At 33.0% G+C, this 240,079-nt stretch overlaps 2 protein-coding genes and 1 long non-coding RNA gene across 13 annotated transcripts; all 3 read right to left on the bottom strand.

Annotated features, from left to right (window-relative positions):
- Positions 1–20,416: 20,416 nt before the first annotated feature.
- On the bottom strand, positions 20,417–190,854 carry LOC127720544 (uncharacterized). The gene is made up of 132 exons (XM_052227137.1): positions 190,700–190,854; positions 189,792–189,953; positions 188,498–188,753; positions 185,753–185,916; positions 185,212–185,397; positions 184,026–184,278; positions 183,131–183,288; positions 182,453–182,626; positions 181,696–181,951; positions 180,632–180,807; positions 176,799–176,972; positions 176,021–176,276; positions 175,481–175,644; positions 174,687–174,860; positions 173,371–173,595; positions 172,024–172,066; positions 171,242–171,405; positions 170,606–170,776; positions 169,180–169,438; positions 168,127–168,290; positions 167,046–167,621; positions 166,633–166,806; positions 166,118–166,330; positions 164,981–165,023; positions 162,376–162,539; positions 161,312–161,464; positions 160,357–160,569; positions 158,714–158,756; positions 158,017–158,183; positions 157,116–157,292; positions 156,050–156,343; positions 155,324–155,366; positions 154,896–155,056; positions 153,733–153,891; positions 152,421–152,633; positions 152,005–152,047; positions 151,083–151,246; positions 149,880–150,053; positions 148,358–148,567; positions 145,453–145,495; positions 143,257–143,420; positions 142,758–142,907; positions 141,977–142,186; positions 141,706–141,748; positions 140,645–140,808; positions 138,986–139,159; positions 138,129–138,347; positions 137,711–137,753; positions 134,004–134,167; positions 132,565–132,738; positions 129,671–129,889; positions 128,788–128,830; positions 128,259–128,422; positions 127,735–127,905; positions 126,854–127,069; positions 125,004–125,046; positions 124,374–124,540; positions 122,251–122,430; positions 121,481–121,699; positions 121,050–121,092; positions 119,875–120,035; positions 118,738–118,914; positions 116,177–116,389; positions 115,885–115,927; positions 113,618–113,793; positions 112,572–112,652; positions 111,613–111,969; positions 109,465–109,686; positions 108,359–108,713; positions 107,669–107,771; positions 106,854–107,010; positions 105,514–105,734; positions 104,268–104,427; positions 102,592–102,817; positions 102,031–102,247; positions 101,181–101,369; positions 99,590–99,893; positions 98,320–98,733; positions 97,873–97,996; positions 96,748–96,842; positions 96,174–96,344; positions 95,186–95,366; positions 94,208–94,374; positions 93,482–93,609; positions 90,316–90,568; positions 89,623–89,794; positions 88,567–88,810; positions 87,165–87,282; positions 85,247–85,422; positions 84,401–84,560; positions 83,594–83,767; positions 82,967–83,197; positions 81,058–81,217; positions 80,505–80,743; positions 79,329–79,459; positions 77,984–78,137; positions 77,195–77,416; positions 73,649–73,742; positions 72,376–72,493; positions 71,355–71,506; positions 69,859–69,992; positions 67,040–67,312; positions 66,068–66,358; positions 65,067–65,215; positions 61,500–61,641; positions 59,868–59,971; positions 58,917–59,120; positions 57,957–58,131; positions 57,088–57,362; positions 56,229–56,384; positions 55,571–55,832; positions 55,270–55,418; positions 53,460–53,728; positions 52,105–52,325; positions 51,263–51,471; positions 50,636–50,822; positions 50,127–50,291; positions 49,471–49,905; positions 45,072–45,222; positions 42,765–42,904; positions 38,665–38,768; positions 36,713–36,863; positions 35,996–36,110; positions 32,072–32,279; positions 31,269–31,469; positions 30,492–30,708; positions 28,759–29,071; positions 28,358–28,497; positions 24,285–24,319; positions 23,610–23,684; positions 23,015–23,071; positions 20,417–22,050 (listed from the first exon to the last, which is right to left on the bottom strand). Exons 2-132 carry the CDS (start codon positions 189,925–189,927, stop codon positions 21,268–21,270), a joined length of 23,880 nt encoding a protein of 7,959 aa, XP_052083097.1. The 5' UTR covers positions 189,928–189,953; positions 190,700–190,854; the 3' UTR covers positions 20,417–21,267.
- A 5,391-nt stretch (positions 190,855–196,245) lies between these two features.
- Positions 196,246–219,307, bottom strand: LOC127719281 (uncharacterized). Its single transcript, XM_052225296.1, has 13 exons — positions 219,141–219,307; positions 216,753–217,014; positions 215,169–215,338; positions 214,751–214,930; positions 202,349–202,601; positions 201,853–202,019; positions 200,849–201,007; positions 200,241–200,493; positions 199,018–199,184; positions 198,198–198,371; positions 197,484–197,736; positions 196,721–196,884; positions 196,246–196,430 (listed from the first exon to the last, which is right to left on the bottom strand). Exons 1-13 carry the CDS (start codon positions 219,271–219,273, stop codon positions 196,246–196,248), a joined length of 2,520 nt encoding a protein of 839 aa, XP_052081256.1. The 5' UTR covers positions 219,274–219,307.
- Positions 219,308–225,122: 5,815 nt separating this feature from the next.
- On the bottom strand, positions 225,123–228,037 carry LOC127720555 (uncharacterized). 11 transcript variants are annotated; one of them, XR_007990848.1, is made up of 3 exons: positions 228,013–228,037; positions 226,536–226,709; positions 225,123–225,349 (listed from the first exon to the last, which is right to left on the bottom strand). It is a non-coding gene; the product is annotated as an uncharacterized LOC127720555 (long non-coding RNA). The 11 variants fall into 11 exon arrangements; XR_007990849.1 differs by lacking the exon at positions 228,013–228,037 and adding an exon at positions 227,955–227,979; XR_007990850.1 differs by lacking the exon at positions 228,013–228,037 and adding an exon at positions 227,924–227,948.
- Between the last annotated feature and the right edge of the window lie 12,042 nt (positions 228,038–240,079).

Here is a 240,079-nt window from a genome sequence, read left to right as displayed (position 1 = left end):
TTTATTCGTGTATGTTACGTTTGAATTTATCATATGACTTTAAACAAATCAATTGATTGATGTATTGTTGGTTGCTTTACGTCCAGTGGCAAATATTTCATGGATGTTCAGGACGAGAACATGAAATTAACATTTAATACATGTGATATTAAAAAGCCACTTTAGTTATTAGAAGTAAATGTTTTGTTGTATTATGTATTAAGTGATTCAGCCATACAGTGAATTGCAGTACAACAATAATAACAAAATGACAGGGAAGAGAGTATTTATAGAATAAAAAGGGGATACGTACAGTATGTCAGGAAAGGAGGTTCACACACACACGAACAGGCAAGGAGGCACTAAACAGGAAAGGGAATAGTTAAAGGAGGCACTAAACAGGAAAGGGAATACCTAGAGTTCGAAGGAAAAATAAGGAAAAAGGACATACAGTATCCCAGGGAATAGGGAGGAATAATCACAGAATGACAGGGAAGGAAAAACTTACAAAATGACTGAAAAGGGAATACTTACAGTATGTCAAGAAAGGGAAAGGGTAATTTCACAATGAAAGACTAGACAAAGTGATGCCCCCGCACTCCACTCTGAAGTAACTGTGTTATAACAGTCAATGTAGGACTTTCTTTGAGATATTATTGTGTCTGGGAGACACAAATGACCCCCCCCCCCCCTGCAGATGCAGGATGGGGAGGTGTAACAAAGACAAACATGAAAGGAGCGTGATACTCACAGTATCACAGAGAAGGGTTATTAACCGTATGACAGGAAAGGGGATACGTTCAGTATGACACGTCAGGGGAGGGATACTTACAGTGTCGAAGGGGAGGGGAGGGACAATAATGTATGTCAGGAAAGAGGAGGGATACTTAGAGTATCACAGGGAAGGATAGTGGTACTTAGAGTACTACAGGGAATGGACAGACTAATTACAGAATAACAAGAAATACTTACCGTTTAACGCAAAAGAAACAGACAGAAAGCAACGGAACAGCGCTTGTATTGCTGTTCTTCATCTCAAAGTCACAGTGAGGCCTTAAACACGGAGCCAAATATGTATGTCAGGAAAGGGCAGGATACTTACATCATCACAGGGAAGGGGAGGGGTCCACATACAGTATCACAGAGAAGGGGAGCGATACTTACAGTATCACTAAGACGATAAAAGGGGTAGCTTATAGAATGTCCGAAAAGGGGAAGGGCAACTACATAATGACAGGAAAAGGTATACTTACAATATGTCAGGAAGGGAAGGTGTACCACAGACAAACAGGAAAGGAACGTGATATTCACAGTATCACAGTGAAGGGAGTATTAACAGTTTGACTGGAAAGGGGATACTTGCAGTATGACATATCAGATGATTATTGATTGATTGTTGGTTGCTTAATGTCCAGTAGCTAATATTCCATGCATGTTCAGGACGAGAACAAATTAACAATAAATACAATAGGTAGGTCCTGTAATAGAGGCCGTCCGGGATATAGGTCGGGGAAAGTTTGGACTGCCACGGGAAAATGAGGGTATATTGGATAGGGACAGAAATTTATTTTTATAACAGGCCACCTACGGACCCCTCAAAGAGTTGTTGCAAGGGTTTTTAACGTGCAAAGAGCGTGGCACTCTCTTTACACGAGGCATCGGATGAAAGGACTCCATTCTGACCGGACCTGGCTGCGAAAATTTACATCCCGCACATCCAAACGGACGCCCCAATTTGGCGAGAGTTTTACTGCCGGTCGGAGGAAGACCAATGGTGACTTACAGTATCACAGAGAATGGGAGGGATGCTATTGATTGATTAATAGTTGGTTGCTTAATGTCCAGTGGCAAATATTTTATACATGTTCAGGACGAGAATAAATTAACAATAACACAACAGGTAGGTCCTGTAATAGAGGCCGTTCGGGATGAAAGTCTGGGGAAATTTTGACTGCCACTGGAAAATGAGGGTATATTGGATAGGGACAGACATTTTTGCCTAGCAACAGACCACCTAGACACCCGTCAAAGAGTTGTTGAAAGAGTTCTTAGCGTGCAGAGAGAGCGTGCCACTCTCTCTACAAAAAGCATAAGATTTAACGTCCCCATTGTGACCGGACGTGGCTGTGTGCTTGTACATCCCGCATAGTCAAACGGACGCCTCACTTTGGCAAGGATTTTCCTGCCGGTCGGAAGAAGACCAAGAATGACAATATTTCTAATCCCCAGTCACCTCTGGGGGAGGGATACTAACAGTATCACAGGGAAGGGGGGCGATACTTTGCTATCACCGAGAAGGTAAACGAGGTTACTGATAATATCACGATTGGGTTATTAAAGAGTATGACAGAAAATGTAAAGGGAATACTTACAGTATGTCAGGAAAGGGGAGGGATACCCACAGTATCACACGGAAGAGAAGGAATAACAGAATGACTGGAAAGCTTACAGTATGTTCGAAAAGGGGAGGGGTAATTACATAATAGCAGGAAAAGGGATACTTACAGTAGGTCATGAAGCGGAGGTGTAACACAGACAAGCAGGAAATGGGTATTAACAGTATGAAAGGAAAGGGGATACTTTCGGTATGACAGGTCAGGGGAGAGACTCTTACAGTATCGAAAGGAAGGGTAGGTATGCTAAAAGTATGTCAGGAAGGGGAAGGATACTTAAAGTATCACAGGGAAGGGGATTGGTGCTTAGAGTACCACAGGGAAGGGACAGAATAATTTCAAAACGACAAGAAATACTTACCGTATAATAAAAAATAAAGGATATGAGGTATACATCCATGACACAAAATCAGTTCATTCACAGCAAAAAAAACACACAAAAGCAACAGAACAGCGCTTTTATTGCTGTTCTTCATCACAAAATCTCACTGAAGCTTTCAACAAGAGGTAAAATATGTATTTCAGGAAAGGAGAGGGTATATACTTAATTATATTTTAACAGGAAAAGGTAGCGATACTTACAGTTTCACAGAGAAGGGGGGGATGCTATTGATTGATTAATTGTTGGTTGCTTAATGTCCAGTGGCAAACATTTCATGCATGTTCAGGACGAGAACAAATTAACGATAATACAAAAGGTAGGTCCTGTAATTGAGGCCGTTCGGGATGAATGTCTGGGGAAATTTTGACTGCCACTGGAAAATGAGGGTATATTGGATAGGGACAGGAATTTTGCTTAGCAACCGGCCACCTACAAACCCGCCCAAGGAGTTTTTGAAAGGGTTAATAACGTGCAGAGCGAGCGTGGCACTCTCAGTACAAAAGCATTGGATTTAACGTCCACATTGTTACCGGACGTGGTTGTGTGCTTGTACATCCCGCAAAGTCAAACGGACGCCTCACTTTGGCAAGGGTTTTCCTGCCGGTCGGAGGAAGACCGGGAATGACAATATTTCTAATCCCCAGTCACCTCTGGGGGAGGGATACTAACAGTATCACAGGGAAGGGAAGCGATACTTCGCTATCACGGAGAAGGTAAATGAGGCTACTGATAATTTCACACGGATTGGGTTATTAAGAGTATGACAGAAAATGTAAAGGGAATACTTACAGTATGTCAGGAAAGGGGAGGGATACCCACAGTATCACACGGAAGAGAAGGAATAACAGAATGACTGGAAAGCTTACAGTATGTCCGAAAAGGGGAGGGGTCATTACATAATAGCAGGAAAAGGGATACTTAAAGCAGGTCATGAAGGGGAGGTGTAACACAGACAAACAGGAAAGGGGTATTAACAGTATGTAAGGAAAGGGGATACTTTCAGTATGACAGATCAGGGGAGAGATACTTACAGTATCAAGGGAAGGGTAGGTATACTCAAAGTATGTTAGGAAAGGGGATGGATGCTCACAGTATCCAAAGGAAGGGGATTGGTGCTTTGAGTACCTCAGGGAAGGGACAGAATAATCTCAAAACGACAAGAAATACTTCCCGTTTAATAGACAATTAAAGGATATGAGGTATACATCCTTGACACAATTTCAGTACACACACAGCAAAAAAAAAACCACACAAAAGCAATGGAACAGCGCTTGTATTGCTGTTCTTCGTCTCAAAATCTCACCGAAGCCTTCAACACGGAGCAAACTATGTACTTCAGAAAAGGGGAGTGATACAAACAGTATCACATGGAAGGATAGTGGTTTTTAGAGTACCACAGGGAAGGAACAGAATAATTACAGAATGACAAGAAATACTTACAGTACAAAAGAAAAAAAAAAGGATACGGAGTATCCATGACACAAAATCAGTTCATAAACAGCAAAAAACAAACAAAAATCATTCTAACAGCGCTTTTATTGCTATTCTTCAACTCTAGGTCAAAGTGAGGCCTTCCAACACGGAGCAAAATATGTATGCGAGGAATGGGGAGGTTTATATACTGTTTCGCAGGAAAGGGGAGGGGTATTAACAATGTGACATGAAGGGAGTGCTTATGGTACTACAGGAACGGAAAACTCGCAGTACAATTTAAGACAGGAGAAGGGAATAATTATAGCTTCCGTTTTACTATGAAATTTAAAAAAAAAAATTCAAATACGTAACCTTATAATTGATCTATTGGTTGTTGGTGTTGATGACGGGCAACATAAGTATACCATATCTTACCATTATAGCTTTTAAATCTACTGTGAAATTATAAATATATGTTTTCAAAACATGAAAAAACGTCTATCCATGTGTTAATGTTCTGTCCTGATTCCTGAAACGTGTAAGAATTATACACATAGTTATCAAAATAAACTATACTTATACATACACCAACAGATACCATACTTTTCATTCTGGAGTCAAGAGCCTTATAAAATCACCAATTTTTATGTTTGACTAACATTCAAACAGGCAAGTTCTCTATCCGTGTTTCTGCATTTATAAACTTTCAAAATAGTAAGTGCACAAATATTACAGGTATAATATTAGTGAGTAGATTTTACAAAACACAAAACTTAGTAAATGACTCCGTTTAACAAAACACATGAAAGAGGGTCTGGATGGGGTTTACAGAGTAGAAAATAATGAGTAAAGTGTAGAATAAATAGTTAACAAAACAAAGAATAGATAAAAATAGGCCATAAAAAATTACGAATAAGGAATAATGGGCAAAATATATATAAAGAATAGAGAAAAAAGATATAAAAAATTAAAGAATGAAGAAATTCATACAAGAGTTGTAAATATGTACTGAATAGGAAAATGAATGGAAAGAGTAAACTTTCAATTTGAAATTATGTGCCTGGGACTAACAAAGTCCGTCGCACCAACTTTCTCAGTATAATATATACCTTTCCAGCCCCTTGTACTTAATTCCATAGTAAAACTTTAAATCACTGAATAACTTACCATAAAATTCAAAAAGGGCTCTTTATACTTGTGTACACCATCTAATGATTGATTAATTTGCCGGGAAAATACTCTAAATAAAAGTACGCCTTACAATATATGAGGGTCTGGATGGGGGCCTTCATTTCTTTATTCTTTAATTTTTTAGACCATTTTTCTATATTCTTTATATTTTAGCACCTTATTATTCTCTATTCTTTATTTTTGGACCTTTATTCTGCACTGTTTGCTCATTATTCTCTATTCCGAAAACCCCATCCAGACCCACATATATTGGAAGAATTTTGGGGAATATTATTCATCGTAGGATATATATTGCACTTGCAATCTCTACAATATCACTGGTGTTAAACTGATAATCGTAACTGGAATTACGACGATCCCAATATGGCGACGGCAGAAATAGGTAAAATCTTTTCAGTCATTTTTCTCAAATGTAGCCCGTTGTTGTCAAGAGTTACTCAGCTGCACGGTTTTTCTATACCATTACATCATATTTGAATCGTAGCGGTGCACTATATATATAATTGTCTAAGCGCTTAGAAAATTCCCGTCGAAAAATTCGGGATGATAATCGTAATTCGATGGCATTTTTCTTGTTTGATAATCGTAATTTCTTTATGGGATAATAGTAACTGAAAAATAATAAATGTGTCTTCCAGCTTGTCAATGCATGGTATTTTACAGGTTAATATTTAGGACAAATTTACTTACATGTATATGTTTCTCGATTTATAACTGACAACAATATGCATAACCTTTTAATATATACATGTACCTGTTAAAGATATGGAAAATGAAGCAGCTGTCGAGTCAGTTATTGTGGTAAATAGATAATTTAAATTCTTTCAAAGTTTCAATGTTTTTTTTGGAAGTGGGGAAAGGGGAGGTGGGGGTATTAGCATTATCCCAAATCCCAAAAGTGCAATCCTTTCAAATGAAAGTCCCGTATACCACATTTCAATATGCCGTATGTTTTGCCTCAAATATTGCATATATCCAATCGACTTTTAAATCAATAAAAAGGGCAAGTTAACCTCCCCTATCTCAATATTCCCTATACCACGGGGTTGCCGGGCTGTGGGTTACTTCCTATATAAATATATAAGTTATAACATGGATCAGATTTTTGGTCTTCGGCAATATATGAAAGGGGATATTTTTTTAAAATTTCATCAGCATGCCAGAAGTGACACCACCCCTTCCCCAATGCCTTATACAGACCTCATTTATCATAAGATCGCTGTCAGTTTTGAGTTCCCCGTTGTTTATATTCGGGGATGGGTCCCCAAATTAGGAAAGGGAAATGGGGGGCGGGGGTCATTCTTTGAATAAATATAGCTTGTAAGGTAATTTAAGGCCACATCAATTTGATTTCTTTATCTTCGGGCTTTTGGCCAAACTATTAAAGAACACAAATCCATGTTTGCCAATCACCATGTGCTTAACTCCATAACACACAAAGCATTCCAACTTCTCTACTCTTATATTATCATTTAACGTTTTAAGGATGTCATATTATTAGAATGCCAAACTAAATTGGTGTTTTTAAAATTTATAGTTATTTTCTGAGATATCGAAATGTCAGTGACGGTCATGAAGTAGCTAAGCATTTTTAAAGTATTTATGGGCTTTACAACTTTTTACACATTCAAAAAGGTGTGACATTTGTTTTCAAGTCCGTATTTAAATAGAATACCAAACAATATTTCTTATTAACTCTAAACATGAAGAGATCATGATGACATTTTTTAAAATTTTCTCCCACATTTTGTGACGGTCCTAGTTCCTGGAGTTTTCAGTATTTTAACATAGTTCGTGTTTCCCCATTTACAAATTTATTGAAGCTGGTCCCGCTTCCAATTTTATGATATATACTAGTATGTAGCTGTTTACATTAGAACTGTTAATCATATATGCACAAAAAGAAATGTCATAAGATGTGGGAACGTTTTCGTGATTAATTCATCACCATATTTTCATCATATGCTATTAGATAGGCGTTTTTCGTGTCAATACCAATCAAACACTATCCAGTTAAGATTATCTTCTTATTTATTAATACCGAAATTACGATTATTATTTTTGCGAGTTACGATTATCATCCCGAATTTTTCGACGGCAATTTTCTAAGCGCTTAGACAATTAGAGTGCACTTTTACGATTCAAATATGATGTAATGGTATAGAAAAACCTTGCAGCTGAGTAACTCTTGACAACAACGGGCTACATTTGAGAAAAATGACTGAAAATATTTTACCTATTTCTGCCGTCGCCATATTGGGATCGTCGTAATTCCAGTTACGATTATCAGTTTAACACCAGTGAATATATAAATTCTACTTTGAATAATATTCAAAACAATCATGCAAAACTATTTTTGAAGCATCTGTGGTCGATATTGCGGGAAATATTCTTGAATATAACTAAAGTGCATGCGCTACGGACCAGAAGCTTAAGAGTATTTTCAGGTATTCAAATATATTGGATGTACCTCAGGATAAAACATAAAAGTTACGGCTAAAAAAATCTTTGAAATATGCTGCAGTCACATGTGGAAACAGTTTTCCAGTAGTGAAAACAGTGTTTTCCAATTTAATAGTCTTATACAGTCATTGAGTGGCTTGAGGTGCAGCTGTTCTGTATGTAGGCAATTTTCTATGTTTTAATTTGACTGCTTTTCATTTTGATTTTGATTTTGCCTAAACGATCATGTCCCAATTCATTTCATTTTTCTACTTTTTCGATTTTTTAATTATGTTCATGGTGCATTTATTTCTATTTTTTTGTGTTTTATTTTTTTCGAATTTAAATAATCACTTGAATTTTCTATCCATAAATAAGTCTATATATAAGTTATCCTCTGCTCAGTCTATAGAAAGGGAGAATCGAGAAAACTGTTTCTTATGTAGAGTAGCGATATTTTTTTTTTGTAAATAAGATGCATTGTGGGTAAATCGCAGACGAATGATTAAATTTGTAAGATCGAAAGAAGATTTTGTCGGTAAATAATTGTTTTTTCATACTTTGTGTAACAGGGACGTATTTGACAGGACAAACGTCGGGATCACTTTCCATGCATTGTGTACATCTAATTCTAAGTCGGTGTTGTATTTAAACTAGAAAATAGGCAAATGGATGAAAATGAAACTTATTTCCATGATCTAAAATTTTGAAATGTACAAACACTTTGACATTCATGTAACATAGACAGTGGAATGCATTTTAAAGCATAATCAATCACGTGAAATAGATTGATATAGTGATTATAGAGAGAATCCGTATTGCTCGTTCTACAACAGTTCCCACATTTTATAAAGTTTGATGGCGGCTGCATTGGGCAAGAGAAACATTATAGCGGTTTGTGTGGACGTATATTTTTATGATTCCATATAAAGTATCAGCATCGGAGGTGCTCGCAGCTTAAATGAAGTTTGTGAAAATACTGTTGGTGCTACGTCTATTGAAAGACACAAAACACAATATAAAAACTAAAGACTGAGCAACACAAACCCCACCAAAATCTGGGGGTGATTTCAGGTGCTCATGAAGGGTAAGCACACCCTGCTCCACATTTGGCACCCGTCGTATTGCTCATGTTAGTACAAACCCGGTGATAAGTATAATTAAATGTATCTATATGGGTTTTTTAAAAGAAGAAGTTTATATAATTAATTGAAATTAACGTTGTGCGATAAGAGAAAATAAAAAGTAACTGCGATCAATCTTTTATCTGTGTTCTCTTAATTATAGATATTTGCCACTGGACGTTAAGCAACCAACCAACCAACAATCAATCTTAATTATAGAGAATTGAATTTCGATTAGAAATATATTCGGTAAAAAGCAGGGCGAGGGAAAATTTAACGACCTACATATATATGGGGGGGGGGGGGGGGGGGGGGAAGGGGGGGCATATATATTTCTCTAATTCTTCGTCAATTTATCCCTTTCTGCACCCATTGTATAAAAAAAAATTAATCAACGTGTGGTTCGTTTGATCTCAGTTCTTCATTGGTTAAAATCGGATTATGACGTCGAATTTTCTTGCTTTCCTCTGCATTTCCTATTGTGACGGCATGAAAAAAGGCGACGATGCCTGATGACGTCACATAGAAAGAACACATCTTTTTGCAGATCATTCGAAAAGAGGGAATAAATTTGCCTGCGTATTGTTTGAAAATCATTAGAGAAACAGATTCCACCACCAAATCTCGTGTAATACGATATTTATCCACTCTCGACAGTTAAATTTTTAATATTTAAAACGCTCGGCGAGTCTCGCGTTTTAAATTTGAAAATTTAACTGTCGAGAGTGGATAAATATCGTATCACACTCGATGCAGTGGTAGAATCTATATGAATACTATTTATTTATTTATTAAGTAATGCACATTTATACCCCGAGGGGTTGAAGGCAAACAATACAACAATATACACAATGCAAACATTATAAAATATTAAACATCATAAACCAATAGTAAACAAGAGTGCACACGCTGAAATGTCTCGCCTACTATACTGACCATTGATTTTATGTTGATAGTCCTACATATAAAGTTTTACTACAACACATTAACATTTATGATCCAAGAAAATGAGGTCAAGGTCAGATAAACCAAGCCGGAAATACATGTACACCTTTAATACAATCATTCCATACGCAGAATATAGATAACCTATTGCTTATAGTATAAAAGAAACAGACCAAACCATGGAAATTCTATACTGACCAATGAACCATGAAAATGGAGTCAGGGTCAGATGAACCCTGCCAGACAGACATGTACACCTTAAAATCATTCCATGCATCAAATATAGTTGACCTATTGCTTTAAGAATCTAAGAAACAAAGATAACCAGGAAAACTGAACATTGACCAATCAACCATGAAAATGAGGTGAAGGTCAGATGATACTTGCCAGACAGACATATACACCTTACAATCATTCCATACACCAAATATAGTTGACCTATTGCTTAAAGTTTAAGAAAAACAGACCAAAACACAAAAACTTAACATTGAGCAATGAACTGTGAAAATGAGGTCAAGATCAAATAAAACCTGCCAGACTGACATGTACATCGTAAAATATTTCCATACACCAAATACAGTTGACCTATTGCATACAGTATTAGAAAAACAGACCAAAACACAAAAACTAAACTATGACCACTGAACCATGAAAAAGAGGTCGAGGTCAGATGACACCTGCCAGTTGGACATGTACACCTTACAATCATTCCATACACCAAATGTAGTAGACCTATTGCTTATAGTATCTGAGATATGGGCTTGACCACGAAAACTTAACCTTGTTCACTGATCCATGAAATGAGATCGAGGTCAAGTGAAAACTACCCGACAGGCATGAGGACCTTGCAAGGTACGCACATACCAAATATAGTTATCCTATTACTCATAATAAGAGAGAAATTAACATTACAAAAAATCTTAACTTTTTTTCAAGTAGTCACTGAATCATGAAAATGAGGTCAAGGACAATTGATATATGACAGACGGAAACTTCATATCATAAGGCATCTATATACAAAGTATGACGCATCCAGGTCTTCTACCTTCTGAAATATAAAGCTTTTAAGAAGTTAGTTAACGCCGCCGCCGCCGGATCACTATCCATATGTCGAGCTTTCTGCGACAAAAGTCGCAGGCTCGACAAAAAAGCCAAAAAAAAAAAAAAAAAAAAAAAACAACTAGTAATGATTATGCAGGTGTGGTGTCCACTCTCCTCAGCGCAAAAGACTTTTTTAAAGAACGGAACAGTAAGCTGTATAATATTAGATGAAGATAGAAGTAATTACAATTTATCTTTTTTGGATGATTCCTTTATTATTACAGCTGGTACGACAAGTTTTTTTACACGCGCCTACAGATCTACAAAATATAAAAATAAACACCTAGTTTTCTTGGGTAACTATATAATATATATAAAATAAAAATAAGGATATGTGGTATGATTGCCAATGAGACAACTATCCACCAAAGTTCAAATGAATTGGATGTAAGCAACTATAGGAAACTAAATGAATTGGATGCAAGCAATTAAAGGAAACTAAATGAATTGGATGTAAGCAATTATAAGAAACTGTACGGCCTTCAGCAATGAGAGAAAAAAAAACCATACCGAGTCGACCACAATAGGCCCCGAAATAAAACATATGAAACGATTCAATTGAGAATGCATTAATAAAAATACTTAAAAAGGGAGGTTTTAGATTTAAGCCCGACACATATTCATGAGCTCGGAACACTGTCAGTAGTTTTCTTATACATTATGTCTTTTCTGAAAGTTTACTGTTATTTAGAGTATTAAGTGTTGATGGAAGATCCATGATAAGTTTTTGTTTTTAATTTGTTTTAAACTTTTTTTTAATAAGTCTGGAGACGATTAAAAGTTTGATACAGCTCAGAAGACTGTCAACTAATTATTGTTGAGTTTAATTGGTTATTTGTGTTGTTTGGTAGCTGTACCATTGCAGGATACCCCACATCTCCTTTCATTTACATTAAGTAATTAAATGCATACATTTTGTGAATTTTTGGTCCTCCATGTTCTTCAACTTCGTACTTTATTTGGCCATTCAATTTTATTTTATTCTAGCGTCACTGGTGTACTTTTTACAACTTTTGTAGACGAAACACGTGTCTGGCGTACAAAATTTTGCCTAGCTTTAAGACTTCCCTCTCTTCGCCGATATTCGTATTTGACGATTATGATATATGCTATATAGAAGGTTAGATTTTTAAAATTGTAATAACGAACGTTTTCATAAAACAGCTTAGTGAGAATGCTTACCACTAATATTACGATACGAAGGGGCAATCATTTGATTTTAGGGGGGAGGGGAGGGGAGGGGAACTTTGAAAAGGAATAACTTAGCCTGGTAAGAAATGAAAACAAATCAGTTTGGACAAGACAAGATGGAAAGGAATATTATGTAACATAAAATGCAGGATTCAAATGTGTACAAAACAGCTAAACCGCGGAAAAAAATAAGCATCCATACATGTAGCAACAGATGAAAATAAATCATCAGTCTGGGGATAATCCTCCTTTATCCAACAAAGACATGGATGGAATTCAGAAATATAGCTCACCATACGGCCTTCAACAATGAGCCAAAGGAACTCTATAAAAGGGAACGGCATAACAAAATGTGAAACAATTCAAAAGAGAAAACCATTGAATACTTGAAAATGACAGCTTACAATACATCTTTGACCACTCGACAAGAACACTTAAGGTGGATCATTGGTATATATTTCTTCAGATGGAATTTTCTTATACTTTGCCAGAATGTAGATTTTGTCCATGCTTTTTTTTTTAAAATATAATAAAAAGTATGTGTTACCGTGCTATTTTTCAAGCTACAAGTCGTGCAAATTTGCCAAAATTTGTATAGACTGTTCATGCAAAAACACTGTTTTGTGAATGATAAGCAATCTATGAGATAGAATTTTGAAATAAAATACGAGAAGATATGTTTTAAAATATGCTTTAAGAAAATAAAAAGAAAAAATGGTGTCACCGACCTTGTTTTCTTGCTACAATTAAAAATTGAAAATTTGTCTATTATTACTTTACAAAAAATTTACTATTTGAGTGATCTCCCCTTAAATGACTAAGCTGACAATTTGATTCGAACAAACTCAAAATTTGGTATTTGATAAATAAGTCTGAATAGTGCAATAAATCACATACCTTTTTCTTTATTCAAATAAACAGTTTTAACTCATTAATTACCTATCTGTCTCAAATATGTAGAAATTTACGTTCGGGGCTTTACGACAAGGAAACACAAAATGTATAGCCAAATTCATCTAGTAAGAATCTTACTTAACTCATGATACATATGTAAATTATATTATTTATTGAAAAGTACCCACACATATTTGAGTTAAGCTTATACAGGCCAGCATTATAGTGACTATAATACGGTTCTCATGCTTTGCAGATTGGAAAAGTTGTTAAACGAAAATATATAATAACTGTTTAAAAGCTATCACTTTCAAACTGGTAAAATCATATAGAAAAATGGGAGATAATCTCTTTGCTCAGTATGATACTTAAATATGCATGCGCCCATAAATTTTGTAGAATTCTACGACAGGGGAAGATTTGAACACCTTTATGAAATGCGAAATTGTTAATAAGGACATTTTATCGTTTAAAATCATTACTTTTCACTCTTTTCAAAATAAAAAAAATCTTTCCCCTATTTAAAACCTTGGATTCACCAGTCATCACTATATAATGTCTCAAATACTACCAAAGAGGACTAACTCTTGCATGAATCCATGATGAATAAGTTAGTTCTTGTAGTTTAATGTTTACTACAAAAATATCCATTCATGCCCAGAATGTAATCAATATTCAATTTGCCATAACTCTTAATACTTACACCCGAGAAGTCCTAATTTAATCATGTAACCTTTCATTTACCGGGCACACAAGAGAAGTCCTATGTTATCATACAACCCTTCATTATACACTAAGAGAAGAACTATGTGGTCGGTAACACTGTATTCATACAGCAGAGAAGTTCTATGTCGTCATACAACCTTTCATTATATACACTAGAGAAGTCCTTTGTCATCATATAACCCTTTATTTATACACCAAAAAAGTCCTATGTCAGCATAATCTATACACAAGAGAAGTCCTATGTCATAATACAACCCTTTATTTATACACCAGAGAAGTACTATGTGGTCAGCAACACTGTATTCATACACCAGAGAAGTTTTATGTTGTTAAACAACTCTTCATTTATACACCAGAGAAGTCTTATGCCTTCATAATATCATTCATTTAAACACCAGAGAAATCCTATGTCATCATATAATCCTTCATTTATACACTAGAGAAGTCCTTTGTTATCATATAACCCTTCATTTATACACCAGAGAAGTCCTGTTGTCTGCAACTCTTCATTATTACAAGATAGTCTTCTGTATTCATACAACAGAGAAGTTCTATGTCATCATATTACCATTCATTTATACACCAGAGAAGTTCTGTGTCGTCATACAACCCTTCATTTATACACCAGAGAAGGCATCATACATTTGTATAACCCCATCATTTATATACAAGATTCATACATTAGGTAATTATAATAATTTCTTTGTCTTCACACAACCCTTCATTTCCACTACAGAAGTCTTATGGCATCATATAATCATTTATTATATACACCAGACAAGTCATGAGTCATCATCTAACCCTTCATTTATACAACAGAGAAGTCCTATGTGGTCTGCAACCTTGATTCATACATAAGAGAAGTTCTATGTCATCATATAACCATTCATCTATACACAAAAGGAGTTGTGTGTCGTCATACAATCCTTCATTTATACACCAGATAAGTCTTATGCCATCATATAACCCTTCATTTATACACCATAGACATTCTAATTCATCATATAACCCTTCATTGATACACCAGATAAATCCTATGTGATGTACAACCCTTTATTCATACAACAGAGAAGTTCTAAGTCGTCATACAACCCTGTATTCATACAACAGAGAAATCTCATGTCATCATATAACCATTCATTTATACACAAGAGAAGTTCTTCTATGTCGTCATACAACCCTTCATTTATACACCAGATAAGTCATTTGCCATCATATATCCATTCATGGATACACCAGAGAAGTCATTTGCCATCATATATCCATTCATGTATACACCAGAGAAGTCAAAAGTCATCATATAACCCCATCATTTATATACAAGAGAAGTCATATGTGTTCCGCAACACTGTATTCATACAACAGAGAAAGTCTATGTCGTCACACAACACTTCATTTATACAAAGGAGAAGTCTTATGCCATCACATAATCATTCATACTACGCAAGAGAAGTCATGAGTCATCACAAATCTTCATTTATACACCAGAGAAGTCCTTAGTCATCATATAACCCCATCATTTATATACAAGAGAAGTCATATGTTTGTGCGCAACACTATTCATACAACACAGAAGTTCTAAGTCGTCACAAAACCCTTCATTTTTATAAGAGAAGTCTTATGGCATCATATAATTATTCATAATACACCAGAGAAGTCATAAGTCATCATATAACCTTTCATTTATACAACAGAGAAGTCCTATGTGGTCTGCCACCCCATATTTATACATTAGAGAAGTTCTATGTCATCATATAACCCTTCATTTATACACAAGACAAGTTCTATGCCATCATATAACCATTCATTTATACACAATAAAAGCCCTGTCATCATATAGGTTGCAATTCTGTTAATATAGACAATGCAATTTCCCATAGGAACTCCCTTTGCGGTTAAAACTGTGCCACTTTTACTAGGAAGTTTCGTGAAAAATTATATCCCAGAACGGAAAGTTGATATGCACTACTATTTCATTCAAAGGTCAAAATATAGGGCTATGTGGCATATTTTCAACATTTATATGCCCTGAACTTCTAAGAGTTTAAACTTATACTAAAATTCTATACTACCCCTACCTCCACTTTTGGACCTCCTCAGAATTAAATTTTAGGCGCTACCATTTTTTTCTGTCCTGGTAACATTCTCAAGTTATGTCTCTATGAGATGAAACACAGATCATATCTGGGAACCAGTACGTTAACAAATTAACATATCTATGAATATTATATATCTCCCCAAAAGAGGCGTGGCTTGTGAAACGGCTGTATTTACAAAGTGCAACCTATACCAACATTTATTCAAATAGAAAACTCTTGAAAAACACCTTTTCTCACAACAATACATATTTATCAGAATTATAGCCTTAAAGAAATCACTGCATATACTCTAACTTTTCTTTAACAGTACATTTTATACCCCCACCCCCTGTTTCAATTTTTTAAAGAATTTGAAAACAAGACTTTAATTATTGTCAGCTTATCCTATGTGCATGTTTTCTGACATGAAATGTCTAGAACCTGTTTGAAACTATTCTAATAACAAATTAAAAGCATTTCAGAATACTATAAATGTAAAGTTAGTAGTTAATCATTCCAACATTGAAGATTATATCAAGTATCCAATCCTGCCTTTGTCTCCAGTCCACATCTTACTGTATGCCTATTTGTCAATTAAAGTTAACAGTTTCTACCTCAAATGGTCAGTGTAGAAATGTTGTCACAACAATATCATCTCTTACCATATATCTAACATAATTTAGCTAATATATGAACAAGAAGTGTTTAAACAAAGCAATATTTTCAAAAGTTGTATGTATGAAGTTACCAGTATGACTTCACTGAAAGTTTTATAGAACTGACTGCTAACATCTGCTTTTTGCATAATTTCAAAGAACAGTTACTGTTTTCTATACAAAAGACCTTTAAAATAATAAAATCATAGCATTTACAGGTTAAATTATCTGTTTTGTGACCCAGGGGATAGGCATTTTTCTGTTTTTTTGCCACTGGGGCCTCACATTTGCTAAACTATTCTGCTTTTTCTGTGAATATGGAATATTCAATACATATGTAGGATAGAACACACTATTGTTAGTTTTATTGAGGTATTTTTGTATTTCTAGCTTGTATTCTTTTATGCCGCCGTCACAGAAAAGCACATTCAGGTATTACAGCTTTCTTTTGAGTTATAACATTATAATATTCAGGAAGGATCTTTGAGTTTCAATGACTGCAAAGAGTAAATATAAGCACTTCTAAACAATTCAAATTACAAATATGCATACATTTAGAATTTATTTTGAATTCAGGCCTTTAAGTAAACTATGCATACTGTAAACTGTGAATTTATGCTGAGTCATCATAGTTTAGGACCAGGATTTTCTTAATCTCCATGAGATATTCATAAAACTTTGTATTTGAGTTAATTTCATTTAAATCTCCGAGATAAACCAGATTTGGTGAAATTCTATATGTTCTCTTTTTTCACCCTTTATTTATATACCATAGAAGTTCTATGTCATCATATAAACCTTCATTTATACACCAGAGAAATTCTATGTGGTCTACAACTCTGTATTCATACAACAGAGAAGTTCTATGTCATCATACAATCCTTTATTCATACAAAAGAAAAGTTCTATGTCATAAGTCTTAAGGCATCATATTATCCTTCATAATACACTAGAGAAGTCACGAGTCATCTTATAACCCTTCATTTATACAACAGAGAAGTCATATGAGGTCTGCATTCCAGTATTCACACATCTGAGAAGTTCTATGTCATCATTTAACCATTCATTTATACACAAGAGAAGTCATAAGGCATCAAATAACCCTTCATTATACACAGAAGTCCTTTGTGGTCTACAACCCGTATTCATACAACAGAGAAGTTCTATGTCGTCACACAACACTTCATTTATACACCAGAGAAGTCCTAGGTCAACATATATTCTTTCATGTATACACCAGAGAAGTCCTAAATCATCATATAGCCCTTCATTTATACGCCCAAGAAGTCCTATGTGCACTGCAACCATGTAGTCATACAACACTTCTTTTCAATAGAGAAGTTTAATGCCATCATAATAACCATTTATTATACACCAGAGAAAACATAAGTCCTTCATATAACCCTTCATTCATACAACAGAGAAGTACTATGCAGTCTGCAACCCTGTATTTATACAACAGAGAAGTTTTATATAATCATACAACCCTGTATTCATACAACAGAGAAGTTCTATGTCGTCATACAACCATTTATTTATACACCAGAGAAGTCCTTTGTCATCATATAACCATTAATGTATACACAAGAGAAGTCCTAAGTCAATCCTCAACCCTTCATCTATATACCAGAGAAGTTTTATGTCGTCCTACATCCCTTTATTCATATGAAAGAGAAGTCATATGTCATTATACAACCCTTATGTCATAGTCATATCCTCCAACATATAAGTCTTATATAGACATACAATTTTGTTCATACAACAAAGAAGTCATATTTTGTCATAAAATCCTGTGAACATACAACGGAGAAGTCCTCTAAATCATTTGAACTTTCTATGATTTATTTTGGCATTTTAATGGATGTGTCAATGTACCTCGTTTTAAGAGGTCTCCTTTTATATCAAATGGCAATCACGTGAACAAATGCAGTGATGTAAAAAAGATGTGGTATGACTGTCAATGAGACAACTCTCCACAAGAGACAAAATGACACAGAAATTAACAACTATAGGTCACCTTACGGCCTTCAACAATAAGCACAGCCCATACCACAAAGTCAGTTATAAAAGGCCCCAAAATGACAAATGTAAAACAATTCAAATGAGAAAACTAACGGTCTAATTTATGTACAAAAAAATGAACGAAAAACAAATATGTAACACATCAACAAACGACAAACACTGAATTACAGGCTCCTGACTAGAGACAGGAAAATACATACAGAATGTGGCGGGGTTAAACATGTTAGCGGGATCCCAACCCTCCCCCAAACATGGGACAGTGGTGTAACATAACAACATAAGAATGAACTATAAAAATCAGTCGAAAAAGGCTTAACTCATCAGATGGATACAAATAGAAATACATCTAACAAAAACACAGAGTGGACGTGGCCGGGTACTTGTATATCCCAACAATAAAAAGACACTAAGTACAGATCTGAGAGTACTCACAGCTAGTTCAAAGCCACTAACAACTAATAAAAATCATGCATCTAAGACTAAATTATCAATCAGTACACATCCAACATCCAATCGATTTAGTGTAAAGACCGTCATAAACAGTCAGAGAAAAACATGACCTTGTGCAATGCCAATTTACAGGTATCGACAGATTGTAGATCCATGAATGTGTATATGTATATAACAATAATATTTAGTTTCCTTTTAATTTACTGATAACAAAATCAATATTTATACCAATAAAAACAATATTCAATGATCTAATTACAGTGTTGAATAGGTAACCTTTTAAGAATAAGTTTATTTAAAGGACCGATAAGTTTACCAGAATTGTTTCTAAATTTCCCGGCATGGTAAACAACAGCTCCGTAAAAATGAGGATGTGCTATCCCGTTTAAAATAAGTTTTCTACAGGTACAGCCAAACTTCAAAACCAAATCTTTATATCTATGGAAGAATTTAGTAAAGGCATGTTCTGCCCACAAGAATATGACATTTCTAATTACCATATATTAGTTTTGAAACACTTGGATAAGAGTTTCACAGAAAACATTCTACTGTAACTAAAAACTATCACTTCACATGTTCTATTGTTGCCATCCTAATCTGATTACAGTCTCAGTTTCTCTTTATGGTCAAGACATTTTAACTTTGCCATATTTTCCTGCTAGACCACTCTATATTATTTCTAGTTTCATCCAGTTCCTGTCTTTGACTTTGTAAATGTATAATACATGCTTACTGTGTCTATGTATCTGATCTCACTACATTTCTGAGTTCATACCATTTGCTCCAAAGTTTGTCTGTTTGTAGACTGTGATTGCTGCGATGGCCTGTTTTGAGGACTTGTTGATGTCATGGGTTAGACTAGTAAGTTTGTATCTGGACTGATTACAGTATACTTACTTCATTACACATCACAGTCATGACAAATGAAGAAAAGAACATACTGTGAATTGATTCATTTTCCATTGTTGGAAATATTTGCTATTTTGAGGGGTTTTATCATTTACTACTATCAATGTTACAAAAAGTTTGCATTTCATTGATTTTCAAATTCTTAATTTCCCCTTACCAATGAAATCCATGTATCCCAGGAATACAAGTGAATCCATGTATCACAGGAATACAAGTGAATCCAATGCAATCCATGTATCCCAGGAGTACAAGTCAATCCAATGGAATCCATGTATCCCAGGAGTACAAGTCAATCCAATGGAATCCATGTATCCCAGGAGTACAAGTGAATCCAATGGAATCCATGTATCCCAGGAGTACAAGTGAATCCAATGGAATCCATGAATCCAATGGAATCCATGTATCCCAGGAGTATAAGTGAATCCAATGGAATCCATGAATCCAATGGAATCCATGTATCCCAGGATTATAAGTGAATCCACAGTAGTACTCTTTCTATCAACTTTAAATTGAGAGTAAATCAGGCAATAAAATTATTTATTAGTAAACAAAAACAATAAACATAACAGATTAATATCACATAAATAAAAATAACATTATAAACAAAACAGATTAATATCACATGCATAAAAATATCACAGTCTGAAAATACAACTCTTTATTATTCCAATAAAATTTTCACCATTTGACCATCTTAAAAATATACAAATATCTTCTCTTACCGGTAATAATTGTTTAAACATGATCAATTTATAAAATGGGGACTAGAACTTTTCTAGAGCTGTTTCTTGACATTTTGCTACCAGTCAAATGAATTTTAAGAATGAAGAACATGTCAAGTCTATTTAAAGGTGAGAATGGTCAAGAACTAGTTAACGAATGGTAGAAACTGGTTTAGTTAGAAATGGCAAAAGTTTTATGCAGACTTGTTGGGACTAACTTGGTATTTGGTATAATCAAGCACTTCACTACAATTAAGCAAGAACAAAAAAAAGACCTCTAAGATTGTTATTTATTTGTACCGTTGTCCACAAATAAACAATTAAAAAGGCTCATTTTGGATTTAAATTTAAACCTACAAATTTTTTTATAACAACAAGTCAGAAAAGTAAGTTTTATAATTTTTTGAGGGAAGGGAGGCTAATCTATGATTTTTACTATGGCATATTTCAGTCACAATTTATAACAAACTACAATAACATAAACAAACATTCAAAACTTCATAAAAGCTTAAAAAAATAAATAAATGAAAAAAAAAACTATAATAAAAATATAAAAATGTAAAACAAAATCAATTAAACAATAATTCAATAAAAAAATCCAAAAAAGAGTACCAACAAATTTTTCTTCTTTCAGAAATTAGAAAAAAGTTTACAACATAGGTGCATGAGAATCTGGATAGTTACTATAACTTCCTTTATATTTGTTTTCATCAGGCTTAGCTTCACGGATACGATATCTGGACTTTGGCCTTCCAGTTCTAGATTCTAGCGCCGCAAATTCATCATCATCTGTACTGTCTTCCTGAGTGTGTTTTGAAGCCTGTGATTTATGTGTGACTGCAGAGGGCGCCCATCTTGCCACGTTTCTAGACATTGGTCTTGGAGGAATCTTGTCGAAATGCTCTCCAGATGAACTTGGCATAGCATCAGAGTCTTCATGGCCACCGCTTGATGATGACAGTCCAGATGTACTTGGTCTGTCTTCATGAATCTCAGTCTGAGCCCTCCATGTCATATGGATAGGAGTTGGTTCAGGTAACTTCAATATTTTAGGCAAATTAAATCTAGGTCCTTCAGTTTGTGGTAAGACTTCCACAACAGTTTCTGGTGCAGGGGCAATCTTTACAGTAGGTACGACAACATCACCATTTTGTAATGGAGATTTATCCGACTTCATGAGTGACATCTGTGTGGGAGGAGTTGTTCTACCACTTGCAATGTCCTCCATACTTTTTCCCATCAGTGCGTTAAACGTTGACTTTTTATGTCGATCAAGTGAAACATATTCTGCTCCTTCCTTCTGAGGAATTGATTCTTCATCAGGTACTGGTGTTGGAGTTGTAAATTTAGAATTTTCTGACATGATCAACGGGTTAAAGTCGGATTTTTGATGTCGCTGGTAAGTTACCCATTCTGACTTTGGTGGGAAGCACTGAAATAAAAAAAACCATTCTAATGTGATTAACTAATACCCTAATTGCATCCTTCTTACTGTTCGAAGGAGGGATTTTATTATAAGATTACACTGAACCATGTGATCTTATTCATTTGAATACATGACACTAGATTGTTTCTCTTCTTTCAGATCTGCCAATTATCCCGATTTATCACTCATGAGAGGTGTTGACCTGAATTTTGAAATTCTTTATTATATAAACAGAACACAACAAAACAGGTATTCAAATGAGTTATAAAGGCATTTAAGCATATATATACTCATTCAAACAATATAGTAGTAGATTAAGAACACTTATGACAATATAAGAGGAGCATAATGTCCTCTTGCACTTAAAATCCCCATGGAGATTTTGAAAATTTGGCAGTTATGTTCTTTTATAAAAATTGTAAAAAAACATTTTTGATAATATGAGGTATGCATATTATGAAAAATGATTATTTATTTCAATTCTTATAAATAACATTGATTGATTGATTGATTAGTGATTGCTGTATGCCGCATAAGCAGAAAAGGCCCATGTCCCAGCGACTTATAAATTACATGTTGTTAAACTTAACTAAATACAAGGATAACTAGCAACATGTGTCTGCCAAGCAAAATTATATGTTACCAAGTAGCTGAATAAAGAACTTGAATAAAATCTAATGCATGACAATGAAACATAAAATGTAGATGAAAGTGACCTACTTTTTGTGGGAGGCTGTTGCACTCCCTAAGGTAAGTCTTTATCCAAATTTGTATGTCACAAAATGAACTCAAACAAAGGCAGGGTGCTATTCAACTCCATAACCACTTAAAAAACGTTTATATATATGATTACCAAGTGTACAACACGTGTTTCTGTAATAACCTTAAAAAAAGGTCAAATTACACTAAACACAAAAAGGTGGCAAATTTAAAACATAAGAATTAATTTTTTTTTTATGTTTTGACTTACCTGTTCCCATTCCATTCTGTTGGAAAATGGATCTGTGTCAAACTCTACTCTTATATCCTGAAAATTAAAGCATGGATGTAATTACTCAATATTGAGAAATGTAAACAATATACTGGTCAAATTACAATTTAATAAAAGAGATAACTAGCTTGACTGTTTAACAAAGGGTGTTCTAAGCATATAATACAATATTTCAGGAAACTTTCACACAGCTTTTGTTCACGACTAGCTCAAGAAAAGGAAGTTAAATTTACAAAAGGTTTAATTTTCAACATTTTGTATTTGTATGACTTACCTTATGAGAAATTGTTTCACTTTCGAAAATTTAAGTGATATATTGAAGTGATATTGAAGTGATATTGATGTGATATTGAAGGTTCAAAACTTTCCAAAACTTTCTTGAATTAAACAAATGGAAATTAATCAACAAACTTGATTGATGTGATGATGTATAGAAGATGTAGCCATCTTTATTTGGTGTAGTCTGAGAATTACTATAGTTTGGCTAAGAATAACTTACATTAGTTTGTTCTGAATGTTCAAGATCTCTTGTTGTTCACTACATACTTTAATACATTATAACTAATTCATTTACCTTGACAAAATTCATCCTTTCCATGTCATTCATTGGCCTGTATGGTGGAGGTGGTGAAAACATTCCCTCAAAATCCTATAAAAAATAGTGAATTTAACATGAAAGCAGAAAGTTTCCATAAATATATTACTGTTACATATGATAAAACCAATAATTTTGATTTTTGGGTTGCTGTCTGACCAATGGTCCACGAAACCAGCAAAATCTTGTATAACCACAGAATTAGAAGCTCCAAGGCTTCAGGATGTATCTGTGCCTAATATTGACTTTTGTTTTAGTCAGATTTTAAAAAGGAACCTGTAACTTCAGCAGCTGACAGGGCATTAATAAAAATTGAAAGTTTATAAGAAAAAAATTGAGAAGGGGTTTCCAATATCCAGTCTAACCTGGTTTGCATAAATTTATTCACTAAACCGTGTAATCAAACACTGTACATGACATTACTTCTCATTTGTAACCATTTGAGCACCAAAATTGATATAAAATCTCTTTGAAACCTCAATGCACAATATCTCATATGGACCCCTTAGGACAGGTGAGTTAAAATTTATATCCACAAAAAACTTTCCTTCAATCAATGTGTATTTTTACAACTTTCTTTCAATCAATGTATATTTTGCAACTTTCTTTCTATCAATAAGTATTCTTGCCACTTACTAAGAGTAAGCTACTCACCCTCTCACTATCTTCATAGTCTGATAAATTTTGATCTGTAATTGAAAAAAAATATATAACAAATATAATTAAAAGCAAAATTGGCAAGCCTTATATGCTTTCTGATAGCCTCATAGGCTTCCTGATAGCCTCATATGCTTCCTGATAGCCTCACGCATTTATTTGGAACCATAGATCCAATTGGATTGGTGTGATGTCAAGCCAGGGGTCTTTACTTTGCTACTTTTCAGTACGCACATAGGCTCTTGGCTTAGGCATGGAGCAAAAATTTTAATTTTAGCTGAGTAGATTCCCAAGGGCCAAAATTAAGTGATGAATATAAAATAATAAAAGTTATAGTTCTTTAATGATTTATGTTTCATTCAAACCTGGATACAACTGGCACTGCTACGCAATACATGTATTTACACAGAAGTTTATTAATAATGGGAAAGAACAGGATTTTGAATTATGTTGATTTTTTTGTTGATATGAGTACTAAATGCTTAATTTTACATATCATGAGTTTCAAATGGAGAGTTCTGAAGCAAATCAGGATAATTAAAATGTTGCTTAAATTAATTGTCTTAAGAACTCATTATGTGTGACTTTGAGGATTTTGTTCATTGGGCACACATTTCGGCAAGTTAGACTTATACTCAGACAGGTTTTTAATGTCAGGTCAAAAGATTTTTGCAAGGAGGTAACTGTTTTTCTGGATGTTTACTCAGGCGTAACATACTTTTCATTTTTACAAAAAACACATCCACTGACCACAGGAGAAATATGTACAGTATAAACAACAGACACTTTAATATTAAGTACAACATTACAACAAATTATGAATGGACCTTTAGTATATCTACGATCCAGAATCGGTACTCTAGTCAAACATGGAACAAATTACAGTTAAAAATAATCAGGAACATTTCTAAGGACTTTGTATAAATAGTTAATTATATGTTATATAAGTTATGTTTATACATAGTTTGATTTCCATTACACTCAGTAGTCATTATTTTAGGATTTTCCCAGGATTTTTTGTTTTCTTTACTATTGAGAAGAAGCAGATTTATTATCATATCTTAATCAGCTACATGTGAGTTTATCAGGTGTTTCTTAGCAGGGTGGTTTAATTACATCAGTTCCATTACAAATATACATGTTTTGTTAATTAGTGACCACTTGTGGCATCTGGCTTTCCTTTATCCTTTGTTTGTTTGCACATAAACTTTGGTATAGTTTAGCTCCTCCCATTTAGGAATATCCCATTAAGTAGTTGTATATTGAAAACCAGTACATGCTGTCTTTAGTGTCCAGTTTTTTCAATGCAGATTAAGCAGTTAAAAGAATAATTTTTGCTCAAAAAGTGGCTTAACTAAAAACTTGCCTCCCACCAACCCCAACCTTACACCTTCAATATTGCCATGACAGGGGAATCAATCTCAGCACAGTTTATATAAGATTCTTATTGATTTTTCTGTATATGTATATGTTACAAAAGTGCTTTAAAATTTCATTCCAACACCAGTTCATATCAGTAGATCTCAGCAACCAGTAGTGCAAAAAGTACTTTTAGGAGCTATGTTGGATTGGTGTGATGTCAAGCCAGGGGTCTATACTTTGCTACTTTTCAGTACGCACATGTACATAGGCTGCTGGTTTAGGCATGGATCAGATAAATAACCTCAGCATCTGAAACAAGTCCATCATGTTTGGACATTTATGAAATTTTATCACTGGTTGTTTCAAAAATTTCACTCATCCCCCAAGAATTTCTGGGGATAAACTGTCAAATTTCATACAAATTCATTCCAACACCAATTCAACATCAACACTACTTGGCTTCCTCATAGCCACATACTAGGCTTCCTCATAGCATCATTATAGGCTTCCTCATAGCCTCATAGGCTTCCTCAGACATAGCCTCATAGGCTTTCTGATAGCCTTATAGGCTTCCTGATAGCCTCATATGCTTCCTGATAGCCTCACACATTTATTTGGAACCATAGATCCAATTGGACTGGTGTGATGTCAAGCCAGGGGTCTTTACTTTGCTACTTTTCAGTACGCACATAGGCTCTCGGCTTAGGCATGGAGCAAAAATTTTAATTTCAGTTGAGTAGATTCCCAAGGGCCAAAATTAAGTGATGAATATAAAATAATAAAAGTTATAGTTCTTTAATGATTTATGTTTCATTCAAACCTGGATACAACTGGCACTGCTACGCAATACATGTATTTACACAGAAGTTTATTTATAATGGGATAGAGCAGGATTTTGAATTATGTTGATTTTTTTGTTGATATGAGTACTAAATGCTTAATTTTACATATCATGAGTTTCAAATGGAGAGTTCTGAAGCAAATCAGGATAATTAAAATGTTGCTTAAATTAATTGTCTTAAGAACTCATTATGTGTGACTTTGAGGATTTTGTTCATTGGGCACACATTTCGGCAAGTTAGACTTATACTCAGACAGGTTTTTAATGTCAGGTCAAAAGATTTTTGCAAGGAGGTAACTGTTTTTCTGGATGTTTACTCAGGCGTTACATACTTTTCATTATTTCAAAACACACATCCACTGACCAAAGGAGAAATATGTACAGTATAAACAACAGACACATTTTTATATTAATTACAACATTACAACAAATAATGAATGGACCTTTAGTATATCTACAATCCAGAATCAGTACTCTAGTCAAACATGGAACAAATTACAGTTAAAAATAATCAGGAACATTTCTGAGGACTTTGTATAAACCTCTGTTTAACAAGAAAACATGTTCAATTGTAATGATACACAGTATGGCAATACAAGTGTTTTTCCTTGATCCTGTGAAGGGGAAATTTTGGATCACAACATCATAACTTTCCAAACAAAATAGAGGAAAAGTGTTGATCCTTTATTGTATTTGAGTCCAATAAGCAATAAAGTGCTGTTCCTTTCAATGTTTTTGCAATCAGTTAAGTAATAACAACTTTTCCTTTATGTTAACCTTCAATATTTGATTCTTTCAAGCTTTTTTAGGGTTGCTAAGAAAACATTGTAAAGGACAAAGTTCACTTCAGGCAAAATATGGCCTTGAATTTCAACTTAATGAAAACATTTCAAAATGGCCATAATCTGGATCTTAAATGGATGTATTACTTCTGTGTTGACATGAATTATCATTGATATGGTCATTATTATAAATTAACTGTTTACAAAACTACCTCAGGAATAGATTACCTTAGCTGTATTTGGCAAAACTTTTAGGAATTTTTGGTCCTCAATGCTCTTCAACTTCGTACTTTATTTGGCATTTTTAACTTTTTTTCATTTAAGCGTCACTGATGAGTCTTTTATAGACAAAACGTGTGTCTGGAGCAAATACAAAATTTCAATCCTGGTATCTATGATTAGTTTATTTTCAAAAGATTTACATCTTTGTCAAAAGAAGTCTTTTCATAAGAGTACATTTTTGGCTTCAAAATCAGCACATTTTGGATATATTGTCAAAATACAACGATTTTGTGCATATTTCAGACCTAAAAGCTCGAGGAAAGCCTTGTCCGCAACCTATAATCCAAAATGTTCTGTAACCAATAGTTGCCAATGATCATAATGAATCCCTAGACACAAAATCTTTCTGGATCCTCGGTGGCGACCAAAGTAAATTATGGTAAAAACTTTTTTTTTTCATTATTGAAAATTTGACCAAATCTGATGTTACATACTTAAAAGAGTCAATACTTAGTCATTTTTAATATGATGTGCCAAAATAAAGTTGTTTTGTATTAATAGTAATATCATAACTATTTCTATGTGAAATTTGTAGTATTATGGCATGATTAAAAAAAACATCAAAATCTTATTAACTCATAACACAAACCTGAATTGAAATAAAACTAGTGTAATATCATTTTATGGGGCAACTAAACTTCTAGAAAAAAGTTTTGAAACATTAGAGGGTTTAGTATTATGTAAAATCATTTTTGAGGTTGATAAAACTCCTCACGCATATTGAGGTAATACTAAGAACTTCAAGGATATTTGAGGTTGATGAATTTCTGGGACATATTTAAGATATAAGAAAATAATCTTACCATATTTGAGGTTAATAAACTCCTGGGACATGATGGAGGTAACAGTAGAAATAGACCTTGCATCTTCTTCACCTTCATAATCATACTTTTGTGGTTCCTCTTGGCAAAGGATGTACTTCAAAACCCACTTGAAATGGCCACTGTAAATAGAAAATTTCCCTGAATAGCTAATCATTAAAAACAAAATGTGTGCCAAAATGTCTCAAAGATGCTTTTTAGAAAGAAGTCTCAAAGATATTATTTTACAACAAACTTAAAGAAACTCATTCTTACTATGAAAACAAGAGGCAACACTTAAGTATGCGGATTTTTTTTACAGAATTAATTTTCAAAGTTTTTTTGAAACGGATTGTAACAGAAGTAAACAATATATCTTCGATAATGTTTTCATCAAGTCCTACCTTTTCTTGACTTTCCATCTGTACAACAGGCCAAGAATAATGAGGATTAAAATCAGTGCCCCAATAGCTATCAAAGCAAAGACCCATGGGGGCAGGGCGTCACAGTCTGGATCACTAACATGACATGCACATGTGTAAGAATTGATGCCATCGGTACAGACATACGGACTGTCACAGGGATTGGTGGCACACTCGTCAATATTGATCTCACAGAATTCTCCTTCCCAACCTGGCTCACACAGGCAGTAGTAGTACTGTGTGAAATTAGTGGCTCGTTGGACATCTTGGCAAGGGTAAGGACTGCCAGTCTTGGCTGAAATAAATAATGAAAAATTAGTCTGTTTTTAAACAAAGTTGTCAATGTTGAAGTTTTATTGCATGAATCAAGAATTTGTATACACTATACAAGTCCTTGCATGAATACTGTGATAAAATGTTGAAATAATCCTGAAAAAATGCTATCATGTAATAAAAAGAACAGATTCCAATATCCCCTGCTTTGCACATATTTTGTTTGCCCAAGGGCAATAACTAAAAAAAAAATTCCAGCTTTTTAATAAATATCTTTCAAGAAATGTCAGCTTGAGATCACTGACAATGTTATTTTCAATATATTTTTATTTCCAAGGGCATTACTCCTGTAAAAAGTTTGTTGCACTCTTCCAAGACGTTGTTGATTGCAGCCTTGATATAAACTTCATCAAAATTCATAAAAAAAAAGGTAGGTGTTAGGGTGCTTACAATGCAATGTTCAATATATATATTACATTTCAAAGAGACAAAACTCCCGAAAAAATGATAGATCAGCGCTGACTTTCAAACTCACCCAATAATTATTTCAAAAGGGCACAACTCTTTTAAAAAGTTGATCAGCAATGATTTTCGAATTTTTGAGACATTGCTGATATAAACTTTTGAGATAAATTTCATAAAATCTGGCAAGTATTGTACACTTGAGAGCTCTTACAATGCAATTTGTATAGAATTTACAGTACTAAACTACTAAAGGAAATAATGAATCAGAGCCATGGGAAAAATTTCCTATATGTTTCAGGCAGAAAATTATAGAATAACTAATCGAAGAATTCAAATAAATAAAAATATTCAACGAGTGACGGAACAACACATGAATTCACACAAATGCTTGTAGCGCATGAGTTAATTATCAGTGTAGTTCGTTCACCAGTTGAATATTTTTCGATATTTTAATTCTTTGATTATTTATTCTTTTTATTACAATTGACAATGGGCTTTTTAATAAAATTAAATGTAAGGAACTATATCATTTTCTACGCATTAACAATTTGTTTTGATGAGACGTCATCAACATCGTCTTGACAACACCTATTGTTGTATGACTTCAGAGGAGTGAAATAACTGAGTTTATTTCACATGTGAAATTATCCGTTTTCATTTCAATGGGAAACCACAGTAATTCATTGCAACCAATGTAATAAATAAATAGATACCCTTGTCTGAACTCATAAAAAATATAATGGAGCACAAGGATGGGTAAAACTAGATTCCTAATTATGACTTTGGGAACAAGAGACATTTATCCAACGAAAAATATTGAGCTTGCTATTGAAAAAGTGGGGAGACTTCTCGCATATATCATAAATGTTCACTTTAGTGAGGAAACTTACTCTCATACACATCATTACTTGTTATCCATGTGAAAAAAAATAGAACTCTTATATGTCAATATTGTATTTTTAAGTGACGAAACTTACGTTGACAATCTCCATTACTGTAACAAGGTGACATGAGTATAACAAACTGTAAGAAGATTACATCTGATGTGATGTTATTATCATCCTGGATGTAAATCTTTATCTCATCTATACCAGATTCATTGTACAACTGGTCATAGAAAATCTCCATGTATAACCAAGCTGCCTTTTCTGGTTCCTTGTTTAGGCCTAAAGTGCCACATGGAAATATTGTTTGCTGAAAATTAAGTTGTAGAGAATTAATCAGTAAAATCAATAAGGTGATTTATGTAACAATGACATTTTTTCGCATGCAATAAGGTGGAAATTTCATTACTTACTGCCCAGTATGACATTGGCATGTAGGGTAGCAACAAATTACTTTGTTGATGTTTCCGTAACTTAAAATTTTTTTTACAGGATAGAGTTGTTGGCCCTATGCCGAACTCCCTACTTGGAGGACCAAGGATTTTCTGTCACAGTTTCCTTCCTTTAGATAAGTTGCTGACCAAGGTTGACAAGCCGTTACCTGCCAATTTTTATTTCAGAGTTTTTTTTAGAGTAAACAGATACCTTATCCTTGCAAACACATAGATGTGAACTATGGCAATATAATTTATGGTAATTATTTTCATGGTTTGTGAAAACAGAGTTGGTTCGTGTACTCTGAAATTCATTGTTTTTTAAGAAAAACACTTTTGGACTAAATGGAAAATATGTATTTTGTGCTTAGAGGAAACGAAAATTAGTATGTCACAAATAATTATAGTTTGACAGTATATGAGCTTATAACAATACCTCTCTGTTCCCTATGGGAGGACAAGTCGTGATGTTTGGAACAGTATTTGATTCCTCTGTGATATTCAAAATACCATTTGATGCATTCTGGGTAATAAGCATCAGAGTGTCCTCAATCTCCACATCATAGGCTCCTAGAACTGCTATCCAAGCAGGGGACCAGTTATCTTCATTTACTTGTGTCTTTTCTTCCAAGTATATCTGTGTAAAAAAGGGTTTCTTGCCATCAAGATGCTTATTCTGACATCTGTCTATTACACATGGAGTTCACAAAAACATCCTTTCATTTTCCCCCAAAAAAATGTGTTTGGTAAATTTACAGCAATTTTCCTTGATCCAGTATTAAACCCTATTGTACATAATAGCTGAAGAAAGGGAGATAATTACGATTTAGCCAACTACAATATTATGATTTCTGTGCACACAACACACATTCCTGGAATAAACTTAATTAGGGTTGAGACGAAAGGTTTGAAAAGCAAAAAAAATATAAAATTTGTTTCTTCAACTTATGAGTTTGAATATCCCTTTCGTATCTTTCACCTCTCTTTGACAGGAAAAACACCAAAAAGACTTTCAACACAACACACAAATTTGTTAAAATCAACTTTGTCTGAGGAAGTTTCATTCATGGTTTTAGTATATGTACTTAATTTTTATTAAGGAAAAGTTGAACATCCATAATTTTCTAAATTGAGGCAATTGGACATTGAAAACATTTGATTGATCTAAAATTGAGAGAACAGATTTCCACACTTACACCACTCAAAAACAAATGCAGTGTACTACCAAAAAAAACTTACAATAATGGGTTCTGTTGGGTCGGCAGCTAACAAAGATTCTCCGTACTGAGTAAGAAATATTACTGGTGGATCAAATAGTGCTGTAACATTGATCCAAAGATATACAGTGGCATTTAGTGGTGTAATATCTGTCCCAGTTTGATTTTCTAGTAAAACAACAGGAATAATCTCTAACCCTGTACAATCTTCACATGGTGTGTACAGCAGCCTGAAATAACAAAACATGATATTCTCTACCCCTGTACAATCTTCACATGGTGTGTACAGCAGCCTGAAATAACAAAACATGATATTCTCTACCCCTGTACAATCTTCACATGGTGTGTACAGCAGCCTGAAATAACAACAGACACGATAATCTCTAACCCTTTACAATATTCACATGGTGTGTACAGCATACTGAAATAACAACAGACATGATAATCTCTAACCCTGTACAATATTTACATAGTGTGTACAGCAACCTAAATAACAACACACATGATAATCTCTAATTCTGTACAATGATTTACGAAGAAGCTGGAAATAAAAGCATGAAATGGAAAATGTCATATGTTATAAAAAAAAGTTTGAAATAGTATGTATGATAGAATATTCCAGGGTTCACTACAGAATGAAAATCAAGATTGGGGAAGAAGGTTCAACAAATTAGAGATTTTGTGTTGCGTTGTCAAATCGATTCTTTGTGCATTAATTATGAATTATATTGCTTGCATGTATTTGTCATATACAGCTAATTTGGAAAGGGGGGCATCACATACATTTTGTAGATGGTCCTATAAGTGGTCAACACTTGTAGGAACATATTAAACAGGGAGAAGAAATACCTGATGTGGCTTCCCAGCTTGCAGGAATATTAAAGTGAGGGATCCAGATATTATATTGCTATTCATGTGATAATGTATGCAACATATAATTTTATTTTAAGGAGTTTTCTGACAAATTTTATTGAAATTCTCTTATGGAAAACCACTTGGTAAAAAAGGTAAAGGAATTAATCATAAACAAATATTTAGTCACAAAATTTCAGAGTCATTTCAACCGAATTAAGCCTAATTAGCAGTTTATAAAATCATATTTGTTATGTAAAATTTTATTAAATTAACTCCCCTCTTTTCCAATACAATAATGTAATGGAACTATATATATCCAGTTTCACTCTTTTCATAATTTAAATAAGTTTTCAGATCCCAGCTGTTGATCTAACTGTCTATAAATAACTAGACAATGTTTGTCTGTCATTTGGGTTTTCCCCAGTATTTTCCCGCCAAAAGAGATCATGTGACATTGTTGTCAACAAAAGGAACATGTGGTCAAGGAACTTGTTTGTTTTCTGGATTACTGCCTATATTAATCTAGTTAGGATATAAACATTCCAATTAATATAGTCAAACATTTGCATTTATAAGATACCCGTAGTTTGCAAACAATATTTACTTTTCAAATTGAAGACTCTGGGTCATGATTGTTCATTGGTTGTTACCTTGTTCAACCACACGAGACCATGTAAATAATGTAATCAGCTGTCAGTTTACATTCCTTGAGGCTAATTAGATTTCTTAATTGACACTGACATGATAATTGAATATATATATATAAGGATATCTGAAATTTAACTTCAATCTATTGAATTTTCAAGTGTGGCGGACAATAAAATAAGCTTGGCGCTAGGAATTTTAACGTGGCACTAGAAATTTAAGCATGGCGCACTGCCACGCCAAAATAGGTTGTGGTGATCCCTGATATTCTGAATATTAAAATATTTTATTATTTTATTAATTAAATTATTTTCACTTAATGATAGTACCATTACTAACTTTCCACTATGACAAATCATAGGAAAAATCTCTGCCTTGACGGTGTTACTTAACATTAATACAAGTGATATACTTGCGATTTCAAACTAAATTTGTTTTTTCATTCTATTGGAAACTGAATTAAAATTTATTGTGCAGCCTTTAAATATTTGAACAAGATATATATAAATAAACTTTATTGCAAAAAGTAAAACCCTGACGGGTTAAAATGCAAAAATAATATACATGTACACAAGAAACATACAATACATGAAAAAAGTTCTGAACAAATCCAGTTAATATTAATAATATATATATATAGAGATAATTGACCTATGTGGACCTAATTTTCGCAACTTCATGGATTGCTTTATTTAGCCCACAACACTAGACAAAATATCTTTATTGGGATCTAAAATAGTTTTAAGTTTAGAGTTTGAGTCAAGCTGTTTAAAATAAGATTAATGGGTTTTAATTGCATTTGTAAGGGGATTTCTAATATTGCTGCTAATTTGGCAATGAAGGAAAACGTGTTTCTCATCATCTATAATTTTACAAACTTTACACACTCTATGTTCTCTTTGAATTTTCTTATATCAATCTATTTCAATTTCCAAGTTATGGTCACTTATATGGAATTTTGATAAAAGTTGATAATTATTAAAAAATTTTAGATTGTGCAAGTAGTCTTCCAGTTTAATTTTATTTTTAAGTTTACTGTAAAGGTAAAGTTTTGAACTGTTATCTATATTTGGAAGTTTTTCAAGAGTGATTTTATCATACTTTACTTTAACAATATGTTTAATAGTTTTTTAAGTAAATTTATTATTAGTTTAAAAGGTTTATCAAAAGCAACATATTCTTCTTCATTAACATTAAATTCTTTAAAAATGTGCTTGGCAAAAGAATGCCAAGTATATATTCCATCTTCAGACATAGACTTATTTACTTAGAAAGCCTCTTCAACAAGATATATAAAACTCATATATAAATGATATAATCATACTGATGAAGGATATCTGTTTTCCGAAATATTTATAGATACTTCCTTTTTTTAATATTGGTGTTGTTTTGTACACTTTTTACACAATTCATGTCATAGAAATAAACAATCAGGTATCATCTTATGAACTAAAATGATAACCTTTGTCAAAAAACATAATGATTAATGAATATAACAGTTGAAAGGAAAAAAAAACAACATTAGCAACATGTCCTTTTTAAAATAGAAGGATATTGGAATCAAATTGTCTGAACTTGTACAGCAGCATTTTGAAATATTATTTATACATTGTGCCAAGCTGCCCTTGTGGGATTATAACATGGCATTTTTCATATCAGACCCCTTATCAGCCCGAGAGCTGACATTGACCATGGGCTGATAAGGGGTCTGATATGAAAAATGATATGTTAATATCTTTTTATCATATACATTTGTACTTCAATATTGTTGTTTTGAATGTCCCAGTTAAAATTCTGATAATGTGTTTGATATGAAAAAGGACGAAATGTGATTATTATGTCATTGTATCAATATATGGATACAGTCGTGGTTGAACATTTATTTCAAACAAGTTTAACATGAAACAAATTTATAACAACAAATTTGACTGTACTAGGCTCGTAAGGACTGCCGTCATCTTTCCTGATTTTCATTAAAAAAAAAACTTGCTATAGTTTTGTCCAATTCCATAACAGGAATATCCTCCAAACTTCTTATATCATCATTACCCCTCATCCATTTGGTCAAAATATTATTATCACTGAGTGTTTTTCTATTTGTGTTGACAATTTTAGGGAATTAATGTAATTGGTGGTTTTGTCCCTGCTGTTGTCTGCCATGTTTTTTGTTTATGCAGTGTAAGTAGCAAATCGATTACGGAAATACTGATACGGCAAATACCGATTAAGCATGCAATATAAACAGAAAACAGTTGATATAAACCAGAAGCAGTTGATAATGAAAGTCATATCACACCTTGACACAGCTAAGACAGTTCTTCAGATTTTATAATAATTTACAGTTTTATCAAGGGGTACAATTATACCATTATTTTCTTTAAGTATATGATAAATATTAATAATTTCTGTAATACATATTTTTATTTCATTTAACAAAAATACATACATTCCTTCCACAGATAAGGTTGGAGTCCCCATATCATACGTTGCAGATGGATCCAGATAAAACAGAACTTGGTCTCCTTCCTGATCTGTAACCTTCAGAGGATACTGCAAGGTACCTGTTTGAAATATAAAATATCTGTGTAAAATATGGAGAGTAGCAATGTACAGTATGATAACTAAGACTGGAGAAGATACACAAAAAAGTCATATTTAGCTGAGTCCAATTGCACCAAGTATTATTTTTCAGAGGTATCAATTCAAAGTCCTTAATCAGTCCATAATAAATTATGGTTCCTTAAAAACAATAATTCATGGAATAAATTGGACTTTTTTGGTTGAAAAAGTTAATAAAAATTGAGCAAATAAATTGGGGTTTTTTGGTTGAAAAAAGTTAATAAAAGGTGAGCAATTATCCCATTGAACAGAAATAAATCCTATATTCAATTGAATTAAAAATGGAGTGAACAGTACCGTAACTTATAGGCGAAATTTAATAATGTAGTGTTCTCTGAATGATTGGATTGCATCAGTTCAGAAAAATCTTTGCTCAAACAAACATAGATATTTCTAAACAAAATTTGGATTAGAATAGATTAAAAAGTAGGGACAAAAGGGTAGAATAAGCTTGCTCAAAGGGACACATTTCTGGTGCAAACAGTTAATACCCTTATATTTGTAGGTTAATATTTAGTCTGACTAAATAAATTCAAACTTTTACCTTCATCTTCAGAAAATGTAATATTTGTAGGTCCATCAAGTTCTGGTGGTGTATTGACCAAGTCAATTAAAACCAATGTCCTGGAGAATAGCGTCTCATACATAAAGTAATCACTGATCTGTCCTTCTGACGAGGACCAAGTATTACACACCTGAATTACACAAAAATTATTTTCAAAACACCAATGTATTACACACCTAAAATGACAACAAATTAAATAACAATATTAAGACACTACTGTAATTTCATAGTTTAACTTTTGACATCAATTTTATTTGTATGGATGTTATTGGGGTATTTAGTTTAGATATATTATCAATATTTAAAAATAGAAACAAACTATCAGATGTATGCAGCGCTATGAGATACAGGTCAATAATTATCGTTACATGCTAATGTGGTGTTGGGATTGCAGCTGTGCTTCTTTTTTTATTAATACTATATTAAACTAAATACTTCATTAATATAAACCAATCTTATAAAATTAAATCTCCGCACTTGCTCCTCGTTGTTTATATGTCCGGAGATGTAATTTTAATTAGATTGAATATAAACATAATTCTTTTTGCCCCCTCTAAAACCCCCTGGTCATTTTTTTTACATGTACTGTGCTTGCCTTTACCATTATTTCTTTGACATAATGGAATATCAATCAGACTCAGAACTGCAATGACCACACCTCGAGGAGTTCAGAATCGTGCAAAGAAGCCAATGTGCTCAAATGTGTGTAAGGTTTAAAACGTTTCCTGTGATGTCCCTTTGCATGATACTTGGAATTTATTTCAATGTTTATGTGTGTGTTTGTGACATACCGTTATGATCAAATTAAAAATTAAAATTAAATGAAAAATAAAATCTATGAAGCACTTAAAAGGTCTTATCAGAATGGCAATTCAGAATATATATATTCATGGGATGGAGATATAAACATTAACAAAAATAAGAGAAGAATGTGTCTGAGGACAAAAATGGCCCGCTCAAACTTTGCAATTTTTCGAACTTGTCGAAGACATTGCTGATATAAACCTATGATATAAGTTTCATAAAAATCTTGCAAGAATTGTACACATGAGAGCACTAACATTGCAATTTCCCATATAATAAATATTTCCAAGGGGTATAACTATTTTAACAAATGTTGATCGACACTCATTTTCGAACTTGTCTGAGACAATAAACCTATGATATAAGTTTTATAAAAATCTTGCAACAATTGTACACGCGAGAGTGCTTTCAAGACTGGACAGACAGAGGCATGGACGGACTGACAGACGCCCAGTATTTCTATGTTCCCCTCAGTGCTTTGCATGGGGGACAAAAAGGAGGATAACTCTAAAAGGGTAAGTGACTCACTGCCCAAATTCAAACTATGTCTGAGAGAATTTTGGTTTTTAGCAAGATTTTAAATTGATGTGACAACAATTTCATGGTAGATTAGCATAATCTAAAACTTAATCTTTTCATGTTCAATATCCTGCAAAATTTTTGTCATTTGGAATATATTTTAAAAAACTTCACTTCATCAAGGTATATACAAGTTTTGGCCTTGCAAGCAGTGGCGGATCCAGAAATTTTAATAAGAGGGGGCCCGCTCCAGTCATGCGTCAGTGATTCCCTATATAATCAACCAAATTTTTCCCACAAAAGGGGGGCCCGGGCCCCCTGCCCCCCCTAAATCCGCCTCTGGCAAGGTTATTTCAAAACAAAAAGAAGAAAAACTTCTAAAGCCTTATATCTTCCTTAGTTGAAGGGGCAACAATTTATGAATGTAAGAACGTTGCAAGAATACTGTATAATAAGTGTATTTTTGAAAATATATAAAACTCAGGATAATTAAAAGATTATCTTAATGCCTTAATGTGACCTCTAGATGTTTATTTTATTAAAATTGTGTTGTTGGATTGTTGTACATGTACATCTCCAATTCTTCATATCTACACTAATCAAAATACCTTAATTGTATATGTACTGGAATGAGTAGGGTTCTGTACTTCTAGATCTGTTACACCATCTACTCCTAAACAAGATCTGCTAGTTATCTCCCATTGTTGATTTCCTGTTCAAAATATGTATAAATGTACATGGTACACTTTAAATGTTGAAAACATTTTATTGATGAATTGATGTGTCATGTCCAGTGGCAAATAGGTCATGCATATTTAAAATGACAACAATCAGTCTTTTTTTTTTGTAAATAAGCTGTTGACACAGAGATATGTCTCGCCTGTCGACCAGCATAAAATTCAAACTAGAGGCTCTCAAGAGCCTGTGTCACTCACCTGTATCTACTGTGGTTTTGGAAATCATGTAAAATAAGATTAAAATCATAATAACATGATAAATAGTATTAGATACCCTAATAATGATTGAGGCCAAGTATGGTTTAATTCGGCCCGGAAGTTAAATTTAAAGCAGGTCATCCCATTGTAGTCTTACAATAGTTACTATAGGCCCCTTATCATTATTTAAATTAGTTTTCAAGTTGTGACCATTTGAAAATGAAATTGTTTTTTTACAATTTTCCCATAGACTTCTATAGAAAACCCCTATGTTCTATTTTTAGCCATGGCGGGCATGTTGGTTGGATGACAGGGTCATCAGATACATTTTTCGATCAAGATACCCTATTCAAAATTGTGGCTTAGTTTAATTCTATTTGGCCCAGTAGATAAAGTGGAGAAGATTTTTGTAAAAGATAACAAAAATTTACGATAATTGTGAAAAATTTACTTTAAAGGACAATAAGTCCTGAAGGGGTCAATTGACATTTTAATCATGTTGACTTATTTGTAGAGCTTACTTTGCTGAACATTTTTGCTGTTTACAGTTTATCTCTATCTATTATAATATTCAAGATAATAATCAAAAACTGCAAAATTTCCTTAAAATTACCAATTCAGGGGCAGCAACCCAACAACGGGTTGTCTGATGCGTCTGAAAATTTAATTGCAGATAGATCTTGACCTAATGAACATTTCCACCCAAGTCAGATTTGCTCTAAATGCTTTAGTTTTAGAGATATAAGCCAAAAACTGCATTTTACCCCCATGTTCTATTTTTAGCCATGGCGGCCATCTTGGTTGATGAGTGGGGTCATTGGACACATCTATTAAACTAGATACCCTAAGGATGATTTAGGCCAAGTTTTGTTTTATTTGGCCCAGTAGTTTCAGAGGAGAAGATTTTTGTAAAAGTTAACATACGACTACGATGGAGATGATGGACAACGATGGACAACGGACGACAAGTGATGAGAAAAAGCTCACTTGGCCCTTTTGGACCAGGTGAGATAAAAAAGATAATCTGATGGACAACAAAAGTGCTAATTAATTCAAAGTCGCTGGATGACAAACTGATATGTACAGACAGTAATGTAACTTTTTAGAAAATATAGTTATCTTTTGGATACATGTGATGTACAGTGAAACTCAGATCAGGAGATTAAGAAATTTGGTCAGGAGTTTAGACCTCAGATCAGGATGTTTTTATCAACATTATTTTTTGTCGTCAATAAAGGCAACAGTAGTATACCGTAAATGTAACTGTTTGATGTAAAAATTGTCTTTTTAGTTTGTTTTTTTCTTCAATCTTTCATCTGAATGTAATACATCAATGTGTTTATAGTAGTCTTGTAGCCTGTCCATTTGAATGATATCAGTTGAAAGAACTATTGAAAAGATTCTGTTTCAGGTTTTGTTTTTGATTGTTGATTATTGACAGCTCGTAGCCAAAGTACTATGATTTAACCTTTACTTTGAGCACAAAGAGAAAATCAAAGCATAGTGTTTTAGTCATGACTCTATCTTTTTTATTTTTTACTCAATGTCATTGGCTTAGATATATAAGAAAGAAATATGGTGTACATTTATAACATGATGAATAGATCAAAGATTAGCAAGCAATAACAAATTAATACAGTTAACTCCTGTTGTCTTGAACTTGGTTGACTTGAAATTTCTTGCATACGAGAATGATCAATTTTGTCAACTTTAAATAACACTAAGATCAAACTGTACAAAGAAATAAATAAGAGACAAAATCCATAACATACAAATACATCAATCTGAGACAAGAATATTGATCCCCTACTCATCTTCATCCAGATGTATTTTAGCCTTACAAGCTAAGCAAGAGTTGTGTCCCTTGGTCTGTCAAACTTCCGGTTTTCGTTTGAGTCGACTACAGGTATCTCGAAAATATTTCTCTGGTCCAGCTGACATCGAGATAATGAGAGTCGACTGTAGTTATGCATGGTTTTTAAGCATTAATAAAGTTGTTTTGCTAAAAAACTTCAGACTGTCATTGTTTTAACACTTTAAAATATATAAGCTAAAGCACTGTCTATATAACATTGACAAATATTCTTGAGCATGCTGAAGGTCCTTTAATGTCCACATTGGAGTGTGAAAAAGTGAGCATTTCTTTGTTGAGTTGAAAGTTTATTAAATGTTTTTTCAGCATCAAAATCTTCCAATCAATAAATAATAAATAGTTGTAAACAGTGTAGTAAAAATTTTCATTCATGAAATTTTTTGTACACAGGATTTTTTTTCTCTTCAACAGGAGGAGACTCCAAATAGTCATCAAACTGATATGTACTGATAGTAATGCAACTTAATAGAATACATCATTGATCTATCACAAGTAGTTCCTATCAAACTGATTTAAAATGCTAAAACATTCAAATCACTTGACCATGACTTAGGGGAAAGAGCCTTGAAAAAGTTGTCAAACTGATAAGTACTGATAGTAATGCAACTTTATAGAAAGTATCATTGATCCATCACAAGTAGTTCCTATTAAACTGACTTAAGCAGAAAACTTAACATTGAAAATTGATAAATAATTCAACGTCACTGGACCATGACCTAGGGGGCAGGGCCTCAAAACTATCAAACTAACTTAAGCAGAAAACTTTACAATTGTTGACACCAATGACAATTACATCTTCGTTGCAGGAAAAGCAATACCTATGTCTCGCCTTCTGCAACTTTCGTCACAGGCGAGACAATAAACTGCTATGAAATGAATCAACACATAGGTCATTATTCATATTGACAAACACAGAGATCTAAGAGGAAACAAAAATTCTTACTGAACCCATTTTCCTGATGAGAGTTGATCAGGCTTTGATCTTACTCCGTCTTTGAAAAGTAGCTTCAAATACTAACTTTAAAGGGATTTTTCATAATTTGAATAACATGCTCTTCCATCAAATAAAAGAACTGAGTTCCAATGTCCCCAGTGTTGCACATATTTAATATTTCCAAGGGCATAACTCTTTTAAAAAACGTCGATTGTCCACCATTATAGAACTTGTCCGAGATATTGCTGATATTAACCTATAGTATAAGTTTTATAAAAATCTGGCAAGAATTGTAACTGAGAGAGAGCTAACCAGGCAATTTTCCATAAATTTAATATTTATTATTTCCAAGGGGCATAACTCTTTCAAAAAAAGTCAATCTGCCACCATTATAGAACTTGTCTGAGATATTGCTGATATTAACCTATAGTATAAGTTTTATAAAAATCTGGCAAGAATTGTAACCAAGAGAGCACTAACCAGGCCATTTTCCATAAATTTAATATTTATTATTTCCAAGGGCATAACTCTTTCAAAAAAAGTCGATTGTCCACCATTATAGAACTTGTCCGAGATATTGCTGATATTAACCTATAGTATAAGTTTTATAAATATCTGGCAAGAATTGTAACTGAGAGAGACCTAACCAGGCAATTTTCCATAAATTTAATATTTATTATTTCCAAGGGGCATAACTCTTTCAAAAAAAGTCGATCTGCCACCATTATAAAACTTGTCCGAGATATTGCTGATATTAACCTATAGTATAAGTTTCATAAAAATCTGGCAAGAATTGTACCTGTGAGAGCACTAACAAGACCGGACAGACGGACGGACACCCTGTATTTCCATGTCATGCGGGGGACAAAAATATTCAGTAATTATTAATTATAGAGTATAAATTTGGCCACAACAAATTACCCCATAAAAGGAACCTTAATTTTAATTTAAATGTATTCTGCATACTTGGATTCCAATGTGTGATGATTATTTTCATTCCGCTGTTTTTACCATCTTCTGTGTCATCATACTTCATAGTAATGGGTCCTGAGTAAGGAATATGTCCAACTGATGAGAGACCAAAAACGAATTCACTTTTATTCCATCTGTAAAAGGCAATAAAAGAGACTTTTTAACTTACAATTTTGAAGTACAGTAGTCAATATCAGAGTGTAAGAAGATATATTGTGTTTAGTGTAGACTTGGAAAGAAATCCCTTCTACTGGTGTTAAAGGTTTTGTCCATCAACATTAAAAGAGATTTTAGCATATTGTTAAATTTGTAGAATATATAAATATATCTGGCATTTGACACACCATCTATAGTTTGGAGACCCTAAAATGTTAAAATTTATTGCTTTTCCTGAACCTAAGTTTTCATAAATAAAATACTGAGATATCAATTAGTTGTTTCCTTTAATAAAATTGAGAATGGAAAAAAATTAACATCTTTGACTGTTATAATATAAAACATTAAAAACCTGAGCAGTTAAATTAAAACATCCCTTTCCATTTAATACACTAAAATTGTAATATTACTGTTATCATGGTTATACAATTCAGCATCAAGTTGGAATAGGAAACTATACCCATATTTATTCTCATTGAAATCTGAGCAGAAGCAGATATTTCTCACATGGATAGTATATTATCTAGCATATTATACCTAAATAACAATTTTCATTAAAACATAACAAAAATATATTTTTAACAAGAATGTGTCCATAGTACACGGACGCCCCACTCGCACTATCATTTTCTATGTTCAGTGGACCGTGAAATTGGGGTCAAAACTCTAATTTGGCATTAAAATTAGAAAGATCTGTCATAGGGAACATGTTAACTAAGTGTCAAGTTGATTGGACTTCAACTTCATCAAAAAATACCTTGACCAAAAACTTTAACCTGAAGCTGGACAGACGGACGGACTGACTCACAGACGGAAAAACATAATGCACCTCTACTATCGTAGGTGGGGCATAAAAATGTGAGATTCTTTTATAAAAAATAATAATCTTTATTTTTCGAGAATTAATTGGAAACAGAATATAATACCCATCTATCAAATTTGATTGAAATCCCAGCATAAAAAGATGTTTCTCAAAATTTCAGATTTTTTAACAAAAAGTAAGTGCATACCAATATTTTTTTTTAATTTTTGGCACCTTTAATCAATTTGTTATATTTATGTATAAAATTTCGTTGAAATCCTAGTACAAAAATATGGTTCTCATAATTTGTAATTTTTTTTAACAAACACTTAGTTTTTAAATTTTAGCAAAGTTCCCCCTCATTTTCTTAACTATTTGAAAACAGCTAGTTGAAGCATTTTATTGAAACACATTTAAGAAATGACTAATATTTTATCTGTCTATGAAGAAATAACATAAAAAATGTGGTGCACACTGCATAACCAGTGTAGCGGGTTATTTAAAAGTGTGCACCACATTTTTTAGGTTATTTCAAATAGACAGAAAAAATATTACAGTCATTCCTTATAATTTAATTCTAAATTCCATTTTTAAAGGGCCACTAGCTACGAGATATATAAAAAATCTAATATATGAATATTTTTTGTTCAATCATTAATGAAAGTGAAATAGTGAAATAATTATTCGCTTTTAGCCACCAGTATGGTTCAATTTTGTCAAAATAAGCTAAGAAACATTGATGATGAATTATTCACTTGCAAGTGAATAATTCAACCTCATTGAATCCGTATTCATGTGAACTTCAATTTAACCCCTTAGCTAGAGATGGATAACACGTGATTTGTATGTGTAAAGTTATTGATAGGAAAAGAATGTCAACATTGAAAGTGAAACAAAGGTAAATCATTTGATTGACTGATTCGATCCACAAAAAATCATTCTTATACAGGTAAAAACGATGATAAACATATATTTTTAATCTATAATATGAAATTAAACAGACCTAGAAAAATCACATGAAACGAAGCTATGTGTTATCATGCCTATGTCCTGTTAACTGTTTATTTTAGACTTTTAATAGTTTGGATAAATGTTAAACATTGTTATAAATCAAATATGAGTCAAATCGGTGAACATGAATTTGACAGCTAGTGCCCCTTTAAGGAGTAAATTTTGAAAAAAAACGTTGGTGACGTCAGGGTCACATGACCAAATTATGTCTATGAGCTGATAGACAAAACACTTTCAGCCAATCAGAAGACGTGTTACATCCAAAATTAAATTATTTGAAAATATTACCCAGAATAATTGAAACAAAATCCTTAATAACTGTATACACTGACCTTCCATGTAGAAGCCTTTCCAGTTTATCTGTAGTGTTGTATGGGTTGACGATGTATGGTAGAAAACTGTCCGAGGCAGATGACAAATAGTTAGCTGTTAGTGTTGTGTTGTCCATTGGTTGTAATAACAAACTTTGTCCAGTAAAAAGTACTGCAGAAAATAAATACTTATATACATTAACATTTCTAGTCTTCCAGACATCACCAGCTTTCAAAATCTTTAGCATGTATACCCAGTGCATTGCATTTTGTATTTCTTATTTCAACAGCATCCAGGGACTGTTGTTTATCATTAGTCAATGGCAGATAAATTAGGGTAGTGACTAGAAAAATATGGTAAAACTTACAATGACAAAAGATATAATGAACAGCTGCAGCAAGAGCGCATGATGTGTTCTTATTGTGTTTATTGAAATTGTTGCAAAAATGAAATGGGATATTTTAAAGGTATTCAATCAAAAGCAAATAAAATGGCTCTGTAGAAATACATGCATGAGCCTGCAAGACAGGCATGTACATCATACAATCATTATATACACCAAATACAGCTGATCTATAACTTTTAGTATCTGAGGAACAGATAAAACCACAAAAACTTAACATTGACCAATGAACCATGAACATGAGGTCAAGGTTAGATAAAAACTTGCCAGTAAGACATGTACACCTTACAATCATTCCATCACCAAATATAGTTGACCTATTTGTTATAGTATCTGAAATACAAACTTGACCTCGAAAAAACTTAACTTTGATCCACAAAATGAGGTAGAGGTCAGGTCAACCTTGTATTCCACGGAGATTAAGACCTTGCAAAGATCCCAATACCAAATATTACTCAAAATAAGCAAGTACATGACAAAAATAACCTAAAAATATTTCAAGCAGTCGCTGAACCATGAAATGAGGACAATGGACATACAACAGGCTGGTAACTCGTAACATAACACATCTTCATATAAGGTATCAACCATCAGGGTCTTCTAACTTCTGAAATATAAAGCTTTATACAAAGTTTATGCTGCCTCTGCATAGTAGTCCCTATGTTTCGCATTCTGTGACTTTTGTCACAGGAGAGACCAAAACTGACATTCAAAGTATACACATTGGTCAGACATAGGTTGTATTTTGAAGATGATAACCAGCAAACATGGTACAAGAATCATCACTTCAGGGCAACAACCTCTCTAAGGAGTTGATTTACAATTTCAGTGATGTAATCTTGTTGCACTAAGGAACATTTCAGCCCAAGTTTGGTAAAATTGGTCGAGTTTTTTTAGAGGAGAAAATTTTTGAAAAAGAGAACTCTGACACCAAATGATGGTAATCACAGAGCAAGGTGAGCTAAAAAATCAAACTGTTGACACAGAGATATGTCTCACTTTTTTGTAATTTTGATAGTATTATGCAAACATTGAATCCAAATGGGAATATTTCAACATGTAAACTATGCAAAAAATTCAAAGTCAATGAACCATGACCAAATAACCATAGAAATGAAAAATTCCAATGCTTACAAAACTGCATACCAAATACCATTAACTTATCATAAGTGGTTCACTTTACATTAAACTAAACACAAATTTAACTTCAACACAATTGAAAAGTTTCAGTTAATGAACAATGATGAGGGGATGGGGCCATATAATCTCCATGGAAAAGAGACTTGAAAATGCTGATACAACTGCATATCATTGACTTAACATTAGTGGTTCCTCTTAAACTGATCTAATCACAAACTTTAACATGTAAACTATGCAAAACATTCAGGGTCAATAGACCATGACTGAGGGGATGGAGCCAAACAATCTCCATGGAAAATGAGTTGTGCCAATGCTAATCATATGCATCTACATACTGGTACAAAATTTCATTGAGCTTCCACTAGTGGTTTCCCTTTAAACTGACTTAATCACAAACTAATACATTACCGCTACCCGAAACAACATACCTCAGTCTCGCTTTTTGACTCCTTCAAGGCGAGACATAAAACTAAAAGGGTCATCGCTCTACATGCACTGGTATCAACATTATAGATAAAAATAAACTGTTGACACAGAGATATGTCTTGCCTTTATGTAATTTCGATAGTATAATGCAAAATGTTGAAATTAGAATGGCAATATCTAAACATACAGTGACCTATAGTTGTTAATTTCTGTGTCATTTGGTCTCTTGTGGAGAGTTACAACACATCTTGTTATTTTTATATGTAAACTATACAAAATATTCAAAGTCAATGAATCATGACTGTAGGCGCAGAGCCAAGTAATCTCCACAGAAAGGATAAATGCCAATGCCTATAAAACTGAATACCAAATACTATTGACTTATCATAAACTAACCTAAACACAAACTTTAACATGCAAACTTTGCAAAAATTTCAAATTCAAAGAACCCTGATGAGGAGGTTGGGCCTTATAACCTGTGCCAATGCCAATACTTCTGCATACCATATATCATTAACCTACCACTAGTGGTTTCCCCTAAACTGACCTAATCACAAACTTTAACACGTAGACTAAGCAAAATTTCAAAGTCAACAGACCATGGAAATGAGATGTGCCAATGCTAATACATCTGCTTACCAAATATCATTGACCTACCACTAGTGATTCACCATAAACTGACCTAAATGTAAACTAAGCAAAAGCAATAGACGATGATTGAAAGGGAGGGGCCAAATAATCTCTCAACATGGAGATGAGATATGCCAATGCAAATTCAACTGCATCCCAAATATCATTGACTTACCATTAGCAGTTCCCCATAAACTGACCTAATCACTACTAATACATTGTTGACGCTGTCACTGCATGAAACAGCATACCTAAGTCTTGCTTTTTAAAATACTTCTAGCGAGACAAATAAAAATATAGGAGGAATGTGTCTGAGAACATGATAACTCCCGCCCAAATTCAAACTCTGTCTGCAAGTTTTTGTTCCTAGCATTGTGTATGAGTTTCATACAATTTGGATTAGGAAAACTTAAGTTAGAGTGCAGAAACGAAAATGAGACTGACAGAAGGACAGTCAAGGGTAACACTTAATGCCCCCTTCGCCTAGCAACCGGGGCATGAAAACAAAAAAGCAAACTTGTGTAATTGTATGACAGAAAGTGCTAATCAGTATTACTATATCATATCATTTTACTCTTATAAAATTAGAGAATACAATAGTTACACCAAAAGAATGATTTAGAACAAAAATTCACAAATATTTCTCCACAAAAAAGAATAAATTATAGCATCTCTCATTAAAACAACTAGAGGCTCTCAAGAGCCTGTGTCGCTCACCTGTATTTACTGATGCTTTGGAAATCATGTAAAATAAGGTTAAAATCATAATTAATAGTATTGGATATTAGATATTATAATGATATCTAAGATAATAACAAAAAACTGCAAAATTTTTGTAAAATTACTAACTCAGGGGCAGCAACCCAACAACGAGTTGTCGGATTCGTCTAAATCTAAATCTGATGAATTGTTTTTGCCACCTGTCAGATTTGCTCTAAATGCTTTAGTTTCAGAGATATAAACCAAAAACTGCATTTTACCCCTATGTTCTATTTTTAACCAAGTCGGCCATGATGGTTGGAAGGCGGGGTCATTGGACAAATTTTTGAAACTAGATACCCTAATAATGATTATAGCCAAGTATGGTTAAATTTGTCTCAGTAGTTTCAGAGAAGAAGATTTTTGTAAAAGATTACAAAAATTTACAAAAAATTGTTAAAAATTGACTATTAAGGGCAATAACTCCTAAAGGGGTCGACTGACAATTTTGGTCATTGACAACTTATTTGTAGATCTTACTTTGCTGAACATTATTGCTGTTTACAGTTTATCTCTATCTATAATAATATTCAAGATAATAACCAAAAAATGCAAAATTTCCTTAAAATTACCAGTTCAGGGGCAGCAACCCAACAACAGGTTGTCAGATTTGTCTGAAAATTTCAGGGCAGATAGATCTTGACCTGATAATCAGTTTTACCTTGTCAGATTTACTCTAAATGCTTTGGTTTCAGAAATATAAGCCAAAATCTACATTTTACCCCTACATTCTATTTTTAGCCATGGCGGCCATCTTGGTTGGTTGGCGGGGTCATCGGACACATTTTAAAAACTAAATACCCTAATGATGATTGTGGCCAAGTTTGGTTAAATTTGGCCCAGTGGTTTCAGATGAGAAGATTTTTGTAAAAAGCTAACGACGACGGACACCAAGTGATAAGAAAAGCTCACTTGGCCCTTCGGGCCAGGTGAGCTAAAAATTAAAACATATTTAAGCCAAGGTATATGCTACTGTATATTTAAGGTCTTAGATTAAGTGAGGAAATTTTCTTAAATACAAGATGGTGGAAGTAAATTCAAGGACCTATACTAAAACTTACCATTAGGAGTTTCAATTTCAATTTCAGTATGTATTGCATGTCTCTTTCTCCTTCTACGATCAGTATCAGTTTCGATAGTAACTTTAATAGTATGTGAATCCAGAGGATCAAATACATATAATTCAGATTTGTCATTCACTATAAGGACTGTTGCTATTTGCAGTGGTGTACATAGCACTGCCTCATTACACACTTGCAGCAACATAAAGATTGTTCTTCCTGGCTCCATTTTAAAAACATTGTTATCATCACTTAGTCTTTCTGTTTCTGACAGAGAACTATCTTGTACAGGATTAAACTCTGACAGTCTTCTGACATCTTCCGTATTTAATGTCAACCAGCCATTTTGTATTTTGATGGTCCCAGATGCATTATGGCCAATCCATGTGCATGGAAAAATATCATCTTTGAGTTCATCTGATCCCAAGCACCAGTCTATATAAAAATAAAACTAAATTGTTCAACAATCATGAGAGTAAAACATTGGTTTGAGCAAATAATACAAATTACTATGGAGTTATTTCAGTGAAGGAAGCAGAACCATATCACATGGAAACCTCTCGCCTGTGTTTGGAAAGCTAAATAAATATAAATAGGTAACTAAATGACCTATAAAAGTTCAACAAAGAATCATAAAATTTTCTGAAATGACTTACCATATCTATAAATAGACTGATCTGTTCCCACTGTGAAGGTCATTCCTATTGAAGAATCAAGAGTAGTATTCCTGGCACCAGTTGGATAAATATTCAAACCATCAGAATCAGGAATGGTTACATGGACTCCATCCACTGATGGTGGGTCTAATAAAACTCTCACTCCTTAAACAAAAACAGAGAATAATTCTTGATGACAAAACACATAAAAAACTGACTTTAAACAAAATCAACTTTAGCTTTATCAATTTTCATGCCATACTTGTGGATTCATTTATTTTTGTGGATACCAGTTTTTGTCAATTGATAAAAACTTGAATTTTCATGGATATTTTATTTCATGGTTTTGATCATGTTTGCATAAAACCCTATAGAAATTTGTAATTCAATGAACATATAAATTTGAGGTTCACCTATATCTACAAAACACATATAAGACTTCGACTTCAAAAATGTTATCACGCAGGCCATGACTTCATCCTTCAAGAGGTAATTAGATAAACTATTACCTGTCACATCAGTGTGTGAAGCTTCAAGTCCTGCACCATTCTTACACCGTACTGACACATAATAGGTTTTGTTGTTCTGTAGAACTCCTTCAAAGCTGTTATTACTGGCAATCTGATTCTCTCCGACTGATGTCCAGGGCTGTAAATCTTCACCACCTACTGATGTACCTATAGCCCACCAATTTTCCTTTAAAGAATCAAAAAACAGGTTAAAATAAAGTACACAGACTAACATCTGATTGGATGACAACAAGCTTTAAATCCTCTATCTACCTGTCTGTACCTAAGGGAAGCCGACATTTTGAATTCTGGAATGTATTGACATGCTATTTCTTCAATAAGAAAAATAAGAAATAAAACACTCACATTTTTCACCTAAAAATGTTTTAACATGTTAATTGCTAAGAAAAAACTATGAAGATATGTCTTGTGGGATTTGTAAGAAAAGTAATTAAAATAGATGATCTGTGCAAAATTAGTCCAGACAAAGGGAGTTAACATAGTTTGAAAATGTTTCTTACCTAATCATAAAATTTTAAACAGAAGAATGAAATAGCTTCAACTTCAAAAGTAAGTAAAGAAAAAAATTGTTACAGCCTGTAAAAGGGCTAAGCAATCTGCACTCACCACAATTTGACTTTCTTCATCAACACATCTCCAAAATGCTTTGATTGTACTGTTTGATGACTGGAAGCTGACAGGAGTTAGTTCCCCTTGATTGATGTCGATATACATTGGGGTCATCTGTTCAAGATCAAACCATGGTAAGGTATAATCAATGTAAAACACAGATGAGGATGCTTCAGCTGAACTTCCTGAACTTAAGACCGCTTTTACTAGAAACACAAGAAAATAGGCTCTTAGAAATATAGAATGCAGTGTTTGTAGTCCCATAGTATCATTTTTATGTAACATTGTTTGTAAGGTTCATTTTAATCAGATTATGCCAAAAATTCTAGGGCATTAATTCAACCATTGGTGGTTTCAAACTGTTGGCACTAGTGCAGATGTTGTTGAGTGGATTTTAAAATGCCTGATTTAGCAGCCTTTTCTTTCAGTTGCATAGAATGGAGATAACAGTATTGTATTTTAAGATTTGTGTACATCAGTTTTGATTTGATCGTTACACATATCTTTTTACTGGCTTAGCTAAAGCTCAGTTTGCGACAATCAAATCTTCTAATATAATACTGATATCTTCTAATAATAAAAAAAATCTTTTTATTCCTTTTCTATGCTTGAGTCTTTTAAAATTATTGCAGATGGCAAGAGAATAGTGTAAATAAATTTTCAAGATATATATTGTCCATTTTCCTGTTACAAATTAAGCTTATTTACTACATACAAATGTACGTAATAAAACAACAAAATGTAGTTAACTGTAAGTTTAGAGCTTGAAAATAAAAAAAAAATGCATACCTCCAGGAAAATGCCAGTATGTGTTAAAAAGTCTAGATATATAAAAATACCTGTTAAAAAGTAAGAAATAGACGTGTTAACCGGCTGTCCTGTGGTATTCTCTTCTCTCTTAGCAGGCAGGCTGAGATCTGTCAATGTGAAGTTTAACAGTTTCTGTTCTGTTGGATTACATGTGGTTTGACAAGTGTATGGAGCACAGGGGCTATAGCATGGTATACAGGGGTCCAGTACTTCCTGATAAGGTACTACATCAGTCATTAACTCATCAGTTCTGAAATAGACATATGGTTAATTTTGATACCTATTTCATTAAATACTCCTTAAAATCTCATGGTTGAATGATGGCTTCTTGTGCTAGAAGTTAAAGATTCAATCCAAAGTAATATACCACAATTTTGGAAAGAAAATCAACTGTTTTTTATAGTTTGTTTTTATGGACTGTTATACCACTTTCCTAGGTATGGGGAAGGAGTGGTGCCTTCAAACATGTTTAAACCAGCCACATTCTTTATGTGCCAGTTCCAAGTCAGGAGACTTAAGTTCAATGGTTGTCTTTGAATAGATCATGTCTGTCATATTTGTTTTTGTAAATTGTTTTGTTATAAATTATGTCGTTAGTTTTCTCAGTTGAATTGTTTCATATTTTTCATGTTGGGGCTTTTAATAGTGGACTATACGATATGGGTTTTTCTCAATGTTGAAGGCCACTCCATTTGAACTTTGGTGGATATTAATTTGTTGTCTCATTGGCAATCATACCACATCTCCTTATTTTTAAACTGTAAATTTTCGTCACAATGTTTCAGGACTAGAGACAATTTTGAGATTGACTTATGGTATGCATAGTTTTTCATTAAAAGAACATTTGTTTAACTCTATATATCTTTTTGAATTTTTGGTGTTTTTAAGTTGTTGTCTTTATGTAAATATATCCTGTCTATCTCAACTGATGTATAGCATAACTTTTTAAAACCAAATATAACTAATATATTGAATGTTAATTTGTTCTTCTCCTGCATTGGCATGGAATATTTGCTACTGGATGTTTAGGAAGCAACAGTCAATCAATCAACTTTTTTCAAAATGACCTTTTGGAACACTTTTAACATCAAAATCATTCTAAGACAATCACTGGCATACAACTTGGTTTGCAGTTGAATGTTTACAATATAAACATGCCATACAATTTCAGTGTTCAAAACACACCCCTGTAGAATAACCATCATAAGTTAAGAGTTGAGGCCAAAATTTGGGAATCCCTAAACAGGAAGTGCTTTAGAGTATCATAACAACAAAGGGACAAAACAGTCAAAATACATCTGTTACTATTCTCTATTTTTAACATAAAATGTAATTTCTAAATCAGTATTTTTAGTATGACATATACTTGAAGAGATAAACTCACCCAATACCAGCTTCATATCTGTCAATGGGTATTACACCTCCATAAAATGGTCCCCCATATCTACACATAGAATTAGAAGATGGAGGCATTATCACATTTCTGAAGCTGGCTTTAATGGAGAACACATCAAACAAATCTGTGATTGGTGGCACATAATTGTTCTTATTGAAGACATGAAATAATAGTTTGGTGTCAGTACTGAATTCAGGGATACCACATATCTTACTGAACATAGATCCATCTACATATACCTTTAAACACCAAGTTTTCTGAAGAAAAAAAATTATATTTGTCCAATTTATATCAATCTTTATTTTGTCACATAGAGTAAATTTTAACTATATATATATATACATTTTAAGTGTGCCTATTTTTCAATCAGAATTTTCCATATGAGGTAAAGCAAAAGCTAATTCTCACCAAATATCCTAAATATTTACCTTTATAGACTTATCATATGGCAATTCTTAGGGTTGTTAAGAAAGTTCAATGTATTATGTAAAATTGTACTATGAATTTTGCATTAAAGTACTGTTTTAACTAATCATGTGGTCAAAAGGATAACGTAAGATCCTTCTGCACACTTGTTTAGTCTCTGGTGGATAGTTGTCTTATTGACAATCGTATCTCCTTGTTTTTATATCAGACAGACAAACAAATTAACAGACAGAGGTATACCATTAAATTGAGAATGGAAATGGGGAATATGTCAAAGAGATAACAACCCGACCAAAGAGCAGATAACAGCCGAAGGCCACCAATGGGTCTTCAACGCAGCGAGAAAATCCCGCACCCGGAGGTGGGCCTCAGCTGGCCCCTAAATAAAAAAAATATGTTTTTCTTCAATAGGCATATGAAAATTTATTATGTCTGATATAAATATGACAAGGCTTACAATAATCTAAGTGAGGAATGATTCAATAGTCTATGTTGGGGTTTGCTTTTTCATGTGGCAAAAGCAAAGGATGAAACACCGACAATTCAAATAGATTATCTAGGCATCAAATAACAACAAACTTTGGTTCCAAAGCCTATGATCATTTTCCCTATTTTAAATAAAATTATTATTCTATTTCACACTGACTTGAAAAATTCTTTGACATACAGAATCAATAATAATAATATATGAGATACCTCTGATAGTTATCAACCTTATGCAAGTGCACGTATACATGTACATTTATAAGAATTTGATTGATTTTGAAATATTCAAATACGAAATAAGATGAATTTTGATCTATTTCGTAGGGTTTTATATCAATTCAATTTTCAAACAGTTACAGACTGTGGATAGAGATTTCATCAACCAAAAATAGGTTAACAGATGTATTGATTTAAATTTGCATAAGGTCAATTTCTATCTGACACAGCTCATATATTGATTTTAGGATAAACATCCATGTAAAAATTTCTGAAACAAGAATGTGTCCATAGTACACGGATGCCCCACTCGCACTATCATTTTCTATGTTCAGTGGACCGTAAAATTGGGGTAAAAACTCTAATTTGACATTAAAATTAGAAAGAGCATATCATAGGGAACATGTGTACTAAGTTTCAAGTTGATTGGACTTCAACTATATCAAAAACTAACTTGACCAAAATTTTTAACCTGAAGCAGGACTGATGGACGAACAAACAGACGCACAGACCGAAAAACATAATGCCCATCTACTATCGTAGGTGGGGCATAAAAATCAGTTGAAACATGATTTAAAACTCAGTTCTACATGAAGGAAATAGGAAAATATCGTATTAATGCCATAATATGGCAAACATTTTTATCAATGACTAGAAAAAATTGTCTTACCTCAATCTGGTCATATTTCTCATAATCAACTACCATTTTGTAGTCATGGAAACCAGCTGACGGGTCAAAATCTAGGTCATCATCAGTGGAAAGAGGAGTCAAAGAATCATTATACAATCTACACCAGGACACTAAATATGGACTTGTACCTGAAACAAATAGTAAAACCAAAAATAAGGATCACTCTAACATATTAACTGTGTAGTGTTTTAAAATTAAATAGACATCCTCATACAATTTTTATCCCTGAATTTATCAGACAATTTCTCAACACAATGTAACAGTATAGGCTGGTACTGACCTGCAACAATCTGTATACCACATGATGGACGAGCAGGTGATGTACTGGTATCTACTGGTTCCTGTACAGTAACAGTTGTGTTGACTGTGTTTGTGATATTGTATACGTTGACTTCTATGTTGGTATGTACAGTCTGAACTATTTCATATGGTTGTGTTGTTGTCATTATCATGGAAGTGGTAGACACAGTAGGTGGCGCTGTCACATTGTCATTACCAAACTTATCAGATAAATATTTGGTACAATTACATGCAGTGCAGTTCTACAACAAAAACAAAAATCATGTCATTATCTATGCATTCTATGTGTTAATTAGATCCCTGTATCTTTAACTGACAACACCATTGTGGCTGCTCTAAATTGTATAATCATGCCATTATTCTTATGTATATCATTCCATCCTTCCCACATAGTAATAAACTTAATTATAGACATCAAGAACCATAATAAAGCATTGAATATCAGACCTTTTTTTTTACAGAGTTGTATCTTTTTGTTACATTATTATACCACTCATAAGTCTAAGATATTGTTTTATTAGAAAAAAAAAGGATTATTAAAATCTAATTTTTCATCACTTTTTTTTCCAATTAACATGGTTTTTTGCTAATCCACTGAGAAATGTAAAATACAGTTGTCATAAGACATTATGTCATACCTCTGATATAGGAGTGATAAAACAACAGCTGCAGACTTCCTGTGTCCAGTCTGATTCCCTGTAATGATTGTAGGTAGCTATACCATCTACTGGTCCCTCCCATAACATAACTTCTGTAACAGCCTGGCCATCACCACTGGCTGCTTGGATGGATACCTAGAAAACATAAGGAAATAAAGTTTCACACAGCAAAAAATAAGCATGTGTAGCAACAGATGAAAATGAATCGTCAATCTGCAAAAAATCCTCCTGCCCCCCCTCCCCCCAGAATATCCAATAGATGTCCCCTAACTTAGAAATGTTCTCTGCATTTGCCTGGTATTTCATACATGAGAATGAAGAATATGGAATGATTCATTAGATTTCCACTTAAAATCTTTGTCCACACTTTGTCCTATTTCAACCTGCCTCACCCTGATGAAAACAGTAATGTGACATTACACATCAGTTAAAATTTTCACGCATACGATGTTGTGTAGATCCCAACACTGCCCCTTTTTCTGATGTTATCATATACCTGCTGTGAGATCGACAAGGAAAAACCGACAAAGAACGAAAGTTATATTCACAACCTCCACTGAAATAAGCAGGCCTTTAATTATGTTTAATAAACTTTTTCTCAGTACTATTTACAGAATATCAATGGTTCTTTACAAGAGAGGGAGTATCTCTGCAACAATCTCATCGAAAGGTGACTTCCTGGAATTCCTATTTTCCAAGTTAACATTAGTGACATAGATTTATGACATAAAACATTTTCTCTCTTTACTGACCAAGAAAAACCCATATCGTTCAAGTAGCGCGAGATAAAACATGATCACACAAATAGATCAAAGCAAAATTTAATAAAAAATCTTACCTGATATTCGCCACCTTCATTGAAATCAGCTGGTCTATAATATCCTCCAGTAAATAACTGCTCCTTTTTGACATCCCTAGCAAGTTTTATCCAGATCTCATCCTCTTTTGTATGGTTTCCCACATTTTGAGCCCTGTATTCCAAGTTCCACTTCTCCCCACTAGGATCATCCATGCCAGTCTGCACCACTGTTCTCCAGTTTGTACCACTGACCAATGAGACTGGATTACTAGGACATGTGACAACTGTAGGAGAGGCCATGTGCAAGAAAATACCTAAAAAAATTAGGACTATCATTAAAAACTTATTGTACAAGACAACCATGTTATTTCAATATGTGTATGAGATGTAATTATAAAATTCTCTATTTTTTCTTTTGTTTGCTCTAGTTTAAAAAAAAAACTTATAATTAAAAGTGAGGTAATTCAAATCTATGGTTAAAATCAAACCACAAGTTTGATGTTAACTGTTTACTAAATCAAGCTTTTCTTGTAAACTATATTCTGTAATATTTTACCTTTGTTTTTTCATTGACAATGTATCATAATTATTTGCCCATGCTAGAACCCCTTTGTCTTTTCTTTTCTTTTCTATATTATACATCCTATTCATGCCATTTCACCAATTAATTTCATATGAGAAATCCAAAGACTTCATTTCCGTCTAAAATTTAAACTCTTTCAACTGTTTATAGCTCTAAAACTAGTATTTACTATTTCTAATTCTTATAACTGCATCTTGCAATAAAATGTCGCAACTTACCAGACACATGCAATGATGAGCTAAACAGCTATGACTTACCAGACACATACAATGATGAGCTAAACCAGACTTGATCATTTCTATAATCCAGTCCAGCTACAACTTACCAGACACATGTAATGATGAGCTAAACCAGACTTGATCATTTTTATAATCCAGTCCAGCTACGACTCTGCCAGCGGTTGGTTCACTACCATCATAAAAGACAGGATTAGACTGGTCTTCAACGAAATGTCCTGCTTTGTTTGTTACTCGTAGCTTTACTCTGTATGGCATGTCATTCTAAAGCAAAGAGATAATACAGATGAGTGTCTTCATTTAATGCACATTTCCTTTTACTTGAGTGTTTTAATTCTATTCAAACATAGCACAGATCAACACACAAAATGTAAAAAAATCAAAATTTGAGGCTTAACATTTTTCAGTGTGTGTTGTTTACAAAATTAATGATGCTAGACATTTTTTTTTAATTTTTCTTTTCAAACATTCCAAAAGCTCCCATTATCTGAAAATAAAAAAAAACTAGAACGGTAAAAGTGACACCACCAAAATTCAAACTTGATCTGAGTTTTGTGGTAATAAGCATTGTGTATAAGTTTCATAACATTTGGTTGAGGCAAACTAAAGTTAGAGAAGGGAAACAAATAATTTAGCAATTTTTCCATTTGTAAAGGGGTATAACTCTAGAAAGGTAAAAGTGCGCCACCAAAATTCAAACTTGATCTGTGTTTTTTGGTAATAAGCATTGTGTATTAGTTTCATAACATTTGGTTAAGGCAAACTAAAGTTAGAGAACAGAAACCAATTTTGGGACGTACCTACGTACAGACAGACAAGGGTAAAACTTAATGCCCCCTCCGCTACGGCGGGGGCATAAAAATCTATTTTGGGTATATACCTCATTTGATTTTTTTTTTGCAAATTTTCAAATTTACAGAGCATCCCTGGACATAATACATTTTGTCAAACATCTGCTCTATCCTTACTTTTAATTATTTCTCAATTGATCTTTTAAATAGAAATTAATAATGTTGCTGTGTTTCTCTTGTCGTTCAGTATATATTTACCTGTAATGCCAGGTCAACAAATGTATAGTCTGTAAAATTACTGTCTAAACTGATCCAATCCACTTCCACTTCCTGTGTGGATCCAATGTTACATGAACTATTCCTCCACAATGACACTTGGTACGATTTAATGTGAGACTCTGTGTCTGTGTAGTTCTCCCAGTATACATATAATGATGAACTGTCAGAGGTGTAGCTAATAGGCTGGAAAAAAATGCGAATTGTATTTGATAGCTTCAGTTAAAAGATTCACAATTCTTTAATAAACATTGTGGTTATTGGTTGAACACAATCTTTGCATGCAAATCTAAAATGTATCTTGAAGCCTCCTTTATGTTTGAAAATATGATAAAGGACTTTCTTATTTCATGAATTTATGACAAGTGATAGAACAGTTACTGGACCAAATGTTATTCATTGTCAATAAGTTGCTATCACATTCATTTTTAATACCCAAATCTCCCTCATTTATATTCATCATCAAAAGGAAGGTAAATACTTACCATATCAAAGCAAGGACCAGGTCAATACTTACCATATCAAAGTAAGGCCCAGGTAAATACTTACCATATCAAAGCAAGGACCAGGTCAATACTTACCATATCAAAGTAAGGCCCAGGTAAATACTTACCATATCAAAGCAAGGACCAGGTCAATACTTACCATATCAAAGTAAGGCCCAGGTAAATACTTACCATATCAAAGTAAGGACCAGGTAAATACTTACCATATCAAAGTAAGGCCCAGGTAAATACTTACTATATCAAAGTAAGGCTAAGGTAAATACTTACCATATCAAAGCAAGGACCAGGTAAATACTTACTATATCAAAGTAAGGCCCAGGTAAATACTTACTATATCAAAGTAAGGCCCAGGTAAATACTTACTATATCAAAGTAAGGCCCAAGTAAATACTTACTATATCAAAGTAAGGCTCAGGTAAATACTTACCATATCAAAATAAGGACCAGTCTTCATTCTACCAATCAATGGAGGACTGTTGTCTATTGTGAATTCATGGTAGGTCATGTTACATTCTCCAGACCGGTCTACACCTGTAAATTTTAGAACAAAAATAAATATTGTGATCTGGCTTAATTTTTGTTTATTTTCAATTTAGGGTCTGTCGCTTAAGCTTACTACCAAATATAATTGAGGAAATATTTTTTTAAACTTTTTATCAACATTACTACCAAATATAATTCAGGAAATATTTTTTTAACTTTTCATCAACAAAGTAAGGGTAAAAAAATATTGATTTTACAAAAAATGCTCTTTTTTCTCCTTATAGTAATAAATATGCGACACCAATGGTAATGTAAAAATTCGTAAGGGTTCCGCGGAACCCAGTGTCTCGCCTACTTTTCTGTTAATCGCAGGCTCAACAAAAATGAGGTAGTAAATCAATAAAAATATTCCTCTTGATACTATCTTCTGATTGTAAGAAGCTTCTGTCAAAGTTTGGTAAAAATCCAGGAGAGTTTATGAATCTAATAAATGTTTAAAAACTTTAACTGCAGACTGAATGTAATGTTAACTGGAAGAAAACAAAACTTTCTTCTAGATACTAGCATTTGATCATAAACAAGCTTCTGTCCAAGTTTGGTTCAAATCCAAAATAGTATAAGAAAGTTATTAAAATTTTAAAAACTTTAACCACAGAGTGAATATGTTGTTTCCTGGCAGAAAATCTAAGTCCATTTAAAAGTAAAATACGGAAAAAATGGAATTTTATTTTTACAAAATTTACTTCTGGATACTATCTTATGATCATAAACAAGCTTCTGTCCAAGTTTGGTAGAAATCCAGGATAGTTTAAGAAAGTTATTAAAATTTCAAAAACTTTAACCACAGAGTGAATATTCGTGGACGCCTGCGACGCCGACGGAATGTAGGATCGCTATGTCTCGCTTTTTCGACTAAAGTCGAAGGCTCGACAAAAACCTTGATTTTACAAAAAATACTCTTTTTTTTCTCCTTATAGGTTGCACCTTGTAAATACAGCTGTTTCACAAACCTAGCCTCTTTTGGGAGACATTTAATATTTATAGATATTTTGATTTGTAAACCTACTGATTCCCAGATATGAAATCTATGTTTCATCTCATAGAGACACAACTTGGGAATTTTACCAGTATAATTACACATGGATAGCAGCCAAATTGAATTCTGTGGAAGACCCAAAGTGAGGGGGGGGGTCTAGTACAGAATTTTAGTATAAGCTTAAACTCTTAGTAGTTAAGGGCATATAAATGTTGAAAATATGCCACACAGCCCTAATTCTGCGGAATACCCAAAGTGAAAGGAGGGGTAGTACAGAATTTTAGTATAACTTTAAACTCTTAGTAGTTCAGGGCATATAAATGTTGAAAATATGCCACACAGCACTAATTTTTTTACCTTTGAAAAAAATAGTAGTGCATATGAACTTTCCATTCTAGGATATATTTTTTTTTACAAAACTTCATAGTAAAAGAGGCTCAGTTTAAGCCATAAAAGGAGTTCCATTGAAAAATTGCATTGTCTATATTTACAGAAGTGAAAACTATAGTATAAGCAATTGCATTACTTCTGTATGCTTACCCATAACAAAGACATAATATGTCTTTCCTGCAGTAAGGTTTAAGTTTTCCATTTTAATGTAGGTGTCAGTTTTGATGTTGGTCAGATTATATTCTGTAAACATCTTCATCTTTTCTTCATTAGTTGTATCTCCTCCATCAACCTAAGGAAAATCATAGAGTAAATACACAGAAACATGGCTACATCGATCATTCAAAACTGAAAATTCTATTAAATAAAACTGCAGTTTAATTTTATAAGAGAAATCACAATGAGGTTTTTTTAACAGATTTTTATCCTCAATATGAATATTTAGTATTTTTTTGTGGACACAAATGATATAAGTACAAATATAGATAATAGATATTGGGAAATAACATTATAATTGCATATGAGAACCCTTAGTTTCTATGGCAACTGTAGATAGAGCCATAGACGGCTCCAGACCACAATTAATGATCCCGCTTTTTGTTGTCCACGAATATAGTTCCCTTTAATTAAAGTGTATTTTTTCTTTATTTTTTTTCTTTCCTTTTCTCATACATTTCTTAGTTTTTATTAGGTGGAAATGAAAGAAGAGAGCTGAAATAAATTTTTGGATGTTTTATTTTAACTGATTTTTATATGGAAAGAGTGATTAGGCCAGGTGCAAAAAGGTAATATTTACAGTTTTCGGAACATCTCTTGACTTGTCCATAGGGGTATGGATGTGTATTGGCTAAATTTGAAAGATGTAAGGGTTCAATTTTTCTGAAACTTGGATATATTTTTGGACTTATACTGTACAGTACACACACAAAAGATTTGACAAAAAAAACAGGTAAATTTTTTTTAATGCGACAAAAATTTATAAAGAACTAATAGGGGGAATTAATTGTGGTCTGTGGCCTAAGAGGTGCATTTCAGCAAATTTTGAATTTGTACTTTGACAACTTCTCTGAATGATCTATATGAATTAAATTTGTCAAACTACATGAGAATAAATGATTTCCACCTTTATTTGATAGAAATTTTGTAAAAAAATCACTTTTCAGCTAGTATGCCCAAAATGTAGCTTTTTCACTTGTTTCAATATTTTTACAAAAGTAGCATGCTTACTTTCTCTCTGACAGATTTTTATGATTTTCTATTTGTCTTTGTGGTATTTAATTTAGATGTTTTACTCAATTAGGAACTCTGAACAGAAAGAAAAGTAGATAAAACCATAAAAAGTGTGCAAAATGTGCTGTTTTAATGGTCAAAGTCTAACAGTCTGTACGAAGCAAGTGCAATGTTAGGTTCTATGCACATAAAAGTTGAATTCCTTTAAACAGATTTCACTGAACCTGTATCAAAAGCACTTATTACTGGTTGTTTTACCTTGTCTGTTTCACATACTACCTTTAATTTCTTCTGTTAGATAGCTAGTGGTTAAAATATTGGCCTTTTGAGGCTGAAGTTTCATGCAGGTTTTAAACAGTAAAGTGAATAAACTTTGCATCAGACCATACTATCTACATATATAGTTGAAAGCAACAGTCTTGTTACACCCAGGCTTCATGTTTCATCTTATCTAAGCAAGGATTTGATCAAAAAGTAGCATATTTCTATCTCCCATATCATTTATATGCTTTTTAATATGGAAATATGGGAAACGGGCTAAATCGACAACTTGGTTTTTTAAGCTTGACATTGCTTAAGACCATGTCATCCTCATGTGTTATGCTATTTGAAACTTATATTTCCTTGAAAAGTACATTTATGATATGTAAAAGGTTTTTTTTTAACTTAACAACTTCAGAAAATTGTTGTAAGTGGAAAATATTACATTTCATATAAGGCCTCGCTTCATTTGAGAACCTCTACTTTTTAGCACAGGCTCATATAAAATTAACTGTTTGCCAATTTTTATAAGTCTGATACATTCAGTATGCTATCTATTACTATAAATAGATAATATCTTATACATAGAGACATTAAAAAGTGCACATTTTTGTTTTTTGTTTGTTTTTGAAGCCAAACTTTGATAGTTGAAATTGTTCTATTTCAACGTCACAATTCAGCAACCAAAGTTCAGATATAAAAAAGGCCACATTTTCTATAATTGATATCATATGGCTTTGAAACTGAGTAAACTGTCTCATAATACACAAAGCTTAAATCATGCCAAGTTTTATTGGAATTGGTCAAGTTTTTGACCCCTAATAGGCTCCAGACCACAATTAATGATCCCGCTTTTCGTTGTCCACGAATATAGTTCCCTTTACTTAAAGTGTATTTTTTCTTTATTTTTTTCTTTCCTTTTCTCATACATTTCTTAGTTTTTATAAGGTGGAAATGAAATTTTTGGATGTTTTATTCTAACTGATTTTGATATGGAAAGAGTGATTAGGCCAGGTGCAAAAAGGTAATTTACAGTTTTCGGAACATCTCTTGACTTTACAGTTTTCGGAACATCTCTTGATTTGTCCATAGGGGTATGGATGTGTATTGGCTAAATTTGAAAGATTTAAGGGTTCAATTTTTCTAAAACTTGGATATATTTTTGGACTTGTAGCGTACAGTACACACACAAAAGATTTGACAAAAAAAACTGGTAAATTTTTTTTAATGCGACAAAACGTTATAAAGAACTAATAGGGGGAATTAATTGTGGTCTGTGGCCAGACAGAGTAAGATAGATTTTGACTTACATAAGCCAACGCTCCATGTTGAAGACCGTACTTTGACCTATAATGGTTTACTTTTATAAATTTTGACTTGGATGGAGAGTTGTCTCATTGGCACTCATACCACATCTTCTTATATCTATAATGTGTGCAGCTAGTTGTGGCATCTGTAGATAGAGCCATAGACAGAGTAAGATAGTTTTTGACTTACATAATAAGTGCAACTAGTTCCCGTGGCATCTGTAGATACAGCCATAGACAGAGTAAGATAGTTTTTGACTTACATAATAAGTGCAGCTAGTTCCCATGGCATCTGTAGATAGAGCCATAGACAGAGTAAGATAGTTTTTGACTTACATAAGAAGTGCAGCTAGTTCCCGTGGCATCTGTAGATAGAGCCATAGACAGAGTAAGACAGTTTTTGACTTACATAATAAGTGCAGCTAGTTCCCATGGTGTCTGTAGATAGAGCCATAGACAGAGTAAGATAGTTTTTGACTTACATAATAAGTGCAGCTAGTTCCCGTGGCATCTGTAGATAGAGCCATAGACAGAGTAAGACAGTTTTTGACTTACATAATAAGTGCAGCTAGTTCCCATGGTGTCTGTAGATAGAGCCATAGACAGAGTAAGATAGTTTTTGACTTACATAAGTGCAGCTAGTTCCCATGGTGTCTGTATAGTTGGACATAGCCACATACTGTGGATTCATTAATATTCGTTGGATACCAATTTTAGTGGATTTTGTGGGTACTGGTGAACCACGAAATTAAATGTTCAATGAATGACACATTTACTATATGCTTGTATGCAGACTTTGGCAAATCCATGAATTTCTATATCCAAGAACATGTAAGCTTTTCTTAATCCACGAAAATTGGTACTCACGAAAAAAAATGAATCAACAGTAATAGACAAAGTAAGATAGAACTTGACTTACATAATGAGTGCAGCTAGTTCCTTTGGCGTCTGTATTGTTCGACATTGCCACATAATACATCAAAATTTCTATTTTAGATTCAAATCCACTGAATTGTACATCTACATAAGTCCCAACGCTCAGGATCAATTCCATGTTTATTGTTCCAGCTAATAAAAGGAAAGAAAACGAAGGATAAAAACAGAACCATCAAATGACAAAATGGATTTATCTGATGATATCACAGTATTTAATTATTTTGAGTATAACTCATTTTACTTAATGGATGCTTGTGATAGCATGTTTGCCTCAAGTGTTGGAGGTTGTTGGAGGTTGTGAGTTCGAATAATGGCCAGTTCAAACCAAAGACTTTAAATTTGGTATTTGCTGCTTCTCCACACTGCATTAAGGAGTAAGAGAAAAGACTGGTCAGCTCAGAGTCACAACAAGGTCAGTTAGTGACGTGTCTTCTTGCGGTACCATATTAAAAATTCAGCTTAGTGTGTCAATCTTGTACAAAGCAGGGTTAATATTCATATAACATTACATGTTCTCATCCTGAATATGCATTTAATTTGCTGCTGTACGTTAAACAGGCATCCATCTTCATCATCATTAATTTAATATGATGACTGTTTCTTGGAACACCATTATATATCAGGCATATTAGATTGTGAATAATGTGTATGTAGAATATCTGCCAATCAAATGCAATGATACAATCACAAAGCATTAGAAAAGAGAAACTAGTCAGAGTTTGTATTGTGAAGAGACAAAAGAATAATTAGGGAGGCCCCTCATTGGGGTGTCCAAGTAATCACATAATCACAAATTTTTCCCCAAAATAATCACATAATCATTAATTATTTTTTTAAACAAGATAATCAAACAATCAAAAATACAGTCCAAAATTATCAAATAATCATGAAATATTTGGTCTGGTAATCAAATAATCACTATAAAAACAGCCAAGTAATCACATAATCAAAAACCCCATGAGGAGGATCATTAGGTTTCATTACCTGTTACACCTCCATCAAATCCAACATAGAATCCATTTGACGACACTTCTACCATGGAGTAAGAGGAACTGTAGGCTCTCACTGAAAAATAATATCTTCCGGCTCCAGGGGTCAAGTTAAGGTCAAAAAATATAACAGACTTATTGAGTCCTACATCAGTAAATGGAACTGTGTCATCTCTTGTCTTGGCAAACCTTCTGTCTGTTCCTAAGGCAACCTCATATTTCACAATTTTCTGGTCTAACGGCTGTGCTTCAAGATCTGCTTGATTTATTTGAATGCCTGCTTTTCCTGCAAATAATGCAAATACGAATTGATATAATCTGAACTCCTAAATTCATGTGAATAAGAATATTCTGATAAAAATACAGTTAATTATAGTATCTATGATTTCTTCTTTATGTCCGAGTTCAAACCTTTTAAACATGAACAGTGTTTGTTCCTTTTCCTCATGTTTCACTGCAATGTAAACTATGAACAACTGAATTTAAAACTTTTATAAAGAGCTGCGCCATGAGGGCATGATACACCCGTCGCTTTTTCAACAAATAAAGCTCCATAACTCCTTAATGTCAAATCAGAAATTTTTGAAAAACTTAAGGGAGCTTATTTTAATAGATATAAACCAGTCACCAAAGTTCAATGAAAACTGCTCAAACCATTTTTGATTCATTGTCTGAAAACAGGAAAATCCCCCCTTTTTTATGAATAAAATCCAATTTCTCGGAAACGTAAAATCTAAAATTTATAAAAATCCAAATAGAGCTTATGTCAACAGATATAAACAATTCACCAAAGTTTCATTAAATGTGTTAAAGCATTTTTGAGTTATTGTGCAACATGTTGACGACAGACGGACAATAGTATACCATAATACGTCCCATAAACAGGCATATAAAAAAGACATCAATTTCAAGATTAAATTTGAAAAAAATTTAAACCGTTATTTTAACAAGATTTCCCAATACTTACCAGTTAAGATGTCTACTTGTGCTATAGTGTCACTAGGTAAACCAAACCCGTCCCAGTTAGCAAACACAATAGACTGGGACGACAGGACGTTCAAATCATATCCGGTCATATCTCCATCAAACACTCGACCAGGAAGTAAAGCATTCTGTTGTATGGTCACTCCATCTGACCTCAGGATGTAAGAGTATCCAATAGCTGTTGTGACCTTGACCAGCGAGTAATATAACTCTCCATTGAGTAAGGATAGACCATCAACCATTCCTTCTGTTAATACTGAAAATATAAAGCTAAATTTACAATCCTTTGCATAAATATTTACTGAACAATAAACAAACTGTTAAGATGGTATATGAGACATATGATGTGACTTAAAAAGTTGAATGCAAAAATGAAATTTTTATTCAGATAGGCACTGCATAATTTTCAACAATTTTCAATGCACTGTCCCTTTTGAACCACCTTAAGCAAGTCTTGTGATGAAGCGTACTCTCCTAATTAAGTGGGAGGGCGGGTAATTACCACCTTATAATATAAAAATAAGAAGATGTAGAGTGATTGCCAATGAGACAACTCTCCACAAGAGACCAATTTACACATAAATTAACAACTATAACTAACCGTACGGCCTTCAACAATGAGCAAAGCCCATACCTCATAGTCAGCTATAAAAGGCCCCGAAATGACAAATGTAAAACTATTCAAACAATAAAACTAACGGCCTGATTTATGTACAAAATAATGAACCCAAAACAAATAACAACAAACCACTGAATTACAGGCTCCTGACTTGGGACAGGCACATACAGAATGTGGCGGGGTTAAATATGTAAGCTGGTGCCCAACCTTAGACTACTTATCTACATACCACCCATCATTGTTTTACCTTTATTGCAGTGTTCTCCCCAGGCCCTTAAAGGACCGCGATGTATAATTTTTTACCGTGGTGGTATCGGTCTTACCACGATGTATAATATTTTACCGTGGTGCTAAAATTTTCAGTAAAAAAAATCGTAAATCGGTAAAGTTTTAAGCGATTTGTTAAATCTTTTCTGTGCGGTATAAAATTCCAGGTGAAATTTGACCAGTTCAAACCAGTTTGCCCAGATTGTTGACACCACGTGAATGATTTACCTTATGAGGTTAACCTTGTTGATTGGATTTAATCGATGTAATTAACACTTGTTACATTATTCTTTTGTGTTTTAATTAGGAGTTCATAACTTTATGATCACTTATAACTATTTTATGGCTTCACTCACAACCCAAGCGCTGACCTGTGACAAGTCTGCAAATACTTTGTACACAAACAGTGTGACCCGATAGTTGCACACACGCCTGTACATTTTTTGTAGATGATAAAGTTGGCTCATTAGTATAGTATAATATGTCTGATTAAACCATGGCCAAAATTTTCTTTAATTAGTGCATGATATCAGGTTTCAAACTATAGTATCTGTGAAGGGGACGGACATATGTACATATCACATGACCCAGTTAGTTCACGTAAAATATTAAAGTTTATTTACAATTAATTGCAATCTATTCTATTTAATAAATAAAATGTATGACTGTACCTTCAAACTGGATATCTATATCCACAATAAATGAATAACAGAAGTAATCTTGCAAATTTTATCCATAAGCACATGTTAAATCTATTTATATCTACTTCCTGTCATTTAGGCGGGAAAAATAGGGAGACTTTGTTGTTGACATTGAATATTATAGACCTAAGATAAATTTATAGATTCAGGAATTCTTTCTAAATGGATCATGACAAATAAAGATTTAGATTTCAGTGCAGTATTAAGTCTGTATCAATGTTTGATTATCACCAAAGACAAGAAAGGTTAATATTTACATGAAATCTATGGCAAAATGTTTTTAAATTTATAAAAAATTTCTTTTTTTTTTAAATTAAGATAGAAACTGGTTCAAACAATAAATCAATATTTGTTCTTGTTATTTTATATCTCCTTATGACAAGAATCCTTTCACATACAACAACTTTCTTTCTAGAAACTATAAAGTTTTTTTTAAATTGAACATTTTTAGTCTCCTTTGAATGATATTTTATTTTTATTGATCATGGATTTTATAAAAGATTTGATTACTTTAAATTTAGATGAATATTTTGTAATCAATCATGTTTTATTTATTTAAAAAAAATATTAAAGTATACAAACTGTTTATTGATTTACTTCTTTACCAATAATTTTCTGACTCAATGTCTACATAACACAGTACCACAGTGTTAACACAAAACAAGAGACATACTGCAGTAACTAGAAATATAGCTAAGTGACGCAACGCGACGCGACACAACTGATTATATGAATCATTTCACTAAGCTGTCCACATGCGTTACCCTGGTGCTATCCAAAAATCCTGGGGAGAACACTGTATTGTTTTTATATATTTTTTCATTTGAATTGTTTTACATTTTGTCTTTTATTGCTGAAATAACATACCATCCATCATTTATCAATAAGAGCAAAGTGAGGTAAATTAAGTTGTTGGTTGCAGTCTGTTTAAAACTCATTACTGAATCTTATTTACAATTTATAAAGAATGGAGCCCCTAGTGTCCTTGAACTAAGATTAAACTGTCTTATATATGAATGAAAGGAGATCAGGTGAATATATCAAACCAACAAAATATATAACCAAAACACATCTAGAGGGTAAAATACAGTCTTCATTAATAGACAGACATCTATACAGTATGTCAAGCTCTAATTCTAATGATTGTTGAGAAAAAATCAACAAAAACTATGAAAAGATCTCTCATCAACACCATTTTTTCCAAATAACAATTACAATCCATATCTTTCCAATCAGCTACTACCAAGCCATCCAATCGCTGAACTTTCCACTTATAATTGACAGCTGGACAAGGATCTCCTGACACATCCCACTTGGCTCTGTAGGTGTTTGTACTGTCTTGTAGTTGACTGCAAAATACAAAATATAATTCTAATAACAGTCTATTTTTATTATTTCAAATTATAATTGCTTAACATAATAATTGTTTAGTTCATTATGTCTGCAATTGATTGAGGTAACACGTATACTGAAGCATAACTCGATCATTCCCTTCCATAAAGGCAAAAGTTTGACAAACAGGAGGTGGCTGCACAGCTGATGTAAAAATTGCTCACAGCTACAACTCAACATTATTGTATTTCTTTTCGTTTTAAGATTTCTTACTTTTTCTGTTGTGCAATACTGAGTAAATCGATTTTCAGGCTTTATATACTACTTTACGCGCCCTTTTCATTTCATCAAGATTTCACGCACCAAACTTGTTAGACAACTTTATTACATTAAGATTGTAATATTATGCATTGTATAATTACTAATTCTGTGTATTTTCTTTTTGTAGATATTAGTATGAACAGTGAGATATACAATATGATGTATGATGCATGGACTTTTTCGTTTGATTTATTTTGAAAACAATGTTTTGTTTCTACAAATTAAAACTGTTTGGTGTGTATCTCCTGTCATATAAGTCTTTTTTGTTTCTTTACATAGAATCAGAAATAATTTATGTTCAGACGAGCATAGCGAGGTAGAACATATTAAATCAAGCTCAAGACCAAACATAAAATCATTCCCTTCCATAGAAGCGAAGAAAAGTTTGATGAAAGTTTTCTATCAAAGACTTTTGGACGGACCGACAGGTGGAGTAGAGTGGTTACTGGACCTGCTTTCGTCATTGGTGTCTCAGGTATAAGTTTGGGTTAAATTATGCAGAAAAAAACTCTTGAATCAAGGAAAACAGTGAAACCATGATTTCAGAAAAAACTTAATATAGTGTCAGGTAATGTCTTAATAAAAATAAATGGAGAATGTGTTCATGGGACACAGATGATTCCCCCACTTGCATTTAACGTTATAAAGGGACATTATTAGAGAACTGTAAAAGTGACACCACCCAAAGTCGAACTTTATCTGAGTTTTGTGGTAATAAGCATTGTGTATAAGTTTCATAACATTTGGTTGAGGCAAACTTTAGTTACAGTACGAAAACGAAATATTCAGTAATTTTTCCATTTGTAAAGGGCATAACTCTAGAACAGTAAAAATGATGCCATCCAAATTCAAACTTGATCTGTGTTTTGTGGTAATAAGCATTTTGTATAAGTTTCATAACATTAGGTTGAGGCAAACTAAAGTTAAAAAACAGAAACTAATTTCGGGATGTACGTAAGGACATACAGACGGACAAGGGTAACACTTAATGCCCCCTCTGCTGCAACGGGGGCATAAAAAATTGTTATATATGTCTTTAATAAACCATTTTTACTTACACATCAACTGCTGAACCTTCCTCGAGTGTATCCATGACACCAATAGATTCAAGGGGAGACAATCCTTGGCTTACATATGACAAGTAAACACCATTGGATGATGCTATACTTGACAGTCCAGCTCCATTGATACCTTTTATGGAAACATAGATCTGAAATCAATGAAAAAGTGTCACTTTAATGATATAGCAGGACCTTGTATTAAGTAAATGAGAGCATAATAGCAGGTTAAGTACTTAGAGCTTGTATTCAGTAAATGAGAGCATAATAGCAGGTTAAGTAGTTAGATCTTGCAATCAGTAGATGGGAGCATAATAGCAGGTTAAATACTTAGATCTTGCATTAGTTACTTGGAGATTTCTTCAATACAGAACTATTTAGTACTGTTCTACTTGTACACATGTTTTTTATTGTCATGTACGACCAATATCATGAAGTGATTGATATTAAAAGGTGGGTTTTGAGTTATAATAAAGGTAGTTTAATCCTGCCACATCATAATGTGATTGTCCAAAGACAGGAACTGAATTTTTCAGTGTTTTCTGTCCTTTAAAAAATAAATAGCAGATTATTCGTAGTCTCAGCTAAATCTATTCACAATTGGTCTAGACACAGGGCAATTTACAGTTTGACATATGGCATGGACAAAAGTTGAAGACCATATGTTGATTTTTTTATTAGTTTTTGTGTTGTGTTGTGTTGCTGTCAAGTATACACACTTAAAATATTCACAAAAACAGAGGTTTATTGAAAACGAAAGCTGAATCATAACATATATATATATATATATTTGTATAGTGTGTTTCCATCAGAACATTTCCTCTGTGTAAATATAAATAGTTTTTATCGATTTTTAAGAATAATTCATATTTTCCCCCTTAACAAAAATACTATAACTTTACACATATATTGGGTCAAAATAGCTGTCAACATCTGGTGCAAAAATGGATAACAAATGAAATAATGAATCATACAGAATAAATAGCGCATATAATGAGTTAGGACTCAAAGAAGTACTTACAATTGTGTTACCAGACATACTTAGTCCCCCAATGGTATGATACAAAGCTCCAGTAGGTACAGCAGTAAAAGCTTGAATCTGTGCGCCACCTGGTGTTATTCCTACAGCCATCTCGTACCTAAATACAGATGATACATTCTACAGGTCAAAATCATTGGAAATGTGGAAATTTAGCAGAACATATTTACAATTCAAATATTACAAAGATTTGGTATTGACTATATATCAAATTTAGAACTGTTTTTTCAATAAGACATTTATTATTAAAATACATACCAGAAAATCAGCTTCTGCAAAATCTTATCAAAGTAAAGATGGATATAGACCAAGCATATAATCACGTTAAAATTTTGAGAATGATTTCAGTTACTCTGAAACTATAAAAAGGTATTTTGTAAACAGGAATTTGATAAGCAATGAATGTTTAAACCCCTCATACAGTATAGATTGTTCACATGAAACTCTATACCAAATTTTAGGAAGCTCAGATCTGTAGTGCCTCAGAAAAATACCATGAAAATTTCTGTGTAAGAAAGTATTTCATAAACAAGAATTTAATGAACTATGAAGGTGAAAAAGCTTCATACTTTAAAAGCATTCTCACTTGAAGCAAGATTCCAAATTTAAAAAAGCTCTAATTTGTTTTCCTGCGAAAAATGCATTAACAATTTAATGGGACAAACAGACAGACTGATGTTCATATAGACAGAAAGAAGTTAACCAGTATACCCCTCCCATGGAGCAGGTGTAGAATAAAAAGTTCCAAACAATTAAAGCATCACAACATATGTGGAAACAAGAAGGTGTCCATAGTACACGGATGCCCCACTCGCACTATCATTTTCTATGTTCAGTGGACCGTGAAATTGGGGTCAAAACTCTAATTTGGCATTAAAATTAGAAAGACCATATCATAGGGAACGTGTGTACTGAGTTTCAAGTTGTCTATGCTTATGTTTTCAAAAACTCTAATTTGGCATTAAAATTAGAAAGATCATATCATAGGGAACATGTGTACTAAGTTTCAAGTTGATTGGACTTCAACTTCATCAAAAACTACCTTGACCAAAAACTTTAACCTAAAGCAAGACAGACGGACGAACGAACGGATGCACAGACCGAAAAACATAATGCCCCTAGGTGGGGCATAAAATTAAAGCAGGAAAAAAAATATTGCACTTGATAAAAATTGTCCAATAGAGATTAGGTATTCACTTTAGACAGTTGTTATAGAGATTAGGTCGATAAATGGTTTACAGAACATATTACATACCCAGCTATGCCAGACTCCTGATCTGTAAATGGCTGCCATGTGACTGACACTGTAGAGAATGTCTCTGTACATATTGCATCTAAAGCATCACAATCTACAAAATGCAAAGTGAAAATATTTTAAAAAAATATATAAGTTCATGGAACATGCTAAGTTCCATGCTAACTCTATAGAATTAAATAACCAGGAGGAAAGAATTGATCCTTCTTTTTATCTAAGTCCCCCAGAGGTACTTTTATTGCCTCATTTTTTGTGGTTTCACTGCCCCATTGCATAATATGAGCCTTTAATCAATGTGTCAAACCTCAATGTGATCTGCTCTATGCAACTTAAAAAGTTCTTCATTCTTTCAGAAAGGCAAACGGTTAAGAGTATGTTGTATTGTAAAGCAAGAGTGGACAATACTATAGTTACTAAAATGATGAGCTAATCATAAAAACTGAGCTTTAATCAATGAACCATGAACATGCAGTGAAGGACAGATGACAGATAGATATGCCTCTCTTACAATGAATCTATAGACCAAATATATAGTTACTGACCTGTTACTTATCTTAAAAGAGAAACTTTATCAGAAAAACAGAACAATAACTTTAACAAGAAAATAAACAAAAAGTAAAACTAGACAATGTGATTCCCCCGCACTCAACACTGAAGTTACTGTATTATAATTAAGTCAATGTAGGACTTTCTTTGAGATATTATCATGTCTGGGAGACACAAATGATGCCCTGCAGATGCAAAGTGTTATTTTAAGATACACAAAGTTAAGCATGGGAGCACATAGGATTATGGTTCACTGTAGGAGGAGTTATCCGGAAATGCAATGCACCTCTTATGCAAGTATATACTCCAACTAGAGGCTCTCAAGAGCCTGTGTCGCTCACCTGATTCTACTTTGGTTTTGGAAATCATGTAAAAATAGATTAAAATCATAACAGATACCCTAATAATGAGTGAGGCCAAATTTGGTTTAATATTGGTCCTGTAATTTTATAAAAAATCCTGGTGGCCATCTTGAACAGTAAATGGCAACAAAGTAGCAACACTTAATCAGCACCTCATAAGAAACATTTATGCCATGTTTTGGTTTCATTCCATTCAGTGCACTTCTAGAAGAAGACATTTGTATGTATTTCCCATAGGGTATTATGTTAAAGGAAGTCCCCCCATTGGCGACCATCATGGATGAAGGATCAGCTTCAAAGTAACAAAACTTAGTCATTACCTCATAAGGAACATTCATGCCATGTTTAGTTTCAATCCATTCAGTATGTGGTTCTCTAAAAGAAGACATTTGTATGTATTGTCCATAGGGTCCTTTGTTAAACATTGTCCCCATCTGGCAGCCATCATGGATGAAGGATCAGCTTCAAAGTAACAACACTTGGTCAGCACCTCAAAAGGAACATGCATGCCATGTTTGGTTTCATTCCATTCAATGGTTCTCTAAAAGAAAACATTTGTACGTATTTCTCATAGGGTCCTATGTTAAACTAAGTCCTCCGCTGGCAGCCATCTTAGATTATGGATCGGCTTCATAGTAACAACACTTGGTCAGCACCTCATAAGGAACATTCATGCCATGTTTGGTTTCATTGCATTCAGTGGTTCTCTAAAAGAAGACATTTGTATGTATTTCCCATAGGGTCCTATGTTAAACTAAGTCCCCCGCTGGCTGCCATCCTGGATGATGGATCAGCTTCAAAGTAACAAAACTTGGTCAGCACCTCATAAGGAACATTCTTGCCATGTTTGGTTTCATTCTATTCAGTGGTTCTCTAAAAGAAGACGTTTGTATGTATTTCCCATAGGGTCCCATGTTAAACTAAGTCCCCCGCTGGCGGCCATCTTGGATGATGGATCAGCTTCAAAGTAACAACACTCGGTCAGCACCTCATAAGGAACATTCATGCCATGTTCGGTTTTATTCCATTCAGTGGTTCTCTAAAAGAAGACATTTGTATGTATTTCCCATAGGGTCCTATGTTAAACTAAGTCCCCCGCTGGCTGCCATCTTGGATTATGGATTGGCTTCAAAGTAACAACACTCGGTCAGCCCCTCATAAGAAACATTCATGCCATGTTTGGTTTCATTCCATTCAGTGGTTCTCTAAAAGAAGACATTTGTATGTATTTCCCATAGGGTCCAATGTTAAACTAAGTCCCCTGCTGGCGGCCATCTTGGATTATGGATCAGCTTCATAGTAACAACACTTGGTCAGCACCTCATAAGGAACATTCATGCCATGTTTGGTTTAATTCCATTTAGTGGTTCTCTAAAAGAAGACATTTGTATGTATTTCCCATAGGGTCCTATGTTAAACTAAGTCCCCCGCTGGCGGCCATCTTGGATTATGGATCGGCTTGAAAGTAACAAAACTCGGTCAGCACCTCAAAAGGAACAATAATACCATATTTGGTCTCATTCCATTCAGTGGTTCTCTAAAAGAAGACATTTGTATGTATTTCCCATAGGGTCCTATGTTAAACTAAGTCCCCCGCTGGCGGCCATCTTGGATGATGGATCGGCTACAAAGTAACAACACTCGGTCAGCACCTCATAAGGAACATTCATGCCATGTTTGGTTTCATTCCATTCAGTGGTTCTCTAGAAGAAGTTCAAAATGTAAAAAGTTAACGCCGACGACGAACGACGCCGGACGCCAAGTGATGAGAAAAGCTCACTTGGCACTTCGGGCCAGGTGAGCTAAAAATGACAAAGTTCAACTATCTCCCAAAAGAGCAAATATTGATAAAAATCAAAACCCTGACCACATGCACACCTTCAATATATGTACAAACAGCCAGCAAAGTGAAAACGTCCTAGAATTCAAACTGTAGGAGGAGTTATCTTGAATAACTATATACCCATAATGGGATGGACGGATGAAACGACAGACTGAAGGACGGACAGACGAACAGGGGTAAAACAATATGCCCCCAACTTTCAGTTGCAGTAGCATAAAAATGAGGTCAAAGACAACTATAAGCATAGACAATTTCAGATCATAAGCCATCCGATTAGAAAATCTGGATTGTCTAGATCTTTCCTACATGTTTATACATTTATAGGTATAGAACCACTTATTCATTCCCGGTCAGAAAGTTAGTACATATTTTAAACAAAATATTTCCTACACATAGCTTTGTTAATAAGTAAAATATTTGGGTGAGTTGGGTATCAAATGAAAGCTTAAAGGACTTGGGATCACTGTAGATAACACTCGTTGAAAGTTTCTTTCGAACGATAAAATAAATATATGAAATCATAATAGGAGGGCACATTTGCCCTGTTTTTCAGATCAGAAGTACCTGTTTTTGTAATACCAAACTTCTGGGAACGTAAGTGCGCTCTAATACGCAATTAAAAGTATTTTGAATTTTTCAGCACAAGTCAGGATAAGGTATAGTTTTGACATGAAATGACTTCCCCTTTATTTGAACTTAAGACAAAGTAGTCATTAATGCTTGAAATTGCAGAATTTAACATAGAAAGCAATGGGGCTATGAATTAGTGGTTTCATTCCTGGAGGTGATTCTTACCATTATCAGAGTTACATATTTTGGTATTCATCTGTACAGTCTTTGTGGCATTTGCTGCATCCACTCTGTAGGTTGTGTAAAGGTCAATGACCTTGCCATAGGATGGAGGTGTGGTGTCTATTCTGATTGGATCAGAGAAACTGTAGGTTTCCATTGCAACATAATTGACAGCTGTCACTGTAACGAAGTATGGCTGATCTTGAACCATAAATTGACTGACATCTGAAATGATACAGTGAAATGCATATTTCTGGCAAAATACAGACATGAAAAATATTATGATGAAACCAGTCATTTTCATTTTGATGTTTTACACATGTAACTGACTAAATCAAATTCTTAAATGCAAATACATGCTTCTAGTATATAAAACATTTTTAGGTCTTAATATAATGAACAATACACTGTCTTTTCTACTCACAGTTTCTTAAATATTCTTCAAAGCCATTGCAAATCTTTGTATAAACAGTAAATATAAGATTTTGAAAATCTTGTGAAGTAACATGCATACAATTTATCATAACACTCATGTTGAATTATACTCCTAACATATCAGAACTCAGCTCGAATAAAAACAGAGCACTAATTGGAGCATTTCTAAAGAGGAAATATGCAAAAGGAATACCTGGTAATCTACACAACTTTCAATTCAAGATTGAATATAAAATTCAAATAATGTAAAATCCAAGACTTTTTTTTCAATAAAATCAGGTTTGACAAAGGCTTGATTGAACTTCTACACCTTTTCTAAAATTATCAAGTTTTTTTTTTTTATTCCATTTTACATACTGTTGAAGTTGAAGGTCTCTGCCACTCCATCTAATTCCTGTCCACTGAACATGTCATGTGATCCTTCTGATGTTCCCATGGTAACAACAAACTTAACAATTCCACTCTGTTTATCCACAAAACCTGTCCAAGTACACTTGACCTGACCATAAGCCTATAAAGTACAAAATAGAAAGAGATAAATGCATGATTCTGTAACTTTAATAACAAAAATAATGAACAAATGATTTTAAAATTGGACCAAGTATTCATAGATCTAATTGAAACTCAAAATGTGTTTCTGCCTTTTTCTGTTTTTTTTTTTCTTCCAATAATTAAAATATCAAAACTTTACGGCACAAAAACAAAAATTGCTTTTATCATTTTGTGTCTTATCGTTGACCATTTTTTGATTATATATTTGCTTTATCCATGCAATTGATTCCCAACATTAATCCTGTCTAAAAAATAGTATTTTGACTTAAACAACATCTCCAGATGGTTGGACATGCAAACAATGTATAAGAATGATAGTAGAAAAGAAAACTTAAGACTCTTCATAATTTATACACACTACAGAAAAAAAATTATTTTTGATAATTCATTTGGAAATCAAATCTTTTGGCACCATTTTGTTAAAGTGATATAATAGAAAAAACAAAGGATATGGGGTATCCATCCACGACACAAAATCAGTACATGGACAACGAAAAACACACAATAAGCAAAGAAACAGCACTTTTATTGCTGTTCTTCATCTCAAAGTCAAAATGAGGCCTCCAACACAGAGCAAAAAACTCTCACCTCACTGTAAGTTTAAGATGGCCCCTAGCACCGACTTGAGAGCGTAATTCTTTGCAAAAATAACTTGGATAGAACTGTAATATGTTTTAATCCCTATCTGTATGATGTATTGGATTCGGTAAGAGTTCCATATGGCACCCCCACCATACTAAAAGAACACAATAATGTATTAGTTTATTCCGTGGGGGTGCCATATGGAACTCTTTCCCCTTCGGCTATTTTCTGCTCTTTGGTCGGGTTGTTGTCTCTTTGACACATTCCCCATTTCCATTCTCAATTTTATCCTTCCAGTATTCATTGATGCATAGGTTGTTATAAATAAATTAAAGTTTCATCTTTTTTTTAATAATAATAATCTCTATTGTCATATATACAAATTAAACATGTTTGTGACAAAAACATATGTGAATGATCTACTGAAAAAAACCATAGCTAGATTACCAAATGGCAATAGTTGAAAGTTAAATAAGGTTTAAGGTTTTAAAGACTTTTACATTTAATGCTGCAAAAGCATTACTTATTTATCTTATAACTTTGCTTTGATGATGCTTCCCATACTTACAGAAACAAAAGTTGGACAAGTGACAGTTCCTACATCTGGTGGTGTGGTATCTATGACAACAGCAGCAGACGACGCAGAAGACACTAGTCCAACTGAATTTTGTACCCATAAATTTAGGATGTTCGGTGTTCCTGTATAAATGAATAAATAGATATATATAACATCTGCAAATCAAGATAAACTATGAGCTGTTGCTTTATATTAGTATGGATGAAAGTGAAAATGTAAAAATCAGGTAATAAATAAAAATTTAATATCTAATAAAAGAAGTTGTGACAAAAAATGATAAAACCAGAAATCTTGCAATTTCCTGAAAACTTTCATGGATGTATTGTAGCTATACCCCTGCATATATCAACAAGGTATGACTTGTATTTGCACAGATACATGTAAAAGTGATGAACACTTTGGACAGATTGAAATCTCCTCCCCCCTTTTAATTTCTATTTCTAAATCAATAACAATAGAATAAGAATTATTTTCTGTTACTAAAGAATGTTACAAAAAAAACCCCATTAAACAAAGGGAAACAATATATATCTTCCCATATACATATATATTAAATTATTATACCTCAGTTATCATTTTTTTTTATAAAATAAGTACACAATATTTTGACTATTTTTCAAATTTCAAGCGTTGAACTATTTGACCGGCCAATAGTTTCCAACTATTGGACCTCGATGAAACTATTTGACCGCAAGCGTCATTATATTTCGCGGAATTTCAAAAGCAACCACGGGATTGGAGGATGTTGAGAATACTGCGGGAGTTTCGATGTCGCATTTTACCTAATGTATCTACGGTTGACGTCTGTACAGGACGTAGCCTAAGCACTCAAAATATATATGAAGTAAACGTTAAACAGTATGGTTGTGTTTCTGCTTTTTATATTACTATAGTTGATTTAGCCCCGACATTTATTGTCTGTTGTCTCTTTCGGTATAATAAAACACTTACTGACTGGATATTCGTGAAATAGTAAGTTTATTGTCCCCTCTGATACAACTATTGCCCTCGGCTACGCCTCAGGGCAATAGTTGCACCTCGAGGGGACAATAAACTTACTATTCCACTCATACCCAGTCAATAAGTATAAAATATGAAAACTTCCTTAATGATAGGATATATTTTGCTTTCAAATAAGTACATTTTTTTCATAATACGATAACTTACCATTGGTTTGAGGTGTGATAGCACCAAGGGCCAGATTACCCTCATCAAGGGCTGATACATTGACCTCTGACCTTGGACTGATGTCGTCTGCTCCAGGGAAAGTACCAACAGATAGCCATGCTCTCTCTATGACAGTTTCTGTGTCATTGAAGGACCATTGCCCATATATGGTGGATGTCGTCTGGTACTGTGTTCCTCCTTCTGTAATGGTGGCATCTGAAGCAGCATGTCCACTCAAACTGTTTGAAAGTGTAATTTTACAATTCTTAGTTTCTATCTATAATATACATTATTCAAACAATTAATTTTGGTTATTGAGAAACATTATATTGGAAGCATGTTAAATCTATAGGGGAGTTCCAGGATAGTTGTTTTTTCAATTTGAAAATTAGTTTCCGGTGTCATTTTTCTACACATCCGCCTAGTTTTTCCCAAGGGCATATTAAGCAAATGGAATGATCTAAATAGATTTCCACTGAAAAAATTCCACAAAATTTGTCTATTTCGACTCCCTCAGCAAGGCTGAAACTGTATGAATGATACTGGTTCTTACCTCTCAAATGAAATGGTTGGTGGTGTTCTATCTACCAAAACCCCATCGGACTCTGCCTGGATGACACTGCCATCATTAGTGATAGCTCTGACAGTGGTGTAGTATGTCATTCCAGGTTGCAATGACAAAATATTCTGAGCAGTGCCTGAACTTCCAATACCTTTAAAATAAGGATCATGTAAAAGACTGAAAAGGTATAAATATGAAATAAGATAATTATGATATTAAGTGTCAATCTGCCTAAGAATCAGGCAGTGGTGAAAACATGACTAACAAAAACCCATCCAAGTTTACATCAGTTTAAGTTCAAAATGTATAATGGTGCACGAATATAACATTCGTTTCCTTTTTTCTGTTCTGGTATTTCATGATATAATTTGGTTGAAATGCATTAATAAACTGTTATCACAGAGATATGTCTCGCCTTTTTGTAATTTTGATAATGCAAATGTTGAAATTAAAATAGAAATACTTTAACAAGTAAGTTATGCAAATATTCAAAGTCGATGAACCATGACTGAAGGTACATTGCTAAACAATCTCCATGAAATGAGATGTGCCAATGCTAATACAACTGCATACCAAATACCATTGACTTATTATAAGTCGTTCCCTTTACACAAACATAAACACAAACATTAACTTGTAAACTATGTAAAAGTTTCAAAGACAATGAACCATGATGATGTGGGGCTATAATCTCCATGGAAACGATACTTGCAAATGCCAATAAATTTGCATACTAAATATCATTGACTTAACATAAGCAGTTCATCTTAAACTGATCTAATCACAAGCTAATACATGTAAACTAAGCAAAAGTTTCAAAGTCAATAGACCATGACTGAGGGGCAGGGCCAAATATTTTCCATGGAAATGAGATGGGCTAATGCTTATACAACTGAATACTAATTAACATTGGCCTACCACTAATGGTTCCCCTTGAACTGACCTAATCACAAACTAATATATGTAAACTAAGCAAAATTTTCAAAGTCAATAGACCATGACTAAGGGTGCGGAGCAAAATAATCTCCATGGAAATGAGAAGTGCCAATGCTAATACAACTGCAAACAAAATATCATTGACCTACCACTTGTGGTTCACCATAAACTAGACCTAAGCACAAACTAATACAATGTTGACGCCGCCGCCGGAAACAGCATACCTATGTCTCGCTTTTTGACTCTGTCAAGGCCAGACAAAAATTACTATATAAGGGGAGCTTACTCCATTATTTGCTTTCATTCTAACCAAAATTTATTTAGACGTTTCTCAAATTACCAGACACACGGAAACAAAAGATCTACCATTACTAACTCAGGACGAGGATAACTTAAAAATAGGATGGTTAGGTTGGCTGGTTTTCTTTGGTCATGTTTTGAAATTCTTATAAAGTGCCAGATTCTTAAAAAGAGTGGCACTTAAAATAAAGTTAAGGCAACACATGTTATAGTAGATGATTGTATTGTCCAATAATATTTATTTATGTTATCCTTTGAATGTATTGTGTGATGATTTGTGTTTTATTTAGTAAAACAGAATCTGTTTTCTTACATCTTCTAAAAAATTAACATTTTATGCTAAAAAATCATTACAAAATACCCGGCTTATAATTTGGTATATGACGTTTTCAGACAAAAGATAAAATCCTTTCTTATTTTTAGGGCTACAAAAGGAGTTTAATGCTCCCACTACTTTTTTAAGTCTAAAAGACTTTTTAATCAAAAAAGCTAAAAAAGAAAAACTTTTGCTTCTGCCATCATAAAATAAAAAGATCTGCTTAAAAGCTAGTCACTGCAAGTACAGCAGTGTGTAAAATTTTTGTTTTTTTTCCCAAATTGACAGAAAGACTGACACAATATGATAAGTACTCTTAATGGTGGTCATAGATAAAAAAATTATTACCATTTCCAGCAATAGATGTTTCCTCTTTCATTACAATTCCTTGTTTTGTAAATCCCTGTAATTCCTCTCCTCCTTGAGTTGTTCCCACAGCCCACTCATATCCCACAATGCCTTGGTCATCACTAGTGAATCCTTCAAACTGTACTGTAACTGTGGTAACATCCAATGTGACATCAATGTCATTTCCCATGATTCCTTTCTCAGTGCCGTCTGCTCCATCAATAATCACACCTATGCCAAATGAAATATATAAATACAAATGCTATTTGCTTGTTACAACAATTTTGATTACCACTAGATGATGTCATATATTTTAAAAGATAAACTATAAACCCTCTTACTATAGGAAATCACCATTTTTTATGCCCCTGTCATAGGCGATGGGCGCATTAAGTGTTGCCCATGACTGTCCATCTTTCCGTCTTTCCATCTGTCCCTCCCATTTTTGTTGCAACCCTTGATCGTGGGCATTCATGTCCTCAGACACATTCTTCTTTTACAATATAAAACTTTAATAGCTTTTAAAATTAACAAAACTCCAAAAACTTTTTTTGACAAAGTTCCATATGACAGATCATTTTTATCAATGTCCTCACAGGTTGGTCTTATTGGGGTCTTTTTAAGTACCTTTTTTATTTCCTCCAATAATTTGGATTGGTGTAGATGTGACAACATTACTCCACATTTCTGCTCCATTCTGAACCTTGACACTGACATAATATACATCAGTCAAGGTCAAACCATCAATGTATGCTCTAGTGTCCATACCGTAATCTGTCCATTCCAGTGTCTCTGTGCCACCTATTTAAAAGAATCTTATAATGCAAAATGACAGATATAAAACTGGGATCTTGAAATGGAAAAAGGTGAAAAGGACCTTATTAAAAATGTGAAAATAAACAGTTTCCAACTGCAGTTGGAATGATGTCTTTTAGCCTTCCTTTGATTTTGTCAATGATAAATTGCTTTGTGGCTGGCATACACTTTCACTATTCCTAATTCTTAAAATCAAAACTATTCAGCCATTAAATATGGCTAAAATGAATCAATTTGAAAAAGAATGATAAAAATGTATTTCCTATTTTGACATGTTCCTATTAAAACATGTTCAAAACAAGCAAAAATCTTCTACTGTGTTCAAAATCAATATTTTCCAACTGTTGCAAAAAATGTCTCTTACCAAATGAAATATTTGCCATGTTTATCTTGTAACCTTAGATATCAACCAGTTGTTTACTACCTTTCCTAATATTATTAACTAGTAACTTATATTCACTCTTCTCAATGCTGTCCAAAATTTATTCACAATTCATATCATTTTAGGCAATTTAGATCTTAGACATATTGTAGATTTTATTGCTAAGCTTTGTTATATCTGATGTTATTTTTTGTTTTTGTTTTAAACCAAAGACCTGCAAGTCTGCATACACTTACCTGAAGTTATTCCAACTGCTACCTGGTACCTTAAGATACCAGACTGAGAATCCACTCCTCTCCATGCAGCCTGGATACCCTGTGTGTCTGCTTGTTTAACAAATCCACTCATAACAACCTCGTGTCCAGCTGTTAACGGACCAACTTTTAACGACTGGATCTAAAAACAATCAAACCTATAAGTAACCTCTCAGAGAATAAAATCTTAAAACAATGCCCTGCATGTAAATAATTAAAAAATCCAATGGACCAACTTTTAACTATAAGACCCGATTACAACCAAAATTTACCAGTTACCTATCAAAGGAAAAAAATCATTTCCCTGCAGGTAAACCATTCAAAAGCCCCCAACTCCAAGGTCAATGTTTTGATGCAGTTCTTTTTGACATATTGGGCAAATTGAGGCTTATATGATCACTGACCATTAATCAAATGATTTTAAAAAATAAAAAAAAAGATTACTAGATTTATAAAGAAATTAATTTTAGATTTTGTGATTTAAGCAACATTTTGTTGTTTTTTTTGCATATGTAAAATTTCTAATTGATATATCATTGCAGGAATAATAAATTTTCCAATATTTTTCTGGACAGAATCCGGTTTATTAATGATATATCAATTTAGGGTGTCATGTCAAAATGGGAAAACAGACATAAATTGGGGTGAAGTTCTTCATTTGGAAATTCAGGCTTTACATTACACCCAGGTATATCTTGATTTTTAAGGCACACAAATTCTATATCATTTTATATGCAGTATATCTTCTTAGTATTAAAGATGATTTTGTTTTAATATTGGTAATAACAGACAGTAATTAATATTCAACTAAATGTAATGTTAACTTACTGTAGGTGCTGAATTATCAATAATAACACCATCTGTCTCAAACGCAGTTATTGCCCCTGCTTTGTTCACTGCTCCAATCTTCATACTGTACCTTCCTCCAGGGTTAAGGGTCAAAGCATTATGGGTGTAATCAGTTTTCGAGCTGTCCATAATATCAAGCCATTCCCCAACAGTTCCTGCAAATAAACCATTTTTATTAGCCTGCATGTTTATTAAAGCAAATAGCCAAAAAGAATTTTGTGGACAGAAATATTTAGTCCAATTAGACAGCTACTTGATTTAGAAAAGGGGAAAAAATGTTTGATTTATTGATGATCAGATTAGGCAGGTTTTACCTCTATATCAATAAGAAGAAGTGGTATGATTTCCAATGAGACAACTATCCACCAGAGAAGTGGTATGATTTCCAATGAGACAACTATCCACCAGAGAAGTGGTATGATTTCCAATGAGACAACTATCCACCAGAGAAGTGGTATGATTTCCAATGAGACAATTATCCACCAGAGAAGTGGTATGATTGCCAATGAGACAACTATCCACCAGAGATGTGGTATGATTTCCAATGAGACAACTATCCACCAGAGAAATGGTATGATTGCCAATGAGACAACTATCCACCAGAGAAGTGGTATGATTTCCAATGAGAGAACTATCCACCAGAGAATTGGTATGATTTCCAATGAGACAATTATCCACCAGAGAAGTGGTATGATTGCCAATGAGACAACTATCCACCAGAGATGTGGTATGATTTCCAATGAGACAACTATCCACCAGAGAAATGGTATGATTGCCAATGAGACAACTATCCACCAGAGAAGTGGTATGATTTCCAATGAGACAACTATCCACCAGAGAAGTGGTATGATTTCCAATGAGACAATTATCCACCAGAGAAGTGGTATGATTGCCAATGAGACAACTATCCACCAGAGAAATGGTATGATTGCCAATGAGACAACTATCCACCAGAGAAATGGTATGATTGCCAATGAGACAACTATCCACCAGAGATGTGGTATGATTGCCAATGAGACAACTATCCACCAGAGATGTGGTATGATTGCCAATGAGACAACTATCCACCAGAGAAGTGGTACGATTGCCAATGAGACAACTATCCACCAGAAATGTGGTATGATTGCCAATGACAACTATCCACCAGAGATGTGGTATGATTGCCAATGAGACAACAATCCACCAGAGAAATGGTATGATTGCCAATGAGACAACTATCCACCAGAAATGTGGTATGATTGCCAATGACAACTATCCACCAGAGATAAAATGAAGTGGATATAACCGATTATAGGCCACATTACAGCCTTCCACAATGAGAAAAAAATCATACAGTAGTCAGCTATAAAAGGCCCTGACATGAAAAATATGAAGCAGTTCAAACAAAAAAACCTAATCTATATCAAAACCATTTACGATTAACAAATATGACAGCAAAAACTAACAACAATCTGTTTGATTTTCACAGGTTTTTTTTTTTAATCATGTTCATATTTGACAAGATTTTGTTTTAATCAAATGTGTTCAATATCAACAAGTTTCATGTTTACCTGTTTTAAAGTAAAACAATTGGGTTTATAGAAATTTATTTCTGACTGCTTAGATTTACTCATCTTCAATTTAGAAAAAAATTGATTTAACCATGTTCAGTTTGGTGACAATTTATGCATGCCCTGGTTAAAGAAGACTGATTTAGGTTAATGCTTTGGGTTTGAGTTTACAAGATAATTCAGTTTCGACATGTTTTAGAATAATTATTGGGAGTTTAAACAGGTTTTATTTCCTCACTCTTGTTTAATGGTAAAGTTTGGTTGACTCCTGTCAAGTTAGATAGGTCATTGATAGGTTTTGTGATTTATCCCTATTCATTGAAACAACATATCAGATAATCACACACCTGGTACAATCTGTCTCCTTGTTTTCTGATATTTCTCATAGATTTGTATCTGGAAACGATCAAGTTCTGACTCTGGGTCAGAAAACATAAAATTAGCTGACACTTCTGTTGTACTTCCCTGAAAAAAAGAATGGAAATAGAGAACGTATTAAACACTACCTCTGCTGTAGAATATATATATATACATCCATGTCAATTATTAACAGACTGATTACAACATTGTTCCCAGTAAATCAATACCATATATAAATCCCTTGAAAATCTTCCACTCTATGCAAGCAATTGTCTTACAGTTTTACAAAGCATCCATTTTTGTTATCAATTACTGTAAACTCAGAAATCATTGCAAGGTTTTTATTAATGCAACTAGGGGAGTATCGCAATAATAATAACTAGCATTCTGATATCTGATACATATATCTGTTTGCAGATTTTCCTGCAATCGCAATAATTAATCTAACATTTTTGTCCATTCTTAAATAATCGCAAAAATAAATGCACACAATAGTTCGTGAATTTACAGGAAAGTTCTAACAGTGCTGACAGACATGTACTGAGAGAATATAATTTATCTATTAGTTATAATTGGAATTAAACTAGTTTTCAGCATCTTTTTGTACTCTTAGATCAGTACTTTTGTTAGTTGTCTGTGTGTGCCAATCAAGCCATTTCTAACTGATTTTCAGAGGTTGGTAATATGTTGAGATGTTACACCACAAGGGAGGGTTGAACATTCATAAATATGTGTAACACCGATGCATTCTAATGTGCCTGTCCCAAAAGTCAGAACCTGTATTTCAGTGGTTGTTGTTTGTTGTCGGAGATATTTTTCTCTTTTATTTGTTTAACCATGAATCAGGATTAGGTTTTATCTTTTGAATTGTTTCACATTTTGTTACGTTGAGGCCTTTTACAACTGATTATACAGTACGGGCATTAAGTGGCGTTAAACTACAATCAATCAATCAATTGTTTTATACAAAGCAGAGTATTTTAATTTCAAATTAAAAGAATTTGCTTTAAACATACTAAAGTGTTATAGATATAAAAATAAGGAGATGTGGTATGATTGCCAATGAGACAACCATCCACCAAAGTTCAAAAGAAGTGGATGTAAGCAATTATAAGCAACTGTACAGCCTTCAACAATGAGAAAAAACCCATACTGTATAGTCAGCTATAAAAGGTCCTGACATGAAAAATATGAAACAGTTCAATTGAGAAAAAGGCCTAACTTATAACAAAGCAATTGATGAAAACAAATATGACAGACATGAACCAACAACAATAAGTGCACTACAGGCTCCTGACTTGGAACAGGGACATAAAGAATGTTGGGGGGTTAAACATGTTTGTGAGCGCTCAACAATAAGAGCCTATCAATAATTCAAGTAATTCTTACCTGATACTTGACATCTTTCTGTGCTACAGTTCCATCACCAATGTACAGAAGTTCTGGAGGAGTAAGATCTACCACAAACCCATCACTCTGTGCTGTGACAGTACTCTGTGCTCCATTGGTTGCCTTGACACTGACCTTCACTCTATCCTTGTGTTCAAGGTCAAGGTTGAGCCATGACACACTTGCAGTATCACTAGGGTACTGTACCCAGTCTTTGATGACCTCATAATCATGTGTTAGATCCCTAAAAATAAATTTATAATGTCTTTTCTGTCTTTTTTATGTTCTAAAATGCTGTCACAATGGCATATCTTTTTATTCACATAGACTTATATTTCAAAGTCAACTTCGACATATAGGAAATTCAAGTTTTACTAAATATACTAATATCTAATGTGGTTCCCCATTTTGAAAATACTAGATCAACAAGTGGTTTGATATGTATTTGATGAGACAAGGAGAGCAAAACACAAATTTATAATTATTAATGTTACAACATTGGGTTTGCCAAATGCTTCATGAAATTTTTCAAAATTACAAACATAGTTTATCCGCAATCATAACAGAGCTCTAGAGTAACAGCTAAACGTTACACTTTATGGGTGGAGTGAATCAGATACTTAAAAATTCCAAAGATCTGTTAGGTCTGGTAGATATTTTGTGATTTGGATACTAAAAAATTCCCTAAGATCTGTTAGGTCTAGTAAGACATGTTTTCTAACATACAGTTGGCATAATATGATTCATATGTTGCACATCTACTTTATTGATCTTCAAATAAAGATTACCACAGATAGTTAGGTTTGCTTTTTATATTAACTTTCATCAAAGAAATTGACAGCTAATGATGGTTGAAAACTAAACTTTGTAAAAAAAATAATATTTCCCATTGTGAACTTTCCATTTTCATAATGCATCATTCTAGCAGCATCAGTGAAAGAAGAATATATATGACCAAAATTTGAGAATGACCTAATTTGGCACTCAAAAATATTGTGGATACAACAAACCAAGACTTCACTTGTGTAATAAAACTTGTGTAAAATCTTGACTTACCCAGCACTTAAAACTTGAACAGCATACTGTGTGATATTTGACTCTGGATCAGAAAAATCTTTCCACTGTCCCTCCACTCTTGCTGAGCTAGATGAGTATTCTAAATCTACAAATCCACTCTGTGTACCATCTATTACATCCCCTGTCAAAGGTGGGGTTGCATCATACAAAACTGAAAAATATGAAACATACAGAGTCATAACCGAGTTCAACCAGGATGTTTTAACGACTTGAAAATACCTTCTCTGATGGTCCCTTTAATGTATTGTATTGTGAAACACACTGTTACCCTGTCGACACACCTGGCCTTGCTCCTGTTGAAACTAATGCTATTCCCTCAGGTTTAGTTTGTTATCTTGATTTGTCTCTTCCTTACAGATTTATACAAGACTTAAACATGGGTAAACCACTGTTGCCTTAATTAACATTAGAGTTGCCTCGGATAGAAATTGACCTTATGCAAATGAACATCAATACATCTGTTAACCTATTTCGGGTTGAAAAAACCTCTATGGAAAAGTCTGTAATGGTTTGAAAATTGAGTTGCTATAAGAACCCTACAAAATAGACCAAAATTCATCTTTTATATCATATTTGAATGTTCAAAAATGAATCAAAGTCTTATACATGCACATGTATACGTAAACTTGCATAAGGTCTATTTTTATCTGACGCAGCTCATTATATACTTACTGCCATTGGACGTCTTTGATACATTTTGCTGCTTGCTGGCACTGTTTAATGCCCAGACTGTAGAATAGTATATCTGTCCATGTTGTAGATAGGAGTCTGGTTCCAGGTCAATGCAGGCTTGGTTAATAGTAGATTCATATCGTGTCAGATTAACCACATCAGTGATGGACTTATCTGCCTCCGTACCCACACTTATCATGTAGTGACTGATACCAGATTCTAGGTCCACAAAATTGTTCCAATTTACACAAATCTAAAAATCAAATAAATGTTTGGAAACAACTATTGATTAAAACAGCAATGTAGAATATTTCTCTTCCAATCAATATAAATAACAGTATTCCTAATTAAAACAAGCATTCTGAAAGTATTGCATGGCAATACATAGTCCCCTACCGGTTAAAAATTCATTGTACTGGAACAAAATACTAACTTGATCTATAACTTGTCATGGTGTAAACTATATAACAAATATCAAGTCAATATCTTCAAGCATGACAAAAAAAAGTGTGGAAAACTGATTATTTAAGTGAATTTTCTAAGTCAAAGGACCATAACTCTGCACAAAATAATCAGATCAGAACAAAATTCTAATTTGATCTGTAACTTGACATGATAAAACTATATACCAATTATCAAATCAATATCTTCAAGCACCACGAAAAAAAGTGAGGAAAACTGATTATTTGAGTGAATTTTCTAAGTCCAAGGACCATAACTCTGCACAAAATCATCAGACCGGAACAATATTCGAATTTGATCTGTAACTTGTCATGATAAAACTATATACCAAATATCAAATCAATATCTTCAAGCACCAAGAAAACTAGAGGCTCTCAAGAGCCTGTGTCGCTCACCTGACTCTACTTTGGTTTTAGAAATCATGTAAAGATAGATAAAAATCATAACAGATACCCAAATAATGATTGAGGCCAAATTTTGATTAATATTGGTCCCGTTATTTAATAAAATATCCTGGTGGCCATCTTGAACAGTAAATCGGCAACAAAGTAGCAACACTTGGTCAGCACTTCATAAGGAACATTCATGCCATGTTTGGTTTCATTCCATTCAGTGGTACTCTAAAAGAAGACATTTGTATGTATTTCCCATAGGGTCCTATGTTAAACTAAGCCCCCCCCCTAGCGGCCATCTTGGATGATGGATCGACTGCAAAGTAACAACACTTGGTCAGCAACTCATAAGGAACATTCATGCCATGTTTGGTTCAATTCCATTCAGTGGTTCTCTAAAAGAAGACAATTGTATGTATTTCCCATAGGGTCCTATATTAAACTAAGTCCCCCGCTGTCGGCCATCTTGGATGATGGATCGGCTGCAAAGTAACAACACTTGGTCAACATCTCATAAGGAACATTCATGCCATGTTTGGTTCCATTCCATTTATTGGTTCTCTAAAAGAAGACATTTTTATGTATTTCCCAAAGGGTCCTATGTAAAACTAAGTCCCCCGCTGGCAGCCATCTTGGATGATGGATCGGCTACAAAGAAGCAACACTTGGTCAGCATCTCATAAGGAAGATTCATGCCATGTTTGGTTTCATTCCATTCAGTGGTTCTCTAAAAGAAGACATTTGTATGTATTTCCCATAGGTCCTTTGTTAAACTAAGTCCCCTGCTGTCGGCCATCTTGGATGATGGACCGACTGCAAAGTAACAACACTTGGTCAGCACCTCATAAGGAACATTCATGCCATGTTTGGTTTCATTCCATTCAGTGGTTCTCTAAAAGAAGACATTTGTATGTATTTCCCATAGGGTCCTATGTTAAACTAAGTCCCCCGCTGGCGGCCATCTTGGATGATGGATCGGCTACAAAGAAGCAACACTTGGTCAGCATCTCATAAGGAACATTCATGCCATGTTTGGTTCCATTCCATTCAGTGGTTCTCTAAAAGAAGACATTTTTATGTATTTCCCATAGGGTCCTATGTTAAACTAAGTCCCCCGCTGGCAGCCATCTTGGATGATGGATCGGCTACAAAGTAACAACACTTGGTCAGCACCTCATAAGGAACATTCATGCCATGTTTGGTTTCATTCCATTCAGTGATTCTCTAAAAGAAGTCATTTGTATGCATTTCCCATAGGGTCCTATGTTAAACTAAGTCCCCCGCTGGCGGCCATCTTGGATGATGGATCGGCTACAAAGTAACAACACTTGGTGAGCACCTCATAAGGAACATTCATGCCATGTTTGGTTTCATTCCATTCAGTGGTTCTCTAAAAGAAGTCATTTGTATGCATTTCCCATAGGGTCCTATGTTAAACTAAGTCCCCCACTGGCGGCCATCTTGGATGATGGATCGGCTACAAAGTAACAACACTTGGTCAGCACCTCATAAGGAACATTCATGCCATGTTTGGTTTCATTCCATTCAGAGGTTCTCTAGAAGAAGTTCAAAATGTAAAAAGTTAACGCCGACGACGGACGACGGACGCCAAGTGATGAGAAAAGCTCACTTGGCCCTTCGGGCCAGGTGAGCTAAAAAGTGTGGAAAACTGATTTGCCGGACTGACGGATGGACAGACAGAAAGACGGAGTGCAAACCTAAAGTCCCCTTCGACTTCATCGGTAGGGGACTAATAAATGGTCATGAATATGCATGAAATAATTGCCTTTGGAAAGTTAAATAGACAACAATCCATACAATAAATGTTGTAACACCACTGTAATAGGTAAGGAGGCAGGTTGATCACTCACAAGTATGCATCAACTCCCCAGATTTTTTATATGCTCTGTCAACAAGTAATTATACTCCATGAAAATCACCAAACAGTATCAGATAAGAAAATTGAACTTTAAATTTTTTTTCGTACCAACTTATGAGTTTTTACTGTATAATGATGTTTTGCTAGAAAAATGAAACGAAAATTTCATACACAGATTATGTTAGACTATATAAGTATTTGGTAGACAGTAAGTTGATGAGCAATGAATATGAAAATGCATCACACAGTTAAGCATGCTCACATGAAGCTTGATACCAAATTTCAGGTAGCTATCATTTGTAGCTACTGAGAAAATAGCTACAGAAATTTATTGTGACAGACAGACAAACAGGGGTAAAACCTTTGGAACAGGATGTACAACTATATTGTTTGGCTGCTTTCTCATCCTCAATTTTTTTCATTTATCACTTACCTCGTCATTAACATTAGTAAAACTTTGGTCTATAGTAAGAACTGATCCATCATAAACTTGTCCAGCTATTGGAGCAGTTCTGTCCACTATGATGTAGTCATCAGCACTCTTTATTGCTCTCAGGTCAACTTATGAAATAAAAAAATGATCTAAAATTTAGTTTATTCAAATTTATATCCTATTTTCATTTTAAAATATTTCAATTCTTAAGATTATATAGCATGTACTAAAAATTACTAAATAGACCTTTCACAGCTCTTGTTATTCAAGATTAAAGTCAATGTTTAAAATCAATTGGGATAAAAGATTTTGTAGAGCCCATTATATACCAAGAGATTCTAGCGGTGGAAAAAAAATGTGAAGTCAGGTAAGGTCAAATTCTTCTTATTTTCATTATATTCTACGTTTTGCTGACAAGTTTTGTGATAACCATTCATAATAATGAAGATCCTCAATGCCTGGCCCTAATATTAGTTCTAATGGAGATTGGTCCTTTTTTCCGTCATTGTAATGTCAAAAATAGTTATTGCTTGTAATCTAGTTGGTATTTTGTAAAAATCCGCAATACAGTGATTACTTCTCCTCTCCTATGTGTGTAAACTGTACTAACAACTTTGATTTTGACATGTATAGGAATACCATCAGTTATTTATAGTTACTCATCTGTACTAACGACTTTGATTTTGACTTATACAGGAATACTATCAGAAATTTGAAGCAACTCACCTGTGCTTACAACTTTAATTTTTACATATATAGGAATACCATCAGATATTTGTATTGTGTGGTTTATTTTTGTACTGTAGCCAAATCTAACCCAATCCATTTCTAAACAATCCTGTTTACTCCTACCAAGACAAAGTTCTACATAGGCAAGTCCTGACTGAGGATCACTGTAAAGATACAATTATTTAACTGACCATTAATAGTTCAGATTTTTCTGGAACATATAAATCTAAGAAATAAGCTGCTAGCATTCTTTTATACCGGATAATTTTGCTTGCTTCCTATTATATTAGTATTTATCAGGGTTTAAGTGCTTTTCCCGTACTTTTATTGTATATAACCTTTATGTACGTTTTGTTAGTCTACCGATCCAGACAGATGTTTTAACACTTTTGGTATTTAGCTGAATTATGTCTCCAAATGACCTCAGATCTGTCTCCGAATAACCCTCTGACGTCATGCAACAATCACTTTTAAATCATGATGTCAAATGTTTTTAATTATGATGCAATATTTTGAGGGAACTTAGTGTGGTTTTAAATAATGGCGGACAATTTGCATACAAGTGTAAATACATCTATGTGTTTAAATGCCTATCCCAAGTCAGGAATCTCATCAGTGGTTGTCTTTATATGTCATATCTTTTTTTTTTGTGAGGAATTAATGTTGATGCTTTTCTTTGATAGTTTCTGTTCATAAAATTCACAACTTTTTTAAGCTCGAGGCAAATTGGAGCTTGCCTATTAGTTGTGACACTTGTCTATTGTTATGTTGATCTCTTGATGTCATTTAGTTATGAACATTTGGTTGCCTCCTTATTGGGAACTACCCCATCTCTTTATTCATATGACTTCTTTTAAACAAAAAAATCATTTTTTAGTATTGTGTAAAAATTTGAGTTTTTGACAAACAATCTATAGTGAACTGTAAACACTGTAATATTCTCTCTTCAAAATTTTTTCATGATTAAATACTTACCTTGAGATATGCTCTAGTGAAATAGTATAGTTTTCTTCGTCATACTGGATGTTGAAGATTTCGTGAATAACTGGTGGTGAATTGTCAATGGTGTAAGGGGTGCTGTGACATACACTTGTCGCTAACGGTCCTCCATATGTCACATTATTCAAAGCCCTGACTGTTATGTAATAGTTGTTATCTGAAGTAAAAATTATACAACTACTATTGAAAATAAACACTTGCCACTAAATAATCATTTATCAGTAATGACTATCCATTTGTCACATTGTTTAAACAAGTTGCTGTCTGAAATTCAAATATCAAATCAACATTAATGATTCTATTAGATGCAAAGTCATTGAGTTACAATGACAAGAGGTCAATATGCAGTCTTCAACAATGGACAGATATTCTCGAAATATGTCCTCTAAATCACCCCCAGTTTGTTCATTTGCATTTTGTATTTCATTTACATTAATTTCAAAACTTTTTGTTGCTTCAAACAAATAGGAGCTTGTTTTTCAGTGGATGTCGTATGTTGTTGTATAACATATTTATTTTTTTCACTTATTGTTAAGTACATAAATCAGGCTGCTAATTTTCACTTTAAAATTTTTTACATTCTTTATTTCAGGGCAGTTCTTAGCTAATACTATGCGGTATGGTTTTTGCTCATTGTTGAAGGCTGTACTGTGGCCTATAATTGCTTACTTGTACATTATTTGGTCTCTGGTGGAGAGTTGTCTTATTGGCAGTCACACCACATCTTCTTATATTGTTATCAAACTCAATCATAAAAGCTTGAAATATTCGTGTAATTTTTAAGAAATATTAGAAATCTTTTTTGCTTCTTACCATTGTTCTGCACTGCATTTAATCAGTATAATTTCCAAACAAGGGAAATAACTCTTTTCTATTTTACAAAGAGTAGATTATGGCTTTTTCAAATGACATTCTGGGAAAGGGCTTTGTGAATACCATTGTATTACACTAAAACTAGTTTTACCACTTAACAGCACTGGACTGATCAGGGCATTATTTATCCATTGTGATGCATCAAATAAGTGGCTCTGTGGATCATGATGTCCATAAACATCATCCTGGCAGACGGCAGTTCCCACAGCAACAGTATATCCCAGGATTCCACTTTCCTTGTCAGAAAATCCAACCCAATTCACTGCAATGATTTATTTAGTACATCAACAGAATATTGTTAACAAATATTACAAAGATAAATTATTCAGTCACTATAAGAGTTTCAAGCTTATTTTTAGTATAAGCACATAAAAACAAAGTGAAATTCACATTCAGATATTATCATTTAAATCATGGCAATACTGAAATATTGACTACTAGTTGGACTTTTATTTATAAGTGGGGTGAGGGCATTCAATGTTTCACAGTTGCACTTCTACAAGATAAATAGTGTCTATATACAACATTGAAACTCCCTCAAATATTGCATCTAATGTTAAAAATTAGTTGTTTAATCAAGTAAACCTGTATAAATATTTATTTTACAACTTAAAATCTATGAATTATTATATAAGAGAAGTGTTATATGGAGGTAATTAACATACCTGCTATATACTGATTAGCCCTTGTGTAGGTCAAATCATTCATAAAAACCAAACCATTAAATACAGTCAACGATCCTGGTCCATCAACCACAATTCTACAAATAGAATAAACATATATCAAGATTAAATGGTTGCATCTTGAAATTCAATTATTTGGCAAAAACGCTACTTTTTTTTTGGAAGATGCTTACTAGTATCATACCTTTAAAATTAAGAGTTACCAATTCCTTTAATCTAGAAAGAGTTATATTAAGTAACATTATTTCGCATTGAGTCTGAACTCTAGGTAGACTTGAATGATAGAGATAAGAGCCAACAAATTCTGACCAAGTGCATTGTGTTAAAAGTAAAGAAATAAATACTGAGATTTTAATGTCAAACAATATTTATTGGTTGCTGTCTGTCATTTGCTTTTAATTTTTCTGTTGTAGATGTAGCATAAATCAGGCAATTGGTTTTTGTATTTTAAATTGTTCACCATTTTGTCATATGGGGCCTTTTATAGCTTTAATATGGTATGGATTTTGTTAATGTTGAAGGCTTTATGGTGAACTGCAATTGTTCAAATCTTTGTCCTCTAAAACTTTATGGATAGTTGTTTAATTGGCATTGTATCACATTTCCTAATTTTGATGTTGGCACCACATCTTTGATACAATTATTATGTTTACTATACCTGTGATTTATGACACCACTGTTAACACTGTATATCTATACCTGTGATTTATGACACCGTTGTTAACACTGTATAACTATACCTGTGATTTATGACACCACTGTTAACACCTTATAACTATACCTGTGATTTATGACACCACTGCTATCACTGTAACTATACCTGTGATTTATGAAACCACTGTTAACACTGAATAACTATACCTGTGATTTATGACACCACTGTTAACACTGTATAACTATACCTGTGATTTATGACACCACTGTTAACACTGAATAACTATACCTGTGATTTATGACACCACTGTTAACACTGTATATCTATACCTGTGATTTATGACACCACTGTTAACACTGAATAACTATACCTGTGATTTATGACACCACTGTTAACACTGTATAACTATACCTGTGATTTATGACACCACTGTTAACACTATATAACTATACCTGTGATTTTTGACACCACTGTTAACACCTAGACACCAAACTTTCCAGTCAGGTCTGTCACTTGGTATCAAATCCAAACACGGAACTGTTTCTGTACTATCACTGCTGATGTTGTAAACTTCTCCTTAAATCACAGATGACAATTAATTAAACAGTTTTGAAATTATATATATAAACACATAATTAATTAGCAAATGTTATATTTAAATATTTTTAAGCATGGACATTTATAGAAAATCTTTACATTTCACTTCACAACTTCTTACAATGTTATGAAAAAAAAACATTGCCAGCTTAACTTGTTTATTTTTGTACTTATCATTATTTATACTGAGATCAAAGCTTAACTATTTCAAATTCCTTCATTTAATAAGCTTGAAGCAACAATTTAACAACTCTGCCAAAATAAAAAAAACACCATAACCCTGCTTTGAACTTTGACCTTACCTGGTTCAGGTGATGTCAAATCAACCATGACTGCTTCAGATGAAATGTAGCTCTCATATCCCAAACTGTTTACCATGTGGAAGTTAAAATAATAGAGAACATTGTCCTGCAAGTCCAAATCTGTGTAGACAAAGTTTGCTATATTTCCAACACCCAGACGTTGGTAGTGTCTATACAGTGATGATGCTGCAAGGAAATATTGCCCTCCTTCCACACTTGTCAGTAACTCACAGTTCCCTAGCAGGAGGTCAAAATTGAAGCTGGGACAATCTGAGGAGGACATGTCTGCACAAGCTCTGGCACAATCTCCTGAGGTACTTCTATACATTCCAGGCTGGGACATTGGTGCAACAAGTCTGCCTATTCTTGGTCCAGTAAATATATCAAGGACTTTGACATTGTCTGGATCAACAGCTGAAAAATATATAGTAGTGTAAATAATTCCCAAATAAAGGGCTATTACCCTTTTGGGGTCAATGTTACCTCCTTATGAAGATCTATTATGATATTTGAAATATTAGACAATTTTTTGCATTTTACCATTGTGTTCCATTTTTCTCACAGCAGCCATGTCAGTTGATGGCAGGAATTAAACACATAGTCCATATACTGAATACAATAAGGATTAATTATTTCCTGACAAATATGGTTGTAATCAGTGAGTGGTTGCAAAGGAAAAGAACAGTGGAAAAGTTCATAAAGATAATGACAATGGTCATGTTTTTTCTTGGTCATAGAAACATAGCCATATTAATTCTTTAATAGTAACTGGTATTAAACTAGCTTTCAGTATAAACTGCTAGTATTATTTAGATCAGTACTGTTTGTCTTTAGTCCTTAGTTGTTTCTTTTTTTTTGTGCTTTGTGTAGATCTGATGCATCAAGTCTTTTTCAATTGATTTTACAGTTTATTCTTATGTTGTTCTGTCATACCACTGCAAAATTTTTTAACCCTTCCACATCCTGTGTGTGCCTGTCCCAAGTTAGGAAGGAGCCTATAATTCTATAATTTTCATTGGTTGTTGTCTATCATATTTATACATAAATCAGGCAGTTGGTTTTCTCATTTGAATAGTTTAATATTTTGCTAATCATTGAGGCTGTACCATGACCTGTAGTTGCATAAATCTGCATCATTTGGTTTTTGGCTGATAGTTGTATCATTGGTAACCATACCTACCACATCTTCTGATTTGATATGGATCCCATGTAATGGAAGTACCTCAAATGATTATAACCTTTATCAAATATATTATATATGTATATGTACCTGGAGACACAGAAAGCTCTGTAGATTCCATTGTAACATCAGTCCATGGCACAACTTGGTCACCATAAAGACCTTTTCCATAACCTACACCAATCTGAGTCAAGGTCAAAGCAGAATCTTCTGTGATGACAACAAATGCTCTCAGTACAGCAGGGTTACTTGTTAATATGAAGTCAGCAGTCAGCCTGCCAGTAGGTTCTGATATGTCATATGTTGGTAGTGAACATGTGACCTTTGACTTTTGACCTGAGCTATTCTCTGCCCATACAGTAAAGTAAAGAGGTACACCAGTTACTGTCAGTGGCTGAAAAAAGGAGATAGTAAAATATTTTCATTGAATGTGAACATTTTTTTAATTTCTCCCCCCAAAATTGGGATTTAGCATTTGTAAATATAAGTGGTGCAATATTCATTAATATTTAAAGGTTGTAAGTATGAAGTAAGTACACTGTAATAAAAGAGAGGTGGAAAACACCCAAAGGGATATTCAAACTCATAAGTCAAGAAAACAAACTGACAACACTACGCCAAAAACAACCAAAAAGACAATCAACAAGAATATTCTTATCAACTAATATAAATTTCAACTATTTTCTTGTCAACCAATCCAAAGATCAACTATTTTCTTGTCAACCAATTCAAAGATCAACTTTGTTCTTGTCAACCAATCCAAAATCAACTATTTTCTTGTCAACCACTTCAAAGATCAACTATTTTCTTGTCAACCAATACAAAAATCAACTATTTTTTTGTCAACCAATATAAAGATCAACTATTTTCTTGTCAACCAATATAAAGATCAACTATTTTCTTGTCAAACAATCCAAAGATCAAGTATTTTCTTGTCAACCAATTCAAAGATCAACTATGTTCTTGTCAACCAATCCAAAGATCAACTATTTTCTTGTCAACCACTTCAAAGATCAACTATTTTCTTGTCAACCAATTCAAAGATTAACTATTTTCTTGAAAGGTAGGTAAAATTACAGATATATCACAATATTAAAGCTGTGTTATCATTTAAAAGTAACCACAATCAAGCACTAATAATTGATTTTGGGACAAAACATCATATATCTGTCAGATCTAAAAAGCCATCACATATTATACAACTCATTACTGTCAAGCTGATGACCAAATTTGAACTCATTCTGATATGTAGATCTCTCACTCTTAGAGTTAAGTGAATTAACATTTAATTTTTTGCTCCTTCTTGTTAATCTAGATTGATAATAACTTTTTCTAAAAAAAGATTAACTAAACATTTCTATATTGATTGGTGTTTAATGCCACTTTCAGCACAATTGTGCTACTTCGTGAAGATCAGTTTTTATTGGTGGAGGAAGCTGGAGTGCCCAGAAAGAACCATCAACTTAAGGTAGAAAAATTGGCAATTTTAGTCAATTTAGATTGTAGTCGAACACACCTGCCACCTGCCAGATTCAAACTCCTAACCCTAAATGTTGACAGACGGTAGTTCGACTTAGACCACTCGGCCATCAAGGTCCCTAAAAATATCTATATAAATTTAAGCATTAATATGTATTAAACACAAATTTTTGTTGAAACAAATTAATTCAAAATACTAAACCTCATTCAATATGGTACTTGGTCCTCCTAGTTTGAATGCTGACAGAACATCATTACCACCAGGAGCAGTACCAACATCTAATGTTAACTGTACCAAGCTTTTGTCATCCTCAGCATGTACAGATATCTCAAAGAGAGGCTCGGTGTAGTCTCTATTGGCTATTTGTCTAACATGACATTGATTTGTTGTCTGAAATGTGATATTAATTGAAAGAATTATATCTACCTACAAAAGACTTTCAAAAAGATTATCGTTAAAAAAGCCATACAAAGTTCCTTGATTAAAGAAATTTCATTTGTTTTGAAAATTTCATATTTCAAAGATTATCAGCAGTACAAATATTTCTAAACTTTTGAATTAACAAACATTTAACATGGGGACCTATGGTTATATTTGAAAACTGTGTTTCCTCTAAAAATTATTGCATTTTCATGTTTGAGTAGAATTTAGCTGATTCGGCATAATTTCAAGCTGATGTGACCACAACTTTGGGTCATACTACCTCAAACTAAAACATTATCCGATAAGGACAGAAAAATGGACAAATGAACTGATGGACAGACAAATGCACATAATTCTCCCTACTGATGTAGGTGGGGCATTTAAGAATTCAGATTATTTATTGATTCACAAAATGTTTTCTACATCTACAAAACACTAATCTCAGTGAACCCAAACCTAAAATATTGAAATAGTCTTTATCTGAAACATGGTTTTACACCTTCATTTTGATTTAATGACGCAAACTGCAAATGGGTAAAATATTACAGTGGACTGCAACAGAAAAAGTGACACTAAGAGTCAAGTTAAAGTAAAATAAATGTTTTAAAGGAATAAAACAAACATTTACCATTTGACCAAAATATGATGAAATGACAGGAGGGGTATTATCTGGTTCTCTTCTCCTTTCATTCACAACTTTCTTCTCAATGGTAGGAGTCGAGTAATACCACAACTGGTTCCTGTACAACTCTTTATTAAAGCTCTCTACCAATAAGTTAACATTTAGGGTAACAGCACCATTGAGACTCAGTCTTGTAGGGGTCAATTTCAATGTCATTTCAACTCTGAAAATTTACAAAAAATATAAAATAAAAATATTATTTTTTTTTTTTATCAACCCAGCAAGTTTTCTTTATTTCATCTAGTTAATGCAAATACCAATATTTTGTTTAAGCTTTCATCCTAATGATAAATATTTTAATATTTTTTTAAGTTCTAAAGTAAAATTCGACTTTTTGTTGTTAAATGATAAAAAAGAACATGCCTTTTGGAATCATAAATCAAATATTCTGAATGGGTAAAAAGTAGAATAACAAAAATTCTGAACTCCAAGGAAAATTCAAAACAGAAAGTCCTTTATCAAATGGCAAAATAAACTTAATAGTTTAGTAAAAGTGTCAATATTTACCCAACATCCAATGGGAATTTATTATAAGCTATCTCTGCAACGGTTGGAAATTTCAGTTCCAGGATCTGTCCCTCTAGTTTCAGGACAGCAGACATAGCATAGCCTACTTGTAGTTCCCCAGACACCACAGCCCCACCAAATGGCTGTATACCAGAAATGGCAGTCATTCCTGACAGTGAGGCGTCTACAGTAAACTTCATACCATAGTACCCTCCAACGTTAAAATCTGAAAAATATACAGTAAACTTCATACATGTACCACAGTACCCTCCAACGTTAAAATCTGAAAAATACAGTAAACTTCATACCATAGTACCTCCTCATGGTAAAATCTGAAAAAACATACCAAATCAAAATTATATATATGAAAGAAAGGCATTCCCAGTGCATCAAAACTGAGTATTGTCTAATAGCAGAAATAAAGTTATGAGTGGAATAACTAGATATCATTGAGATGGGAGCCATCTCTGTGGGCCCCGCTGTGAATAATGTGTGGTAAAAAATTTGTATCTTTATCATTTGACATGGGGTTGTCAAATGAAACCAAAGTTTTTGACCTTGACCTTTGACCTAGGAAGTTGTACATAAATTATGACACACCCTCTGGTGTTGGTTTATATACATATCATGTATAAACTTTGAAATCATAATGGTTCTCAAGATATAGAGCGGACACGATCTTTACCATAGGACATGGAGTTGTCAACTAAAAACAAAGTTTTTGACCTTGACCTTTGACCTAGGAAGTTGTACATACATTAGGGTTCTCAAGATATAGAGCGGACACGATCTTTACCATAGGACATGGGGTTGTCAACTAAAACCAAAGTTTTTAACCTTGACCTTTGACCTAGGAAGTTGTACATACATTATGACACACCCACTGGTGTTGGTTAATATACATATTAAGTATAAACTTTGAAATCATAACGGTTTTCAAGATATAGAGCGGACACGATCTTTACCATAGGACATGGGGTTGTCAACTAAAACCTAAGTTTTTAACCTTGACCTTTGACCTAGGAAGTTGTACATACATTATGACACACCCTCTGGTGTTGGTTAATATACATGTCAAGTATAAACTTTGAAATCATAACGGTTCTCTAGATATAGAGTGGACACGATTTGTTACAGAGGGACGGACAGACTGATCACTATAGGGCGTCCGCCATTGGGCGGGGCCCTAATTAGTCAACTTTTTACAACAGGCCAAATCTCACACTGGACAGTCATTTTATTTCAAATTATCTATGAATCTCCTGCAAGCAGACTTTATATCATATTTGTTTTTCCTTTATTGTTTTGTACATAAATCAGGTGTTAGTTTTCTCGTTTGAATTGTTTTACATTTGTCATTTCGGGACCTTTTATAGCTTGCTATGCGGTATGGGTTTTGCTCTTTGCTCATTGTTGAAGGCTGTTGTTTAAACTATCAATCATGTTCATTAGAGATGATGTGTTTCACTTAGTCCAACCTCAAACATTAAAAAAAAAACCATTACTGTCTGAATTATAGTGCAATCCCAATAAAAGGTAAGAATAAAAGGTAGACGGCAAGTTTCTTAATTGAAGATCTACTTGAAAACCAAATGAAGTGGTATGACATTGGCATTCTATGTACGTCATTCAGCTTTATATTGTTCTTGACTGTCAATCTTAGGAATGTGACTTACCAAATTTCATGGGAACCAGTCCTCCAAGCAGGAAGTCTATGGTATACTCCATGGCCTGTACATCTTGTCTTGGGAAGTCCAGGGTACCAGTCAATGTCAGATCTAAGGAGGTGAATACATTGTCTCCTTCACTAGAGAGTTCATCATAGAAATCAAAATACTGAAACAGAAGTCAAAAGCCAAATGTCGGGTTACATGAAAGAGTGAGGTAAATTTGGATCACTGACCCATACCTCTGCATTCTACATAAATATGATTTTAATGGAAATGTTAAACTAGAACAAACAATGATTACTCACTAGTTTACATAGGATTAAGATTTCCTCAAATCCTGATGCTGTAAATTCAGGAATTATTGCGTGCATTTATTATTGAGATTTTTGAAGAATGGACAAAAATATGAGTTCAATTATTGTGATTTCAGTAATATATGTATCAGACAATGTCAGATATCAGAATGCGGGTTCTTAGGCCACACGTAAAAATATTTTGGTTTGCCCAAACTCTACCCAAAGGTAGAGACAGTGGGTAGGTAGGTAGGTATTTTCTTCTTTTTTTTTCTTTCGTAAAGAGAAATTAAAGTGTCAGTTGTTTTTTAGTCTTCATGCCTATCCGATTATAAAAAAAACAACTTTTTCACATCAAGACAATAAAAGATTTTGAGTAGGCAGCCATTTTCTGGGTAGGTAGGGTTAGGGCAAACAAACATATTCTTTTTTATGGCCTTATTATTGCGATACTCACCCAGTCTCATTATTCGCATTTATAAAAACCTCGCAATAATTTCTGAACTGACAATATATTAATATATTTATAATGTAAACCAAACAATTTCCAAAACTTTTGCAGGTACAAAAATAATGTGAATATAAACTGTCAGGAATATGTTAAACGATGTCCATGTGACAGCCCAAAATGTGAAAAAAATATCTGTAAAAATAATTTGATTTACTGTAATCTATTTGTATACAATTCTAATTATAATTATATGATTGTTGGTATTTAATGCCACTTTCAGCATTCATGGCTATATTGCGAGGCCAATTTTTAATTGCAGAGGAAACCATGACTTGTGGCTGGAAAACAGGCAATCCTAGTCATTTATGACAGGAGTCAAACACATATGCCAAGTGCAGGGTTCCAACTCACAACCTCAGTGTTGACAGGCTAGTGATGAACAACTTAGAACACATGGCCACCTAGGCCACTTTTTATATGTGTAATCTTTCCTATGTTAGTAACATACCAGTGCTTTAGTTAAATCTCTGATGTCTATTAGTAGTTCTTTCACTGACATCAGTTCTAAACGTTTCATGTCCAAGAGGTTTCTGAGGTCTGTAATTGTCAGGTTAGCCAATTTGACAGCTAGGAGCTTGGTACCATTCACTGACAAACCTTGTCCAATCACATAAGATTGTTGGTTCTGTGGTAATCCACTGCCATTTATCATTAGAAATATGGCTTCATCTATGAATAAATTTATTGAGAAGGAAGTTTTTAGATAACATACAGCTAAAAATAATAGGTAAACATACTGTTTTTGACACAATAGAGCCTCATCATTCTTAAAAACTCTGATCATCGGTTAAAAAAAACATGTATCTCCTCCCTTTTCTTTATATCAAATAAAACAGCAGAGTTCCAATGTCCTCCAAGTTGCACATATTTAATCTGTCCAAGGACAATAACCAAATATTTTTTAAAATAAATATCATAGATATGAAGGCAAATGAGAGTAAATGCAATGCAATATCTGATATGATTAATATTTCCAAGGGCATAACTCTTTAAAAATATTATCGACACTGATTTTCCAACATGTCCTAGACATTGCTGATAAAAACCTATGATATAAGTTTCATAAAAATCTGGCAAGAATTGAACACATGAGAGCGCTAACAATGCAATTTTCCATATAATTAATATTTCCATGGGGCATAACTCTTATAAAAATAATCAATGGGCATTCATTTTCGAACTTATCCGTGACATTGCTGATATAAACCTATGATATAAGTTTTATGAAAATCTGATAAAAACTTTCACATGAGAGCGCTAACAAGACGGGACAAGACATTGCGTGGGGGACAAATAAAGACTTTTAAAAAATTATCACTGATATATTATCATAGAATTCTAAGAGAAATGGACCCAATGAAAAAAAAAAAATCAAATAAGGACAAATAGAGAATTGTTCTAAGAACAGGATAATGCATAAATATAATGGATGTACTCAATTACAGAGTATTGAATATCTCGAGTGATCGGTTTCCTGTTAGAACATCCTTCTTTATATTAAATTAGTTTCTTGTAATCAGTATATAAATGTTTATTAACTTATTGATTAGATTATTGTTTACTTAATTAATATATGTCTCAGATAACAATGAAGAGGGTTTTATTTCTAATTAGACAACTACCCAAAAACTTAATCTGTGAATATTTGTGTTCCATTTTGTAGATATTTTCCAAGCGAGTACTTGGGTATTGCCCGATAAAATCAACCAATATTCATTTTGTACTAGTAAACATCCCTTATAAATATAATAATTCCAAAATTATATTCAATCAGTTGAATGCCCTTACCTCCAGGGGTATTAAACATTCCATCAAAAGTTTCTCTACTGGTATACAGAGAAAATGGATTGCTTGACCCTAAAGCTTTCAGAGCTGCTCTTTGACCTGTAGTTCTGTCGCCATTTCCAAGGTCAACTGACTGTAAATTAGTCAGTCTCTTTTGAAGCTGTAAAGTAATAACAGTCATTTTAAATTCAACTTTGAAAAAATGACAGACGAAGAGAGATTGATTACTATATAAAGTAAACTGTTGACACAGAGATGTGTCTCATCTGTGTAGCATGTTAACTATGCAAAAGTTTTAAAGTCAATGGACCATGTCGGAGAGGAAGAGCCAACTACTCTCAATGGAAATGCAATGTGCCAATGATAACACAACTGCATACCAAATATCAATGACTTACCATAAGTGGTTCCCCTTTAAATGACATAATCACAATCTTTATTAATAGTTGAAGCTGCAGTATCGGAAACATCATGCCCAATTCTAGCCTCCACAACTTGATGAGTTGAGATAATAATCCTTAGCCTACAGTTTAAGCAGTGGGTGGTATGATTATTGTATTCTATAATTTTTTTATTGATAGATTACTGTAAATTCAGAAATTATTGCAAGATTTTTATTAATGCGAATAATGTGACTAGGTGAATATCGCAATACTAAGAACTTGCAGTCTGATATCTTATACATATATATCTATAAGCAGATTTTCAGGAAATCACAATAATTAATCTGGCATTTTTGTCCATCCTTTAAAAATTGCAATAATAAAAGCAAGCGATAATTTCTGAATTTACATAGTAACTGAAATAAACAACTTTACCTCATAATTCCTGACTTGGGTAACATATGTAACTATTTCTTCATTGGAAGCATTTCTGTCCAATAATATTTTGATGCCTTCTTTAAAATTAGTTACATCAGGTCTGAAAGTAAACATTAATATAGAGAAAATAACAACAAAAAGATTTATATACATAAAAAAATATATTTTGTCTTTTGAATTATTGTTTCTGGGTTATTTAATTCACACCCAAAGTCTTCTTGAACTCATGTCAGTGTTCTGATTGGTTAAAAATGTCATAAACCAAGTGGGATCTCTTGTGATTTATTTTCATTAAATTCACCATAACAAGTATAACATCAAATTCAGATTTCTGAGAAAAAAAAATGTACTAGATTAACATTTAATTACTTAAAATTACTTAATATGACATTTGTGAACACAAATGTGCTCCAACAGGCTAATATGATTTAGGTAAATTTCCCCCCAAAATTGATCTTTTTATTTTTGCAAAAATTGCGCCGAGATAGGTGTTGCAAAAATAAAAACTTGCATTTTAAATTTTGATAGCATTATATCCATATGTACACAGCATTTCCTAAATTCATAATAAATAAACTTCCATTTGTGTCGATTGTCTAACAATGGCATTAAAATATGCACACAATAATTTCTGTGAATTTACAGTAATAAAGAAAATGTGTAAAAGTAAAGTATAATAATCCTCACTCTGTTGTGGATCTCTTTGCTATTCTTATCTGTCTTCTTACAACCTCTTCAAATATTAACTTTTCTATAGTACCATCTTTGTTGATATCACTTTCATCCAAAGACATCAGAGTCCTACTTCTAAATGATACATCTTTTGTATCCCTTTTCCTTCTTCTAGCTGATAAATGCAATCCATGACAATTTTTAGCTATAGCTGACGATTGAAGGACTTGGAATGTTTCACAGATCCCTGGGAATGGAGATACTTCACATGCTCTCAATGCTACAGAGACGTAGAACCATTTATAATGTTCCCCATCAAAGGTCACATTTAATTGGAAGGCAGAGGCTATATCTATCTGTTTAGTTGATCCTAAACAAGACAATACAGGTGTACAATGAGGCATTAATGTCAGATAAAATTATTGTTAAAGAAACTTTCGTGATGTAAACATTCAGTTGAAGTATCAGTGGCTTACAGCAAACCTGCCAACTTTCACGCTTTATGGGGTATTTCCCCCATGAGAGGTGTAGACCTGAATTTTATAATTCTTTATTTTATAAACAAAATACCTCAAAACAGGCATTCAAATGTGTTAAAAGGGTATTTAAACACATAGATAATCATTCGAACAATTTAACTTTAAAAGTAGATTAAAAACACTTATGACAATATAAGTGGAGCATACGGTACTCTTTGCTTCAAATCCGCAATGGAGATTTTGAAAAGTTGGCAGGTATGTTAAAGGTATCAAATATACAGACATAAGATGTCTTATGTTAACTTGTGTGGTTGGGTTGATGTCTCACTGAGGTATACCCCTCATCTCCTTTATTCTTATCCCATATGTTCTTCATGTAAAAATAAAGTTCTGATACCAAAAGTACCCAAAATGAGTCTTATTAAGAATAAATATGGATGGGCACAACTACACATGGTTTGGAGTAAATCTGTCATATTCTTTAAATTCTTAGATTAATTGAAAGAAATTTATCATGACAAAATTTTGCAACTGATGGACAGGAAAATTGATAAGCAGGTCAAAAACAATATGTCACCCATATATTTATGTGTGTGTTAAGAGGGGGAATAACTCCCATGTCTAAGTTTAGCCTGCAAGTACCTATAGCAAGGCCATGAATAGTTTCTGTTCCAGTTTTCCGTTCCACAGTCCATGTCATTTCTACAGTGTCATTAACACCACATGTATCAATTTCCAGTCGGATTTCTGTGTTTCTAACTCCAGGGAGATAATCTATAGCTAAACAACAAGCTACACCAGTACAGTCATATTTCATCTCACAGCTGTCCTCACCAAGGTCGGTAAAGTTTAGTTTAATACAATCTGAAAGGAAGGGGAAAATATTGATAGCTAAACAAACACTAGATATATCACTATAGTTCCATATCATCTGACAGCTGTCATTATACCCTGTCTTACTGCAGAAAACATTATATTGCATTCAAAGAGTAGGGGCATTCACTAAAAGGCCCTTATTTGGCCCAAATATTACTACAAATTTAAATGTTATCATACATATTCTTAAATTTGCCCCAACTAGACTAAGGTACAAGGTATTCAGAAAATAAAAACACACATTTAACGAGTTACCATGGCAACAAATCATGACCAAACTTGTCAATTTTGTAAAATTTCTTTATTTTCCTTTTTTTTGTGATCAAATGTTTACGAGTATATATTAGATTGGCAAAGTATGTGTGCACCCAAGAAACAACTTTATATTTGGTGAGTTTATGCCAATAGTTATATATAAAGCTTCTATTAAATTATTTTGTTGTTTCTTGGCTGTGCATGATGTTTCCACAATGGAAATAATGATTGAAAACTGCATAAATTCTGTATTTTTCATCGTTTTCATGAAAACGCTATAATTAAGAAGTAATTATGACATCACCAGATAACAAATCTTAGGTTTTTAATTTATTTTTCTTAACTCTATGCATTTTCAAACATTATTTGCCAATTTGAAATAGTTGTCAAACATTTCATTTTCTTTGGCAATACAGGGCCTTAATTTGAAATAGTTGTCAAACCCTATATTGTTGATTTTCCTTTTTTGGATGGTGATGTTCCTTTGGCACCGTTTTATGGTGTTTATACATCGCAACTCATTGGCCATGCCTGAGTCTGTTGTGACATTTTGGATATTAATGAACGTTATCTATGTAATACTGGTAAATTATTAAGTCAGGGATTTCGTAACAATAAATTACTAATAACCTTTACTTAATTCTTCCATAGATATAAAGATTTGGTTTTGAAGTTTGGTTGTACCTGTAGAAAACTTATTTCAAACGGGAATGCACATCCTCATTTTTACGGAGATGTTGTTTACCGTGCCCGGAAATTTAGCAACAATCCTGGTACAATTATCTATCCTTTAAATAAACTTATTCTAAAAGGTTACCAATTCAACACTATAATTAGATCTTTGAATATTGTTTTTATTGGTATTAATAGAAAACTAATACTATTGTAATATACATATGCACATTCATGGATCTACAATCTGTCGATACCTGTATCTTGGCATTGCACAAGGTCATGTTTATCTCTGACTGTTTATGAAGTCTTTACAATAAATTCATTTGATGTTGGATGTGTAATGATTGATAATTAAGTCTTAGATGCATGATTTTTTTTATTAGATGTTATTGGCTTTGAACTAGCTGTCAGTAACTGTGATTACTCTCAGATCTGTACTTAGTGTCTTTTTGTTGTTACCCGGCCACATTCACTTTTGTGTTTTTGTTAGATGTATTTCTATTTGTATCCATCTGATGAGTTAAGCTTTTTTCAACTGATTTTTATAGTTCGTTCTTATGTTGTACTGTTACACCACTGTCCCAGGTTAGGGGGAGGGTTGGGATTCCGCTAACATGTTTAACCCTGCCACATTCTGTATGTATGTGCCTGTCCAAAGTCAGGAGCCTGTAATTCAGTGGTTGTCGTTTGTTGCTGTATTACATATTTGTTTTTTGTTAATTTTTTGTACATAAATTAGGCCGTTAATTTTCACGTTTGAATTGTTTTACATTTGTCATTTTGTGGCCTTTTATAGCTGACTATGCGGTATAGACTATGCTCATTGTTGAAGGCCGCACAGTGACCTAATTTGTTAATTTCTGTGTTATTTGGTCTCTTGTAAAAAGATGTCTCATTGGCAATCATACCACATCTTCTTTTTTATACTTAAAGTCCCTACTCCTTTAAAAATTGGGTGTAAATGGTGAAATTGTCTAAACTCACAATCAAAAGTCTCTGTTGTTGTTAAGATGGTGGTTGTTGCTTCTGTTGTTGTCAAGAGTGTTGTTGTGGCTTCAGTTGTTGTAATAACAGTTGTCTGCTCCAAGGTTGTTGTTTCAATAGCCTCTGTGACATATGTCATGTTTGCTTCAGTAAAATCGGTCATATTTCCTACTGTAAAATTTGTGCCATCATTTGTTGTCATAGCAACAGTTGTTGTCTCAGTTGTTATGGTTGTTGTGATTACTGGAGTTGTTGTGATCTCGGGTGTGGTTGTTATCACTGGTGTGGTTGTCTGGGCTGTTGTTGTCATTTCTTCTGTTGTCATGTTGCCTGTTGTAAAAATTTCTACTGTGGTTGCTATGGGAACAGAAATAGTAAATATATTAAATGACTGTTTAAAGGTCAATTAAAGAAACTATCAAATGATATTTAGAAATACTTCATCCTTTAATTAACTATACTGCGGATTCATTTTTATTTGTGAGATACAAATGTTAGTGGCTTTCGTGGGAACAGGTGAACCACAAATCCAAATGTTCAACAAGTAGCCAATTTTCTATAGGCTTGTATGCAGACTTCAGCAAAACCTTGAAATCAAATATCCACAAAAATGAGTTTTCCTCAATCCACACAAATCGGTACCCATGAAAACTATCAAAAACAGACCATTTCTGGTAATCACCTGGTAGATGAAATTTAGGTTTGTCTATAATACTATTATCACAATCGGTAAGTGAATTTGTGAGATTGTGAGAAAAAAAATCTCAACAATTGTCAACATCATGTGATCCTTATTTGGACCAATCAGAAATATTCCTTTTTGTTAGGTATAATAATAGAAAATAGGATTGTGTATAATAAATAGCTTACTTTCTATGATTATTTGGACCAATCAGAAACATTCCTTATTAGTTAGGTATATTAATAGAAAATAGGATTGTGTATAATATATAGCTTACTTTCTATGATGAATATTCTTGGAAAAACAGTTCCATTGAAGAAATAACAAACTTCAGGTTCCCAAAAGTCAAGGCTAAGACCTGAAAAAAAAATGTCATAAAAAGTTATTATATTTCATAAAATATATATAGCATTAACAATTATGAAACCTTGTTTTTAATGTAAAAATCCAATATGTCATAATAAAAAGAAAAGCATTAGTAACTGTTCCTATTCTTTTTTTAATGTCCTGCGATTGTTTGCTGATATTTGGTATGATAATTCTCTCATCTGGCAAAACATGACAAAAATTGTAGGAAGACCACATGCTATTCCTTTGCAATTAATTGATTATTCCCAAATATATTCTGATAAAAGACAATTGTGGTCACTAAATAATAAATATCAGACAATATCATTTTTAAGTTGTTGGTTTAGAACAACTACTGAGGATTTGATTTTTTATTTCTGGTGTTTTAACGCCACTTTTAAGCACCGCTTTTGGGCTATTTCGTGGTGGCCAGTTATTATTGGTCGAGGAAGCCGGAGTGCCCGGAGAAAAACAGGACCTTCGATAGGAAAACTGACAATCCTAGTCAATTAAGATTGGAGTCGAGTGCACCCGCAATAGCGGGGTTATTACTCACAACCTCAGTGTTGACTGGCTAGTGATTACAGTAGTAACTACTTAGACCACTCGGCCACCGAGGCCCCCAATTACTGAGGAGGTTCATGACTTGCGATAAGCACATGAATATGTGTCAGGGGTTACATAATCTACATTTCAACACATAATAGTTCAATAAGCAATGTTTATAGTTTTCAAAATTTAAAATTGCTTTTTGTTACTTCTTTAAAGGACATAATTTCATTTACGAACTTTCATGAATTTAAGGGATCTTTGCTATATAATTCTAAACTTTGAACTTTGCAATAATTGCCATTATTACTTACACGTTAGAAATTACAAGGGGATCAATTTGTTAACAATTCTATTAGTTACGAAATTCAATCCTGTTTTTTTAAAAGTATTCTATAAAACAGTATAACAAAATAATGTATTAACCATCAAAGGGAAGTGACTCCAAAGTACTGGTACTACAATTTGGATACTGTATACTGGTATCCTCTAGTACTGTAAACTCTTGGTAACATGAGCTGCCAGACCCAGCTTCAAAACAAACTTTGATGTTGACATCCACTACATAGGCTCTCTCAGTGGCTACATGGTTGATCATAAACCTAATAAAAGACAATATGAAGCAGGTGATACTGATCAGAATGATTACTTTATAGCTGGTACATATTTCATTAACCAGACAATTTGATGTTTCAGTCAAAACAATATCTCTTTGTATTCCCTGATGCTGAATAAAGATCAATCATCAAAAGAACATAATTCAATGTATTCATTACTCAAATTAAAGCAGAAACTATCATAGCCAAATTCAAATACCTTATTTGGATGTGTATTAAATACACTTTTTTACCCTAAACATATAGTTGATAGAGGGGCTGCATATTATACACAACTGTACTCTGAAGACGTTTTTTTTTAATACAACTAATAACGTTTTTTCTTCATTATTGTATATTCAAGACTTTTTTTTATATCTTTTTTTATTTCATAAATAATAATGTTTCATCATTTATTGTAAATTCAAAGTGCAGGTGTGCATTTCTATGTAACATTTAAATCATATATTTTGAAGGGCTGAATAGACAGTTTACCTATCTGTAACTAAAGGAAACCGCCATTTTGTATTCCAAAAATGATTTGTTTGCAATTTTCAAAGTTCTCCAAGGATGAATAAAGTAGTCACATTTTTTCACCTGAATTGTCTCCTGAAATTACAGGTTTATAATGGACCCCTACCACCACTACCCCCGCTTTACCAATTGAGCTAGAGGAGTTATCCAATAAAGCAGTTAATGAATAGAGGTTATATATCTACTAGGTAAGGGAAAGCACAACGACAGGTATCTACTAGGTAAGGGAAAGCACAACTAAAGGTATCTACTAGGTAAGGGAAAGCACAACTACAGGTATCTACTAGGTAAGGGAAAGCACAACTACAGGTAACTACTAGGAAAGCACAACTACAGGTATCTACTAGGTAAGGGAAAGCACAACTACAGGTAACTACTAGGTAAGGGAAAGCACAACTACAGGTATCTACTAGGTAAGGAAAGCACAACTACAGGTATCTACTAGGTAAGGGAAAGCACAACTACAGGTAACTACTAGGTAAGGGAAAGCACAACTACAGGTATCTACTAGGTAAGGGAAAGCACCGTTACAGGTAACTACTAGGTAAAGGAAAGCACAACTACAGGTATCTACTAGGTAAGGGAAAGCACAACTACAGGTAACTACTAGGAAAGCACAACTACAGGTATATACTAGGTAAGGGAAAGCACAACTACAGGTAACTACTAGGTAAGGGAAAGCACAACTACAGGTATCTACTAGGTAAGGGAAAGCACAACTACAGGTATCTACTAGGTAAGGGAAAGCACAACTACAGGTATCTACTAGGTAAGGGAAAGCACAACTACAGGTATCTACTAGGTAAGGGAAAGCACAACAACAGGTATCTACTAGGTAAAGGAAAGCACAACTACAGGTAACTACTAGGAAAGGGAAAGCACAACTACAGGTATCTACTAGGTAAGGGAAAGCACAACTACAGGTATCTACTAGGTAAGGGAAAGCACCGCTACAGGTAACTACTAGGTAAGGGAAAGCACAACTACAGGTATCTACTAGGTAAGGGAAAGCACCGCTACAGGTAACTACTAGGTAAGGGAAAGCACAACTACAGGTATCTACTAGGTAAGGGAAAGCACAACTACAGGTAACTACTAGGAAAGCACAACTACAGGTATCTACTAGGTAAGGGAAAGCACAACTAAAGGTAACTACTAGGTAAGGGAAAGCACAACTACAGGTAACTACTAGGAAAGCACAACTACAGGTATCTACTAGGTAAGGGAAAGCACAACTACAGGTATCTACTAGGTAAGGAAAACACAAACTACAGGCATCTACCAGGTAAGGGAAAGCACAACTACAGGTATCTACTAGGTAAGGGAAAGCACCACTACATGTAACTACCAGGAAAGCACAACTACAGGTAACTACTAGGTAAGGGAAAGCACAACTACAGGTATCTACTAGGTAAGGGAGGTAAGGGAAAGCACAACTACAGGTATCTACTAGGTAAGGGAAAGCACAACTACAGGCATCTACTAGGTAAGGGAAAGCACAACTACAGGTATCTACTAGGTAAGGGAAAGCACCACTACAGGTTTTAATTTATTGATACTTACTCTAACCTAAAGACACCATACAAGAAGTATTGTTTCCTTTCTCCTGGAAAAATAAAAAAACATTTGATTATACTTCATTAGTGCAAGGAATAGATTTCCTATTTCTTAAATTATCTAAATCAAAAACCTAAATATCAATAAAAAACATTAACATAGATTTCCTAAGTAAAAGTTGTAAAATTTACTACAGAATTGTGAAAGCATTCAATTTTATTTGAATTCACCCAGGTAAATTTTGATGGTCTATTCTGCTCAATGCATATTTGTAAGACAACTGACATCTATTACTTACCCCAAGTATATGTAAAGAGGTCTACATCGATGGTCAGTTGTTCCAGTTGTACTTGTAGGTTATATCTGCAGGGATTAAGATACACTGCTGCATACAATGACCTCTTCAGAATGCCAACCTCAATACAGCAGGAAAATCTGTTACAATCAGAATTGGCGTGACAGGCTGCTGGGTGGGAGATATTTGAAAGAACAATCCCTGGTGTGGTGCATTCTATTAAAAATGCAAAAATTTATTTTACTTATTTCTTCCAATATTATATCTATTTCTTTTATAGACTGCTACAGTGAAACAGGGTAAATAATGAATGCAATTCAAATTTAAGGATATTATTTTCAAAATGGAGACTTATCTCAATGTTGTGAAGAATTTTAAAACTAGAAAACACCTCACACAAATGTGAAAGAGTGCACATAAATTAGCTAATAACTATTATAAAAAGATTGACAAAGATAAAAGAATTTGAAAAGTTTGTTCTTGAAATTCAATTGAAGATGAAATTCATTTTCAGATGGAATTTCCAGGATTTGAACAACAACGACAAGTTTTGTTAGATTCTGCTTTAAAAATACGAAATGATTTCGAAAATATAGATACAGAAAGCAGATTCATTTGGCTTCTTTCAGGTGCAACACTGTGGTTTTGGTTTGTTATAAATGTTTTTCAATAAGAAAACAACTATTACCGTTAAATTCGTTAAATAAGCCGCAGGTTTTTTTCTCTGTCATTGTCCCTGCGTGTTATACTCAGGTGCGCTTTATGTATGTATTTTTTTCAGTTTCAGGGCAAGCGTGAAAAAAAATATATATCTGGATTTTTTTTTTATGGAGACCGTCAGATTGTCAAGTGCTTGCAGTGACTTGATAAATTGTTCATGTGGCATATTTTGTTATGAATAAAAATATATATACTTTATCATTTGTTCTTTTTTTCATTGTTGGCCTACGAAGTTGATAACCATGTGTTTATTACATAAACAAAGAAAGATAACCATGTTTGAAAGAGGTACCATACAGGATATTAATTGTGTATTTACAATAAATATGTAATTGTTTGTTGTTGTAATGTGTTTTTAAATAAAATCTTCTTTAGAAATAATAAAGGAAGTGATTGTGTTTCTTTCCAATATTTCAAGTCTCTTTTAATGACGATGGTGATAACCATGTGCTGAAATGAACCCTTTAAAGTGTTTCATAAACAAAGAAAGATAAGCGTGTTTGAAAAGAGGTACCATACAGGATATACTATTGAGGAGTAACTGCTTGTTGTTTTATTGTTTCAAAATGAAATATCTTTATGAAATATTGTAGCCACATATTGGTGTAAGAAATAAAAAAAATGAATATTAATTTTCATAATTCAATATGCTAAGACATTTATATATCGCCGTCTTATTTGAATTCCCCTTTCCGTGGCCCATCTCACTTTCAGTTAAAAATAGACAATGACTTGCAGAAACTGAATGGTTTTGTTCGTAGTTTTCAACCAAGTTTAAATTGAAAAATGTTTGTTACTTATAAAACTTAAACTTTTATTTTATAAACAACAATAAAATTCTTTAGATTTAATTTAATAATTTTTTTTCCTGACTTATGGGTGAACAGTTTTCACACGTGGGTACAGGTAATTAAGTAGGTCATAATCAAGGTAAACAATGGCAGTTTTATGGCTTGGGTAACTTTTAATGAATACCTTTTCAAGATTAATTAAAATCCTTGATTCCAATTCAAACAATAAATGAGCAATCAACACCGAACTTATTTTAATCAAAACAACAAGGTTCAATGGACACCCAAGCTGTCAACACATGGCCATTGTTGACAAAAAACAACTAATGAATCTGGCATGATTAAAACAATAAAAAAATTATAATAATTTATTAACATTTATTTATTTTAATATGAAACAAATAAATATATACAAAATGTCTTTCAACTTTCTCAACAATCTGAAAATAAAAATGAAACATGTTACGGAGTGAGTTACAAGAAGGAGTGAACATTCATTATGCTAAGGTCCGTAGAATGCATGTACGTTTTCTTCAGGGTGCGCTTTATATGCAGGTGCGTTTTATGTAAGGAAAAAAACAATCCTCACCCCCAAAAACGGCCGTGCGCCTTATTTAGGGGTGCGCTTTTTAATCCGGAAAATACGGTACATTTTTAAAATATAAGCCACTAGCCACAAGGTGAACCTTTTTGGCAAGTAAGCATAGTTAACGAGCAAAAAAGATTCACATTGTGTACAGTGGCTGATATTTAATGATTTCTATAAGTAGAAAACCCGATAATCTGTTTATCATTCTATTGGTGGCCTTTTCCCCCTCCTTTAGACAGTGTAATGTTTGACGAAAGTAAGCTTCTCCTTTCATATTGTGACGTTGCTGATAACTTCTTCTCAGACATTGTGACATCGCTGATAATGTCTGCTCATGTCTCAAAGCCATAATACAAGAATTACGGAGCAACTCAGCAGGGTGATATAGGCAAAGGGTAGGATGATAAAGTCTTTTAACAGAGTGTTAATCATTTTTAATGTAATATGACAACATTAGAACTTACCATTATTCCATCCATATGACAGAGTATTATAAGGAGAAATGCCATGGTCACATAAACTGGTACTGCCCATGAAATCTGTCAGTCCCAAATCTTGTAACAGTTCATCTGCATTGATGTCATTAAGGTCAGAGGTCATGGTTAAATTTCTGTCAGACAACCATGAACTCAAGGAAAAATCTGAAATTTATAAAATGTTTGAACCTTATCAAAGAATATAAAAACACAAGTTCATTACATATATTATATTTTGAATTTTTGCTCTGAATACTGTCTTTTGATTACAAATAACAGTTCTGTCCAATTCACCTAAAATTGCATGAAGGTTTGACAAAGTCATTGGTGACTGAAAATTTTTAACCTTACACTATAACTAAAAGTTGACTCTAAAAAAACTATTATTTTCTACTGATAATTTAAGAAATAACTTATGCAAGTCCTATATTTGTTTGCAATTTTTAGCTTGATCTTTTTACAGATCCCAATTAATGTCATATTAACCTATTGTGTCTGTTTGGGTTGCTCACCCAATTTTGTCAATATTACGGAACTATAAATATATATAGTTATACAAGTGGCAGATTTAGCTTGCTATAAAACCAGGTTTAACCCACCATTTCCTTCAGTAAATACCTGTACCAAGTCAGGAATACGACAGTTGTTTTTCACTTGTTACAGTTGTTTTTCACTTGTTATGTTGATTGATAGCGTTTGATTTTGTCAGTTTTTATGGACTTCACCTTTATGAATTTGCCTTGGAGTTCAGTACTTTTGTTATACTGTGTTTTTAGGTGGTGAAACAGAACAGTCGCACACACTTCCCACATATCTGCGCTTTACTTTTTTTTTTAACTTATCCTATTTGTCCAATTAGAATCAATTAATTCATTTCACATGGCCTAGGCCGTTATATTTGTTAATTTATCCCTTGCTACATTTGGGACAAAAAAATGGAAATAATAATAACAATCCAGGCCATGTGAAAATTTCCAACAAATCTATTGTTTGCATAATTATTTCTGAAATAAAATATAATTATCTTCAGAATGGTTACGCTGGTTAGTGTGGACTGATAAAAATCGAAGAACTATTAGTAAGATAAAATTCACCAAGTGCTATGAATGTAAGATTTGTTTTTACCTGTAGTTTTGAATTCTGATGTCCAATTACAGACTTCCTTTATAAGTATTGTATTGATGAATACAGGATGTTCAATCTCACAAGTCATAGAATCAAAACACACTGTCAAGGTCATATTGACCTCGTACTGATCCTCGAAATCTACTTCTCTAATAGTATATCTGAAATGAATCAAATCATTTCATTTATCCTTTGTTGGCTTGATGCATAAAATTTCTATATCAAGCATTACTTACATTTATGTAAATATTTTTACTATGTTGATGAACCAATTTCTGAGATATAATTTTGAAAATTAAAAACTTTTTCATCACTTTGAATCTTGATTCAATCTGTTCACTCTACTGCATGTTATGCTTTTGCCTGCACAAACTAATCAGACTAAGTATTTTGTACATTTTTGTAAGTCAAAGATAGAATAACTAGCTCTCCCAACTTGTAAAATATTCAACATCTTAACAGTTTAGAGGGTGGACAGTGGAATCACTGATTCTCACTCCCCCCATCTCCCAACTCTCTATTCCCTTCCACTAACTCCCACTTCCCATCCCCTTACTCCAAAATGAAAATCAGTCCAAATTTTTTTCCCACAATATCCCAATTTTTACTTCCCCTCTTTCCCCAGTTCCCGCCTCCTGCATTCCACTTCCCGCCCCTTCATTCCCATGTACTCTTACCCCTGTCCACCCCTCAGATCATAATCCATTTACTGTCATCTTGCCTTCAGAGACATTCATCAGGGAAAAACAAAATCACAGACAAACACAAGAAAAATGATAAAATATAAAATATTTTGGTACATCATAGTTGTTTTTTCCAAGCATAACTCAAAGCATTGTCAAAATAATATGTAAGAACTGAAGATGGACCAATAAACAGTTTGAATATGAAAGTAAAGGTTTACATAAAAGCCAAAAATATGTCCCAACAACCAATAGCAGACTTATTTCTTTTCCTAAGACTATTCAGTGATGAAAAAAGTGTGTTTTCATGAGGGCATGATTTCATGGTTTTAACAAGTTCTGTGAACAAAATTTTAGGATATATGTTCTTTACGAATACTTTAATTGTGTGGATCATAAAGACGTTGTAAAACCAAATCCACAAAATTAGTACACTATGATTAAAACTGAAGCAACAGTATCCACTTCATTTAATTTACACCTAAAACTTACTCAATGTTGATGATGCCATAAAGAGAGAATTTGTAATGCACACCTGAAAATAAATATTTAAAATATTATATCAATGCATAGAAATATCATACCTGGATTTTAAAAGTCAAATATTCTCTTCTTACACAAATTACATAAAATAGAAATAAGGAAAGATAATTCTTCCTTTTGAAAGTTTTCTTTGCATTTAGTAGTAATAAACTCGACTCAAAGACAAAAATGTTAAATACATAGGACTTCTAAACTAAAAAATTATCTCTTGAGGGGTTGTAATCTCAGCATTTATAAGATTTATCATAAAAATCTGGACAAAAATATAGCCATGAGATTCCCTTCAAGATTGGACTGAAAACGCACAGATGCTCAGAATTCAGATGTTCCCTGTTCTGTGTTTTGATAGGAAATTAATCTTCATTGAAATGAGTGATTACCGAAGGTCACATCCGACAACAGCAGGTCATTCTCCATTTTGTCGATTTTCAGCAACAATTTGTTGGTGCAGGGTTCTATCAACATTGACACCTCCAATGATCTGTTCAATCTAGGTATATCCATACAACACCTGGCTCCATTACATCCTACTGGTATACTGCAGACAAGTCGTGATGTTCCAGCATCAAAGACATGAGTGTTGGTTGCATTGACACAATCTGTAATTAATCAAAGAAAAATATGTTCCTACAAAAGTCTGAAACTGAAGTTTAGGACTCTTTCAAAAATAAAGCTATTTCATATTATTCTGAGTGAATATCAGGTTCCTACAAAAGTCTAAAACTGAAATTACAACAGAGATCTTCTAAAATGAAAGTGGTTTCATATTAAAAATCTGCATTCAGGTATATTTATCTGATATCAGAATGCTAGTTTTTTAGTTTTTATTATTGCGATACTTGCCCAGTTGCATTATTCACAATAATAAAAAGAACCTCGCAATAATTTCTGAATATACAGTATTCTGAATGAATAGCAGTGAATCAAGGATAAAGGAAGTGGACTTATTTTTGCACATGACCAAGTAATTGTTTCTTTATAAAATTCAACAAATTCATCATTCTAATGTGTACACATAAGAGGTGACAAAGCAAATTAATTTAAAATGAAATAAGAACCATGAATTGCAATGCTATAAACAATATTATTCTTGTTACAATTGTATTACAAATTTTGCAATTTTTATGTTATAAAAATATAAAAAAATTACCGTTTTTCCATCCATTCACTGCATCTGCTTCAATAAATGGAGATTTCAGATTGTAGCACTCTGTTGTGGATACAAACTTGGCCACTCCCAGTTCCTCTACTAGCTGCATTGCAGCCCATTCAGGGAGAGGGATGGTGGTGCTAGGAAAATCTCTAGATGCCATCCATGTATCAAAGTCAACTGAAATATATCTTTATCTTATTAATATCAGTAATTAACAAGTGAAACTGCGAGCTGCTGCTCACTGATGATACCCCCGCCCAAATATGCATATGGAATATTTAAATAGTTATTGTAAAATGATGTAAGTGTTCGGTAAACAGGAAGTTGTTGAGTGATGAATCTGAAAACGCATCACATGGTATAGCCGACTTATATAAACCCTGAAACCAAATTTCAGAAATCCTTATGATGTAGTTTCTGAGAAAGATGCGATGAAAAAATATTCATGGGACGGATGGACGGACAGACAGAGGTAAAACAGTATACCCACATTTTTTTTTAAAGCGGTGGTATAATAAACTGTTAACACAAAGATATGTCTCGCCTTTTTGTTATTTTGATAGTAAAATGCAAATGTTGAAATTAAAATTGCAATACTTTCATATGTAAGTTATGAAAAATATTCAAGTCAATGAACCATGACTGAGGGGGCGGGGTCAAATAATTTCCATAGAAATGAGATGTGCCAATGCTTATACAACTGCATGCCAAATATAATTGACCTACCACTAGTGGTTCCCCAGAAACTGACCTAATAACAAACTAATACTTGTAAACTAAACAAAAGTTTAAAAGTCAATAGACCATGACTGAGGGGGTGGGGCCAAATAATCTCCATGGAAATGAGATGTGCCAATGCTTATACAACTACATACTAAATATCATTGACCTACCACTAGTGGTTCCCCATAAACTGACCTAATCACAAACTTATACATGTAAACAAAGTAAAAGTTTCAACGTCAATAGACCATGACTGAGAGGGCGTGGCCAAATAATCTCCATGGAAATGAGATATGCCAATGCTTATACAACTGCCTACCAAATATCATTGACATACCACTAGTGGTTCCCCTGAAACTGTCCTAATCACAAACTAATACATGTAAACTAAGCAAAGTTTCAAAGTCAATAGACCATGACTGAGGGGGTGGTGCCAAATAATCTCCATGGAAATGAGATGTGCCAATTCAATACAACTGCATACTAAATATCATTGACCTACCACTAGTGGTTCACTATAAACTAGACCTAATCACAAACTAATAGATTGTTGATGCTGCCGCCCCGCTGGAAACAGCATACTTGTCTAGCTTTTTGACGCCGTCAAGGCGAGACAAAAACCGAAGCAAGATTGCTTTAAATTGGAACATTTTTTAAACAGACCTTAATCAAATAAATTTACTCTTTAGTTTTAGCTGGCTAACATATGAATTTTCTTTTTTTGCGAATGTTCTTTCAATGAACATTGTTTGTATTTGTGTGTTTCAAATAATTACAAATTTTGAGTGTCAAAATTTTAATACAAAACTAAGTGAATATTCCTCACTAAATGTTTTGCCATAGATTACCAAAGTTCAAATACCTACAAACTGAACTCTTGTATCAGGACTTACAGTAAATATTCTTTACTAAGTTCAAATTTTAACAAGATGTACTGTAGGCATATGCTTTCTTATACACCTAACAAATTTCTATAGCAGTAAATATGTGAATCAATCAAATTTTGTGACAGCAAAAGTTATAAAGACCTTTAAATGATATGAAGAAATTGAAAAGGTGTCATAAATTAAGAAGCTATGATTTGAAGATGCTGAGAATAATAAAATGAAGGTTTCATTAAATTTTCAAGACATATATGGAAAGATATTTTTTCTGTTGACAGAAAGCATGTCTGTCACACAGTATGGCATCAAACAAAATGAAGCTTGACTTGTAGTTGCTGAGAGAAAGTTACATAAATGTGTTATAAGTAAATGGACAGACAGACAGACAGAGAAAAACAAGTGTACAGCCCTCTTTTAGAGTGGGGACACTAAAACCAAACAGCAAATCTAATCTGAACAAATCCAGATTGTTTCACTCACAGGTTTCACTGTACTTTGACATTATATACTAACATGATGTATCAAGTCTTGATGTTCCTGTTGTACAGATCTCCTTTGGAAGTTTGAATCCATTAAAGATGGTTGTTCTAAACATACAGATCCCACTGTATTCAAAACATGTACTCAAGGTCATGAAAATCAGATAGTTGTGTTCTGATACCAGGTCGTAGATAGTATACCTAAAAACAAAAAAAATGCATATGCAGATATTTTTTGCCATGTCATTTCATGCAATTTGTTTCTTACTTTCTTCTTATTTTAGTACTTCTTTAATTTCATTGTGACCAGGATGTATTTATGATATGGAAATAATTTTTCTGTAAACTTTTCTTTTTTGACAGCAGCATGTAAATAGACTTATCAAACTAGAAAACTGAAATGTCAGCAAAGTGCCTTCTTTCACATTACTGTACGAGCACAGAAACAAAGAATACTGATTCAATACTATCCTTTTTTTGTTAATTCTGACATCAGGAATTACTTCAGTGAACAAAAGGGTGGACAAACAGAACGCTTACTGTAGGGCACTGCTGACCTGGCCCAAATGAAGGTGATGTTAAACGCTGAAGAAATTCATTGATAAAAAGGTACAGTAGTTATTTAAATATAAAAAATAGACTAAATGAATTAGATCATACTTACTCGATCCTAAACACACCTAACAAAGAAAATCTTCCTACTGAACCTAAAATAGAAATCAAACATTGCCATAACAGGTTTTACTCATTTAAAATAAAAGAAGAATATGTCCATGGGACACATATGCCTTTCGATTGTTAATATGCAAGTCAATGTACTAATTCAAACCTACTGATGTTTGTTTTCTTTAAAACTTAATGACATTTGTTTTTGTATGTTGTCATTAGAGATGCTCTGGGGTTTGAGTGCTCTTATTGTTCAATAATTAACAGTAATGGGGGGCAAAGTAGAGCTAGTGTAACAGTAAATTTGGTCCGGTAGTAAAATTTGTCCGCCGGACTTTTTTTCCTAGGTAATCAAGTCCGTGACCATAATTTTACTAGGAAATTAAGTCCCTGGATAAATTTTCCTAGGAAAATAAGTCCGTAGCTAGTAAAATACGTCTGGCACCTATTTTCCTAGGAAAATTTTTATATTTCTGTATTCTCCTTTTTTGTATGAAAAAAGTCCCTTTAGAAGTTTATTTCTTAAGACATTACTTAAATTAATCAATATCAAAATCAAGAAAGGAACCTTTGTGATTATGTACATCATAAAAGTCTGTGATATTAATTTTCCTAGGAAAAAAAGTCCGTTTAATTATTAAAAAACACCCATATTTTGATAAAATAGTGAAATATCAATGCACAAATGTTAAACAATTTAAAAACATTTAAGTTACAAATTCCTTTGTTTACATGTAAATTATTTCTTTCATTACAGAATTTCCTATAAAAATAAAGGACGTGGACGTTTTTACCTAGGAATATTAATGGCCTGGACATGAATTCCTAGGAAAATTAGTCTGGGCAGATAAATTTTATTAAAAGATTAATGCACAACTGTTTAACAGCATTGAAACATAATTAAAAATTCCATTGTTCACATGTAAATGATTTCTCTCATTACAAATTGTCTTATCAAAATAATGAACATGGTTGTGTTTACTTAGCAATATTAATGGCCTGGACAGGATTTCCTAGGAAATTTAGTCTGGGCACATACATTTTATTAAAAGGTTAATGCACAACTGTTAAACAACATTAGAACATAAGAATTAAATATTCCATTGTTTAAATGTAAATGATTTCTTTTATTACACATTTTCCTATTAAAATAAAGGACATGGACGTTTTTACCTAGGAATATTGATGACATGGACATAAATTCCTAGGAAAATGAGTCTGGGGACATAAATTACTGACATCGGACTAAATATAATAGTTAATTCTGTAACCATGGACTTTTTATACTAGTAATATTTGTCCGCCCGGACACATTTTACCAGGACTAATTTATCACTTACAAAAGTGTGTGGAAACAGCAAATTTGTCAATGTTTCCATTTATAAAGGAACATACTTTAAGAACGGTGAAAGCGACACCACCCAATTTGGAACTTGATCTGTGTATGGTGGTAATAAGCATTATATGTATAAGCTGCAGAAAATTTGGTTGTGGCATTATAAAGTTAGAGAATGGAAACCAATCAGGACTAGGCATAAAAATTATACCTCAGGTTACTTGAAAATTGAAGATGTCTGTTGTATATATAAAAATTTATGCTTATTAGACATCAGTAAAAGAATGGTATAAGTTTGACTTGTATTCCAACTGAGCAGGATAGGTTCAATATGTAAATTTTTTCTAACAGCTCCTTGTTAAATTGAAATAGAACTGACCTCTTTGCAGGTTGATATGTAATCTGTTTCTAATGAATCTTATCATGTAAATATATGTCATTTTGTACCAAACAGTCTCCAAGGCCAATGCCATCCTAATCTAGTGGGTCAACAATATATATAGAAAACTTACCAAAGCTGTAATTTTGTAGTGATATTGTCTGTGTAATTCTCTCTATTGTTAGATTCATCTCTGATTTACAAGTGTCTATTGTTACACTGGACATGATGCTATGATCAATACCATCTACCTCATAACAACAGGTTGATGTGTAACAGTTAAATACACAAGTCACATGGTCATCTTCAGCTATAGGTGTCAAGGTCACATTCAGATCCTGATGGCAAACTGAAAAAGCATGAAACTTATTTTATCAATTTTCACACATAACTAATGCAATTAATCAAATAATAGACAGTTAACAACCCCCCACCCCCCCCCAAAAAAAAAGTGAGATTTAGGAAAAATATAAATTTGATTGATCTGTGGTTTACTTTATTACATATTCTAATATGGTGCTCTTTTTCCCCTCCCTTTGTAAACAAATACATGATTTAATTCCAACAAACACAATGTAGACTTGTGTGAGATCACAGTTCAATTTTTAAAGAAGCTGGAAATTGTGTGAAGTCACAGTTAAACTTTCAACGTCAATTGAATTTGAAAGAATCTTGAGATTATAATTGACATTTCTTTGCAATAGAATATTAAAAACTCAATCTACATGCATTTAACTTGTACAATTAACCTGTTATAAGAACCTCTCTATCTGTCTTAGAAGCATGACATACAATTTCTACATATTTTTTGTATTTCTCTTTCATAAGGACATCATTCAGAGGTGATATGACTTTTTGTTTCATTATAAAAGTATAAGGGTTAGTATTTAACCTTTTCAGAGGTGGACTTTGTGCAGACGTTCTGTACATAGTGAATTATGATTATATAAAAAAGACCCCCTTGTGACCAAAATGACTCTCTAGACTAAAATTTGCCAGAACATTTTGACTAACCATTTCTCCATCCATCTGTCACTTCCTTATTATAAGGACTTCTCCCTCTGTCACAGGATGTAGATAAAAGGTAGGGAGACACTGCAAGATCATCTAGCAAGATGGATATAGCGTAGTCTGGTAATGGTGCTGTCACATCATTCTTTATCATCCAGTTAGTAAGAGAAAATGCTAAAAACATAACAATGGAAATGTTTTATATATCATATTCCTTAACATTTTCTGCAGGGGTAGTTTGAGGAGATGACCTTTTTCAAAGAAAAAAAAATTATGGTTTCATGAGTAAATGATAAAACTGAACATCAGAAAATGTAATTATGGGAAGCAGAATTGGATGTGAAAAAAATCAAAATAATAAATATGGTATCAATTTGAAAATGATAGGCAAATTTTTAAAATTCAAAGGAAGTAAAAAATAGAAAATATCAATTTGTCCCTAATGCATTTATTTAATATCATTTTTTTTTTTCACTTCACACAACTTTTTTTCAACAGTGCCTTTCTATTCTATAAGACAAACATACTTGGATTGATAAATGTGGCATTCCATGAACATTGTAGTTTTGGCAGCAGGACATTATCCAGCACAATGTACGTCTGCTCACAAGGTGCCATACTTTCTGTACAGATTGTAATGTTCAATGACATCAGGTAGTAGTTAGATGCTGCTAAATCATACACCAAAAACCTAAATATAATTAGTAATCAACAGGTAAAACAAAACTGTCAAATATAAATTGTTAAAAGCATAACTGTTTTATAAGCCATTCTGAAAGTTCTGTTATCTTTGTTTTGTAACTTCAGTTTTCTGGCTAGGGGATGGTTGCAAGGTCTAAATCATCAAAAGTTGAGAATAAATTTAACAAAAACAACCAAAGATCTGCCATTAAAACCCAATAGAGTAGTAACCTAGATCAGTAGATTGACATGTCACTTAGAACCTAAGAACTGACTTAAAAATCAATATCATCTAATGATTTTTAAACATAAGAAAAGACATACAATTGACTAGATTTTTTTTTAAGTATCAATAATTTATAAAAGAATACTTACACAATGTTAACAACACCTCCTAAAGAAAATTGCTGCTGTTCACCTAAAAACAAATTCAGCCATCATTATACATATTTCATCATGACCTTTAAGATTCAATATTTTCATAAATTCATAAAGTATACATTTCACTAATATCAACAATCTAATTTCTTAAAAGGGCAATAAAATTGACAAGAGAAATTTATTCTTCATCACCCGTAGAGCTTTACTTATTTTAACTCGGGTGCTCTATAATGTATCTACCATAACCAACAAGGACACAAGACCCAAATACAGGCATCAGGACCAAGGTAGGGAGCCTGTAGTTCAGTTTTTGTTATTTGTGGCTGATTGTCATAATTGTTTTTGATTTATTGTTTTGTACATATATAAGACCATTAGATTCTCATTTAAATTGTTTTACATTTGCTCTCAACACCTGTACACAAACTGGTTGTCATTGGTTGACGTCTGTCATATTTGTTTTTCATAAATTGTTATAAATAAGGTTATTAGTTTTCTCAATTGAATTGTTTCATATTTTTCATGTCGGGGCCTTTTATAGCAACTATACTATACAGTATGGGTTTTTCTCATTGTTGAAGGCTGTACGGTTGCCTAATTGCTTACACTTTATTTGAACTTTGGTTGATAGTTGTCTTGTTGGCAATCGAACCACATCTCCTTTTTTTGATATTGCTATGCGGTATGTGTTTGCTCATAGTTAAAGGCCATCCACGTTTTTTAGTCTCTGGTGGAAAGTTGTCTCATTGGCAATAATCATACCACATCTTCTTAATTTTATATTGCCATTTATTTCAATATTTCACCTGTTATACATAAATAAAATGAAGCCCTTGTGCCCCTTCTGTCCCCTTTTATAAGTACATTTAGTACCTACCCATTCTAAATTCTTCCAGTGATACACTATACACAAAGTCATCTATGCCGATAGTAAGGATATAGTCACAAGGGTTCAGTTCAACCTTGGTATTGAATGACCTATCTAATTCTGTAGAGGTCACACAGCACTCAACACCTGTACACAAACTAGTCACATGACAGGTAATACCTGTGTAGCTGGGATCTAGATTTTGGATATTGGTGCTCAATGGACAATCTGAAGAAATTATATAAAGTTTGTCATTAGAATCCCTTACAAGTGAAAGCTTGAAATGTTATAGTAATATGGTTATGCTATACTTGAGGGGGTGGACAACTTTTGAGGGAGGTGGGAGACAAAAAATAGGTGGGAGAGAAAAAAAGATTCTAAAAGTGGGAGGTGGGAGATAGGGGCGGGATGTGGGAGAAAGGTACCTCCCTGACCACCCCCTCATACTTAATTTGTAATAAAAATGTACTGTGAATTCATTTATTTTCGTGGATATTGGATTTCATAGTTTTTCCAAAGTCTGTATACAAGCTTATAGAAAATTTGTTCTTCACTGAACTTTATAATTCATGGCTTACCTATACAAACAAAATTCACGAAAAATGGTATCCCCCTGAATAATAATGAATTTACAGTAATATGAAAATAATTGCCTGTTATTTAGCCTAAGTTGGATGTAAAATAGAATATACATTCATTTTATCGCTATTGTAATGATGACAGGATATTAGGAAACATCTTGATAACATCAGTATAATATGACAATTCAGATGTACAAATATGCAAATTCTACCTAAATATACTTATACAGTACATTCCGGTTATTTGCATAGCCTATTTGTCAGACAAAATTATGCAATAAAGCGGAGTATGCTTATATCCGAAATGCCAAATTACGGAGTCAAACAACATCGATAGAACAGATCAGTAAAGGAAATCCCTGAAGAAAGATGAACGTCTATAATCCAATTACAACATATTGAATGTTGATTTATTCTAATAAAAGTTATATGTCTATTGTCATTCATGTTATTTTATTTTGTATTATTTCAATAAAGATTATACACATTTTGTTTTAGTTTATTTGCGTACCGACGTTTCCTTTACCAGTTTACCTGGGATATGAAAATAAATTCGTTCTAAAAATAGATTTGTTTCTATGACCCGTATGTACAATGTACATTGTTACGCTTTGATTAAAATAAACTGTTTAACAAAACTACACAGTTTATAATCATTTTAACAATAGATGTGTACTAAACTGCCTTTGATATACAATATTTACAGCTTGCAGAGTGAAGTAACACTGTTTATTTGACTTCGTTAGTTTCGTATATGCAAAGCAGTAAAGGGGCCCTGTACGGGTTATTTGCTGGACACGAGTGTTGAAAGTGAGAAAATATAATAATTAGAAATAAATGCTCTTTTCAAAATATATTAAAATTAAATGATTGATGTATAAAATTCTTGAACCATATAAAAATGCCCTTTAATATTTAACTTAAATGCAGATCACCCCAAGCCCAATTACGGGAGTTCACATTGGATAATGATCGATAATTAGCAGGCGTTATTGCTTTTGAATTTCACCCAAATGTAATCTATTGACAGTGTTTGAAATCCAATCAATTATTTACACCTTTTTAGATAGAATGGTCAGTGTTTTTACAACAATTACCTGTTGGACATTTTTATGACCTCGAGGCTTAAAATAGAACATGAGAAACTTTACCTGTGTAGGTATCGAGGTTTATTTTTAAATCAAATTCAATCATATAAACACGAAAGAAACTGTTATAAAACTTTATTTGAATAACACAAAAGTAAATATGAAATAATAATGAAAATAATGATGCATTCAAGAAAAGTATACTCACCAACTTGCCGTTTCTGGTAAAAAATTTCGATAGATTTAACTAAGCATATCTAGATGGCGATAATTTTCTATGCAATAAACCGAAAGGCCACTTGTAGAGCTATGCATATAACCGGACAATTTAACATTAGATGAATGGGAAATGGTTTTGTGCAGGAGAAAACTATGCAATTAACCGAATTATGCTATTAAGCGGTATGCAATTAAGTGGAGTCGACTGTAATATGGAGGATCAAAGTTTGATGAGGAAGTTAACTCAGACATGTAAATGTAGTTAAATATAGATTCAAAGTAAATTTTTGTGTATCCCTAAGTTACTAAAAATAGAAAAGATATCATATACAAACATAACTTATTGAATAGGACAAAACAACATATATGGTGGCCTTGGGCTGTTTTCTGCTCTTTGGTCAGGTTGTTGTCTGTTTGACACATTCCCTGGTTCCATTCTCAATTTAATTATAACATAGATTTGTTAAAAGGCCTATTATATAAATAACATATAGCTAGAGAGCAGATTGTTACCCCGAGAAAACATTGTCAACCGAGGCAAAGCCAAGGTTGACAATGTCTTTGATGGGGGGTGGGGGGGGGGGGGGGGGTTTACTGCTCTATCACCCTCTCAGATATGTGTTATTTAATTCATTATACTGGATGTTCTGTTATTAATGTCTATTAAATTACAAATTAAAAGTAATAAACTATGCTGTCTTGTACATAACAACCATCTGTATTTAATAAAGCGCACAAGTGATCAAGCGTCTCTGTGAAGGGTTATAGAATATTTGCCATGAGATAGAGTAAATTATCTCCCTCGTATTAACCAATCAAAATATGGCATAATGACATGAAGTATAATAAAATAAAAATATTCCATGATTCACTCCTCAGCTTTCATTTTCCTCCTTGTTAAATGTGTTTTCAGAATTTGCCTGCCGACTACCATTAAGTATATATATATATATATGAAAGCTGAGATTCTACAATTTTTTTTTTATCTTGGGTGTATATAAGTAAGTTATTATACCATTTTGCCATCCTCCAGTCGGTATAGACATGTACAAAGCTGTCTCACTGCACTGTGTAGAAGGGCGATACTGTGAGATTCCAAGTTGTTCAAACAGTAGTTCAACAGCATATTCTGGTAATGGTTGTCCAACTGTTGGGAAATTTTCTGTCAGCCAGGTGTTTAGTGAAAAGCCTACAAAAAAAAAGAACATAAAGTTTAAGATCAGTAAAATGCATCCCCATACATCACTGATGTTTTTCCCTGATGAAAAAATGGATATTTTTGTAAATTTTGCTATTAGAAATGTAATATGAATATAAATCCTCGTAAATATGTCATATTTGAAACTTTTCTTATATAAATACACACGAGGTTGGCATGGTGGGTTACATGACACATCATATAAGTTCTATTACCTTTCTGTTTGTGATATTTTTTTATTAAACTGGTAATATTTTATCTTTTCGTAATATGTGCACTTTGGCATATCAATTAGCATTGTCCCTTGGTGCCTCTTGCAGTTGTGTCACTTTAAATAGTACTGACTCCTCTGCACCAGGCACGAGGATGACATACCAGTTATATGCAACTTCTTACAATATCTTACCATATCATTAATCCTGTTAATGTCCTGATACACATTTTAATATGCACCCACCATGCCATATAGCACCGTCCCTTGGTGCCTCCTGCAGTTAAGTTAGATACATATAGCCTATTCACAGAATTCTTTTTTGTTACTTTCTAGAGGTGTGCCTGAGACGAAGGTTTTATATATACTCCTATATGTATACGAATATGTGAAAACTGTTGTTTCTTATTTGTGTTTGTAACTATGTATACTGTATTGTTTATTATATTTGTAAAAATAATATTATAATGATATTATATTATGCTCCTTGTGAGCCCATTTGATGGAAATAAAGCATCTATCTATCTATCTATAAATACACAAACAAAGTTATAAACAAAATCACTGCGAAATTGTCTAGAAAGGGCTAAAAGAGAAAAAAATTATCCCTGAGTTAGCTTTTTGTATTCTACAAATGATGCTGATTCAAACACATGTCATCTAAAAATTACCTGTAATGAGGTGGAATTTAGGTAATCTTACCTGGAATGAGGTTATTGCAGCTGGAATGAAGTAATCTTACCTGGAATGAGGTAAGCTTACCTAAATGAGGTTATCTTACCTGGAATGAGATTATCATACCTAGAATGAGGTTATCTTACCTGGAATGAGGCTATTGTACCTGGAAAGGGGTAATCTTTCCTGGAATAAGGTTATCTTACCTGGAATGAGGTTATCTTACCTGGAATGAAGCAATCTTACCTGGAATGAGGTAATCTTACCTGGAATGAGGAAATCTTACCTGGAATGAGAGGTTATCTTTCCTGGAATGGGGTAATCGTACCTGGAATAAGGTAATCTTACCTGGAATGAGAGGTTTTCTTACCTGGAATAAGGTAATCAGTGTTCCATGCACATAAACCTCTAGGCAACAGAGAGTTCTCCAATACTGAGGCTATAATGTTACAAGGTTGGCCATCATTGTAACAGAAACTTATGTTCAATGTTACTAAGTATGTAAGTGAACCAGCTAGTTCTTCTATAAAATAACTGAAAAAAAATCTCATTTCAAATTTAATGTTAAGCAACTGTAACACATAAAAAAATCAATATTACAAATGCTTTTTCCAAGTCAGGAAGCCTTCAGTGACTGCTGCTGTCTTAACTTGGTTTTGTTTTTGTCTTAAGAGAATGTGGTTGCTATTTAAAGCTGGTCATTGTAATCACATGTTCATTTTTAAAGGTCATATAATGACCTCAAAATATATTGCATGGTTTACTTATGAGTGGTTGCTGTCTTATTGAGGTTTACTCAAAATCACTTTAATTCATATAACAATATCTAAACTTATTCGATAACGTTGTTCCTAGTGATAAACAGGCAGAATTATAATTTATATCTATACTTTTTTTGTAAGTATTTGGTAAACAGGAAGTAGAGGATGGATGAATCTGAAACTGCATTACATGGTAATTATAAACTAGAGGTTCTCAAGAGCCTGTGTCACTCACCTGATTCTACTTTGGTTTTGGAAATCATGTTAAAATAGATTAAAATCATAACAGCTATTTACCCTAATAATGAGTGAGGCCAAATTTGGTTTAATATTGGCCCTGTAATTTGTAATTTAATAAAAAAAATCCTGGTGGCCATCTTGAACAGTAAATCAGCAACAAAGTAGCAACACTTCATCAGCACCTCATAAGAAACATTTATGCCATGTTTGGTTTCATTCCATTCAGTGCACCTCTAGAAGAAGCATTTGTATGCATTTCCAATAGGGTCTTATGTTAAAGAAAGTCCCCCGCTGGCGGCCATCGTGGATGAAGGATCAGCTTCAAAGTAACAACACTTAGTCAGCACCTCAAAAGGAACATTCATGCCATGTTTGGTTTAAATCCATTCAGTGGTTCTCTAAAAGAAGACATTCATATGTATTGTCCATAGGTCCTTTGTTAAACACTGTCCCCAGCTGGTAGCCATCTTGGATGATGGATCGGCTTCAAAGTAACAACACTTGGTCAGCACTTCATAAGGAACATTCATGCCATGTTTGGTTTCATCCCATTCAGTGGTTCTCTAAAAGAAGACATTCGTATGTATTTCCCAATAGGGTCCTTTGTTAAACTAAGTCCCCCGCTGGGGGCCATCTTGGATTATGGATCAGCTTCAAAGTAACAACACTTGGTCAGCACCTCATAAGGAACATTCATGCCATGTTTGGTTTCATTCCATTCAGTGGTTCTCTAAAAGAAGACATTCGTATGTATTTCCCAATAGGGTCCTTTGTTAAACTAAGTCCCCCGCTGGGGGCCATCTTGGATTATGGATCAGCTTCAAAGTAACAACACTTGGTCAGCACCTCATAAGGAACATTCATGCCATGTTTGGTTTCATTCCATTCAGTGGTTCTTTAAAAGAAGATATTTGTATGTATTTCCCATAGGATCCTATGTTAAACTAAGTCCCCTGCTGGCGGCCATCTTGGATGATGGGTCGGCTTCAAAGTAACAACACTTGGTCAGCACCTCATAAGGAACATTCATGCCATGTTTGGTTTCATTCCATTCAGTGGTTCTCTAAAAGAAGACATTTGTATGTATTTCCCAGAGGGTCCTATGTTAAACAAAGTCCCCCGCTGGCGGCCATCTTGGATGATGGATCGGCTTCAAAGTACCAACACTTGGTCAGCACCTCATAAGGAACATTCATGCCATGTTTGGTTTCATTCCATTCAGTGGTTCTCTAAAAGAAGACATTTGTATATATTTCCCATAGGGTCCTATGTTAAACTAAGTCTCCCGCTGGCGGCCATCTTGGATGATGGATCGGCTTCAAAGTAACAACACTTGGTAAGCACCTCATAAGGAACATTCATGCCATGTTTAGTTTCATTCCATTCAGTGGTTCTCTTAAAAGAAGACATTTGTATGTATTTCCCATAGGGTCCTATGTTAAACTAAGTCCCCCGCTGGGGGCCATCTTGGATGATGGATCGGCTTCAAAGTAACAACACTTGGTCAGCACTTCATAAGGAACATTCATGCCATGTTTGGTTTCATTCCATTCAGTGGTTCTCTAAAAGAAGACATTCGTATGTATTTCCCAATAGGGTCCTTTGTTAAACTAAGTCCCCCGCTGGGGGCCATCTTGGATTATGGATCAGCTTCAAAGTAACAACACTTGGTCAGCACCTCATAAGGAACATTCATGCCATGTTTGGTTTCATTCCATTCAGTGGTTCTTTAAAAGAAGATATTTGTATGTATTTCCCATAGGATCCTATGTTAAACTAAGTCCCCCGCTGGCGGCCATCTTGGATGATGGGTCGGCTTCAAAGTAACAACACTTGGTCAGCACCTCATAAGGAACATTCATGCCATGTTTGGTTTCATTCCATTCAGTGGTTCTCTAAAAGAAGACATTTGTATGTATTTCCCATAGGGTCCTATGTTAAACTAAGTCTCCTGCTGGCGGCCATCTTGGATGATGGGTCGGCTTCAAAGTAACAACACTTGGTCAGCACCTCATAAGGTACATTCATGCCATGTTTGTTTTCATTCCATTCAGTGGTTCTCTAAAAGAAGACATTTGTATGTATTTCCCATAGGATCCTATGTTAAACTAATTCCCCCGCTGGCAGCCATCTTGGATGATGGATCGGCTTCAAAGTAACAACACTTGGTCAGCACCTCATAAGGAACATTCATGCCATGTTTGGTTTCATTCCATTCAGTGGTTCTCTAAAAGAAGACATTTGTATGTATTTCCCATAGGGTCCTATGTTAAACTAAGTCTCCCGCTGGCGGCCATCTTGGATGATGGGTCGGCTTCAAAGTAACAACACTTGGTCAGCACCTCATAAGGTACATTCATGCCATGTTTGTTTTCATTCCATTCAGTGGTTCTCTAAAAGAAGACATTTGTATGTATTTCCCATAGGATCCTATGTTAAACTAATTCCCCCGCTGGCAGCCATCTTGGATGATGGATCGGCTTCAAAGTAACAACACTTGGTCAGCACCTCATAAGGAACATTCATGCCATGTTTGGTTTCATTCCATTCAGTGGTTCTCTAGAAGAAGTTCAAAATGTAAAAAGTTAACGACGACGACGGACGCCAAGTGATGAGAAAAGCTCCCTTGGCCCTTCGGGCCAGGTGAGCTAAAAAAGAAGATGTGGTATGATTGCCAATGAGACAACTCTCCACAAGAGACCAAATGACACAGAAATTAACAACTATAGTATGTTTACATAAAGACTGTTAAAAAAGAAGCAATATTGGCTAAAATTGGCCCTCAGATTCTTATATCTTTTATTTTCTGAATCACGTCAAAATACTACAAATGTCAAATAGAAATTAGTTACTATTAATACAAAATAACTTCAGTTTTGCACATCACATTATTTATAACGATGTAATGACTTCTTAATTATGTATATTTTGTGTTGTAACTTTAGTTTTGATCCAATTTCTCCATAATTTATAACAGTTTTCAAAATAACTTACTTTGGCCTCAACTCCTGATCCCAAAAATGTATGTTTCCAGCTTTATAGCAAACAATTATTATAAATAAAAAAATTTACTCACTCCATTACTATGAACCCATTTAATGTAAACTGTGCCATAGTTCCTGAAGTTAAAAAAAAGTAGATTCAATGTTATATTTTCCAAAGTAGTAGTCTTACCAACCAAGAATGTAATATAAATGCTACAATACTAGAATTAAAATTTATCACCACTAGAGCAACAACTTACTGTATTTGTATTAAAGCTGTTGCAAGGCTTTGATGCTATAAACTTTGACAAAACATTATAATGTTATATACATATTTCTTTCATAGTAACCAGCAAAACAGGTCAAGAACATTACATAGAAATAATATATTCTCTAAAATATATATGAGTTAATAGTGATTAGAATGTATTAAATAACAGCTTCTTAAAAACTTTCACAACACTATCAAATCAGTTATTCTTTTATTTTTTAAGCTTATTGTAGACTTACCAAATTTGTAAGTAGACAGGGATATATTTCTCATGTATTTCTCTATCCCTATGACAAGTTCCTGTCTACAAGGATCTATATGAAGGTAAGTCTTGAAGGACTTTGGTATAAAGTCTACATCTGTACAACAGTCAACTGCAGTACAGGAAGTTCTCATCAGACATCTTGTACGGTCTGTTGTCGTGGTGATACTAGGTAGGTTCAGGCTCTTTATGCATTCTAAAATTCAATAAATTTTTTAGTTTTGGTTTTCTTGTAGATAGTTGTTAATATGAGTTTTCTATTTATAAAAGTTCTAAACTAAAAGTGACTCTCACATATTTTGTTAAACCAATGTGTTCCAAAATATGATATTAGAATGTGTTTATTCTTAACGTATAGCTGGGGAAATACTCATTTTTGAATAATTAGTGTCGAACTTTTAATTTGCTAGTTCTTATAAAATATTTTTTCTAAAAGAAATTTTGCAGTTCACAGATTTGTTATGCAGATTTTTTGAAAGTTGCAAAAATAGTATGAGGTAGAAAACAATTCTTCAATCATTATGAAAATTTTACAGGACATTACTGCACAAAGAATTTCCTACAAAATGCAAATATTAAGAATACACTTACTAATATAGATTTTCACAGAAAACAATCACTTTGCATTACTTAAAAATCTAAAAATATGTGCATAATTCTTGTTTGAATTGTTTTACATTTGTCAGCTGACTATGCAGTATGGGTTTTGTTCATTGTTGAAGGCCGATGACCTATAGTTGTTAACTTCTATGTCATTTGGAGAGTTGTCTCATTGGTATTCATACCACATCTTCTTATTTTTATATAAGAATGTAATTTAATTATCAGCTTTACCATTGGCCCAACTGTCATTGTTTACGTAAACAAAACTAGGATCAACATTGCAGGGTGAAGTTTCTAAGAAGGGAGATAACCCAAGGTCATCCAGAAAAACGGATATGGCCCAATCATCTAACTTGTCTCCTGTTGTCTGGTCATGCTCTGAATACCAGTTTGACAATGAAAACCCTGAAAGAAACAAAAAAGATCAAACAGACCAAAAATACTGTAAATTCAGAAATGTTTGCGACATTTTTATTTTTGCGAAAATTAGGATAAGATAAAAATTTGCAAATAGCATTATCTGTATGCACCATTTCCTAAAATAGCAATATTTAAACTCACTGTATGTCCAACAATAGACATAAAAAATGCACCCAATAATTTTTGAATATACAGTAGAGCAGTATTTTAAGGAGAAAAATCTACAAGGGTGGGATGTGGGGACCATCTACAATCAGTTTGTTGCATTTCCTGTAGTAAGGTTCTGCATTAGTTTCCGTTTATGCAGAATTTAGTTTATACAGGTTCACTTGATTTTTGTTTGTTTCTCCCTCTCTGCTAAGTTTACACCTAGGTCAAACAAACTACTGTGTATTTATTATTATTTGTTGGACACCAATTTTTGTGTTTTTCATGGGTACAGGTGAACCATGAATTTAAATGTTCAATGAATTGCAATTCATCTATCAAGTTGTTTGCAGGCTTTGGCAAAACCATGAAATCACATATTCACAAAAAGGCAAGTATTCCACAATCCACAAAAATTGGTACCCATGAAAATAAATTAATCCACAGTAATTGAAAATCAGCATAATCATGAAAAGTCAATCGCAATTTGTTCTGTTTCCATCAGCAATGATTGTAAAGTCCTGTGTTAATAAAGTATTTAGGTAAATGTTCTGGAGAAAATCTTTCAATCTCACACATCTGTTTAACTGAATGCTTGAAACTGGGTGGATAGTTGTCTTATTAGCAATCAATCATACCACATCTCCTTATTTTCATATTGACAACACCAGATTAAATTTCTGTCATTCCTAAACAATGTGTTAATTCAACATCAAAATTTAAGCACTCTCTCACAATAAAAAATTAAGGTAAATATTGGTTATGTGGCAATTTTTGCCGCTATTAAAGGCCACAAGATACACCAACACAAAGTTGGATTGTAACATGCATTCTAGAACTTAGAAGGTTATATAATGTTTCTATGCTGTTGTTTGTCTGTTGGTCTTTTTCTATTTTTGCCATGGCGTTGTCAGTTTATTTTTGGCTTGTGAGTTTGAATGTCCCTTTGGTATCTTTTGCGTCTCTTAATAGATATTATGCAGCTCCTCTTTTCTGATATTGGTAGGGCCATCAGATTCATTTATATTGTTACATGTAAATCTATTGCTATATCTTAATTTGTATGATTGAAAGTTTTAATCAAAAAGTTTTTCCCCAAATATTGTATGCTGGGGTATTCATGCATCAAGTTTTGTTTGCGTTTTTTTTATCTTAAATTAGGCAATTAAATCTTGGTTGCGTTCATAAAACATATTTCATGACCTTTAACCATGCATGAAAATGAACATTTAAAAGTTCACGTTTGGTAAATTTTATGGTAAAATATCTACCACAATATCAAATTAGGCACACATGAAAATTTCCCTATAAGGTAATACAAACCAGGCTGAAGAAATCCTTCATTCCAGCTACAAGTTACTTTTGGTAGCATGGTATTGTTAAGTACAGTATAGGCAACACTACAAGCCTGAGACGCTTCATAACAGAACAGGACTCTGGCATTTATCAAGAAAAATCTCTCAGAGTACAAGTCATCTATGTTGTATCTGAAAATTAATAATTGACAAGGACTTTACATGCTACTAGTTTGTGAAAAAAGAACTACTATGAATATTGTAGAAACATTAAAATTTCGTGGTTTTGTCTCTATATAAAATTTCATGGGGATTTAATTTCGTGGTTTCCATTAAATGGAAGTGATATAATATGTAGGTTAAATTTTCGTGGGGGTTCTAATTTCGTAGATATATTCTTTCCACAAAATAAACGAAATTAAATACTCCACGAAAATTTCTGTTTTTACAGTAGTTAATGGAAAAGTACAACTGTTAAGTCTGGCTATCAGGACCATATGTTGTTTGGTGATTGTATAACTATAAATATTTTCCTGAAGTTTCGTGTTGGTGGTTGTTGTTGTCTGTTGTACTGTCTCAATATTTTTGGTTATTACTGTTATCCTTTGTATATATCATTAATTAGAGAAGATAGATGGCATATATATATATCAAACAACAATACAATGACACAAAGACATCTACAATATACTGTCGTCAACATTTAATGGCCTATTTCTTTTTTTTCTAAGTTTCTTTTGTTTATGGATTTCTGTCAATGGTCTATTTCTTTTTTTTTTTTCTAAAATTCTTTTGTTTATGGATTTCTGTCTCGTTGTATTAGTTATTCAAAACAGAGCAGTGGAAAAAGAGTCCAAAGGGCTAATCTCTATATTCAAATTTTCAATTTTATATTCTTGGTTGAAATATTACAATTATATAATTGCTTTGGTTTCATTATGAAAAAAGAACATTTTCTTTTGCATTGCTAAATGAAGAAAGAAACCTTTGTTTAGATATAATCTCAATCAAATTTTATTGTGAATTCTTTTTCTGTGCCAGAATATAAGTTTAATTATGTTTCTCTGTCAGAATATAAGTTTTACTTACTCAAACCGTATCATCCCTTGTAAATTAAAATACTGGTTTACACCTGCAAAAGAATTCAACTCTAAATAATAATATACAATGTATTCATAAAAACATTTACTTTATATTAAAAATTAGTTTACTATTTTTTCCAGATAAAATTATCATATATATATTTTGGATGGACTACTGTTTGGACATATTTTGGTCAACTTAAAAGACTTCACTACCTAAAATAAAAAGCAGACTTTTTAAATACTCCATATGAAAAAAGATTTTTTTTTTTGCTTACCCCATTCGATATTATTTAATGTTGTGTTATAACGTGTCTGTTCTATACTGATACTGAGTTGGTTTTCACAGGGATCCAGTAGAATACTGAAATCTAAGGTTCGGTTCAGCAGCTCATTATCTACACAGCACTGTATCCCTGTACACAGACTGGTCACATGACAACTGACGTCAGATGACAATGGTGGTAGGGTAATATTCATGGCACAATCTGCAGAATATCAGATCTTTTGTTAACTACCATATAATCATGATAATAGCAGTAAAGAAGAAATAATCTTCCTATCACAGAATTTGAGGTATACAAATAGTACAACACAAATAGTATAGGGGCCTTTTATAGCTGACAATGCGGTATGGGTTTTGCTCATTGTTGATGGCCGTACGGTGACCTATAGTTGTTAATTTCTGTGTCATTTGGTCTTTTGTGGAGAATTGTGTCATAGGCAATCATACCACATCTTCTTATTTTTATATTTACAACACATATTTTTGGATAAAGACATTTTCCAGAATTATTTATTATTACTTCAATTATATTTGCTATTGGTCAGACATTGTAAGTATAATCCAAAATATGTTAAAGTATCTCACTTTTAAAAAGATAAATTAATCATAAAAATAAAAAACTTAAGATAACATATATTATGCTAAAAAGAAGATGTTTTCACTATACAAATCTATTTCAGGAACATTTTTAATATGTGAAAAGATATAATATTATAATTTTTACAATCTGAATATATAATTAAATGAAAAATAAAAGTTTGCATTTATCTGACCTTTAGTCCAGTCACTAGACAATTCACACTGTGGCTCCTTCAGATATCCCTGTAAATTTGTCTCCTCTAATAACTTAGCCAGAAGGTCTGATGGCAGAGACTCGGCTGGATCATGTCCCCTGTCTATGGCCCATTTATCATATGAGAAATCTGTAATAAAGATAGACAAACTGTTATCTTCTTTTCATTGTGATAGCTTTAATTCTTAAAAGATTGAATTTTCAAATTCAGTAAACAAGACTATACTGCTTCCTACATGTCAATGAATTCTGTCTATAGCATACACGATATTTGAAAGTGAAAACTATTTGGTCATAAAAATTAATGAAAAACGGTCATTCATTGTTTTTATTTTTGTCATTTGATCTCCGGTGAATAGTTGTGTCATTGACAACCATACCACATCTCCCTTTTTTTATATTCAGACAAAATTTCATCTTAGCTTTTCTGTTTTTTAAAAGAAATCTTATTATATACACACTGTTACTTTATTACTTACTTGAAATATGGAACTCTGAGCTCCAATCACAGCTCTGTTTTGGAAACAATGTATTTTTGAAGATCACATGATGTGATGTCTCTGGTCCACCTGCTTCAAAGGTCAAGGTCAAGTTCACATTCACAAGATACTTTCTATCTTCATATAGGTTCTCAATGTTGAATCTAAAAATAGAAAAACAAAGAATATGGTGTATCCATCCACGACACAAAATCAGTACATGCACAGCAAAAAAACACAAAAAGCAAAGAAATAGCTCTTTTATTGCTGTTCTTCATCTCAAACTCACAGTGAGGCATTCATCACCAAGCAAAAGCATACAGTATATAAAATTCAGTGTTGTCAATTTTATTTTCTCCATTATCATAATGATTATAAACTTATAATTTTTAGTGAGTTCTTATGTTATCAGACCTGCCAACTTTTGAAAACCTCCATGGGGGATTTTCCCCGGGGAAAAAAATTTAAATGTATCGCTTCATCTTGTGACTGTTTTTTTTTTTTATAATGTCCAGTAGAAAGTATTTCATGTATATTTAGGATCAATTTTGGTTTGTTTCTTGAACTCTTGAGATTGTTTTGATGCTGTATGTATCATTCTGTGTAAAGATGTTTCTTTCATTTGGTTCATTTGTTTTATTTGTTTTATTTCAGTGTTATATTTGTTTTATTTCAGTGTTTTATTTGTATTTTCACTGTATCTATTTAAAATAAATTGATAAACAATGATTTGGTTGCTTCATTAATGCATACATTGCAAACTATGTCATGAAAAGATAAACAAGGTAAATGTCATATTAATAATATTTATTCAGTAGCATTTAAAGGAGATAAAAACAATACAAAACAATACAAAACACCATCATCATCTGGGCGGGTGAAGAAGTTGGAGGCAGACTTGGTACTGTTCTGTGCTTGTAGGTTCTTAATGTGCATTGCTGTGTTGGTGTGTTTATTAACATCATTAAGGCCACCGTGGTCTATTCTGAAGTCTTTATTACATAATTTGCAGTAAGCATGGGAGTCTCCTGTGTTGGACTTGGTCAACCATCCTGAAAACTTCAGGTCATTCTGCCATTTTTCAAGAAAACGGCATGGCAAACGTTTCTTCTTGCTGGGTGGAGTAACAACCATTGTGATAGTTTGAACTGTTATGATTCAATTCCATTTTTCATATCATTTTATAACAATTGTCTCAATGTGCAAACAGCATCCAAGCCTTTACGTTTAATTTGCAAAATTCCTTTGATCAGTTATAATTAAGATAATTATTAACTATGTTCACCTGATTAAAGAATTTTTTTAACTAGTTAACTTGATTATAATATAATTAATCTCAATTAAATGATAAGTAAAAAAATTAAAACAGTTAATTATGTAACTCCCAAGCTGATCGGTATAAATAACAAAGATCAATAATTTTATTACCAATTAAGACCCATAAAACTTTGACAAATCATTGATTTTATTGAGGCACGTGTATATGTTTACATAATACTTAGTGTCAAAACAGATCGATAATCCTCAGGTAAATCAACATGACCCGAATATCAGATACTACGATGAATTTGATTGGATAATATCTCTATGTTGTCCTCCATTACCGGAAATCGGTAAGAATAAAATTTTCTCGGGTAGAATTTATGAAAATCTGGTTTTTTGCTTGTTTTAGGAACCCGATATCGGGATTCGGGTTGAGGCATGAAAATCGGGATAATACCGCCAAAATCGGGATAGTTGGCAGGTCTGTGTTATTTTGTGTTGTAATGCCACTGATCCTGTTAGAGGGAGGTTTGAGCACTCACAAACATGTTTAACAACACTTATGACAGACAGTTTTGGAAAATAGACCAATCAAAATTTATTTTTGGTTACATAGTGCTACAATGTTGTTAGAATATTTTCTTTTGTATCTACAAGTTCTATCAGATAAATTTTAGTGGACACATTATTTTACATGTATTATTATAATTTTTTTGTAAACATGAACTTCTTTTTGGATCAAGAAAAATTCAAACAAATCTTTCGGTTCACTCACATGCAAAAAAACCTTACTGTGTGACTTGAAAATGATATTTTACAATATTTTCATGCAGAATCTTCAAAGATTTGATGTAAGAATTTTATGCCTTGTAGTTTTTTGTTGTCTTAAGTGTTTTGAATTGGTAAACATCAAAACAAAAGGAGTATACTTACGACATCAACAGAACTCCATAAAGATCAAAATATTGGTTTGTTCCTGCAAAAAAGGCAAATATCAATATTAAATTAAAATAAATGTGGATAGTGTCCACATGTGGACACAGATGATGCCCCCACTTGCATATCATATAGTTATAAAGGGACATAACTGAAGAACAGTAAAAGTGATGCTACCTTAATTTGAACTTGATCTGAGTTTTGTGGTAATAAGCATTGTGTGTAAGTCTCATAACATTTGGTTGAGGCTAACTTAAGTAGAGAACAGAAACTAAAAATTCAGCAACTTTTCTATTTGTAAACATGCATAACTCTAGAATGGTTGTGTATAAGTTTTATAACATTTGGTTGAGACAAACTAAAGTTGGAGAACGGAAACTAAAAATACAGCAATTTTTATGTTTATAAAAGGGACATAACTCAAGAATGGTAAAAGTGTCGCCACCAAATTTCATGCTTAATCTGTATTATGTAGTAATAAGCATTGTGTATAAGTTTCATAACATTTGGTGGAGGCAAACTAAAGTTATAAAACGGAAACAAAAAAGTTGTACTTGATCTTAGTTTTGTGGTAATGAATATTGTGTATAGGTTTCATAATGTTTGGTTGGGGCAAACTTAAGTTACAGAATGGAAACTAAAAATTTTGCAATCTTTCAATTTATAAAGGGGCATAACTCAAAAATGGTTAAAGTGACACTATCCAAATTCAACTTGATCTGTGTTTTATCAGTGGAAGTCAAAATTAAACATTGCATTATATAAAGCATTGATTGTAGATGATTCAACTATAATCATGGACAAAGGAAGATAACTCCAATTTTAAAAATAACTTGATATTTAGAAGAAAATAAAAATTTTGCAATTTTTCCATTTATAAAGGGGCATAACTCTAGAACGGTTTAAAGTGACGCCACCAAAATTCAAACTTGATCTGTGTTTTGTGGTAATGAGCATTGTGTGTAAGTTTCATAACATTTGGTTGAGGCAAACTTAAGTTAGAGAACGGAAACGAATAATTTAGCAATTTTTCCATTTATAAAGGGTCATAACTCAAGAACGGTAAAAGTGATGCCCCCAAAATTCACACTTGATCTGTGTTTTGTGGTAACAAGCATTGTGTATAAGTTTCATACTATTTGGTTGAGGCAAACTTAAGTTAGAGAAAGGAAACTAAAAATTTTGCAATTTTTCCATTTATAAAGGAGCATAACTCTAGAACGGTTAAAGTGACGCCACCAAAATTCAATCTTGATCTGTGTTTTGTGGTAATAAGCATTGTGTATAAGTTTCATAATATTTGGTTGAGGCAAACTTAAGTAAGGGAACGGAAACTAAAAATTTTGCAATTTTTCCATTTTTAAAGGGGCATAACTCTAAACGGTTTAAGTGATGCCACCAAAATTCAACTAAATCTGTGTTTTGTGGTAACAAGCATGGTGTATAAGTTTCATACTATTTGGTTGAGGCTAACTTAAGTTACAGAACGGAAACTAAAAATTTTGCAATTTTTCCATTTATAAAGGGCATAACTCTAGAACGGTTAAAGTGACGCCACCAAAATTCAAACTTGATCTGTGTTTTGTGGTAATAAGAATTGTGTATAAGTTTCATAATATTTGGTTGAGGCAAACTTAAGTGAGAGAACGGAAACTAAAAATTTTGCAATTTTTCCATTTATAAAGGGGCATAACTCTAGAATGGTTAAAGTGACGCCACCAAAATTCAAAGTTGATCTGTGTTTTGTGGTAACAAGCATTGTGTATAAGGTTCATACTATTTGGTTGAGGCAAACTTAAGTAAGAGAACGGAAACTAAAAATTTTGCAACTTTTCCATTTATAAAGGGGCATAACTCTAGAACGGTTAAAGTGACACCACCAAAATTCAAACTTGATCTGTGTTTTGTGGTAACAAGCATTGTGTATAAGTTTCATAATATTTGGTTGAGGCAAACTTAAGTAAGGGAACGGAAACTAAAAATTTTGCAATTTTTCCATTTTTAAAGGGGCATAACTCTAAACGGTTTAAGTGATGCCACCAAAATTCAACTTGATCTGTGTTTTGTGGTAACAAGCATGGTGTATAAGTTTCATACTATTTGGTTGAGGCTAACTTAAGTTACAGAACGGAAACTAAAAATTTTGCAATTTTTCCATTTATAAAGGGCATAACTCTAGAACGGTTTAAAGTGACGCCACCAAAATTCAAACTTGATCTGTGTTTTGTGGTAATAAGCATTGTGTATAAGTTTCATAATATTTGGTTGAGGCAAACTTAAGTGAGAGAACGGAAACTAAAAATTTTGCAATTTTTCCATTTATAAAGGGGCATAACTCTAGAACGGTTAAAGTGACGCCACCAAAATTCAAAGTTGATCTGTGTTTTGTGGTAACAAGCATTGTGTATAAGGTTCATACTATTTGGTTGAGGCAAACTTAAGTAAGAGAAAGGAAACTAAAAATTTTGCAACTTTTCCATTTATAAAGGGGCATAACTCTAGAACGGTTAAAGTGACACCACCAAAATTCAAACTTGATCTGTGTTTTGTGGTAACAAGCATTGTGTATAAGGTTCATACTATTTGGTTGAGGCAAACTTAAGTTAGAGAACAGAAACCAATTTTGGGACGTACGTACTGACGGACGGACGTTCGTACGTACAGACGGACAAGGATAAAACTTAATGCCCCCACCGATACGGCGGGGCATAAAAAATTTATATATTTGTGTGTACTTAGAGAAGTTTCTTTAATTATTAGGCAATAGAGTTGAACCTTTTGTTTTTCACTCTGTTGTGTCAATAACTGAGATAAGTCAAAGGTATTTTCTCAGTCTCAACTATTAACTGGGTCTTGCTTACCTCAGATTGCAATTACAGAATTGCCTGTACTTATAACTTACCCCAAGCAAAATCAAAGAAAGTCACATCAAACGTCAACTTCTCAATTCTAATCTTAAGCAGAAAATTACATGGATCAAGTTCAATAGAGCTTTCGAATGTAGAACTGAGTAAATCTATGTCCTGACAACATCTAAATGAGGTACAAGATGCTGGGATATAACAATGGGTGTTGTTAGGTAGGACTGGCTTGTTGACAACATTTCCACATCCTGTAAAAAATAACATTCAAATTGATTTGTTTTGTGTTCATCTTTTTCCTCCTTATGTGTTTTTGTTTTGTGTTCATCTTTTCCTCCTTATGTGTTTTTGTTTTGTGTTCATATTTTCCCTCCCTACGTGTTTTTGTTTTGTGTTCATCTTTTTCCTCCTTATGTGTTTTTGTTTTGTGTTCATCTTTTTCCTCCTTATGTGTTTTTGTTTTGTGTTCATCTTTTCCCTCTGTGTGTTTTTGTTTTGTGTTCATCTTGTTCTTATCCCTCAATTTTGCACTTGAGAGTTACTATATCCTTAACTTATCTTTGCCATTGTTATTTACATAACCCTTTAACCGTTTTTTTTTGTGTTCATCTTTTCCCTCCCTACATGTTTTTGTTTTGTGTTCATCTTTTCCCTTCTTATGTATTTTTGTTTTGTGTTCATCTTTTCCCTCCTTATGTGTTTTTGTTTTGTGTTCATCTTTTCCTCATTATGTGTTTTTGTTTTGTGTTCATCTTTTCCCTCCTTATGTGTTTTGTTTTGTGTTCATCTTTTCCCTCCCTAGTGTCTATCTTTTCCCTCTTGATGTGTTTTTGTTTTGTGTTCATCTTTTCCTTCATGTGTTTTTGTTTTTGTGTTCATCTTCTTCCTCCTTATGTGTTTTTGTTTTGTGTTCATGTTTTCCCTCCTTATGTGTTTTTGTTTTGTGTTCATCTTTTCCTCCTTATGTGTTTTTGTTTTGTGTTCATCTTTTCCTCCCTATGTGTTTTTGTTTTGTGTTCATCTTTTCCCTCTTGATGTGTTTATGTTTTGTGTTCATATTTTCCCTCCTTATGTGTTTTTGTTCATCTTTTCCCTCCCTAGTGTTCATCTTTTCCCTCTTGATGTGTTTTTGTTTTGTGTTCATATTTTCCCTCCTTATGTGTTTTTGTTTTGTGTTCATCTTTTCCCTCCCTACATGTTTTTGTTTTGTGTTCATCTTTTCCCTCTATGTGTTTTTGTTTTGTGTTCATCTTTTCCCTCTATGTGTTTTTGTTTTGTGTTCATCTTGTTCTTATCCCTCAATTTTGCACTTGAGAGTTACTATATCCTTAACTTATCTTTGCCATTGTTATTTACATAATCCTTTTAAACATTTCACAATTTCCGTGTCCAGGCTTAGTGATGAAATTTAACTAATTGGACAAAAACTATTTGACTCAAAGCTAATACAAGTTAATGAACTTATCAACCCCTCTATATTGTTTGCCAAAGAAAGAATTATTTGTTTGAAAATTTTTCATATATTTCTGGTATATGTCGTATAAAAATCTTGTAAAAACTTGCCATCATTCCATCTGCTAGAATGTGGTACATATGACCCGTTCAGTCTAGAACATGGAGAGTCTATAAGATAGTCTCCTAGCCCTAATTCTTTGATCAGTCTGGCAATATCTACAGGATATAGTAAGGCTGTTGGTCCTATATCATTCTCTATTCTCCATGCAGCCAAAGAGAAATCTGAAAGATAAAGGATTGGATGTCACAATACTGATGTCAGAATGTTTTTTATTTCTGTTAAAATTCATTATATATATTTATCTAGTTTCTTACATTAGAAATGTCTTAGAATTTATTGGTATTTCCCCCATCAGAGGTGTTGATCTGAATTTTGAAATTCTTCATTATATAAACTGAACACCTCAAAACAGGCATTCAAACGAGTTAAGTAGTATTTAAGCACATAATATACTCATTCAAACAATATAGTAGCAGATTAAAAGCACTTGTGACAATATAAGAGGCATATCAGGTCCTCTTGCGCATAAAATCCCCCTTGCAGATTTTGAAAAGTTTGCAGGTGTCAGAATACCCTAAATTGTTGGTGGCAGTAACATAGATGTTCCTACACTTTAAATTTGCTCATATTTCCTATCTGTTTCCACATGGAAAATGCTATATTTTCTTGTAAAGTTTTGACATTAAGGTAAATATTTACATGAATTATTTCCTAAATGAAGATCTTACCACACTCAAGTGACATCAATAAAAGGTTGATGTTGCATACACTTAATTCACACTGTTTAAAAAATGTTCTGATTCATGGTGAGAAAAATATGATGAAATTTTCATAAATGTTAGTTATGTGTGTAAACTGGAAACTTAAGAACGATAAATGTGAAAATGCTACACACAGTAAAGAGTTTTCACCAAATTTCAGGAAGCTAATATGAGTAACTGGACACCTATTACATTTCAATGTGTGATATCTCAGTTTAAACTTTAAATTGGAATTTATTATAAAAAGTTCACATCATAATGAACAATTATGAGACCACAACATCACAGCAAACTAAATTAAACCAAAACTTTAACCTGATATTGGAAAAAAGAACAGTCGATGGACAAATAGATCAGAAAACTTTATCATTTCATTTTGTTACCAAAGCAAATAAAAAAAAAATTGCAAGGTTGAATTTGGAGTTTTTCTTCCCCAAAATACAGATTTCTATTCATAATTACTATAAGATATCCACAATACTTTCATACCTGTTTGAAAAAAGCCTGTCTGCCATTTGCAAGGCTTCTTGGGAAGGAAAGTTTTATGAAACATAGAACTGTTAAGTTCACATGGTCCTGCTGACTCAAAACAGACACTAACATTCATATCAACAAGATACTGGTGGTCACTTTCTAGGTCATACACAACATACCTAAAAAGTAATGTACTATGAATTAAATGTGTAGCAAGGTGTGTTTCACTCAAAACAGAAACTGACATAATTTCATAATTATATTCCCACATAACCTGTAACCCAAGTGAATTTTGTATCACAAAATGATTCATTTGCACAAATGCATAACTAAGCCTTTTATGAAAAAAAGGTCATGCTGACCTTCCTTGCTAGCTTGATTGACATTTGGGTTAATTCTAGTACATTTGTACTTAATAAAGGCCACGATATGGATTGAGGGCTTTGGTCTCCCAAAAAAATTCAGACATAAAGAAAAGAAGATTTGGGACAGAAGCTATTTGTTCATTTCATTTTTCACCTGCAAACAGACCTTCAAAATTTAGAAATCCAGGAAAACTTGTAAAAAATAAATTATTCAAACTCCTTTGAAATAGGAATTTCAATCAAGGAATATTTTTTTAATAACTTTTTTTTGCAACAAAAAGTGAAGTCTGCACTGTTGGAGGAATGATTAAAAAGTTGTAATGACTGGATAATTAAAATCTAGCAGCTAACATTACAACCCTATTTAGGAAGAGAACATATAAAGGTCAGAAGAATATGAAATTTACCTATGCTATGCAAGGAAGAAGCAATTACTAATTCTAAATTTTGTTAGACTTGAAAGAGGACATACAATGTCCAGCATTTATGGTTGGCAGGCTAAAAAAAAACATCAATGTGGTAAAAACATAAAAACAATTGTTATATTTAGTTCCATTAAAACAAGCACTTACTCTACTCTCAAGATGTTCTCCAAATAAAATTTCTGTAAAATACCTGAAAGGAGGAATAAAAAAAAATATGTAAACATTTAAAAAAACAATGAAAAACAGAAGATTTTTTATTATTTATGTTTGTATGGTCAACATGGAAAAATTATAAAACCAATAAAACGTTAAATTGCAAATTTGTGTCTGACTTTGATTTAACAGTTCAGACATTTTCAGTTTTCGAGTGCATGATTTTCTTGCTGTGTTAAGGACCCATAGGTGGCCTTGGGCTGTTTTCTGCTCTTTGGTTGGGTTGTAGTCTCTTTGACACATTCCCTGTCTCCATTGTCAATTTCATTAAAAATATTCTGTTTCATTTAAAAGATTATTTTTTTTCTTTCCAAATACAGTACGGGGTAAATAGAAAATCAATTCCTTACCAAATCCAAAACCATACAAACTGGTGTTGTGGACATAATTCTCAATCCTGATAGACATTGACTGGTCACAGGGGTCAAGTTCAAGGTCAATACTAACAGTTCTATTTATAGTTCCTACAGTTAGACAACAGGTGGCACTGGTACACTGTGACAGCAGACGACAGCTTGTATTGGAATCCAGAACTGGTATGTTTGAAGTTGTCAGGGTACAATCTGAATACATAAATTAAAAACTTCCTTTCTGTGGATGAGAATTTCATATTAGTTGATTATTCTAAATAAAATAAAATACTCAAGTTTCCTCTTTGGTTCACCATTGGTAAAAAAAAAATTGTCCACTGACTTTAAATATGTAAGCTTTAGAAAATTGAAAAAAAAACAAAGGGACTGTTAACAAGGTAAGAAATAATTACTGTAAATTCAGAAATTATTGTGTGCACTTATTATTGCAGTTTTTGAATAATGGACAATAATGCAAGATTAATTATTGCGATTTCAGGAAAATTTGACTTAAGAGATATGTATCAGATATCAGAATGCTGGTTCTTATTATTGCGATACTCACCCGGCCCAGTCCCAATATTCGCATTAATAAAAACCTCACAACAATTTCTGAATTTACAGTACCGTCCAATTTATATTAAGAATGTTTACGATGTCTTAGTCATTTTGTTTTGTACATTACTTCATATCGTGTAATTCCTAAAGTAGGTGGTTCCTTCCGGACACTCTGGTTTCTTCCACTAATAAAAAAAACTCACTGCCTTGAAATAGCACTATAGTGCTGAAAGTGGTGTCAAACATCAACCAATCAATCATATAGTGTAATACATTTGAGTTTCACTGAAATCTATCACACTTATTAAGAGGAGTTTGTCATATACGCAGATAGACAGATATATGACCCTTCTTGCCAAATTTGTTTGCAAAAAGCATAAATACACAGACAAATATGAATTCAGTTATACATTAATTATTTCTGTCTGTGATTGTATAATAATACATCTTCATACTGTATAGTAAGTAACTTACCATTGATCCACCCATCAGTACTTGTAAATCCTGACCTATCACACTGGACATCTTTCATGTGACTTACCATTGATCCACCCATCAGTACTTGTAAATCCTGACCTATCACACTGGACATCTTTCATGTAAGTAACTTACCATTGATCAATCCATCAGTACTTGTAAAGCCTGACCTATCACACTGGACATCTTTCATGTAAGTAACTTACCTTTGATCCACCCATCAGTACTTGTAAAGCCTGACCTATCACACTGGACATCTTTCATGTAAGTAACTTACCATTGATCCACCCATTAGTACTTGTAAATCCTGACCTATCACACTGGACATCTTTCATGTAAGTAGCCATGTTGGTCTCCTTCAATAATTGTACTATACCATAGTTAAGTAACGGCAATGGAAGTTCATTCTCTGCTGCCCAAGCTATCAGTGAAAAGTCTGCAAGGGAGATTCAGAAATACTTTATAGCATTAATAGGAAAATGTTTTTAAAGACATTTACTTTTTGTGGAGACTTGATATTTCTTTCCTACCAGTACACAGTACTATTGAAGATTTCTTATCTATTCCCTTAGTAAAACTGCTTCTATCACTGTTTGGTATTGGCATGATTTACTTATACGTTTTGTCTGTAAATTTCTACTTTAAAATTATGTTATCCTATCATCACTAAAGTTTGAACTCCTAAAATATTTGTAATACCATAAACACTTGTTTTGCACATAAAAAAAATTCAACTATTCATAAATTTCATGCATCCTAATTACTTATCTGGATTTACCTTAATCAGGAACCCTTAAAGCTGAATGTCTAAAAACCAAGAATGTAACAGTTGAAGAGCTGTATGACCAAAAAAAGATTTAAAAATAATAGCCAAATCCATGTAAGGTTAACTTTGTCTTACGGAACTGAAACCTTTGTTTCTTAATAATTCATAAATTTATAAACAGGCAATAGAAGGAAATTTTTATCATACATTTTTTTCGACAAAGATTTATTGAATGCTGAAGGATGTTCCCTACTCTGTTTCAAAATAACAAGCTTTATAAAAGACTGTGATAAATTGATAGTATATAAATAAAAGAACTAAAATAGCAGTTAAAAATGAAGGGTCTATTTTTGAGATATAAGCCATTGAAAATTTGGTGGGAAATGATTATCTCTAGACTTTTCATACATTTGAAAACAAGAGGAGCAATATCCTTAATTGAAATTCAGTAACTGATTCAAGAAGAGTAACAGACACAAAATATGAAAATAATTTCAAAATTTAGAATCATCTCCCATATTTTAGTATTAAAGTTATGTAATTTAGATCATGTCACACTATGTTTGAACAAGTTCTTCATTGTATATTTAGTAGCCTAGAAGATAAATCTTGCCTGGAATATTATTATCTTTGGTTAGGTCACATACACCTTTAGGGAACATTGTAAAACTTGCCTGGAATATTATAATCTTTGGTAAGGTCACATACACCTTTAGGGAACATTGTGCCGTCTGCTACTGTCCTCTCAACAGTACAATTCGTAGTTTCAAAACACAGGCTTAGATTTGCAGTAATTGCATACATTTCTTTACTGGCCAGATCTTCAATGATGTAACTACAGTACACAATTAATTAGAAGAAATGCCTAATTTCAAAGTTATATGTATTTATTTATAAACATTACATCATGACTGGCAAATATGACCGTTTCTGAACCCTTGGTCCAAACACAAACCTTCTTTATTCAACCCAATTATCATTAATATTATGTTAAATTTTTTACTTCAATAGTTCATAAAAACAGTTTATTCAAAACAATATGTTTGTCATACCCTTTTAAGCATATTTCAAAATAAAGAAAATCTATATACTGCATACTTACTCAATTCTAAAAGCTCCATTCAAGTAGAACTGGTTCTTGGTTCCTGAAAATAAAAAAAACTCACATTTAACATATTCAATGATTGATTTTTGGCTTCCTTAATACACATTCTCAATCAACACATTAGATAAAATTTAGCAAGAATGAAGTGCAAAAGATAATTCAATGTTTCTTTCTCAAAATACAAAGAGAATGTATACAAAAAAAACCAAACCCAACAACAAAAATCACCTAGAATAAGCTATTAATGCATAGAACAGTTTTATTACTCATGTCAATTCTAGCAACCATTTCTTATACAGATTATTTTACAATAATAATAATAGAAAAGTTTTTACAATGACAATAATGTAATAATACATCAATTATACTTTCATTTCTAGTGTCAATAGCTATGAAGACATGGTATTGTAATATTTCAATTCATACATTATGACGTCATACATTTATTGTGCCTATCACAATATGTAGGCTCATGTTAAACTTTTGTTAACTGTTTGGATGATGGACATTTATGCAGAAACTAGTCAACATAATAAAAGTTATACCTTGAGTTCTATTAAGGGTTGTTAAATGGTAAGATAGTTCTATAGACATATTCAACAACCTTGCATACCTTACATATTCACTCCTTGGATCAGTGCTTACAAATAGACTTGTTGGTTCTGAAATCAAATAAGGATTAAAAGTATTGATTCTATTTATACATAAAATTAACACACTTACCAAAACTCAAATCCACCAGATATATAACATATTCAAGTTCTTCAATCACCAAGGTCAAGGTGAAATTACAGGCATCAATATATATACCAAAGACAAAAGACCTTGTCAGACGTGTGGCCTCAACACAACATCTAAACCCTGTACAGTCGCTTATAGAAATACAGTTGGTCTCTGTTGTCGAAGAGGTGACTGTTTCTGTGATGTTACAACTGGTACCATTACAAGTTCCTCCTCTAAGTAGGTCAATGGAACCAGTATCATAAAGGTTATAGTAATTTTCTACTGCAGCACATTCTTAAATAATAAACATTAAATTTGAAAGTTTACATTTTTTCACTTTAACAAAAAATAACAAATGTCATAAACAGGATGAATGAATTGAATTTTAATTTAATATAAAATGAATATGCTTAATATCAATATGATCAATAATATACCTTAATATTTCTCCTGTGTCTCATTCATGTGATTTTATGAAAGTGGTTTATACACGTATCATTGTTTTTGTTGCTATGGCCAATGAGATAAGACCATATGCAACTTTGCAACTTTTCTGTCTTCTATAGTAATTTGTAACTTTATCAGTAGAAGATTGACTGATTGATTTTTTTGTGTTTTTCACCACTTTCAGCACTATGGGCTATTTTGAGGTGGCCAGTTAATATTGGTGGAAGACAACTGTTATATACAGTCTGCTGCAAATTAGGTTAACCTGTCAAAGAGCAGATAAACAGTTACTTGTAACAATCAAATCATAGGCTGATGCCTGCCAATACTTAAATGCAATGCTGTTATTTCCTTTAAGTTTACTCTATCCAATGTCAGTTGGATTTGTCTCAAAGGCAATCATACCACATCTCCTTATTTTATATCAAAGGAAAAAGTGGAAAATGGTTAAAAATAACTCTAATCACATGAAATGACACAATGTAAATGTAGAATAATCCAAAGACATGAATTGTTTATCAAATGCAATTAAAATTAGTAATTATTATCTGTTTATAATAAATGGTCCTTAAATTTTGCATAAGACTATTTCAGTTTTTCTGTTGAGTAAGAATAATACCTCTCTTCCAACCATCATGTCCCGGTGGAGTCCATGGTGAGGCATCCCTGTCACATGACGACTCACTCATAAATGGTGAAACCATCAGAGTGTTGAGGACTTGAGCCACAAAATAATCAGGGTATGGTGAAACATGAGTTAATCCTTTGTCATCGGCAAACAAAGATATGCTGAAATCTGAAAAGAACACAATAAAATCAGTATGAGTATGATAAATACAGGATAAAGCACTGTCAACTTGGATATAAAATAATCAGAAAAGAACACAAAAGTATTACAGCATGGAGAAACATTATGAAGCATTGTTATCTACAAACTTGGATAGTTTGAAAAATGGAACTGTAAAAAGTTATTAGAATTTATCAATTCATGCAATGGGGAAGGTTTGGCGCCAGTAAACATGTTTAACCCTGCCACATTCTGTATGTGCCTGTCCCAAGTCCGTAGCCTGCAGTTCAGTGGTTGTTGTTTGTTACTGTTTATCACATCTGTTTTTCTTTTATTGTTTTGAACATAAATCAGGCCGTTAGTTTTTCGTTTGAGTTGTTTTCCATTTGTCATTTTGGAGCCTTTTACAGCTTACTATGCGGTATGGGTTTTGCTCAATGTTAAAGGCCATACAGTGACCTATAGATTTTAACTTCTATATGTCATTTGGTCTCTGGTGGAGAGTTGTCTTATTGGAAATCACACCACATCTTATTTTTATCAATTTTCTAGTTAATATTTAGTGCTGGGGTTGGGTTTACAGATTGCACGTCTCTTTGATAAGTTAACATGTGTATACACTTTCAATCAATCTGTACTATATTTTTATATTTTTTTTACAAGTTGATTGTTATTGCCATCTATATATATCTATATACATAAAAAACAACAACTTCCAAATATCAATATTTACCTTTTGCAGGAAACTGAGTGTTGAAGTTACAATGCCCTTTGTTCAGTAATGAGTTTTCTAGGACAGGGATACTTTCAAGGTCACAAGGACCTCCATCTTCAAAGCAAATACTAACATTCATGTTGATCAGGAACTGTCTCTCATTGTACACATCATATACATTCAAACTGCAAAAAAACAAGGAAATGGGGAAACTGTTTTACTGAGGATAAACTAAACAATTTCTGGCGCTTTCGAAGCAGACTTAAATTTATTGCTTCTTTAAATTCAATATTTTAAAAAAATCTTTGGTAAAACTGTCAGGAACTACAATTTTTATGTTTTTGCAAAAAATTTCCTTTTTAGAATGTAAAGGACTATTGGTAATCTCCATTATTTAGGAAGTTTTAAACCAATCACAATGTTTTGGTGTACGCTTTTGAAAATATTACCCAGAATGCATTATATTCTGAATTGGTGAACTGTCATATATATGACTCAAATGGTGGATTCCAATACTAAATTTTGAAGGACCATATAAATGATAAATTCGGGTGATAATTAAGGACCACATAATTGGAACTGAAATAAACATGATTATTGATGATATTTAATTGGCTTCTTTCCACCTGTTGTGAAAAACGAATTTCCAAATTTGATTATCAAACTCCTATACAGAAACTGAAAATTCTCAGGAAACATTTTAGAGTGTACTTACTCCAGTCTAACGATTCCATTAAGCCATACATTCCAGATAGTTTCTGAAAAAAAATAAAAACAATTGATCCATTGTATATCTCATCCTCAGCATAAATCCAGTCTAACCCTGGCAGTGTTAGGCGCACTTTTTTGGAAGTTTTGGTCCTCAGTGCTCTTCAGCTTTGTACTTGTTTTGGCTTTCAACCTTTTTTCATCTGAGCGTCACTGGTTAGTCTTGTTTGGACGAGACGCACGTCTGGTGTATTAAATTTTAAACCTAGTACCTTTTCTTAGCTATTATTCGTGTGTTTCTTTGTACTATATGTTCTCCCATTTATTTGTATTGTAGTCATGTCATGCAATGTTGTCATTTTAATGTTATATTTAACATTGCCATAAAAGCGGGAGGTTTGGCATGCCACAAAACCAGGTTCAACCCACCATTTTTTTCTTAAAATGTCCTGTACCAAGTCAGGAAAATGGCCATTGTTATATTATAGATCGTTTCTGTGTGTGTTACATTTTTAATGTTGTGTTTTTGTTGAGTCGTTGATCTCCTCTTATATTTGATGCGTTTCCCTCAGTTTTAGTTTGTAACCCTGATTTGTTTTTATCTCTATCGATTTATGAGTTTCGAACAGCGGTATACTACTGTTGCCTTTATTTAAATCACATGACTTCCCTGGAATTTGAATCTGATAGTTAGCTGCTTAATGTCATGGGGCAAATAGACCATACATATTCAGGACAATTATATGTTAATAATAAAGAATTTAGGTACTAGATCGACATGTAAATGTGAATTTTTCACATATAGATATAAGATGATGTGGTATGAGTGCCAATGAGACAACTCTCCATCCAAGTCACAATTTGTAAAAGTAAACCATTATAGGTCAAAGTAAGGCCTTCAACACAGTATTCAGGCTTGTATAGTCCACGTTTTTTTCTCTTCAAAATTAATATTGCCAGGCAGGAGTGCTAATAATAGAGTACAATAAGCAAGAAATATTAGAGAAAAACCTGATTACACAATGTTTATGTTCCGCCATGTTCGTTATTGAAAATGTTGAGGGTGCCCTTATAATTTTCAAAACTATAAAAATTTACACCTTTGTAATGTCATTGGGTCAGAAACACAGGGACTTGGTTAGAGGATATAAAGGTTTTTAATCAATGTCTTTTGAACTTTTTTTACTTTGTATATATAAAGATGCCTTATGTTAAGAACTTCCCTTCTGTCATCATGGTCATACTGTGCAAGTACTTTTATTCGTGGGTATCAATTTTCGTGGTTTGAGAAATAGTTGCATGTTCGTGGGTTCTCAAATTCGTGGATTTTAGTTTTTTGAAAGAAACAAAAATTGAAGAATGTGAAGCAATCTGAAACGAAATCTCGTGAAAATAATCATATGTTGTTTTATAATAATTTCTGGGACAATGCAAAATTAATTACTTACCTAATCCATTTTAATATGCAATTTTAATTCATTCAAAATCCAATATTAACTGATAAATATCAAAATTAAAAGCTTCATTACATATTACTCATTTCTTTTCATAGCATAAACTAGAATCCACTTGTATTTACCGGAATGAAAAAAGTATATAAATCAGCCGGGAACAAATGTTGAAAATTCACAAAGAAAGAAGAAAATTTACCCCAAGGTTTATCCTGAATATGGACATTGAACATGTATCTGTCTATTCCAACTGTCATGTTATAGTGGCAGGGGTCAATGGTCAAAACAGTGTGGAAATATCTCTGCAGTCGGACAGATTCCACACAGCATTCCACAGTTGTGCAGCCTTCTGTTATTGTGCAGTTGATTGAATTTGGAAGTACAGGTAAATTTTCAGCAGACTCAGGACAGGCTAAAATAAAAGAAAGGCATTAACATAAAGATCCAATACGGACCTAAAATAGTACTGTGGTTTCATTAATATTCATTGGATACCAGTTTTAGTGGATTTTTGTGGGTAAAAGTTAACCACGAATTAAAATTTCAATGAAGTACAAATTTACTATAGTTATGTAATTTTTCCTCCATCCGTAAAAATTGGTATGAAAATAAATGAATCCGCAGTTGTGAGATCTAGATAAAGAAAAACAGTGTTTTTTAATTATGATAGTATCTGCAGCATGTGACAGGAGAGACCCACATACATAAAGACAAGCAGTGAATTACAAACAACCATTACATGCATCTGGAAATTATAAAATATCATGGTGATAATATGAAAAATATAGTAAAATTTTATCTGCTAATTCAAGACGCTCTTAATAATTTCTACTATTTTGATGTTATAAATCAAATTAGACATTACCATCAAAAGACAAACATTTCCTAAATTGTTGCAAGATTTTATATAAATGTGGCTTTTCACATGATTTAAGTCTGATAGAAAACTGTAGAAGAAAAAGGAGATGACACAATAACACCAGACCAGTGTTTTAATGATCCATTGTAACAGGGAAACATTTTTGATAATCATGTTACAATCATTTGATGCTGGGATTGATATTTCTGCATATCCTTGTTTCAATCAGATCATTTAGGATATTTCCAGACAGGCCTGGGATACAGATTTAAGACAATCAGCCTACAATACTTACTATCATTCCATCCACCAGACATCTGACATTGGTATGGAGAGTTTAGGAAATTAAATATGTCTAATGCCTCCATTAAGTCCTGTTGAGCATCTCCAGACAGGGATACAGATGGAGTGTAACCAGTCTCTGTAAACCAGTTGGTCAGGGAAAAGTCTGTAAATAAAAAGTTCTATAATATATCATTTTTTTCATTTGATTGAAAAACCAAACTGATTGTAAAATAATCTTTATTGATTGGTTTATAAGTGGTTGTCTTATGTCATATTTTATTGTTTTAAAAGAAATCGACATTGATGTCAGATCTTTGTTTAAGTGCCAGTCTTTGTAAGAATCATGCAATTTTGAAAAAATTCAAAACATTATCGAAAAAACCCATCGACCTAACCACCCAATTTGAAGTTACCCTGATCCTGAGTTAGAAATGGTAGGTCTTTCTTTTCTGCGTGTCTGGTAATTCAAGAAATCTCTAGATAACTTTTGGTTAAAATGATAGCAAATTACTGAGTTAGCTCCCCTTAATTATTAATTTTTAGTGCATTTCAACCAAATTATATCTTGAATTACCAGAACAGGAAATGGAAATGAATATTAAACTCCTGCACCATTATACATTTTGAACATAAATTAATGTCAACTTGAGTGGGTTTTTGTTTGTCATGTTTTCACCACTGCCTGATTCTTAGGCAGATTGGCACTTAATTTATACAGCAAAATAAGTAGTAAATTAACTCATTATAGATACCAGGATTAAAATTTTGTAAGCCAGACTCAAGTTTCGTCTACAAAAGACTCACCTGTGACTATTGAATCATAAAGTTTAAAAGGCCTAATAAAGTATGAAGTTGAAGAGCACTTAGGACCCAAAATTCTGAAAGATTTTGCCAAATACAGCTATATAAGGTAATTTATTCCTGGGTTAGAAAACCCTTAGTATTTCAGAAGAGTCAAAGTTTTGTAAACAGTTAATTGAAAATTATGGCCATATCAATGATAATTCATGTCAACACTGAAGCGCTGACTACTGGACTTATTAATAGAAATAGATGTGTAAAGTATAAACATACCATCTACAGCAAAATGAGTAGTGAGATTACATGGCTGTTTGTGCAGGATGACATTCTTCAACACAGTGACTTCTAAGTTACATGGATTAGTGATGTCCCAACAGATATGTACTTCCATGTTAACAACATAGCTCTCTTCATACACTAAATCCTCTACATCAAACCTGTAACAAATAATATATTCTTATTGAATTGGCATCATTCCATGTTTATATGGAGACCTTGTTGATAAATATTCCGTATCTACTTCACAAATAATACATGATGGTATTGAAGTATAGATTCTAGGTACTGACGTTGTTTATCATCTTAAATACATGTTATAGTGTTCTTTTATTTGTCTTTGTAAATTATTACCTTTACTGTTTAGTCAATTTTTGGTAATATTCCTTTGGAGTGGCTCGGTACTTATACATCTTGTCATTGTGTTATTGTGCTATGGTCAATTTTTGTATTCTTGTCTTTCATTTTTACTTATGTGCTTTGTCCATATGTCTTTTTGTTTTTCTTTGTTGATATATTTGTTTGTTTTCATTGTGATTAAGTTTATAACATAATGTTGACTGCTGTACCCCTAATGCCTGTACCAAGTCAGGAATATGACAGTTGTTTACATTCATTTGATGTATTTGAGTTTTTGATTTTGCCATTTGATAAGGGACTTATGTTTTGAATTTTTCCTTGGAGTTCGATAATTTTGTTTTTTACTTTATTTTACCAAAATTTCAGATTTCAATTTTTCTAATAATTCCAATGTTGTATGTTTTTTTTCATAGGTGCTATGAAATTATATTGGTGAAGACTGGCATTTGGAAAAATACATGATACAAACTATATTTACACAATATAAAAAGAGGGGCGAAAGATACCAGAGGGACAGTCAAACTCACAGATCGAAAAACAAACATTGTGTTGCTCATGTTATTACAAATCCGGTAAAAAGTCTAATTTGGTAGGTCACATTCGTGGTGAAAAAGGAAGTGGATTGTAATTATGACATAAGAAACATATCAGATATCATCTGTGAAACGGTTATTCCATAATGGTCAACCAACTCGTGTTGGCGTCCGTAAACAGATATAGGAAGATGTGGTATGAGTACCGATGAGACAACTCTCCATCCAAGTTACAATTTATAAAAGTAAACCATTATAGGACAAGGTACGGCCTTCAACACGGAGCATTGGCTCACACCGAACAGTAAGCTATAAAGGGCCCCAAAAAATTACTAGTGTTTTACAAAGGGATGATTTCAACTTCACCATTTGGAACTCTTGGTTTAATAGCTTCCTTGTGAGCAGCAACCCTCTATCAAGGAAATCATGATGGGAAATACAAGCCCAGGAATATCGTATCAGTTGGGAGATATATACTCCGTTACAGGCACTGCTTGAATGTTGCTGCATAGAAATGGAAAGTTCACAATTGGAAAGCTGAAATCATCTCTTTTGTCGTAAAGTTTTGTTTTCAAGCGACCCTCATTGTCAATTTCTAGATGTAAGTCAAGATTTGAGGCAGACTTAACTGTATCTGTTGTATCCTTTATCTCTAGTTCGATGGGATAGATGCGTTCAACATAGTCACCAAATTTTGAATTATTTAGTGAGAGAACATCATCTATATAGCGGATGGTAAAGTTAAAGGATATTGCTAACTTCTTATCTTTCTTCCTAAGAAGTTCCTGTATAAGGTCAGCCTCATAATAATAAAGAAACAAGTCTGTAAGAAGAGGGGCACGATTGGTAATTGTGACGGGATTGCTTCCTTTCATTAGTAGATACTAAGTCAGCCGTAAGCGGTTGAGCTAAGAAAGTACTTCTTTAGCTCAGTCGGTTAGAGCCCTGCCTAGTAACACAGAGGACCCAGTGGAGACAATGTGATTTTGCATTGAGAATCATGCTCTCCCGTTACATTTGGTGCCCAACTAAGTAGCCTAGTAACACAGAGGACCCAGTGGAGACAATGTGATTTTGCATTGAGAATCATGCTCTCCCGTTACATTTGGTGCCCAACTAAGAAACCCACGGTAGTTAGAGAGGATTTCTAGCTAGGGTATGTGTGTGGGAGTCATATTGATCAACTCATCATAGATACCAGGATTGAAATTTTGTATTTGCGCCAGTTGTGCTGTTCGTCTACAAAAGATTCATCAGTGACGCTCGAATCAAAAAAAGTTAAAGAGACCAAATAAAGTACGAAGTTGATATGATGACTCTGGAGGTGGCGGAATTGTGACAGGATTGCTTCCCTTGATAGCTTAGTCGGTTAGTGCTGCCTAGTAACACAGAGGTCCCAGGTTGGAGTCCCAGTGGAGACGATGTGATTTTTCATTGAGAATCATGCTCTTCGGTTACATAATATTTTGTTTATTTGCTAAAATCACTTATTTTAAGAATTAATTTCCAAAAATGTATTTAAAAAAATATAACATTGTGGTCAGTTATCAAAGATTTATTTAAGTATAAATCCACTTTCTAGATTTCTACATTGGTCTTCAATAACAGCCCATTATTCAGTTCTCCTGCATCAGGTTAGAGATTATTTATTGAAATAAGTAGTAGTTGTTTTACGAGTCAATTTAACGTTTATTACTTTATATACTTACAAAATTCTGAATATACCCGATAGGTCAACTTCATAGCTCTTTTCTGAAACAAAATAGTAATGAACTGAATATAACTCCTGCTGTTATTAGATTGAAATGACAAATTAAATCTGTAAATCAAATTTAATAGAATATGCCAATAACTTTGACATTAGCATACCTGCCAACTTTCACGATTTAGCCGTGAACTACATGATTTTGACCCTTTGTCATGATTGCACGATCGTGATCATGAAGAAAGCTCTAAAACACGATTTTGTGACATTCTACAAGAAAAAATTGATTGTTCCCGATTTTGAACTTTTCCCAAGGGAAGACAATTGTGATCAGCCAATTAAAATAGTTGAACTCCTTTGTCTGTATGTCAGAATTGTACAATTCGTGATCATGGCAGATGAATTTTCATATGACAGAAGGCTCTTACACAGCTTAAGAAGAAAAGCATGGCTGATTGACAAAATTCAAAGATGCAATAGTTTATGGACATTGCACTTATTGTAACAGATCATACAGTGTTGTCATTCTTGTAATTAAATTACCAAATCATTTAAAGTATAATGTACTATCTTTCATTTTTCACAAGGAATCAGATGAATTTCCTTCTTTGTGCATATTTTTAAATTGGAAAAGTCAACAGTCACTTTAATATCCCTACACAAAAAAATATATCTTGGTATTTTAGCTACAGGTTCATCTTTTCTACACAATAATATAAGTACTAGAATCATGCAAATAAAAAGAAAAAGGCTTATAAGCTTATCATCAGTTTACCGTATAAAAAAAAGATATGACACTTTTTCTAGAGCACAAAACAGTGGCACTGCGCAAAAAATTGTAACCGTTGAAATTGTTGTCACGCACTAAAACCCCCATGGTAATTTTCAAAAGTTGGCAGGTATGCATTAGAAGAAAATTAAGTAGGTTTTTCAAGTTAGTAGTGATTTTTCCTTAACAAAATTTATGAAATCAAATCTATGAGATGATGCATTTTTACCAGTAATCATTTATTCACAATAATAAATACTTGCATTAATAAATGAATTTACAGTATTCATTTGCAGTGATGTCAGAATGATGAATAAAACAATAATCTATTAATTTTTTAATTTTTCAATATATTCAATTGCTAAATTTTACCAAAATCAAAGTCCAGCAGTGACACATCAAAACTGTAAAGTTCCACCCCAATCTGTAGTCGGTAGTTACAGGGGTTAAGATGTAGGAACAAATTATAATGTCTGAATGTTTCTGTGTCATACAAACAGCAATCTATATTCGTACATCTGTCGCTAACATGACAGATTAGCTGGTTACTCTGTATCAGCAATGTCGTAACACCAAGGCTGCATTCTGTAATGTAAAGAAGATAATCAGTTATAATATGGTGTGCTGCTTTTGTTTTGTAAACAAAACGTCAACGAAAATAAGATATACTGCTTTTTGATTTGTAAACAAAGTTACAGCAAAAAAATATTTAAAAAAAAATGACTGAAATTTATCTAAAATATGCTAGGAAAATTTTTAAATTGCATAAATACTTATAGCTTACATTTTCTCAAAATTCAAAAATATGCAAGTCAAAATTATGTTTCTCCCATACTCTTTCACCATGCAAAGCAAAATATCTATTATCATGCAGTAAAATTACTAACCATTAACCCAACCCTCTGTAGCTCCACTAAACATCCCTGTCGTCAAACTACACTGGTCTGCAACAACATATTCTGTAATTCTGTTTTCCTGCATCAGACTAGATATCTGCCATTCATTGAGTACAGCATTATCTGCCAGGCCATGACCAGTTTTCCATGACTTCAGGAAAAATCCTAAAACATGAAAACTAGGCATTTAATATATATTGGTATCAGCATAAAAACTAACCCCTGTTTCTCTGTTTTATTATGAATATAAATTTCAATAAATTTGTTCCGGTGATGGAGTGATCACAAACCTATAATCATTTTATAATTGAAAATAAATATTGGTTCCAGAACAAATTTTTTCATTAATTTTGTCTTGCACTTGTGGATTTATCATATAATTTCAAAATAACCTTTAACCTTACCTGAGCTGCAGTCGACCGATGAATTTACTAGTGCTGCTATTGTTGGTCCTAGATCACTATATACTGTCTTCACATAATAACTTGGATCAAAATAAGAAATGGCTTTTAATAAAGCATCATTTGCAGCATCTCCTATTGGTACCCCAATTATTCTTATTCCTGCTGTACTGCAGAGGTCAGATTGAATTTTGATATCTTCGTGATTTGCTGACCTTCCATCCGAAAGCACAACCAGGTAATTTTGAACAGCTGTTCGTCCACCAACACTTTCCATGAATTTATTATCACAGACATATTTGAGTACACCAACTGTGTTGGCAATTCCTGGGTCATGTTTTGTGTTCAAGATGCCATTCAAGATGGCTGCCTTGTCATAATTCATGTCAAATATAGTTCTATTAGTTGTCTGATTACCACCAAACACCACAAAGCCAACTCTTGTTAAATTAGCACCAATGGCCAGGTTGTTGACAGCTGAAGCTATGGCCTCTAAGGACTTGTTAAAATGTGATGAACCAACACTGATAGATTCATCAAGCAGGAAAACTAGGTCACCTAGCACATAGAGTGGACAGTCTGCAAAAAAGAACAGAAATGTAGGTCAATGTGATCTAAAAATCTGATGTTTTAGAAATGTAGGTCAATGTGATCCCAAATGTGATGTTTGAGAAATGCAGGTCAATGTGATTTTAAATGTGATGTTTTAGAAATGTAGGTCAATGTGATCTAAAATGTGATGTTTTAGATACATAGTTCAATGTAATCTAAAATGAGATTTTTTTAAATGAATCCGAATAAATAAGTGAAAATAAACATTGCAAGTCGTATAAACATTCATGTTAAATATATATTATTTATTTTCTTGGCTACAAATTTTCATGAATGGTATTTTCAAATATACTTGAGTTGATGGTTTTGGTTTTAAACAATGCTAGCAATTAAACTCATGGTTTACCTAAACGCACGAAATCCTTGAAAATTGGTAACCCATGAATAATACGAGACCACATTAATATAATTGTATCCATTGATTTGTACTACACAAGGTATTCTCATTCTTTCACAAACATTTAAAATATACCTGAAATTCTATAGCCTGTACTCCATGTACATTCCTGTTTGGGAAGTTCTATGCTGTTCATAATGTCTATTGTTGATGTACAAGGCTCTCCTGCTTCAAAACAGGCTTCAAAGGATATATACAGTCTGAATAAGGCCTGATCATTCAAGTTGTAAACTCGGAATCTATAAAAGATATAATATAAAATTCAACAAGTTTATTCTCTATTCAAAAAGTAAATGGAAGAAAAATGATCTTGAATACTTACTACAACAATTCATGAATATAAATCAAGAAAGCAAATTGATTTTGGGGCCCTTTATAGCTTGCTGTTCAGTGTGAGCCAATGCTCCATGTTAAAGGCCGTACTTTGACTTATAATTGTTTACTTTTTACACATTGTGACTTGGATGGATAGTTATCTCATTGGCACTCATACCACATCTTATTTTTTATATGAATATATTATATATGGTAAAGATCAGAGAGAAGTAAAAGTTTTCAATGTTGACCACAGTAAAATAAACTGTTGACACAAAGTTATGTCTCACCTGTTGGCAGAAAATTCAGAAAAAGGCAATCTGATTGACAGCAACGTCGCTAATTAATTCAAAATTGCTGGACCATGACATAGAGGACAGTGCATCAAAATGATAAAAATATATCATTGTCTGTCATTAGTAGTTCCTATCAAACTAACTTAAGCAGAAAGCGTAAAATTGAAAATAAGTAGTTAATTGTAAGTCACTGGACCTCGAAACTGTTGTAAAATTGATAGTAATGCAACATATAGAAAATATCATTGATCAAGTAGTTCCTATCAAACTAAATTAAGCAGAAAACTTAACAACTGTTGACAGTGCTAAGACAACACAGCTGCCAGAATGGCAACACCAATGTCTCTCCTTCTGCGACGAAAGGCTAGACAAAAACAAATATGATTTTCCAAAATTTGTTTTTTTTCATAGTTCTTGCGGTATTTCAAGCATGTTTTACAGTTTATAGTTTATAGTTTATAACTATTTGATGGTGTACACATTTTAATATTCAAATTTCCCTCTCATTAATACTTACCTAATCCTGTATACACCTCTAACCCAGAAGTACTCTTCTGTTCCCCAAGTATAATTATGGAGCATCTGAGAATGTGTCCATTTCTCTATGGTTACAGTCAGTGTTTTTTGACAGTCATCCAGAGACACCGTAAAGTCAACAGTAAAATTGTTCAGCGTTGGAATCTCAACACAGCATCTCACATCAGTACAGGCAGTGGAGATGTAACAGGAAGTTGTTGAAGGGAGATCACTCAGGTCAGTTATGATACCCGGACATGCTACAAAGTGTAAATAATTGTGAAATTAATCAATTCAATAAATATGTATGATGCAATAACATCTTTCATAATTTCCATGGTAAAAGAGACATTTGCAACAAAATAGTGCTGTGACGGAATAGAAGTTCCACCATAGAATCTGTTCTAAAGTACTTTTGTTACATTAAAAAGATTGTATTTGAAACTTTCACCATATGATAATTTATCCATAATGCCCTAATAAAATTTCCTACACACTGGAGAACTTTTATCAATCATCTTGTTCCATTCATAATATATATTAATCAGAACAAATATACAGTTACAGCATGGCAGATAACAATTTGGAATATCTTAAATGTTTTATTTTGAATATTTTACACATACAACATTAGAATAGACATAACAGTAATGTGTCGAAAGTATTGCTGGGGTCGATTGGGATTTAACAGTTAAAATATTCGTTTTATTGGCTCCATAATTTGTCGCTTGTAAAACTTCATCTGTGACTGTCAAATCCACAATTGCTTGCAAGAGTAAAAATTGTAAAAAAAATTCTTATATATACCTATAAAATTAGACATGCATTTTATCTTCGATCAGTACCATGTTTACCCTAGTTTACGGCAAATAAAAGGTACAACGATTTAGTTCAGTGTAAATTCTCCTGAACCAAAATAAATCAGTTATGTCTGACTTCAACAATTGTAATGTCTAACAGTGGTGGATCCATGATTCTAAAAAAGAAGGACCAAAAAGCAAAACATCAGAAAAATGTCCAACAAAACACAATTTTTTTTTTCCATAGGGGTTGGAGCAATTCCCCCATGGGCCTCAATGACTGAGTGGTGTAAGAAGATCATTTACAATATCACAAGGCTGTCAACACTGAGGATGGGGTTCAAACCCTGCATGTGTCAGGTGAGATATATTCTGACCCTTCAATGACTTAGATTTCCACTTTTCCTGCGAAAGGTCATGGTTCTCTCAGTTTCCTCCTCCAATAAAAACTGACCACCAACATATAGCCAAGAGTATATGGCATTAAACATCAACAACCAATCAATCATCCACAGTGGGTGTCCTGGATCCACCCTTGTCCAAACTAATATTATATATAAATTAATCATGAGTTAATAAATGCCATTAACTTTGCATCAGCTTTGAACTACTATGCCTAATACTTACTATTATTCCAGCCACTGATAGATGGACCAAATGGTGTATTCCCACGATGACATGACGGGAACTGTAAGAACCATCCAATATCTGCTGCGTCATAAAACTTGTGTACATCAAGGTCTATCATGTTGTTTACATCTACTCCATTATCTGCTGCCCAATCAGTCAATGAAAAATCTGTGACAAAAATATAGTACATCTTTAGTAGCTAGGAGATAAAGAATAAAGCTATTTGTTAGCAATAATCTGATGGTTAAATAAAAGGGACTTGGACCTTAAAGAATATAAAACAGAGAAAGATTTCACATAGAGAACATTTATTGTATTGAATCTCATCATCTAATGAATTCTGGGTAATAAATATCAAGTGTATCCCAAAACATTGTGATTGGTTGAAAACGTGCTACACAATGGTTATCATACCTATGGCCTAGAATTATTTTCTTTGGTTGAACTAAAAATAAAATTACCCACAATTCTTTAGTTTCCAAAAAGGCAAATTGATGAGTAACACAAAATTCTCCTTGGCTACAAATCATTTCTTAGGATCCAATTTTGTTTTTCAAGATTTACTGCTGCTACGATTACCGACAGGTGTTTTTTTAATAGAGGATACAGATCAATTCAATACAGAATACAAACCTGGAGTAACATAGTCCATTCTCTGACTGCATGACTTCTTCGGTAACCTGGTATTTTCAAACAGGGTAGCAGTCCAGTCACATGGTAAGTACGTTTCCCAGCAGACAGCCATTTTCAAGGTTATCAAATATTCATTCTCACTCTTTAAATCATAAATGTTGTACCTGTGATATAAATTAAAATGTGTAATTATAAACTATTTCAGATTTATAATTTATCAGAATCTCATAAATATTGACCAGAGACATACACTGACATTTTGAAAATCAGTCCTTGATATGTTATCTTGATAAAGCTATGGATAAAAGAAACACTCTTTAATAGATTGTCATTCATTTATTTATCTATTTATTTGTTTTTTATAGTGATTGAGATTATAACACAATGTTGACTGATGTACCCCTATTTTGACATTTTTACCTATTATGTCTGTGTTTTGTTCACACATTGTTGTCAATATAATAGAATTTTATGCGACTTTCTTACAAGTGAGAGGTTTAGATAGCTTTAAAACCAGGTGACATAAGAAAATGACTGTACCAAGTCAAGAATATGACATTTGATTTCCATTCGTTTGACGTGTTGAAGCTTTTGAATTTGCCAATTGTTAAGGGACTTTCCGTTTTGAATTTTCCTTGAAGTTCGGTATTTTTGTTGGACTTATTTGACATTAGAAATGTTCAATCAGGCTTATGCTATATTCACATGCCAGGGCTGTTTGACACTTCATCTGAGCTATGCAGACTGCTGTGACATAATTACAAAATATTACATTAACTTACAAGATTCTGATAGTTTTCTTCAAGCTAAATTCTTGATCCTTATCTGAAAAATATAATGAACTTTCAAAAACAAAAAAACAAAATAACAAATCAAAATCCAAATACTGATTAACTTGATAATACTATCTGTATCAAAGAATCTGCAAGGAAACATAACTGTTAAGATATCAGTTATTTTCTGATTAACAATACCCATGCATAAAGAGACCTTATTATTTCATCCTAGATGTCTTATCTTATTATTATATATACTACCTATGTAGTTACTTTGTTGCCACATTGACATAAACACATAGAAAGTACCACAATTACTTGCATTTTCAAGTAGATTATACTCACAGCCATTCTCTGAAAGATGGCACAAGAAAGATATTGATTATTGAAGCCTTATATAATAAGGTGGGTATAATCCATTGGGCTAGAACACTAGGTTATTAGCAGCATTGTTTTCAGAGACCTGATGAGGGTTGTTTGGAGGCATACTTTGGGTACGCATAGAAGTTAACTAGCTTTAAAAATCTAATGGTTAGGGGGGAGGGTTGGGATCCCGCTAACATCTTTAACCCCACCACATTCTGTATGTATGTGCCTGTCCAAAGTCAGGAGCCTGTTATTCAGTGATTGTCATTTGTTTATGTGTTACATATTTGTTTTTCGTTCATTTTTTGTACATAAATTAGGCCGTTAGTTTTCTCGTTTGAATTGTTTTACATTGTCATTTCGGGGCCTTTTATAGCTGACTGTGCGGTATGGGCTTTGCTCATTGTTGAAGGCCGTACGGTGACCTATAGTTGTTAATTTCTGTGTCATTTGGTCTCTTGTGGAGAGTTGTCTCATTGGCAGTCATACCACATCTTCTTTTTTATATTTACATGGATTTGTTTATTTTTTAATTCTGAAATGGTTTATTTTCTATGTTTTGGCTTCATCAACTCTTAATGGCTGCTTTTTGAAGGTGTCTTATAGGTCTGCTTTGAACTACAAAATTTATAAATTTCACTGTTGGAACTGAAACAATACTTTCATGCCTATCTCTATACTCATTTTAACATGGATAGCCATTATATTTGCAGACTTTTTACAACTCTCTTTCGTCAGTAGAAAGATATTTACAAGTATAATGCCTACCCATATAAAAATATATAAGCATATAGCATGGCATGAAAGAATTATTTCTTAATTTATATATATGGATAGATAGATGTATTGACAGATATATATTTCAACCTTTTACGTTTTTTTCATTCAATATATTCTTGCTTCATTTTAACTGTTACTTTCATTTAATTATGCTACAAGTAATTTACAATTGATTGAAATGTAGCATCATAACTGTTAAATACAAACCAAAGACAAAGTCCAGCAGGGATACAGTGAACTGTAACTTCTCTATCCCTATATGAAGCTTCTGTTCACATGGGTCCAGTTCAAGGTTTGTATAAAATGATCTGTTGATGAACATGGATTCAATGCAACACGACACACCAGAACATTCACTGTTGAAGGAACAAGTCAGAGGGTACGGTGGAGAGTCAGACCACAGTGAATGTAATGTGATATTATCTGCACAAGCTGAAAAAAATAAAAAATTCATATATGCAATCCCATAAATAAAATAGATAAGTGCACAACTTTTTTATTGCTCCTGTTGCTAAAAACTGGATTTTCTAACAATGTAAAAAATAAGAAAATGTGGTATGATTGCCAACTATCCACCAGAGACTAAAAGACATAGATGTAAGTATGGTAAAAGGATAACAAATTATTAACCAAACACCATTTTTAGTAATAGTTATATAAAAATTAATGTAGAAGGTGGCCATGGAACACAGATGATGCCCCCTTTGCATATTCGTTATAAAGGGACATAACAGTAAAAGTGATGCCACCCAAATTTGATTTTGATCAGAGTTTTGTGGTAAAAAGCATTGTGTATAAGTTTCATAATATTTGGTTGAGGCAAACTAAAGTTAGAGAATGGAAACCAATGTCAGCATGTACGTACAGATTGACAAGGGCAAACCTTAATGCCCCCGCTGTAAAAATGGCAGAGTGATTGTTTTGCTATTGATCACTTATTAAATAATTCAAATAAAATTAAAGAACCTTTGTGAGCACGCTCACATACCCTACATTGTCACTGGGCAAACAAAATCTTACTAGATTCCTAATTTAAAAGATTCAAAATTCCTACTAAAGTCAAATGATAAAAATTTCTTGTGGATATGCACATCTACATAATATTTCCCTATTATCTACAAAGTTTCATAAAATTCTGTTGTTAAGTCTCAGAGGAGTTGCAAAGACAAACTGTTGCAGTAGAATATTTAGGCCAAAATTCTATGTTCAAAGTGGCTCAATTCCTAGAAAAAAATGAATCATAATTTCCGGTCAATATGCACATCTACATAGAACGTCCTTATTATCTAAAAAGTTTCATAAAATTCTGTTGTTTAGTTTCAGAGGAGTTGCAAAGACAAACTGTTGGAGTAGAATATTTAGGCCAAAATTCTATGTTCAAAGTGTACGTAAGACGGTCTGAATATTTCACTGAATCCCAGTCACCAACAAAATAGGAGTTTAAAAAGTCCCGATGAATGGGCAAACCATCAACCAGACAGAATGATCATTAAGGACTTGTAAAAAAAACATTTGATATTTACCACTATTCCATCCATTTGTAGCATTAACATATGGTACATTGTCCCTGCTACATGGTGTTTCTTGTAGGTAACTGGTCAGATCTAGCTGTTGTAGAATCTCTGCTATGTAATATACTGGTAGTATGTCATCTGTTGACTCAGATCTTACTCGTAACCATTGGTTCAGTGCAAAATCTGAAAAAAAGATCATGTTTTCCAATATTACTATTTCAAACTTAATATCTGTGTTTACCCACTAATACAGAAAATGAGCTAAGTAGAATAGTTTTGAAAATTGACCAACCTGCATCATCAAAACTGCCTCTGATAGCAATGTTTTCATCCAATCAGAATCAAATGAGGATAATTTGTGTAATAACCTCCAATATATCACTCTTACCATGTTTTTTTTAAGTTTGCCAAGTATCAGAAAAGAAGTAAAATGTGATTTTTCACAGTGTTTCAATAACTATGTACCTTTACAACATCGCCACTATGTCTGTCACTTAACCAACATCAAATGAGTATCCAATCAACAAAATTTACAGACAAAGGATGTCAATAGCACATGTACAGAGAGCCAGGAGAGCTTATGAACAAAACATACGATGAAAAGTTTAAAAAAAATCTTTATATTATGAAAATGCGTTAAAGGGTTTGTGTAATTTTTTTCCTTTTTACAATGATTTTATAAGTCCTCAAGTATCTGTTTTGCAACTCCAATACAAGCATGAATGGAAAGTACTAAATTCAGTCAAAATTTAGGTATAACAATGGTGTGTCTACTTTTTTTTAGAAAAAACATATAATGATACCTTGAATATTATAAGTTTCATCCCAGGTACATGTCTTCTTAGGAAATGTTAAATCGTCCAATATGACTTCGTCTATTTCACAGGGTCCTACAGTCTCAAAACAGACCTTAATTTTCAGGTTTATCACATAAACACCTTCACCTGGAAAATCTTCTATGCTGTACCTGAAACAAAATATATACTCTTTGGTATAAAAAATATACTTTATTTATTTGCTTTCTTAATTCTAAAATTTCTCGGCCTCACATTCCATTTTCATTCCCCAAAATGTCATTCCATCAAAAACAAAATGAGCACAGACTTAAATGTTCAAAGCAGACAACACCTCTTCATTGACTATCTGATAATTTGTGGAATCATGTATTAAATTTAAATATAAGATTGATATATGTTACTTGAAAACTTACGACTACCTCAAATGAAAATCAGAAAGACAGGAACGGTATTTCATAAAAACATTGCAGTCGCTCAATGTCTAATTTTGTTTTTGTTATTGGTTTGTCGTCTAAATTTTTAACTACCAATAAAAAACAGACTTACTCCATCCTACCAACACCAAGTAAGGTAAAATTATGGAAAGATCCAAATGTGTAGCCGTCCAGTAGCTTTTGTGTTGTTAACATCTTTTCTATCCCCACGGTGACCTCCTGATAACATGGGTCAATGTCAAGGTAAAAGTTGAAGGTCTGATTCAGTAGAGGCACATTAACACAGCAGTCGATAGTTGTACAAGAATCATTCACTCTACAGACAATATCTTCTGACAACATTGGAAGATCTATCTCTTTACCACAAACTGTAACAAAAACAATCATGTTATGTTATATCAAAATGTCTGATGCAACTGACAACATAACCTAATCAAAAGTCAATGCTCATACAAGAATAATTTAATATAAAAACCCCATCTTTAAATATAATTATCGAAAGATATATCTTTTTACCAAAAACTTTAACAAAGACAACAATGCAAGGAATAAGTGACTCAACAATGACAACTGAAAGGTTGAACTGGAATAGTTTAATCTGCAACATTCTTACTGTATGTAAATTCAGAAATTATTTTCTCCATTAATTAATCAGGCTGTAGATTAATTAAAAAAAATAAGATCTGAAATCTGCTGACACTCTCTCCTATCCATAAGGAGGTTCATACCTTACTATTGTAATAAGGGTATTAAAGGGCTCGCCACAACCCCTTCTTATCTAAAGTCAAAGATTTCATTAATTTCAATGAAGTTTTAGCATGAACTTTAATGTCCAGCCCTGTATAGAGTATTTCCTTTGCTGAGAGGTCACATGATTTATATTTACTTACCATTATTCCATCTAGTACCCGCTGTAGTATATAGACTTCCTCCCTGCTGACAGGTCGGGTGATTTAAATACGACTGAACATTTAAGTGAGACAGCAGTTTAGCAGATACTGTCAAAGGTAATGGTTCTGTTCTTGTGTAGTTATTGTTGCCTAACCAGCTGTTGAGTGAAAAACCTAAATAAAAAGAATGTAAAAATTTATTTACGTTTTCTGCACTTTGTTTTTAAGGGGAGTTGAGTTTTTTTCCAATGATTAGGTAGGGCAAACATAAAATATGTATACTGAGTTTTTACTATATTTTGAATTTTTGTTATACACACACTTAGAATCAACATCATTTTACACCACCAATTTCAATACTCACCAAAGACAAAAAAGAAGTTATACTCACCACTGACAAAAAAGAAGTTATACTCACCACAGACAAAGAAGTTATACTCACCACTGACAAAGAAGTAATACTCACCACTGAATAAGAAGTAATACTCACCACTGATAAAGAAGTTATTCTCACAATTGACAAAGAACTTATACTCACCACTGAAAAAGAACTTATACTCACCACTGACAAAGAAGTAATACTCACCACTGACAAATGAAGTTATACCCACCATTGACAAAGAAGTAATACTCACCAGTGACAAAAAAAGAAGTTATACTCACCACTGACAAAGAAGTTATACTCACCACTGACAAAGAAGTAAAACTCACCAGTGACAAAAAAGAAGTTATACTCACCACTGACAAAAAAGAAGTTATACTCACCACTGACAACTAGAGGCTCTAAAGAGCCTGTGTCGCTCACCTTGGTCTATGTGCATATTAAACAAAGGACACAGATGGATTCATGACAAAATTGTGTTTTGGTGATAGTGATGTGTTTGTAGATCTTACTTTACTGAACATTCTTGCTGCTTACAATTATCTCTATCTATAATGAACTTGGCCCAGTAGTTACAGTGGAAAATATTTTGTAAAAATTTACAAAAATTTACAAAATTTATGAAAATTGTAAAAAATTGACTATAAAGGGCAATAACTCCTTAAGGGGTCAATTGACAATTTTGGTCATGTTGACTTATTTGTAGATCTTACTTTGCTGTACATTATTGCTGTTTACAATTTATCTCCATCTATAATAATATTCAAGATAATAACCAAAAGCTGCAAAATTTTCTTAAAATTACCAATTCAGGGGCAGCTACAGTGATATTGTTTGCCTCAAATTACAGCCGAAATTCGGCTTTTTCCCCTAGAGAAAATTCCCAATTACTAAAAAAAATGGCTTAAAATTCCTCCCAAAAAGTTTTACATTTATCCCAAACAGTGATGGCATTGGTAGTAATGATTGTAAATATCGTATTCATGTTATTATTTTGATATTAGAAAGCACTTTTGAGATCCGTTTTTTCTGATCAGATCATCATGGTGTTTGTAACACATGTGGTTTTCAATGCATTAAGTACCATCATTGCTTCTGTTTCTTTCCCCTCTTAGAAAAGTACCTTTCAGGTTGAAAATGTCTGACAACCAAAATATACATGAAAAAACAGTGCAAAAAAGACTGCAAAGGTCGGCAAAAAATCGGAAATGTGTTTAGAATAAAATATCATAATCAGCTTGTATAGTTTGCACTGGTACATAGTCCGCACCCCCTTCTCCCCACGAAAGTTCAGGTAAAAAAACTTTTTGTAACTGTTAGAAAAGGTCTAATGAAACTCCCGTAATTTTAAATCGTGTGTGGTCGTTTGCGGTATTTTCTTGGAAAAACCTATTTTCCATCACCAAACAGAAGCTGAAACTGCTTGTAAATGATTCTAAAACACTTCACGCTGGTTAAAATAAGTCTAAATCACACAAAAAACAATTTAGAAACTTGTGTATGTTTAAACCGGAAGTTTGAAAAGCACGTGTAAAAATGAAAAAACCAGGTGAGAGTCGAAATCCGTACATAATAGATATCACTATAATACGACTTTGAAAGTAAAACAGTTCCCTCCTTATGTAAAACAGTGTTTAATATATCTATCACATTAATGTTTGAAGGGTCTTAAGCTAATACAAAACATATTTGTCAATAGGAAACACCAAAATGGAACGAATATTAACCGATTACGTTTTGTAGTTTACACATCGTAAGCTGGTTTACGGTTATCTTTTTTTACTTTTTTTGTACGATTTCATTCAAGCAGATACCAGTTTATATTTAGCAATGCATTGAAAAGAAACAAGAATTTTGTAATGAAGCATTTAAATTTTAAATTTGTCAGTATTAATTTGATATTGAATAAAAATAACTTATTAATATGGATTGAGTAAAATTATTGGTTTGAAAAATGATAAGAGCGCCCTCTACAATGTCAATAACAAACATGGCGGAACTTAAACAAACCACATTGCGAAATTGAAATTTTCTCTCTTATTTCTTGCTTATTGTACTCTATAGTCCGCACCCCTGCTGTCAGGGTCAATTTTGGAGAATAAAACCGCGGACTATACAAACCTTTTAAAGGTATACAAATTTCCCAATTTCAATAAAAAATATGCATTTTTCCCAATAAAAAACGGTAGAGGTAGTTTTGAAAAAAGACAACAATATCACTGAGCTACCCAACAACGTGTTGCCTGATTGGTCTGAAAATTTCAGTGCAGATAGACCTTGACCTAATGAACAATTTTATCCTCGTCAGATTTGCTCTAAATGCTTTGGTTTCAGAGATATGAGCCAAAAACTGCATTTTACTCTATGTACTATTTTTTAGCCATGTCGGCCATCTTGGTTAGCAGGCGGGGTCATCGGACACATTTTTTAAACTAGAAACCCTAATGATGATTGTGGACAAGTTTGGTTAAATTTGTCTTAGTAGTTTCAGAGGAGAAGATATTTGTAAAAGATTACAACAATTTAAGAAAAATGGTTACAAATTGACTATAAAGGGCAATAACTCCTTAAGGGGTCAACTGACCATTTTGGTCAAGTTGACTTATTTGTAGATCTTACTTTGCTGAACATTATTGCTGCTTACAGTTTATCTATATCTATAATAATATTCAAGATAATAACCAAAAACGGCAAAATTTCCTTAAAATTACCAATTCAGGGGCAGCAACCCAACAACAGGTTGTCCGATTCATCTGAAAATTTCAGGGCACATAGATCTTGACCTGATAAACAATTTTACCCCATGTCAGATTTGCTCTAAATGCTTTGGTTTCAGAGATGTAAGCCAAAATCTACATTTTACCCCTATGTTCTATTTTTAGCCATGGCGGCCATCTTGGTTGGTTGGCCGGACACATTTTTTTAAACAAGATACCCCAATAATGATTGTGGCCAAGTTTGGTTAAATTTGGCCAAGTAGTTTCAGAGGAGAAGCTTTTTGTAAAAGTTAACGGACGACGGACGCCAAGTGATGAGAAAAGCTCCCTTTGGGCCAGGTGAGCTAAAAAAGAAGTTATACTCACCATTGACAAAAAAGTTATACTCACCACTGACAAAGAAGTAATACTCACCACTGAATAAGAAGTAATACTCACCACTGACAAAGAAGTAATACTCACCACTGACAAAAAAGTAATACTCACCACTGAATAAGAAGTAATACTCACCACTGACAAAAAAGTAATACTCACCACTGACAAAGAAGTAATACTCACCACTAAATAAGAAGTTATACTTACCACTGACAAAGAAGTTATACTCACCACGGAATAAGAAGTTATACTCACCACTAAATAAGAAGTTATACTTACCACTGACAAAGAAGTTATACTCACCACGGAATAAGAAGTTATACTCACCACTGACAAAGAAGTTATACTCATATACTTACCACTGACAAAGAAGTTAAAATCCCAGTCACATTGTTCCTTAGGTAATCTATATTTGGTCAGGATATTGATATTGATAAAACACAGCACGGTTGTGTCCGCATCAGCCTCCATACAGACACGTAAAACCAAGTCTAACATGTAGTCACCTTCTACTACCAAGTCTACAGCGGTGAATCTGAAATACAAACAAAAAATGGTCATTACATTAACACTGGTATAACCACCATCCTCCATAGCATATAGATAGATTTGGATTAACACAATTTGAGCAAGAGTTACTTCCCTTTTGTCAGTACATGAGAAAAGTGTTATGGAAATATGTGTTGGACGAGCGGCAAAGTGAATGCAATTAAGCCCCAATGCCTAATAATCCTGCTGCATTTTCAAATAAATAAACAAATTACATTAATGTGTATTCAAATATTTTCTTGGATACCAATTTTCGTGGATTGAGATTAACTAGTAATTTTCATGGACTTTTGATTTCGTGGTTTTGCCAAATTCTATACACAAATCTTTAGAAAATGTGGCCTTTGATGATCATTTAACATTCGTGGTTTACCTATACCCAAGAAATCAACAAAAACTGGTATCCCATGAATATTAATGAATCCACAGTTATTTCAAGTTTCAGTATCAAAACACTTTAAGTGAATAAGAAATTCTATTTTAATTCTGATAACAGAGTATATATTGATCAAGTCATCTTTGTTTCCAGAAGACAGGCTTTAGCGGTATTTTTAACATTTCCATATAAGCAGAAGGTTTGGCTAGCCATAAAACCAGGTTCAACCCACAATTTTTCTTAAAATGTCCTGTACAAAGTCAAGAATATGGCAGTTGTTATCAAACAGTCCGTTTCTATGTATGTTGGCCTTTGTTTTTGTTGCAGTTCAGTGTTTCTGATGTTTCGTTATTTTCCTCTTATAGTTGATGTGTTTCCCTCGGTTTTAGTTTGTTACCCAGATTTGTTTTCACTTAATTGAATTATTACTATTGAACAGTGGTATACTACTGTTGCTTTTATTTATGTAATAAAACCCATATATGACATAAAACTTACTCCATTCTTACAAATCCAAATAACCACACATCAGTGGGTTCTGTCCATACGTAATCTGACAATAAGATGTCAAAGGTCAATTCTTCAATGCTAACAGTCAGCTTAAATAGACATGGTTCAAAGTTCACTCTTGTTTCAAATGACCTTGCCATCCTGGGGTTATACACACAGCAATAAACTGCAGTGCAATGACTAGCTATGTGGCAGTTGGCCTCTCCAACAATGGATGGAAGAGGATCCATGGCAGAAGTACAATCTGAAATAAAATCAACATATTCTGTAAGATTTGTAAATTTAAGAGTACTGTAAATTTGTTGAACATTAGAGATTAACAATAATGCTATCGAAATTAAAAATACAAGTTTTTATTTTAGAGAAAACTATCTAATCGCAATATTTACAATAATAAAAATGTTGCAAAAATTTCCGACTTTTCATTATCTAAATTAATACTTTTATTTGACATAACTTAAAAATTCAAACTTAACACATATTTGAACCATATAAATTTTCTGCCAGCATTTAATATTTTTAAATCAATCATTTTTCAGTTACTTAATGTTTCTAAAATTGCTAATACCAGAAATAACTAAGTGTGTATGCATTTTGCCAAAAGTTTCAATTCAGTTTTTGGAACATACAAAAGCTCTGTTTCTTTACAACACTAAAACCACAAAATGAAGACAGTAAAAAGAAAGCTTAATCTAGAATTTAATACAGCAAACAAGTTTTCCCTAAAACAGTCTATTTTACGTACTGTTTGTCCAACCATTGACAGCTCCAGCGTATGGTGCACCACTCCTGTTACACTGTGGGTTAAGGAGGAAATCTGTCAGTCCTAGTGTATGTAACAAGATAGACAACTGTGTGGCATCCAGGGTATCATTCACTCCTATATCATTCTCTGTCAGGAAAGCACTGTAGGAAAAGTCTGTGGAGAAAAAGATTCTAGGCTATAATGTAATGTATTCAACTCTAATATAAAACAGAAGTAACATTTATCTTTGTTAGTTTATTATTTGGTACATTATTCAAATATTTAAGCTTCAGAATTGCAAAAATTTGTTAAATGTAAATGACAGTAAATAACAGTTTTTGGACTAGTATCCTTTCCTGGAACAAAATTTTCAGTTTCAAAACGGTTAAGCTTGCACGGTATTGATAAAGATGCTAAACTGTGGAACTGTGAGGATCTTTTCAGTTATTCATACTGTGAATTCATTATTACTCGTGGATTACCAATTTTCGTGGATTTCTTGGGTACTGGTGAACCATGGATTTAAATGCTCAATGAAGTACAAATTTTGTAGGCTTACATGTAATCTTTGGCAAAACTACAAAATCTAATATAAAAAAATACAATTTTTTCCTCAATCCACAATTATTGGTGACAATAAAAATAAATAATCCCAAGTATCTTATACATGTTCTTTACCTGGATCTATAAACCCTGTTTTCCAATTACACACAGGCTTGGGTAGAACTGTATCAGTGAGGACAGGAACAATAATACCACAAGGCTGACTGGACTCCATACAAACTGTCAGGTTGATGTTCACTCTGTATGTCTGGGCCAGATCTTCTACCATGTATCTACAATAGAAATAATAAGTTACACCAGTCTATAAATTCTTAGTCTCAGATTGATTTGGTATCTGATGGCCTTTTTTGAGACTTTACAGACGCCATCACGAGATGGTTGGCCGTTATGGAATATCCGTTTCAGATGATGGCGGATATGTTTCTAATGTTGCAACAACAATCCCGTCCCCTATTCCCGAATATGACCTACCAAATAAGACTTATTACTGTGTTGGTACTAACATGAGTAACACGACGGATGCCACATGTGGAGCAGGATCTGCTTACCCTTCCGAGCACCTGAGATCACCCCTGGTTTTTGTTGGGGTTCATGTTGTTCAGTCTTTTGTTTTCTATGTTGTGGTTTGTGTACTATTGTTTGCATGTTGTTCTTTTTCTTTTTTAGTCATGGCGTTGTCAATTTATTTTCGACTTATGAGTTTGAACGTCCCTCTGGTATCTTTCGCCCCTCTTTTTCTAGAGGACCTTACATTAACAGATCAATTTTTAAGGGAGTTTGTGATGCCCAATCCTTTTTTTAGTGTAACATATTTGTAGACAATTTAAAAAAAAAAATTTTGGGGCTTTTGTCTTTTTTCAGCTTATGATTGTTCAAAGTGCCTCATAGTGTTTGCTATGAATTTTGTATGTCTTCATATAAGTTTACCTCACATCTCCATTTATTCATATTGAGTTTGTCGTCAATATATTTGTTCAAATATTTCTGTTTAAAAAAAGTGAAAACTTACTCTATACCAAACGCTCCATGTAATTTAAAATAGTCCTTCTGACCAAAGTTGTAGTCCTGCAAACTAATGCCGATCTCAATCTTCTCGATTCCAACAAACATCTGGTATTGACATGTCTCAATCCTGAGTACCCATGTGATAGAATGTTGGATCAGGTCAATGTCTGTACAACACGATAAACCAGTACAGCTGTCATAAAAGTGACAGTTTGTTTCATTAGGCAGGTTTGGTAATGTCACCTGTTGTGTACAACCTAAAAAAACACAGTTAAGAGAATTTGTCCTGAAATGCTGTTTTTAATATCTTTCAGTAAAGATTTATAGCCATATTTGAAGATTTCTACTTTTTTAGCCATGTATGAGTAAAAAATTCTCTGTTTTTAAGTATAGAGTGTGAGAACAAGAGATATAGAAATATCATATTGCAAACCCTGACAAGAGCAAAACATATCTTCATCTAAAGAGATTATAAAGCTACCAGGAACTGGTTTAAATGAAAAGTTCACTATAGATTGTAATGTGGGTTCATTATAATTCGTGGAAATACAAATTTTCATGGATTAAGTTGGTATAGGTAGACCACACATTTAAAAGTTAAACGGAGAACACATTATCTGATGGCTTGTATACAGACTTAGGCAAATCCATAAAATAAAATAACCGTGAAAATATAAGATTCCCTCAATCCACAAAAATAAATGAATCAACAGTACCTTAGCAAACCACTGCTAATAATGTGGGTGTAATTTATGGAGATATTAAATATGATGAAGTATTCTACTTTTTTCATTGGTTATTACGATCATGTGTTGCAAAGGATATAAGTATATGGGCGCTATGTTTCTATTTATTAATATATTGACGGTCAATATTAAAAACCCATAAAATGCTTATGTTTCTATTTATATATATATTGACCGTCAATATTAAAAATCTTGCAAAATACAATGTAAAATACACAGAAAGAACATAGAGGATCATTTCCATATTACACTATGTACTGGACATATGTAATAAATAACGGACTTTCCCTCAGTCAATACGTTATATATGGACCTGCTTGTCCTCGGTCAATATAATCTGAACAGGTCCATATATAACGGATTGACCTAGTCAAAAGTTCATAATTGATAATTATCCCATGGAAAAAGATTTACAAAGGATGAATACACATTTTCTATTGTTACCTTTATTCCAACCAATCTCATCAGAAGAGGGATGGTACGGCAGACTCTCTCTATCACATTGTGTATCCAGTAGTGCAGGAGCCACACCTATGTCATGGAGGAGTTGGGAAGCCAGGTGGATTGATAACTGTGTGGTTGTATCAGGATCCAAACCTTTACCAAGTAGGTAGGTGTTCAGAGAAAATCCTGTAAAACAATACAAATATTGTACATGGATATTCAGTCTTTATATTTTTAAGATTTCAAATAAGTAGAAGCAAACTTTGCAGATAGTTATCTAAGCATGGTTTCAGTGACAGAGAAAAATCTTTAATATAACACTAACTTTATTTGTAAGCTATGCAGCTCTTAGAATATATACATTTGACAAATATTCACAATAAAATAGCATTAGTGTATGAAATCAAACGACAGAGAATATACAATACAGTTTTCAGCAAGATATAATATATGTAGTAAAACATTATGTTACTTATTTGGGTTTTAGTGTCATTACGTATTTTTAACCATAAATGTGCATTTCCATTTCAATTTCAATTACCTGGTATTATAAAGTCTGTATTCCAGTCACATGTAGGTTTAGACAGTCGGTCATTTTCAAAGATGACCAGTGCCACCTCACATGGCCCTGATGATTCCAGACATATAGATATGTTTAAACTGATAACATACTGTTCATCTCCAATCAGATCTTCAGCTACAAAACTGGAAAATATAATAAAATCTTTTTTTGAAACCAAAGAACATCTACAATTGTTTTCACATTATATGCAACATTTAAAAGTATAAAACTTGTCATAACCAACCAGACATCAGTATTGGTTGAAAAAATTACTTTCTCTAAAAATTTAATTGAGCAATTTGATTGTTTTTAGGTAAATAATAATTTACTGAGAAGCTGTCCTAGGTATAATCTTTTCAGGGAACTTAACACAGCAAAGAAAATTGCACAAGATTTCATTTACAGTTAGTAAAAAAATTTCAATACTTTTGCTTAGACACAAATTACTCTTGTTCTCTTCAATTTTTTTCTATTTCACGTTAATAAGGTAAGCAGTCAAAAGTTTCTTCCCTTGTTTACTTCTAACAATCAACAATCAAATCCCACCTATTCAATATCTAACTGGCCCTTGCTCTAGAATTCAATAAAATTTATGAATATTTTTTTTCTTAGATTCTGTTCATGACATGCCCCAAATGTATAAACAAATACATTTATTCCTCTATGTTTTATACAGATAAGTTTATGCATGCAAGAGCCTGAAAGTGTTTTCAATAAAGACAACATGTAAGAGAAAAAGTAAAAGCTGCCATGCAATTATGGTCAATACATTTTCTGCATGCATAAAAAGTGTACTTTCACTGACATTATCAAAAGAAACAAATATAACACATTCTCATGCAGTTACAGATAAGTATCATTATAATAGACGAAACAACAAGAAAAATAATTTATCACACCACATTTCAAAATACCACAGAAAGTTGATTATCTGATCAATCAAAATACATGATTGTGCTGTTATCTCTCAAAAATACATTGGTATGGGTTTTACTCATTGTTGAAGGCAGCACAGTGACCTATAGTTGTTAATTTCTGTGTTATTTGGTCTCTTGTGGAGAGTTCTCTCATTGGCAATCATACCATATCTTCTTGTTTTTATATTGAAGAGTTTCTATATAAAGTTAATAACTGACAACATATTTAGTATATGAGAAAACATCTTAAAGTTCTACAAGTCATTGTTTTTTATATGTATGTCTTTTGGTCTGTGGTGGATACTTGTCTCATGTGAAATCATACCACATCTTCTTATTTTTTCATTGAAGCAAGTTTCATCGGTCATTTGTTGGCAAGTGTAACCTTATATGGATATGAGCAGCTAAGAGTAAAATTATGTATTAACAGATAATGAATTTTCAATAGTATTTTTAAGTGTGGAGTAAATAAGTTTTGGTCATGCAGATTAAGAAATACCATATTTTCTTACTTGTCAGATTTTCCAACTAGATCCTTTACATATAAACTGTAATAACATTATAATAATCAGACTGTTCAGTTTAATATTTAGTGTCAGTATCGTAATTAGTACGGTTTTTTTTAACCTATAAAAAACATGTCGACAATAAAGACAACAACACTCAAGTTTTTACCGCAAAGTATCTGTTTATTTGGTCGACATATTTCACCTATAGATAGGCGTCATCAGGACAATGTTACATATAAAATTTACAGAGAGGTGCATTTCTTGCGGTTGAGCGGTTAACCGGAAGTGTAAGTATTCTCTATGTCTTTTCACTTTCACTTTCATTTTCTATTTGTATAACGTCACCATAACTACCGTAATTATACTTACACTTCCGGTTAACCGCTCAACCGCAAGAAATGCACCTCACTGTAAATTTTATATTTAACATTGTCCTGATGACGCTTATCTATAGGTGAAACATGTTGACCAAATAAACAGATACTTTGCGGTAAAAACAAGGGTCCGGAAACGGTCATATTTGCCAGTCATGTCCTAAGATGAAACTATTTGTCCTAAACGAGTAATTGGGATTTAGGGCAAATTTTATTTTTTTACAGAAGTAATTTCGGTCATTTCATTGACTCAATGTTTGAAATCGGATTTCGTAATCGCCATTTTGCACTTGTGATCACTTGTTTTTGTTTATAATCCCTTTCCTGTAATAAAACTGCCACTACAGTAGTTTGATAATCCTGAGGGCCCTCCTAATATCTATATCAATGCCTCCGGGAAACATTGGCTAATGATCGCTAATCACTTTTTACCTGTGGTTTTAATTCACACCTGACAGTGATCACAAGCTCAGAATAATATCTTTAAAACATTAAAGTTACCTGACAAGTGTATTCATTATTTATTTACTTTTCATCAAAGACAGTCATCAATTCTGATTTAAAAATTAAATCTCTAAATTAACGTAGAAAAAAGTATTTTTTCATGAGTAACTCATGTGCTTTATTTACTATGTATGACCAAATGAGTTCAAATCATTTACATTAAACTAACAGAATCGGTTGAAGTAGACACTTAAGTGTTTAAAAAAATATAAAAAATCATTCATCAGGTGTACTTGGAATTTTAGGCCAAAACTATCCCTTACCAGACTTTCTCTTTAACTTATTGCCTATCATACTATACTTTTTATCTATGATTCATATTTCAGATTATAGACATCATACAGAGAGTCTTATTCAAATATTGTTCCTATTTGAAATATAGACATCATATAGAGATAGTTATTCAAATATGGTTCCTACTTGAGATTATAGACATCATATAGAGAGTAATGTATCCACTCTCCCCAGTTATAATCCACCAGTGAATAGTTCAGTTGTATCTGTTCTATCCCAATAGATAATCTATAGTTACATGGGTCCAAGTACACATAGGAGTTTAATGTCAGTCCAAGACTTTCAGAGGTAGAACAGCATTCTATACCAGTACAGGAAGACAGGAGGTGACACGTGGTGGTGTTGTCTAGCTTTCTCAAGGCAGAAATTGTTTCTGTACAATCTATAAAAATATCAATACATTTAAAAGAAAAATAAGGGAATGTGATATGAATGCATATAACAAACATCTACTGTAGATTCATTCTTATCTTACCTCCTATATATTTCTAGGAATATCATTGGTTAAAAGCGACCATGTATTTTTCATATTGGGTTAGTAAGCATGGTTTACTTTAGTACACGGTTAGTAGTGGTTTTACATTCCTTTATAAACACAACACTGCGTTGAGGAAAATCTGAAACGTTTCACCCACACAACAGATCAAGGAATTGATGATGAACGACTGAAATAAATGCAGAAAACACATTAAAAGTTAACAAGTTGTTACTGTTGGCATTTGTTTTTGTATAGACCATTTGAAGTAGGTTCTTTATATTGAAGACTTGATCACTTTGATAGAACATTAGTCTAAATGCCACATGTTAAGATAGTCATTACACAGTGAGCTAGTGACTTAATATGATATATATGGGGTCAGTAAATTTAAACTTAAAGCCCAAGACATCTACAGTTAATCATTTCACCATAACCAATGGAGCTTACATCGAGATAAGACCAGTGATAAAATGTCTTTTGCTCTTTTTTTGTTATTGGGTTGCTGTCTCACTGACATATACCCTGAATCTCCTTTTACATTCCCATTGGTTATTTTTTAACATAATGTAATGTTCCAATTCAGGGGCAGCAACCCAACAACGGGTTGTCTGATTTGTCTGAAAATTTTAAGGCAGATAGATCTAAACCTGATGAACATTTTTACCCGACATCAGACTTGCTCTAAATGCTTTAGTTTCAGAGATATAAGCCAAAAACTGCATTTTACCCCTATGTTCTATTTTTAGCCATGTTGGCCATGTTGGTTGGCAGGCGGGGTCATCGGACACATTTTTTTTAACTAGATACCCCAATAATGATTGTGGCCAAGTTTGGTTGAATTTGTCTATGTAGTTTCAGAGGAGGAGCTAAAAAAGTAATGCTTAGCAGAAAAGCAACAATTAATCATTCACATGACCTTCATATTACCCAATCAACACTTACCATTCACCCATTCCATTGAGGAGTTGAACCTAGCTGAGTTTCTGTCACAAGGTACTGGATTCATGAATTCAGCAATACCCAATTTCTCCAGTAACTCTGTCACGTGGTGGTCAGCCATAACTGTAACATTCAGCATCTTCTTGTATTCAGATATAGAGAAGTCTGAAAGAAAAGTTTACATACCAAAGAACAATCTTTATAATTAAAAGTAAACGAGGGTTCCCACATTTCTTGCAACAAAATTTTTAATCAATTTCTTGGATATTCATCTATTTTCAAAAGGACAAATTATCAGAAGTCATAGATAAAGAAACAAAAAGGTACCTTTAAATATAAGATATGTGGAGGTAATAACACATACAGAGTTAAACAAGTTGTCTTTCCTACAAAATATCCTTTAATACCTCAAATATGTCCCAACATTAAATCACTAATTAAATTTTTATCTGGAATGTGATTTATATTCAAATTTTTCATCATGCAAAAATGCAATAGGACTAGTGTTGTACTAATATGAACTCACATTATGAATACTGTAAATTCAGAAATTATTGCGTGCATTTATTATTGCGATTTTGTCATTTTAGACTAAAATGCGATTTTAATTTTTGCGATATTGAGAAAAATCCTATTTAATTCATATAAAAAATTTCAAAATGTGAGTTTAAATTATTGCGATTATAACCCTGTTGCATTTTTCGCAATAATAAAAACATCGCAATAATTTCTGAATTTACAGTAATGATTGTATCATTTGTATGTAATTTAACAGTTCCTGAAATCGCATTAATTAATCTCCAAATTTAATATAGTTGATCAACAATTGCAAAACAACAAGTAGTAATCTCACAATTTACTGTGTGAGAATGGAAAGAAGGCCATGAATTTAAACATATATCTTGACTTACCAGAAATCTGAAATTGTTTATTCCAATCACAAGTAGGTCGCGGCAGCCTAACATTGTTAAAGATATCATAAACCAGTTGGCAGCTGTTCTGTTCAAAGCATACACTGATGTTCAAAGAGATTAAGTATTCATTTTCTGCATACAAATCATGGATTATAAAGCTGGAATAAAAAAAAACATCAGTTCAAGAATCTGTTTAAAAGTACCTCAAAAAAACTACATTGAAATGAAATAAAAATCCTCATGTTACACCAGTATTTCAAACCATCAGCGTAATATCTGAGTAATTAGTGATTATGTACGATGACCTATAGTTGTTAACTTCTATGTCATTTGGTCCCTGGTGAAGAGTTGTCTCTTTGGCAATTGTACCACATCTTCTTATTTTTATATGACAAGGGGGTTTTTAATGACCTTGACTACCCATGAGGGTCTTGCACGGTCGTGTTCTTTTTATGTGCAAGTTTATTATATGACAATAAAATATGATCTCTTGATCAAAATAGTAACTCATATTGTTTAAACATATAAAAACTCAATATAAACAAACATTTTTTTTGACATACCCTAATCTTGATACAAGAAAACTTATATGTAGATTTAGAATTAGTGATCATTCCCTCACCATTGAAACTGGAGGATATCAAAAAATATTTGCCACACCCTCAAAGACTATGCAACAGGTGCAAAGTCCTGGATGATAAATCCTATTTATTTTTATTTTGTAAAATAAATGATTTAAGAAATGTCTTTTTTAATAATTTAATAATCCAATACAAAGATTTCTCTGACAATAAAATAAAATATATTCTAAATCCAACTAATAGCCAGCAAGTGAAATCATTAAGCTCTCTTATTAAGCAGTCTATGGAACTGACGGCAGGGGGCACTTGAGGTCATTTGCTGTGTTGTGTGTTCAACATTTATTCTCATTTTTAAAACCCAATATTGGAATAAAACCAACCATTTGAGGAAATTTGTTTAATATAAAAAAGATGTGGTATGATCGCCAATGAGACAACTCTCTACAAGAGACTAAATGACACAGAAATTAACAGCTATAGGTCAACATACAGCCTTCAACAATGAGCAAAGCCCATACAGCATAGTCAGCCATAAAAAGTCCCAAAATCACAAATGTAAAACAATTCAATTGAGAAAACTTTCGTGGGTACCAATTTTCATGGATTGGAGAAAAATCTTATTTTCATGGATATTTGATTTCATGGTTTTGCAAAAGGCTTCATATAAGCCAATAGAGAATTCCTTCTTCATTGACGAACAATTAAATTTGTGGTTCATATATATCCACAAAATCAACGAAAATTGGTATCCTACGAATAATAATAACACCATTTTGATTTCAAATAGACTTTTTTTACATTACCGATGTTTGACTTTGGAGTACTGTGGATTCATTATTATTCGTTTTAAATGTTCAACAATTTACAAATTTTCTATTGGTTTGTATGCAGACTTAGGCAAAACCACGAAATTCAATATCCACGAAAATGCAACATACTCTCAATCCACGAAAATTGATACCCACGAAAAAAAACGAAACCACAGTATATAATTTTTTGACAGGTTACCTACTCTTTGGTAAGATGTTCTGGTGCGTGGTTAAGGTGAGAGGTACGTAAATGAACGCCTCTAGCGGAAAACGGGAAAATTTGCGTTCGTTGTTATGAGAGTTATCTCCCTTACACCAGAAAAATATTTTCAAGATGTCGGAAGGTATTCCGCTTCGTCGGAAAAATGGTCAATTCGGTTGAAAAGTATTAAATGCTTCTCATCAAAATATAACAAAAAATGTATAATTGGAAATGAAATGTTTTGTCCGAGTGAAACATTGCTTCCCTCCCAAGAAAATGAAAGTAATTTGGCATGGCGTGATGGTCGAAGAGTGGTTGAGTTGGGTTACTAGCTGGCCAACTTAAAGCTTGCAAGAACTGCTATGCACCATTGTATCTAAACAACTGTTTAAAAGAACAAAAATACGGTCTCGGAAGTATTTTGTATATACCTTGTGGCAGCTGTCCCTACACAAACTTAATAAACACTGGTAAACGGCACTGATCAGAGACTTCAAAAAAGGGAATGTTGATATGGGACGTGAATACAAAATGTAGTATGGGTAAGAATATTACAAACACTTGTATATACACACAATAACAAATTAAGCTCAAACTATAATATTTTTATTTTATTTATTGAAATTCCATAGCAAATAGCCTATAGTCGAAGACTTACACTTACAGTTGCATACAAAGAAATATATTCGTTTCTCAAAACAACTGTCAACACTAAGAGATATTCAATTCTCGACAAAAAAGAGGAAATACACTGTTCTATGCTTAATAATGATATTATTCTTGATTTGATATTCGTGTTATATAATCACTTTCTCGCATAAGTATAAACATTTGGAAGTTTATACAAACAAAAAACCGTTGTTTACAGTGCTTTCTTTCACGTCCGCAATATGGTCTATAAATAGAAGTGGAAAGTGCTAGTACCGAGTGTGAAAAATAAAGGATTAACAAGCAAATAATTTTTAATAAAAATATTGGACAAGAGTTTTAAATTGCTGCGTGACATGAAATTTGCGGAATTACATCAGAAGGGTAAGCAAGAGAAAAGGAAAAGAAAATTGAATGCGAATCGAAATGGGCCGGGTGGGACCTTGTGCACGGACGTAAAATGGTCTTTCAAAATGAACAAAAATTATAAAAAAAAAGTTTTCACGTTGCTTTTTAGTCAATTTGAAATGAACATTGTGAATAATGAGTTTAAAGCATGAAAATACGCGAAGGAAAAATTACAAATCCACTGCTCAAAAATTACCCTTTAGGTGTAATATCACCATTGATTTTCCCCTATTAGTCTTCGTTAAATTTGCACTTTTCAAAAAAATTGTGTAGAATTTATCTTTGTTTCAAATAAAGTAATACTTGGCATGAGTAAAGTTTTATCCTGTCCAGTACCATAGAAAAAATTTCACATAACATTTCATTGCATATAAGAAAATAACCATCACTGGAAGTTAACCAATCAAATGTTCACCTCTTTTTTACCCGTGTACCAGCGTTAGTAACCATGTAACCTCAAGTTTTCAAAATATTCTATTGAAACACCAAATAAAAATATAATGGCGCTTAGAAGCACCCAAGATATATGTTTATGACCCAGAATTTTTTTTTACTGCAATGAAATGGAGGATTAATTTCCAACAACTGTCAAATTCAAGGGAATTTTTTTTTTCATTGACGTAAACCCCACACTGATTGAAGAAATAAGCTATACATGTTTAGGGTCTCATATAATCCGTAAAAAAAATAATAATCGGTAAATAATACATTTTTCAGACAGGATAAATATTCCATAGGCGCTATAGCGCATTAGTTAAGAGGAACAAATTATAATCAAAGAGACACGTTTATAAAGCGTTCGTTGTCTTTGTGTGACAATATTTCTATTTTGATTTTGATTCTGTTGATGGAGATTTGACGTTACGTAATCTTTTTCGGCGACGTCATGCAACTATCTTTTCCCGTCGGCAACACCCTTTCAACGGCTGATATATAAAAAGGGGGTTCGGTAACCATAGGAAAATTATATATCAATAGAAAGGAAAATACTATCACAAAAACATTTAATTTTTATAGAAAAATCGTAGGAATGGTTTTAACTGCCGATTAAATTAAGCTTGAAATTTCTCATTTTTGGCGTAAATTTGACGTTATGTCTATGTACTTTATGGTGTTTTCCTAACATTTTCAAATGACTGTAACTTTGAAAGTAGATCGGTTACCCACTTAAATTTTTCGATTTTTCTTTGTATTTTAAAAAGTTCTACGTGTATACAATTTCTTAAAAAAATCGCTGGACAAGCGATTTACGTACCTGTTACCTTAAGTAAGATTAACTAAAAGAAGTGTAATCGAGCTTACAACTTGGAGAAAAAATTTACTGTTTTCCTACGATTTTGTTGTGTGTAGAAAACATAAAACAGTTAATTTTACTCCAAATTGCACTGATTGTATGCTTGATTTTTCTTCTTTTATATAAAAAATTATACTGTAAATTCAGAAATTATTGCGTGCATTTATTATTGAGATTTTTCAAGAATGGACAAAAATGCGAGATTAATTATTGCAATATCATGAAAATCTGCATACGGATATATGTAACAGACATCAGAATGCAAGTTCTTATTATTGCGATAGTCACGCAGTCGCATTATTCACATTAATAAAAATGAATTTACAGTATACTCCGGAATCAAAAGTCAGTAATACTTGCTTCATTCTGAAGACACCATTCAAATCAACAATGGTCCATTCACCAAACTGATAGTCCCTTAGTGTTACATTAAACTGTAGTTTCTCAATTCCAACTCTAAGCTGGTAATTACAGGTGTCCAAATTCATAAAGATGTGAACAGACTTCTTGATGACAGGGACATCCAAGCAGCAATCTATAGCCCTACATGAGCTGTCAAGGTTACAGGTTATAGTGCTATCATCCAACGAAGCCAAAGTTACAGGAGTAAAACATCCTACAATGTAAAGAAATGTTGATGTGACGAGAAGAAATCAAAATTGTTTTATACTGTGGATTCATTTATTTTTTGTGGGTACTAGTTTTTGTGGATTGGGGAAAAATCGTCATATTATCGTGGATATTTGATTTCGTGGTTTTGCAAAAGGCTGCATACAAGCCAATAGAGAATTCCTTCTTCTTTGAACATTTAAATTCTTGATACACTATTGTTGCCTTTGAATGATTTGAATGACAGGTGCCAAGAGTGCAGCAGGATCTGCTTACCCTCCCTGAGCACCTGAGATCCACCCCCTTTTTAGATGGGGTTAATGTTGCTCAGTCTTTAGTTTTCTATGTTGTGTTTTGAATTTTATGCGACTGTCATACAAGTGAGAGCTTTAATCCACCATTTACTACATAAGGAAATGCCTGTACCAAGTCAGGAACATGACAGTTGTTTTCCATTCGTTTGATTTGATTGAGCTTTTAATTTTGCCATTTGATAAGGGACTTTCCTTTTTGAATTTTCCTAGGAGTTGGGTATTTTTGCTATTTTACATTTTACATACTGTTGTTTGTCTTTTGTTTATGTCTTGTTTTTTGCTATGGCATTGTAAGCTTATTTTCGAATATGCCTTTGAATATCCCTTTGGTATCTCTTGCCTCTCCTTTGTACTGGTATTATGGCCTAAAGATCTAGCAAAATTGGTTAGTTAAAAGCCAATACTAGACACTGATACAATATGCCATTAACAACCATACTGTGAGCATATCAAGGTATATTTGTTCCGCTTAACAAAAGTTCCCCAGGAAAATTTGTTTTAAACAATGCCATAATATCTGTTCCTGTTGGAAAAATATTCTATACCATTTATTCCTTTAGGAAGAAATACTGTAAGATTTGTTCCAGTGGGAAATAATATTACATAGCATTTTTTCCATTTGGAACTTCTACCATGAAGGAACTTATATTTCATGACAAGCACTTTATAATGGTACAGTTATTTACCAGAGCTCCATCCTTGATAAGCTAGAGCATAAACAGAAGAATCTGTCCTATAACATGATGTATCTAACATGTACTCTGTCAGTCCAAGAGCTTCCATCAGCTTAGCTATGGCGTCTGCTGATAGGTCTGTGTTGTTGGTAAAACCATTGTCAGTGTACCAGTCATTTAGGGACCAGTCTACAAAAGAAGTATGAGAAATCTATTACCTAAGGGACTTATTTTCATTTATTTCTTATTAATCAAGAAATACATAATTCATACAACATTTTTATAATTATTTTTGAATAAGAAATAAAAAATAAATGAATATATAGTAAACAGCAATGGGGCATAAACCCAACAACATAAACAGATCTAAATTAGACATCTAGAGATCTTGATACATCGTTAGCCATAGTCAAGCAACACTTCTTAGGATAATTGTGAGTCCACGAGAGTTACTAATAATTTCATCAAAGATTACTTACCAGTTTGTTGGAATCCAGTAGACCATGGACAATCATTCTTGGGTAATTTTGTTTTGTCAAAGATGGTAACATTAACATCACATGGTGAAGGATCATTCAAACAGAATAAAAGTGTCATGTCCACTAAATAGGCTCGGTCCCCAGGCAAATCCTTTACCTTGTATCTGGAAAAAAAAACCATGACTACTATTGTAGGTGGGAAGTAAGTATATATGAATAATTTTAAACTTAAAAGTGTGTTATTTGATCCCTCTTGTAAGGTTCATAGAATGCTATTCATTTTTTTTTATTATAAAAGCTGAGTCAAATAGAAATCGACCTTATGCAAATGAACATCTATTAACCTATTTCCAGTTTAAAAAATCTCTACGGAAAGTATGTAACTGTTAGCAAATTGAGTTGTTATAAGAACAGACCAACATTCATCTTTTATTCCATATTTTTTAATGTTCTAAAATCAACCAAAGCCTTATACATGTACATTTGTATGTGCACTTGCATAAGGTTGATTTCTATCTGACGCATCTCATATAAAAAAATAAAAAACTGAAATAATTTCAAAAAAAGTATATTGAAATAAAAGTATCACATATATGGCAGAGTGAACATTTTAAAACAATCAAGCACTTGCCTTGTTATCTGATGGATTGCATTTTACAGTAAGTTCACCAGACACCTGTGAACTTTGTTGCAAATATAACACAAACAACTCATAAGGTTATTAGTAAAGTCAAAATGGCCACATCTGAAAAATAGAACTTACAATATATGTAGAACTTTATCTAAATGGAATATTTGATCCACATCAAACTGGAAATCAAATAGAGAAAATTCAAACTGGTACTTTTCTACTCCAATCATCAATTTCTGTGTACAGGGATCCAGTTTGAGGTAGGAGTTAAACGTCCTATCCAGTCTTGTTGAATTTAGACAGCAGATGACACCAGTACATGAGTCATAAAGGTAGCAGGAAACATCATTACCCAAGGTGGTGGTAGGAGTTACAGAGGTACAACCTAAAAAAAAAAAAACAATTATGATAACTAATATATCATTAATTCATTGATAAATCATGATATGCAAATGAAAACTAGTGTTAGTATAAAAAAAAATAAAGAGCTGCGCCAAGAGCGCATGATACGCCCGTCGCTTTTTCAACGAATAAAGTTCCATAACTCCTCAATGTCAAATCAGAAAAAAACTAAAGGGAGCTTATTTTGATAAATATATACCAGTCACCAAAGTTTAATGAAAAATGATTAAAGCATTTTTGTGTTATTGTTGAAAACTGAAAATCCCCCTTTTTTTTATAAATAAAATCCAATAACTCAGAAACAGAAAATCTAAAATTCATAAAAATCTAAGGGGAGCTTACGTCAACAGGTATAAACAATTCAGCAAAGTTTAATGAAAATTGGTTAAAGCATTTTTGAGTTCTAGTCCGATAAATGGAATAACATGACTACATAAGTCTGACCTGATTTCCATCCGTTTATGCCTGGTATGTATAGAGTACTTGACCTATCACACTGTGTCGGGTTAACATATGCAGAGAGACCAAGATGTTCCATCAGCTGTGTAGCTGCCAGGTCTGATAATGGTACAGTGTCTGGGTAGCCAAATTCATTCAACCAGTTGGAAAGCTGGAAACCTGAAATTTTCAAAAGCAAAACATATACAATTTAAGATATCCCATGACAGCTACTGAAGCAGGCGTAGAAGTCATAATCTCTCTCTAAATACAGCCCATCACTAACAGGGAGATGTATTTACTTGAGTGTCAGGCGAGTCAAAAGGTGATATTATTGATGTCAAACAACTTGCAAGTTTTAGTGAGGGTTACTGAAAAACTGGAAACAAATACTGACATATATGATTTCAACTTTCAAATTGTCAACTTCCTATTTCTCAGCAGTAACATTTCCTCTGCCTCATTGGATGGTGATTACATATCTAAATTGATATGTTACACTAGTGCATGTTCACACTATACAGACTTAACAGTGGTGTGTTCCTTACACAAACTGCTCGAACAGAGTTATGAGGAAGAATGACTTAAATTGACAACATATGTTTGACGGTCACTACCAAAAATTGGTGGACCTACACAATATGTTTGTGTCTCAACTCACTAGCAGTATGTTTTCAGTCTTAGATCTTTAGATACAAGAATAGACGTGTAATCTATAATTTTACCAAATCAGTTACTGACATTTCACCATCAATCTTGAAACAGATACTTGTATTTCATGATCTATTTAAAAAAAGAATCTGACATTAGAGTGATGAGTACTGACCTGGGACATTATAATCTGTGTCTGTCCAGTTACAAGGTGGTATAGGGATCTTTGTATTGTCAAACACTGTATATTCATAATGACAGTCACCAGAACTCTCAAAACAGATACTGACATTAACTGTAAACTGATATACATTTTCAGCAGTTATCTCCTTGGCCATGTATCTATAAAAAATATAATTGTTTCCTAGTAGGCTATGAACTATCAAGAAATTCACAATAGATTTTTTGGCAAAAGTGTTAAATAAAAACGTGTCAACAAATAAAAGTAATCAACTGTTTAAATTAGCAGAGAAATGATTAAATTGGACTTTGGTTTGTTTGTCCTGGAACAATTTTATGCATTTTTATGAACCTGAAATTGACTTCATGTACCAAGTCAGGAATATGACAGTTGTTTTCCATTCGTTAGATGTGTTTGAGCTTTTGATTTTGTCATTTTATAAAGGACTTTCTGTTTTGAATTTCCCTTGGAGTTTGGTATTGTTGTTATTTTACTTTTTGATACCCAACAAATACCTGTTATCTATTGTAACAAGTTCAGATATAGAAGGAGTTGCAGACACACAGTGTAAATGGATATAAAAGTCAGGAGCCTGTAATTCAGTGGTTATCGTTTGTTGCTGTATATCATATTTGTTTTTTGTTCATTATTTTGTACATAAATCAGGCTGTTAGTTTTCTCGTTTGAATTGTTTTACGGTGACCTATAGTTGTTAATGTCTGAGTCATTTGGACTCTTGTTGAGAGTTGTCTCATTGGCAATCATACTACATCTCCTTATTTTTTATATACAAACACTTTTTCCCCCTTGAACTTCATGCCTTCAATAGCTGACTACATGTTATGGGTTTTCCCTACTGCTAAAGGCAGCACATGCAACTATATATACTATAGTTGCTTCAATCCCTTTCATTTAGACTCTGTTGGATAGTTGTCTCATTGGCAATCATACCACATCTCCTTATTTTACATAATGTACACATTTCTTTATCAAACAGGGATATAGATAAAATATTTTTATTATCGATCATTAAACTGTTAACACTGTTTTAAAATGTTTCATATGTGTAACATTATCAAAACATTAACAAATTGTTGAAATTGCCACTAGAATAGGAAACAGCACACCTTAAGACTCATATCTGTGAAAATCATCTTAGGCTAAACAGAAAACAATTAGCAATTAAAGTTTTAATCATTAATAATTAATCTATATACCCTAATCGTAAAACATTTCCCAAGGTAACAGTTGCCCAGGTTCCCTGTACAAATTCAAACAGAGTGATGTTAACCATCTGGTTCTCTATCCCTATACTGACACGGTATTTACAGGTATCTACCAGAACAAACGTCTGCCAGGACCTTCCCAGAATTCCAATCTCTGTACAACATTGCACACCAGTACAGTAAGATGGCAGTTGGCATGATGTATAAGATGGAAGCGTTGTCAAAGAAACTGTTTCTGGACAAGCTGTAAAAGTATGAACAACTCATATCAAGTAAATTGACAAAAAAAATGTGTTTATTCAATAAAAACCTTAAAAGATCAGAGAGGGATAAATTTGTTATCATTGTCATCTTTCATCAAATTAAACTAATTTTCAGCTGACATATTTAAATACATTTCTAGCATACATAAGTATTTTAAATTATGGTTTTGTATAATACTTTTGCATATTGTGATGTGCTGAAGATCACTTTTGCATTTTCTTTAATTTCAACAGTATATTTTCTTACAAATGATGCTCAAAAGACTTTTTTCAATCTTGTATATCAAACCATAACAAATACTATTCATCTATAAAAATAAAATAAATCAAAGTTACCGGAAGTGTCCCATCCAGACGACGCCATTACACATGAAGGAGCCTTCAAATATCCATTGATACCAAGGTCCTCTGTCAGTAAATCCACAATGTAGCTTGGTATCACAGATATACTTGGTGAAATACCTTGTGATGTCAACCAATTTGCCAAGGAAAAATCTGGAAACAAAGTTTATCAATTAATCAGAAGATTTTAAGTGAAAGAATATACAGGAGAAGGTTAATGGCTGTAGGTTATGTGACAAGGTGATCATGGAGAATTTTATGAAGCTTTATTGACATATGGATATTGGTAGACATGAGACTTGATTGATGCCCTGTAGGTACAAATCTAATTTCTACAAAATTTCCTTTGTCTTCAATGTTTCACGTTTTCTATATTTCCAGTGTCAATGTTCCACATTTTCTATATTTCCAGTGTAGACTAAAGTTATCAAATTAAGATGATGGATAGAGAATGCATGAAAGTTATCCGAAAATATAACAACCTATGGAGATAAAAAATTCACTGTCATATAAAAACAATTGTTCACATTTATCATAGTAATAAAGATTATTTTGAAAAGAGTTTATTGATGTGTAAACAAAGCTTACTCACCCACAAACATTAAAGTTAGTACAAGATTAAAATGGTTTTTCGTGAAATGGGCATTATGAAGGATATGTAGAATCATGGTACATAATCACAAAATGGCTTGCTTAGATTAGCAGCACATCTAGACATACCTACTATCCCAATTTATTATATAAACAACACCTCAAAACAGGCATTCAAATGGGTTAAAAGAGTATTTTTAGCAAGTACGTACTCATTCAAACAATATAGTATTTGATTAAAACAACTTATGACAATACAAGAGGAGCATATGGTCCTCTTGCACTTAAAATCCCCCATGGTGATATTGAAAAATTGGCAGGTATGTACATCGCCTGAGTATAAAGAACATGTCTTTTGTAAGTCTTGACATGAACCATCATCCACTAAAAATTAAAGGAATACTCACTTGGAATAGCAAATCCAGTATCTACAGTACATGTTTCCTTTGTTAGTCGGGCATCATGAAGGATCTGCAGCTGTACAGTACAAGAAGGTTGGTTGGCACGGTAGCAGATGTCAATATCAAGGTTTATCATGTACTGGTTATCACTTTGGAAGTCATCTATCTTGTACCTTGTAAAAAACCAAACACAAAGTCATTGGTATTTTTCAATTGTAGAAGGTCATGTGTTGACCTTTCTTGTTTTACAGAAGTGTTCTTGGATTTCTGTATTATTGTTCTTTACCCTTACATTTCTTTGCATATTCTTTACTCGAGTTAAATCAATCAAGTTTGGGTTTTCATATTTTTGACATACAAGTGAACCAAGTGCAAATCTTCAATGGATTGTTTAGGTTATCTAAAAGCCTTCATAAATCATTCGCATGTGAATTAGTCAGAATTACATTCCAAAGTCATGAAAATCTCATATCAGAACTAAAATAAATATCTGGTTATTTACTTGACATTTATAAGGCCATCAAAGGAGAAGACATCTTCCTGACTAAATACAAAACTAGCCAGTGCTACAGTCCTGGTCAATCTGTCTACTCCAACCATAAATGTTTGGTTACATACATCAAGGTCAAGGTCAATTGTGAAAGTCCTACCAAGTTTGACAGAGGTCACACAACACTTTATACTTGTACAGCTGTCACCTAGGTTACAAGTCACTTCTGATGTCAATGTAGGAAGAGTTGGTGCTGAAGTGCATCCTGAAAAAATATTAAAAATAGTTTTATCAGCATGTATTCCCTTCTTTTCAGAACTAATGTCAAATAACTTGCAATTTTTCTATTGGTACCATCAGAAGTCCATTACTAGACGAAGTGTGCAACCCGCTATATAGTAAGGAGATGACGTTGTCCCTGTACTTCCAACTGTGATTGAAACGGGATTTGAGTGAGATTGCTATTAATAGTAACAAACATCAATGGCCAAATTTTTTGAGATGCATTCTGGGTAGAGATAATTTATGCAAAACACCGTATAACTTAATTAGCACACATTTGAAAATAATGTTTGACCATCGACATGTTAATGAAAAGCAGATCCTAGCATATTATATCAGTGTCATAAGTCATTATGATGGTTTTAATATTAAATGATAAATATGTTTGTATAATTTATCAATTTAAAAACTACAATTATAACCGTAGAAAAATTGTCAGACAGAATAAAAAAGCTCTATTCTTAATACAATAAACTTTGGTTTTAGAGTTAATTGTAAAATGATTGCTATTAAAAAGTTGGCAAAATTAGGTCGGAGAATTGTGTATCTATATATACCGTACAAGTAATCTGATTAGGAATGAGTTTAATAGGAATAAACATTCTATTATATTTATTTTAAGAATATATGTTATGAATTACATAATTCAAGAAATAAGTTTTTTTTAAAGTTACACGGGAATTCTGCAGATATAACCATTTTTAGCAAAATTAACAAATTGTACCCTCCGGCAATTTTGAAAAAAAAAGAGTGGAAATTTAATTGTATACCCTTCCTTCAATTTCGAATATCTTCAATCCTGCGTAACTAAGATCTTGACGGTAAAACTACCCTGGATGATGGTGTGGACGAACAAAGGTTATCATTTCAGTCAGATATTGTTACATTTATCCGTTAAAATACATGTAAAAAAATGCCGTTCACAACACGTGCGTTCAACGAATAAATTTTATAGGTTAAAATTGTAGGACAAGCTGCGACGACGATATTTATAAACAAATGAGTAATAAATATATATTCTTTACGTAAGTGTACTTCATACAGAAATATGACGAAGTCTTACTTTATAAACCTATACATGCTATAGCTGTAGTTCAATTTGTTCAGATACTATATCAATCTCAAGGGTTAAGTAAAGAAATTAAGTAATCCCTGAAATTGTCCGGTTCCAACAGTAAAACCCTTTCTTACAATTGTGGGATGTATACATTAATAGCAGCCGCATCGTGTCAGATTAGATTAGGGACTTTAAATCCAGTACCTCGCGTATTCAGGATGAATGTTACAATCTCTGATGTTAAATATAACACTTGCCACAACTCTTTGATGGGATATGCATGATATATTTGCCACTCCCACTATATTTCATTTGATTTGTTTTATTATCTCATACATGAATATATATGGTTTAGGTGTGGGGATCTCTACTGTTTACAAGATAAAAGCCCATTCTGAAATTGAAAGGGGGTGACCCCAGGGACTCAACCTATATTTTATTTGATTTGTTTTATTGTCCTGTGATCATTACTGAAGACCGCATGTGTTTATCACTTACTGTTTTCAAGTTATAGTCATTTGAAAATTTAAAAAAATAAAATACCATAGGGTTCTTTAGTAAATCCCTCCCTTCTGTAGGCCCATTGAATTATCCATAACAAGACCCCAAGAAGAAAAATAATAAGAACTGAGTAAAAACAATAAGTCTCCAAACTTTGTTTGGGAGACTTAATAACAAATTGTATATATGAATTTTGTTATAGTCCGATTTTGTAATAAGCCGAGTTTGTTTTAAACCATTGTCGTGACGTCAGCGTATTCATTTACCATGGATTCTTTTTCTAGAATCAAGGCTTTCTAAATCTGTCGCTGAAATGGATTCACCAAATTATATTCAATTGTTTCCTTTGTGTGCCTAATTTCATTAAGTTTGAATAGCTAATTTACTGATTTCTGTTCACTAATGGAATTAATTTAAAAACTTACCTTTAATTTTTGTAATTTTTATATGCCTTCACTGGGGATCGAACCCGTCCTTGAAATCTGTTATGTGTGACTGACATCAACATATCAACGAAACCTCTCGGCTACCAATTGGTTACAATTTAAATGTCTATTTTATATATATAAATGAAAATATGATATACATCAGTACAACGGACACACAGGGCTTGTACCTTTATATATACATAATAGGCAATCGTATATTATAAGTTGGTAGCCGCAATGTTAGCATGGTTAAGATCAATGAGTTAAAGAGTCAAGTTAAAGGTAGGGACTTGTTTGTTTAGGTTCGAATCCCTGTATTCTCTTTGTTATTCCTATTCTTTAGTTTTTCTGTTTTTTTCTTATTTTGTATGTAATTGTGGATATTTTTGTAATACATTGTAATAGTGAGTTTTATAGTTTATTTTTGGATTATTATTGGCTATTTCACATATTTGAAACTAAAATGATATCATTCAATTTGTCCATTTCTGTTTTATAAATATAGTAAGATTTCATCTGTTTTACCACATAATTTTACAAATGCTTATTCGCAAATTCCTATGCGAGTAAATCGTGATGTGCCTAGAATTAGGCTTCTTGCTAGAAATTTCGGTAACATACTTATTATATATACTTTATATATATGCTCTTTGGTCAGGTTGTTGTCTCTTTGACACATTCCCCATTTCCATATTTTGTAAACACTGATAATATTCAGATGCCTGATAATTTAAGACAGACGTGTTATGTTATATCTGTATTTTTCTAACCAATTAGTTGTGATCTTATATTTAGTAATGCATTGTTGAACATGATACCATGGTTATTTTAACTCACTTACAATACCTTCTAATTAAGAAAAGGCTTTAATTTTGAAAAGACATCAACATAATAGTTTAGTTAAAGATACAATGGATAACGTTGATTCATGAAAAACAAACCATTCACCCTCTCGGCTCATGGTTTCTTTTTCAAGAATCAACGCTTATTCATTGTATCTATATTGCATAGTCCGAGTTTGTTATGGGCCGAGATGAGATACCAGGTTAATTTCGATACATTCTGGCTTTTACGTCTATAATAAACATTTGGAAAAATCGTAGTAAAAATAGCGTTGAAAAATGTTCATTCATGAAATATTTTAAACACGGTATTTATTTTCTCTTCAAGCAGAGGACGGGAGGAAACCCCTGAAACCGGGATTATTTTATTTCCGTCGGGAGGTACACATATATGGATCTATCACATGTCTGGGGAATACCGATAAAAGCATAAAGTAGAAACTTCTGTCTCGTGTAGATGTGTATTGATTTTCATTTCCGCACAGCGCAGATCCGCGAAGTAGTCTTTGTGATAGCCATTTTCAAAATGAAGTTGAATTCATTTGAATTGTCGGTGAACATTCAGGGCAATTTTTATTCAAGCTGTAAGCTAATCAAAATAGAAGTAACTTAAAATTTCAAAAGCAATTTCCTAGAATTAGTATTCAATCACTAGTACTACATTATCTAGGAGTAGAACACACATCCTATAGTAAAATAGTCTGTCCAACTTCTGGTTTGAGGCCGATGCCTTAGGAAAGTATATTGCTATAGCAAGCTATAGCAAACTTTCCAAAAAACCCTGTCTTTTGCTTATTCATCACTGTATATAGCTTCCTTGATGCCGTAAGTAACCGAGACATAATTCGTCAACACAACGTTCTATTTAAAAAATGAGGCAATTATGACTATATTTTGACAAAAATTAACAACTATATCTTTAAATAGACGATACATTTTTAGTCCGACACGGCAGATTTTATAGTTCTCATTTGCCTTTTCGCGAAGAAAAATGGTACCAATGTATTCGTTTATAAAATGTTATATCATTTTCTAAATGTTGAATTAAAATGAAGTTAAATAACTGGCAATAAGAAACCACCGCACTAATTCGGCTCACTTCATTTACAACAAACTGATAATTAATCAAACACTCAAGGAGACTAATTAACAGCTATCTGTATGATGATAATATTTGTACCCATGATTCCATAGTAATAAATGGAGATTTGGGAGGACCACCTAAGGGGCTTTCCACTGATAATGGGGACATCGTGATCGCCTTACTATATAGAACAGCTTCCACACTTCGTCTAGTAATGGACTTCTGGTACAATTTATTGATTCATACAGTATTTTTACTTAAGGTGGTACATAACACTACAGGGAGATAACTCTTTAAAAATCAGCTGAACATTTTAATCACATTCGATTGTTAAGGAAATATAAAGCTTCTCAATGATCAAATTAGTGTTTGTCAAACTGCTATATATCCAATGAAATGTTTCCGATAAAGTGTGTGGTTCAAGTTTTTGGAAATTTTTATGTTTTTGTCAAAGGGTCAATGTAAATATTTTGTCAAAATTTTATGTAAATTAAATGAGCCAAATTAATTTTAGTCAAGGTGTTTGGTACCACCTTAAACTGAGTATGCAAATCCTTTTTAACATTGAAAACCAAGTCCAAAATCAAAAACATAAAACACTGTTGGATTGGGCATATCAAAGAACACCAATAATTCAATTTCTGATGAAATCAAACAAAGTTCAATTTTGGACCCCAATTTGGACCAACTTGAATACTGTGCCCAAAATCAAAAATCTAAATACATGCTTAGATTCAGCATATCAAAGAACCCCAACCTTTAATTTTTTTTTTTTAAATCAAACAAAGTTTAATTTTGAACCCTTTGGACCTTAATGTTGACCAATTTGAAAACAGGCCCCACAATTACAAATCTATAATTCAAGATTAGATTCAGCATATCAAAGAACACTAATAATTCAATTTTTGATGAAATCAAACAAAGCTTGATTTTGGACCCTTTGAAACTTAATATGGATCAATACAAAAACAGACCCAAAATCCAAATAATAAATACCCAATTAGATTCAGCATATTAAAGAACCCCAAGACTTTGAATTAAACCCCATTGAAATTGCTAAAGAAATAAACAATTTATACAAAGTATTACAAAAGAATCATTTTTGTCCCCTTTCAACTAACACTACAAACCAGTAAAAGTCTGAAATGGCCTATATTTGTACTCGACTGAACTGATTTTTACTCGACCAGTCTGAATTGGTCTGAAATTTACTTGATATTACTCGACTGTAGTCTGAACCATACTAAACAGTCTGAACTTGTACTCGACCAGTACTTAACCATTTTATACGAGTCTGAACCATACTCGACATAGTCTTAACCATTCTCGACCAAGTCTGAACCATGCTCGACCTAGTCTGAACCATACTCGACCTAGTCTGAACCATACTCGACCAAGTCTTAACCAACCTAGACCTATTTTTTGTATCTATCTATATTATTTTTTCATTAATTTAGGAACTGTTATTCATATATATATATATATATAAAATGTATATCACATTTAAAATTAAAATAAAACAAGGTGATAAAATTTCTGGTTGGATTAAAAAAATATCATGTAATAAATTAAGTTCGTTAAATGAATTTTCATATACATGATATCATGTTCACATTGATTTATGCATCAAAAATACTATAACTTTCAACCATTATTCAAATATCTTAAATGTTATTCAATTTGTTTTTTATCAAAATATATATAAAATAGTATATAAAGCAACTTAATAAATGTTAGAATTGACACCTTTGTTTTGTAAAATCAAAAATTTAATATAATAATAATAATAAAACTTTCATCTTTTTATCCTTGATAACCTTTTAAAAAAGGAAATGTATTCCAAAGTTGCAGTAGAAATTTATTTTAATTAAATTTAAATACGTTTTGTCAAAATTAAAGACATGGCATACAAGAAGCAGTTTATTAAGGTTTAATGGTTTAATTACCTCAGTACAGGTGTTTTACAGGTAAAAAGAAAACCATATTTTTCTTAAACTCGTGTATTACTTATCTAGTGAATTCAAAGGCCTTGTTATTTAAGTTTTACAGGATGTTGTAATTTTCAATGGATGTTATTTAAAATTTATTACTCTCTGACCAGGTGTGATCTTTTTAATCAGTGTGCGTCAAGCAGGATATATTACTTTATAGTTTACCCCTAATCAGAAGAAAAATTTTATTCATTTCTTGAATTTTTTATCCCTTTTAAAATATATATATATCCCAAATTATGAATAGGAATAGATATATTTCTGATATAAGGTTAAACAATGTCAGTGATTTTGTTGGCTGTTGTTACCTCATGAAAAAGATAGTTATATAACTATTGTATATAACCATGAAACCTACATGACCTAAGTACAGAAAGTCACAGGACAAAAAGTCACAGGACAGAAAGTCACAAATTTGATAGGACAAAAAGTCACAAATAATTTGTATACAATTGATTGAATATTTATGAGAAAGATCTTGAAATGTTTACTTTTTATGACACATATTCATTTTACAGTTTAGGAAATTGTTCATAAGACTTAATTTGATAAATAAAGATTTATAAAATATTAATCATGCAAAGGATATATTTCTTGGCACCATGAAGCCATTTAAGTACCAAGACATTGTAACATTTTGTTTTCTTAACAATTATTTGATCATTATTGATATTGTTTCAAGAAAAATACAAAAATGTTTTTTTAAAAATAAGTGTTCTATTGTTCAAAGAAAAATAACCTCAAAACTGAATTGTGACTTTTTGTCCTGTGACTTTCTGTCCTACATTCGTTTTTATTTAGGAATTTAGGAAAATCAAGTTTTGTTTTAAAAAAAAACACATGCCAACAAAAAGCACCTTATTTTTAATAAGGTTTTATTACCCTCAGTATAGGTGTGGTTTTCAGGTAAAAAAAGTCTTTTATTTAACAAGACTCAGACTGAAAAATTAGATAATTTAACTATCTTGATTTGCCAAATCTAAGAGAATCATGTATTATTAAAGAATGTAAAAAATGTTTTTATATATATCTTTATTTAATTGTGGCTGTTGTCATATAAGTTAAAGAGAAAGTTATTTAAACAATCAAAATTATAAAGAAGAGGTTATTTGGTCAAGTATGGTTCAGACTGGTCGAGTATTGTTCAGACCTTTGGTCGAGTATGGTTCAGACTGAAAAAATAGGTCGAGAGCTGGTCGAGTACTGGTCCAGACTGGGTTAAGACTGTTTCAGACTGGTCGAGTAATAGTTTAGACTATTTTCAATAGCAAAGATAAGGGTCAAGTACAAATCAGTACAGTCGAGTATGGTTAAGACTGGGTTGAGTAATATTAAGTAAAATTCAGACCAATTCAGACTGGTCGAGTAAAAATCAGTACAGTCGAGTACAGATATAGGCCATTATAGACTTTTACTGGTTTGTAGTGTAAACTGTTACGGTCATAACCCCTAAAATCAATCCCAAACTTTATTTTATGTTATAACACCTTGTGGCACAATTAATAGACTTATACTCAAGTTATTGTCCAGAAACCAGAAAATCCTAGTTTTTTGGCCCCTTTTCGACCCCTAATTCAAACGTTTTGGGCCATGACCCCCCAAAAATCAATCCCAACTTTCCTTTTGAAGTATGGAACCTTGAAGTAAAATTTCATAGAAATCTATACTCTATACATAAGCAGCCTGGTGAATCTCATTCAAAGTTTGTACGATCACGAAAAATAATTGAATTAAATTGGATTAAAAAATTACAGACAGTCTACCCTCTCGGTCTTAATGATAATATCATGGGAATTGGTAATATATCAAGAACCGATTCTGTTAACATTTTGGATATAGTTTCTAAAACTGTTCGTAAAAACCGTTCTCATGGGCGTAGAAAAAATCGCAATCAAAGAAAATTTCAGACCAACCATACAAATATTTCGGACCTAATTTCTATTTAAAAAAACAACGGCAGACATTATCTATTAACCAAGCTCTGTTCTTTACCTATAAAAAAATTAAATAAAATTTTAGAGGATTGCAACACAATTTCATATTTTAGAGAACATTTTACTCTTAACAACAACCATAAAAATCCTATTTCTCATATCAAACATAAACTAAAAACTAGCCAAGGAATTTGTTTTTGTCCCGGCTGATAAAGCTGCTAATAATATAATTATAGTTTGACGTAAATTTTACATTGAGGTTCTGCAAATGGAAATCACGAATTCACCAACATTCCAACTGACTTCATTTTCAGAAAACGATATCTGTAATAAACATAAACTATTAGCTTCTTCTTTACAAGTAGAACCAAATATAATGAAAGTCCCAACTATGTACTGGCTTCCGAAGCTACACAAATCACCTTACAAATATAGATTTATTTCGTCTTCAAGTCATTGTTCCACTACTAAATTGTCTATTCTACTTACTAGTACACTTGGTACAATCAAAAACCTTATAATAAATTGTTCAAATAAGGCCTTTGAAAAAAGTGGAATTAACTACTTTTGGAGTGTCAAAAACTCGTTGGAAGTACTTGATAAATTGCATGCATATATTGGTGATTTTGAATCTGTTCAAAGTTTTGATTTTTCTACCCTATATACCACTATGCCTCATATTCTTATTAAGAAAAAATTCACACACCTAATTAAATGGGCATTTAAAGTCGGATTATGCGAATACATTTGTTCAAACTCTTTTAGGTCATTTTTTAGTAGCAACAAACAAAAGAGCTATGTCAATTGGACATGCTTTGATACTATATCTGCCCTTGAATTTTTACTTGATCACCTTTTTGGTCGCTTTGGAGATTCCGTATATCGTCAAGTTATCGGAATTCCAATGGGGACTAACTGTGGGCACCACTTATTGCGGACCTGTTTTTGTATTGTTATGAGTTACAATTTATGACTAAAATCAGCAAAGACCCATCGAAACAACATCTGATACAAAAATTTAACAATACTTTTAGATATTTGGATGATATATTGGCTCTCAATAATGACGACTTCAGTATGTATACTAAAGAAATTTATCCTGTTGAACTTACTTTAAATAAAGCTAATACTAACAATGACCACTGTCCTTTCCTCGATCTTGATATCTATATCATTAACGGGAAGCTTAATACAAAAATTTATGATAAAAGAGATGATTTTTCATTTCCTATCGTTAATTATCCATTTTTAGATGGTGACGTTCCCTTGTCACCATCTTATGGTGTTTATATATCTCAACTTGTACGATTCGCTCGTGTATGTAACAACATATTAGATTTTAGCGAGAGAAATTTATGTATTACTGAAAAATTATTACACCAGGGTTTTCAATATCATAAACTAGTCAAAATATTTACTAAATTTTATCATCGGTATAAGGACATCATTCGTAAATATAACTCAACATGCAGATATCTTATACGTTCGGGTATTTCACATCCAATCTTTTACGGTAATATTCTTTACAAAGCACAAAAATGTCAGTATTCACCTCAAAAGCTAACAAAACCTTTAAACAGACTTATTAAGAAGGGATATAGTTACGATACTGTTGTCAGGTCATTAAAGATTGCATATTTTGGCTTTAATATTGATTCACTTATAGGGTCTTTGCATCGGAATTAAACATATTTATTCTAAAACCAGTTGTTGGCATGACACGGGTTATGTTCTTCTCATATATTTTATGATGGTATAATACTAAACCCCTAACAGGAGGGATTGTGCCTGATATTCATATGATGAAGACATAATCTTTCAATCAGTTTAATTGAGGTCTGGAGCTGGCATGTCAGTAACTGCTAGTTTTGCTGTCATTTTGTTTATTTTCTTTTGTTTCCTATTCTGACATCGGACCCGGACTTCTCTTAAACTGAGTTTTACTGTGCGTACTGTTGTACGTCTGTTTTTTCTACATTGGCTAGAGGTATAGGGGGAGGGTTGAGATATCAAACTAGAGGCTCTCAAGAGCCTGTGTCGTTCACCTGTATTTACTGATGCTTTGGAAATCATGTAAAATAAGGTTAAAATCATAATTAATAGTATTAGATATTAGATATTATAATGATATCTAAGATAATAACAAAAAACTGCAAAATTTTTGTAAAATTACTAACTCAGGGGCAGCAACCCAACAACGAGTTGTCGGATTCGTCTGAAAATTTCAGGGCAGATAAATCTAAATCTGATGAACATTTTTGCCACCTGTCAGATTTGCTCTAAATGCTTTAGTTTCAGAGATATAAACCAAAAACTGCATTTTACCCTATGTTCTATTTTTAACCAAGTCGGCCATGATGGTTGGAAGGCGGGGTCATCGGACAAATTTTTTAAACTAGATACCCTAATAATGATTATGGCCAAGTATGGTTAAATTTGTCTCAGTAGTTTCAGAGAAGAAGATTTTTGTAAAAGATTACAAAAATTTACAAAAAATTGACTATTAAGGGCAATAACTCCTAAAGGGGTCGACTGACAATTTTGGTCATGACAACTTATTTGTAGATCTTACTTTACTGAACATTATTGCTGTTTACAGTTTATCTCTATCTATAATAATATTCAAGATAATAACCAAAAACGGCAAAATTTCCTTAAAATTACCAATTCAGGGGCAGCAACCCAACAACAGGTTGTTAGATTTGTCTGCAAATTTCATGGCAGATAGATCTTGACCTTATAATCAGTTTTACCCTATGTCAGATTTACTCTAAATGCTTTGGTTTCAGAGATATAAGCCAAAATCTACATTTTACCCCTATGTTCTATTTTTAGCCATGGCAGCCATCTTGATTGGTTGGCGGGGTCATCGGACATATTTTTTAAACTAGATACCCTAATGATGATTGTGGCTAAGTTTGGTTAAATTTGGCCAAGTGGTTTCAGAGGAGAAGATTTTTGTAAAAAGCTAACGACGACGGACGCCAAGTGATGAGAAAAGCTCACTTGGCCCTTTGGGCCAGGTGAGCTAAAAACATGTTTAACCCCACCGTATTTTTGCGCCTGTCCCAAGTCAGGAGCCTCTTGCCTTTGTTAATCTTGTATCATTTTTAATTTTAGTTTCTTGTGTATAATTTGGAGTTCAGTATGACGTCCATTACCACTGAACTAGTATACATATTTGTTTAGGGGCCAGCTGAAGGACGCCTCCAGGTGCGGTATTCTCGCTGCATTGAAGACCCATTGGTGGCTTTCAGCTATTGTCTGCTCTATGGTTGGGTTGTTGTCTCTTTGACACATTCCCCATTTCCATTCTCAATTTTATCTTATACACAAATTATTGTCCTGAAACATGAAAAATGCTTGTTTTTGGCCCTAATTACTAAACAGCTATGACAATAACCCCCAAAATTAATCCCACCCTTCCTATTGTGGTGTGGGACCTTGTGCTAAAATTCATAGAGATATATACACTTATACTCAATTTATTGTCTTAAAACCAGACAAATAATTGTTGTTAGACCCTTTTTGGCCCCAAATTCCTAAACAGCTATGACAATAATCCCCCAAAAATTAATCCCAACCTTCCTATTGTGGTGTGGGACCTTGTGCTAAAATTTATAGAGATATATACACTTATACTCAATTTATTGTCTTAAAACCAGAAAAATAATTGTTTTTGGCCCCTAATTACAAAATAGCTACAACAATACCCCCAAAAAACAATCCCAACCCTCCTATTGTGGTAAGGAACCTTGTGCTAAAATTTCATACAGATCCATACACTTATACGCAAGTTATTGTCTTTGAACCAAAATGTCTTCAGACGCTGACACAGGCATCACCATAACAAAATTTGGTCATTTTTTGTGGTCGTATAAAAATATTAGTTTATTAACCTTTGCAATAAACTATTTTCACATAACAGACTTTTGACTCCTTATTATAACTTTTCGACAGGTTACCTACTCTTTGCCAAGACGTCCTGGTACTCGGTCAGGTAAGAGCAAACAAAAGAAGTAAAATCAAACATGGAATCCGTGCAATTTGGTGGGAAAGTTTACTGACATCTTGTGATTTTATCGTGGACAGATAACATTAAACAAATTGTACCGATTGTAAGCTTGATTTTACTTCTTTAAGTTGCTCTTACTTGACCAAGTACCAGGATGTCCTACAACATAGTGGGTAACCTGTCGAAAAAATATAAACTTCAGAGTCAAAAGTCGGTAATATGAAAATAGTCTATTGCAGCCAATCAATCTCAACGCAAGCATAATTATTACTATACAAACCTGGACTTATATTCCAGCCTTGAGCATTCACTGGTGTATATGGGGCTGTAGACACATTACATTGAGGCTCCATAAGGTAGTCAATCAAGTGTAAATCTCTCATCAACTCATTGACAACATATGGATCAAGAATATCTTTATTTGTGTAAGTCTCACCTAGCCAGCCTTGTAAGATGAATTCTACAATTAACAATTTATATCACTTATAGATATACAGTTTTCAAGCAAGGGAAATAAATCATTAATATTACATCTAAAATAAAATTGTTTTGTATATTAGTAAATTAAATCTTTATATCTTATCAATTGTCTCTTTCGTTCTTGTAAACTGTTATAGAATATTCTAGAAACAGAGCTTCATTGTCGCTGAATATTATTTCTGCTATTTCCAACTTTGAGAGTAATAAATGAGCCTTACTGTCATTATTAAATCCTTTTTTCCAGTCACAGGTCCCTTTTGGTAATTTCACATTGTCCATTATAGGCAGGTCGACAACGCAGTTATTTGGGTTACTGGTCTCTAAACACAGGTGGATACTAAACTTCACCATAAACACATTTTCATTGGCTAAATCATTCAAAGTGAAACTGAAAAAACAAGTAAAACTGTGAGCTACTGCTCACTAATGATACCCCGCCGTAATATTTGGGTAAACAGGAAGTTGTTGAGTGATGAATCTGAAAGCGCATCACACAGTAAAGCTGACTTATATTAACCCTGAAACCAAATTTCAAAAATCCTTGTCAAGTAGTTCCTGAGAAAAATGTGACCAAAATTTTCAACTTGGCTATCATGTGTAAAATAATACAAGTGTTCGGTAAACAAAAAGTTGTTAAGTGATGAATCTGAAAACGCATCACACGGTGTAACTTACTTATATAAACCCTGAAACCAAATTTCAAAAATCCTTGTCAAGTAGTTCCTGAGAAAAATGTGACCAAAATTTTCAACTTGGCTATCATGTGTAAAATAACACAAGTGTTCGGTAAACAGGAAATTGTTGAGTGATGAATCTGAAAACGCATCACACGGTGTAACTTACTTATATAAACCCTGAAACCAAATTTCAAAAATCCTTGTCAAGTAGTTCCTGAGAAAAATGTGACAAAACTTTTCAACTTGGCTATCATGTGTAAAATAACACAAGTGTTCGGTAAACAGGAAATTGTTGAGTGATGAATCTGAAAACGCATCACACGGTGTAACTTACTTATATAAACCCTGAAACCAGATTTCAGAAATCCTTGTCAAGTAGTTCCTGAGAAAAATGCGACAAAAATTTTCAACTTGGCTATCATGTGTAAAATAATACAAGTGTTCGGTAAACAGGAAGTTGTTGAGTGACGAATCTGACAGTGTATGGTGCAATTGGGAATTTTGTAGGGTGCATGAGGAAGGGGGTATTTTTTTTTAAATTGAGTTTGTTTTATCGAAGATATATTGAAATTTCCAACATTCTTAAATATGTTAATTTTATAAATGGTAATTTTGAAAGCTGTAATGGTTTATGGTGTACAGTGTAAGTGTGAAGTTTACTCAATACAAGGTCTGTGTCTATTTTATCCTTGATTCGTTTTTATTCAAAAACAAGAAATTACACAATGCAAATTTTGTCTGCTTTTTCTAGTTATGTCCCTTAGACCTTTCTCATATATTTAAAAGTGATTAGTATTCACCTTATCCTAAGGTTAATCAATTAGAATTTGTTAGAGTACATGGTTTGACATACAAAATTTTCTACTGTTCCCATTTTTCTTTTTTTTTTTTGACATACCGTACCTTGTTTCCATTCAGTTATTTATATTTTAAAATTGTTTTTATTGTTTGGTGGATAAAAAATTTGTGTAGCCTTGTGTTTTTTGTGTACATTTATTTTTGTCTCTGTGTGTCGTCTTGTATGTTATTCATTTTCGGCCAAAATAAAAATTATGTATACAGTATTAAGTTTTCATTAAGCCTCTTGTGCCATTTTATCCTAGACAAAACTATCCATGTACTTACTTGATCCTAATTCCTCCCTGGAGTGAAAATGTCTTCTCTGTACCCCATTGGTAATCCAACAAGGATGTGGTCATTGTCATGTTCTCAACATGTATGGTCAACTCATAATTACATGGATCAACAATGACTTTAGTCTCAATACCCCTAGAGACAAAGTCTAGCTGGGTACAACATGAAATGTTTGAACATATAGAAGAGAAGGCTCCTATACTACAAGATACTGAAGACGGTAAGGTCACATTGTCAGTGAACTCTCCACATTCTAAAAGGAAAAGTGATAATAAAGCAATTTATAATGCAACGAATAGAAGAACTAATCTTAAGACATATAAATTCTCATGGACATTATTTTAATTTTCAAAATAGCAAAATGTTTTCCCTAAAAAAATTTACATGGTTAACAAGCATTCTGAGAGTATTGCATGGCAATACATAGTCACCTACCAGATAAAAATTTATTAAACTGGAACAAAATGCCAACTTGATTTATAACTTGTCATGGTGTAAACAATATAACAAATAGCAAGTCAATATCTTCAAGCATGACGAAAAAATGTGTGGAAAACTGATCATTAAAGTGAATTTTTTAAGTCCAAGGACAATAACTCTGCACAAAATCATCAGACCGGAACAAAATTCGAACTTGATATGTAACTTGTCATAATAAAACTATATACAGTACATTCCGGTTATTTGCATAGCCTATTTGTCAGACAAAATTATGCAATAAAGTGGAGTATGCTTATATCCGAAATGCCAAATTACGGAGTCAAACAACATCGATAGAACAGATCAGTAAAGGAAATCCCTGAAGAAAGATGAACGTCTATAATCCAATTACAACATATTGAATGTTGATTTATTCTAATAAAAGTTATATGTCTATTGTCATTCATGTTATTTTATTTTGTATTATTTCAATAAAGATTATAAACACATTTTTTTAGTTTATTTGCGTACCGACGTTTCCTTTACCAGTTTACCTGGGATACGAAAATAAATTCGTTCTAAAAATAGATTTGTTTCTATGACCCGTATGTACAATGTACATTGTTACGCTTTGATTAAAATAAACTGTTTAACAAAACTACACAGTTTATAATCATTTTAACAATAGATGTGTACTAAACTGCCTTTGATATACAATATTTACAGCTTGCAGAGTGAAGTAACACTGTTTATTTGACTTCGTTAGTTTCGTATATGCAAAGCAGTAAAGGGGCCCTGTACGGGTTATTTGCTGGACACGAGTGTTGAAAGTGAGAAAATATAATAATTAGAAATAAATGATCTTTTCAAAATATATTAAAATTAAATGATTGATGTATAAAATTCTTGAACCATATAAAAATGCCCTGTAATATTTAACATAAATGCAGATCACCCCAAGCCCAATTACGGGAGTTCACATTTGATAATGATCGATAATTAGCAGGCGTTATTGTTTTTGAATTTCACCCCAAATGTAATCTTTTGACAGTGTTTGAAATTCAATCAATTATTTACACCTTTTTAGATAGAATGGTCAGTGTTTTTACAACAATTACCTGTTTGACATTTTTATGACCTCGAGGCTTAAAATAGAACATGGGAAACTTTACCTGTGTAGATATCGAGGTTTATTTTTAAATCAAATTCAATCATATAAACACGAAAGAAACTGTTTTAAAACTTTATTCGAATAACACAAAAGTAAATATGAAATAATAATGAAAATAATGATGCATTCAAGAAAAAATACTCACCAACTTGCCGTTTCCGGTCAAAAATTTCGATAGATTTAACTAAGCATATCTAGATGGCGATAATTTTCTATGCAATAAACCAAAAGGCCACTTGTAGAGCTATGCATATAACCGGACAATTTAACATTAGATGAATGGGAAATGGTTTTGTGCAGGAGAAAACTATGCAATTAACCGAATTATGCTATTAAGCGGTATGCAATTAAGTGGAGTCGACTGTACCAATTATCAAATCAATATCTTCTGACAAGCAAGAAGGAAAAAAGTGTGGAAAACTGATTTGCTGGACTGACGGATGGACAGACAGACAGACAGTTTGACGGAGTGCAAACCTAAAGTCTCCTTCCACGTCATCGGTAGTGGACTAAAAAGAGGCAAATCATAATAACCTTTCCTTATTGGTAACCTATACTGACAACATATCATGTGTCTAAAAGAAAACTGAAAATTCTGTTCCCTACAACAATTCCCTATCTCTAATGACTTTTTATTCTAATCCTTTTGTGGTAAGTGTGCAAGATAAACAGAATGCAATCCCCTCATCTCACACCAACTTATATCTCAAAATACTTATATGGATAGATAGAATGGGAACGAGGTGACCCCTCAACTGTAATGCCACCTACTGACTTTAAATACTCACCATTATTGAATCTTCCATTAGTGAGAGTGTATGGAATGACAGAATGGGAACAAGGTTTCCACTTTAAGAAATCTGTGATCTTCAATGTAGTCAACAAAGTGGTAGATATCCCTGATGGTAGTGGTGATACCATAGCTTGTCCTTCATCTGACAAAAACTGTGACAAGGAAAATTCTGTAAAAATAAAGAAAGGAGGAGGTATGAAAAAATAAATTCCCCACTTTTAAATAAAATAAACAGTTGACACAGAGATATGTCTTGCCTGTATGTAATTTGTTGATGAAAAGCAAATGTTGAAAAAAACAGCAATACTTTCACATGCAAAATATTCAAAGTCAATGAACCATAAATGAAGGTACAAGGCACAATAATATTTGTGGAAATAAGATATCCCAATGTTAATATAACTGCACCCAATATTACTGACTTAGTGATTCCCCATAAACTGACTGTTAATACAAACTTAAATATATAAACTATGCAAAAGTTTCAATGTCAACTGACCATGACTGAGGGGGCGTGGTCAAATAAACTCCACGGAAATGAGATGTGCCAATTCTTATACAGCTGCATAACAAATATCATTGACTATTCATAAGTCGTTCCCCTTCAACTGACCTAATTTAACATCTAAACTAGGCAAAAGTCAGTAGAAAGGGAGGGGGCAGGGGTGCTAAATTGGTTTACCCCAGACTGATCTAACCACAAACTTTAACATGCAAACTATGCAAAAGATTCAAAGTCAATAGACTATGACTGAGGGGCAGGGCTTGAAAATCTCCATGGAAATGAGATGTGCTAATGCTTATACAACTGCATACCAAATATGATTGATTTACCAATAGTGGTTCCCCTTAAACTGACCTTATCACAAAATTTAACATTTGTTGTTGACACCATGTTGCTGCAAGAAACAGCATATATACGTCTCCTTTTTTACTCTGTCGGGGCGAGACAAAAAATCTATTTTTGAAACCAGGAAACAGTTTTGAATAGCATATCACACCTATATATCAATTTATGTTGAAATCCTAGCACAAAAAGAAGTTTTCAATGTTTGTGATTTTTTATTGCAAACTAAGCTTTTTCCTACAGTTTTTGTCCAAAATTTCACAAAAAACAAAAGGGGCGTTCTTTTAATAGGTAATAACACTGTGCATAAAAACTGTCAAGTCAAGATTGCCTCATGGTACAACATAGAAGTGCTGACAGACAGGCAGACAAAGTTATCAGGCAATGCTGACTACATGGTGGGGCCATAACTAAGAAAATTAAATGATAAACAATAAATTATATTTTTTTAAAGTTAAATCCAAAAATTAATAAAGTAGGAGCAAGCTAGTCAAAGGAACATCACAGCAATTTTGTCAGACATGATCCTTACAACTCCCTCAATCTTCAAGATACAAAATCAAATCAAGATCTTATTCACCTAAATGAATGAATGCATGGGTCACAAATGATGCCCCCGCTTGCATATACATTATAAAGGGCATAACTCGAGAATGCTAAAAATGATGCCACCCAAATTCGAACTTGACCTGTGTTTTGTGATAATAAGCACTGTGTATAAGTTTCATAACATTTGGTTGAGGCAAACCAAAGTTAGAGACCAGAAACCAATTTTGGGACCTACGGACAGACAAGGGTAACAATTAATGCCCCCTCTGGTGATGGCGGGGGGCATAAAAAGTAATCACTCACCTGAATCAATGAATGTAGTCCCATTTGTACAGAACTGTTTAGGTAAGACTGTGTTCTGGAACACAGGCACTTCAAAGTTACAAGCTACTCCATATTCAAAACATACACTCATATCTAGATTAATCTTATACTCCAAAGGGTCTTCTGTGATGGTAAATCTATGAAAATAAAGAACATCAAGGATAAAATCTCTCCATTAAATGACTGAAGCTGAGATCTAGGCCTTCACTGAATCATCCAAAGTTTAAAATTTGTGTGATGTCATTTGGCAAACCTTATCAGGAGAAATGGATACAGTAATTTTGATAGATAGAAAATGGAGAATGTGTTCATGGGACACAGATGATGCCCCGCTTCCATATAAAGTTATAAAGGGACATAACTTAAGAACGGTAAAAGTGACACCACCCAAATTCAAACTTGATCTGAGTTTTTTTGTAATAAGCATTGTGTATAAGTTTCATAACATTTGGTTGAGGCAAACTTAAGTTAGAGAATGGAAACAAAAAATTCAGCATTTGTAAAGGGGCATAACTCTAGAACCGTTTTGTGGTAATAAGCATTGTGTATAAGTTTCATAACATTTGGTTAAGGCAAACTTAAGTTAGAGAACAAAACCAATTTCGGGACGTACATAGGGATGTACAAAGGTACATATGTGCCAACGGATGTGCAGACGGACAAGGGTAACACTTAATGTCCCCTCTGCTGCCGCGGGGGCATAAAAATCAAACTTTGTCATGTTCAACATGATTGAACGAGCTGTAATTTCTATTTTGAAATTGATTAAGTTATTCTTGAAATATCATACTTACACAATTTTTACAACATTCATCAAAGTCCTGGTTTCCTGGGTACCTAAAAATATCAATGAAATGAAATAAATTCTTGGAATTGCTCATTACAGTCAAGAACTATTACTTATTTCATACAACCTTACTTAAAAAGCTTGAAAGAAATTTTTAAAAGAAGAACATATAAAATTTATTGATGATGCAATTCATACTAAGAAAGCATGCTTGTTATGCTAATCATACCCCTACTTGTAATTCAAAGAATCAAAAACAGAAAGTATGTGTCTGACAAATTACGAAACTAGATGTTTTGGAATGACCCAAATGGCCCCACTCGCAAAAATAGCTTGAAGCCATTTTTAGGAGTGGAAATTTGAAAGTGTTTTCATGGCAAAAATCGTCACCAGTTAGGAACAAAACCTAAACTGTAATTTCGGAAAAAATAAGCAGAGCGGAATGAAACATTAAACTTAACCTGTAACTCGTCATAGTAGACTCACTTAATAAAAATCAACACAATATGTGAAGGCATTTATAAAAAGTCTGCATAACTGTTATTTTCAAGAATTTTTCAAAGTCCAAAGCCCTTCATTTTGGCAAAAATCAGCGGAGCCTAACCAAACGTAAACTTGATCTGTAACTCATCCTAGTAGACTCACATTCTAAAAATCAGCTCAATGTGTGAAGGCATTTTAAAAAAGTCTGTATAACTGTTCGTTGCGAAATGAGGGATAAAGGTATAACTATATGGCCACCACCACAAAGTGGTGGGGCAATAAAAATTTCCAGATTTGCCCAAAATTTCAATGCTACATTTTGTTTCAAATGGATATTTATAAAGCTAAAATGGAACTGATTACTTCCAATAAAACTATGTTACATCCATGGAAACTACTTACCCCAGGTATACCCGTTCAGACTGATCTGTTCTTGTAGCCTCTCAATGCCAAAGGTCAGAACATGGTTACAAGGGTCAAGGTCAACTGAAGCTCTAAATCCACGTTGTAGAAAGTCAATGTTCACACAACAGTCAACAGATGTACAGGAAGATTGTAGTGCACACATGGCATAACTTGGAATGCTGGGAGGACTGAGAAAGGTCACATCAACATCACAGTCTAGGGAAAATCAAATATAAATCTTCAGCATTTATGAATATTGAATTTCAATAAGAATAAGGGTACTGTGTTTGAAGATTTGCCAAGATCAATGGGTGGTTTGACAAAGGTCATTTTCAAATACAGTTCTGTTTTTCCATCATTAGTAATTAAATACATCAATATGTCTGAAGTCATACTTGTGATTCGATTAAGTTATCTATACCATATCTACATCAACTACTGTAAATTCAGAAATTAATGTGTGCATTTATTTTTCGCCAATCCTTGACCACTGTTATGTGATCGCAAACATTTTATGAAGGAAAATCACTAATGAAATTATGAATGTGAGTTTTTATTAGTGCCAACGTGATTCTATAACATTTTTCGCATTAATAAAAACATCACAATATTCTGAATTTTACAGTATTTCACTTTTTCATTTAAAAAACACTCCTCAATGCTTTCTTAATTCCTATAAAAAATGTCTACCTTTTCTCCATCCATTATAGTTAGGACTGTATGTGTCAGACGAGATGTCACATGGACTGGACTCTACATATGATAAAATCCCTAAGGCATTGAGAACTTCTGTCACTTTGGCATCTGGTAGTGTATCTCCCACTTTATAATCTGGACCCAGAAAAAAACTCAGGGAAAAATCTGAAATAAAAATCTGACATATTTACAAAATGTTTTAATGCTTATGCTTATTCTGATAGTGACTTATAGTTGCTAACTCCTATGTCATTTGGTCTCTGAAGCAAAGTGGTCTCATTGGCAATCATACCACATCTTCCTAATTTTATATTGATAATCCAACAATGTGCTCAATATTTATTTCTTTTGAACTATCATGGCAGTGAACAAATTTAACAGAAACTATCAAAGGTCTGACAATATGTAAAACTCTGCAGACAAAACATGTGAACAACTGCAAGTTCAAGTATGGTTTTGACATTGAGCTAAACCCATGCCATATAGTAAACTATAAAAGGCCCCATGATAACAAATAGTGATACATTCAAAAGAGAAAACATATGATATGATAATTTGCTTAACATAGATGTGAGACAAAAATAAGGCATTCAATTTATGATCACCTGCAAAAAGAGTCTAAAACTTACCCGTTGAATTGATTGTTAGGTAGATGAGACCATTATTTTATGTGTTTAAGAGAATTAAAAAAAATACTTAAAAAAGTTTAATTCATTTGCTGTGAAAAAATTAATATACCTGGATCTGAGAATCCTGCATTCCAAGAGCACTGTTTCTTGGGAACAAGAGAGTTGTCAAACACATTAAAGTCTACTATACAGTCTAATGGTGTAGACTTGAAACAGATCTGGACTCTCAGACTAACTTTATACTGTCTCTCTACTGATAAATCTTCTATTTTGTAACTGCAATAAGATAATGCTTAATTTAACTACCAAGAAAACCTGTTATACTTAAGTCATGTTGTTTTATTCTATTGTTTTTGGTCTTGAAACTTACTGTTGGTTAAAAGTTCAGCATCAGGTAAGATGCAATATCGCATTGAAAACGATTTTTACTTTGTGAATACACATGGTCCACATGGTCAATACAGAGGTGATGTAATTCCAAATCGTTATCAAATATTTATAATTTATGACAAAAAAGATCTAACCATAAGCTACTAACTTAGTCTAATCTTACTATCTACCATAAGAGCAAAGACTGGTTGGTTCAGAGTCAGCATTATTTGACCTACTAGAACTACATGTCTTCTGGGAACTCACAAATAAACCTGACAGACTTGTAGATCGCTGTATGCTTAACATCCAGTGGCAAATATTTCATGCATATTCACAAAAAAATATGAACTGCATTGTTTAAAATTTTCTAGGATTAACCAAATTTTTTAGCATTATTTCTAAATGATCAAAACACTTACGTCAGTCTGACAACTCCTTTGAAGCTAAATTGCTTCTCAACACCTAAAATTAATAATTGTGAGTTAACCACTTTATATCACAAATTACTGTAAATTCAGAAATTATTGCGATGTTTTTATTATTGCGATTAATACGACTTGTTGAGACTCACAATAAAAAGAACTTGCATTCTGATATCTGATACATATAAGTGTATGCAGATTTTCTTCAAAAATCGCAATAATAAATGCATGCAATAATTTTTGAATTTACAGTAACAAATATATACCATAGTATCAAATTGTTTTCATCATCAAATTTAATTTAATTTTTAATTTAATTTTTTTTATTTCATATTGATCAAAGAAAAATAAGCTTTTAAACAACATGTCAAGTTTCTATAAGAACTTCCATCTATTTTTTTCTTCATCTCAAGTCACAAACTTTATCATGGTAGGAAGTATTGCATGTATTTCACTTACCAAATTCAAAATTTGGGTCAGATGTCAAACTTGCATTTAAAACAAGTTTCTCTATTCCGATGATAAATGTCAGGTCACATGGATCTATATATAGAAATGTGTTGAAAGGTCTGTTGAGGAAATCAACCTCTGTACAACAATCCACAGCAGAACAGGTATCCTTGACAACACAGGTTGTGGACGAGGTTGTGGACAACGGCAAGGTGACTGTTGTAACATCCAATACACAATCTGGAGCAAGAATAATGGTATATATAATAATGATACAAAGATGGACAATGTTTGTACGACACAAGAACAGTTCCTACCATTTTCACATTGCATTACACCATATGATAACGGCAGTCGATGTTTTGCTACAGAAAAATTGAAATGAAATTTATGCAATATCATCAAGAAGGCAAGAATTTGAGAAAGTTTAATATACATACAAACACTAAGGACTTTGTGAAAGAGAGGTGGAAGATACCAAAATGATATTCAAACTCAAAATGCCACAAAAAAACAAAAAAACAACCCCAAGACAAACAACAGTATACAAAACACAACATAGAAAACTGCAAAAAATGAGTAACACCAACCCCACAAAAAACTGGGGGTGATCTCAGGTGCTCTGGAAGGGTGAGCAGATCCTGATCCACATGTGGCACACATCATGTTACTCATGTAAGTACAAACCAAGTGATAAGTCTTGTTCTGTAGGTCACATTTGAGTGAAGAGACAAATAAAATAAAATGTACATACTCTCCATTACTATAATGATAAAACCCTGTTACAGGAACATTCTGATGTCAATATAATAATAATAAGGAGATGTGGTATGATTGCCAATGGCACAAATATCTACCAGAGTTCAAATGGTATGGATGAAAACAATTAAAGGCAACCTTATGGCCTTCAACAATGAGTAAAACCCATACCACATAGGTTGCTATAAAAGGCCCCTACAGGATATATATAACAATTCAAAAGAGAAAACTAACGGCCTGATTTATATCAAAACAATTTATGAAAAACAAATATTACAGACATGAACCATCAACAACCACTGAACTACAGGCCCCTGACTAGGGACAGCCACATAAAGAATGTGGACATTGGTGAAACATTGATTTTATTTCACCATAGTTCATTTATGTGAAATCTACTGCATAATCTATCATTGGTGAAAAGCAACAGCCTTTGAGTGACTATTTCCAAATATTCTCTGTTTTTCTTCAACTTGTGATTTTTCATTGCCTCCTTGCTATCTTCTTATTTTTTCATTAATATTGCTAGTGTTATAACTATTTAGAAGGTATCATCTAAGTTCAATTTTACCATTTTAATATCATTTTGAAATAAATTCCTAGGTCTGATGACATTAAACCTACTCCATTTATTCTTATCTGACAGCGATATACAATCTAAACCAACCTTTCTTCCATCCATCAGCTGATGGACTATATGTCGAACTTGACCTTTGACATTGGTCATCTGACATGAGGTCACCAATGCCTAATTCTTGTAAAAGTTTAGAAGACTGAAGCTGGGTCAGAGTTTGAAGGTAAGTGAGTCCCTGTAGTGTGTACCATGCTGTTAAGGAGAAACCTGCAAATAAAAGAAAATAGTTAAACATACTTTTAAGACAAACAATCAACATATTTTCATGAACTATTTATTAATGTGACTTTGATGAGTAGAAAAATAACAAGTGAAACTGCGAGTTACTGCTCACTGATGATACCCCCACCCAAATATACATTTGGAATATTTAAACCACAATGTTTTTAGGTATAATCATTGTTGAGTGATGAATCTGAAAACACATCACACGGTTTAGCTGACTCATATAAACCCTGAAACAAAATTTCAGAAATCCTTGTAATGTAGTTCCTGAGAAAAATGTGACAAAAATTTTCAACTTGGATAGCATGTGTAAAATGATGTAAGTGTTCTTCGGTAAACAGGAAGTTGTTGAGTGATGAATCTGAAAACACATCACACGATATAGCTGACTTATATAAACCCTGAAACCAAATTACAGAAATCCTTATGATGTAGTTCCTGAGAAAGATGCGACGAAAAATATTCATGGGATGGATGGATGGACTGATAGATGGACAGACAGAGGTAAAACAGTATACCCCACTTTTCTAAAGCGGGGGTATAAATCCAGAAAAACTTCATGTTCCTAAAGAGAGAAAATCCAGAAAATAACAACAACTTTCATATGTTTTCCTTTGATTTTTAATCTGAAGCAAAAATATATTAGCAAAAATCATTTCAAACAAGTTTGAAAATTAAAGTAACACTTTGTATACTGATTTTTTTACATTTTCCCAAATTCCTATTAAACTATACCTGCTGGTCCAAAGTCTGTATTAAACTATACCTGCTGGTCCAAAGTCTGTATCAAACTATACCTGCTGGTCCAAAGTCTGTATCAAACTATACCTGCTGGTCCAAAGTCTGTATTAAACTATACCTGCTGGTCCAAAGTCTGTATCAAACTATACCTGCTGGTCCAAAGTCTGTATCAAACTATACCTGCTGGTCCAAAGTCTGTATCAAACTATACCTGCTAGTCCAAAGTCTGTATCAAACTATACCTGCTGGTCCAAAGTCTGTATTAAACTATACCTGCTGGTCCAAAGTCTGTATCAAACTATACCTGCTGGTCCAAAGTCTGTATCAAACTATACCTGCTGGTCCAAAGTATTAAACTATACCTGCTGGTCCAAAGTCTGTATTAAACTATACCTGCTGGTCCAAAGTCTGTATTAAACTATACCTGCTGGTCCAAAGTCTGTATCAAACTATACCTGCTGGTCCAAAGTCTGTATCAAACTATACCTGCTGGTCCAAAGTCTGTATCAAACTATACCTGCTGGTCCAAAGTATTAAACTACACCTGCTGGTCCAAAGTCTGTATCAAACTATACCTGCTGGTCCAAATTCTGTATCAAAGTCACACTGACTGTACGTTAGTATGTTTTGTTTAAAGATCTGCCAACTGTATGATGGAGTGGTGTTGTCGAACCAGATACTGATGTTCATATCTACTTTAAACTGTCTAACTGAGGGTGTGTGGTCTATTACAAAACTGAAACACACATAGACTATAGGTATTAAATCAATTTATTACAGCAAAATTATATTGACTGAAAATTAGTTATTTTTGCAAAATATATGGACTAATGGCTGAAATTGCTTAGTAGTGTTTCTCACAAGTGTCCAGTATATTGTTAATTCAGGATTTGATGCATGTATTTTACCAAATGCAGAGCAGAAACTGATCATTAATGTGAATAAGCTACCCTTCTGGATCCCAACTCCTTTTTCTTTTTTAAAGTTGACTATTTTGGAAATTCACACTAAACAACTGAACAAATATCAAAGACTGACTAATTTTTCTTAATTTAAATTTTATACATACTCAATAATGTACATATCCATCAGTTTAAATCTGTCCTTTTTACCTAAAAAATATTTGAAAAATAAATTATCTGAATTGTTTCAATTTTCACTCCATCTGATCCCCATTCAAACTAGAGGCTCTAAAGACCCTGTGTCGCTCACATTGGTCTATGTGCATATTTCACAAAGGACACTCTCCAACATTGTAGACAAGTATAGAATTCATGACAAAAATCTCTGTTTTGTTGATCTTGTATTACTGATCTTTTAGTCTGTTTAGTTTCTCTCTATCTTCTACAGTTGTTGCTCAGTTTATCTATTATAACTTTATTCATATCAGGTAAGATGCAACAAAAAATCGTAAAAATTGTCATTAAATGGCAATACAGTCGACTCCACTTAATTGCATACCGCTTAATAGCATAATTCGGTTAATTGCATACTTTTCTCCTGCACAAAACCATTTCCCATTCATCTAATGTTAAATTGTCCGGTTATATGCATAGCCTTACGAGTGGCATTTCGGTTAATTGCATAGAAAATAATCGCCAGCTAGATATGCTTAGTTAAAACTGACGAGATTTTTTACCGGAAACGGCAATTTGGTAAGTATATTTTTCTTGAATGCATCATAATTTTCGTTATTATTTCATATTTACTTCTGTGTTATTTAAATAAAGTTTTAAAACAGTTTCTTTCGTGTTCATATGATTGTAAAATAAGCCTCGATGTGTACACAGGTAAAGTTTCCCATGTTCTATTTTAAGCCTCGAGGTCATAAAAATGTCAAACAGATGATTGTTGTAAAAACACGACCATTCTATCTCAAAAGGTGTTAATTATTGATTGGATTTCAAACATTGTTCATAGATTACATTTTGGGTGAATTTTTAAAACAATAACACCTGCTAATTATCGATCATTATCCAATGTGTAATCTCGTAATTCGGCTTGGGGTGATCTACACTTATGTTAAATTTTACAGAGCATTTATATTTGGTTGAAGAATTTTATACATCAATCTTTTATTTTTAATATTTTTTGAAAAGAACATTAACTTCTAATTATTATATTTTCTCACTTTCAACACTCGTGTCCAGCAAATAACCCGTGCAGGGCCTCATTACCTGTTAACTGCTTTGCATATATGAAACTAACGAGGTTAAAGTAACAGTGTTACATCACTGTGCAATCGGTAAATACTGCATATCAAAGGCAGTTCATTACACATTTATTGTTTAAAATGATTATAAACTGTGTAGTATTGTTAAACAGTTTATTTTAATCAAAGCGTAACAATGTACATTGTACATCCGGGTCATAGAAACAAATCTATTTTTAGAACAATTTTATTTTCGTATCTCAGGTAAAGGAAAAGTAAATGAACTTAAACAAAATGTGTTTATAAACTTTATTGAAAGAATACACAATGAAATAACATGTATGACACTAGACAAATAACTTTTATTAGAATAAATAAGCATTCAATATGTTGTAAGTGGATTATGGACGTTCATCTTTCTTCAGGGATTTCCTTTACTGATCTGCACTATCGATGTTGTTTGACTCCGTAATTTGGCATTTCGGATATAAGCATATTCCGCTTAATTGCATAATTTCGTCTGACAAATAGGCTATGCAAATAACCGGAATGTACTGTAATTCCAATAAGGAGTCGACAGACGATTTCCTCCAAAATTTCTTAATTGTGATCTTGTCTTGCTTATCATTTTTGCTTATTCAAGTTTCTATCTATCTTTTATAATTTTTAAGATACAAGGCAAAAACCCATAAAATCGGTAAAAATCGTCATCAAAGGGCAATAACTGTAATAAGGAGTTGACTGACGATTTCGACCATGAGACTTATTTGTAGAACTTGTCTTGTTGATCATTTTTGCAGTTAAAGTTTCGGTCCAGGTGAGCTAAAAAAGATAACCATTCTGGTGTTTAATTCAGCCCCTTATAATTACTATAAGAATTTTGTACACTTGTGACTACTACAATGTTTATACATACTATAAAACTTAACTCAACTTTTTGAATGGTGAAGAAACAACAATAAATCATTATATGGTCGGAAATATTTTCCACATTAGAACTTTAATATATAAAACAACCAATAAAACAACTAAGATTTGTTATTTGAAATGTGTTCTAGTTGAAACGGATAAACAATTTACACAAATGGGAATAATAAATATCATATTCTTGCTTAACGTGTTACGAAAATTATCTACTGCATTTTCAGATAATACAACAAGTGAATTAAATTGAACATAGTTTGTTCTTATAATTAATGTTACTGCTAATAATTCAGAAACTATTGTAATGCTTTTGTTAATGCGAAAAATGCGACAGGATCAGTTTCACAATAATAAAAACTCTCATTCATAATTCTGGAATAGTTTTCCTTCCCAAAATTTTTGCAACCGCATTAATTGAATTTTGTGTTTTTGCCAGTAGTTGGGGATTTGCAATAATAAATGAATACAATAATTTCTGAATTTATAGTATCTACGCAGATTTACATACCCCACTGATATTTCAAATAACACAGGTCGAGCTGAAGATCATCTATACTGATCATAAACTTCTTATCACACGGATCAATATCCACTGAAGCATGAAATGACCGCTGAAGGAAGTCTATGTTTACACAACAAGACACTGCAGAACATTGGGTAGGCACATTACAAGAGATTGGTCCTGATAAAGTGGTGATGGTACCAATAGATTCTAAACAATCTGGAACAGGTGGAACAGGAAAAGGAAAGTTCACAAAAAAAAAAAATAGTGATTAAATATAATATTCATGTTCTATCAAAAAAAGAAATATTTGTATTTTCATTTCTTTAATATTGATACTATGTTTTGAATATCTAATTACACTGCACCTAAAAGAAAACATACATGTATAACCCTTACATGTATTTTGATAATGCCAGTAATAGTCACAAACCATATCAGATGCTAGGGCTAAGTATTTAGATTAATGTCACTGGTTGATATAGGATGTGATATGAAAAACCCACATAATCTTCTATTTTATATTTACATGATTTTTTGTCTTATGGGCCCAAATCCTTCAAATATCATAAAAACACCTTAGGCAAAATTTAAAAATCAGAAATCATGAGGCTTCATTAAACAATGCCTGTCCTAACCTTGCAGTCATCAAAATTTTGAGTATGGTCCAAGAACACATTTATCTTCCTTTGATTTTAGTCGTCTACAAATATAGTCCTTTAATAGTGTGGACAGTGTATAACTTGTACATTTTTTTTATACACTTTACAAATTTCTTTCTTTATTTTCAATGCATGAAATACTGAATTATAGATCCCCTCAACATAGAATTTTCCATAATTTGATATTGTTTGTCCCGAAAGTAGTACACTATACACTGTAGAAATTTTTTGAGACAGAGCAGGTGTGATTTTTATAATTTGAATTTATTACCTAAAAGAAATGCGCTACAAATTAACTGTGTTCTCGGGCCGTATGATTATCATACTCAGACTCAGAATTCAATCAATCAAAATATTTGATTGGTGTTTGAAGCACAATTTTGTATTCTAAACACTGTGAAAAGTTTTATGACCTAAAGGCCTGGAAATAAATTACCTATTTTCCAACCGGTCGATGTTTGTGGAATGTATACAGAACTACTCCTATTACATTGTACGTCCTGAACGTATTCAGCCACATCAAGCCTCTCCAGAACCTGGGAGATTATAGCACTACTTAGATTCTGGCTTGTAGAGAGTCCTTTATTACCAAGATATTCAGATACAGAAAAAATATTAGAATTTTTGATATAACTACAGTCTTGTATGGGGAGATAACTATTGGAGAGTACGACTGTACTGACTGTACATGGCTGGTCAAACTCAAGACAGATACTGATGTTCATGTTGACAAAGTATTCCTTTGCACCATACAGATCCTCAATCATGTACCTGAAAAAGTGGAAAAAAATTATTTACATTAGTAAAATGTGTTCATGTTGGATATATGTAAAACCAATCTTTCATTTTTCAAAATCTCAAATGAAACAGCAAAAATATTAAATTTCAGTGTTTATCAAAAATATTGAAATATAGTTAAACTTTCATGAATTCAAATATAATTTCATTAAAAAACCATTTCTTTTATGGAAATATCACTTATTAGGCAAATAAGCGTATAAATTGTCCCTTTTTTATTCTCATTTTCATTGACACTTAGTTTTATTGTTTCGCAGGTTCTTTGTACAAGTTTCGACGATTTCTTCATAAAGCCCTTTGGAATTTTAATTTTGTTGAAAATTTTTATGATTCACTTATACCCAGGAATTTTGTGTACCAAAAATATAATTGAATCTGCAGTATGAGACTTCAAGCAAAACTTGTTTTAATGTCTTTAAGACTGGGTTGTTGTCTTCCTGTCTTTTGTGACTGGGTTGTTGTCTTCCTGTCTTTTGCGACTGGGTTGTTGTCTTCCTGTCTTTTGTGACTGGGTTGTTGTCTTCCTGTCTTTTGCGACTGGGTTGTTGTCTTCCTCTTTTTTTCACAGCATTATTTCACATTTCAATAACTACATTGGTTACATAGAGGTGAAAGATTTGAGGTGAGTTACATTTATAGAACCTAATGATTGATCAATTGTTGGTTGCCTAATGGCAGATATGATTGACAGCCAGCAAATTATAACAAGTTCATGTTCTAATTAGCTATAATATACTTACTCTAAATAGACTATATCACTCACTTTCATCTGTTTTACAGTCCCTGAAACCAGATAATATCGTTCTTATTTATCAGTTATATAAAAAAAGTTCAAGCATTTTCACTTCTTGTATTTGTTATAGTATGAAATCAATTTCATATTGAGTTACTGTAAACTAATGATATTTTCAATACAACATAATACTGCTAAAATTAAGACTGTATGTCTGGGATTTTGATTGCCTCCTTGGTTTTTTTTCCTACCTTATGTTGAAAAAATATCAAACAAAAACAGCAATAAATAAAATGCTCCGCAGGGCGCAGCTTGATACGACCGCAGAGGTCGAACCCTGAACAGTTGGGGCAAGTATGGACACAACATTCAAGCTTGATACAGCTTTGCATTTGGATTGTGATTAAATATTTGACACAGCATAGGTTTCTGACACAGAATGAATGTGGTCTAAGAACTTAAAAATTTTAAAATGGACATTCACCTATTATGGTCCAATATCCAAAATCTAAATACATGATTAGATTCAGCATATCAAAGAACCCCAAGAATTCAATTTTTGATGAAATCAAACAAAGTTTAATTTTGGACCCTTTTGACCTCAATGTGGACAAAGTTGATAACGGGGCCCAAAAATCAAAAATCTAAATACATGGTTAGATTCAGCATAACAAAGAACCCCAAATATTCAATTTTTGTTGAAATCAAACAAAGTTTAATTTTGGACCCCGATTTTGACCAACTTGAAAACTGGGCCCATAATCAAAAATCTAAATACATGTTTAGATTCAGCATATCAAAGAACCCTTAGAATTCTATTTTTGTTAAAATCAAACTAAGTTTAATTTTGGACCCTTTGGACCTTAATGTAGACCAATTTGAAAACGGAACCAAAAATTAAGAATCTAAATACACGGTTAGATTCGGCATATCAAAGAACCCCAATAATTCAATTTTTGATGAAATCAAACAAAGTTTAATTTTGGACCCTTTGGACCTCAATGTGGACTAATTTAAAAACGGGGCCCAAAATCCAAAAACTAAATACACGGTTAGATTCAGCATATTAAAGAACCCCAAGAATTCAAGAATAAAACCCCATTGAAATTGGTCAAGAAATAAGCAATTTAAACGAAGTATCTTCTTTTGCACAATACTGTGCAATTAAATATTTCTTGCTATTGCGCAATACTGTACAATTGACAATTTCTTGCTATTGCGCAATATTGTGCTATTGGATATTTCTTGCTATTGTGCAATACTGTGCAATTGAAGATTTCTTGCTATTGCGCAATACCGTGCAATTGAAGATTTCTTGCTATTGTGCAATACTGTGCAATTGAAAATTTCTTGCTATTGCACAATACTTATTATATAATAATTTACACATCCTGTTTGGTGTGTATCTCCTACCATATCATTATTATTTGCTTTTAAATATAAATCAGAAATAACCAACTTAAAATGGAAAATTAAAAAAAAAAAAAAAAAGGAAAAAAAGAAAAAAAAGGAAAAAAAAAAAAAATCCCCCCCCCCCCAAATTTTTTGAACCCCCTTATGATTCATCACCCCAAAACTCAATCCCAGCCTTCCCTTTGTGGTATGGTACCTTGCAGTACAATTTCAGAGAGATCCATACACTTGAACACAAGTTATTGTCTGGAAACTAGAAAAATGTGTTTTTTGGCCCCTTTTTGGCCCCAAATTCCTAAACGTTTAGGGCAATTACCCCCAAACTCAAACCCAGCTTTCCCTTTGTGATATGGAACCTTGTAGTACAATTTCAGAAAGATCCATACACTTACACACAAGTTATTGTCCTGAAACTAGAAAAATGCTTGTTTTTGCCCCTTTTTGGCCCCTAATTCCTAAAATATTGAGGCAATTACCCCCATCATCAATCCCAGCCTTCCCTTTGTGGTATGGTACCTTGCAGTACAATTTCAGAGAGATCCATACACTTGAACACAAGTTATTGTCTGGAAACTAGAAAAATGCTTATTTTTGGCCCCTTTTTGGCCCCCAATTCCTAAACATTTCGACAATTACCCCCAAACTCAATTCCAGCTTTCCCTTTGTGATATGGAACCTTGTAGTACAATTTCAGAAAGATCCATACACTTACACACAAGTTATTGTCATGAAACTAGAAAAATGCTTGTTTTTTGCCCCTTTTTTGGCCCCTAATTCCTAAAATTTTGAGGCAATTACCCCCAAAATCAATCCCAGCATTCCTTTTGTGATATGGAACCTTGTGGTACAATGTCAGAGAGATCCATACACTAACACACAAGTTATGTCTGGAAGTTACAAAAATGCTTATTTTTGGCCCCTAATTCCTTTACTGTTGGTACCATAACCCCCAAAATCAATCCCAACCTTCCTTTTGTGGTATTGAACCTTGTGGTAAAATTTCATAGAGATCCATTCACTTAAACTAAAGTTAGAGTGCGAAAACCAATGTGTCTTTGGACGACGCCGACGCCAACGTCATACCAATATACGACCACAAAATTTTTTTTGCGGTCGTATAAAAACAAAAACAATTTTTGTGGGAACCCGATTTCATGGTTTTAAAGAATTTAGCATTTTCTGATTTTTTTAGCACTTTAACTAACAAATGACTCAAAGAAATACAGGAAAATAAGTTCCTTCAAGTAATAAAAACTCACATTAATACACACATTGTACAAATAGGTGAGTTGACAAACAAAATAGATTTCAAACATAACAATTTATAATCGTTTACACTTACCAAATTCGAAATTCATATAAGCAATGTCAATGAAGTAGTTTTCAATTCCAACTTTGAGTCTTTTGTAGCAGTTATCAAGATGGAGGAAGACATGGAATGATCTTCCAATCTGTGTTATGTCAACACAGCAGTCGACAGCAGTACAGGATTCCATCATGTGACATGTTACTGGGTCTGCGATTGGTTGTAGTGATAAAGATTCTGGGCAGCCTAAAATGGATGAAAATATTTATTAGATTGATGTTTTTTAAGATGTTAAAGAAATAAAATGTCAACCTAAATAAGCACATAATGATAAATAAATTGTTACAAATAAGGCCGTTAGAATTCTCAATAAACGTATTTACACTTTTAGTATTTAGCTGAATTTTGTCTCTGAATCATCTTACTTCTGTCTCCGAATAACCTTCTGACATCAAGCAACAATCACTTTTTAAATATGACATCAAATTTTTAAAATTGTGATGTCAAATTTTATGGGAACTTGTGTGATTTTAAGTAATAGAGGACAAATTTGCATACAAGTGTAAATACATCTATTGAAATGTTCACATTTTTTATGATGGAGCCTTTTATAGCCTAATATATGGTATGGCATTTTCTCATTGTTGAAGTCTGTACTGTTGCCTATAAATACTTACTTCCACTTCATTTGATCTTTGGTGGATAGTTATCTAATGGGCAATCATACCACATCTCCTTATTTTTATATTTAAAAAAGCAATAATTTTTATTGAATTTAACATTTAACTTTAACATAAAGTTTTTTTTCCATCCAAATCATTTAATTTTTTTTTTGACTGAAATGGACTAAAGCATGGACTTCTATGAGGACCTTCAAGTGAACTGTTTAACAGTATATTGAACATAACTGGCCCCTCACTACAGAAACGTGGATACCAGGAGACTATAAACATACATGGTACGTTAATCGCTTAATGTTATCTGTCAACCTGTATTTGTACATTAGAGAGGTCAATTGCAGGAAAAATCACAGTTTTTATTTAAGTGACAGTCTTTTAAAGAATCAGGCAATTTAGAAAAAAATTCATAACATGGCAGATTGATATTTTGAAGGTATTTTGTTGCGTGTCTGGTAATTGGAGAAATATCTACATAAATCTTAATTAGAATGATAGCATATTACGAAGTTATCTTCCTTAATTGTTAATTTCTATTGCAATTTAACCAAATTATATCTTGAATTACCAGAACAGGGAAAGGAACTTTAATCAATGTAAAGCTGAGCGGTTTTTTGTTTGTCAAGTTTTCACCACTGCCTAATTCTTAGGCAGATTGGCACTTAAGACACATCAGAAGCTGATATCTTACTTGAGTTCCATCCTGTGACAGATGGACTATATGGACTTGTATTCCTGTCACATATGGATGTTTCCATGTACTCTGCAATACCCAGCTCCTCTAGTAACAAGTCAGACATGGAGACAGACAGGGGAACAGATACATTCAATCCATGACCACTTACCCAGGTGGTGTAGGAGAAATCTAAAAATAGAAAAGTATGATAAACTATCTATTGTAAAAAGACAAAATCTTTAAAATATTTTATGTTATGTTTTTCAACATCTAACGAAATAAGACATATCCTATAAACAAATTTAAAGATCACATAAATTCTTTTCAGAACAGATTTTAAAAGTTGCTGGGAATAAGTATCACTTACATGATACATATTTACAACACATTATTTATAGATCTATAAAGATATTTATTCCAAGAAGAGACAACCATTATACCAACAAATACTGTATACAACGTATAGCTGTATAGACAACTTACATTTTGCTAAACACTTTATTTTGTGCTTGATTCCATGAAATGAATAACCAACCAATAAAACTAATTAAATTTCTTTTTATGTGGTGTGTTTTGCTTATTGTTCAAGGCCCTACCAAACCTATTGTTGCTTACTACTATGTCATTAAGTCTCTGGTGGAGAGTTGTCTAATTGGCAATCATAACACATCTTCTTTTTTTAATATAACTATGGAATTGTAGAGAATTTGCCATTTTTCTGTTACACATCTCACTTACTCTGTTGTATAACTGTTGTCTGCTGATCACATGGTAGTTTAGGAAGTCTCATATCCTCTAACAGAAGTACAGACAAGTTACAGGCAGAGTTAGCCTCAAAACAAACACTGGTGTTGACTGTTAGTAAATATTGATTCTCAGCAGATAAATCATCCATTGTAAAGCTGAAATAATAATCATTATAGCAATAGAGTGTATATCAAGAAAGCAGGCAAATCAGTGTCAAAGCTTCTTTAAAAGATCAAATAAGTGTGGACACACAAAAATGTTTTGTCTGAGTAGTAACCAAGTTTTAACTAGGTTTATGATGCTGACCACAAATAGTCCATTTATCTTTTCGGCTATATATAATTTTCACTTTATAGTCTGTTATCTACAAATTCATCAAAAGTTCAAACCTTACTTCATATATTCAACTTAAGTATAATCAAACTACCAAGTAGGATAAAATTTCATTTAAAAAAAATAAAGGCATTTATGACATAAAATAATTTTAAAAATCTGCCCACTTTTTAAAAGTAATAAGTCTGAAAAACAAATTCTGAAGGTGCTGTATACATTTCTCAATATACTTATCAAATCTTATACCAAAGCTAGAAATACATACTCCAAATGAATAACTCCTCTTAGCTGTACATTTTCTTGCTGTTCATACACATAATTTATCAAACTCTTCTCTATAAAGAGATTATCAATCCCTGCAGTGAAGTCCCTATCACAGGGATTAATCCTAACATACAGTTCCACAGATCTATCCAGCTCAACAATGTCCATACAACATTTTATACTGGTACATGTCTCATCCAGGTGGCAGGTGATGGGTAAGCTTGAGTCAATGGGTGGAAGGCTTACTGGTAGGGTAGCAGTACATGCTGTAATTAGACATATAAGCCGGTTATCTTACCGTATATCAAAAACTATTCTAACTATTCTAAAAGCAGATACTTTTAAAAAATAATCATGGCAACCTGACAAAAAAAATAGCCTGAAAAATATCTACAAAGTTCAACAATAGACAAGTGTTTAAATCTCATATCAAGTTCTAAGTTATTGTTTGCCATATTTGTTTCTTATTTATTGTTTTCATCATATAATAGACTGTTAGTTTTCTATTTTAAATTGTTTCAAATTTTGTCATGCTATACAGTTTTGCTCATTGTTGAGTGCAGTATTTATCCTACCAATAAGCAAAACTAGATACAGGGTGGCTGAAGGTATGGAAAAATGTAGGAAGGGTTAAAAAAAAAAAAAATACCATCACTCCAGCCTATAGTATTAACACCTCTGTAAGTCATGTTCTGTCATTGTTAACAATCACAACCTTAATAATCTCCCCTTCACAGAAATGAAATAACTAAAATATCTCTAATTTAAACAGTTTTCTCAAGAAGAAAACATTTATATACCATTACTCCAGCCTGTGGTATCAGCACTGCTATAAGGTGCATCAGTTCTACTACAGGATAAATCACTCAGGAACGGAGCTATCCCTAGAGCATTTATCAGTCTGTCAATCTCAACAGCTGTCAGGGTACCATTAATATTGTTGTCTGATTTATACTTGGTTAGCGAAAAGTCTAAAATATAAATATTTTATCAGCTGCATATTATATTTATACATGGGTGAAAGTACAAAAGGTGGCAAAATCAATGAATCAGGAAATTAAAATATTTTGTAATCTAAGGGCAGAAAACATCAAAATATGGAAATCAGGCAAATTCCATAATCTTTCATATAGTGTATCTGCCATTAAATAGGTTTAGCTATTCTTTTTCAACCTTTCATCTGTTGCAGATGTTTTTTCAGGGTACATATGTTACTGAGAATACATAAATATTTATTATGCAAAAGGGGACATAAAATTTAGCATTCATTTAATATTTAATTTGCAAAAAGTTAATTAAAGGTGTTGAGATTCTGTTCTGAAAAAAATTAAGCTGACCATATTTGACAGTACCTGTTACAAGGAATCCAGCATTAGATATCCCACAATCCTCTTTAGGTATCTTGGTGTTGGTAAACACAGGAA

This window comes from Mytilus californianus, unplaced genomic scaffold (genome assembly GCF_021869535.1).
Source record: "Mytilus californianus isolate M0D057914Y unplaced genomic scaffold, xbMytCali1.0.p SCAF_11, whole genome shotgun sequence".
NCBI lineage: Eukaryota > Metazoa > Mollusca > Bivalvia > Mytilida > Mytilidae > Mytilus > Mytilus californianus.
This window is presented reverse-complemented; position numbering and strand designations above follow the sequence as displayed.

Bases quoted from the DNA above. Each gene is read 5' to 3' on its own strand.
- LOC127720544 (XM_052227137.1), bottom strand. From the start codon at position 189,927: ATGCTGAATGTTACAGTTATGGCTGACCACCACGTGACAGAGTTACTG. The intron at 128,831-129,670 runs GTAGGTACTAAA...ATTTGTTTTTAG, and splicing joins ACTGGAAGAATTTAGAATGG to GTGAACAGCAGCAATTTTCT. The intron at 104,428-105,513 runs GTATGTTACTAA...CTTCTGTTTCAG, and splicing joins GAGATTTAACTAAAGCACTG to TATTTTGATTTCTATGATGA.
- LOC127719281 (XM_052225296.1), bottom strand. From the start codon at position 219,273: ATGGTATCACCACTACCATCAGGGATATCTACCACTTTGTTGACTACA. The intron at 202,020-202,348 runs GTAAATAACCAG...GTTTTTTACAAG, and splicing joins GATGGCCTTATAAATGTCAA to GTACAAGATAGATGACTTCC. The intron at 198,372-199,017 runs GTCAGTACTCAT...TGAAAATTTCAG, and splicing joins CACAGATTATAATGTCCCAG to GTTTCCAGCTTTCCAACTGG.